This window comes from Phalacrocorax aristotelis, chromosome Z (genome assembly GCF_949628215.1).
Source record: "Phalacrocorax aristotelis chromosome Z, bGulAri2.1, whole genome shotgun sequence".
Classification (NCBI taxonomy): Eukaryota; Metazoa; Chordata; class Aves; order Suliformes; family Phalacrocoracidae; genus Phalacrocorax; species Phalacrocorax aristotelis.
The window spans coordinates 57225955-57514312 of record NC_134311.1 but is presented as its reverse complement, the minus strand read 5'-3'; the positions used below and the strand labels follow the sequence as shown (position 1 = coordinate 57514312).

At 42.7% G+C, this 288358-nt stretch overlaps 6 protein-coding genes across 14 annotated transcripts; all 6 read left to right on the top strand.

The window, feature by feature from the left end:
* Positions 1-172666: 172666 nt before the first annotated feature.
* SLC30A5 (solute carrier family 30 member 5) lies at positions 172667-191100 on the top strand. Its single transcript, XM_075079638.1, has 16 exons — positions 172667-172937; positions 173231-173353; positions 175243-175309; positions 176623-176708; positions 177043-177130; positions 178859-178946; positions 180148-180224; positions 181394-181564; positions 182175-182463; positions 182837-183045; positions 184127-184284; positions 184915-185044; positions 186468-186693; positions 187966-188192; positions 190020-190148; positions 190656-191100. Exons 1-16 carry the CDS (start codon positions 172864-172866, stop codon positions 190824-190826), a joined length of 2313 nt encoding a protein of 770 aa, XP_074935739.1. The 5' UTR covers positions 172667-172863; the 3' UTR covers positions 190827-191100.
* A 2755-nt stretch (positions 191101-193855) lies between these two features.
* On the top strand, positions 193856-197850 carry CCNB1 (cyclin B1). Its single transcript, XM_075078928.1, has 8 exons — positions 193856-193959; positions 194572-194856; positions 195004-195186; positions 195578-195736; positions 196135-196371; positions 196818-196958; positions 197250-197360; positions 197635-197850. The coding sequence occupies exons 1-8, from the start codon at positions 193939-193941 to the stop codon at positions 197743-197745; spliced, it is 1248 nt and encodes a 415-aa protein (XP_074935029.1). The 5' UTR covers positions 193856-193938; the 3' UTR covers positions 197746-197850.
* A 415-nt stretch (positions 197851-198265) lies between these two features.
* On the top strand, positions 198266-205802 carry CENPH (centromere protein H). The gene is made up of 9 exons (XM_075078766.1): positions 198266-198500; positions 198662-198717; positions 199404-199452; positions 199873-199947; positions 200613-200669; positions 201578-201641; positions 201927-201978; positions 203148-203311; positions 204894-205802. The coding sequence occupies exons 1-9, from the start codon at positions 198268-198270 to the stop codon at positions 204984-204986; spliced, it is 843 nt and encodes a 280-aa protein (XP_074934867.1). The 5' UTR covers positions 198266-198267; the 3' UTR covers positions 204987-205802.
* Positions 205803-205923: 121 nt separating this feature from the next.
* KGD4 (alpha-ketoglutarate dehydrogenase subunit 4) lies at positions 205924-211433 on the top strand. The gene is made up of 4 exons (XM_075078726.1): positions 205924-206034; positions 206774-206837; positions 209673-209875; positions 211139-211433. Exons 1-4 carry the CDS (start codon positions 205996-205998, stop codon positions 211154-211156), a joined length of 324 nt encoding a protein of 107 aa, XP_074934827.1. The 5' UTR covers positions 205924-205995; the 3' UTR covers positions 211157-211433.
* Positions 211434-211890: 457 nt separating this feature from the next.
* Positions 211891-234730, top strand: CDK7 (cyclin dependent kinase 7). Of its 9 annotated transcripts, none has more exons than XM_075079992.1 (13): positions 211904-212114; positions 212492-212551; positions 213798-213831; positions 214405-214468; positions 215694-215761; positions 217399-217467; positions 219084-219194; positions 220413-220531; positions 221595-221694; positions 223749-223835; positions 226820-226969; positions 228526-228673; positions 232398-234730. In XM_075079992.1, the coding sequence occupies exons 3-13, from the start codon at positions 213829-213831 to the stop codon at positions 232406-232408; spliced, it is 930 nt and encodes a 309-aa protein (XP_074936093.1). In that variant the 5' UTR covers positions 211904-212114; positions 212492-212551; positions 213798-213828; the 3' UTR covers positions 232409-234730. The 9 variants fall into 9 exon arrangements, with proteins under 9 accessions (XP_074936085.1, XP_074936093.1, XP_074936095.1 ...); XM_075079990.1 differs by having other exon boundaries at positions 211948-212114; positions 232395-234730; XM_075079989.1 differs by having other exon boundaries at positions 211951-212114; positions 231844-234730.
* Positions 234731-242194: 7464 nt separating this feature from the next.
* Positions 242195-280949, top strand: SERINC5 (serine incorporator 5). The gene is made up of 12 exons (XM_075078731.1): positions 242195-242378; positions 255983-256150; positions 264031-264209; positions 264500-264582; positions 267513-267606; positions 269222-269433; positions 270252-270347; positions 273692-273818; positions 275434-275500; positions 279301-279340; positions 280002-280149; positions 280452-280949. Exons 1-12 carry the CDS (start codon positions 242352-242354, stop codon positions 280597-280599), a joined length of 1389 nt encoding a protein of 462 aa, XP_074934832.1. The 5' UTR covers positions 242195-242351; the 3' UTR covers positions 280600-280949.
* Positions 280950-288358: the final 7409 nt, after the last annotated feature.

Below are 288358 nucleotides of genomic sequence, written 5' to 3'. Positions count from 1 at the left end.
CCCACCATACTAATATTACAGCTAGTTCTCTATTTTGCTTTCTTTTTTAGCCATCCTATTGCAATATTCTAGTTGTTCCAACATAATCAAAAGAAACTAGTTTTGCCAAAAGAATTGGTAGGTTCATCCCTTTTCAAAAGCATCTGCTTGGGAACGGGAAGTTGGTCACTAAAACAAGAACCATTTTCTTTGTTTGAGGAGGGTTGCTTGCACTGCTGGGAGCACTTTGGAGGTTCTTTGCTTTTTCTGTCCCTGATTTGTGTACTCTATTGGGAAGTCTTCCGTCATTGTCAGCTGTATTTTCTTGAAAAATGGCTATGCCTGAATAAGACCACAGTCCCCTTCTTCTCCCTCAACTGAGGGACTGAGTGCCAAATTGCTATAGCTTTATAAAGAGAATGAATAATGACTGCACCATCTTCTCTTAGGACAAAATCTAAAGGGAAAATTGCAGGTATTATTCCAAACACTACAATATGCTCCAGTCTGCTCATAACTGGGCAGCTCTATGCAGTCAATAATTTAACAATGCCTCACAAGGAAACAGTTTTGCCTCTTTGCCTACAGTATAGTCCCTGTACCAGCTGTCTGTACAGTCTATATTACAAATGCAGGAAACAACATTACACAACAGGCTTATCTACAGTGTTCTGCTATAAGTGCTATGCATTGTGCTTAAAAATACGCTAAGCATAATAAAAAGCCAGTGTAAAGTGCACCTGTCTGATACAAGGGGAGGAAAAATGTAGAGAACCTTCTGTAAAAAGTGGTTCCCACTTTGTGGGAAATTATTCCAGTTCCAGGGCAAAAATGTGTTTTAGAGAAATTCTTCCTCAAATCTTTATGATAAATCCTATTTTATTAGAGTGATATAGTCACATTCATGTAACACAGGGAATTTCTCCTGCATTTCATCTGGGTAGCAAAATGTTAAGGCTTCCATGCTGCCATGCATATGTGGTGTGACATTCCTAAAGTGCAGGGTATGAATAGCTATTTAACAATGTTTAATAGCTTGTGCTTAGGCCCTGAACTATTGTAAGGTGCTGCTACTCCACTGAAGGCAGCAGGCTCAGGAGTCTGAAGAAATCAGACAAATTATATGGAATCAACAACTCAACAGAGCCTCTCAGAGAAACACTCCAGCTCTTTTGCCTGTATGAAACCCCAAGTACTAGTAATCTCCCATGTGCTCTGCATGTAACTCTATGATAGCACTCATTTTCTTTTGGGCTGAACTCCTCAGCTTCTGACAGCAGCCCTAGCCTTTCAGCTACACTTGACTGTAATCTGGTGTAATCTTGCTGGTTGCTAGTGAGTCAGACCCTTTGGGCAGGCTTCCTACACGCCACCTAAGCCTGGTGATCAGATAAGCACAATTGTGGGAGACTGCGGCATAGAGCCGCCTACTCCAACAGAGAGGTTTTCTGGGTTGGTTAATGTTTGGTTTAAGTTAATGTTATTTTGACTGTTTATGTCATGGCACTGTTGACACAGCTGCTCAGGAAGGAAAGGTGACAGAACAGCTCCCACCAACCTCCATCATACATGTCAGAGCAAGAAGTACATGGTGGAACAAACCTTACCTGGCCTCCAGAGACTGTTCACCTCATGCTGGAGACGCTTGACACTACCCCTCTGCTTAACAGCAGGAAAAAGTATTCTGATATTCAGGGCATGCACTTCTCTGCCTGTAAAACATTCTCTGTAGTCTATAGTCTGGATTATAAATGCCAGGCAAATTATAATAGTATCTCTACTGCTCTCAGATATTGATCCCTCAATCTACCCTGTAAAGAAAATAGCAATTATTGTAAAGAATATCAGAGATTACAGCTAAGCCTCAGGAGCCTTCCAGCTACAGCTGCAGACTGGGAGATGGGCTTGTCTTCTGACTCATAATCCAAACAAGCTCCTGAATGTGCATTGTACATGGGAATAGATGAGAATGCTCTGGAGAAACAGAGCCAGGAAGAACAGTACTGAAGGTAGATAAGGTCAGACCAATTCTGGTAATAAAGGCTAATTAGAAAATCAGCAATGGAGTGTTTCAATAATGTAGGCTGCATTGCATCAGAAAAGGGAAAGACAGAGTGTACCACGTGTCTGAGGAGATGGAAAAACCCTGAAGGGATGAAGTCAGCATGACTGAAGAACTACCTTTACTTAACCATTGAAGGGCTGGGTGTGAGACCCATCTCAGACACTTACAGTTTTATTCACTCAGTGTTTTTTCACTGCTGGACACCAAAAACGATTTTGGGTGGAGTTTACCTGGAAAGGGAGGAGCTGAATGATGAAAAGGATGCAGCTGGTCTTAGACATGGGTTTAGATTGAAAGTTAAAGTCCCAGAAAAAGCTCTAGCCTCACTTTAAAAAGATTTTCAAGACAAAAATGAAAGGTCATTTAAGTGTTTGCAAATATAAGTGTAATATGTTCTGCTGTAATGAAGAGGAGAAATATTAATGTAACTGTCTAAAGAAAGATGTAGCATGAATTTTACAAGTCATACCATAGGTCCATACCAGATTTGGCATCAAACAGAATTCAGAGTAAAAATGTAGTACTATAAGAGTATGTCCACAAAAGTAAAAGTGACAAAGGAATAATTAACAAGTGTATGACATTTATGTTTGCTTTTTTGCACATCAACAGGCCTGACTTTTCACACTGAAAAGGAGGGGGAGTGAGAACAGCAACATTTATTTTGCTTGAAATTGCAGTGGCATTTTTATCAAGTCCCCACATGTGAGCCCACCCTGTGAGGGCTGAGGTGCAGCTGCTCAGAGCTGTCGTGATAAAGTGAGAATGAAAGACAATATTTAGTCTTCAGTTAAGAGGTGTCTCTTCAGCACCTATGAAGTTACAAACACCTCAATGAGGTCTGATTGCGCTGTGATACCATCTACTGTGAACACTTGCAGCACCACAGACATGACAGTACTTCACAGCACCATGTAAAGTTTCAGCACCATGGGGTCCCTAGCCCAGAGACAAAAGCAGCTCTTCTCACCCTTCATGTCATTGCCACTGGCATGGTAGCTACAGGTCCCACTTCTTGATCAGCATCCCAGTCACTGAGCAAGGGTCTGCCCTAATGAATAGCAAAAGCCTGTCCCTTCCCCTAGAATTTTCTACTTCTTTTTCATCAGAAATGCAGGCTAGAAAGTCCTGCAGACTAGGGAGACAAGGATAAGTGAAGAGCTAGCTAATGAAATGGTGGGATTATGTAGGGCAAAAAAAACCCTCAGTATGAACAGGTGGGAATGACAAGATTTCAACTTCCTGATTTTAGCAATCTAAACTCTTCTTTCAAATAAATAGTGTGGGGAAAAGGTGTCCCTCCTGTCTTGCAAGGGGAAAAGCCAAGCTCTTGATGGCAGAGCCTTTCTTTCAGAGCATTCAGGGATGAGGGTAATTGCCTGGACAGCAGTTGACCTAGCCAGCTACAGGCCCCTGACTGATGGGTGCTCCAGCCTGGACCCCAAGGCACGCCAGCTGTATGCACACCCTGTTCCTGGGCCTTTCTGAGGAGGTGCTCAGCAGCAGATGAAAGCCGGTGATGTGGTGACCGGTCTCTCTTCCTCCTTTCCACACATCCTTTGTGTTCAGTAGGCTCAGAGTATGTGTGTGACAACGAGCTGCAAAGTAGACTAAGTAGAGGATATAAATTTTGTGAATTCCAAGAAAATTTAGTCATGAGTTTCTCCCTGGACAGCACTATCATTTGGATATCTACCCACCAGCAAAAAAAAAAAAAAAAAAAAAAAAAAAAGCATAGATTTAGAAGCTTTTATTGTAAAATCAGATTCAGAACAACTCATCCTGTCAAATGACAAGTTGTGAGTAATAACGGTGACTGACAGTTGAGCTCTGATGCTTGCAGAGACATTTAGGCTACATCTATGCTGCCTTTATGATCCATGAAGGGAGCCTTGAGCCTCTGATCAGCTGGTGAGGGATGACTCATGCTCACGCTCTTCATGACCAGTGTTCCTGGAGCAGTCCAACTGCAGCAAAACTCAGAACAAACTTTGTCATGGTCCCTGTACCAAAGCCCTTCATATTGGTTCACCAACATGCCCCTGTAGCTTTCTTCCTCATTATCTGTGCTCCACTCTGCACAGGGCTACAACAGGGCACACCAAAAAAGGCACCACACCTTCACCATTACTCCCTGGCAAAGCTGACCCTCAGCCGGTTCCTGCCCCACTTGCACCCACAGCTTCTTGGCACATGATGACAGAAGCCCTTCACTGGGATGGCCTCAGCCTGAGGGAGCCCAGCTGAGAGAGGGAAGGCTTGGCTGAGGGGTACCACCAGATAAGGTGCAACTCTGGCTCCTAGATCTGCACACCACACTTTTAGCTTTCCCCAACATAGACCCTCTTGCTAAACCATCTCATTTTCAACTGCAACCCATGGCAGTCCTTTCCTTGTGTGGGGAAGGTCTGGGGTTCTGGACACCAGTGTTTGTTACTGTTGGGTCTAACCATATGAGATTGTCAATCCAGGATGCAAAATTTAGGAAAATGGAAGGCCACCTCTAAGTTGCCTGGCTGGAAACTGGGAGCCCCCTTGGAGCCACATCAGCACACTTCAAAGTTGCTCCTATAGAAGAGGTGCCAGACTTAACAAAGCCACTGATTTAAGGACTGAAAAAATCCATTGTGGTCCTACAGGTGGTAGATGTTTGCAATGCCACTCTGCAGAGTCTGTGCATCCACCAGGTCCAAATTGCACAGTCAGGGTTACCCATTTTTGGGGACAGGCTGCTAATAAGCTCCACGTCCACGCTGCAGCCAGTTGGCCATAGCAGTAGAGTGCTAATTGGTTTATACAAGCTCAGTCACAAGGACCATCTGTGGACCTGCCTCTTGGATGGGAGGCAAGTGCCTATTGCCACCTGTGCACATGTAACTGCCCTAGCAACAAATAACCCCTGAGCTTGACTCACCCAGTGTAGGCTCTCACCTGGTCCCAGAGGTTTGGCCTCCCTCTAGAGCATTGTCTCCTCAGGGTCATGAGGGATGAAGATCCAGTGGTCAGGTGACCCTTTCTCTCTTTCCTCTTCCTTAGTGCTGGCACATGGAGATGGCAGCTGGGCTCCTTGGTAGTTGGGCTTGAGACAGAGCCCCAGTCCCAGACCAGAGGGACATTGAACTTAGTACAGGAGAGGCAGGCCAGTGAACACCTCCTCACCAAAGACGCTGCTTCTTGTACATTTACATGAAGTTGCACCAGAACTTTTGGCAGCATATCTGGCCTTGGAGAAGGCTGGATTCAACTGCTGAAATGTAGGCTGGCACAGCTCAGCACGGTGCTTGTATCTTGTTGTACCAAGCTGCCATGCCATCTGGTGGGAACTGCCTGGCCATTGGAGCCTAGAGGGCATATGGGATGTCTTTGACCTCTTCAGCTGCAGCTTTCCCCTCTGTGCCCCTGCAATGTGCTAGTTGTTCTTAGTGTACCAATTCAAGATAAGACAGTTATATTTAGTGAAAGAGCCTTGACAACCCACAAGCATCGTGTTTTTATCACAGAATCACAGGTTGGAAGGGACCTCAGGGATCAGCTGCAGTGTGTCATGCATGCATGGGACGTGCAGGAGCCCAAGACTTACGTAGATAATGTTGAAAGACTGGTGGACTGAGTGGTTAAACCTTGCACAACCAACATCCTCGCTGGCTGTATGGAGCAGATCCTGGAGTCAAGTCCTCATCCACCAGTTCTGGGTTTCCCCTTGGGAGGAATCAGTTGGTCCACAACACAAAGAAGCTCAGGAGCAAGATAGCATATATGCTGGCTGGGCAAACATCATGGCAGAGCTGGAGGGCCCAAGGTCTACAGGAACCCATGAGAAGTTCCTTCTTTAGTACCCTTCACCATCCTTGAAAATATAGGGTCTCCAGTCCCTGACAAGCTAACAATACCTTAATTGGCAAAAAGTTTGGTAATTCCTGCTTTGATCATACTTGTGTGAGGAGTGGGATGGAAACATTCATTTTAACAATGACCCAAGACAATGTACATATATGGTCTCCTTGTCCTGGAGAGTTAGCAGAATCACCGTCCCCCTCCCTGTACCGCATTCAGCTGGGGATTTCCAAGAGGACAGAGAGCTTTCCTTTTGGTCTCTTTTGTGACCCTACCTAGTGAGTTCATGGTTTCCCCCCTGACTCAGCTGCATTCCTGCTACTCACTTGGCTGTGACCAGGGGCACTAATTAACCCCTTCCACACCTGGTGCAGCTGGGGTGGTTTGGCAGAGGTACTCCTTAACTAACGGTTCAGGCTTTCTGGCACTTAACTGATTTCCCAGAAATCCAGGTGGCCAGCAGGGCCTGACCGAACATGCCACTAATCGCAGATCCTCCCTGGGGCCACTTCCCATCCCCTGCTCCTTACTTTCCTATAATTAAATCCCTTATCTAATTTCTTGTCAGTGTTTCATTCACAGCATTGAGAGTTGCTCTAGAGTCAAGTAGCTGTACCTGAAGACTATCCAATGCTTCAGAGTGAGTTCCCTTTCTCCCATGTTACCTAAAACAGCCTCCTACCCTCAGCAAACCATTTTTCTGACACTATATGCCTGGCTGTATTTGTTATATTGGAGGATATTATTCAGAACCACATACTGTATGTGCCAAGCATTACATTTTAAAACAAAGCAAGTACAAGGTATTCAAATGCAAGAACAATAGCTTTTTTTAAAAAGAAAGCCTAGCTGGAAAATTATATTTCCAATTAAAGACCTTTTAGTAGAACTCAGCTGCTGGGTGGGAAGTGCAAGTGGCATTTTCTGAGTCGTTACTGAGCCAATTTACCAGCATGATGTGAAGGGGTCATAGCACTTTATCATATAGAAGAGAGATAAAACTGAGATCTTGATCACATGGTACTCATTAGTTTTGATGTATAAATGATAGTTATTTTTCTTAGGTGAAATCAGTAGGTTTTTTAATGACTTTTCCTTTGTTTCTGGGAGAAACCACATCTTAGCCTAGGTTGTAATTTTGATTTCAAATGTACTAAGGCGAGGCAGTGCATGCAACACTTGTTACCTGCAGCCTGCACCGCTTAACATACAACTTCCACTGTGTGAAGGGCAATAAGGGGGCAATGCTCTTCTCTGGTGCACCAGAGGAGATACAGCATTACTGGAATCACTGTGAAATGGCAAATGTTATTTTAATAACGCCCAGCTTAGTAGTTTCCCAAGGGTGAAATCAATATCTTGATGGATAAACTGAAGCTACTGTTATATTACTGAGAACATACATATGACCTCATTGACAATACTCAGAACATTGAGCTGAGAAAGGGAAATCTCCCTGTTGAAAGGCTATAGACGTCAGATTCATCTGCAATATAGAAAAGACATGTTCATTTAGATAATGTTAGAAAACAGCAACAAAGTAGAGATAGCTAAATGTTCATTATAGGTGAGGCTCCTTCTGCTGCTTTTAAGCACAAGCAGTAAAAAGGTCACACTCTCTCTAATTGAATTGTTTTGTATTGTGCTAATCTACCCAATGTCCTGTTTTCAAATATAGCATCATCTTAAGCACTTCGTGCCATGTGGACTAATATTCAGATTGTGCTCTTTATTGCACTTGTGCATTCTGTAATTAAGTAACTGGTATCAGAAAGCTGTTGGTCCGTTTATAGCTTTATATTCCTATGAATGGACTATTTGTTACTGAATTCTTTCCTAAAGTCTTATATCTATCTTACATCCTCAGAATTTTTACTTGCAAAACCCTGTTCCATTTCAACCTGGAGGAGACCTCTTCCAGCTGATGCTAGGCACTTTACTTCTGAAAATGAGTCCAGTTTTGTTCCTTCAGCTCAAAGCAGGGATTATATTACAAAGTGCTTTCAGAAATGTGCACAAGATGCACTTTGACTGGACTGCTCCTGCTCTGCCCAGAGAATTGAATGTCATGCTGTGGGTTGGGGGGGGGGAATTTTTTCTGATTTATTTACTAATTTTTACAAAAGATAACCTTAGGGAGAGTTTCCCCCTCTCTGGGTTTTCTGTCTGGGTTGCTCCTTCTTGTTCTTTTTGAACTTTGCACTTCACTCTTATGAAACTCGTTGGAACTGAGGATGTGGAGATAGCCAGGACTTCTATAGTGAAGAAAGCACTGGTTAATGTCCATGTGAAAGTCAGGGTCCCACAGAAGCTCTGTCCAGGTAGAATTACGTAGTAGGGTAGGGAAATCCTGCAAGAATGTGCTTTCAACCTTGGTGTGTAATCACCTCTGAAGAATTGAGGACTCATGAACAGAAGGTAAGTTGGTCTTCCCTTCTGTGAGATGCACTCAACTTTGTTCTTAAGTTACCACTGTCACTTCAGCAGTCTCAACATCACTGTTTGCCTGAGCTTTTCCCTAAGGACTCATCAGATTTTCCATGATGCAAGGAAGAAGATGCCTCCAGCTATCAGTAATCTGACATGGCATCTTGTTCCAAACCCATGTACATGAATGACAATGCTTCAACTGTTTGCTACCTTATGGGAAATTAGTCTGGTCAGTTATGTTGTCAAGAAAAGGCAGGAAACCTACAAATGAGACCAGCTAATGAACGTACATTTCTGGAAACTGCTTAGTAAGAACATCTTTACTTATGTTTGTACTACAGTACTTAATGTTAAAAGGTGGAGAATCTCTATACTTCAGCAGAGAAAAAATAAACCTACTCCACACCATCCTTTGATAGGAGTAGACAGACATCAATCAATAATCTTTGTGTAAGTTCTTCCATTCTGGTATTCATTACCTAGGTTAGGCTAGGAGTAAGTCATTAAACGGGCTTTGGGTTTACACTGAGATGATTATGGTCCTGGCCAAGTCTTAAAACTTTTTAAGCTTTATTTCATGGTCATTAACTGCTGGGAAAAATAACTTTGTCAGCAACTATATAGTTATTCTTGGAGGGTGGAATATCTCATTGATCAATTGCCGTGTAATGCTTAGCAAACAACCTCTCACCAAAGGTAACATATTTGTAGGAGTCCTTCAGTTTCCACTAGAATTTCTGCTATTGCCAGGGAGGTGCTTGATTCAGAGATGAGGAGGTAAATTTGAGCTGAGCATGGACAGTATTTTGTTCAAAAAAGGAAGGTGAGAAGGTGGTACAGACAATTGCCAAGTCACTATTCAGACAGGTAAGGTGGTAGTATCATTTTGTAACCTTTTGTGTCTAAAACATGCAACCTGGATTAAAAAACAAACAAACAAACAAACAAATAAACAAAAAAAAAACACAAACACCAAAAAAAAACACCAAAACCAAACAGAAGAAAAAACAAGAAATTAATCCAAAATACTCAGCCATGAAAGTTGCAGCACACAAACCTTGTGGACTTTTAAGAATAAGCAGTTTCATTAGGAAACATGAGAAGGGATAAATTATTTTTTTAGAGAGCTGTTCCATAACTGTATTACTGTACCTTTATTGGCTGAATGGTGACTGATTTGAAATTACAGCAATGCCACTCCAGCCCTAATGTTCAGGACTTGGTAAGTATTGCCCTTGGCTCACTGAAGTTGGTAGCATTTTGCTGCAATCCTCTTTGCAACCAAAATCATGCTGTACAGTGTTAAATTACAAACAACCAGCAACAAAATCCAGGTAAGCATCCAGATTACAGAATCACAGAATCACAGAATGGTAGGGGTTAGAAGGGACCTCTGGAGATCATCTTGTCCAACCCCCCCACTTGAGCAGGCACACCCAGAACAGGGGGCACAGGACCGTGTCCAGGCAGGGTTTGAATGTCTCCAGAGAAGGAGACTCCACAACCTCCCTGGGCAGCCTGTGCCCCTGCTCTGGCACCCTCACAGGAAAGAAGCTTTTTCTCATGTTTTGGTGGAACTTCCTGTGTTCCCACTTGTGCCCATTGCCCCTTGTCCTGTCACTGGGCACTATTGAAGAGCCTAGTCCCATCATCCTGACACCCACCCTTTAGATATTTATAGGTATTTATGAAATCCCCCTTCAGTCTTCTCTTCTCCAGGCTGAACAAACCCAGGACTCTCAGCCTTTCCTCATTAGGGAGATGCTCCAGCCCCCTGATCATCTTGGTAGTTCTCTGCTGGAGTATCTCCAGTGGTACCCTGTTCTTCTTAAACTGGGGGGCCCAAAAACTTCTCTGACTTTTGTTCATATGAATACTTTTAAAAAGAACATCAGTAGTCCTAGGCAATGGCTAAAGTGAGAGTACAGAAGTTGAAAATGGAGTTGATGTATGAAAAATACATGTAACATCATTTGAACTGCAACATCAATTCAACTATTCGTAATAGACACAGAACATAATTTTAAGAAAAAAAAAGTTTTCTTTCACTGGAAGTCACTGCTGCATCATGCTTAAAATGCATGTTTTGTAAACAATTTGCATTGTCATCTAAAAACCACCGTCTTGTTAACAGTCAGGAGTTTGACGTGTGGAAGGCGGTTCAGCCTAACTCAGTGAGAACTCAAAATGCAAGTCACTCCCGCCCAAAGTCAAAAGCACTCAATTTGCAAGTGTGTGTGTACTTTGTTGACTGCTCATAAAATATAAGCAGCTGGTTTAATACAAAATAATAATTATAAAACCGAACTCCCATACCAAATGCAAACACCTCTCTGAGTGACAAGGAAAGAAAATATTTCATTAAACATTATGAGCAGAAACCAACCTGAATTACCCTTTGATCATAGGATGATCACAAAGATTAGGAAAGACCATCTTCACACCATCTAGTGAACTTATCAGGTAACAGTAACAACTGATCAGAGGCTTTTTGTCTAAAAGATTTTTCCTTTCGAAAAAGTCTTTTTTTCCCACAAAATGCTTAAAGTGTATCAAAAGTCAGCAGAGGGAAAACACTTTGAAACATAATTTGATAATCTTCCAAATAATATTTTCAAGACAGAATTTGTTTGGAATGATATTATCTTGTTAACTGAAGATTTTAAAACCTTTTTTATTGCTTTACTTCTCTATTTCTGCACAAGTCAGTAGTGGAATATAATGTTATGCCACAAAGCACATATGCAAATAAATTAAAAGACACACTACTTAGAAAAAATAAACATTGCAACAAAAATATTTAAGTTAGTATTCACATTTCAAAGGAAATTTGAACATATTTGTATATCTGAACAGAACCGGAAATAAATTTTGGATGCAGATGTTTCTAAGAAGATAGAGCTGAATTTCTGTGGCTCTTGGTTGAGCTGTTCCTGCAGTTCGCAGAGGTCAGCACTTTCACTGAGTGCTCTCTTTCTCAACACTGCAAACCCACACAGAGGAAAAGAGCAACATCTGAAAACTTGCTCATGTTTGAAAACTCTTGCATATTCAGTCACCTTTGACTTTCATACTCACTTTCCACAGGCATTTTGAGTATTAGTGTCATGAATACTGCAGGAACCAGATGGTCACACCAACCTTCACTCACCTTTCTGTAAATGCTAGAAATGTCAACTACAACTGAAGTACCTGTAAATAGGGAAAACATGTGAAAAGCTATTTTTCTTAGGACTTAGAAGGATTTTCTCTGGATCTGATAGCTTTATGCAACTGGCAGTATTTTGTGGGCCATCAGGCCCTCCCATGGGGCCTGTGGATTTGTTGGGCAGTGGCAAAATGATGGCTAACGTGAGCTGAGTGGGTGTGGGTGACAGGCAACAAATCTCTGTAGGGAAATTTGGCACATGTGTTCCTGACAGGCCTACTGTAACTAATATTAAAAAAAAAATCACAAAATTACTTAATCTGTAAAGGATATATGGGCAGGAAAAATCTGAAGTCTTTTTCTCTTTCCCCATCAGCTGAAGGCCCAGAACATTATAACTACCACAGGGAGAAGAAATACTTCAATTCAGATACAATACTCAGAACTTGAACAATCTATTCTTGCTGTGTATTTGAAGTTTAGATCCCTTTCTTTGAAACTACTGGATTAAAAATTGGACCACCATGTGTAAACTATTTTTGACGTGTAAGTGTGAACAGATTTGCAACACTAAATAAGCCTACTGAAAACAGCTGAAAGTAATTTTTCTTGTATTTTGTTACTTGCTGTTTGCCCCATTATATATCATTGCATTAAGCATTGTGACTTCTGAGATCTTGATGTGTTAATAATAACATGCAAGGAAAAAACCTACTACCACTGCAGTAGGTTGACCCTGACCAACAGTCAAACTCCCACCCAGACACTCTCTTACCCCCCATTCCCACAAGATGGGGAGAAAACAGAAGGTGAGGAGACTTATGGATCAAGATAATGACTTTTTATCAGGGAAACCAAAAGCTGTGTGCACAAGCAAAGCAAAAAGAGGAAATAATTCACTACATCCCACTGGCTACTTCCCAGAAAGCAGGGCCTCAGCAGGCATAAGGATTGCTGGGGGAGACAAACACCATAACCACAAACATCACCACTTCCTCCTCTCCTTGAGTATTTATTGTTCTGTATTATGTCATATGGTATGGAAGATGTCTTTGGTCAGTTGTGGACAGTACTCCTGGCTATGTCCTCTCCTAACCTCTTGCCCACCCCCAGGCTACTCACTGGGGGGAGAGGGAGAAGAGAGAAAGTCTTGGCACTGTGCAAGCACTGTTCAGCAATAGTCAGCACACTGGTGTATTCTCAGCATGGTTTTAGCTACAAATGCAATATGGGCTGCTATGAAGACAGTTAAACTCGCTCCCACCAGACCCAGTACAACCATACCCAAGCAGCCTGGCTTGCCTGAAGTGTGCAGACTTCTGATTGTAATAGGACAACCTAGATGCAAGAAAGGTACCTGCCACAGAAGCTGTAGCACCCTTATATCACCATTTCTTCCCTACCATTTTTTTCCCACCTGTAACATCTTGTAACAGGTGTAACATTTGCTTCATGTTAAGAAGTCTGGCTTGAAAATAGCATCCCTTACATTACTGCCTGTGTCTTCCAAAGCAGAGTCATTCCTTTTGCATGCCAGAACTTCAATCTTTATCTTAATACCAAGCAGAACTCTTGGGATTTCATGAATCTTTGTCAGCAGCATGTGATTAAGAAAGAAAATTTAGCTGGCGTTCTGGGTGGATGGAATATGTCTTGCAACAGAACAGGGTCTCCAGCAGATATGATGGCCCTGCGGGCAGGACTTATTAAAATCTACTGTGAAACAGTGGGCTGTCCTGGCAAGTGTGACATGGGAGGAAGATATAGCCATCAGACAAACTATCTTTTTACAGAATACATGTCCTTATTGCAAGCAGACATATTGGACAAGTTAAACTTACTGAAGCTGATGTGGAAATCAATGTAACACTAAATCATGCTATGGAAAATGTTCCCACAACACTTACAAATGGCCACAGAACTACCCATTTCTGTGGTTTTATCCCTTGTAACAGTTTCAGGCAGTACAAATACAAAATGCCTGCCTGCTCTGCCTTGCACATACTCCCATCCCCAAAGGCAGAACCAACAGTCAATAACAAGACAACACAGAAATCCCTTGAGTGGTCCTGTTCATCCTTCTGCTTCCCACCTGAGAAAAGGTATTTTAAATATTCAGGAAGGCCCTATATGGCACAATAAGAAGAGGCTAAATGCAATGTACACATCTTTTGAAATGCTCTATCAGGTTCAAGAGCTGACCTGTAAAGCTGAAATTTTAGTGCTCACTGTTTCTTGACACTGTCTGGTAGTCAGTGATTGACACCTGACTGCAAGCCTCATTATTCTAGGGGTTTTTGAAAACATGCTTTCTCTCCAGTTCAGTGTACTCTGTGGTCCATACCTATATTTTGTTCCTTACTGTGCTTAACTTGTGCAAGATAATATGTTGCATCTGTGGAAGAAAGCTGAATTTTTACCTCTAAAATAAGGTATATTCTAATTATCAAGTTTGAAAGGTTATTAGAACTAAGTAATAAATTAATCGGGAATTTTGTTTGCCCTTCTCTCAACACTAATACTACTGAATATGAGAGCATTACAAGGAAGTAAGCCACTGATCAGCCTGCCCAGCTGCCCCCAGTTAGCAATGGGTTGACAACAGGCCTTCAAATCACAAAGCTCATATATAACTAACTTTAGCTGTCAACTTCACTCATCCTTGATGTTTTACTGCCATGTTTGCAACCCCTCAGCTAAAAATCCAAAGTCAGGCCTTATCAGATATTGAGAACAGTGTAGATTACAGACAGAAAGAAGTCATAGGAATGTTCAAATTTTCTTCACCTTGAGCAAAATTTGAGGGTAGGGTTAGAATTTAACTCAGAAGAAAAGCAAGGAAGATCAGGTCTGGTTTGCTTGTCTGTACAGACTAATTCTGTTTCATAGCAACCCAATGAGGAAAGGAGAGAAGACACTGAAAAGAGTCACATCTATTTTTAGAAACTTGTTTGATCTGCCACTGCAGACTTTAAGTGTTAATCCTCATGACAAGTTACATGAAGTTTTAATAGCTGTGGAATCTATTTTCTTTGCTATAACTGGACTTTATACTGTATGTAGAATTGGAGATTAAAACCTCTCAAGAGTTAATTTTGCTCCTCAGTGTATCATGTGGGAAGAAATTACAGTGAAATTACAATCAGAAAGATCATTTGTTTGAAGGACCAGTATCATGTTTGTCGAAGAACTGAAGTAACACAACTTACTAAAGGAATTTCAGCTGCTGGATGAGAACAGGAACTAGGAGGCATGAGCTTTAGCAGAAACTAGGTAGTATGATGAATTCAAGGACCTTAATGAAAAATGATTGACAAATAACTGCTAAATTGGCAAAAAGAATAGTAGCGGGGAAAAAAAGTGGTCAGCACAACCCTCAATCCAAACAATTAATGAAACAAGAAATAAATGAGACTACAAAGAGTCGAGTAAATGCCCCGGTGAAGAAAGTTATTGTAGCCATTATTCATTAACTCTCTTTTAATAAAAAATAACGATAACCTGCTAGTAACCTCTACAAGGGATGGTGATTTTGCAGTTAAGGGACCTCAGCAGATCAGAATGGCTCTTGCTTGTACAACTTCACACACACACACATACAAAAACACAGTTGGTAGAAAATTTATTTTTATTTTCTAGTAATTTTCCACACTACTAGACTTCGACATTTTTGAAGAAGGGACCATACCCTGTTCACCCTGCACAGGGCTTGACACCTCCAATGTGACTGAGGTACCTCAACAGTGTTAGGGGCCAGACAATGCAGCAAATGCAGGAGGGGACAAACCGCAACTGTGTTCTGACGACAATGGTCATGCCTAAATATCATGATCCTCCTGACAGTTCTATCCCTAAGCTAACATCATTCTTTAGGGACAATCCAGAGAGGAACATAATATTAGGACAAAACAAACGTACCTCGTGTCTAATGGACATTCAGAAAGCAAGTGTGTCTGCCTAAGGCATCACTGGACAACCTTTGAGCCACTTACTAATTTCTATTTCTAGATGAGCAGCATAGTCAGGTTACTTTTGAGAGGGCTGCTCTGTTTTCAGGTATAAACCTAGAGGATCTAAACAATGCCTGCATTGGGTGGGTTGGGCCCTCAGCCCAAACGTGAGGATGTGGGTTTCTTTTCTGTGAGTTTCTAAGGTCACACATGATATACATTGCAAAGCCCTTGTTTCAAAGTTGTGTGGAAAGGATAAAGCTGATAATAGTGTTCTGGGGCTGATGCTGTGGCAAAAACAATTTAAAAAAAACCCAAAACCCCAACATAACTAGTTAAGGTTCCTGTCTGTACTATTGTATACAGCAGCACGTCTGAGAGAACAAGATGTCCTCTCTGCAGTTCACAGTTTTTGACTGTCCTCCAGTACAGTCACCAGTTACAAATATTTTTATCAAGTTAAGCAACAGTTATGAGGAACTGGAATCTCTTAAACACAAAAACCCCTTTAAGAGTCGACACTAAAGCTCCTGCTCCATTCTAGTTGTACTGCCTGGGATAGGTGTCCAGCATGGAATAGGCAAAAGGAGTTTCACAAGATCCAGGGTCATCAAGCTTTTCTGACTCTCCCTTTAGCCCTAAAGGAGAGAGGGCCCAGGGGACGAGGCAGGGGAGGCCAGCATTTCAGACCTCAGCAGCCTCCTGGTAGGTGTCTGGGGGTACAGGTTGTCCCCTGTGTGGCATGCACGTATGAGGGAAGGACTTGCCTTTGTTAAATGTGCATCGCTGCAGAGTTGTACTGAGGTCCCTGTTGCACAAGAAGACAACTGTCCCCAGGTGCTGTCTGCTTCCCAGCTGCAGCCAAGAACCACATTTCTGTGGCATCCTCCACATAGGAAGCCCCTCAGTGCCTCCAAAAGCCAAATTCTCTGCTTTGCCTGCTGTACAACGTAGCTCTCCACATGGAGATGCAGTAGGGATAGAATGAGGGTTTTATAACTTAGTCTTTCATTTATGATCTTTTTGACAGATGCTGCTGTCATGGGGTTACCCACTAGGCAGGAGAGGCCTCAGGTATAGCTGGACAAGCTGTTCTGCACCAGCTGAAGTACAGTTTGATCATGTGCACTTCTAACCTCAGATGCATGGGGTCAGATGCTTTCCACTGGTGCTTAAACTACCGTCTTTTACAGTGAGAGAAAGCATAGTTCATTATTGTGGTTCAGCTGACGTACATGAACTTGTTCCTCCCAAGGACTGAGATCTGTGCCTGAATCCTGAGTGGGCAGAGCACAACCTCAAAGTGTCTAAACGGCTGAGATGATGCTTTATTGGTTTCCTCTCATGCAGTAGCTGTAAAACTGGAGGGAAGTGACAGCGCTCAGTGCAATGGGCTGCGTGAGAGCTCTTGGTGAAGGTACTGTTGCCTCCTCGCAACCAACTGTTGTTCTTGTGTTTACTCTGGATACATAATACATGCTAGCTCTGTGGGCCTGCCCCAAATTTTTCTTTAAAACACCTTGCAGGACAGAGCCACATGTTCACTGACTGATGTTGCTCTTGCAAATTCCTCAGCCTTTCTTGTCCTAAACTCAAACTGCCGGGCATCCAACCTCCCCCCAAGAATGCTTGACAGCCAGGGGTTGATTCTCCAGGATTGTCTCCATTAACCCTTCAGATGCAGCACATGCATTGCCCTACACAGGAGACTTCCTCATAAACATTTTCTGGATCTGTGCTTGCCCCTTCTGGAGTTCTGATCAAGAGAATCACTGGAAACCTCCCAGGTGCTCAGGCATTCAGAAGCAGCCAAACTTCAGCTCTTGAGGTTGCCAGTAAGCCAGGTTCCACAAGCACAGGACACAGATATGGCTCATTAGGATAAATATTGCCTATGAAAAATCTCATTTTTACCTGCACTAGTTCAGCCCAAATCATCTGGCTTCAGGAGAAAACTTCCAGTACTTATATCACTTTTTCATGCAGTGCCAGTTTCCTATTTGCAAGATGTCACATGTCCAATATAACCAGATGAGCTCTTTTCCCTGGTGGTACCCTGGCTTCCTTCACAGACCTTCTACACAGGTTCAACCTGCAAGCCCTGCTTTCTCTCAGTCCTGGAGGAAGTCTGATGTCCCAGAATCAGTGGTCTTTCTGGTGTCTAGTTACTAATGTATTCCATTGTACTTCTGTCTCCCCAGTTACAAAATTTCAGTGAAGCCCAACCAACTAGAGACATGACTATTACAGCCACAGTTTTCAAAAGTCCAATGGCTGTGAGGGGTCTCATCCATGAGGCACCTGCATAAAACACCAGATCGCAAGGCAGTCAGAGATGATCCTACCTTAACTAGTACTTCGTAGGCAATAGACTCAATACAGCTGCTTCTTTACAGGTAGGCATTAGTAGGACCCCTGTGGCTCTTGTTCCCAGCTATGCAAGAGACATCATGTGCAAGACCTGTGTGTTGTACATCAGCCTTGGAGGTCATCAATGTCCCAGCTCCACAGCAGCTGCACTACAGAGTGCATCGCTCCTGCTGTGTCACTTGTACCTCCATGGGAGTACTGCCCTGGGGAAGCAGGACCAGTCCTTTGTGGCCCCTGCCTTGACAATAGAAAGTGGACCTCCTGCAATGCTTCTGCATCACTTCTTGCCACTGGCCACAGCACTGTCCTCCAGCAAGACAGAAAAGAAACAACTCTCCAGGAGGACTCTAGCAGCAGCAGGACCTGCTTTGTGATGCCATGGGGCAAGAGACAAATTAGTCATCTCAGGGAACAGTTATTTGCTCTGTGGGATGCCTTCAGACCCTTGGGTCATCCAGTGTGAGGTCCCCATCCCTCAAGCTGTGCTCCAAGAGTTTTCCTGTGCTATGAAAGAAATCCACAATGGGCAAGAAATGAGGGAGGAACAGAGTACAGAAAGTTGTAGGGGTTTTTAAGCTCCTTGAATAGGTAAATGTGTGACTTCCTCTGCATCTTTATAAAGTGGAGCACTTTATATCTTCTGAGTTTGATCCACAGCTATGGACACAAGTATATGCATAGTGGACAGAAATTATATATAATAAATTTAGATAAGGAAATAAGAAGCCAGCTCATATCCATCTGTTTTAATGTACCTTTGATGTAAAACCAGCCTCTTAGAGGCACTTGCCTGTTTTCAACTTGCTGCTGGATTCAGCTCTTTTACTTCAAATATGACATGTACTCGTGCAAAAATAACAAAGTCCTATAATCTTAAAAAAGAATCTCCCGACAACTCTGGCACTGATAATACATGTTCCTAATGAAGAAAAACCCAGCTGATAAGACTGACTAAAATAGCAAAGGATCTACGTTGAAGTGACCTAACACGAGAAGCATTTCTGTCATAAAAGGAAGGTGCTTTTTTTGTGATTTTCTATGTACGTTTACATCTCTGAAGTCTTTTGTTACAAGTTCTATATGGGACTTGTCCTTTTATTTACTGTGAGAAAACCTCAGAGAAAGACTTGAAGGGTAACCCACAAACTGCTATTTTTGAAACCCCGGTATTATATCTATTCCTACTTGACCTTTTCTTGAGGCATTTTTGACCTTAGGTGTATGCATTAGCCCTAGTGCTGATCTAATTCCTAGCTCCCCATCTCTGTTCTTCTGAGGGTCCCCTTGGATTTTTAAAGTGTTTCAAGACCACCCAAAGCTGTAAGTCTCCTGTCTATACTTTTTGGGGAAGAAATGCACATAACTTCTGTCTTGAAATTCAACGGGGGACAGAGTTCAAAATAACATGTGGCTTCCATGATACCTCTGTAAATACATGTATGATATACAAGTATGTATGGTATACATGACTGTACTGACTATAAAACTTCCTGCTGCTAGTTAACACCTTTTGTTGAAAGATAAATCAGTTAGGAAGAGCTTTCTGCTGTTTTATTGTGTGAGTAGACAGGTTTTGGTAAGTCAGGAAAGACCTGTGGTCTCCAAGATAAGGAGTTCACACCTGTGGGGTGAATGTTTCAAGGCCTGCCAGTGTATATCTCATTAATTCCTTCCAACTGTCTTGCATCAATCCTTGCATAGTAGGTTTTCATGGAAAAGCCGCAAGACAGTGTTGTTTGTGTAGACAGTACTTTGCTGGCTCCAGTCACATGAACTGAAGTGTTCATTACAAAGAAAGAATAGCTTGAGACCTGTCTTGTTCTCTGTCATTGGCAATGGCACAAACACACAAGAGATCATTCTGGTCAAACCCTACCTTCATCAGCCATGCCCAAACCTGGAATGGAAACAAAACAGCTTTGTTCCAGCTTGTGACTGTATCATCTCAAACAAATGTTTTGGGTTTCTAGGTCACTGGAAGACACAATGCTTTGAACCACAAATCTCCCAAAAAGATGTGACTATCAATCTAGTCAAGTTCTATGATGACGGGATAGATTAGAGAAGACCAAGGTACCAGTAGTGATGGTACTGTTGCCATCTCGATGAAGGCAGATATCCAAAGCATTACCTAGAAGCTGATGACTTGGTAATGAAGATTAACAGAGTTCATATCCACGTCTCTTAATAAAGAAAGTAGAAAGCATAGTTAGATAACCAAGGGCAGAGGATAGTCTTGCACAGACGAAAGGCAGATAAAAGCTCCGACTGCAGCTGGAATGCTTTTATGTGCATGTGTGTGTCTGTTATACCGAGTTCTTGTGTGTAGGTCCTGTGTAGTTACAATGGGGATTTTTTCTTCTCCTTATTATCCAGGTTTTAATGAGGAACCTCTGGAGAAGGAAAAAGTGACAGATTTTAGCTTTCCAGTTTGCCTGTTTGCTACTCCTTAGTCATTCTTTTGGAAATTATAGAAAAACAGTCCTTTGGAGAGTAGGGAGCTCTTCTTTTCGATGACATATTTCCCACACATAAATATTCAGGGGAGCAATTTGAGATGTAGAAGCAACAAGTGCAAATTATTTCATTAAACTGAAATGCCACTGAGAATCACAGTGATGACTCTATCCCAGTCAGAAGTAGGTCGTTGTAATTACTCATCACAGGACTGAACCTGATGGGGGACCTGAATTACTGCCCTCACAGAGCCGTGGACTTGAACTTCATTCTATGCCCATCAACAATGTGCAGATATAATCATGCAAAAGTCAGAGGCAACATGCACTGTAACCGATGTTATATTTAGCAAAAGATAATTTCCACTTGTTTTCTGTCTTTTTTTTGGTAAAAGGAAAAAAATAGTGTACAAAATGAACCTAGATTTACCAGCCATATTTTGACTGATATGATCTAGAGATGACCCTTCAACTGTACCTGTTGAGAGGCCTGACAACCATTCTTATGGGAAGTGGTTTGATCACACTGAATTTAAAACTTCCCTGGTGGGCCTCATGCCCTTTCATATGACTTAGAGGTGGCCACAATCATGCTGTTGCTTTAGAAGCAGATTCACACAACTATTTATTAAAAAACACATCCTGCAAACATAAAGCCACACCAGCCTATTTCCAGAAGATTAATTATTCCTTCCAGAATAATGTTCTAAGTGTGCAGTTAAACATCCCAATGTGTTCCTCATAATGCCCATACCTGGACCATTTATTGATCTTCATAATTTGGTGATGATTCCATGACAAGATTATATCTGTATTTGGATAATAAAACACTTTGTGATAATGAAGAGATGTATGAGGAACCTCACCTGAATCAGCCCTGTGCATGCTCTTTGATACTTCCTCAGAGACAACTGCATTTTGAGACACATCAGTAAGCTGATTTTTAATCCATCTAGCATAATCCCCATAAATTGTATAACTCAAGTGTTTTAATCAAACTGTCATGCAGGATGCCTTAAAGATGTCAACTATTGTATCAATATAATTACCTATGTCAACCAGACCCATAATCATGTCAAACAAGATTGTTGCCTTTCTTTGACAAGACCTGAATTCCATGAAAATATAAGTAACATAATCTTTTATAATTTGTAATATGTTAATACAAAGCTATGTAATATAAAATGAAATATGAAAATATTCTGTTCCTATAAGGTAAAATTTGAATCCAAGCAATTCATTTTCTTATGTCTATATGCAAGCTTACTGAAATAGACATATTTCAATATCCATATTCAATATTTCATCTAATTGCATCCAATATTTCATATAAATGTATCAGTGTAATTCTTCAGTAGAATAATGTTTACTCTGAACTTTTTTGACCAGCTGTGAAACCAAAGCTTTTAATACTAATAATTGTTGTCAGGTAAGAGGTGGACTAGACAAATAATTTTCTCACAAATCTGTCATCAGTACTGCCCATGCACCTTGCATGGTCTCTCTAAGAGGCTGGTAACACACCATAAATCACAACCTCCACAGGACACATGCATAGTTAAGTCTTTTCATTCTATTGGTACTATTCAGTATGTAGTGTACATAGATCCAACAGGCACAAGCATTAAATGGCCCATACTGGGCAGCAGTAACTAAACAGCAAGCTGACAAAGATGAACCAGAGGCAGGAGTCCTTTTAGCACAGAAGCAGCGCACCTCCTAACCTACGACATTTGCATTTTTACCTAGAATCCCTAGTACCAGTGAGTGCAGGGGACAGAGAATGAAGTTAACTTTTGTAGTGAAGCAGTGTTTCAGGAGAAGAGGGAGAAGTGGCTATTTAAAAGTAAGAAGGAGTATATGGGGCCCTGCGACATCAAAACATGGTCGACAGCCCTTCAAGCTGATACATGCAGTAGCTGGAAGGGACATGGCACAGAGATCTCACTCAGCTTTACCTTCAGAAAGTGAAGCAAACACTCAGCTGCTGCTGTATCCCTGTCCCTGGACTTCATGTTTGGGTGTTCTTGCATAGCAGAACCTGGGCACTAGAAAACTACTCAGTTTCCATCTGGAGCACTGTTATTTACATTTTCCTTTCTTGTAATTTATTTCTAGTCTTGCAATGAAAAGCCTGACATTCAGCCTTGATTAATAAGAATCTTGTTTATTTTGCCCCTGAAGCCTGTCCCGGCATATGGGAGCAAGGTAGAGGAGTGAGGAATTTAGAAAATTACTGAAGTGGGGTAATGAACCCAAATGAAGCAGTGTGGGTGCTCTGCACACATGTACACACCCCTCATATTTTAGGGACTGATGTGGTGGGATCACTCGCTGCCACGCCACAACAGTCTGATTTAGGAGGAGAGTTTCCATTGTACAGGCATGAAGCAGCCTTGCAAAGAGCAAGGGAAAGACGGGACAGTCGCAGGCAAATAAGTGGGACATCGAGCTTGGGTATAAAGCTGTCAGCACAAGACCGAGGCATTAGCATACAAAAGCATTCCTGCTCTTCCCATCAGCTTTCAGTCATAGCTCTCAGTACTCAGCATGGTCCAGATTTCTTCAGTGTACAAAAGAAAAACTCTGTTTCTTTCAGACAGGGAAACTAATACACTGGTGTATTAGGAAGCAAAAGGCTGATTCCTCCTAGATAAAGGGGTTTCACATATATATATATATAAACATACATATATAAACATACATATATGTACATACAAACACAAATAACTGGCTTTCATGCCTTGTGGCCAGATGGGAAATATGCAAACAAATAATTATAAGCGCTGAGGTCTGTAAAGGCATTTGTGGTTGTGTCTGTCTAGGAATAACCAGCGGTCACTAGTCCTGGAGTCTGAGGTGCTAAACCTGTTTTGCTGGCCCCTTACTTCAGATCAATCACCTTCACAGGGCTGTGGAGCTCTGAACTGGTACAGACTTGTTTTACCCAGCCACTTTGTTAAAAAAAAAACAAAAACCAAAAAACCAAACTGTGAAAGAGTAACTTGTCCTTGCAAGCTTGACACCAGCTCAGGACACGTCTGTTCCACAGCCTGCATGAGGCCAGTGCAGGGTGTGAGGGCCACATTACCACCATGCTCTGTGCCTCCAACACTGGGTAGAAACATGCTTTGCATCCTCACCCCTCCCATGTGTGATGTTTGTGTTGCAGGATGAGTTGGTGGAGCACACACCTGGTGTTTGCTACTGTGGGCTCCCCTGGCTTTGCTTCAGGTTAACCCTCTGAGGCACTTTCAGTGTGATCGTGAGCCAGCGTCCTGAGAGCTGCCCGCCCCTGGCTCATGGGCTCAAGCTGCTGCCAGCACTGGCACTGCACCAGTGAGGACTGGTGTCGCTCTACAGTATCTACACTATCCCTGTATAGAGGTGATTAACAAAGAGCTTAGGGTGTGATTCTGCAGCAGATATGACATCTCCCCCAAAGGGAGCATTTCTGCTGGGAGGGGTCTTCTGGCTTCTTACTTTTGTGCTGAAACTGATGAAAATATTCTATTTCCATGTTATTTATACACCTTAGTCTACATTGATTAAAACATTATTTTAGCAGAATATTTTACAGGTCTTATTTACACTTCAGTTTAAGCCAAACAGTCAACAGCAATGGGCTGTTAGTCCACACATGTATTCCCTAACATGAGGGCAGCTGAACCAGGCAGTTCACTGATAGGGCACAATTTGATTATCTACAGCTTTGCACATTAAGACCTGGAGCTAATGGATAGTGCTGACAGTTCAGCATACAGTCAGGGACAGCATATATGCCCTGTCTCCTGTTGCAGCAGCGAGGGAGCCCTGAAAAGATGTCCTGAGGGTGGGCAGAGTTTTGCTGTCTGCTCCAGCTGGATGCAGCTGAGTGGTTCCTGACACACAGGACTGCAGACACAGCCTGCAATGGGTTCCCTGGGAAACCATGCCCCACTGCGCCAGGCCTCTGTGCTATTTCAGGCTTCTACCATTTAGCAAATCCTTAGTAGCCAGTTTTGTAGACAAGCCAGGCTATCAATGCTTATCATAGCCACCATAGCGTGTGCAGGTTTGTATTCTGCTTAGCTTCTGTTAGCTTTGGATTTCATGTCTGTGCTAAATAAACTTTGCTGATTTTGAAACAGCTGAAATTGCAGACTTACATAAGGGCATATTCATTGTCATACATCCCTGCTGATAAATAACTAGCCAGCTGACCTCAAAGGAGATGGACACAGCAGCACGAACATTGTTTCCAGTAACACTGTCTGGAAGTTTTCCAGGTGATTTTTTTTCTTTCAGAAAACACTGATCTGATAAAATAAAAAAGCCAATAGAGAAATTACTCAGCCCCGGGTTATAGTCTTCAGTGGAAAACTAGTGATACCTTTTATATGATAGGCCTGTATAATTTATGTTGTGTTATGTCTTTGTCTAAAAGTTAAACAATAAAGAAGTTAGATCAAGATGTCTTAGCCTAATCAATATAAGTCATAGGGGCCTTTTCCAAATAGAGTAATTCATTTAAAGGCGTTCTTAGTATTTCCAAAATTAAATACATGAAGAACTTCATTTTGTAGTAAGTGCCAGCCTTTTGAGTTTTGATGTTGAGCAAGGAGAAAAGGTAGGACTATGTGTTAAAATTTCTTCTGCTGTAAAAGTTTTGCTTCTGGATTGATTCCAGCCCACATAATACAACAAAGCCATGGAACAAATGATTACCCACAAAGATTTTGCAAAGAAGATGACTAGGGCTTTCCCAGGGCTAGAGGAAGGTGAGGGCAGTGGGTCATGGCTACAAAATGGCTACTTAAAACATCTTGTTTCACTATCTAGGTGACAGATAGAGCAATGGGGAAAAGAATTGCTTTTCCTGTAAAAGGAAATTCTTGAGGAACAGGATCTCCCTCTCAGCACAGAGAGGCTTCTTTCCAGTATTGTCCAACCATCATAGAGGTGGGGACAGGAGTGGTTCACCCTTCATTGTAAAACAGACCAGCAGTCTCATGCTGACCTAGTTTTCTTGTGTCCCCGTAAGTATTAAAACACCCCCTTTTACTCTTTTCTTTTTTTTTTTTCCAAAAAGCACAGCTCAACTGAGATGAGAATCTAGCCTTGTCACAGTGAGGAGTTCCTAAATAATTTCTAGTTGCTTTGGAATATGACTTGAGGCCTTGAAATAAAAATATTCCAAGGGAATTTAGGCATTCTTTCACTTGATGTTTTTCTCTTTTTTGTCTTGAGGACCTGTTGGTTCATTCTTTAGATGTGTGAAGATATCAAACACTCCCACACAAGTATCCAACTGAAATCAACGTCTATCCTTTGGTTTCAATATCTGGTCAAATGTTTAGGATGATAACATTTCATTTGAAACAAACATTGAGGGCATTTAGGCTCCTACTGCTCAGAATCAGACAAAAAAAGTATTCCCTAACTCTTTACTGCAACACACAGGAAATGGAGGCCCACTGTCCTTACTCCTTGAAAGGACACAGAAAAATGTTTTAGTGTGTTTAAAAATCTGGGCCGCATTTAAATGTGTTTGCTTTTGTCAGTATTTTGGTATCAACAAAGATGGGGGCTTTCCTGGATCCTGCCTGGCTCCAGCTTGGTCTACCCAGAACTGGCTTCATCTTCCCAGCGGTATTTGCTCCGGCTCTGCACCAAGGTGAAGGAAGTCCACAGCCTTCAGCACCCAGCCATCCCTCGAAGCAGCATAGTCTTATCACTGCATTTGTGGCACTGTTAATTCTCAAACACTCACACATTAATGAGTTTAATATCTACTTTTGTTACAAAAACAGTTAATTTACCTTTTTCTATTAGTGTTGCTAGCATTGGTGGCATCCAGCTGACAACAGAGAACATGTCCTGGTATTTGAACTGAAGCGGCATCACTGTGGTCAGTTTGGCCATCCTTTCCCCATTCCCTAACAACTCACAGCAGGATGAAGGTGTTGATGATGAAGCAATATGATAAAACAAAGAAAATCCTGAATGGACTCAACAGTCAAAAGTATAAATGAGAAAAATTACCTAGGGCCTATGTGCTGCCTGACTCTACACATCCAAATTTAGATCTTAGTCTAAATTCCTGTACTATTCCTAGGAAAATGCACCAGGGAGTATGTTTAAGCCCAACATGTTCCTTAGCTCTTATTCCAGGTGCCCCACGTCACTGGACATGGGACAGGGTGGGACAGGACCCAAACTCCCCCTGTGGCAAGATGGACCTGATGGCCACTTTCTTTCTCATTGGCAGGAACATGGCAAACTGCTCTTGGGTGTACCAAACCAGACAGAAGCACGCCTAGGGCTGTGCCAACAGATGGTGAGATCCTAACCTCCCCCTCTTTCCCATCCACTCTCCCCCAAAGTTTGCTAATGTCCACAACTACATGCATCTTATGTCCAAGCCAGTGAGCTCAGACTCATGTTCAAAATACAGGATACAATTACTGATGAAAATCTGACTCTGAGTGCCTAAAATTTGAGTATTTGAAATTGCAAAAACTTCTGGAAATGCTGGTTATTTCATCTCAGCTTATACTCATTATGAGACTTAATATATACTTGAGACTTTAAGAAATAAAACAGTAAAACGTTAACAATCTAAACAGAACTGAAAAATAGAAGGTTTTGTGGTGCTGGTCTGTAGATCATTTATTTCACTGTATGCAAGTGGCACAATCAATCCACTTCCATGTAGATACAGAAGAAATAACTAGCTGCTTGTCATTTGCAGGGGTTTTTCTTCTGTAATTTGCAACTACCATGTTATTCCCACAAGACTCCAGACCCATTTGTAATAATCTCTTCAATGGACCAGCTACCTTTGTTAATATTTGTCTCTGCCTACTCATAAGAGAGTAAAAGAACTTGCCTATACTGCGAGACAAAAGCATGTTGACCCTACAGATAATTGCCAGGCTGAAAAATCCAGGAAGTGTTGCAACTGAACTCAGTACCAGAGGGCTGAGTTTATTCATTTTAACAATCCTTGTTGTCTTCAACTTTTCTCAAGATCTGGACATCAAAACCAAGTTTATTTCTACCTTCATCCTCAGTTGTGTGAAATGTGTGGCTTTGCACTTGCTGAACACAGGCTTTTGTTGCCTTTCACATTTGCATTCTTTTACCCAGTCCCCAATTAGAAGTGGTTAATAAATATTTGCACTTAAAATTAATAATTCAGTCTGCTGTTCTGAGGAAAGGAAAAGTTCACTAGCTACATTTCTGTCTTTCAAAGGAAAAGGATTTTGATGTAACCTCAGTGCTGGCAATCTGAAAACTCAAGGCCATACACAAATTTGGCTCCATGGGAGCAATCCCAGTAGCATCAAGGGCAAGAAGGGCCATGCTCCAGTGGACCTCAGTATTTCCAAGCCATGTGGAGGATGGTGCACATCCGGGTGAGGATGATGTCCATGGCACCCATCTTGCCATGCCCCATACTGTGGCAGGGGACCTTGTGGCACTCCTTGCAGAGCTGCATGGGATTTGAACACAGTGGGGTAACTTCAGTATGGCCGTGTCTTCACCTTTTTCTGTCTTTCTTTCACAGGTCCATCCCTGGGGAGAACGGACCAGATCTCCAACTTGTACTGTGGAAAGGAATAAATGGCACAAAGATGATTTGTGCTGTGAAATGTACTCTGATGAAGGCCTGGCCTGTCTGATCTGAAGTGGCTGCTTTGCCACCTTATCTAGACAAAATCACAAGTACCCCAAAGACAGAGGTTCATCCTTAGCTCTCAGCCACCTGGGTTTAAGTAAGCTCCATGCTATTACACTAATCAATTATTTTTCTCTTTTAATTCCAGTGTGTCTGCACAAAGCAGACAATAAAATATGGGCAGAAGGAGCTGCAAGATGAGATAAGATAGAGGCTTGAACATTTTTCAAATTAACCCAATTGCTTTGTGTCATCTGACGCAATAACATGCTTTTTTCCTCTCACAGCTAATGAAACCAAGGCCTTAGAAATCCCCAGATTGGGAGTTCGTGCTTGGCCCCAGCTCCACTCCTTTTGCAATTGCCTGGGACAAGATGAGCACCCCAGCCAGTTGGGAGCCAGGGCAGACATACCCATAGGCAGATATACCCATTTCCACTGCCTGGCTGCAGTTTAATGTACCAATGGTCTTCCCCAACCACATCCCAAGGGGAGAGGTTTCCACCCAAAAAAGTGAGCACTCCTTCAGCCCAGTGAAGCCCAACCAGGCACTGAGCTCAATCAGAGCCATCAGCCATGTGTGGTCCCAAACCTTTCAATCTTACAAATCTTCCAAATATCCACATTTTTTTCGAGGACATATGCTACATCAGAGTTTAAATTATATTCATATTATTTTTTCTCTGATTTGCCACTATATGACCTACAGCATTTAATGGTGCTTCAAGACTTACACATAATCAACAGCAAAATGAGTCAGGATCCATGCCACAAGGATTAAGCTGTCATTCAGTCAACTGAGGAAGGTATATTGGTCATAGTGACATCCTGTGAGGAGCTGCAGAGGCCTAAGGGATTTAACAGGGAATGGTGAACGCCTTCTGGGAGCAGAATGAAAGGAATCACTGAAAATTTAGAGTAAGTTTTATAAATCAAATGGAAAAAGGAAAACAGTTGAAGGATAGAGTTGTTGCTATTCATGGATGTCTCATGGATATCATGATGATATTTTTTAGATGTTTTAAAGTGCTTTTCAACCTCCTGCTGCTGTGTGTTATATATCATGATGTGGCATTAGCCGTTGCTTCAGAAATATGAAGTAGGCTCACTACATAAAGAAAACAGAGTTTAAGACATTGGACATAATTTCACCTGAAGACCTATATTAAACTCGTACCTGGATAAATTTATTTGTTGCTTATGCACAAGGCCCAAGCACCTGCATATGCAGTTATCCAGACAATGTGCATAAGTGCACCTGGACACAGCACAGAATATTTGTGCAAGTTGTTTCTGAAACACTTTTCTGTAAACAGAGCACATAGACCTTAACCTACCAGTGGACAAAGCACACTGCTTAATTCTATGCATATTAATAATTCCCATTGCCTTTGCACAGAGCACCTGGGAAGATCAGCTGGCTGTGCTTCAGAAAACCTTTAATAAATTTTATTTGATTTCAGCAGGACTGTATATGTGCTTCATATTAAATCTCTACCTGAAGAACTTTGTTAGAGTTATTCCCTTCTGAGACGGGCTCTACTTTCTTTTTTCCTTGAACAGGGACTAGTTTATACAAAAATCTTCATAATTTAATTTTTAATTATTCGTGACTGGCAAGCACCAAAGAAAGATGAATGTGCTGAAGCTGCAAAATCTGCTTGAGAAGGACTCAAAGCAAGGGCAACAAAAAGATGGTGCTAGCATGCAATGGACGGTGCCATTACACTTTTGACAGCAAGCCTTCACGCAGCTCTCACCCTAGCCACTTTTGGCGTGAAGTTTCAGATGCTCACATGATGGAGACCACAAACACAGGGTTTGGGGAAGGACAACCTGATGCAGTAGGCTCAGTAACAAGACTTGCAGCTGCAGTTACCAGCAGCAAGGGTCCCTGATGCTTCCCTGCAGGAAGCAGCATATTTAGGTGGTGCATAAGCTAAGCACCTCTTTTCAAAGTGACCAGTGCAGTCCTGATCTGCACAGCCCTGGGCAGCCTTCAGCGTCCCTCCTGGCAGCACAGCCTGCTCGCTGGGGCCCTGGGGTCACCAAGGCACTGAGAGATGCCTTCTTTTATTATACACATGTATATCATCTTGCATTGACTCCAGATCCCAGCTCAATGATTGCACATGAGAGGACAGTTTGCAAGGTCTCTACCGACAAGTGACACTTTCTTTAGGGCACAGATGTTGGCATTTGCTTTTCAACACCTCCCTGTAACTTTACACACATGGTCTGGTTTATTTTGAATCAGCATAGAGTTTATAACCCAGTTCCAGGAAAGGACTCTGACTGTGTCACCCCACACCACCACCACCTCTGCTCCACGTATGCTAAGGTCAATGTGCCTGAACTCAAGCAGGAAGAGTATGTGTTGGAAGAGTCGACCTTCCTTGCCATTCTTTCAGTGCTGCACCACTGCACAAGCCAGGCATGCCACCTGCAAAACTCCCCTAGGGCACGTTTACTTGCCTTCCTCTTAGGTAGAAAAATTATGAAATATTTGCTGGATGAATTATTCTTGGTTCATAGCGTCTGCTGTCCCACGCCATCACCTCCACACTGTTTTTGAAACTAGCTGACCTTTATGGCTTTAATACTCTGCTCTATTTAGCTGAAATGGGTAGGCCTACACCTATCTTTGAAGTAAAAGAAAACACTGAGGGCTTCCAGAAAAGCCTGTCAATTGCCTGCCTGGACAAGGAGGGCACCAAGATGGGGTAATACCCAGGTGTCCTCCTAGCTGTAGGCTTCTGCACAACTAACGGTAGCTATCTACATGCTTCGGACACTGGCCTCTGGCTTCTTGTAAGGTCAATATTTCAGCTTGTGTTCTGGAGGGATAAGGTGTCTGGTCTTGGGACACTTGGTGGTACCCCTCAAAACACAACGTAACAAAGTTGGCATTCCTATGTCTCCCAGTCTGGCCACAGGTCTTTGCAGTACTTTGGTATACTGAGAAAAGCACCATATTCCGTAGTCAGAACTGAAAATACCTGTGTATCTCTACATTTCTTAGAAAAGGAGGGATGGGAGAAGAGAAAAAAGTTCCAAACACACTCTCAGAACAACTGAAATCTAAAAAAATCTCCACATTTTCTAAAAGGTAGATAAAGGACACCAAGTGATTTTTGCTCTGGTAATTTCAAAGCAAGCTGCATGATTTGGGCATCTCTTAGTCATGTTCATGACTGCTTAGGGTTGTCATGCTTAAAGAGGAGGTGTAACTGAAGAAAAGAACCCCCAGAGAATAAAACACACAGAAAAACAAGACCAGCCCCTTGCCTTGTGTATCCTGAAGCAGCCCATTCATCCGTGAAAGATGCTGGGCTAACTCCCCCATCACTTCCTAACCAAAACTACCAACATACCTACCCTCCTGCAAAAGGTGAGGGACTCCACTGAATTTAACTTAGCATCAACTCAGTGGGAAAGTACAGTGCTACCTACAATAAACTGCAAGGATAAAGTCATTAGCATCAAGACAGTACTCTGCAATGATTCAGGACATTTGATCTTCTGTTGGGGCAAACAGTGGTCAATGACACTAGAGAGTGAAGACTCTTAGCACAGTCTGTGCATACATTAGCCTTCAGGTTCTCATGGGCTCCCTGCAATGCTGGCACTCCAGCTGTCGTGTACTCCCAGGCTGGCGTCAAGTAATGGCAGGCTGAGCATCTGGTTCTCTACATTCATGCTGGGTTTCCATAGCTCTTTTCCATAAACAGTCTGATCTCTCTTTCAATAGTGTACATTTATTCTTCTCCGAGACCCCAGTTTCCATCTCTGGCTATCCACTCAACCCTTCCCTGCACTGTATCGCAGTCCTTTTCTCCACCATCTGCTGCAAGAAGCTCATTTGTCAAAGGGACAAGATCTTTAAGGGCGTAAAGGAAGAAGCCCATCAACGCCACTTTCATCCCACTGTGTGTGTTGGAGGGGAGCCAGGTGCTAGCCAGCCATGAAGAACTTTGCAGGGCCGGTTTGTTTAAATGCATTTTGAAATAAATATTTGTCAAGGGCACAGTGCCCTCAGGTCAATGGAAAGGGGCCCACCCTGGAAGGAAACCAGATATTTGAGAACACCACTTCTCTCAGCCAAGGGCAGCCACCTGCCCTGGGTGCTGCTGGTGCGGGGGGACCACACTCAGCCCCTGGCTACCACGGGGACCAGAGACAGTGCCAGATTGCTATTGGTGTATGTGATTTGAGCAGAAAAGTGAGAAAGGCAGTGCTAGGTGGGCCAAGAGCAGCTGACCATGCTGGAGTCAACCCCAGCCATCATGGTGTCTGGGCATGCTACTGCCAGCTCCCTGGCTTCTCTGCCCAGCTCTGCATCTGGACTGGTGATTTTGAGAGACACAGAAAAAAAAATGCAAGAGGATGCTCCTCTTGATGGTGTAACAACTGGGGTGCTTCATGCAGTTAAAAGCAAAACTCCCTGCCCTGCACACTGTCCCCCACATGGGAAGTACCACAGACGAGCACCTGTGAACTCCAATACAACCACCTCCATGGGTGCAGCATGCAGCAGGGAGGCAGAGGATCATTTTCCAGCTGCAAACCACTGGACTGATGTGCTGAGGTAGAGCTGAGCACTCACCTCATCACTGCCTGCTCTGAAGCAGTGAATTATTCTTTTGTTCTTTTCCCCCCAGACTGCCAGTGCCTGGTTCCTTTCCCACAGCAGTGAGGCAAGGCTGAAGGCTTAGAAAAAGGCCTGTTTTAGAGGACCACAGAAGTGGGGTTCATGGACTGCACAGGCAGAGACCACATGGAGGAAAGTGAAGGACTGCAGTGCACAGAGCTCATCGGCATGCTACAGCTGGGTGATTCACTGCTCTGGCCAAATGACAGCCAGAACTACAGTCACACCCTCACAGACCTACAAGGACTGTATTTACACCACACCTTCAGGAAAAGTTATATGTTGGTATGAATATTCTCCATATATCTTTATATTCACCCAAAGCTAAACTGCTTCAGTGTCAAGGCATTCTTAGTAGAGACATGAAGGAGGAGGAGATATTTGGGAAAATATAAGAGCTCTAGAAGTTATATAAACCAGCCTTCCTCTAAACTAGGATAGTGCAAGTGTAGGGCCCACACCCAACCAGTACTTGAAATAAATGCCTTACGTTAATCAAGACAGAAGGCAGAAAGGTTCCCAGCTCTCCAGCGAGAGAAGGTACGAGTTTCCAGCCCTCACAGTCTCTGTAAATGTTTAATGCTCCATTTTTAGAACCGATTATTTCAGAATCAGAGATCAGATTGATGCACTTTTTCAAGTTTTATGGTAAGCAGGAAATACTGTCGCAAATCAAACAGCTCTGAGTCAGTGAGGAATGGGTACAGGGAGAATGGATGAAATTTATTATAGAGGTGGTGGTGGTCATATTCCCCCACTAGAGTTTGAGGGAGCCTGTGTGGGGAGGAGATCCCACTGGTATTTTAGCATCCACAAGGAGCCAACATGTCAGCCACTGTCCCATGCTGTGCTCCACTCCTGTCAGCAGTGACAGCCATGCCACTGCCCTGCATCATTAGGAGAGGGTGCTTCACCCATCTTCTCCAAGCAGTACCAAGTGTGGCATGCAGTGCCTGTTCTTTGCCCTCCCCTGCTCTGGAGGATTGTTCCATCCTTATTGTCAACAGCTGAGTGGAAAGGCTATGCAGTAGGTCTGAGTCACAGAGACATGATGAAAACAAGCTGGAGAATTTAAAATGCCAGCTGCTGCCCGATGCCAAGTCAAAATTAATCAGGCTCCTTGATCACTACTGTGATTGCTAACAGAGAACTGTATGTATATTATCTTGGTTTCCTCTCTATTGTCCAACCTGCCCTGGGTTTTTATAATTTACAGGTAATTAAGTTCAGCAAAAATTATCGAAAAACAGAAAAGGGTGCCAACCTAACTCTCTTTTATTCATCTGCCAGTGAGATTATGGTATAATGTATCATTTAGCTTTGGAAATCTCTCCTATAGATTCATGCTAAAGGGAACTTCAACTATGCCAAAACCTAAAGGGATCCTCCCCATACTTTGGAAGGAATTGTGTCAGACTAAAATCACTTAGTAAAATCACTTCTGCCAGTAAAAGACCTTTTAAGTCTAAGACCTCACCCCTTAAGTCTTTACAGAGGTCTAACTCCCATAGAAACCAAATAGGAGTGTGCCATTTTGGGTCCATGGAAAATTTGTCTAGATAGAGCAATAGATGGAGACAGAAGGAATATTCTTCTTTATGGTACTAATCAGGATACCACCAAGTCTGGAGTAATGTTTAGATCCACACTGATCTGCAAGAACTCTCTCCAAAGATGTTATGATGTGGCATATCTATGGAGTAAGACTACCTGAGCAATTTCACAGCTTTCTGGCCAGAGCCCCCCAAATATTCCAAAGTTAGAAAAGTTGTTTTCTTAACAAAAACACTCATTTAAATCATATTCTTTCACAGGAAAAAAATATTCCAAACTCCTTAAGAAACATACCCATAAATGTGTTCCTGGATTTTGAAGTCAGAGAGCTAAATTAATTGTTTTCATAATTTTAAATATCACTGATATTTTGGTTCTGCAAATTAATTTTAAATATTCAAAATATTCAAAAAACAGGTGTAATAATTTAAAGGTAAATTAGTGAGCTCTGATGCTATTAAAATTCACCACAAGGCATAAAGGAAGACCACCTTTCCATCTGAATCTCCATCATTTCCTCAGGAGAATATAAAGTACACACACTTAAAACAGAGGTCCATCTACTCTAATATCCCATCTGCCACTGGCTATTGGCAGATGCTAAGGAAAAAACATGGTCCTTGTTGGGTCTTTTACCCACAGTCCAGCCATCAGTGGTTTGATGCTTTCCTGAGCCAGAGGTCACACCCAGGCCACCAGCTTCAATAGCTCCTGATGAAACCTTCTCCCACCTTATTAGGTGTTTGGGCTTTTTTTACCTTTTATACATCTGGGATAGTGGCAATGAGTTCTGTTCATGTGCTGTGTGAAAAAGGATTGCCTTGCCATTAATTTCATGGGATTTGGAGGGTTTTTTTCCCAGTGGTTTCATTGATCTTGTCTTCTCAGGAGGTTCAAAAAATATAACTAGAAATGTGTTTTAAGGTTTCTTTTTAGACACATCAAAGACTGGGCGAGGTAAATGAGAATACGTTCACATAACACGGGCTTCTGCTAATTTAAAAATATTTTTCTTCATTACTTTCACAATTCCTTTGTTACATTCGCCTTGTGCACAGAAAGACTGCTGGCTTGCTATCTCTCAAGCTATTCCTCACGGCCCAACGCAGTTGCACAGACCTCCTGTGCTGGGGCAAGTTGCATCTTCTGTGAAGAAGAAGGTCACTTCTAGGGCCATAAGTCCATCTCCAAAAAACACATTTTTCATTCCACTGCAGGCAAATTATTTCAAAGTGATGCCATGAAAGTCTAAGGAGTTAGACCAGAGTGTGTTAAGGTCAGAATCTGACCTAAATTCCCCCAGGGAGCACATCTCATTTTAAAAAAAACACATTGTGTTTACTCTCGTTGCCTGCTGCATCTTGCCAGTGGATGGCACAAAGCCATCATGAGGGTTAGTACCAGGACGGAGTAGCATTTTAAAATGTTCTGAACATAAGTGACTCAGTAGTCAGCTTTCCAGTCCTAAAGGGCTGTCTGTTTCAAATTAAATTGAGTTATAGCAGGGCCCCTAGTCCACATCAGAGAATAAGAGCATGCAAAATTGAATTGCCAAAATGGAGCCAGTTTGTGTTTCTGCTTATGAACATGCAGACAAATCAGCAACTCAGAAATCACCAGCTATCAGTTTATTGGCAATTCATGTAGCTTAAAAATAGCCATGGAAATTTGTCCCCCGACCACTAACCTCCATTAAAATCAGCTAACCATGATTGCAGTAACAACAGAGAGCCCAAGTGGTAAATTCCTAATGCAGCTGTTAAGCTGGGGCCAGAAATGGAGTGAAAGGCAAAGGGTAGAGGGCTCAGAAGGAGGCTTGCATACATTGCTAGCCCCAAACATTTAGACTTCGTGAGTCAGAATCATGAGGTTGACTTGAAAATTCTTATAAATTAAATGTCTTTGTCTTACAGATTTTAAGCCTTTAGTTTGTAGTTTTTGCATACACCACCAACAAATGTTTCGTTAATGAATTTGGGAGCCTCTCTCATTATGCACCCAGGTAGGCTTTGGGGGAAAAAAATAAACACCAAAAGCTGAAAACATGGCCTGATCTAAATGGGGAATAGGTGTCAAATCAAACTAGGAAAGATCCTGCCACTGACTGACATGGAGGAGGGGCAAAATCAGTATAAACCTTTCCTCCACTCCAGTAAGTGTATGCCCGGACGTGCAGTGGCTCTGTGAGAGATGGCATCAGGCCATGGTGTAGCCAAGGGGGCACAGAGATCAGGGTGAGGTTCTGCCAGCTCTCACCCCAGAGTTGCAAGCCATAGTGGGGTAAAGCAGAGGCAACTCAACTGGCTGCATATAGTTCAGGTAAGATCAACAGCACAGACATGCTTATGTGGTGCATCCCTGGTTTTAACAGGACTCTGACCTGTCCGAGCCCCTGTATTGAGATTGAGACCTTGACCTGGCGCACAGGGCACTGCTTTATGCTGTATGGAGGTACTGGAAGGTGGGTGCACATCGGCCTGGAGGGCCTGAATCACAATAGCTAAACATGCACTTGCTTGTGTATTTTGTTTGACTGTGGCTTTGGATCGCCTTTTTCAGTGTTATGTTCAGTGAAAAGAACCAGCAGGTTTCCTCTGCTCCTCTGCTGTAGGTCCTCAGGCAGAGCTGCCAGCCTTGCTGCAGGGAAAGGGAGAGGAGGGAGAAGAAAAAAGTCTCATGTATTAACTATAGTTTAGCCTGCTTAGGGAATTCAGACTGTAATACGACTCCTGTCTAGGGCATCACTGCTTTTACAGATAAAGTATTGGCTTGAACGGGGAGATGGTCATCCACTGAAGAGGAAAAGGCAAGCTGATTTAAGATCCTCTAGATGACCCTGTTCTAGAGATGTTACTATTTTTCTAAATAAATGGCATGGCATTTCCATAGCCTCTGGACAAATACCTACTGAATTGACCCCTTTGAAGGGCTGAGTCTTCTGTATTTCAGAGTATTCCAGTGCACTTTTCCAGATGGACTATAAATACAAAGAGAGCCCAGCCCAAGCCTTCTATCATAGACTTGAGCTTCAACCATTGCAGTGGGGGAAATTGGACAAGGCGTCACACCAAGCAAGAAAAAAAACCCAAACTCTGAATCTTGAGGCCCTTACTGAGTGGTGTACTTAATACTTTCAGTGTACCTATGCATAAAATTTTTTCCAATCTTTGAAGTCCCTTTTGGGGGACTATTGGTCTTCTGGAAGTTACACTGATGATGCGATGAGAGATTTCAGGGCCATTTGTAATTTACCTTGGGGTATATTATTCTCTTGGTGCAAACACATGTAATTCCTATTAATACTATATGAGCAGTGTGTTCACACAAAGAAGCAATATACCCCCTAGTGACTAGATCAGAAAGGGTCTATTCAGCAGACTGAAGTTTGTCCATTCAGTGTGGCAAATCACTTTTTCATGGCTGCAAGGTACTCTTTGCATGTTGCTCAGGGACATTTCTTCCCAGGATGCTGCCGAGTATACTGAGGGTCCAGCCCCAGGTGAAGAATGACCCAGGTAGGTGCAGAAGGAAGTGTTCATGTTCTTTGCACTCTCCCACAGCACACTATGTTACACTACACAGTCTGAATGCAGTGCCTTTACACCAGCTAATCAACAGTGCTTTAGGATTAAGCTAATATTTTCAAGCTGTGGAAGTAAAAATTGATCTTCCCCCATTTCAGACACCATCACTGAAGTTGCTGCCCATCAAGCACCCGCTGCCCTTCACTGTGCTGGCAGCAGTGACACTTAGTGGCACACTATCTTGGCCATACGCACCCAAGAAGAAACTCTGGTCAACCCAAATTAGAGCTACATTACCACCACAGTAAAGCTCAGACCAGCTAGATGGCAATGAGACAGCAGGCCCAATGTCTTCACACACCACAAACCTCTGACTTACTTATGGACAAGTGGGGAGAAAGGAGAAAAATTACATGTGTGTAACATAAGCGTGCACACCCATGTGCACACCCAGCCGCACCACCAGCTAACCATCTCTTCTGACTGTTTCAACTTCCCAGCCCAGCAATGCCTTCTCCCAGCCTCTCTCTATCTCTTATTTACTTTGCAGTTTATCTCCACATACATCTTCAAAATTCTTCTGTGGTCCTTTCTAAATAAAGCCAGTGGAGGAAAATCCCCTGTTCCCTGGAGGCAACGATCTGAATTTATTCCTTGCCAAGCCATTAGTCCCAGGGAGCAGCAAGAACATTCCAGTCCACAGGGCTTCATATGCCAAAATATTCTGGGCTCATCATTGGGTTTGATCTGTAAGAAATGCAAAGGACTGGAATCCTCCTGCTTTAACAGAGCAGGTGGGAGCTTAATCTTTTACAGTAATGTCTTGCATGAAAAGAAGTTCTTGGCTACTGGCTAGAAGCTTTGTTGTTCACAGCTAGTCCAGAGGTATTTTAGCAACCAGAATTTGGTGCCCGGAGGAGGCAGGTAGTTTAGACATTTGTGAATGCAGGTGTCAAACTGCAGCACAGTAATGGCACAGAGGAAATCAAATGTGGGGACACTACCATGGACCGGGCTTTCTGGACACTAGGATTAGCAGCTGCCTCAGACAGCTGAGCCACATGAAGATGGAAAATAATGCAGAGTTTGCCAGCTCTGCCGACTACCCATATGACCGCTGGTCAGGAAGCCATGGCCATCAGGGGCAGAAAGCAGTTCTCCATCACCTTCACAGCCTACTCCAGGCATCTCATGTTCATCACACACAGGACACAGGGCATCAGAAGGGCAGAGAAGAACTCTGCACCTGTGAGGCATAGGTGTAGCATCCCATGGCAGTCCGTCTAGCCTGTCCTCTGCCAGATCCACTGCTTCAGAAGCAGCCAGGTCATTGAGCACAGTGGTAAAACTGCTAAGCATTTGTGGTTCGTTTTCTCTCAAGAGTCTAGGCAGATTGTACTGAGGTAGGTCTCAAAGGTGACAGAAGACCTCCTCAGGAAGGTCTACTGAACAAGATAGTGGCCTCAACTACTTTCAGCTGTGTAACCCTACAGCATCTGAAGAGGCATCTGTGGGCATAGCAAGGCCAGGAGAAGGGTCAGCTGCTGCTCTCCATCTTTTCCCCACTCACTGCAGAGGACGTAAGGAGAGGCGCTCTAGCTGACAGAAATAGTTGCCGCAATATTGTGGTGGGTCCTACTGGGAAAAGACTTTTTCTCCCCTAAGCACAAAGAAATTACAAATGGTTTGTGGCTCAGGATGCCTTTTTTAGTTGCCATCTTTGAAGTGTTATTTTTTTGGAAGCGATGTCCATCTCATCATCGACAGAATATTTTTTTAAACAGGAATGGAAAAAGTAGATCCAGGGCCTCACATCCTCTTTACTCCAAATGCCCTCAAATTGTCACTCTCCACATGTGCTGCCTTGCATTTTGTGGCCCATATATTCCAGGGGGGTTTTCAGAGTCATATGGCAGGCACTATAAAACCCTGAATGAGCTTTCCTGGAAACCTGGTCCCTTACCTGAGCATCTCAAATGGCAGCAAAGCACTCCTGAATATTCAGCCCCAATATAGGGGATGAAAGAGAAAGGAGAAGTAAGGATCAGCTCCCCAAACTCATTACCTGTAACGAGCAGCCTGAAGACGCTAATCCTAACCCAAAATCTGTGTGCTATTTTGGGCTACCAGAATTTGATCTTTTGCATGGTCTGTCTTCTTTGATCTGTCTGCAAGGGATTTAAAATGGCTTGCCATTGGCAGATCCTAATCTTCCAAGTACTGGTGGCAATCACTTACCTCACAGGAGGGGGATTCTCAGTCACATTTGGGATCCCTTGAGGCAGGCACAAAACAATGTCATATGATGCTGACAATCAGATCATCTTGGGTATTGCCAGCCACATCCCCTGCAGTTGCCAAAATCCCATCTGGAGGCTTTCATTTGAAACAATGCCCTGCTTTGCTATAATCTGTCCCGAAGTGGGATTTCCCAGTGTTTTGCCTGTTCAGCAGACTGGCTTATCTCAACCAGTCTGATTATCAGACAGCACAGTTTACAATAATAACGAGACAGCAGTTAACCCAATTTGACATGTCTTTAGGCAGTCACAAGCAAGCTTCTCCAGGACAGGAAAGGCTTTTGAACAAGTTACCCTTGTTTGGTGAGGATGAAATAGGGTTGCAGCTCCTTTGTTGAAGACTGAATGCTCTATCGAGGGGGTGGGATTCATAAAACACACTGAGTCACGAAAGGGGCAAAGATTCCTTTTCAAGTGGAAAAAACAACTCATGATACTAACAGTGACTTTTTCCCCCCTCTTTTTTTTTCTTTTAATTTTTCTTTTTTTTTTTTCCAGCAGAGCTAACTGCACAGTGCGCTGCACAGATGAAACAGTGCAAGATTCCATGGAAGGGATAAACAGGAAGATCTTTAACTCTGGGAATGGGCTGCTCCATTGGAGGTGAAAAGTTAAATGCACTCTGCAGCAACTGTTCAACTTGTAAAGATTAATATTAATGCTTCAGTAAGATACTTTCAGGAGTATTATGGAGAGTGATTAATGCCCACTCTTCTCTAGCCGTCATTACCTCTTCCACCCACCCTCAAAAAACTTGACCATCTGCATTACTTCCTTTTATTTTTATTACTTTAAGATTGCTATTGCTATACTGCTTTGATTCCAGTTCCTGACCAGAAAGAGCACAGCTCTTTCTCACATGCCCACATTCAGACAGACTTGCCAGTTGTGCAGTAATGGATCAGCGTGAGCAGAGCAGAGAGGACTGAAGTCAGGACGTGCTGCGCAATTAAAGTATCTATCTACTAAAGACAAAAGCAAGCTTCACAGGCTTGTGTTTCCTTCATGTACTCGCATTAGAACATGTGGTAGCAATCATGCTCACAAAATGGGGAGCTTTGTGGCTGCTTGTTACTTAAAAACAAGTGGGGGGGGTACTTCTTTCCTTAGGGAAAGTCTTCTGTCTGATTTGGGCAGCAAGAGGTATGCACACCAGCAACAGGTACAGTCTCAGTGGTTCCCATAGACCATTTCACAATGGCTTTGATTCAGAGTGTCTTATTCCTTGGTCTAAAAGGACATTTTGCTTAGGAAACTTCCTAAAGAGTGTCACATGTAGGACCAAACCCAGCAGAGTTTCCTGCTACTCTGAGACTGCTTGGTAGTTTCAGAGGGCTGCAGAAAGGCTTTGGTGGCCCATCCAGGAGAGAGCTGTACCCCGGTTGAAGACTTGGGCACTAGAGTAGCAGACAGGGTTCTGGAAGGAAGGACATAAGCATGTGATGCTACCCCAAAAATGCAGCTTTCCAGTTATTTTGTGGGATGTCAATAGCAGAGAGAGTCCTTTGGGAAAACACCAATTTAAAGCACATTTTCTCCAGTTTTCAGTGGGTAAATTGTATTTGGTTTATAACCAATGTCTTGAACACTTCCCAAAAGAAAGCAGATCTGAATGTCACCACAAAGAATCAACAACCCTTCCTGTGGTGGGAACCGAGCAGACATCTTACTGGCCACCTGCAGGAGACCTAGGCCATGTCCACACATCTTTGTTTGCTCCTCTGAGCCACTGCCTTGCTCTGTGCAGGCTGGAGGAAACCCTCAGCTACGTCTTCATAGAACCCTTCTATGCCAATGAGGTGGTGTTTAGCAGAGGGCAGGTGCCATCTCGTTACCTTTAGCGGGGCTGAAAGCCTGCTGGGCCAGACTATGTTCATGTATATAGGCAGCCCTATCAGGCTTTGAAGTAAAAAAATTAGCACAAACTTTACTCACCTTCCTGAGGCATATGGCATTTTTTATACATATAACATTGGAAAAGAGGCTCTTGTCCCAGTCAGAATTAACTTTACATGTGTATAATAATCATAGAATCATAGAATCGTTAAGTTTGGAAAAGACCCTTAAGATCATCAAGTCCAGCCACTAACCTATCACTGCCAAATCCACCACTGAACCGTATCCTCAAGCACCACATCTACCCTTCTTTTAAATACCTCCAGGGATGGAGACTCCACCACCTCCCTGGGCAGCCTGTTCCAATGTTGACAACCCTTTCGGTGAAGAAGTTTTTCCTAATATCCAACCTAAAAAATGTAGTCCTTTGCTTTCTATATCAATACAAAATTACTGGGCCATGTATTCAATTTACTTAGATCCATTCAATCCCACTGGTATCAATGGCAATGTATGGGTATGAATCAGCTGCACAGTACTGGGTAATAATCTCAGTATATTCAGATTTAAAGTCTTATTTTTCATGCTGTTATTATTTCAGTCTGGAAAGGACTTTGGTAGCTATTACTGGAGGATTTCATGCTTTATCTAGTTATAATGTTTTAGGACATTAAAATAAAAACCCCAACCTTACAACAGTCTGAACAAAATATTCATTATCCTATTGACAAATCTACTAAATACAATGTGTTGTTCTGTCCTCGGTCCAGCCAGGACATCTGTTTTCTTGGCTTTACAGTACTTAGCACAATGAATCATTTGCCTCCAGTCATTCGCAGTGCCGGCATGTTATGCTGCCTAAATCTTAGGAAAATTCCACTCGGTCTCCTCCAGATAATCCAACCATGCTATATTCCTTGCTCCCACAGCAACAGCAGTAGGGTCTGCTTACCTCTCTCTCAACATAAAATCCCCAAAATCTGTAGTTTACAAAGGCTCCTTTCTTGCCTGCACAAATTGCCCTTTCCAAGACACATGGCAGCCTGTTCTGGAATGCCTTCATGGGGCTTTTTTGGTCCTTATAGCTATGCCTGTATTAATAAATAAAAAAATAAATAAACTTAAGAAACAAAATGGGTAGTTCTCTGGTCCTCATAGCACAGCTTACAAATGCCCTTCTCTGCAAAACACACTGGTCTAATTCAAACCCTCTTTTGGGAACAGCTGTAATCAAGGCTACACCTTGGGGCATGCCCTGGGATTGTCCTCACTGGAGAAGGTGCACATTTAAGGGGTATCAGTAGGTGGGGGGCCACTGCCTGAGTCTTTCTGGGTTTTCTAGTCCCTGTAGAGTAATATCTGATGGGACATAGCCGGTGCATGTGCTAGCACACTCTGCTGCCTGTAGGCAGGCTGGCTGGCTGAGGGTGTTGCCATCATGGGAGACAGTCTGCACTGGGAGTAGGTGGGAGAGCCTGGCCAAAATGTGTCTGTATCTGTAGCTTGCTTTCTGCTGATTACTAACTCTTATAAAAGATATCTTTGCTTACATTATCCAAAGCTCTTCTATGGAATGTCAGTGAGCAATGGGATAGTGACCTATGGGTCTGGAAAATGCCTTTTTGCAGGCTTTGTGGAAGCCAGGAATGGGACTGGGGCTCCAGGTGCTGAGAACAGCAATGCCATAGGGCCAGAGCAGGAAATCCTCCTGGCATGGGGAACTGACTTGCCTCCCTATGGGGCTTCCCAGAAGTTTTCAGTTCATGTGTAAATCATGGAGAGGGAGAAAGCAAAGGTAACAGGGATACCTGGGCCTGGGGCAGTCATCTTCTGGTGGGGATGGCACAGGGGCTTGCAATTATTTAGGTACAGTCCCAGCCCAGGCTCTACCCTGAGGAAAGGCTTTCTTTCCCTTTGCACCTTCCCCTGTGGGTCTGGGAAAAGGCCAAGACTGCCCCAGCTGAGGGACACCTACTCCAAGCCCCTGCCCAGGAGTCCCCTGCCATCCATAAGCAAGGGAGGCAAGAGCATGCAGCAAAGGCTAAGTCTGGAGCCCAAAGCCAGCTATGTGCATATCAACCCCAGCAAGATAAATGTCTTACTAGGTGTCCCTGCCCCAAATTTGCATCTCAAGCTACTGCCAGCTACTCCAGCTAGAACACTACTGTAGTTTGTTTTGCAAGTTGTCTTAGAAAAACACCAGACCAGGAGACATGCATTTCAGAGAGAGCACAGCAGGAAAGAGGCAATGCCCTGCCAGGACAGCGGTCGCTGTGGCCCCCAAGCTGGGACTTGTCAGGAGGAGCCCATCCCAAAACAGCTGTAGAACCTCAGTGAGCTCCTCTCCCACAAGCCACAGAGGCAATAACTTAGGCTTTCTGTAGCAGAGATTTCTGGAGATCTTAACTATAAGCTCCTGGGGAGTTCCTGGCTGTATGTTAGGCTGATCACAGGGCAAGATGCTATTTATAATCTATAGTACTAAGCACTAGCATAGAACAAGGGTAAATGTTACAGCACTGCTCAAGCAGCCTTCCTGTATCAGCTAGCCTTGGGCTGGTCTAGTAAAACCAGCCTTTGGGCCTCCAGCATGTATCTGAGGATGAGAAAATAAGGAGGGAATCTCAGGAACAAGAGCTCTTTGACAGGGTTGCTGCCACTTTCTGACTCTAGCTGCATTTTCTTCCTCATACATGCCAGGAACTTAAAATTCTAGCTCATAAGACAGAAAATGTGAAGTACCTGATGACAAAGAAAACAGTAAATCTAACAGTTCTGAGGATTTTCATGAGATGTTTGGGGAGTTTAATTCATTAAGTGATAGAAACAGTTCAGTGTCTAGAATGGTATGAAAGCTTGGAGTACCACCAACCAGAAACTGGAGTAGAAAATGCACTGAACTGTTTCACAGTCCCACTCAAAAATAGTCTGAAATTCAAGCAGAAGTTCTTTTTTTGCTTTAAAAAATCCAGTCCTTCCACCACTAAAAACCAAACTGGGACACTTCAGGTAACTTGTGCTTTAAACAGGTAAGTGGCAATAATTTGTCTACGGTCAGTTACTCAGTGACCATTCCATTTTGATCTATTGATTATAGGATTAAAATCTTTATATTAGAGGAGAGATAAGAAAGAGCAAGCTGCGTCCCAGGGGACAAATTCTGCTCTTCTCAACCTGCATAGCTGAAGGATAGACGAGTCTGACTGAAGGGACATATGACATTTTAAGAACTATCCCAGGTCCCCTGACAGTTGGGAAAGCATCTTTGGCTCCCAAGCAGTTGCATAAGTACTGTGCATTGCGTGAGGGAGGTGCTCCATTATTTATTAAATAGCCAAATAAACAGTCGCATAAATTCACTGTGAACAGTCAGAGAAAAAAAATTGAGATTTTTGCCTTTGGGCAGAGAAGCCCTTCCACACGTACCTCTGGTTTGTCAGGGTTTTTTTTTTGTCTTTTCCAAAATATCCTTGCATATTTAAGCCATGATGGGACTTGCTGAATTCATCTATGGCAAGGCATTCATTCGTCCCTTCTCCCAATTAAAGTTCATAGAAAACACATGTCAGTCTTGCTATTAAACAGGAAAGCTATTCCAAATGCACTAATAATTCCTTGCTTGGTCAGTTCACTTCCTTCAAGTAAACTATGCTCAGTGCTCAGCCACTGCCCTGCCCTGGGCTGTGGACATCAGGGAGATAGTCTGATGTACTGTTTCCCATTTAAACTAAGAATTTTTAGTCACTGCCCAGTTTTCCAAAGGCTATATTTCTAGGGAGTTTTATGTAGGAGTAAAGGCTTGGAAAAACCCTTCTGTCCTGCAGAATATGGTCCCTCTCCACCAAATGCAATGGCACTATACAAGTTCTTTCAGAAACCAAGGGGCAATGAGGACTCTCCCTCTATATTCTTGCTGACAGGGTATTCCAGACTAGCAAAACCTGGAAGCTGGAAATTAAGGGGTAAAAAAGAAGGGAAAAAAAATACTGTAGCATAGCACTGTTACTGCTTAAAGCAACCTAATGTTCCCAGCCATCTTCCCTGGGTCACCATTTTTAGTTCTTCCAGTTCAGTAGGGTATTGCGAAGCAGTTAGCCTAAATGCTTAACCTCAATTCTGGGTGCTGCAGATTGCTTCTATGAGGAGGAGAAACTGATGTTTTAGACAAGACTTTCTCTAGCACAGTCTGATTTTTTTTACAAAGCACTGACAAACGTCCTGCTTTCCCCGGTGCCATGAGGCTGCTCACCCTTCGAACCCTCTTGCTGGCCAAAACTGCTCAAAAATCTTACTGCTTCTGGGCCTTTTCCTTCACCGGGTACCCCCTCAATTCTATGTGTCAGATCAATTGTCATTTAACTTGGGGGAAGTGATTGAGCTCTTCTCTCATTTAATCCTTAGATATGGTATCTACCATCTTCAGAATGAAGACACAGCGAGTATATTCTTGCTCACAAATATAAGACATACTGAAAGATTTGTCCCTTTTTCAGTATACATATGTTAAATCTCATAAACTCCAGCTATCCATACCTCCCTGTGATTCCCTCAGTTGAAATATTTCACCACAAATAGTGCCAGACCCTGGGATCTTCTCTTTTCCTGTTGCTTACCCAGATATTAATTGGCAAAGGACCTTCCCCTTTGTCCTGTGGTCAGTTATTCGCTTCCACATATCCTTCACTGGGAGCCTTATCAAAAGCTTGCTGAGAAGCTAAGCAAATGACGATGCTTTTGAATGTCTTTTCTAGCAAACCCTAACAGTTTTCTGCTTCATAGAAAAAGCGTTGGTTTGGTAGTGTACATTCAGCTGCTCAAAGCATAATCCAAGTGAGATTTTGGTGGTTTCTCTGTAGATACATTATCCTGGCCCTGCAGGACTGGCCATCATACCCCACTGCCACAGATACACCCCACTGCCCTGTCCTCAGAAGAAAGCTGCACACCTGATTCTCATTTATAAGAACATGGCCTGACGGAGTGCTGCAAGAATAAAGGGATTTTAAAATAATTTACACCCATTCTGGAGTCCTGTTACAGAGACAAAGTTGGACCAGTTAATATCAGAATTTGTATTTCTTACTTTCAGTGTATCATCTATTTCATTTATTTTAGGGTTGCTGAATGATTAATGTCTTGCCCCAGCAGAAGCCTCCAGAGGAGATCTGGAGGATCTACCACCCACTGCATTTTTCAAGTAGTTCTCTGATACATCAGCTGGTATCAGTCATCTGATCTCCTGTAAAACAGGCCTGAAAGATGACTTCCCATACCATCTTCCTCAGTTCACCATGATACAGCTCCCTTCTCCTTTTGCTACACTTCTTAAATGGTCTTCTTGGCAGGGATGACACACACTGACTCTTGCTCCTGAGAGACTGAAGTAATTTGTAGCTATTATTTACCCTAATATCTCTGGCTGTCTAACACCCATATCATTTAACCTTTCCATTTCATCTTTATGTCTTATGTGGCAATGTGTGCTCCATTCCAAGTTACTTCTTGTGCTGGGATGGGTGTTTGTTTTTACACATGAAGGAGATTTGGGGAAGAAGAGGGAGGTTCAGTGTTTAATAAAACCTTGGATTGCTGCTTGATCATGCAAATTTTGCATATTTTTTTTTTTTCCCCACTGCACAGATTATACAGGGCAGCTGTGAGAGAAAAGAAAGTGAAGGATGATGCCACTATATCTCTCTGGTTTTCATGAGAAAAGTGGAGATCCAGTTTGAGGAGGAAGATGAAAGAGGCTGAGCTCTGGAGGAAAAGGAGACATAAAACCACATAACTGGTGTGCCCACACACCACATGCTCTCATCCTCCCCATGGGAAAGGAAAGCAAAGCAGAGAAGTACCTAACTGAGGATGTGCTTGTGCTTCTCACATTCCCAACACAGAGCGAGATGCTGCTGGACTGCCAGCCATAGGACAGGGGGACATTGCAGAGACAAAAGCATTGTATAAATTAGGGTAATTCAAAGCCCACAAATCATTGGGAGAAGCAAAGGAATTAACCCTGATTATTAGCAGAGACTAGAGACCAAATGTCAAAGCCAAGGGCATACAGCCCCATTCAGGGCTGGAGATTTTTCAGCTGACTGTAAAAGCAAAGAAAATATAGTGCAATCCTAGGCCTCCAGATGGAGAATGGGGTTAATCCACTAGAAAAAAGGTATATAAGTATCCAAAATCAGGAAAAGGAGAAAGCAGATTTATCCTACCCAATCAGAATAGAGAATAAAAGGTACAGAATTAAAATCTGAAGCCTCATACGGCCTATTTTGGATGTATGGTATATGGAGCAATTTTGTTGCTGGCTTCCACCAGATTTAATACTCTAATCATTCAGTGAAACGAGAGCTGTTTCAAAGGAACTGCAGCTCTCTTGTCCAGTCTACTAGAGTATCCTGTTATAAGGTGGCAGCTGCATCGCTAACTGCTACTGATCCTGTCCACCAGTGCAGAGGCCATATTCTGCTGGAGATTTCTGTTTCTGGCAGCGACCCCATGTTTATGCCTCCTCTTCCTGTGGCCTCCTCGCTGCATGCAGGTTGTAACGCCAGGCAATGTGTCAGCAGCACAAGAAACAGGCTGGTTGGTGTCCACGGAAAGAGTGAAAATGGACACTGCAGTTTTTAGACCACGGGTTGCTGTTATCTTAGCTTGCACAACAGCTTCAGGGAGAAATTGAGAGCAAATCAAAGATGGCTTATTTTTTCCTTAAACTCAAGAAACAGGCAAGTGGGCCAGTTTCTTAATAGCTTGGCTGTGCACACCCTCACATGAGCCCTTCCACAGACAAACACAAACACAGTTTTATGTGTGGTGTAATGGATGCCTCTGCCAGTGAACTGAGAGTGAAAATTAATCTGATTTGATGGCAAAATTAAAAGTATATTAGGAACAAAACTGAATAGAGAGAAGAAATCAGGCCATTGTCATAAAATGTTGGCCTGTGCTATTACTTGTACAGAAGATCACCAAAATGAAAGCAAATTGTTCCAGAAAATAGTTTTGGTGATTTAGTATATAGTATTCTTCCAAGTCAATACTGAAATCCTGCTCCAGCAGATGATTAGGAAAACCTATTCTGTTCGAGGCTCTGTAGAAGAAAGTGCTCTTTAAAAAGTCCCATGGAACCTTACACAAGAGTAGGAGATATTAATCAAGGTGTCCAGACCAAAATCTGTATCTTGGCTATTATATTCAAAAGATGTTTAGAGATCCCTGCAGTTTGTCATCTTTATTTTCTTTCCTGAATTATTGGGTGCTGCTCCATTCAGCACTTTCCTGGATTTTACGCTGCAAGTGGCTACATTCATTAATGAAAGAAAGCAAATTAAAGCATGCCTTCCCAATACTCAGGAGTGACTTATGCAAGTTACTTTTATTCCACAAGACTGTGGACACTTATGTCCACTCAAAAAGCTCCTTTTCCAAGCTTTATCAAGTTTATGCAAAATGCTATTGGAGTTCAGTCTGCATTCATCTTCTTACAAAGTCTTAGCTTCTAACTAGGCAAAGCACTTCACATAGGTTAATGATTGCACTGATTCCAACCCACAAATAAAATTAAGGCTGTATTTCATTAATTGGCTACATCAGCACTTTATTTGTCTGAGCTCCAACTAAGCGTGCCTCAGAGGAGCCACTGGAATTTTTAAATGACTCACGTCAGTCTGAGTAAAGGCTGAAAACCACATTTGTCCCATTTATTCATTGGAGACTTGTGAAAAATCCCAGCCTCAGCATGGTCAGTGCATGATTTGACTGTAGCAATGCCAAAATTTTGCTCCAGCATTCAAGTTCCAGTGTGCCTGGGTGTTCCCTCTTGATTTGTAATATTGTCCGTGTAATCATTTCTTTCAAATGCAGAGGATGAAAGCTGAGCTTTGTTGGGTACACACATATAGGTTCCTGCTTGTTAGATGTTGTTACCCACTGAAATAGTATATTGCCAGTGAAAATACCCTTTAAACAAACCTGTCTTTTTTGATCTGCATCATTATTTCAGGCTTTCTTTAATGTCACTTTCAAGGGTAAGAAGGAACCCTGTGATACTCTGCAAGAGTTAGCACTGGCAGCAGGAAGTTCATACCAACTGAAGGGTTAAAGTAGCTCCTATTGCATCAGCCTGAGAGAGTGGTTTAGGAGGGGACAGTTGTTTATCCTTCCTCTGAGGCTCATCACTACCTATTTGGTTCAGGTGCACTGACCTCTGCAGCGTCAGTGATGCTTGCCTTAATTGTCTGCCTTGCAAGGGTTCAAACAGGCCTTCCCATGCTTTCTCTCCTACTGCACTTAATGTTGACAGGAACACCCCATAAATATACCCAAAGCTCAATTATTATCCTTTAAACCTTCACTAAAGTTTTCCTTTGCAATGCTAAAAAGAAAACTGAGCTCTTCAGCCCCTCTGCAGGCACCACCGCTGCACAGGCTGGCCGTGCCACCTTGTTACTCCCTCCAGTCCCCACTCGTGCCTCTAGATGGGGACTTGATAGGTCCCCAGTCTGTGTATGGTCTAACCGACACTTAATCTGCTCTTGGATGGTGCATGGAGCAATGCAATCCTGTTCAGTGCCTGGAGTTGTGTGCTCACATAGCATCTCGGCCTGTAATGCCCTATACCCAAGAGGACAGGCAAGGCCATCCTGGCACCAAGCTGGCCAACCATTGTGTCTTGAGAGGGTGTATTCCCTCAGCCCACCTGATACTAGGAGGGTCAGGAGGAAGGGCATGCATCTCTCCCACTCTCACATACAGGTCTTGCTTGCAAATTACACCATTTTCTGTGTTTCTGCTGCCACGCCACCCCAGTTTATGGACAAAGTATCACTGACACAGGTCTTCAAAGAGCTGAGCCCAGCCAGTGCTGGGATATTTGCATGGTTTCCAGACACCCCCTGTGAGTGCACTGGCTGGGAGGAATGCTGGGCAAGTCACGCCAGCCAGGAGTGCCATCATGCACCTGTGCTTGTTGGGCGCACTGAAAATTCTGTCACAGCATCTCCTTGTGTCTTTTGCAGCTGGGGACTGAAGGAGCTGCAGGAAGGGTTTCCTCCTGCACTAGGAAAGCAGCATTGCTTCCCACCTGTGCAGCAAATGGGCACTCCCAAGTGTGGAAACCTGCCATGTGCCCTCAACCTCCTTCTTTCCCGTCGAACACGTCTCCCCAGCATGCAGTTTATGGTCAGAGCTGGTCCAAAACCCAGGTGCCATATGCCACCAGGCAAGACACAGTGGTTAGCTGCCCTGTATTGGTATTTGAGGCAAAGGGCAGGGTGTCAGGAAGGGAGAAATAGAAAATTAAGTTTGGCTACTCACCAAATAAAGTGCAGTAACAACAAAATTACCATCCATACGGTGATCATTTCATGGCCCAAAGCTGTAACCACATTGCTGTTGTTAAAAAGAGGGCATAAATGGAAGATCAATTCCAGATTTATCACTGAAGGGAATTAAGTGTGTTCCTTAGCTATAATGGCTTATGAGGTCATCACGGTTTATGCCATATTCTCCATTTTTGTCTTTCCTGAAAAGATGTTTTATTGTAGAAAGATGTGGCTAATATGCAGGATTTTATGTGATTATGACTGTGCATTTTTCCTGTACTAACAGTATTTGAATGACAGAGAAATAAAATGAACTTCTATTCCTTAGTCCTTGCACTATAGGGTTGCTGGTGCCCCTCAGAGTACCATTAAAAAAAATTAGGGGGGGGAAGCTTTTTACTGCTCTAACCACCTCTCACTTGTGCCTGAAATAGCTTAGCCTGGACTACCCAAGCAGTATGCATTCATCAGGGCTGCTTTACATCAGGCCAAGCAGAGGTCAGGCTCCTCAGATAATCAGATAAAAGCATGGTTTGCCTTTACTTCTTGCTGTTAGTTTTCTGAATATTCTAACTTGGACTCCCCTTCCCACTGCAGTTACCACCTTTTAAAATTTGGGGATTGCTAATGCTTTTATTTTCAAAAAGAGAGGAGACTATTGCAAACCTAAACCCCACCTGCAGTGTAGCCTGACTTTTGCATTGTCTAAAAAAAATACAAGGCATGATGTAACCAACAGGTGAAAACCAACTGCAATTGGTATGCCAATTAGCATGGTGATTATATCCACATGGACACCTCTTGCCAGTGAAGTAACTGATTACATGCACAAATCAGGTGAATGATTACCACAGAGATTTTCATTGTCAGTAAAACAAAACAGGGCTGCGGAGGGCCATGGGGTCATGGTGCAGGGCAGGGAGAAGCAGGGGTCTCAGCACCTTGTGTGTTGCCCCAGCTTCACCCCTGTGAGGGTGGGAAGCTGGAAAAGTGAGAGCCTTCAGTCCCTGCCAGGGCACATAAGTTTTGGAAGACTGATTTGCACAGTGTAGTGGGACTACCCTAGCAAAAGTCTCTCCACTGCTTGAAGTAGTCTCTCTGAAAACCTAACTTTCTCCCTACGTTACACAAATACTTGTTAGGGGATTACCAAGGCCAGGGGCACAAACACTCCCTGATTTCTGATTACATATCAGGACCATTTTACAGCCATTTTCGCTGGCTTCTTTTTGTGCAGATATTTTTTTAATTGCTGTGTTGTTAAAGTAAAAATAATGGACCAGGATGCCTAGTGAGAAAGTTTGTCCTGCCGATAGTCTGTCGGGCAGATGTTTTTCTTTCCTGGTTGTATGAAGCATTGTGGCAGCTGGGAGTGAGCAGACCTCTTCAATGCTGAGGGCAGGAGCAGGGAGCAGCTGAGGCAAGTTAGGACCAACACAACAGCAACAAAGTACATTTCCAAACACAAAATCCATCTATTTTCCTTGCAATAATAGTTTCTTGTTAAGCCATCAAGCATGCTAAATGTAATCCACATGAAAATTTACTGGGGAGCTACGGAGAAGGGGGGAAAGCAATAAAAAAGGGCTTCTTGCTGCAGATTTCAGAGGGTGGCACTGCCCACATTTTCCTTTCAGACAGAGATAATGGAAGGATTTCCCATGGGCAAAAAATATCATGCCCCACTGAGAACCTGATAAGCTCAACGTTGGTGCTCATGCCCTGAGAGGGGCTGGAAAGATCCACTTTGTGGAAGGGCTCTTCGGCTTTGGTCAATTATCTGCTCCAACCTGACACACTGAAAGGTGTCCCATTTTGTACCAAGTCAAAGCTCATTTTATCCCAGAACTTGAAGCTCTTCCAAGTCATATTTACTGTCAGAGAGAGGTTAAACAAACAAAATAAACCCCAGGGAGATCCTGGCAATCTGTCCAGAGGCCTGTCTTGCAGAAGAAATCCCATGCCAGGCACACTATTTCATCCCTGCTCATGCTACTAAAAACCATCCCACCTCCCTCCCATGTGTTCACATGTGATGCCCTGGTGTGCAGCTGTTCACACCAGCCACCACAGACCCTCCACTTCTGACAGAAAGTAGTTGCGTATGAATTTTTGTTGATGTCCATGCCTTCAAAGCAAGACGTCCCATGGGAATGTTTCCCTTCCAACTTCCCCATTCCCAAAAGGTTTCTCTGTGAGGTTCAAACCATGGCCCCATCAGCAATCAACATGGAAAATGAAGTTTGTAAGGAAGGGTGAGGGTTTTACTTTAGAAGAAGAATTTAAAAACACTTGTATCTGAACATTTACCCAAGCCCTCTCTGTTTTTCAGTGGAATAGTCCTTGTGTTTCACACCAAAATTCCCTGACTGTCTCACATTCTGGGCTACATTTCCTCCCCCTCCCCCCCCTTTTATATGTGTATGTGGTAGGATACATGATTTGCTTAGATGTGGAATAGCGTAATATCCCTCATGTGATATTGCAGTCCAAACTTCATACAGCAAACTGGCTGTTATGTGACCTTTAGACATAACACCATAAATCCAAGTGCTCCTCTGGCATCAGTGGGGAAAAAAAAACCAAAACAGTCGTGAAATGGTACAGTAGTACAAATGCTAATGACTGGAACTCCAGAGGCCAACCATCTTAGCAATGAAAGAGGAATATGGCTATAAAATCAGATTAAAATATTTTTAATGATATAGTCTTGTTCAAGACTTATGAAAATGCTCATGTTTTGTTCTGAGGAAAGACAGTCCCATGAGGCTTGAACACTTCAAAGGGTTTCCACCAGGAAGCACAGCTCCCTGGTAATGTAATTTGAGTGATCATCTCCGTGAGGGCCACATAGTAAAATAACGATCTAAGTTATGTCCATGTTTGTACATGCCGCTACAGCAACCATAAATCACATCTTCACCCCCAAGGTATCAAGTACAAGTTCAGAGCCTCAATACACTCACACTGCCACCTCGACACAGGCATCCGTCCTTAAACTAAAAATAGAGAGAATGTTGGACCAAAAGGATGTTCTTCTCATGATCATACTTAGCACAGAGGCTTTCCATCCAGACATCTTTCATGAGAGCATTATCATCTCCCCTAAAAAAGATGTAGTAGAATCCAAATCCGTCCAAACTTTGTTAAACCCCAGGATTAGGAGTGTGATTTGTGTGGAAGTGACAAATCTCAGAAGCATGCCAGAATCTAATAGGAACAACTAGAATCACTCAGCTAAACACGTTCTTCTGGGCCCTTGGCAAACTGCTTTCTGCCCTCATGCACAGAGAGAAGTAGATTAGAGAATCAAAAGGGGTGTATTACAGTCTCAGAAGCTGGAGCTAGTTATAAGTCTATTAGCATAACAAAAAGGAATGTACGAGGGCGGGAGAGCTGCCAAGGGGAGCGCTGGTAATTGCAGTTGCAGGAAGAGCAAACAGAGCTCCTGCAGGGGTTGGCGGCAAGCGAGCACAGTGAAAGCCAGCAAGGGCTTCCAAGGGCTTTGGGGGAAATGGAAAACACTTATCCCTTCTGGTTTGATCCTGTGCAGTTGTGCAGAAGGACAAAAGAGTTTGCTCAGCACTGACCAGAGGAAAGAGTCCTATGATTCCAAAGGACTGGCTTTTTGGGCAGGGGATGAGGAGTAACGCAGGTGTCTGAATCTACATCTGGTAGCCACCAGTGGAGCAGCATATCAATGGATCTATCAAAGAGCATTTTCCAAACCCAGTTGGCCCACGACAGAGAAGTAAAGGCCAGCGTACCCCTCCTGGCCAGCAGCTACATGCCCCCACCCACCCACACCTCCACCAGTGAGACCCTCTGAGCCATGGGCCAAGCCAGGTGACTGCAGGATTCTGAGGGAGAGGGCACTCCTCTGTTTGGAAGAGCAGCAGGTTTGTTCAGTTTATTAATTTAATAGGGAGGAAGAGCAAACACAGTGAAAGCAGAAAGGAAGCTGAAGAGCAGGAGAGAAGGGGAAAAGACATCACTCACAGGCAGATGCCCGCCCTTTTGAGATGATCATCTGAGGTGACCGGCAGCTATTTGTGCTCTAGCTGCAATGAATTATATCATTTATTTTAGGACAAAGAAAATGGTTTGTTCAACCAACTAAATTTTTGGTTCAAAATGGGAAAAGCTACTCCTGAAGGCCTGTTTTACCTTTTTTTAGTAAAGAAAAAAAAAAATCACACGTTCAAAAATCCTCTTTCCCTACTTAGGATTAGGTGCTTGGATAGAAGGATTTGCCAAACATGACCTGAATTTATCAAATGTTTTATCCTACCTAAACTGATATTTTTGGAGAGTTTGTGACTGAAGAGCAGAGACAATGGCCCAATTTAACTTCTCATCAGACTTACACAAGATCTGGATACAGCCATCTCCCACAACTGCACAAGTCCAGGGCCCCATCCCTCCTGCCAGACCACGCAGTCATTTCAAGCTCTCAGCAGCTACAGAAGCCAGAAGCACTTTGTAGCACTTCTGTGCAGATTTGTACCCTGTCTGCAGGCCTCATTCCCCATGGGCACCTCCTGGAGGCACAGCACCCACCGGAGGGCACGTGGGGAGTAATGTCTGGGCAGAAGCTAAACTACATAGCCTCAGGCTATGTACTATGCTTGCAGACAGTAGCATACTTTTGTCTGGGTGTCTGTAGCAGGAACAGCTGAAAAGCAAGAGAAAAGGTAGCAAGCAAGCACATGACCTGACTGAAAGACAAGGGAGAAATTTAGAGGACTAGAATTGCTTGAGAAGTTGTGATCACAAAGGATGTCTCCTGCTGTTTGCATCCAGCTGAGCTGAAGGTGGCAGGGTTGTGGTAAACAGCAATGGTTTAACAACACCTGACTCCATTTCCTATTTTCTCCAAGAGCACACCACGCACATGGAGAGCCTTTGGCCACCCATCTGGGTCACACTGGAATAACGGCACGATGGGAATGGATGTCTTGTGATGTTATTTATTGGGCTAAACTTGCCAAGTAGTGCAATGAGGCTTACACACTCAGGTCAGTTGTGTTGTTATTGCAGCTTGTACCACTCAAACAACTCCCTGTGCACCACTTCAAAAGTTCCCTGGCCCTGCCACATGACCTCTGAGCAAGTGAGCCAAGGTTTTTAACAATATCTATTTTCCTCTGTTTCACAGGTCAGTGCTCGTTATAAACTGCCAGTGTTGTCCCAAAAGATTTATTGTGAAAGGCAGCATAGAAAACATTTGTGCAAAAAAGCCAACAAGGACATTGCTTATGTTTCGGAGGGACTCTCCATGTGATGTAGGTGCAAAAAAATTTCCCCACTTCAAAACACACAATTTATCTATGCAGGATCATGGTCCCATAGTTCCTTGCAGCATTTCAATGGCACTTACATAGAAAATGGTCTGTTCACTCACAGAGCGAGCAAGATTGGTAGGCTAACTGCACTGATTCCAGGCAGTACTTTGCCAGTGCAAACTTGTGAACTGTTAGCAGCCAAATACTCTTACGATTTATTCAGGCCAGGGAACTACTACCTACCACTTCAGGTCATATTTCTTCTCCTGTTCCTCTTTAAATTATGAGCTTCCACAGGGCCAAGTTGCTTGCGTGTTTATTTTCTTTAACCAGCAAGCACAGCTGGCAATAACTTTTTGGGTTCTCTGGCTGTGAACTTCACACTTCAGCTCCTTCTGTGTTACCACTGTTGTTTCTAGCTGATGTCAGTCAAAACCCCAAACTATGCTTCTCCCATTGCTTGGAGCAGAACTAGCCTTACGCAGACTCTACCAGTACAAACAATGCAGAAATATAGTTAAAAAAAAAAAAGGAGTACTTCTATAAATGCTTTTATTGCTAGCATAGATGATTTACTGCCCACTTAGTTAATCCCTATAAAACAGCACAGCTGAATGCCTTTAAGTTGCATGCATACAGATGACTAATTAAATACACAGTTAAATGACTTGACCTGGCACAATTCTGACCATTAAAATCATTAAAGAAATAGAGCTTGCTGTTCCCTAAAGGCAAAGTCTTCCAATGAATAATTTTGATGTCGCAATGAATTGGGGCAGTTTGGGATGAACAGGGTATTTACAAGCCAAAGGGACAGACAGCACCTTGGGAACTGGCTACCTGATCCCACCTCTCAGGCCATGACACCAGCTCCTTGCTCTATGCCATGGAGACCAGGGTAGCACGACACAGGGTGTACTGGGACCGGGGCAAAAGTGAAAAGAAATCAGTCAGAAGTATTAATTTGTATTTTGACAAAGCTTCAGCTGAATTCAGGCCTTTCACTATAATGACCAGGTGCAACTGCAGTAGGGGATCAGTAAGCACCACAAATGCACATCCCTCGGCTCCTGTCCCCTGGGCCTCAGTGGTCCCAGCAGGACAATGGTCAGGGGCATGTTGTGAGTGAAGCTGGGGTGTCACACATTGCCATGCAGGAGCCCCCGCCAGCACCTAACATCACCTCTGCAGGCTAAACCATGGGCATTCCTGGACAGAAACTTCAGTCTGTGTTGGACTATTTGAATAACTACGTTCTGGGGACAAGAAGGAGAGTTTCATTAAAACAGGAGCATCCTTGAAAAGTTGTCAATCTGTGCTCTCATTAGAAACCTTTTCTCTGCAGTTTCCATCCTGAAGAGTCTGCCACTCACCCTCATCTTCATGTACACTAGGCTGGAGTAGTCATCTTGTTGTCACTAAGTGCAGTTTAGCCTCAGAAATTACTGTATTTCTACTTACTTAAACAGACCTAATTCTTCAACAGAAGTACTATTTCAACAGAAGCAATTAAAAAGCTCTGCCATTGTGGCAAGGCACCTGCTTCTATCAAAACTTCATTTAGCTTATCGTTCTGCTTGACTTTCTGGAGTAATTTTTGAACAGGCAGGGGTTTTTTGTTCTACTAAGAACATTCCTCTTTGAGAAATAACAGTATTAATTAGAAGTGTTCTTGTGTCATACAGTTTGTAAAACTGAGCTACCATTAAATTTGTGACTTTTTTCAGAGGACAGTGAGGTGAATCTCTCTCATTTTCACCCACTAATTCCCAGGGGAAAAGAAGTATGACAGACATGAAAAAGTTACTGAACTTATGAAAGATATAAGGAACTATGCCATGTCTGCGAGGGTGATAATGGCATTAATAGAGCCCAAGCCAAATATCTCAACAAAGCTGTTGTAGCTGTAGCCTATATAAAGCATGAGCACCCAGGGGGAAACAAAGGCAAATGGAAGTCTGATTTATGTTTACTGAACTCAGCATGAAGCGTTGTTTTGATTTCATATGAAATTAACTCTTTTTGCAAACAGTCGCATTAATAAATGAGGCATTGGCTGGAGGTTTTACTGACAACAGCTTGATGGATTTCATTGTAAAGAGAAGACATAGGGCAATGTGCACATATTCCTATTTATTTACCCGCCTGCAAGGCTCAAGAGGTGAAGCTGTGGGTTGATAAACCAGCCACCGCCACCCATTCCATGTCTCAGCTGCTGATGAAGACACATGGAGTGGACATAACCCTGGTACTCCTCCACTGCAAGTAATGGTAGTGACTGGTTTTCATGGGTATTTGGCAGACACAACCTCCCAACATATCTCTGAAATCAGAACTTCTGTAAACATTTATATCAGTGAAATTACCTGATAAATCACTGTCAGCAAGCATTTTCCTCCACTTTCCCATCTCAGGATAAGCCAACTATTTCTCTTCAGTGGCAGGGTATTGACTTTAGCCATCCCAATGACTGGGCCAAGTTTGACTGTGTGGGCAAGGTGCACAAAGAGCCTCTCTGGAATGGTTAGCAGTGACATGTCAGGTGAGGACAGCCCACAGCAGCAGTGTCTGTGCATGGGCAGAGCAACAGCAGCTGCAGCTGCAGAATGACCTGAGGCAGAAAGCACTGGGTCTATTACAGACTGTGTGCAGCATTTTGAGTTACATCCTGAAGTGAGCTGACATCCAGTATAAAGTATGTGCAGCTTTTATACTTTTATGGGTCTGCCTTTTTACAAGCATCCACTTATACCTTTCAACATAAAATTCTGTCCTTGATATTCTGGGTGCTGCATAGCCAAAACATTTATTCCTCCCAGCTTTACTGCTGCCCTGATAGCTCCAGAGACTTTTTTCCAAATGTACTTTACCTTTTCTCAGAAACATAATAAAAGGTCTTTCAGGGAAAATATTTACCTCTGAAACAGCCTCAGTTAATGTGAGTAACAGAAAAGCTGAGAATGAGGAGGGAAAAAAAGATTTCACCAACCTCACATGAGGCCATGGACTTAGCAGCAGGCAATGGGTTGGAGCTGACATTGATCTTCTCCCAGCTCAATGCCCAGTCCTCAGTTTATGAGCAGGAATTGAGGACCTTCTGAAAGGCTTTACCTGGGCACAAGAAGGCCGTGGAGCAGAGCTGGGGAAGACCCCATTGTCTGAAGGTAGAAACCATCCTCTGCAGCTTTCCAAATAAGATAGCAATATCACTGACTATCCAGGGAACTGGAGCAATATGTCATTAGCTATATGGCTAACCACAGCTATATATCATATCGCAATAGCATTCCCCACTAAAGACCAGAGGCATTTGTGTACAGAAACTTTTGACTCGCTGGTTTGATATCCATCCTTCCTTTCATGAGAATGGTTGAAAATATGTTTAAAAAATTATATTCATGGGGATGTTCAGAAGATGTTGATGAAGAGCAGTCAGTAAATGCTTGCAGGAGCATTTGCACCAGAAGTGGCCTCTGTTTATTGTCTGAACTGTAAATTCATTGAAAGTTTATGAATATTAGTGGATAATTAATGAATGTAAACAGACTATACATGACGCTTATCATCTGATCAGGAAACTGACACAGTGCTGCACCACTGAAATGCGATGAAATTAATACCAAATATTCATGTCTACCTTTCTTTGGAGGCCCTTCCTGGTTGTGTCTGGTTCCATGTATTGTTTATAGAAGGTGAAACATTAAAAAAAACCCACAAAAACCTGACTTTATTGGGGGTAATTTGCAAACAGAAATTAGACTGCATTTTTTAAATAAGTTGTGTCTAGTTCAACTGTGAATAGTTGCCTGACTCTAATAATAACTGGCCAACAGAGATCAAATAGCAAGTATCATATTCAGTCATGAATCCAGTCTAAAAATAATATCCTTAAAACCTTTTGGGACTAAACTCCAACATATTCAAAGGAATGACAATTGCCTCCTGGACAATCTGGGAGCAGAAAATGAGACTAAATGTGCTGAATAAATTATTCACTGTGAATTGTCCCCTTACTCTAACTTTGACAAGATGCTTCATAGGAAGTCCCTTTTTAAATAGATAATGTAGAGCTACATATCAGAAGAAAGCTAGTCTGTTAAGAGTCTTCTTTTAACAATGAAAAGCCCTGAATTTTCTGCAGAGCCAAAGTTTGTTTAATTGCTATTTCAAGGAATGAGCGGGAGAAAGCAGTACTGAAAAAAGATGGTGCTTTGTTTCACTGCATCTTTTCTTCACCTTTTAATCTCTCCCTTTTTCCTTCTCACTCACCAACAGTGAGACCCCCCATGCTATTAATTCCAGATTTGGGACAGATTAAATTCACAATTTCTGTTTGACTTTTTTGTTTTTCCCTGTTCATGTAATTTTGCTGATTGCCCTCTCTGGCAGGTACTTTGGGCTTTTTACAGAGTATTTATATCTCCCAACTTTCCTCCTACCAGTTCAATTTTAATTTAATCTCACAAGCAAAATTATCAAGAACAAGAAATGCCACAATTTATTGCAGTGTATTTTAAAATCATTGCTATAAAGTTTTAATTTTGTTTCAAGATTCAGAATTTAAACATGTATCAGATTGGAAAGTATAACACAGTAAAGAGCAGACATGGACTTGTGCCTCATTAACAGGTCTTCTTATAGCCATGTATGCTTTTATGCTGCTCACAAGGCTCTGGGGCTCCATGCGAGGGAGGCTGCAGCACAGGGGGAACCACTACCACAAGTGGGGAGCAAGGAGTATGGCATGTGGCGTGCTTGCCGCCAGAGCGAAAGGCATCTCGCGCACCTGCTTTACGGCCATGGCATGCCGCAAGCTAGCGTTGACATGGTCCAGCTTGCGGCATACCGCAGGGTGAGGGAAGGCATGCGAGACACCGTGTACCCGGCCACGTGCATGCTGCCAGCTGGGGCCCCAAGCCTCCTCACTTTCCCAGCCCTGCCAGCTGCTGACAAGCAGCAGAGAGAGATGGAATGTTCAAGGGAGAGGTTTTGTGATCTTTCACCTACTTGTCAGCTATAACTTTAGGAAAAGGAAGGTGGAAGACTGTTAATCTAGACCATAAAATAATATTCCATGTTATTAATATAGGATGGGCTACTGAGGATGCCATTTCAGCTTAGTATTTCATGGTGGTAATGCAGCTACTTCAGCCTTCATTGGGTGAACAGTGTGGTTGGTGGACAACCCCACAGAAGTTACATTAACTATACAGGAATTGCTACTGTTAGCCACGAGATGAAGCAGCCCAGTATACGCAGACACCAGGCCCACACGTATTCAGAGAAGATGTGGAAAAGTCTGCCACAGGAGAAAGTAATGTGAAAAGACAGCTTGTTCATTAAGATGTGGCCAACTGCAAAAGGAAGGTAGCAGCAGAAGCACTTTTCAAATTGAACTTCTGGTGCCACTCCCACAGGAGCAACTGCATCTCCTGAAGGATAGGAAGCAGCTCGTTTTCTGCAATGATTATCTCATCCCTGAGTCTTCAGCAAGGAAAAGGCTGGTCCTGCCAGGGTCCAGCCCTCATGACTGGCAGCCAGGAGCTGCATCCTCTGCTAGAAATGCACCCAAACCAGGTGTCAAAATTGTCATGACACTCATCTCGGCTTTTGCCCGTCTAACTTTCATTTCTTGGGGTGTGTCAGAGCTCAGTAGACCCTGAAGTGGAGGAGAAAAAAAAAACAAGCTTTTTTTGCCTAGAAAAGCCACTCTACATGAAGAATGAAAAGGGTTGTGTGAGTGATGAGCAAGTGGGTACTGTGGGTTGCACACACCTCACCTGAGGGAAGGAAGGGCTCACTCTATATATTACTGACCAAGAGAGTGGGGTCTGCCATTTCTGAACAGGAGACCTCAGTACATGGCAGGTCTTTAATATCTCTGGTTCCTTCTTCGCTGCAGTACCGAGCTCACTGGAGCAACTGTTGGTAAATCGAGCTGGCCCAGGCTTCCCTGCACTGCACTGCATTGAATGCCCAACGTTTTTTCAGTTAATTCTTGTATTCAGTTAATTCTTGTATCCACCTGTGCACCCAGCCAGACACACCATCTAGTAGTTAACCAGAAAAGATCAGGCTGGGTTTGGTTCCCTGCTTGTGACTGTGCCATGAGAAGTCAGGGGAGGCAAAGGCAAACTTCAGCTCCTCTTACAACAACTGGGATAATTTCATTCCCTATCCCAGAGCCACGGCTTTTCCCACATGCTGGTGACAGTAGTATCTTGCAGCAGGTTTTCAATGCCGTTTGGTTGCTAGAGTTGCTATTCTGGTGTCTCAGCTAAATCCTCACCCAAGACAAGCCTGCAGATCCTCTCTCTGAATAATGCAGCTAAAAGGAGACCTGTTTTTAATGCAGGAAGAGTGATGACGGCTGTGATGTGGGAGGAAGCATTTATATATGTTGATTCTCCTATAACAGACCAAAGGGACAAGCTGTTCAAGCCAATGCTGCTCTGATCTATAAAGAGAGCAATTACTCCCAAAGCTCCTTTGGCACTGACAGATCGGAAGCATTTACAACCCTGCATCTTCTCACTCTGAGTTACCTGAGGAGGTACCAGATAAGTGCCCATGGCCATTGCTCTGTTTCACCCCAGCAGCACTGCTGGGTGCCTCCAGTGCACATTCTGTCTGCCAATGTGAACATGGTGGTATACACTGGAAATCCAAGTCCTGACCCCTGCTGCATACAACCAGTCTCCAAATAAAAATCAAAGGACCCAGGAGGTCAAGAAGATCAGCAGGATGCTGCCCAGTGGACACTGCTGCTGCTCAGTGTGTGAGAAGTTGGCTGCATGGCACCACTCCAGCTTAATTTTGTGCTTCTGCTGTCTTTTCCACCTCACTCTGGCTGGAGCAGGTGGCTCTGGTCACAGCTACCATAACTCACATCCCCCTGCAACCCCTATGGCTCCCCCCAGCTCTGGCCATGCCAGCAGCAGGACCAGCCGTCACTTGTCAGTTAATGCCACCTGCACTCCCAGGACCTTCTTGAAGCAAGAATAAGACTCCTGTGTTTCTCTTCCTTGCCTTCCACAATAGCATATATTTTCATGAGATCTAATAATAATTGTTATTATTTTTAAATTACCTCGATGTTACTACTTCAAATATAGCAGAACATGGTACATCAGCTGATTGATTGCAGTGTATGATGAACAAGAGAGGAAAGAAGGCAGAGAGATTTCACTTGGAAAGCCAAGGAAAAACTGCTAAAAACTCGGTCTCTTATATGCAACTCATCTCCCTGGAGCAGTATCACTTGTCATGCTGTCACTAACATCCCAGATCTGTATAACCTGTCTCTGGCAGTCACAGTGGGTCCCTACAGAGAGGACCCCTGGACATCCCACAGCCACCCTGTGGGACTGATGGCTTCCCTGTAACACCCCCATCCCCATGCTCTGGCTAGAAACAAAGGTCTTTAAAATAAAGAAGCCCCAAGGCCAGGGTTGCAGCTGCTGGGTGGCTTCCTGGAGTCCCAGGCAGTGTGTTTACACGATCAGTCGGAAGGGGAAGATGATGGTGTGTCTTTTTCCCAACTGGTGTGGGATCTTCTGGGATGAGAAAGCAACATTGCATGTGGCAATCAGTGTCCTCTCACTCTCCTCATTCCTCCAAAGGCCAAATGTCCAGGGCCAAATGTCCAAATGTCATGTTGTGTCCCAGGAAAAAGCTGAGACAAGGAGTCTCATGGGTATTAAAAAATAAATAAAATAAAGACAAGATTCACATGACAAAATAACATCCTTAGACTCTTCATCTCCTTCCTCCCTTCCCCTCCCACATATTACTCCTCTATTAAGTTTTCCAATAAAATCAGATATTTTTTGTCCCCTGAAGCCCAGATCTCCAGACAAAACACTCAGTGTTTGTGATGATCTCATAGCAGTCTCCAGAGAAAATTACACTTGCTACAGAATTCACCAATTTTTGCTAGAATCATTCCCTTATCATTTAGTATCTGGAGAATCACATCATGGCTCTGAAGCAGCACAAGGACCACAGAGGTGCTACCCCTTCCACTTTGTCTTCCAGAGACTCAGCTCCATTGACAAAGGGAGAGGGCCCACTTTCTCTCTCCATTCCCCTTTATAGCCCCCCACCCGTCACAGTCCTGCCTAGCCACAAGCAGAGACTACAAATCTCTTTTTAATATTTTAATGATACAGAACCAGGAGGTATGAATCCTGGCTAAACATGCCTGTCCCTCCTGACTGTCCACGAGAAAACTGGACCTTCAGAAAAAGTAGAGAACTTATAACAAAGCTCTGCTCAACATATCTCGACTTCCAAAGACTTTATTTTCTGAGACAAGAGAACGATATGTTGATATGCTTTAAACTGCATCAATTTAGTTACCATTTTCACTAATTAGTAAAATAAATTTTATGTGCCCCAAGACAGCATTATTCAATCAATGTCAAACAAAGCTGTCAGAGAAACTATTCCAGCTCATTGACACATTAATTATACCTTTTCAGTCTGCAACAATTTGAAGTTTTTTTCAAAATTGAAAGTTTTTTCAAAATTGAAATTTCTGTCAGGCTTGTTTGTCTGATATTCACTAGAATAGTAAAAATCTTGGGTCAGATCTATAGTGTTTCCTTCTTGTCTTTCTTCAGCCACAGGTAAAAAAGGACTGAATAAAGGAAGCAATACGGATCACAGGGAAATGATTGGGAAGCTACACTGAGGAATAGCCAACTCTCTACGTACATTAGAGTTTAAACAGGAGTACTGGATGAACCATTTTTTTGGTTCATTGGCCAAGACAAGAAATTACATCTGGCTTGACCCAAAGTATATCTATATTCTTTTCCACTGAATTTAATATTTAAAAGAATTATTAGTCTTGGACAAAGCAATGACTTTGATGCTGAGCATGTTGACATTTTTGTGGTTTACTTGGACTTTTACAAGTCAACAGGAAATGGAAATCAGTGCTTCTGTCCCATAGGAGGAGGTTGGCATTATACCGCCAGCTCTGCCCTGCTGTGGCACACGAGCCACACCACACTTCCCCATAGAAGGCACATGCACTTCTTCCCACAATTTCACTGCATAAACACAGCTAATTTTCATTTGCTTTGCCAGGTGAACTTGGTGTTTTCATCAGCTCAAGCATACTGGTTTTTAAGGGTGGGAAAGGTTTTTACACTAAGTGTGTGCTAATGACATGAGAGGGAGTTGAGCTGGGGCAGGGGCTTTAGCCAGGAGGGGTAACTTTATATTCAAGAACATAAAGCAGAAAAAAATGGAGACTGAACACTGGAAAAAAAAAATCAGTTGATACTATGGCAAGCCCAGTCCCTTGGGTCAAATAAGCATCAGTTACAACACACTCTACATAGCACAGGGAATAGTTAGGCGTTAGCAGAAGGATGGGATACAGTATGTAGATGTTTGACATTTCACATCTCTGTGATGCTATGAAACCCTTCTCTGGAACAGTTTAATAAGCTAGAATTAATATTGTACTTTCCCATGAAAATACAAGAGCATTTTCCTTGCTAAAGTTGTCTGGAAGACAAATGTTCCCTCTGAATAAATCACAGGAGACAGCAAAAGTGGAAACTTCAGCCACAACATTGTCAAAGTATAAAAGTTAAATAACTTTTTTAGTTTTTTTGCCATGTGTCAAAGATGTATGAACTTGTTCCTCAAAATAGCTTGCCTGTACACTTTGTAACACATGCTGGAATTTCCCTTTTCCTCCTCCACACCCATTTCACCTCTAAATTCAAACACTGATGAGCACAAACTGTACAAGGCTGTGATGTTATAGTAATACTTTGGATAATTCTACTGTGTATTTAAATATACGTATGTTCAAAAAGATATTTAAGTGAATGTGGCAGATTTGCAAATCACCTTGTGATGTATGTTGCCCTCTTCATGTTATAGCATTTATAGGTTTTTTTAGAAAAATATTTTTCCCAATGGGTACAACAGGGTAAAGTGCTGCTGTTGACAGCATCACTCATTCATTTAATTGCTTCAAGAAACCTGTTAAAAATCCTAAATCCCGTTACTCAGATATTGGTTTCTTCAGTCCCCTTGGGAACTGAAGCCAAAGCGCTGCAAACGACATGCATGCCAGAAAAAGAGAACATCTCTTTGACTCTAAGCACCTAGCAGCCCCTCTGGCTTACAGCTTTTCACTTTAACGTTATTGGTCTTTATAACCATTTGTATTCTATTAGGGAATCCTAAATTTCTCAGAAACTAGAAACGGTAATACAGTGTTAGCAGGATGTTGTACAGTTGCAAACACTATCTGCTAACTGCAGTAATTGCCCTCCACTGCCATTGCCTGAGGTCTTACCCTATCCATTCTCACAGTCAAGGCTTTTGGGGTTTCCTTTGTGCAGACACTTTTTTACCTGACTGTTAATAAACTGTTCCAGGTCATCTGCCATTAGCAGTCCCTGTCTCAAAAAAATACCTTTTGCCTCTAGCTGGTGCCTTTCATAACTGTTGCTGTACCTTTAATGACAGAAGTATTATTAAAGCAGTCTTGAGGTATAGTTGGTTTGACAGGCCTGTCTATATCTATAAATGACTATCAGGTTTTGAAAGACACAGTTTATATGTATCTTCCCTTAAACATCACTGCCATCTGCACTTTGGCCATCCAGGTACATGTAATTTTTAAAAAATTTTCTTTCTTATAAACGTCACTGCCTCTTTTCATGAAGTCGTTCTTGCTCACCGCCAATGTGGCAGCAGAGCTGGGCACGCCACTCTGCTTCCAGCCTCAGTCCTGCCCTGCTGCAGGGAAGGCCATTGAGGCCCCAGCAGCAGTGTTAGACCAGCCAGAAGGGGCAAGCTCTGAGATGCAGCTACTGATATCAACCACCAAACTCAGTTTGCCGTCATGGCCCATCCTTCAAGCCGTGCTGTGTATTTAAGAGATAAGGGCTAAGTAGTCAATGTACTCCCTGAGTCTTAGTCTCTCTGCTTGGAGGATTTGCAGTAAAACTGCCACTTATTGCCAATATTGATTGACTGTTTTGATACTGATACCCACTTAAGATCAGCTGCTGCATTCACATAAGCTATCACAAGGCACCAGGAAGAAATGTCAGTCTCCATCAACCTGGGTTGGCTAGTAACCAGTAAACTAAATGTAGAAAATTGCATGTCCTGACTACTCAGCCCACGTGCTGTCCAGGACCTCAAAATAGCATCTAAATGTGCTGGATGTTTAAAAATATACCATTTCATTCGTGTGTTTGACTGGGCAAGGGTACTTGTGCCAATTAATTTAGCCACTTCTTAAAAAAGATCCCATGCAACTTTTGAATAGAAATTGAGAAGGAGAAAGGGGAAAAGCCGGTCGGAGTCAGAACCCCGGGACTTACAGCCCTGCTGCATGCTTTGCTGCTTTGAGGCCAGCAGTCATATCTGAAGTCTTTTCTACATTTTGCATTGATATGAACACCAAAGCTACAATTTGCTGTACCATTTTTCCACACTCTTTCTTTCTTGAAAGTAGCTGCTAAAATACAGGGCATTACCTGAATGTTATGCTTGTTATGAAAAAATTCATTCTTTTGCATGAATCCAGAGGAGAAAAATCCCCAGTTTAGCAAGACATGTGGCGGCTTTATTCAATTGCTTTACCTAGGTCTACATGCCTGATACAAAGTCGGAACTTCAGCTTCCTTTCAAAGCTAGTGGCGATATTCAGGAGAGTATTGGGTAATCAAGGAAGGCCAGATAACAAGCTGAATGCCCTGAGGATACAAGTGAAAGAAGACAAACACCAGCCTTTAATTCCTTCTTTTAAAAGAAGATTTAATTGGTACAGACAGATCAGAGGTGAATTTCCAGTGTCCTTGCAGGCTAACAGCCTGGCATAGGTGGCCTCATGGATTCACTATCATTGTTCACTTTCTGAAATAAAAAATTATTAGCTAGTGGTAGCTATGTTGTTGGACTGAGGTTTCCAAAAGTGTTCAGTCATTGAGTCAACATCCCATTGGCTTTGAATTCATTGCAGTGAGGGAAATAAGGCCAAGAGGTTTTGGTTTGGTTTTTTTGTTGTCTTTTTTTTTTTTAATTCCCAAACCCAACAAACCCTATTGACCAATATATAAACCTTTATCGTTAAAAAGGCAGTACTGGAAAACTACTCATAACTTCTAATGAGATTTCTTCTATCTCCCTGCAGAATTTGGAGGGAGATGGATTTTAAGCTACCTTTGGTGAGGTTGCATTTTTAAGAGAGTATCTTCCTTAATATGAGGGGTCATATTCACAAAGAGATGGGTACTAGACTTCTGGATGTTTCCTTTTAGACAAAATAGGGGCAAGTGAAGAGATCAGGCAGACAAAGCATTCCAGCTAAAGCTCTTCTAAGACACTTTGCAGTGTATCTGGATCACACTATTTCATACGTTAGTCAGAATATTTCCGTCCACTCTGAATAAGTGTAATCTTAGTAGGAAAATAAACATTAATATTCTCTTGTAGGTCTGTGGCTGTATACAAGTGTAACTAGGATGTGCATTGGATCAAGTTACCTGAGTTTTGAAACATTCTGCTCTCAATCTCAGCCAGATACTTTGCTGAATGTGTGTCGTATTTTCCCTACTGATTCATTCACCCTCAGTTCTTACGCCTTTAGACTATCATTTGCAGGGTTTTGGAAGACATCCCTAATAACACATCCAGTATTCTTGAAGGTACTTTATCCTGGTACCTTCAGTGTTAGCAGCCACCTAAACATCAAAGGTTTGCATTTGGCACAAGCAACTGTGCAACGAAACGAGTTGCTTAGAAATTCACAATAATAATAATAATAATAATAATAGCAGGCAACAGTATTAAAACTGCTGTTGCATACAGAGTTTGTGAAAAGTTTAGGAGCAAAAATTACTATACAAAAGAACATTGTCATAACACTTAGCTGGGAATGCAAACACAGCTTACATGAAATCTTTGAAAGTAGCTGATGTGGTCGCATATTTACATAGCTGTGGTCTATTAAAACCTTCTTCCAGCAAAAAGTAAACTAAAATTGTTAGCCCTGTTGTCTTAAAAGAGCATATTATTATTATTATTATTATTATTATTATTATTATCATCATAGTTCAGAATAAATGTGAGTCTTAAATCCCCTGGTACAATACAGAGTGATCGCACTTCAGAGATCTTCCCTGGCAATGCCAATTACCTGAGCTCAGAAATTTTACAGCACACCCGTGACCATGAGTTTGGACCTCTGCTGCCTTTGTAAAAATGAATGTTTCCTAGACTTTATTATATGCTCCATAGAAAAAACCTGTGCATTCCATACTAGCATCAACAGGAAATCTGTGCATCCTGCTGTATATAGAGACCTTCAGGAATGTAGAATTCTACCTGCTGTTCTCTCTGAGCTGCATTAAATTCAGACTTAGTTGTGTCTCCTTCAAGGCACTGTACATCTCTTTTACTCCTCCCTTCTCTGCCACACAATTTCTTTCTGATTCTCCCGCCGCACATTTTAACCTGTGTGGCCTTTGGCTGCAGCATTAGAGAACCTTTCTGACCTGAAGTTTTATCTCATCAGCCTTTTACTGAACCAAAAGGAAGTTGGAGCAGTGAAGATGCTCCTTTCTCTCAAGCCTGTTTAGATCAAATAGACACATGAGTTTGTTTGCACTTGCCTGTTCAGATTCTCTGCTTCTATTTTTCCTGACTGCACTAAGCACCACAAGGCAGGAGGCTCTGTCTAGTTTCAGGAAGATGCCTTACGTTGCCATCGCTAGACAAAAGAACCTAAAGTTTTGGAAAAATCCACCTGAGCACCTTTTCTATCTCCTCCTGACCCTGCCATACAGCATTAGACAAAGATCTGCAAAAGGAGAAGTAACTCCTTTCAATGACACTGAAAGAATGCTGCTCTTCACTGTCACGTGTGTGGGAAAAATAACCAAAACCTCCAGCCATATTTCTAATGACGTGTGCCACTGAGGGGAAAAACTCCCAGTACTGATACCAGATACACTGAACTGCACATACCTATAACAAACACAGCATCTCTGTAACACTCTACAGAAAGCAACATGACCTTTTCCATTCTCCTGCCTCCTCTGCAGGAGAGAAGGCAGGTTTGCAGGCTCTCCAGAGGTCTGAAGTCTGGGACACCAGTGAAGGAGTGAGGCCAAGGTAAGTGATGGGGTGCAGAAAGGTGCTTACCAGCACTCCTTCGCTTTTCACTTGAGCTTCTGTCTTCAATTGTCCAAATTATGTATGGTCCCACCCATCCTACACACCCCCTGCCCTTTCTGCACTGCTGGAGGAGCTGGAGCATGCTGGGGAAGGAGTCACAGAGCTACTGAGATAGGCAGCCAGACCTGTGACTCTAAAGTGATCCTGTGCCCACCAATACAGACATAAGAACACTCATGTAGGCACACTGCCTTAAACAACCTGGCCCCCAGATCACTCAAATGTTTGTGCATGATCACTGGCCAGCTAGTGAGTTTGCACTTCTCCATGAGTTTCACTGTATAATGAGGCAGTGACGTACTGAGAAACAGCCTCTGTGTCAGTGTGATTTACCCTCTGAAGGGACTTTAAACTCCCAAGAAATCAGAGCTTTAATAGGTAATAGGGACTGTTATGAAAGGGAGATCAAATGTGCAAAATGAAATTGAAGGAAGAAAGACATGCAATGTTTTTAGCATTGTATAATTTGAAAAAGTCGGAAAAACGTAAAGGTTCCTGGTCAGATTTGCAAAATCCATAAAGCAACAACAGGTGTTTAACCCAGTGCATGGACAACATAGAGCAGGGATGTTACAATGCGTTAATGTCTGTGCCATGTGTCTGTGTTGATAGTAACACTTTGGACTACCTTTTTGGCTCCTCAGCTGCTGTTACCACTGCACCTTCTGAACTACAGGGCTGTAGACATTTAAATTTAATGCAGAGGAGGGCTGTCACAGTTGTGCAATGTTTCTGAGTTTGACAGCCTGCACAAATCACTTCAGGATTTTCTTTTTCTGTACAGTAGTTGCTAACAGGAACATAACAACGTCCTACTCGTTTTGTGCATGTTTAGTCTCCGAACATCAGGAAGACATTGATGAATAGAAGCTCCTTTTCTATTGCTCTGAAAGTCTGTTAGTGTACTTGTACTTTGAATTATGGGATAGCATCTTCTCTGGCCGATATCCTGTGTTAGTGAACCTGCATATGGGATGTAATGTAAATGGGAGAAGCTGGACAGGAGCTGGACATAAGAATTTCCAATGCTATGGGTTCATTAGCAATGTCAAAAGCGTGACATCAAATTATTGCAGCTTGATTTTTTTCTCCCCACCTAAAACTGTCAGTCACTAAAAACCAGGGGAGGGGCGTGTTTAATCTACCTAGGAAGCAGTAGGTAGTACAGAATCTGTGCAATTTTGGTGCTTAAGCAGGAATCATGAGGCCAATTGCTGCAAGCCGGTCCAGGACCTATTGGCAAAGCAGCTTTTTAGATAAGACAAAAGATTTATCTCACTAGGAACAGGGCATCCAATAACATTCAAACGATTGTGTATAGACTCTTCTGGAAAGAAAAAATGCACAAAGTTGTACAAGGTAAATTCAATTAGTTGCAATAGCCTGGTTTTAGATTAAATATCTGGCCATTTCATTTGGGGTTTGGAGTTGTGGTTCGTTTTTTGTTGGTTTGTTTTTTGTGGTTTTTTTTTTTTTGCTACCCAAACCAATTTAGTTCTGATCTTAAAATTCCACAAATTCACTAAATGCCACATGTTCTGAATTAAGCAAACACAAGTAAAGTAGAATTTTCATTTCTTTTCCTTTTTTACCACTAAAGAACATAACATAAACTACAGCTGTTTTGTTTTCAACTTTTACAAAATTCTGAGAACAATTTGCCAATAACAATTATAAGCTCACGAAAAACAGTGGCTGAATCTCACCTGTAGAGTCCAAAAGTCTCTTTAGGAACACTCATAATCTTTTTCTTTGTGCATCAACCCTCAAAAATTTGCCAAAGTTTTATCAAGTAAGTTGGCAATATGTTGGGGCTGGGATCTTTGAGCTTCTTTGGTGACTGTAACAAGTGCTGATAGCAGAATAATACCTCTGAAGGCTGCTCTGAAGTTCCTTAAATTCCCTAGGAATATAGTGTCTATGCTATAGGCCTTGGCAGTGGTGTTAGCTGTTCGCAGTGATGCAGGACAAGGATGCAGAGATAGAGGAGCTGGGCTGGGGGAGACCCTTACACAAAGCCTCTTGTTTGTACGGCTGAGGGTAAGAGGATTTGTTTACATGTTCAGGCCATAACTAAGCAAGGAAATGCGGTAGTGTTTTGTGATGGGGGTATTTTTCAGCTTCCACTACAAGAAAATTGTACCAAAAGACTTTGTTTTACTAGTGAATCTTTATTGATTTCCAGCAATTGGGTAAAAGAAGAAGGGAAAATGATGCAAACAGAGGCTCCATGTTTTTGTGTTCCAGTGGTGGCTGGAAATTTGGGTTTTAAGCATTGGTGACGACCTCACCTGAAGGGAGATCGTCAAAAGTCCCCATTCTGGAAAAGAAATATAAATCAAATCTTTGCATCTAATAGTTTTTCCTCATCAGTCTTGTCTGTGACTGAGATGACATTTTGCATATGACATAAATACATTCTGCTCTTGTTATAAGACTCTGCTATAATAATATATATAATATAATATATAATATAATAAGACTCTGCTATAATAGACTTTGATATAAATCTGTGCTATCGTGCTTCCCTGTACCATTAAAGCTCATGACACCCTTGTTACAACAACATTGTTTACAATATTCCAAATTAAATGGCAGATATTGCTGTAAAGAGATGTTTACTATTAGTTTCATGTTTTCCCAGATTGCAGCCATAAAGTGATTCTGGTCTCCAGATATTTAACTAAAACTAGCAGGTTTCCATTTTATTTTAAATGATTGAACATTACTTAATTTTTCAAGACAGATTCTTTCATACAATTCCAAAAGCCTAAAATATTATTTATAAAATCATTGAGAGTGAATGGCAGGAACGTCCTTATCCATGTCAAAATGTATAAAGCTCAGTCATTTGGATCTGGATTCTACCACCTTTACCTGTGTCCCACATGTAAGTAATCTACTCTGCAGCACAGCCTCCACTCCCAGAATCATGAAGAACTGTCAGGGTTCCACCTCCATTCCCTTTACAATCCCTTTTGAAAATCAAGCTCTTGGCAGTATCTCCCACCTACACACTTCTCATTCAGCTACAAATCCTAAAGTCTTATTAGCCCCCTTTTATACCCTCCTTTGTACTTAGTCCAAGTGAGTTCAAGATGCAAATAAGAAAACTGAAAAAGATCCAAGAGAAAGAAGGGACAATGAATACATTTTTGTCTATTCTGAAATCCTTTCCCCCAAATTTTTTTTGGACTGACAAATCTTTTTTTCAATGTGACCTTTAAAGAATTTCAGGGTTTATTATGGGAGGGAAAGAAAATGCGTGCTGCAAACCCACTGTGCCTGAGTGGGTTTTAAAACAAGAGTTTTAAAAGGCTGGGGGAAAGCTGCTGTCATTAGTGCTGCCTTATTTCTTGGTGAGAAAGCAGGGAAGTATTTCTGCTGCTTCTCCGTTTCCTCTCCCCTTTCAGTAACTGGCCATCAGAAAACGATGAGGAGCAGAGAGTGAAATTTCACAGATAAACAAAGTCTACTTCTTTAAGATGGACATCTTTTTGCAAAATGTTCTCCATGTGCCACAGCGTTCAGTGTTGGCTGGCTGCAGCACAGGCGCATGAAGCAAGTTAGGGAAGAAGCACAGTCACCATGCAGCACTTCTCAGCCCTCTATGAGCCCGATGGTATCTTTATGAAATAAACCACTGGCCACCTGGTGAGACATTGCCAGGTGATTTCCTTTACAACTAAATGCAAATTAATTTCACATTTTGAATGCAGTCATGTTCCACTTTGATTGTGTGTGTGTGTCCCCCCCCATTTTCATGAGAGGTAATCATCCATGCATTGATTTAGCACTTCTGGGTTTTTGGTTTTTTTTTTTTTGCAATGGTAGCATGAGCAGGACTTTCAAACACAGATGTGACAGATAAGACATGGCCACCCTCCAGAAGTACATCTGCCATCTGTATCCCAGCACACCTCAGCAAGTGGCTTGGAGGCACCTGAAGCCTCACTCCATGGTGAGGGACAGCACCCTCCTTTTCACTTCTTGGGGTACCAAGCCAGCTCCTCAGAGAGACAGACCAGCCCTGTTTGTCTCCTGTTCCATCTTTCTCATCTGGCTATGAGTTTCAATTAAGGGATCGATGTAATGGTACAGGACTTCACCCCAGGGCCAAGCAAGCTCCATAAACTCCCTGTTATGTGATAGGTCTGAAGAGGAGTAAAAGTAGTCTTAGACAAAACACAGAGAGGGTGGTGCACAAATGGAAATGCAGAGCTGGTAAGAGCACTGAAGGGTGGGACCTGTTCATGTTGGTACCACCAAATTGCATGCATGCTGTGACCTGTACGAAGCACCAACCTCAGTCAGAGCTACGTGGCTCTGCTGTAGCAAGCAATACAATACGAAGGTGGGTAGCACCTTCTACTTGACCTGACACTTTGCTCAGGATGAGGTGCTCTTTATAGCTGCCATGGCTGAGCTTAGCATCTCCCAGCCACTTTCCTAGCTAATCCAAATCCAGTTTCACTGGCTCATCATGTAACAGTGCTGTGAACCTCCTTGATTTGTGGGGGGAATTAACAGACAGCAAAACTGGAAAGTCCTGTTGCATTTCTTCAGTGTTTAGTTGCAGAAGAGAGGCTCTTGGGCAAAAGGGTGTCTCCAGCTGGATGCAGCCTGCAGGCACCATGGCTGGCCAGCACCACCCAAACTTTCCTTCATTGTAGTCAAAGCCCCCATGAAAACACAAGGTAGGGGGCGAGCACTAGAGAAGAATTGGCACCACTAAGCTAGTTTAAAATATGCTGCAAATATTTCATGAAGTGTCCAAAGTGAGATTTATGGTCATCATCCATTCCAAAGTATGTATAACAATTCATCCAATGTCATACACCAGAAACCAGCATTTTTTTCAATGGAAATTGGCCTGCTTTCACTCAAAATCTGTGCACTGCTTTTGATCACGTAGTATCTCATAAACAACTCATTCCAAAGCACGTCCTGTATGTTGGAAATGATGTATTAAACCTAATTCACAGTACTCTGTGATACCGAAGACAGAGAAGCTGTGTGAGGTTTTTTCTTGATGATTTTTCAGATGTTAACAGGGCTGAGTCTGCAAAGATACGTATGCATATAAGGTAAGTATGTATATATAACCATATGAGGCCCTAAAGAGGTTTTACAATGTTTAGGAATGACCCAAAAGCATCATGGTTCACTTTCAAATCTGCATAATTTTCTTTTTATTTAGAGGTCATGTTCTAGTTCAATCCCAATCACAATCAATCAGCATAAGCCCCAGATAAGGGCTGTCTGACAGCTAGATATTAGAAGAAAGTTCTTCTTCATGCATGTTTGAAAAACTTCACCATTAATCTTGCCATGAAATCTCAGTTAAATGATTGTGGAATATTACATCAAAGTTATCTGGTGATCAGCAATGTGACTTATTTTCTGACAAGTACAACTTTGTCATTTTTATCTGATGGTCATCACATCTTCACACAAAAAATAGCTCTCTTTTTTTCTTCTCTCCCTTCTTTCCCCCCAGCTTGACTACAGTGCAGATTTGTATTCCTGGCATTCTCATCCTGTTTGATTAGTTTTAGGAAAGTCCAATTGTCATTTTGTCCCCAGAAGCAAAGCAAACACTGCCCTAAACTGATAACACCACAATTTAGCTGCCCTATAAACAGTCATTTTAACTCCATGATATGTGGCTGCTGCTTTAACATTCAGGCAATGGAAATGACATCATTATCAGGCAACTCTAGATGATGAAAAATAGCCTATATTAGGGAACACTCTGAACCCAAGAAATCTTCAGCTATCAGTCATCACCATTATAATGTACTTGCCTTTATCTACAAATTTAGACCTATGATGAGGCTGAACTTGCAAGAGAGAGAAATACACTTTCCAGAGGATGTTTGTATAATTAAGCAGAAACACCACTGTATTTCTGAGGAGGATCTTTGTGCAGAGGCCTACAAAAGCCTGAAGGCTAAGAGATTTCAGCCACACAAGAAATGTAATGATCCCCAAGGAATATATAAGGTCTTAGAGATGCACTGTGGCTGTTAGAATTTTGGGATGATTCTTTCTCAGAATGAAATTTACTATTTTATGTCCAAATTTTCCTGCAGGTTCTTTGTCTATTGTAAGTAACAGTGTGCAGAGGTGTTGTGCAGCAGAAGCGTATTCCCTGCAGTAGCTGGTGTTCCAAAGGTAACACCAAAGCCTTGCAGAGTATAAGACCTCCCAAAACCAGGGCTGTAAAGGAGAGTGCTCCCAAAGGCAGGAGCTGCAGAGGTGCTTGCACGAGTTCTGCTGAGATCACATGACAAGACAAGATGCAGCAGGGAGGAGCGTAAAGCAAGGAAGTGGATTTCAAACTGGACCCCAGAACTGGCTGACTCAGGAGATGTTGCAACAATTTTGGGGACAGAGGGGTGACTTCTGAGTAGTGAGAGCTAAGTGATGACAGAAAGCAAAACCCTGAGATTCACAAACCTGTCTAAAACTACCACGGTGCTACCTATGTTGTGAGATTGTAGCTTGCCAGCTGTTCCTAGGTGGGACAGAGGATGAGAAACGCTAAGGAGCAAAGGGAAGGTTGTTCTCAGAGCATCTCCTTGTGCAATATAGGGAGCCCTGGAAAGATAGCCTGTTCTTGGGATTTTTATATTGGTGTCCCCGTGTTGGTAAGGGAGAACTGGGACTTTGGAAAACTCTGAATTACTAAAGCTTCCATATATATTTCAGAAATATCTTAGCTATTGAGTGTTTCAGAAGAAGGCAGAGCAAAGTCTCCTGGTATCTGCTGGAGCTGTTTCCTTTGCCCTGTCCCTCACTGAAGGACTTGATTTTACTGCCATCTGCCCACTGTCAGCTCTCCTTGCTCTATTAATTGCATGGAAGCCGGATTAAGTCTCCAAAGTGTACCTTTTAATGACATTTAGCTCCCTACACAGATCAGGGATATTTGGACACTTCTATCCTGTAAGCAATAGGAGGCTGTGTTACCTATTTCCTCCTTTTGCCCACATTTTACATCATGGGAAACAAATCAAAATTTGCAGCTCTGCAGTGTCTAGATGTTCTACCTCAGCTAAAAAGAAAGACTTCCTTCCCTAGTTGCTCTAAAGTTGGCTGTGATGGGGTACGGTGAAAATTGGGTAATGAAATCTCAGGTCTCCTGGAAGGCCGTGATTAAAGCACCTCTGGACACCATTCTCAAGGTAGAAAAGTTCCTGAGTCAAGAGATCACTTTCTTTCAAAATGAAAAAGGGAGAGAGACACATTCTCCTCTTTATAAATATTAAGTGAAATATTTTGTGAACATTTTCTGCTGTATAAATATAAAGACATTACTGGCAGTTTTAGCAACTTGTTTAGGTGCCAGAGCAAAAGGTTTTAACTAACTAAAATGGTCTATGACCACTTCAAGAAAGGTGCCAATAATATCTTATTAAAAAATTGAAGTGATGTAGATTTCAAAACACGTTTGTTTCAACTGTTTGCTTATAGAAACAACTTAGAAATTTCAAAGTGTTTCTTCCTTCTACTTTCCTAATGGCTTGAATGGGACTGCTGTATACTTATAAAGCCCAGGCAAAGCTTCATTTCTCTGCCATCCCCAGCTTCCAGAATCTTATCACATCTCCCTATGTTTTATGTTCTTAAAGTCTCTCTGTCCAAGGCAGGAAATTACAAGAGAATTGCAGTTGTCATTTGGGTTCTGATTTGTTTTGTCTTTTTAAGAACATTTCAATAATGTTTTTTATCCCCATGTTTATTATGAAAAGCTTGAAAATGTGACTCATAGTAGCTCAGAGCTGGCAATTGAATAAAAGGAAATACAGATTTACAACTTTGTATTCCAAAGCTAGTGCTATGCATGGTGGGATGGGACAGGAGAAGGCTGACACATGGCTTTTGCATGAGGGGGCTCTAGCTGGAGCTCCACTTTGCAGCCCAGGGCAGGGGTCAAGCATGTGCTGCCATCCTGTCCTAGGGCGAGCCCCAGGTCTTGGGCTTTCAAAGCTGAGAGAGGCCACAAACCTGGGGGCCACAGCAGAGCCAAGCACTTCCAAACAAACTCCTGTATTTCTTTCTCCGTGCTGCATTTTTCTGTACCATAAACATTAGCAGAAGGTCTGTCCTGTGCTCAGAAAAGCAAAGATCTGCTCCTGCAGTCTTTACACACTGAGCTTTAAAACAGACTTTCACCTACTTCTCATTACCACTGCGCTTAACAATCCTGTGATCTCACCATTGCAGAGTGACAATACCTCAGAGAGCCTGAGAAGTAGATAGGGGTTCAGCTGCATGCCTGGCAAGGGGTAACTGAGGGCTGCTGGGTATTGCTTGCTTCTACCCTTTGGCTGTAGAGGGAATCTCTAGGAAAGACACAGTCATGACAAGTGCTTGCTTCTCTGCCTAATTCTCTGAGCTCCTAGTTGTGACACTGCTTGGGAGAAAGATTAAAGTGGTGGCTTATTTTGAGCACAGGGAAGCCTTTTCCAGGGACTTGGATCAGGTTCAGCACCAGGGCAGAATTACCACCTGTCTAGGTGGGGAGGTGAGAAATCTTCTGATCATTACGATTTTCAGCAAAGAAGAGTAAGTGAGAGAATCCTGGACTGTAACATATACTAGCATTCAGGAACAAGGAGATAACAGACCCGTGAATGCAAACAGGAACTGTCTGTTTAGCAAAAATACTGAGACAATAGCAAATGGTCAGAAAAAGATTCATAGGGATTGGTAGAGAGGGAAGGGAAATCTCTTCAGCTGCATGGATTTAAATGATTGCTGCAAATGTTTTCTGGATCCATGACATGGTTTCACATTGCTATTGGAAATTTAACACTAGGAAATCTTTTAAAAGAGAAAGATCTTAAAAGATATTACTTCCTGGAGGAAGGACTCTTTCTGAGGGTGCCTTTGGTGAGTCTGACATGTGCTTCTCCCAGAGCAGGATGACCCTGTCCCTGCCCAACCAGAGATGGGTTCAGGTGGTGGGGTACAGCCAGAACAACAACCCCTAGGCTGCAGCACACTGCTTATTTCTTGATCTTATGTTGAATAGAATTTGAAATTTTGCCAAGATACATCTTGCTGATTCACCAGCTGCATTTAATGTCATCATGATGGGGGAGCTACTGGCAGTGAAGAAGTGCCTTTGATAACACCTAACCCCCCACAGTAGGAATTACTGCTCCAGGATACTCACTGCCGTTCACCTCTCCCGCAGAGCCCCAGGCAGCTCACATGCCCCATGCTGCTGGGACCAAGGACAAACGCATGCGTTAGAGCTGCCTGGCTATTGGCAAGGGAGAAGGCTCCCCATCAAGTCCAGTGCAGCTCACCAGAAGTCTTTCATCTCTCTCCACTTTTCATTTTTCCTCCATGCTGCTGAAGTTCCCGGGTAGGTATCAGAAGAAAGGACCCACAGGCTCTAAATGCTTTGCAGATAACCCAAATGCTCTGCTTTTAAGGGGACTGCAAAATGTCAGGGTGGATCCACAGAGATCCATAGAGGTTTGGGCCCAAACACTTAACAACCTGATAGTTCCCTGTCCTCTAAGAAATCATAACAGTGAGGTGTTGGCAGTCAAACTTTCCTGCATCTCATTCATCCGAAGAAGATTTTTGACTTGTTTCTTGAAGCTATAATCTATGCATCACTAACAAGAATGAAAGATGGAATACATTTAGATATGCATAAACAGGCAGTGGCCTTTAATAGTTTTCAGCAAGGAGACATTATTGAAGAAGAGAGGATATTAATATGTACTGGTATATAAGCACTCATGAAGCTGATGGAAATAGGGAATTCTGTGAACAGAAATATGAAAACCACTGACCGGACCATGGACCACAATGGGGATATGACAGTATCGACTAAGTAAAGAAAACCCACAACTCGGTTAAAAAGACCACAATTTCCTTCTCCGATTTATTCTCAGACCTCCTATTCCTAATAGCAACAATAATTCCTGTCCACAAGAATAACACCAGCTAATAGGTTTTGTGGTTCATCTGTTCTGAAAGATAATAGGAGTGACAACATCTTGAATTTGCCACATCCTATCAATAGTCAGAGGGAGCAACTATTAATATTTAATAGTTAATATTTAACTATTAAAGCTATGTCAAGTGCAAGTGAGGGAAATAAAAACACAGTGTATATTTTTTCAGTGACAGGCAGAGAGTAAAGATTCAAAGCTTAAAATTCTTTGCACAATCTGTAAATGAGTCACAAAAATCCAAAATAACCAAGAAATCATATGAAAGCTTTTTTAAGGTAACAAAAAAAAAAAAAAAAAAAAAAGACAACATTCCTCTGTAGGAAACAATCTCAGGGAAATTATTCCAGGAAAGAATCTGTTCACTATACATACAGCATTGTGTGTCACATGGTCTAATTATAGGAATGAAAGCAACATAGGAATTAGATGGTCTTTTCAAGCCTGTAAGAAGAGTGAACAAAGAATATAATTACACAGTGAGCCCATTGATTAACCAATTACTAGTTAAAGCAGATTTAGACTTTAAATTAATTTGGTTCTGAATTCTGGGGATTTCTGGTCTAAGATAAACAGTGTTTGAAGATTAATTATCCTTGTCTAAGATGAAGGAACTCACTTCAATTTTGTTACCATGTCGAAAGACTCTGGCTCTTGCATGGGAGAGGGTAGACTGCAAATCTCAGCAGTATTGAACTGACTGATTAAAGTGAATTCTGAGACTCCTAATCACTCTAATCCTCACAGAGAGTGGCGATATTACACACTACATTGTGCCAGCCCAAATTAATATTTATATGAAAAACAGACCAATATTTACCTAGAGGAGAAAGTGCACTGTCTCCAAAGGACCAAAGGAAGTCCAGCCAAAGAATTACAAATACAATAGTGAGGAAACACTGGAACACAGCTCTCCATGCAACTTTAACCAAAGAATAATAACAGGGAAAGTAAAGGTGCTATTGTGGCACCTGCCATTCTTCTGTACAGTACCAGTAGCACACCATAGAATCCTGATTGGACTGTGTGGGAGTAGTAATGTGACATTTTACTTCTCTGTCAGCAGTCCAGCTATAATCCCAGTCAAGCATTTGGTAAAGGAAAGCTTTCACATTTCAATAGCTGTCCTAGAGGGTAGATAGATTTCGTTGTCAGCGTGCCTAGCAAGGTACTCAGCTGCCTAAAGTCCCCTGGCATACAGGGGAGCATGATGTACACCGTAATGTTGGTTAAGTGCCCCAGGCCAGCAGAGCCTGCTGCCTGCACCAGAGCCTCCCTGTCCCCTGCTGGGCTTCTCCATTAAATCTCCCCAGTTTGCCTCCATCAGAGAGAAGGATTTCCACAGCAAGAAGTAGCCCAAGCCCTAGTCTAAATGCAAGTGTTATGTATAGGTTGGTAAATACAATCAGCAAAGCATACCTTTTGGGAAGCCCCTGGAGATCACAGTTGTATCACTGCCTGCTGAGTACCCACTCCTCATCAAAGCAAACATTAGTTTCACTAAACTTTGGTGCAATACAGTAAGACCATTCCTTATGTCTACATTCCTTAGGCAGCATATTTCATCTGGAGTCAGTATAAGGCATTACAGTTTACAAAAACAATCAGAAGGGATAAATTATATTTTTGAAACGCAAAAGCTTAAGAGGTCTGGACCTCCTTGTGCTAGGTGCTGTAACAGCACAGAGGGGGACAGCCTGTATGTCAGAGAACATGGCAAAGTAGATGCAAGATGGCAGAACATGGTGAAAGAGATGAAAGACTGCAGATTGCCTGCAGAATGAGGCAGGTCTGATGTGGTTTGCAGAGTCCAGAGAAGCAAAGCAGATCTTGCAAAAGCTAGGTCTGCAGGGATGAGGGCTAAAGAAGCATGGGCCAGTGCCAGAATGATGTCATGTCCCTTCATGTCCCTCTGCTTCCAGCTCAGGTTGAGCCAACCTGCATGTTTCCTTCCCTAGGCCAGCAAGTGGCTATGGGGAACCCAGAGCTGTGCTGAGGGGGGATCTGCAAGACCCAGCCAGCAGCACTGAAGGTGAAATAGCTGCCCTCAAGTGGAGTGCACTACCTCTCTTGTCCTGTTTACTGGATGAATTGAGTTGTGGGAGGACTGACAACTACTTCTGCTCCTAAAGCGTTTACTGTGGATCCAGACCTTTATCATAATTAAACAGTAAGATACATGTTATGTCCAGTTTCTTCCTCTCAAAACCCTTTCCTTGAAACATCTGCTGCTTCCATGGCCACTGCAACCAAACCCCAGCAAACATGGGATCCTGCAGTGTGAACTCCTGTTGGGTGTAGGCAAACCTGGAGCCCTGGCTTTATTCCCATTACAGTTGACTTAGCCTTTCAGCCACTAGAAGATTAATGGTGTTTTAAGCTTGTGAGCGTGTGTGGGTGTGATCTCTCTTGTGAAAGAGATACTACAAAGGCACAAGAAATATCTGGTGTACAAACTTGTGGAATCTTACATCATCTTCATATGATGGGTGACTTAAATGTACCCTTGACTAGAGTTATTGATTTTTATAATATTACTATTTTTATTACTTATATTTCAGCCTGAGTAGGAGTTCAGTCTTGGAATAAACCTCATTTTGCTAGGTGCTGGACAAATCACAGCTATAAGGTTCCTGGCTTATTGCACTGATGGCCCTAATTCCCAGCTGGGGGGCAATGCATTCTGGGGTTCCAGACCCCAGAGGTAGCTGCTTTTCAGTCATGCAGATGTGGCACACATATGAGGTATCTTATAGGCTTCACACGACACCCTAAACTGAGCTGCAGAATAGCAAAGCTCTGTATCTTTGTGTATGAGAACATCTTCAAAAATAGGATTCTGGGCAACTGTTGTTGCATGCACTCCACCAGTGTGATATTTGACAGTTTCGTAGCACAGATACTCTAGAGACAGCACAGGTATCTCACATGCAGGCATCACTTACATCCAGTGAATTCATCCTCTTTAAAGAAACCCTGTCCCTGTCAACCCAAAACCTTAGACAGTTAATATTGAGCTAAGCAAGTATCCTTACGCAAATAATTTTCAGAAGTAGAGAGGCCAGCTTTTTTCCCCTCTTTCCTCTCCTCTCTGAGTCACACTCTCACATTCCTTCTAGTGCTCACTTGCTCCCACACTGCTCAGCCAAACAGGGAAAATTCACCTCCTGTGTTTCAAGAAGCCCCTCTACAAGCTGCAGGACCCACAAACCCTGGTCTCCCATGAGCAGACATCTTGCAGCAAAGCCTCAGCTGCCCCTTTTCCCTCTGATTTTCCCTTTCAAAGTCTCCTCCAATGCTTTCACTCCCTACCAGCACCATGACTCCACCGGGCTGGTAGAGTCCCACTGTGTGGCTGAATCTGAGGTAGGGACATGTGGCCAGTAGCTGTGCACCAGCCACTTACAGCAAGGACAAGGAAAGGGATAACCAGGGCAGAAGGAGCATCAGCTGGATCAGAGGTATGGCAGGATTGGGTGGGCTGTGCCACATTGTCCACTTTTCCTGCCCAGCCATGGGCTGGCAGGCTCACTGCAGCTGGAGGTGCAGGGAAGCAGGTCTGTACACAGCTCTAGCAGATCCTCTCTGAGCCAGGGTGAACAGGGCTTGTAGCTTGGGCAGGTCTGCACAGTAGAAGTGAAGTTCCCTGTGCTGATTGTCCGCACTCCCATTCCAGAGTGCACACCACAAAAGTATTGTCAGATTTCACATATACTTGTATATATACCCAGCTGTATATGAATAAAAGAAAAAAGTATTTTCCACTGCCCTCACTTTCAGAAACAATTACTTTGTTTTTGGATTAAAGTTAAATAAAACAGCAGCTTGATACATTTGGCAAAAAAGCAGAGGCAGATACGTTTGGCAAAAAGAAAAGCAACTAGAAATAGACTCTTACAATGGAAAATATTGTGAGGCTTCTTAAATGGAGGTACCATCAGCTGTGCCTGGATCCATGAATTACTCATTTCAGCCCTTGCATCTCACAGGAGTTTCAGAGGACTGCCAGTACAACACCTGATGGTGTGGGTGCCCTGACGGGGTGTCAGGGCTTTTGGTCACCAGGTGGTGGTTTTGGATGGGGAGGGCTGAAGACCTCTGCCCTGGTGACACCCAAGGTCTGGCTGCTGAAGCCGCCCACCCCTCACAGCCAGCTATCTCCCCTGCCCACAGCAGCACTGGGCAGCATAACTTTCCCCTAGCTGAAGCCACCCAGAGCATCTGTTTGATCATTGACAGGCTGCTGAGAGCCACCATGCCCTCAGATGTCCCAGTATGTACCAGGGACTCAGAAACTTCCCAGTGTTGTACAACAGGGATGACACTTCTTGTGCTTCACCCACAGCTGCTTGCCTTGCAGCATCCTGCAGCTTGGGTACCTTCAGCTACTCCAAGCACCCACCAGAAATGTGAAATGAAAACATAGCTTGTTAGAGCATTGCTGCAGGACCAGGAGCAGATTCTGCTTTGTGGAATTAAAGGGGTGCCCAAAGGCATCCTGAGCTGCTTCTGCCACCGAGCCCTGCCTGCCTAGGACATGGGGTCCCAGGAGGCTGTGCTCGGCTCAGTGCTGGTGCTGCTGCCCTCAGCATCACTGTCTGTAGCTGCAGCTGTCATTTATTTTTTCCATAGAACTGGGGATGAGTGAGTCACCCTGCAAAACAGAAGAGGAGTGAAAGGCCAGGCCTGTGCTCAGCTATGCCCAGGTATACCCAGGAGGTCTCCACTGCTTTCAGGGAGCTCACCTCACAGCCAGAAGCCACCATTTCAGTGGCCTGCAATAGGGAACAGGCAACCATCCCACAGGCAGCTTTCAGGGACTGCTGGGTGCACAGAGTGTTCAGGTGTGAACCACTCCTGCCTCAGCAGCAGGAAACTGGAACCCACTGGGAGAGTGATAGCAGAGAGAGACACTGCAGTATGCCAGACTTCCAGAGGCTCTGCATGCAATGGCACAGAGCTCCCAAACCTCTCTGTGATGGCCTCTGAGGGACTTTGCACTATGGAAGAGGAAGGTGGCTGGGTTGCTGTACTGCTGTTGCAGTGAGTTACACTAAGGCACTGCACAGGAGTGAGGTGGGCTCTCCACAGCTCAAGAGGAAGGCTTTCCTGACCACCCATGATCCCAAGGTCTCCATCACTCTCTCACCACCCTCCACATCACAGGGTATGTGGAGAGGCAAGAAACAGCCCACTCCTGCAGCCCAGAAATCCTCCACCTTTCTAAGAGAATACTTATGCTGACATGTTTCTCAACAGCTGGCTTGCTTTTAACACCCTCCAGAGACCCAGGAGATCTGAAGGGAGGAAACCCAGGCATAGGGCGGGGAGTGGCCCAAATTTTAACTTCAGCACTAAAGGCAGTGAAGGCACGGTAGGTTCCAGCCACATGGCACAGCAAAATCAGCTTCATGCTTGGTCACAACTAAGAAAAGATAGAGGAGATTTCACCTGCAGTATCATTACACTGGAAGCACCTGGAAGTCGCTTTCAAGGTGCCTTCAAAGTTATAGTAGAGGATGTTCTGAGTTCCCACAGATCAAAAATGACAGGAATCACTTCCCTTCCTGTCTCATTTCTGTAGAGTACATGCATTACATAGCTGCTACTTTAGCCAATAGGATCAGAACGACCAAGACATTTAGGTACTAACTTCCTACTACGTTCAATGCCAAGATGGATGTGCAAACAAGAAAGAGCTTGACTTCCAAATTCCCTTTTGGATCTGACTTTTAGCTTTGGACATTGTCATTCCAATGTCATTCCATTTGCTCTGGCCTCATGTCTCTGGAGATATTATAAATACAGATTAAAAGGAAGAAAAAAGACTTGGATACAGTCAGCCAGTTGTGCAGTTCTCCCACACAGATACACAAGTACCCCAGAGGTAATCAGCTGCAAAACTGCAGGGTGAAATCCAGCCATGGATTATCTTAGCGCTACATGTGGTAGCCAGTGATGATTAAATTAGCCAACGTTTTTTAAAAATCCATCCATACATGCTTGACATTCAGTGTCTACATTAGTGAAGACCACAGGCTGTCTGTTCAGTGTGCAAAGCAATATCCTTTGTAATTCCTTCTAAGTTTATTGCTTTTACTGTTGTAGAGACCTATTGTTCTCATACTGTGGGATAGGGTCAGAAGGGAGGAGCTGATGAGTTCTCACTGTGCCCTTCAGAACTGGGAGTATCTCACTCAAATGCTTTTTAACTCTGCTCCTTGCTCAGCTAGGGAATGGCTTCCCTGGCCATGGATTTTGCAATTTCTCATCCTATGGGACATTTCTAAGCAGACCAGTTCTGCTTCCTTAGCAAATGTCACTGTACCTTTAAAGCAGGATTAAGTAGCTTTCACATCTTATTACCCCTCAAAGCAGAGATGAAGACACTCCGTGGCCAGCCTTTGAGATGCAGAAATAAGAAGTGCTAGAGGCACAGTAAATGTTCAGGTAGAAAAGCAGGATGACAGGACTGAGCACCTAGCTCTGCTCCAAGCAGTGCTGCCACAAGAGCAAGGCCACCGGCACAGGGAGGCCCTGGGTAGCTCAGAGAACCAGAGGTGCCAGGGATGCCACTCTGCTGCTCTTCCTGGACTAACTTATCCAGGGGAATGCAGTTCACCACACTAGCAATGTACTGTACTGGGGATATATTATTTTCCATCAACTGCTAGTCCAACCGACATTACCCTCCACCAAATAACATGTCGCAATACGAGGCAGGCTTCCCCCATTATACTATACCAATGCCATTGAAAGTCCCAGGGGACATTCATAAACCCAAGGCACTGCCACACCAGGTGAGGTGCTTCACTCAGTACTGTGTAACAGAGCCGCTGAGATTAATTAAGTGCACAAAGCAACAGACTTGCTACCACCAGCAGGTTATCAAGGTACAACCACTACGCTGGCTGCACAGAAGTACACCTCTAGGACAGAATACGGCTAGCCAGGTCTATGTGGTACCACTCTTTTGGCTGGAATGGTAGCAGTAGCTGCAAAGATATAGGATGTGGGTGAACAGGCCAGCAATGTCACCAGATACTCAAGGCCCCTGGGCATCCTGGGCTGGTTCATACTGTACAAACACAATTTTGTAACTCCCTGGCTCCCTCTGCACTGATTAGACATACAGTCCATTGCACTTAGTTTGTAGTTGTACACATATTGTAAACCTGGTCCTGCACTTCTCTTTCTCCAACTTTTATCAAAATTAGTCCTATGTCGCTGACACTAGCAGATATGTTGTTTTCTCCATGGTTTCAGGACAACTGATGTGGGGCAATTTCACAGTGTGGCTAGGTACTGACTGCCATGGTCTTAAATCACGCAATGCTTCTCATGCCAATCTAATCCTGGTTGCTCAGTTCAAGTCAGCTGGGACAAGGTGAGTAGGTATCTAAGTATGCATAAAGGCAAATGGAAAAAGCCAAAATAGGTTACAAATTCTCCAGTCCTTATAAAGAATTAGTCTTCAGGGCACTTTGATTACTTAGCTCTGGAAGCATGAGAGCTCCCATGTTAGAAAGGAGGTTAAATGACTTGCCCCAACAGTCACATATGGCAGAGGCGAGGTCAGGACTAGAGAGCCAGATCCCTGTGTTTCTGGCCCACCAGCAGGCCGGTGGGCCATATTGACGCTATAATTATACATTCCCCTTTTGTCCCTAGAGCTTTTTGCTAAAGCAAGATAATTAGGCTTTCCCTCTGGCTATCCTCTTTTAATGAAACAGTGCACCTAACTCAGCTTGGTATTTATTAACGATAATGAGTTTTTAAAACAATTTGAGGCAGCAACTCACCTTTCACTTGTGTGGTTGTGGTGCATGTCCAGCATCAGTCCCAATTTAATGACGCCATGTGGCTTGGGTCAGTCTTCTTCAGAAGGCAGTCTGTAACATAAAATACAGCAGCCTCCATTTGCAGTCACTCTGGTCATTCTGAATGAAAAGCAGGTCCAGGCTTGAACTAACAGAGGCAGATGCCAGCTTTGCCCTCTCTTTCAGGTGCTGATCGTGGTTTATTAATTTTTAGAACAAGGTCACAATTTTATTTGCCTGCTGAATCTCAGTTAGTGACCTTGCATCTCTTAGGCAAGTAAACACAAGCCTTCAACACCTGACACTCCCAATGTTTCTTAACACAGAGAGGCAAAAATGTAAACCTCAAATTTACAAAAGCCTGCTGAGGTTACATATTAATACCTAAGTTGCTTGAGCTGAGATGGTTTGATTAGCACAGATCATCTCTGTCACAGAGACCATGGCGGTCAAAATCATGCTGGCAGCTGCCTGCCATGGTTGAGGCTGCAGTGCATGAGCTACCTCACTGGTCATTTTTTAAAGATTCTGGTTTCTAGTGCAAACCCTCTTGAAGTAACTCTGCTGCTCAGGATACATCCTTGGGAATGTCCCTGTGGGCTGATGTGAGAGGATGCAATATAGTTCTTTCCTGGGAGAACAGGTTCTGGCCCAGAACCCCCTGCCCTGTCAGGATGGGACCTCTGAAAAGTCCCTGGTCCCTGGTCCCAGCCCAGGGACTGAATGCACAGCCCTGGTTAGGGCTGGTTCTGGAGAACTGGAGGTATTTTCTAAACATGTGAGGTCTGACTCCAACGGTATGACATTTGTGAGATGAAGACATGGTGAAGGGGTATATATTGCCACATTAGAGCTGTAAGGTGATGTAGCCGCACAGGAAGCCAAGGCCAGATCCTGCCCTGCTTGGGCTGCTGCTATCCCCTCCAAAGCCAGGAACTTTCCCACATCTGCAGACCCAGACCCCTGGCTTTGTCCTGCCTCCAAAGGGCAGAGCCAGACAAAGGCAGCAGCTTCTGCCCTCACCCCAAAAGGGTGGATGAAAGGTCCACACTTCTAAAGGCAGCTGCATGCCTGGGAATCACAATAGTCTCCTTGCTGCAAAGGGTGAGCAGGCCAAGAGAAGAATGAGACCCTCCAGGACATCCCACCACTTCGCCAGGGGCTGGGATCAGGGTGGGTGCAGGACCCTGGCAGGCTTGCTCAGAGATTCACTACTTGGAAATAAATTATGCAGCAGCTCCCAGTGCACAAGTCCCACTGGCTCATGCACCACAGGAGCACTGAGCAGCAGGCAAGTCCTGCTGCTCTGACAGCACAGTTATTAATAAAAGACAGGAAAACTAACCAGGATGGTTTACAAACTTCATGGGCCCAAATCTGTCTCACCTTACTCAGGGGACCAACTACACCAAGGACTGAGGAGTTGCACTGGCTGAAGCCCAAGCTGAGCTTAGCACAGATACTGCTTAACTTTTCCATGAGACATTAGTGAATCTAACAAATCCCTGTATAACACTGTCATTAAGTGGGATTTACTGCAATGTGCTATATACGCTTTATGCCTCACCTGCATAAACAGCCATGTTAACACTATAAATTACAGCCTTTGTATTAACGTATTGCAGGCACCTCAACCAAGGTGAAACGCTTAATGGCTTTCAGTAAGCACCCGAATTGCAAGAAAGTGTGGAACAAGGGAGAAGCTTCTCTAGTAACCAAGACAGACTGCACAAGTGCTGTAAGTCTTACAAAATTGTACATTAAAAAAAAAAATGTTTAAGCCCTCGAAGTTTTGCATATTGCAGTATTAGTACTAGACTTCAAGGCTTTCTAATGGAAATTGGCTCTCATTTTTGAGATATGCATTACATCATAGTCTTCTTTTAGAGCATTATGTCATTCCTGCTGAGTCGCATTATCTCGGCTTGGCCCAGCATTAGCGATTTTTGCGGGCCTACTGCAGTGTTACCAAAGCACTGCTGGGAACCACAGACTGAAATCTGAAACATTTATCTTTACAAAGCTGAAAAATAGTAAAGATGTTAACATCAGGCATCACTGACTTCCTTAACCCTCTCCTGACTCTGCTTCTTACTGGGGCTTGGTTTTGATATCTTTGAACATGCTGCACAAATGAGGTAACCCTTAAAAACTCACATGAGAGGGGGCATAATAGAGTGTTTCTTCCCCATCTCTGAGAATTGCCCTTGCAGTTGTCTGAATAGCACCTCCCCGGTCTTTACGAAATGTCAACACGAATCAGATTGTACCTAGGTACACTGACAAGTTATATTCTGCAGACACAGCTAGAACATATATTAAGAATAATAGGGGAAGGCAGTAAAAAGATTTATGTGACTCAACTCTTATTAAAATTTTTATACAGTATCGAGCAACCCAGATATTCTGTTTTTCAGCACATGCAGAGATCATGCACACCCGGATGGATCCTCATATCCTGATCCTTTTGAGGACACAAAAGCAGAATTCCAGGAGGCTTATGCTAGATAACAACTTTTATGCAGGCAACTGAGCAGATATTATCTCTTCTGACTTCAACCATGAAATTAGACGCCCATTTCTTCTCACTGTACCCAGGGCAGGATTAAAGGCTGTGTCATGGATGGAACAGGCAGGTGCTTTCAGGATAAAGCAAGGATATTCCCAAAACCCCAGAGAATCCCAACACCTCTCTCTCCACAAAAGCACAATTATAAAAAGGAGCCGTGAACACTAAGAGGAAATGGGAAACATTCAACCATGACTAAGTTACAATTCCCTCTCTTGTTATAAACTAATGCTATTCATTGGAGGGCTTTAATTTCTCTGCTGCATTTTTTACTTAAATTGTGTGTTTCAGTGAGTTGTCACATTTTGGTGCTTTAAGACTCTCTTCTACAGCTGTAGTGTATTTTCTAGGAAGATTGCAACGGCAACTGTTTTCATCACAAAGGAATGATTAGCGGCATAACCAGAACTCAGGAGGCAGGACATCATTTAATCCTGCCAGAGACCTCTTTTCCACTTGGACTGAAAGCTTTTCCTTTCCTTCATTTCCTTTTGGATTGCAGGGCCTGAATAACAAAGCACTAGGAAGGAGAACAAGTCCTCGCCTATACTTGACACCTGTTGTCCCCATCTCCATGTTTGCAAGGTGACTTTTCTGGCCTTAACCACCTCCTTTCACAAGCAGAAGTCTTATGGTTTGGGGCCAAGTGCTTTTAATACTTAATGTTCCCAAAGGGATGTGGCAAGTCCCCATCCTGTAACACTTTGCTGTTGTGACAAGTTTTCACAGGTAACAGCTCATTAGATGTAAAACTGTTACCCACAGGAGAGAAAATCCAGCTTATTTTTTTAAAGAACCAATCATGAGAGGTGGAAAAAATGGGTTTCCAGGTATTTTCACCAAAAATATATTCATGGGCTTTTTGGGAATGGTTCCTTTACCAAGAAAAGGTGATCATGTGCTGTAATACCTAGCCTAAGGAAAATATGCATGTCACCACAAGACAGTGAGTTACCCACCACCTGAAGTGGCAACAAGACAGCCCACAGAGAGATGGGTTTACTGGATGCTAAGCCCTTTGAAAGGCCAAGGGGGACTAATGTTATATATAACACGGTGGTAGCTGCTAGATTCACTGAGGTGAAATCCTATTACAGGCTGGTACTTTATGAGTCCTGCATGGCTCAGGACATTAGGCCACAATTCACTGGCAGAGGAGAATATATTGATCTGAGAGATCCAGACTTCTGAAAGATGCTTTACTTAAAGTATCACAGCAAAATGCACTTAAAATTCAGAGCAAGTAAATAAAAATACTTCTGCCCTGCACCCCAAGGACTAGTAAAACGGCAGTCACGGCGTTACAAAGTGACAGGATCAAACTCTGCTCCTAATCAGTGTAGCATAAATCTGCATTATACTTCGGCCTCTAGTGGAGCTATTTCAGTTTTATGCAGGTTTAAATGAGAGCACAATTTGGCTAATGGGACCAAGAGATGGATTAATACCAAACTGAGCTTGTTGGGGGGGCCTCATGCAGGTTTCATGCATCCTCCAGGCTGGACAAAAAAGCCCCCCTCAACAGAAGGTGCTGGATAATGTCTAGTGCCAGATGGCATCACTCAGACAGGAAAACAGCACCTGTGTGCTGGGGGGATGCAGGGAGGGATGATCTAACCCACAGCTTCCCTGCAGATAGGGGTCCCCCCAAACCCCTGCTCCTCTCCCCAGTGGTTCCCTCTGCCCCAGCATGCCCTTCCAGCTGAGGGGTCCCTCCCTGTGGGGCGTGCAGGGCTGGTCGCACACCCCGTCGATCCCCCATGCCTTTCCCTTCCCAGCTGCCTATGCCCACTAGAGTGGCAGTCCACAGCGCGTGCATTTCCCTGTGCCTCTGCATGCCTGGAGTGCCTGAGAGGCCAGCCAGGTGCTTTGCCAGCACCCTGTCAAACAGCATGTGGAGCAGGGAGCAGTCAGGAGTCCTCTCAATCACCCAGCCTGAGGCAATGCACAAACTCAGCAGCCACTTCTTGCTGTCAGGGGATGGAGGACTCCAGACCCTGCATGCATCTGTGAAGCAGACCCTGCCTAGGGACCCCCCCCTTAGCTGCAATAAAGGCAGTGAGACCAAAGGCAAGCCACATTAGCTCCTACCAGGGCTAGTTAAATTCCCCACCTTAAATATTCATTTGCATTCTGCCATTTTCACTCCAACATCCTCATACATAATTTACAGAGGGATTCTTTTTACTTTAATTAACTTCAGACTCCTTATTTTTTCCCCCAACAGTGTGAAATTAGGAGCCTACGCCTGATTCCCTGCTGCATGGTTCTGGTTTTACAGATGCATAGCTCAACTGATTTTATACTTCACTGAGTTAAGAGGTTCACTGGTGAATTTATGTCAGCTTACACCAGCCTGCTACAGTCCCAGTGAGAAAGCCTTAACTCACAGGGCTGCAACTCACAGCTTTAACTCTCGATTAGATGGGGAAGGAGTCTTTTTGCCAATTAGCAAATCTCTTAAATAGCTATTTTTGAAAGAACTGGATCAAACTTTGTAACTTTCATGGGGGAAAAATGGCAAAAGTACATCAAAGCTAAAGATTTTTGTGATTTTGACATTCATGAATTTGTTTTAGAAATGCTACACCATTTTCATTTGACATTGAAGAACAAAACTTTTCTACTCTTTATTTTGAAACACTGTTCTCCACTTCAAAACAGTCCCAAGTCCCCCCTAAAATGGGAAAAACGTTTTGGAGAGCATTAAGCAATCCTGAAATAAACTGAAATATCTTTAACAGGTCAGCCAGCATTTGGGCATTAATTCAATGACATTCTTCAAGCTTTTTTATTTTTTATTTGTTGTTTTCCCCACAATTTTTGTTTTTGATTATCCACACAGTTACAAAGCCTGTTGTTCACTCAGCTGTACTGCAGAAGTCACAGGCAAACAGGCATTGGTTCAGCAGTCCTGCTCTGGGCTGAAAATGGTGGCACATGACAAAAGCCCAAGCCCTCACAGTGGGCACCTGAACTTCCCAGTCACCCTAGAGCACCATAAAGTATCAGACCATGGGCACAGAAATCTCCTTTTCGGGTACCCAGGGGTTTTGGTTTCCCATGCAGCCTCATGAACATGCCATATCCCAGCCACGCCCCGGATTCCGATGAACCCACACGTTCATTCATCCCCCATCTAGTCTTGTAGGTAATTAGGCGGAATTGTCTCTGACTGCTGAGCTGTTCTCATCTAGTGAACACATGTGTATTTAGCCAGTTTTTTAAATATTTTGCTATACCCCCCCTGCCCCACCCCACTGCGGTCTAGTTCCTACATCCACTGCCTCATGGGTTCTCCTTTTTACTCACTAATATATTTTCAAAGAATGCTACTTATAAAAGTAATTCAGCCTGTGTGTAGTTATTCCTGATAGTGTAGGGGAGCTACGTCAAGTCACTAGTGGTCATTTTTGGAGAACACCTGCCTTGTGTTTTATTCACATGAGAATCAATATGGGTCAGACTCAAAGCCCACTGCATAACCCAGCTTTGCATTCAGCCTGTCTTGAAGAGCAGGCTCTCATCTGCTCTGCTGAAGCATGGCTGGAGACAGGATTTTTGGGGGAGGGCTCTTTTTTGGTGAGGCTTCTTTACTCTCAGCAAGGGTGATTTTAAACTGGCTGTATGTAGGCAAAATAGAAAAATTTTTAAGCATATCTGTAATGGACTACATCTGTCACTCATTTTATAGCCGTGTAACTTAAAGACTTTCAGACTGTTGGAGAAATTTCACTCCAGCTGGGTGCTAATGCAGTCCAGTCATCTAGACTGAGCTTTCAAACCCTGGTATAATGCTCTGAGTGGCAATGCTCTCTACTCAGCATGGCATGGGTGACTGGGTAAGATGTGCTGGTATTTCTGTGGCCACCCAGGAGACAGAAGTTGCTGCAATATTATATTTCACTGTAATAGTTACCGTTAAGTAGACATGTGATCCTTGTTGCATCAGCTTGCCATTGGCACGGTGTGGGCAGCCAGGGCTGCAGAAGGTGAATTTGGGTGATACCTGGAGGGAGAGCACCTGGGAGCTAGTGATACAAGGCCGATTCATTGGGAGGCTTGCTCTTTGTTAGAAACTCAACAGCACACAACCAGAAATAGCTGTCTGTGGTCAGCAGCAAAACATGGAAAACACTCTCCAGTCTTTCTTATCTATCTGGATTACAGGGAATTGCAAGGGGATGTTGGGTGATACCACCGATGATAGGTGCAAACAGGGACAGGCTCACACCTGAGAGGGAGAAGGGTTCAGGGCAGCCTCGTGATGTGCAGAAATAGCTACCAAAGTGCAGTGATACTTAGACTCTGTTGCTGCCAGCAAAGCTATGAGCTCAGCGGGCAGCCAGTGTTTCATACGCACAGTCTTCTTGGGGCTGCAACAGCAGGGCAGAGGGAGAAAAAGCAGTATGTCCCGTGTACCCAGCTGCACTCTGCCCCAAAAAGGGTGCCAGATTTGAAGCGGGTGCTGAAGCTTTGGGATGATAAATCAGCTTTTGAAGCACTGCCAGGGACCGCCTTGCCCTGGTGCCCAGGTCCTACACTGCTGCTCCAGGGCTGCTGAAATGCCAGGAGGTCAGGCACTCGCTGCATTGCCCTGAGGCTCCAAGGGGTCAGGGATTACTCGCTTTCCCTCCCCAGGGACATAGAGAGATGAATTTCAAAGATGATGAAGGGGCCAAAATATCATGTTATGGCTCTTGTCCTCACTTGCTGGCTGAATTTTCTCCCTCCAACTCATGTTGCAAAGGCTGAAAGGTGCCCCTCTGCTTTCTCCTCTGTACAGCCAACAACCTGCCCATCCTTACCCTGGCACCTCCCAAAAAGGAGAGGATCCAGGAGTATATCTGGACCACAGAGCTGGAGGAGAGTCATCTGGGAGCAGTAGCATGGGAACATGGCTTGTGGGAAGGAACAACATCTCTCAGTCATTAAGCAAGTGATGATCAAGGTCTGTCTCTAAAAGTCAATGCAAGCTAGAGACACATGTAACAGTTGCTGGAGATTTGCAGCTCCTCCTTGAGCATGGATGGCAGCTGTCAAAGGAAGATCAAGCAAAGGGGTTTTCCCTCAATTTCGCCTCTGTCTGTGTGCTCAGTGGCCCTAGGTCATCTCCCCAGCAGAGCTGCAGGCTGGCTGTATGGGAGCAGTAAACTCGGCTGACACAGTTTTAAAAATTAACTCAGTGAGGTAAAAAGATCATTTTTCCCTGCTGACATTTTCAACTACTTAGTTGCTTAATTATCTGTTACCAGAATATCTCCCTACAAGCACCAGCGGTTTCACCCATTAGCAATTAGTGAGAACGGTTATTCTGCTGAACTTTGTATAGTTGAATAATAGATTAACACCCATTCCTCTGTGTATGACTACATGGGGCAGATTCCCAGATGGAGCAGGCTGACTTAGCATTATGCACATTAACATTTTACTTTTGTATTTAAAAACCAATTTGAAAAGGATGTATCTTTTTTCCAAGAAGAATGACTTTATCTCCTCCTGTTCAAGTATTCTAGCAACCGTGGGCATTTTTGTCATGCAAGTAATTTCAGTAGTGATCCAATGAACACATAAATTTCTGCCTTGCCCATATTCTGGCTATTGATGCACACATTTTTAGAAACAGCAGCCAGTAGAAATCCCCTGAACCATGCAGGGTTAGAGTGAGCTTTAATGAAACCACCTTCACATTACATCTTCCAGCTCCAAAATATCACAAAAATTTTAAAGAAGAGAACTTCTAATGGAGTTACATCATAAGCAATAGCTACGTTGGACCATTAAAACTTGCCAACGGAAAATTCACACCACAAATGTGCTATTGTAATTAGATTAATTTTATCATCTACAGATAAAATACTCATCTCCCTCCAGAAACTAAAGAATGAGGTCCTATCTTTCAAAGAATTTGCAATAGATCAAATTCAGTCTTTTTAAATTAGGAGTTCCTGTATAAAGAAGAGTAAAAGACTAAAAAGGAGGGCTGATATATACTTTAAAAGAAAAGAAGGAGTCTTTAGAAATGTCTATGGAGAAAAAGGAATTAGACAAGTCCCTTTCTCTGGGTTTTCCCTTGCAGTTTTGATGAGACATTGGTAATCATGTCCCCAAGAACTGATATGTTATTTTAAAACTGTTCCAACTTTGTGCAAGCCTGCATGGATTCTGTCACTAATTCACAAGGTTTCCTTTCCTAAGAACTGCTCCCTTGTTACAGGAACATTGCCCTTTTTCCCTTATATAAAAAAAAATATGAAAGGATCCTTAGGACATGCAGCAGAGAGCTGCATGTGATTTTGATTAAAGTCAGGAGCTAGAGAGGTCAGCAGCATCTGTGTTTATGTCTGTGATTACAGAGCAGGTCTGCTCTGCTGTCACCCATCGGGCAGCATGGGTGAGACAGAAACTCATGGAGGTGTGTGTAGTTCCAGGAGAGAAACATGAGATAACTGATCAGATATCTCACAGCCCAAGGTGCAAGCCAGCCTGAGACACTTCTGCCATTAGCCGACCCTGCTCATCATCCCCGGGCATCTGAGGGCAGCTGCTGCGTGCCTGACACCTGTAAGACACTCAATCCCCATGCTGCCGGGGGCAAGGGGGGGCACATGCTGCCCCCACCACACATACATGCCCAGCTGCCCTGGCATGGACCCCATGTGGGCTCTCGGGGGTCTGGGCACCCATCTCCACCCTGAGCCATCTTGCTAGGTTGTCTGGGCTATGCCATCTCTGTGGCCAGTGGAGGCACTGAAGGCAAATGGAGATTTTAGGCAGCTACAGGAGCTGACCTGATATGCTCCACCACCCCCTCCACGAGGTGCTTAACAAGAGATACAAGACCACCCTGCTGCCTTTGGGGCAACAGGTGGAGGAGCTCAGCCTCCACCGAGGGGTGGCTTCTCCTTCAAATATGGAGGAAAAAAAGTCAGGGGAGGCCACGGGCACACAGAAAGGATAAATTAAAAATCTGGTAAGGGAGGTTGTAAGTGAGGGTCTACAAGCTGCTTTCCTCAAGAAGCCACCAGAGAAAGGCTCAGTGGGATAGGTGGTAGCCTGTCAGGAGCATGCCTGACTGGCCCCTGGCCCCAGAGATCCTGGCATGTACCAAGGGACCCATGTTATGCTGGGTCTATCTCTCCAAGTGTGGTTCAGCTGCCTCTCAACAGGACGTTCACACTATTAATAGCTATTCACTGGAGGGTATTTATTTACAAGCAGCCCATAACCTTAGCACTGGGAGCCTCTCTCCATGTCCCCAGCCTCTCCTCAGTGATAGCACCAAGGAAGGTGTAATGCAGGTATAACACAAAAGCAAACAACACTCTTCCATGGATTAAAAATTTTAGCTCCTCCATGGACGAAAACTTTTAACAGAAAATCCCAGTGTCTTCACTCATCGGCAAAGTGTGGTGCATGCACATGGCAGCCTTTTTTATTTCTAAGCAAAGTCAATGTTTCCAGAGGGATGTGCAAGGTTATGCACAGAAACTGTGAAAAGCAGCTCCTGGGAGCAGCCCTTGACTGCAGAAACAGGCCTGCTGCAGCCAGGAGGGAAGGAGGGAGAAGAGCTTCCACTCTCCCTGAAGCCAGGGATGGATTGCAGAGGCAAGATGTGGTTATTTGGGAATTTGGCTTTCTGGGGACCACGGAGCTGGGGGGTAGTAAACTGTTTGCTCCTGACACCGACTCCCATAGGACATACTCAAAAAGCAAAAGCAATCCCCACCTTCCCCCTGAGGCAGGTGCATGTCCCACTAAGAAGCAAGCCTTGCCTCCACAAAAATGACATACTGCAGAAAAGGTCATTGCAACAGCAAAGCAAGGGGATACCTGCATGGCAGCTGTGGGTCTTTTCACACCATCCCTGTAGCGAGCCCCATCATTTCTCCTCATCCCATAACTCACCATGGCAGTGCAGATACACTGGATTGTGGCCTAATGGCTTTAAGCTCCTTTCCTCTGTCAGCTTGTTCAAAACATGCTAAGAAGTGCTAGTTTCCTGAGCTAGTTCTTTAAATAGCTTTTCTCAGTTGCACCTACCCTTTCTACTGTCATTAATGTTTTTGGCTGATCTGGGAGAAGATCTGTAACACAAGAAGTCTCTCAGGGCTGTGGCATACTGCCTCTGCAGTGCTGGCCCTGGCTCCTCTGCTCCTCTGGCCACAGAGACGGCCAACAGGCTACATCTTTCCTACAGCTATTTCTGCACGCACCCTTTTGGCTAACTGTTCCATTGGTCCTTTTTCCTGTGCAACCTGAAATGCCTCCCCACAGCGCTGATGAGACATTTCTAGAAGCATCATGTTGCAGGAGCTCTAAACTTACCAAGTGAGTAAGGCATAAGCTATATGTTCAGAACAGATTTAGGTAGATTTGGGGAAAACCTGTCCCTTCCCTTATTGCAACTGCTGCAGTGTGCCCAAAGTTGGTTTGAACCCTTCCAGGTCTTGGAGCTGAGTATGTCCTCCTGGACACCAGCAAAGGCCGCTGTGTTTCATCAGGCAGGCAAGAGCCGTGTGTAGCTTTAGCCTTGCTGATTAAAAAGTGGCTATTCTGCAGATGTGAAAAAACAGTTTGGACCTACCTCCTTGACATCTTCTCAGGCTCACTGCAAAGCCCTGGGAAAATTCACCCAGTAATGCCTCTGATACATTGAAAATCATCAGGTTTTGCACCAGAAAGGAAGGCAGATAATTTTGTAAAGGTCAAACACTCATATCTGAATGCCACAGGCAGCCTCATCTGCTCATCTTACTTATTATAAGAAATTAATAAAACCATTACCTTATCAAGCCTACCCCGGACAGATGGTTATCTTGCTAAATATATGGCTTAATGTAGTAGATCGCCTTCATGCTGAGGCAGGAGTCCAGAACACTTTTGATCTGTCATCTAGAAGCTGCTGCAACCACTTGCCCTCCCCTCTAGGAACAGCAGGGCTTTTCTGTTCAGGCAGGTAATGATGGAAAAGATTCTCCAAAGGAAGCAGGGACTGGTTCATGAAAAACATGGACGTTTAGCTACTTCTGCAGCACAAATTAGAAGATACCACACCAAATCTGTGATTTAGGACCACCAAGAGGAGCTATTCTTTCTTTGTTTTTATAGTACTTTAATGATCACAAGCAAATACAGTTGCAACTATTTTCTGATGCTGCTCCTTGGAACTATTATTTATAGCCTATATAATTTCTCTCCAAACCCTGATTTTTTGGCAATGCAAAGCAGAAGCTAGGCCAGGAGTTAATGATTATGAGATAAGCATTTATCTCACTTGGTGCCATGTCGGCCTGTTCTACTTTCAAATATTATTTGCTCTTATGCATGCTGTTCTTCTGCCAAAGCTGAAGAAAAATTACTGTTCTTTTTCCAAGAAATAAAGCACTGTGACTCGATTCCAATTAACAGTGTGGGGTTTATGTATAATCTTTGTATTGTTCCTTTTTTTTTTTAATCCTATTTATCACTATTGCGTGCTTGTCATCTGTTATTCTGTACCCTTCCAACTCCTTTGTCATGTCTGAAGATATACTTTGCTAGAGACATCTTGAGCAAAAAGTGAATTTCCAGGCTCTTGTCTGAAAAGACAGGGGACCCAGAGGTTATATTGTTTTTTTAGAGTGCTTATGCACATTCAAGAACTGTCCTACTTACAAGTGTTTACTAAGTAGCTTGCTCCTGCACTGTACCCTGCATTCCCTCCATGTCTTTATCTTTCATTTTCTGTTCTGCATGATGGAGCCTCAAGTTACTGTTAGGTGGCCAGAGCTGTTTATTTCTTCACAAGTGTTGCTGTTTGCTGTGCAATTGAAGACGGCAACAGTGTGAAGGACCAAAAAATAGAACAACAGCCTCTCTTCATTTTATTATTTCTTTAGGGATTGTTTATTTGTGTCTTCTCAATGTAAGTGGATTGATCCAAGGATCAAAATGGAAGGTATTTTTCCCTATGGAACAAATTCCATTTTAAGAGAGTATTTCTCTCTAAAGTTAGAAGGTAGCCAAAGAGCCACTGTCATGTGTAACTCATTAGACAGAGAAGCAATGAATAGGCAGTATAACCTATAACCTACCTGTCTTTATTATTTGATATTTGACCTAAAACTGGAATTTTGGTACAACTCAAAAGTTGAGACATTTAAATTACTCAGTCCTTTAATATACTGAATATGTAGTGAGAAATGCAGAATACAGGGAGGTACTGCCCCCCGTGAAGATACTAATCTGCAAATCCAGTAAAAAAATTAAGCTAGTCTGAGCGTCCTCATGCTCTGGCTTTCCTAATCGCTGCCTTCCAGAAACAAGGTCTGCCTCTGCTTGGTTTTCACAAATAGAGGGATGTCAACCCATAGCTTATATTCTTGTCTTGTTTCATTGATCTATTGTTTCTATAAGATTAATTCTGCATTCTGGTATACTTTTTGTTTTGTCATACTTTTCTAGGGACCCACTAAAGAGAATTTTAAAATTAAAAAAATAAATTTTGTTTTAACTAAATTTTGGTTCATACGTCTCTATTTCAACATATTTTAGATACATTAACTAACTAGTCTAACTGGTACTCCTGTGAGATGTGTCTCTTTTTTTATTTTTCCCTTGGTATTTAGCACTTTCTGTAGTCTAAACTGAAGGGTATTTTATGGTTTGAGGTTTTATCCAGACTCACTGACTCCACCAACCTCAAACAAATACTGGCTAAAACTTCTTTGTAAGGCTTTTACTCTTAGGTCATCAGGTGACATGAAACAGAAGGAAAAGTCTGCTTGTGAATTAATTAATTATGTATTCATCAAACTGCAGTACCTACAAATACATCAGAAATGGCAGAGTTAAACTAACTGTTGCCCTTTTAGGGCATTCCTCAAAAAATTAAGTAAAGGTTTCTCTTCATGCATGAATTTGTGAATCCACAAATCCAAGCTTATGTCTTTTCAAAACTGGACAATAAATAGGATATGCTTTGACTTTTGTAGCAAAAGGGATTCAGAATTAAAAATAAATGGTAACATTTCTAGCAATGAATGCCAAACATTCAAAAACCACAGCAGAGAAGTCCATTTTACTAAGAGAGGCTATTTGCTAAATTATAGGCCCTAAAAATAATTTTTTTCCTTTTTAATTTCCTCTGAAAGAATAGCAATAAGACCAAGGAAATAATCTAAACTTCATTGCTCATTTGATAAAAAAGTCTGCTTTAGCCAGTTTTCTGCCTTAAGGTGTATAATCAAGACTAAAAAACACATCATAAAATCTCAGCAAGAATATCAGAAATAAGCATATCTCACTGCTATTTATATCTGCTTTTTCAGACCTTCTTGTTCACATTGGTGTGGTGATGTCTAAAATAAGAAAATCAGTTTGCTAGAAATGTTACAGCTTATTCCTACTCTTTAGGAATAAATAAAATCTTCCAAGCAGGTCACATCCTGCCAGCTATACCTGGAGCCACAAAAGGGTACACTGCCTTCATTTTATTAAATGCACTTTGGGATGAGTCAATACATTGAAGGCTTACATCCCAGCAAAGACATAGCTTTGGGAGCAGTGAAAGGAATATTGCCTGTAATGGCAAAGCACATTTCACCCAAATCTACAGTAATGCTTTCAGCAATGAGCGTTTTTCTATCTGTGCACCAAGGCAGTCCTCTGTTTGCAGCAGTGGATGAGCACCTGTGGACACATGCTTGCAGCCATGTTTATTAACTGCTAGTCTGCAAAAAATTGTTTGAATTAAGAAAGCAGCATCCAAATCACCTAACCTACTGGCCCATCAAATGTAAGCTGCCTAACAAAGCAGAGTCTGGACGTAACTACCCATGGTCTGTAGAGCAAACAAACAAGTCTTCTGAAAGCCTCCAAGACTCCCTGCCTGCCAAGGATAGACTCCTGCCTCTGCCCACACTGTAGGCAGGGAGCACAGACATTTCAGCAAGACTGCTTCACTAGGGGCCTAAAATGTAAGTGCAAGTTAGGTGCCAAAGTCAGGCACCCAAGTTAGGCCGGCCAGGCCTAAGCCTAAGAAGTCTGTGGTCTGTTACACCTATCCTTCCTGAGACCGTAGGGCCACTGGGCACACAGCACTCCCCCACATCCTCTGCACAGGCAGCTGCAGGCAGCATGTCCCTCTCACAACCCTTGAGCTCAGGACAGCTTTTCCAAACACTGCTGAGTGCAGAACAGCACAGCCCCTTCACTCAAGGGTATGTTTCTTTAAAGGCATTGGGGAGATTTGGGGGGTTCAGAGCCCATTCAGATTGTCTCCCAAGGATGGAGGAGCACACAGTCACCTCACATATGTGCATTCCAGCCATCTGAGCCTTAAGTGAAGGTGTATTAGGGTATCAGTTATGGTATACCAAAGGCATGCACAGTGTCAAATTCTGCTTCAAACTGGCTCTAATGCTTCTGTGATACATATATGTGCTAAGGAGCTTTCTAGGTAGATGCTCTTACCAGACTCTTATTAAAAAAAGCTCCTTGTAATGTCATATGATCCTTGCAGTTCCCCTAGGGGCAGCTGACTCTGCTGCAGGAGGGAGCCTCTGCTACATCTGTCAGTGGCTGAAAAGCTGGCATGGACATGGCAGACAGTGACATCACCTGTGTGCTCAGACCTAGCACAATGCCAGCTGGTGGAGTTCTGCATTTTCTCCCCAAAAGTTCTTCTCCTTCTGCACAGCACTTCTCTGAGGTAGCCCCAGCCTGAGGCAGATGACGACAATTGCACTGACAGCACAGTACAAAGCATGTGGCCATTGCTGTTGCATTTCAGCCAGCTTGGAATCACTACAGGATTCAGTTCTGAGCACAGCATCCGTTCCTCATGCCTGAAGCTGCACAGGGCATGCAGGAGGACACGGGAGTGTGGCCAATACTGTTAGTGCAGCCATCTGTTAATAGACCTCCTACTTTCATGAAAGGTGCAGGAACTTCCCCCTTGACCTCCAGCAAAATTGATTGAAATTGATAAAACTAGTTCAGAAGTCACCAGAGTGACTGACAGAGGCTGAGGCTGCATAAGCTCTGTCTCCACAGGAAAGCAGGTCGAACAATGGAGGAATGAGACAAAAAGAGTGAGAAGAAAGGTTTTGCTAGGACATTATAGATCATATATATGGTACAGTCTAGTCACCATTTAGCTAAGCAACATGGGTGAACATTAGTCATCTGGCAGTAAATGGATTCTGACTTCTATGATGCAGAAAAAAGGTGCTCAAGAAATCCTGAAAATCCAAAGCATGTCTGAAAAAAATCACATTTGACATCAACTCTGAGACAACAAAATGGAGAAAACAATATTGTGGTAGAAAGGAAAAAACCTATTTCTGCTTGTAAAATAAATGTGGTCTGCTTCTGAAGACTCTTTCCATTTCACAGACCCAGAAATGAACAGAAGGAAAAATATGCAAACTCTAGTGAATATTTATTTTTAAAAATGTCTGGCTATTTGCTGGAACATGAATAGCTAAATACTGTGTGTCGACCAAAAAAGGAAATGTCCAATGAAGCAAAGTTATTTTTTGTGGCAACTATATGTATAAACAACAATAAAACCAAAGAGCTATAATATCTAAAATAGAGTTTATTGTGTTTTACCTTCTGATCACAATCAGGAAAGTGGTTTTGTTTCCTAACTGTTTAGTTAGCCCCACCTGCTGCATAAGTAGGTGACAGATCAAGCTGCAACCATTACATCATCATGTGGGAAGGATTATTGCCACTGTACTGTGCAGAAAAACAGTGGTAAAAGAAATACTGAGAAGTGGTGATGAGGCTTTAAAAAATAAGCATAATTATTTTGTATGCTGTTTCTCATCAATCAGATATTTTCCTTTGAAGCTGAACAGCTTCCTTAAGCACAGTACAAACCAAACCCCATAACCCACTTGCCCACTGGCTCCCCTCTGCACTTTCTCCCCTCCACTTTTTCCAGGATGTGGCTGAGGTTGCCAAGAATGGCTCAGAGTAAGGACAGAACATTATTAACTTGTTTTTCCATGTACCATGAATTGAAGACATTTCCATCTGGCCAGCTCATGACTCCATTCCACAATTCTGGGTCTGAAACTCTCTGTGACAGTCACAGAAGAAATACTGCACTCCTTTCTTGCTCCAGCACTGTGTCTGAGCCTGCACTTTCTGGTGCCAATGGCCTCTGTCTAACACATCTTCCCACCTTCTTCTGTTCCTCTTCCAGACAATATGAAAATCTGCAAGGAAGATGGCATGAATTCCCAAGAGCACAGTGGTTCACGTTGGTATACACATCCTATTCTGTGTGCAGGCAACACACTGCGTAAACTGTTTCAGTATGTCCTCCAGGCAGATGTTTCATCATTAATTTTCTTTTTATTTTCTTCCTTTTAAAAAAAACCATAAATTATCTGTTGTAGAGGTACCATCACCTGATGTTTTTTCAGCCTTCTTTTTATGGCTGGTGTGGATCATCACTCAACGTAAAGAAGTTAAAAACTCTTCAGTTTCTGAGCCAATAGCTCATCTGACCTCATCTTCCAGGGATTAGGCCAAATGGTAAGCACAGCAGTACTGTGGTGGGAAAACCAAGAAGCTGCAAGGTAGGAAAATCATTAGTGACTAATCAAAAGAGATGCAACGGAGGTGGTCCTACTTAGTGATGGGACTAGTAGTGTGAAATGAAGCTAGGTCAGATGTGGAGACCCAGGCAGCTATTTATACAAGCACCTGTTAAAGCAGATGGATGGAAGCAACTAATACGGCAGCCACATACAGGCTGCCACCAAGACATGGGGATTTGTACAGCCTGTTATCAGTCCTAGCCATGTGTCTTGTGCAACCCAAGTCTCCTGTGCCTGAACGAGTGGGTCTAAGTCAGTTTTCAAGCTAAATATGCAAAGAGCATCTTATACAGCTCTTGGGGATTTCCAGGGCTTTCTCTGAGTGGCTGAAGCTCATGCAAGTTAAAGCCCTAGGTAGCCATAAAGCCCAAGTTGAACATATAGAAGTAAAAGCTTCATATTTTTGCTCTGCAGGTCCTATACTCTACTACTTCTGTCCATGTAGCAAGCAGCTCCTCATTCCCCCAGCCCAGGTTGAAAAACTGAGAGTCACTGACACACGTTAGACCAGAGGGAAGTGGTTCAGTTATGGCAGACTTGGAGTTAGAGCAGGGAGAGAGAGGATGCACACAGCAGGCTGTAGGAGGAGTACTTAAAGTGGAAAAGCTGGAGAAATGAGAGAGAAAAACTGTACAACTATCTGGGCTTACAGATTACTCAGGCCAGAGAGAAAAAAAAAAAAAGCTGAGTATGAGAAACAATACCCTTCTTTTCTTCCCTGCCTGCTGATGTAGGGCTTTTGAGGTGTGGGGATCCTCACCAACAGGTGAGGATTTCTGGGTTCATGCCTAGCCAAGACAAGGCATTAGATGGAAGAAGTTCCTGCCAAAACAAGCAGTTGCTGGAAAGGTCCCCAGAGAGGAAGCTGCAACAGGCAGGAACACCAGTGGTTTTTAATGGGGAGTTCAGGGACTAGCTGTAATTCAGTAACTGGTCTGGACAGAATGACACAACTCCCTCACCACTGTCCTGTAGCACCCTAAACAAGACTCTTCTGACCTCAGTTCAGTATTGCAAGTGTTTTCACATTATATAAGATCTTTAAAAATATGTGAAGGAACGAAAAAGAGTTAAGCCAACTTCCCACCCACCAGACATCAATTTTCCAGCAATATTTTTCTGTTTCCAGAATTGTTCTCCAGTGTGTTTAGAAACACCCTTAGTGCCCAGAGCTGGTTACTAGTGTGTAAACAATCACTCATATTCATTTGATACACTGGTGTTTAATTAAGTGAGTGTATTTCCATGTATTGTATTTAACACTGTATTTCTGCTACCAATGTCCAGCTTTCTCAGCACCAATCATTTGGAAAATATGAAAAAAGAATCCCTTATATTTAATGCTTTAAGTTGATAACAGGTTCAGGGTGAACAAATTTTAACACATTGGGATTACCATGCTGGTCATCATAGCCTTTGGGGTTTTTACACACTGCTGCAAAATTATCTTTTTTCCTTTTCCTTATTATTTGGTATTAATCTAGAACTTGGTCATCTAATATTTTTGTTGCTAGAGAAGGACCAAGAGGTACTGCCTCATTACTTTATCTCTTTTATTGTCTCCTCAAAATCAACTTATTCTGCCATTTCCCACCGGAAAAAAAACATATTGCAATGGTTTCCATCACAGTTTAAAGAGGAACTTTAAACTGTGTGGTGTTCACGTAAGTACTCCAGGCAAAACAGGAAGGACTATGCTTCAGGTATGTCTTTATATAAACGTAGCTCCTATCCCATGTCACCTTATATGCATGTAATTTGAGAGAGTCATGCCACTATTCAGTTGCCCACAACTATCCTGTGTAAAGGATAAGCAGGAGGCCAGATTCTTAGCTGAGATAAATCATCATCATTCTGTTGCCTTCCATGTTTTCTCACCATCCGCATCCCATGCACCTTAAGTCCAGAGGAAGAAATCTAGGAAGGGTCTACCATTCTAGAAGTCCCATATTTCCTTTCTCATTGATGCCCCTTCCATAGAATTTCCTATCCCTTCCTACCCAAAACATCTATTTTGACCACAGACAGAAGGCTTTGTTTCAGGACGAGGTGAAATTAAAGGAAAAGAGATATCTGCTTGCAAGCATGTAATTAATTAAAAAACCCACAAGAAGGTCTGGTGGTTTGCTGTGCTCCACAGCATACAATTAGCAGTAACAACAAAGGCAAAATTAAGTGAAGGGCAACTTATTCTGAGTAACTGAGTATCTGATGGAATGTGAACTTAAATATCTTTAGTCTAAGATGAATGTTTTTAGCAGCAGCTCGATTGCTTATGGAACAATTTGTCAAAGACTGCTGTAGATTCTTTATCACCTGAGGTCTTTAAAACAAGACTAAAGAGTCTTCTCAAAGTCATGCTGTAGCCAAGCATAAACTGCTTCACGCTAAAAGCACTTTGTAGCAACCTATATTGGATATCTGTAAGAGGTCTGACATGAAAGTCAGTCACGGTCTCATCTAGTTTTGTGTCTATGAATCCATCAGGTGGAATATCCCAAACTGGACTCAGTGCCATTAAAGATTTACACCAATAGACACTCTGACCCTAAGAGTGAGTGCAATATATCCAAGTCCAAGATGCAGTTAAGATGTGTGAAAAGGTTCTTTTTGATACCTGTGAGTTTTGGAGGGTGGGTGCAGTGCAGACAGTGTGCAGTGACCAGGCGTATCACTTCTAGCAAGTATTAGGTGACACTGCCCTCAGACGGTCAAGGTGGAGTAGGTAAAAACTTCCTAATTCTCAAAATAATCTTTAAGGCACAGCTTAACAACTGGCTAAATACATTTCAAGTAACGCACTGTAAATAAATTTCTCCAACATACTGGGCTGTTGAGGAAAATGGTTACTTCTTTATCTACAGCCACCAGTAATCCAGAGTGCAAATATTCCAGTTTAGAAAAAATGCAGACTTGCAACAAGGGTCAAGGTGGGAGGCAGGCGGCCCTATTGCTCTTTCAGCTTCTTGCAATTTTTGCTGAATTTAACCTAGGAAGGAGAACAATGTGCACTACAGAATCAGACCTTTAGCTGAAAAGGAAGAACAGGAAGGAAATTAAAAGGAAAAATTCTGCACCACATAAAATCTTTGTACCATGGCTAAATTTGTCTAGAAAGTTAACATTAGAGAAATTAAATGAGCACTACAAAGTCCTCCATTAGTTGAAAGAATATGATATTAATATCAGATATAGGATATAATTACATTTTTATAGCATCTTTTATGCTCAAGGTATGGGAGTGCTCTGCACAGTTTGATACTGGGGATGCAGTAATAGGTTATACCACAGCTCAGCGAGAATGAGAGGCACTGGGGAAGCCATCAACATAGACAGGGCTACAGGAGCAGATTTAGGCTTCTTCTGCAGATTTGGTATTTATGGGTTTTCTGCAGAATCTGCGCTGTCGTGTCATACCAGAAACGGCAATGGAATCCCTCAGATGCACAGCAGCACAGGTGTCTCCTCCCAGGCTGTCCTGGCAGCCACAGGCTCTGGGACAGGCTCCAAAAACCACCCCACAGAGGGCAGGCGGCACTGCCTGTGGGCAGGGAAGGGTTGCCACCACCACAGCTCAGCCACCAGCTGTACTGACAGGACAGCAGTTCCTGACCACAGGATGAGCCATGCCACTAATACTGTTCCAGCTCCCAACAGGCAATATGTGTTGGTGATCTTGCCAACCTCTGTGTTCCCAACTCCTTGTCTCCACTAGAGGGGATGGCCGGATCCCCTTCCTCACCCCTGGTGGGCTGAAACAGGGTCCTGGCTGCGGGCAGTGTCGGGGGAGGCCCTGGAGCCAGGTCTCCAGGGACATCAGGGCTGTGAGCACCCTCAGAGGACTGATACAGTGTGACACCAACATTTGGACCAAACACCTGAAGCATCCAGTGTAGTCTAAGCAGAGACTCAGGCTGCAATTCTTCTGAGCCAATCTATGCTTGTGCTTCAAGATGAATTATGCTCCCAGAAGGCTTGCTCACCTCCCCTGGTCATGTGTGAGCTCTGGGTGAGCAATGCAGACAGAGGCATCTGCACTGGGATGTCAAAGTCTGGGAAACTGTAGACAGCTAAGAAGTTGCCAACTCCCTCAGTTCTATTTATGACAACCTGAGTTAAAAAGATAATCCATATTACCTAAGATGGGGGCCAGAAATTCCTTCAGACAGGTAGAAATTCAAAGGGAGTCTCCTGAAGACCTGGGTGCTCAATCTGGAGTGGGAGAGGTCAGAAACTAGCTCAGAGGGCACATTGCACTGTAGTAAGAAACAACAATTTTCTCTTCCTCATTGGTAAATTGTCTCTTACTACCTTCTTGCTTGTCCATTCTAAACCAGAAAGATGTTTCAGTCCAATCCTCTAAATTTCCATGGAAAGTTTTAATACAAACCCAGGGAGAACCAAGTCCTAAAATCCTTTTCATATATCTTCTGAGAAAATAAGTAAATAAAATATCATCTTCTGGTTAAGTAGATTCATGGTGGAAAACATGGCTGATGGAAGGAAAAATGTGTATCTTTCAAACACTATAAGGTCATTCTCATAATCAAAAGAAAACGAACCCTCTTCCATAACAGGTTTAACTAGCCACTGATTTTACTACCTCAGACAAAGGTTCTCTGAATTCACAGATGAAAAGTGCCAGAGATTTCAAAAAGTTTGAAAAGCATTGAGCAGAAAGCACGTGGGGAGAAAAAAAACCCCAACCTTTTTTGTATCTTTTTTAGAAGTAGCTCCTGGGGGAAGAAGGACATTTTTCCATCTAGGCTTCCATTACCAACTTTTGTACACTGGTCTTTTTTCTGGACATTGAGCCAGCCTTTGCCAGCGGCCACGTGACAAGTGTTACAAAGGGGCAACTGTGCAAAAGGTGTCGTGTGGGATATAAACTGGCCATTTTCACAAGACCGCATTTCTGCTGCAGTGGTGCCTGCCTTGGCTGTAGTGTGTTGAAGAAATTCTGGTTTAGGCAGCAAAAATATCCAAACTTTTCCAAAGCTAGGCAGATGACTTCAAGCTTTCCTGCAGGGGCTTTTCCCGTAGTTTAATTGACCAAGAAATAATAAAGACAAACAGACTTCTCATTAAAAAGACAAAATTGTTGATTAAACTAAAGAAGCAATTCCAAGTAATTCCAGATGACTTCCTTTGCAGCCTCTGTCACCCCCCTGAATTAAAAAGTTCAAGACTGAAGCATTCAGATGCAGATATAAGGCAGAAATTTATTTTCCAATGTTTGAAAACCATAATCTTGGTAAGCCCATTCTCCAGCATCTCTGTGAAATAGGGATAATAGTCTCTCTCCCATAGACGGATTATGGCAATGAAACAGTAACAGTGTTCTAATCCACTTGAAACCCTGGACAATTAAGAAAATAATTGACCCTTGCAGAAATTCAGCCCCTCTCCTTATGCTTGCTCAGGCAGCTCTCCCTCACTCCGCCCGCCCCCATACATAGCCATATTTATGCTATCACCTCCACCACTGCCATTTGGCTACCGGTGGGTTTCCTAAACCTAGCCCACATTGGCCAGGCTGCCATGGTACTGGGCTGGTGCTTACTGGAGGGAGATAAGCAGTTTAACAGGAACAGCAGCACAGGAGCCTAGATCTGAGGTGCCAAGCATGGGTTAATATAGCAGAGAGCACTGTCATGATAGATCTTATAAACACTCCTGAGGGCAGCTCATTTAGCCAAGCCAGCTCAGGTATTATTGCAAGCAGTGTAACAACAATGCCGAAATGCATTTTTTGCGTTTTTGTGAAGCTTTCTGTACTGACCGTGTGTTGCTTTTTGTTAGGTCCCCAGCTACAATTTTAATGTGACTATGAAATGTAAAGCCAGATTGTAGTGGAGTCTTGCCCCATGACTCTGATTCAGTGACACTCGTGCAAACTCAGAGACACCACTAACGCTAATGACATTTTACCAGATCCATGGTCATGAAGATCAAAGCAGAATCTGGCCTGTATAAATGCTTCTTTAAAAATATATTACTCCCAAAGCTGAGAATAATGTGCTACACCGACTCCAGTGAATTTATTTCAGATATTACAAAGACCAGGATCAGTGCCTAGGACTCCTCACCTGCAAACTCAACCAACTCTATTCAGAAAGCTATTATCCCATGTGTTAATATTTTTTTCTTATCTTTTCTTACACTGATGAGAAGTTAGAATGCTTTCTCACTCTTCTATCTTTTATAAGTTAACAGCCTGCAATATGATTTTGTATAGATAGAACACACAATATATCGGCAGTAAATTATTCTGAAGCAAAAGTTGAAATGTGGAAGGCAAGAGAAATATATCATGGTTTAGCTTGTAAATTAGTGGAAGCACTTTAATGTAACTGTGACAAAATTTGCACTTTGTTTAATTGTGATCAAAGTGTGGTTCTACAGCCTGCAGGCTGATCAACATGAAGAAGGAACCTGACTCCAACATCTTGAAATGCAAACAGCATCAGTGGGGTAGGAATTGTGTTTTCCAGTATACCCATGCATTTCTATTAATTTATCTTTCTACCCTATGCTAGTTAGGCTTTTTCTTTTCTTTGTCTTTTCTCTTTTCACTCAACTACAATGTAACAATGACATTGGAAGAAAGATTTCTTGCATTTTGAAAAGGGATCAGCTGGCAATAATATAAACAGGTCCTGTTACAGGCTTATTGAACAAGCCCTTTAAAACAAACGTGCACCAGTGCAATCTTGCCAGCTGTCAGGGAGGCTGGTATTGAATTTATGATCAATGATAGGTAGGTGAACAGACGAACATGTGAGGAAAAGATGAGAGAAGAAAATATCAGTGTTCCTCTGCTTGGCTAACACCAAACTGCTGACTAGCAAAAGTGGTTGAATCACAGGTTGTGCTTCTCCACTCAAGCTTTAAAGAACCAGATATCTTCACGGTAGCTCCCATAAAAATTCACCTTAATATCTCACAGTCTGCTGGGAGTGGTATCTAGATTCCGAAACCCAGGATGCTAACTAGGTCTACTATAGGTAGTATGAGCTTCTGAGTTCATCAGCTCCCTCGGTGACTCCAAACTTGCTTTTAGATGGCTGTTCTCTGCTGCTATGGATGCCATTTTAAAGCCATTTCCTAAATGTTTCTGCTGGGTACCACAGCCAACAGCGGCAGCTGTAGAGAGCAGTAGCTGGGTAGTCACTAACCACCACAGGCTATCTCTGTACCAGATCATGTACCCCATGTATCTCTCTGTTTGAGAAGCCTTGTGTTGAAGTAAACCCTATGCTGTAAGTTTTAATCATCACCTTTTCATTATATTCACAATGAAGGCTGTTGTCAGAATAGCTGCTCTTCCTAAGGCTGTGTTGGGACATCTGATTCATCTGTCTTCACTTGACCCAAGAACTAGGATTGATGTAGAAAGATAGCCATAAACCAAGATCTTTGAGCTGCTTCACTCTAGTACAGCTGGTAGCTGGTCTTTGATCAAGATTTTTGCCCTCGCCAAATGCAGCACCTTGGCAAAGGCAGGGCAAGATGTCTTGGCTGCTCATGTGAGGAGGCTGCCCAACAAGGGCTAAGTTTTTGCATTCTTCCCTAATTAGGGGAGGTGAGCAGTGAAATCACAAAAATGGCATGCTTGTCCCTCTCAGCTTCCTGCATTGCCCAGAAAGGTCTTTTCCACATGAAAGTATAGCCAAGAGCCTGCCCTCAAACTATTGTGGCACCCAAGGGCTCCCTACACCTCAAAGCCCAAGAAGACTTAGCTGTCAGGCTATGCTCAGTTCGGCTTTAAGCTAGCACCTACTGTTCTTGTAGTTACCTTCTTTTAGTGCTCTTGCTTCTATGGTTTTTATTCAGGTTTGTCAGAAATTTGCCCCAAGTGTCCAGACAACTGTTACATGGTATGGCCTTGGAGCCATATTCTTGATTTCATTGCAGTGATATGTGCCTTCTATAACCTAAGGACCTTGCAGGTTTGTTGTTTTTAAAGGGAGGAATGGGGACTTTTCCTGAATAGACATTCCACAGAGCGCTAGAGCTCTTGGTTCCTAGGTGTAAGAAATCAGGCAAGCAAGGGAAGAGACCAGCATGGCTGAGTTGAGACCTGCTGGTCAAACGAAAGAGCAAGAGGGAACTGCACAGCAGTGGAAGCAGGGACAGGTGTCCTGGGAAAAGTATAGGGATGCTGCTCGGTTGTGTAGAGATGGGGTCAGGAGGGCCAAGGCACAGCTGGAGCTGAATTTGGCAAGGTATGTGAAGAATAACAAGAAAGGCTTCTACAGGTACATGAACCAGAAAAGGAAGGTTAAAGAAAGCATAACCCCCCTTGATGAACAAGAATGGTGACCTAGTATCAATAGACAAGGAGAAGGCAGAGGAACTCAACAACTTTTTTGCCTCAGTCTTCACTGGTAACCTCTCTCCTCACCCTTTCTGTGTTGGACCACAGGATGGAGACCAGGAGGATAAAGCCCCTCCCCCTGTAAGGGAAGATCAGGTTCATGACCACTTGATGAATGTGAACATAAACAAGTCTATGGGACCTGATGAGATGCATCCCAGAGTCGTGAGGTAAATGGCTGATGTAGTTGCCAAGCTGCTCTCCACGGTATTTAAAAAGTCATGGCAGTCAGGCGAAGTCCCTGGGTAATGGAAGAAGGGAAACATTGTGCCCATCTTTAAAACAGGTAGAAAGGAGGACCTGGGGAACTACTGACCTGTCAGCGTCACCTCTGCCTGGGAAGATTCTGGAACAGATCGTCCTTGAAGCTCTGCTAAGGCACATGGAGGACAGGGAGGGACTTAGGGTTGCCGGAGGAGGAAAAACTGGACATGAACCAGCAATGTGCACTCGCAGCCCACAAGGCCAGGCATATCCTGGGCTGCATCAAAAGAATTGTGGCCAGCAGGTCGAGGGATGTGATTCTGCCACTCTACTTTACTCTGGTGAGACCCCATCGAGTCTCTGCATCCAGAGTGGAGTACTGCATCCAGCTCTGGAACCCTCAACACAAGAAGGACATGGACCTGTTGGAGCGGGTCCAGAGGAGGGCCACAAAAACGATCCGAGGGCTGGAGCACCTCTGCTGCAAGGACAGGCTGAGAGTTGGGGTTGTTCAGCCTGGGAAGAGAAGGCTGCAGGAAGACCTTATTGAGGCCTTTCAGTACCTAAAGGGAGGCTATAGGAAGGATGGGGGCAATGTCTTTAGCAAGGCCTGCTGTGACAGGACAAGGGGTGATGGTTTTAATTAAAGGACGGTAGATTAATACTGGATATAAGGAAAACATTTTTTCAATGAGGGTGGTGAAGTACTGGAACAGGTTGCCCAGAGAGGTAGTGGAGGCTCCATCCCTAGAAATATTCAAGGTCAGGTTGGACGGGGCTCTAAGCAACCTGGTCTAGTTAAAGATATCCCTGCTTACTGCAGGGAGGTTGGACTAGATGACCTCTAAAGGTCCCTTCCAACCCAAACCATTCTATGATTCTACGATTCTATTATTTTTAATTTCTTAGTTGTGTGACTGGTTTTCCTTCAGATTTGCAGGCACCACTGGAGCCCTAGTACATGAGTGGACTATATATTCTACTCTGCTATTACTCCTACTACCTCAGCCTCACCAGACATTTACCTAAAATGGGAATATTTGTTTTTGCAGTTTCCAAAGGGAACTTCCCTATTTCAAAGCCACAAGCTCCAAGTGCAGAGCAAATGCTTGTAGTCTGATTTCTACTTCCAAGCACTGTGCCACTAGCTCTCACTGATTTGCAACCCATGGCAGCACAGTGATGCACAATACAATATATATCGAAATGAAGCGGCAAAATATATACAAGGCTTCAGTGGTGGTGCAGAGGACTGAAAAATGCCTTGTATAGTGCATCATTTCACTGGAATTTCTGATTTTCAGGACATTGGTCCTAATATTACTGCAGTCATAGTGTTTAATGTCCCCATAGTGGAATTCCAACATTAAAGAAAGAAAATCTATGCCTGCTAGCCAGGAAAGTGTACCTCACTGCTTTTGACTGGACTATTTTAGGAGCTACACCTACCTGTGCCAGGGACAGAACCTCCAGGTTCTGACATCACAAGTACCCAGTAAGAAAACCTGTCATAAGCAAGAGTCCTCTCCATACAAATTCACACTTAGAAATGTTGTTACAGATAACAAAAATACTCTTGAGGGACAGCATTTATTATTTCAAAATTTTGCCTCTATCCCTTCCTCTTTTTGTATTTAGCAACTGTGAAGTTGTGTTGTCTGCCAGAAGGGGACTTTTTTTTAATGAGAGGCAAAATCCTTGGTAGCTCCTCAGACTAGCCTGTTGATTGAAACTCCTTCTTTTTATTTAGGGCCATCTCTGCCTGTGCTGTCTCTTTATGCAGTTCCTTATCTGGCCAGTATTAATTGATGCTGCTCTGTTGTGCTGAGGCTGGTGCTGTATGTCTTTCAAATAAAATTAAAATTCAATAGGGGGATGTTTAGAAGGGATTCAAATGACACACTCATCATGATTATACCATCTCCATCACTGTAAATGGCCTCTCTTTGGAAAACCAGGAACCATTATCCACTCTAGGAAGTATGCCATTCCTACAGCCACTTCTTAGGCAGTACAGACTATTACAATGGCTTTGTGAGCCTGTTGGAATGAGGCAGTGCAAAACTGAAAGACAGAAATAACTGTTTCTGAGGATTCACACAGACATGTCTCCCCTCTCCTCATAAATGCATCAGGAGGCAGGTAGAAAATGCATGGATGGGTGTTTCAGCTCCACCAGTAAACTGTGGGATTTGCAAAATACAGAGTTTTGCTTCAAGTCCCAGTGCTCTCATGTGCTTACCTCAGACCTGCTGCTGTGCATCTACCTTGTGCTGCCAGACAACAGATGCTGAGGAGATGAAGCAATAAGCCAGGATATGGCAGAGGTGTCTCCAGCCTACTTCTGTTTGTTCCCCTGTGCTAGGGAAGCCATGTGGTAAACTTACCAGAGGAGCAAAGACAACCATAGTCCCACTGCCAGCGCTACCTAATGCAGCAGGCAGTCTGGGCCCTGAAACATTGTCCAACTTGTGTGCAGACCCACCCCAAAAACTCCTGCAGAGGAGACAACTGCATCCTTCACAGACTGTATCAGCCTTCAGGTTCTCATGCTAAGGAAACCTTGCTTAAATTAGTTTTTAAGCCATCTTCCTGAGCTGAATTTGAAAGCTCACATGGGACATGAGCAGTTTTTATTTTTGTCATTGTCTGTAAAACCCTTATGTATAACTTGAGCCTGATCAGGGACACTTTCTCCTAAGCAAAAACAGGGATCCCCAGAGGCTCACTCTGCTTATACCAAAACCAGTTGAAAAAGCTCTTCCTTCCACATCTACTTTTTTGAGTTCTAAAATACAGAGAGCAGCTTTACCTGTCTAAAAAGCTAATGAAAAATCTACACCACTTGGAGCAAAATTCTCCTTTATCCTGGATGTGAACTGAAGAACAATGTCACAAGATACAATAAATACTCAGATACCAAAATATCCAAGGGAATGGCTTGTGCCATTTTTTTACAATATGTTTTAAACCATTTAACAGATCAAAGACTTTGGCACAAAATATCTCTATGTTTTGGCAGTGTCGCTATTTATCATACTCAGATTGGATTCACCTTCACCTAAAACAGAGAAGCTCAGGCAGCTGCAGAAGGGAAAGCACTGAGGACCAGAGGCATTTCACATTAAGTGGTCAGCAAGTATTTAAGCATCTAAGTCTGAGCCTCAAAAAGTTAATACTAACTTTTGGAAGAAAAAAATCCCAACCATCCTGCTGAAGCAGGTAAAGGGAGGGCTCAAAGACTTATGCTGGCATTAATAAGAGACATTTCTGCCCCTGTACAAAGCTCAGCAGTGTCCACAGGGGAGAGGAGACCCCATTCAGCCCCAGAGCTGCAACAGGCTCAGGAGGAAACGCCTGCAAACCGCTCACTCTTTCTCATGCACGGCAGCCCACCTGGGGCTTTCTTATCCCAAGGTCACTATTCTGCCCATTATCACCAAATAATAGGATCTGTGGGTCTGTGCAGGAAAGGAGATATGCGGACTTCTAGCCAATTAATTTCAGAATTGATTCTCTCTGCCGCCAGCATCCTCTACAGCCAGCAGGGCTCTTTGCTGCAATCCAATGCAATGCACACACCTTTGAAAAATGATGCTTTCAAGCATGCCCTGTGGTGCAGTAAATTTGAAAGTGCTCTTAATAATAATAAGGATCAACATTGACTTTAATGGTCTTCAAACTCTTTATGTAATTTCATTAGCTACCCAAAACAGATGCAAGCAGGGGTGATGTCATACTTTTTCCCTTGCTCTGAAACCTGAGTCAGGTGCCAGAGATAGAAACCAGCTTTATTGCCCATAATCGGATTAAAGTTTCTGGCAGCTGGTGATCAATAGGTGATTGCCAGAGTAATCTAGAAATACAGACGGTTCTTGTGAAGATACAGCACAGCTCAGACTGGGGCAAGGGTCTTGCAGACTGCATGCAGAGTCGTGGATGCCATCAGATGCCTGTAAGCACTCTGAATCAGCATGGGCAATTTGGCATTTAGTAGCATTCCTGTCAATGCAAGCACCAGACAGTGCAACTTCACAGCCTGGAACAACTTGTGTTTTCACACTGGTGGTGACTCTCAGAACTCCCCTTTTTATTGCAAAGCCCATGGGCATAAATGCCTCATGCAGGTACTATACCAACTTCACATGGTCAACCTAACACTTTTCTGTGCGTGCAAGTCCTCTCCTGAGCCAAACTCATGTTGTTTTCCTCTCCCTGACATGGTGAACACCACTGAAAGTCTGAACTTGTCAGCACTTACCGCAGGCTGCTATCTTTGCCAAGAATGGGAAACAATAGTGTTAACATTGTGATATCTCTAGACACAGAGAAATGCCATGACCTCCAACCCACCCTGCAGAACTCAGACCCAATGGATCGAAAAACAAAAAAGAAAAACCAGAACAGCAACCAAAGAGAAATGAGGAAGCTGGATAAGTCCATGACCATTGACTGTTTTAACAAGACTTCTTCAATAAGCTGATAAGATGCAATTACCTCATCATCTGAATATTGCAGCAGTAAAATCAATGCTACTTAAGGAGTCTGACAGTTAGGCACTCTCTCGATATTTGTGAAAGTCAAGGCAATTCTGTGTAAAACATTGATTCATGCAGAGATACTATTAAAGCACCACAATACTAGTCCCCTAATGGGTACTGAGAAAATTAATTTATTCCAGCTATGGAATTCTGATAAAATCAGACCTCTGAATCTTCCTCTTTAGCTGGATAAAGGTTTTTTCTATGTGAGAGCTCTTCAGTGATGTCATTGGTGTCAGGTAAAAGGCATTCACACAAGACCCAGCACTTACCTGCCTAACAACAATCTAGGCTATAGACCAACCCTCTGGATGGGCATGTTGTATATTAACATAACATCATCATTATCCAGTGGGCAATGCTAGGCAATGTGATTTTGGCTTTACCTAAATTTTTCTGATTAGTAAATAGACCTGGAAACATGTGAAAAATAAAAATCAGGGTCACAAATATCCAAATCATCAAAATTATCTATGTCCCTAACATCTTTTGACTCATAGAAAAGGCAGGCATCTAGCCGCCTTTCAGAATCCCTGAATGTCCTGTGATTTATGTATGCTACAGATGTCAAGCAGGGGAATACATTGCCGTGAAAGGTTGTGGGATCTCCATCATTCAAGATTTCTTCAGGGCAGATTAGACAAACATCTGCCAGGAATAACCTGGGCATCAATGCTCCTATGTTCCAGCCAAGAAATAGGCCGTACAACCTCAAGGGTCTCCAGTTCTACAACCCTGAAAAAGCCCCTGATATGCATTTCATGGTTTTCTGATTGTATAGAAAGTCTGTCTGGGCTTTTATGTGATATGTCAATAGTAAATTGATATTAATTTAGTCATAACAATCATACCTAGAATAACATGGATAAATTTTGTTCCTGGCACAATGTGACTTCCCTAGAATTATATAAGGGATTCATTTAGTTCAGCGTTTGGATAATTAATAATCTATCAACATCTTACATGAACGTGAATATTGAGTTATTCTACCATCATTTAAAACAGTGGCATCACCAATGACCATTAAGTATAGAGATCAACAAGTCACATTGGACTCATGTTTTCATTATTTCTATGTAGGGTTAGTTTTCAGCTCAGCCAGTTAATAAATGCCAGGGTGATGGTGGCACAGAGAATATGTATCTCTTAGTTTCGTTAAGATGTCATGGAGGATGTTAGTAAACAGACAGATGTGACTGTTTTGTATCACAGGACCCTGCTAGACAGAGGAAAGCTTAAAGGTATATTCTCATTTTGAACATGATACACAGCTGCTTTTGGCATATTATTTCTGAAATTATTTGAGTTGTACCAAATTCAGAAGCTAATTAGGATCTAGGTCTGGAAAACATATCAGCTCCAGCTGAACTTCAAAGACACAAGTAGCTGTACTGAAAACAATGGCTGAATTTAAGCTCACACCTGAGCATTTGCAGGACAGATGACCATGACTCCTCAAGCGTGATTACAAACACAAATCTTATCCCAGCTCCCTGACAAATTAACAGAGCTTTACAACCTTTTCAAGTTGAATTGGGTTGTAAGTGAGTCTGAGGTCAAACAGAGGAGTCTCCACTAGAAGCTACATTTCAGACTAGTTGAACACGAGATTGAACTGTTAAAATGTTCTTTACCTTTGGGTTTTTAAAACTCTAAGACCAACAATGTGAGCTAGAATGCAGAAAAAAATTATTGCAAGAGCCTTGGTAAAGTGGAACTTTCAGGGCAAGCTTTAGAAATTACATCATTTTGGGGTGTTTTGCTCTTTTGTCCCTAGCAAAAATGAAGTAGACTTTGAAAGATGAAAATGACACCTCAGTGTCTCATATTATGTGCCAGACTAGAACTGTATAGTCAGATTGTAACTAACTGGGCACCAGGCCCATTCTTCATTGACACTCATAAAGAATAAATATTAAGAGATCAAGAACACAGCAGCAGTCAGGATAAAGAACAACCTGAACCCTGCCTTGCAGGGTGGTTCTTTAAATATTCAGAATATATCCCAACTGTGATGTCAGCCAGGCAAAATGAAGAACTCTCGTCCACCAAAGAAAGAAAAAATAACCACAGCTGCAAAAATATCCCAAAATATCAGGGGCAGCAGTAGTTACAGTTTTATGGTCATTGGCAGCCATGCATAAATTCAGACTCCATCTAGTGGTCTGCACTAGTTGTAGACACATTTTAGGCCTGGGCTTGTCTCTGGCTTGTGCCAACTCCATCCACACAGTCCTTAGTCCTCTGCCTTCCAACTCCTTTGCTCTCCACTAAAAAGACCATCTACCCAGCATACCTTCTCCCATGTTTCCCTGCCCCATACAACCTTGTGTGTTCTCCAGTAGGATCAGAAATGCTAGGGAAGAGGTTGAACTGATCTATGTCTGTTCTACACAGCAGCAAATCCAACATCAGTCAGTGTGTATTAGTGTGGAAAAAGAGATGACAGAAGTAGGGTGCTCTCCAGGAATTTTTCTTTCCATTCCTGTTTTTCCATTCTCATCCACTTTTCATGACTCTCATCCCCTTTTCATGACTCTCATCCCCTTTTCATGACTCTCATCCCCTTTTCATGACCTCTACTGTTAATGAATCAACATGAGCTTTCACTGAGTGACACCAGGCACATAGGTAGAGACTCTGGAAAGAAGCACATTTCCTGTATTTCCTTGCCCTGACACAACTTCTCAGAGCAAAGCATGAGTTGCTTGTTTCCCCCAAACCCCATTCCCAGAGACATTTCCCAGTGATAGGAAACAGCAGCAGGAAAGTCCCACTAATGAGCAAGCAGATTCCCTGTTATTCCTTCTGTATGCTGCACTGTAAGTCTGCATGGAGCTTCAGGGACCAGTAAAACAAGAGGTAAACTGACTCTTCCTAACATCTTTCATGTGCCTTCAGAGATGGAGTAGAAGCTGTGCCCAGGGGAGGTGACACAGCTCCCCATGCACTCCGACAACCCTGCTCCCAGCAGTAGAGTAAGAAGATCTGGGGGCGGGACTCCCCTTTTTGGTGCTCCTGAGATAGGAAGAAACCTTATATAACCTAGATCAGAAGTGGGTGAGTTGTGCCCTCACCCCATGATTCCCCTTCACCAGTAGCACTGTAGGAACAAGACTTCAACATGTGATGCATGTATCCGTCATTGCACTTGGTTAAGTACTCTCAGTAAGGCATTGCGAACAGCCCTTTTGCAGGCTAGGAGAGAGTTACATGTTCATGCTCTAAGGATTTCCCACTCTCACCGGTCTCCACCACTACTGTGTTATAGCTTCCTCAGCAACTGGGAACTAAGAATCTTGCTGAGAACCCTCTACAGGCTAAGCTCTTATATTTAGCGTTATGTGCTGAAATAAATCAGGCTGTACATGAAACCCACTATTTTCAAATGTCACTGAAATTATAATTCTGTAGGTCCTGACTTTGCATGGCTTTAAATTTCATTTTTAACAGCGTAACAACACAAAAGCAGGGAAAGGAGGTGGGGGAACAGACAAGTTTATATGCAACAGATAGTTCTTGTCTTTTGCTATTGAGAGACTTTGCTGCTGAAAAATATATTTCAGGCTTTCATGGGATACTGATTATTAATTTTTAGGCCTAATTTAATGGTGCAGATAGCAACCGAGTGTTACCAGTTACACTGTTGACACAGAAAAGCAAAACAGTCCAAGTGCCAGTATCTTGTATGCAATTAATTGGCTCATTAACCTCAAGCAAGGTCAAATACAAGAACCTAGGGGCTTAGCCTTTCCTTCTTTGTTCCTCCAGCAAAGTCATTCCTGTTGATATTGAGGGTGATTTAAGATAAAAAGAAAAGATACATGATGAGAGAAAAATATCCGTAATTAAATCCAAGTGAGAAAACACAAGGAAGCAATGACAGTGTTAGGGATGGCATATTGATTCTCCAGCTGTGCTGGTGGGGATGATGAGGGTGCACCAAAAGAGCCAGGCTCTTGTTATTCCAAAGCAGGTTCAGCTAAGTCTTAGAAAGCCCTTCCAGCGAAGGTACTCAGGCTGCTGAAATCACATAGATTTGTCATCTCTCATGGTGCCTGGATCTCACCTTCAAATCTCAGGATACATATTAGAACGTGTAAAAGCTCAAGATCCCTTTTCTTGGGAAGACAATAGATAGCCAAGCGGAAAAGCTATAGCAGAAGTATGAAGTCACCCTGCATTCTTAGTGATTTCAAGAATTAGGTAGTAGATCCAGCCAGACATATCTTTTATACCAGGATCTTCTCCCTATATATCACAAAAATTGTTATGGATTCTGTCAGCATGTGGGTGATCCCACTGTCCGTGGAGTTATTCTTTGGTTCATCTCCCAGTCTTATCAACAGGGCAGAAGAAATTAGCTCTTACAGTTACTGTTACTGTAAGCAATTTCAACTGTGGAAAAAGGAAGGATTTAAAAATTAAGACTTCAAATAAGGAATCACTGTAATAAGGTGATTTTGTACGCTGACGATGCTCAGACTTTGTCCTGGTGCTTGTACATGCATACAAGATGGCCTGTCTGTGCTTTCAGCTTTGTAACAGTGCTGACTTCTCCTGGGTGCAGATCATGTTGTTACATCTCATACCATATGGAGGAAAATGTAAGACAAGAGGAGAAGCCTGATCACAATTCCTGGGCAAATTGGACTTCAAAATGCTGATAGCTCACCCTCAGTAGTAAGAGTGAAGTCGAACAGGAAGTGATAATTAGACTATAAATAGCCATTTTGGACATGATTAGCAGTCCTGTGTTCAGGTACTGGGTAAGAGGAAAATCACAGGCTTGCATGGGCTGCCGGTTGAGCAGCAGTACTAAGCAGAACTATGGTTAGCATCATTACAGCCCAGACAGATTCACAGTCGGTCATTCTCATCCATCCAAGGAAAACACAGGCTCTGTGCCAAAGGGGCTTTCCATCTCTGACATTTCACGGCATGTGCCATCAGAAGGCTCAGGGCAGAGAGTGGGAAGTTTATTAGCAGTGGCTAGAAGAGTTTAGACAGCTGTTGCTTTCCACTGCTTTTCTCAAGGGCTTGGAGCACCAAACTTGTGGAGAATGTTATCTCCAAAACACTGATCAAGAATGTGTCTGTGGGGATTTCAATTTCAAATATATAACAGGTTACAGCAAAGGGGAAACAAACTGGCTGTCCCCGTGCCCATGGTGGAACAGACCAGACAGAGTGGGCGTACTGCAGCAAGCTAACTGGATTCAAGCTAGACATCGTAAGAAGCTCTCCAGGAGTCAGGACAGCGAAGCCCTGGAACAACTCACCTGCAAAGGCTGCCTGCAAAGCCTCATGCAGAGGGATGGTAACAAAAGTAACCCATCTTGTCATAGCACAAGGATATGAACTCGGTGAGATCCTGAGGGTCTTTCCAGACTTGCAAGTTTTCATGTTTCACTGGCAGTAAAACCATACAGATATTAGAGTCATACCATATTAATAGTTACACACATCATCTTTAAGTCAGATCAGAAAGAGAAAGTTCATTTCAGAGAAGTTTCCCGGAATGTGCATGCATGACTTCAGCATATCTCAAATGGCTGCATACTTGGAAGGCTTGTGCTGTACCTCTACCCCCTAGCAACATGCTGAAATACTCCTGGACTCTGTACTGCCCTACAGCTGAACAGAGACACCTCTTTTAACATCTCTTTTTGATGAGAAGCTTTGATCTTTTGATGGAGAATATTGGTGGCCATCATCAAAGCAGATCAAATGGCAGGTTTTCGAAAGTACATGGCAAAAATCATTTTGTGGCAGAACGTACCTGAGATTTGACTTTATAAGCAGCAAAGCAAAGAGTCTGGAGGGAATACTGTGTCCTACCACATGACTTAAACATGGGAGAAAACAAGAAGTTTAAAGCAAGGAGGACTTCCAGGGAAAGACCAGAGACAGTGCTAATAGCAGTCCCTGAAGGGTCAGGACCACCACAGGGCACAGCAGCCTTGCTGAGTTTATCACATGCATTTCAGTTTCCTTGAAAGGTTGGAATGATCTGTGACCAGATATTTTTTTAGAGGAAGTCTTTTTAATTGAGGCAGTTTTTTTCCGGTGCTAATGAAAACCCCTTCATGATTAATTCAATATCCTGGTATTTGAAGAGTACTGATATTGTGGTACTATATAGCTATCACAGAAAATTACCACTTCAGGACAGATGATGCAGTGGTGCTGATGAGTAACAATTAAGCCCGATCATTAAGGGCTCTTCTGCTCATTGAAGACATTCACTGAAGACACATATATGAAAAGTAGATATGACCTTTTTTCTGCTAGCAATACCCTCATAGACTTTCTAGAGGACCCTTCTTTGTCTCTAGATTAATTAATTAAAGGGGCTGTATTTGAATTCTGACTCTTGATTCTCTTTCCTAAGTGTTAAATGGTTTTAGAAAAAGTTTCATGTCTTAACCTAGAGTTACAAAGTACTTGTAATCATTGAAGACTGATCTATTATATCTCACTGTTAAGTTTCTAGTTTTGAACAACAAGATGAACCAATTCTTTAAAACTCAATATCCAATGAACTCCACAGGTCACAAGGAAGACTGCCTCAACTCTACCCCCAAAAGGTACAAATGTGTTATTTCAGTACATTATCATTTGGGTAATCTGTAAAGTAAGGTGACTAGCATGGATTGTTTAATGAACAAGAGTATTTTGTAGTTTCTCAGTAGAAGAAGAGAAGGATGATTGATATGTCATGTTAAATTGATAACAGTGATTTGATATAGATTGAAACACAGTGTTGTGGTTTAGCCAGCAACTCAGCCACACACACAGCTGCTTGCTTACTCCCCCACCAGCAGGATAGGGGAAAGAATCAGAAGGGTAAAGCTCGTGGGTTGATTCTCTGATTTAGCTCCAGTGCCTGTCGTGGGGGTTTGAGTAGCGACAGTGCTTGTCCTGGAGGTTGGAGTGACCACAGTGCCTGTCACTTTGTCTTTCAATCCAGAGCCCTTCTCTTCCCCTTGGGAGCACTGAATACTGTTGAGCAGGGCTCGGTATGCATGGGCCAGGCCCCAGCACATTACAGTTATCTGTGTCTCTCTGGAGTTCCCAGCGTAACAACACACTTTCTCCAAATATTCTACTAGTTTTTCAGGATTGTGCACTTGTTCAGGGGTGAAGCTCCAAAACACTGGGGGTGCTCACTGCCCTAGGTGTTTGCCCATACTATCCCACATGCCCTGCCACTCATAACTATCAAGCCTTGGGGCAGATCTCTGGATGATATTCTTAAGGTGCTTTCTAACCTTAGTCAAAACTAAAACATGCCCAAAAACTAACAATAAGTATATCTTAACTACCCAAGGATGTTCAAGATACAAAAAGGTTGCTGTAATAAAGGTGGAGACATCATAGAAGAAAGTAGCAAAGGTACCATTCTGTATTTCCTCCACATAAAATCTCTCAGAGGAGGAGGTATAATTGCTAATTGCCTCAGTAAGGTGGTATTGAAAGTACAGTAACGGTTCCAGCAAAAACCCCAGATAAAGCTGAAAACCAGTGTTTGCATAACAAATCTTTTAGGCAAAACATCACTCACTAATCATGGCAGAACACAGCAGACTAAACAGACCAACACCAGTCTTTAACACAAACTGCAAAAATGAGAACATGGTGCTGTGACAAGCAGTTGTTATTATCTCAAACCCTCTGAGCCCCATATTGGGCACCAAAAGCACCATCAGACTAAGAGCAGATAGGTGACAGGCGTCTCCTTACCAAGAGGAAGATAGGTACTGCTAGGTCTGACTTCAGCCTAGTCAAAATGCTTGCCTACACCATGCAAGTCTTCATTTACCTTCTCTAACACACCTTTCAGGTTCTGCCCTCAAGCCACATGTGCAGGACCAACAGCCCATCCCATCTTCCATCTGCAGTAGGATTCCCTCCATGTGTTGGATGCCCTGCCCATCTGGAGTTCTCTGAAAGAACAGCCTCATGGGAGCACAGAGGAAGGCAAGTGCACAGTCAGGGTTTTGCATCCCTCACTGTGCAACAAACATGAATGACATTGGGAGTGATGGTGGAACTGATCTAAACTCTAGGAGGGTCACTACAGTCCATCCCCTTCACCAGGATCTGCAACAAGCCAGGCAGCTGCAGTGAGGGGGCAGCCAAGGCAGTGGTCTCAGCATTTATATCCAGATAATACACATGGACAGAGAAATTACTGAATTTGGTTGTGGTGGTAGGCTTGAAATCCAGCACGTGGGCTGAGCACGGAGGCCTTTAGAGACACAGTCTCCAAACTTTAGAGACACAGCCAGGAGTCGCCCAGCAAGCCAGCACTGCATTGTTGAAGACTGTAGTGGCAGCATCTTAAACAGATGTGCTTAAACAATTCTGCATTGGAAGACAAGACCTGCTCACACTCTGGGTCAAATGAGGAAAAGCAGAGCACTGTTTGAGGTGCTTGCACAGGGCTTGGAGGGAAGAGCCAGAGCCTTGAGGTCTTGAGTGGAGATGCTGCTGGGAAGATCAGGTTCAACCACAGGCTCTCTGCAACTAGGTCCTTTAATGAAAGAGAAAAGTTTAAAGTCAGGGGTTCCTCTGTGCTGTGTGTGCTGGTAATAACACAAAATACTGCTGGAGGAAGCCATGTGAATACAAGGCTGGGTGAAATATCTGCTCAGATATATACAGAGATAGAGCAGAATCACAGTTGTTTCGTAGGTGATCGTGACTATTCATCCTCAGTTTTCTGATGATGCCTATAGACTACAACAAGGTCATGCTAACCCATTGCCCTCTTTTTCCCAGACAAAAGAACATAGGATACCAAGGGGACAGAAAGAACACGTTAAATAGCTGACTTGTGCCTTGCTATTATCCTCCTCCTTCCTACACAATAACCTCCTCTTCTCTATTTATATTCACATCTATATTTAATGTTCACTGAAGACTACAGACTTGTGTTTGATGTTCAGCTGAAGACATGATTCATCACAATCCTCATTTTTAGTAATGGAAAAAGCCTGTGGTAGAAAAAAACCAGATGAGACTGCTTTTCATCTTGGTAGCCATGTAACCTTTATGTGAACTTGAAAAGACATATAAAGAATGGCAGCCTTAGCCTATCGTGGGTGATTCAAAGTTTTCTGAATGCTGCATGATCTCCCCCAGCAGTATCTGATCTCTCCTTCTTTTAAGAACGCTCGTTAAAAATAGACAGCAAATCACCTGCCCCTTAATCTATTTCTGTTGAGATGTGAAAAAAAACGCATTCTATTTATTATAAAAAGTTTAAAAAAAACCACGTTATCATTTCTATGTCTGGAGTCCTAAGAATGAAAAACAAGGAGTATAGGTCAATTATTATCTTGTTTTTCATGCTCTACCCTGCAGCCAGAGTCACAAGTGTTGACTCCCAACCAGGTGGCCAGAGAGGAGTATGGCACTCCCTTTCCAACGACCAACAGCAACTGTCCAAAAATAACCTACTGCAGGGTCACTGAATGCAAACAACTAAAGAGCTTCTGATATTGACTTACAATAAAAAATAGTCTAGTGCTCCTGCTTACAAGAATTACTGCAACACCAGACGATTTTGTGTTATGGAATATATGCGTTCAGACTCTCCTATACATCCTTGCATGGAGAATGCCAATGTTCTTGGGGTTAAAAATATTCCTACACACAGAAGCTAGTTGCTAGCTGTTATTTAGCCACAACTTTATAAACCTTATTGCACAGAAAAGATATTTACATCCCTCTTTCCCAAACTAGCTAATTTGCCTTAAAATAACTAACATCAGCCTGTTAGAGAACAGACATAGCTGGATTAGATGGCACTATAATTTAAAAATGTAATTTAACATTAATTGTAATACCAATGTCAAAGATTGAAATTCCTCTGGAATATGTGAATTCATTAAACTGAACTTATTTTCATTCTTCAGAATGCATTCTTTACAGAAGTAAGAAATGGTATTAATTACCTCCAAGTTCACAGTTGCTATTAGGGATAATCCAGTTTTGTCTGAATTAAAAACTCCTTTAATTTCTGGAAAAGGAAAAGCATGCATCCTTCATTTCTCTCATTCCTGCCTTCCCCAAAGGAGCTTCAGTAAAGGGGAGTTACAGTGAGCAAGGAACCCAAAGACCTGGCTGAAACTGCAGCTGCATGGTGGTTTGGAGGCCTTGCAGTACTGCTCCTGAAAGAGACAGGTGACTGAGACAGGCTCATCTGATAACCTCACATCACATCCCAGCACCATTTGTTTGCTCAAAATAGCTCCTCAGGTCAAAAATGTCCTGGAGCTGCTCCCATGCCAAAGAACCAATATCCAGCTCTCAAACTCAGCTCCTCCTGGCAGAGAAACGGAGCAGAGCCTCAGCCCTGGATGCCTGCCGTGGTGACAGAGCAGGGCAGAGGGCACACACAAGTGCTCACTCAGGCGTACCACCCCCCCCATTGGGAAGCAGCTATGCCCAGGAGCATGGAGACTTGAGCACCCAGCCTCCCACCACCGTCGCCTGGGACCGTTCTGGCGAGTCTACCCACACAGTTCAGCCCTCAGACCTTACCATGCGTGCCCCTCCTCAAACTGATTCCCAGTTTTGCATGGATGTTCAAGTCCCCAGAGAGCCTGCTTGTGACCTCCCTCTGGTCCAGGCATCACTCCATCTGTCCATCATTCATTGTGGGCAGTAAAAGTCATTTCCACCTAACTCGTAGGCTGCAGCTCCCAGTGCCAGTCATGGCCACTCCTGTCTCCTTCCTCCCTCTTATTCCTCCCACTGGGGTTCCCAGCCCTCACACAGCCTCTCAGCTGCACCAGGTCAGCTGGTTGGGGTGGGCACAACCAGGACCAACCTGAGTTAAGCTGGTTTGTTCTGCTGGGCTGTGTTTTGGGGGGCTGTTTTCGTGACCCCTGCTGGCCAAGGGAGCCAGAACAAGGACAGCAGGAGGTCAGTGGTGCTGAGCTGGTTCTGCTGCCAAAAGAAAGCCTTGTCCAAATCTAGCCTCAGTGATACCATTAATTGGGATGTCTGGGACTGGACACTTCATGCAAGGTTTTAATCTGCACTGCTGCTTTACACAGATGCTTACAGCAACACCCCAGGGGGCAGTTCTTTTTGCATGTGTATGCTGTACCTCTGGAGTTTTTTCAAAATTTCCCACTCCCTCCCATCCTTCTTTCCAGCATCCTTACCTCTTCCCTTCCTCTTGCCATTGTTGCCTCCATGCCTGACTGCACCCTGACAGGGCAGGGGACCCAGTGCCCAAGCAAATGCTGTAGAGTGGGGGCCTGTGCAATGCGTGATGGCACTTGAATGGCTGTACTAGAAATCGAGGTCACATTTTGTATGTGAAGGCAATTGTCTGTCCCAGTCCCACTCTCCCTTCTATCAGCAAGGGCACAGCAGCACCGCATAAGGTAAAAATCTGGCCTGTGCACCCCAGAAAATCTTCCCCCAGGTGCATGAAGAGGCTAAAACCAGAAGGGCAGATCAGATGCAGCTCTGTTTTCCTGCTATCCCCATCCCTCCCCACACCCCTATTAAAAAGCAATGATTGAAACTCATTTCCCTCCTTGTTATTCCCGGATTATAATTGTAAATGCCATTTTTTCTTTAATTACCCCTTCTTATATATACATGAGAATAATAGGGTAAAGAACAATCCAGCATTGCAATTGAATTACAAAAGCATTGCACACAGCTGTCCTATTAACTTCATAGCATTGATGTGTTATAAAATGCAAAGTGCAGAAAAGGGGGTAGTAATTTGTTTATAAATATGTTAGTTAGGTGGAGCAAATGCCATATTGACTGAGAAAAGAAAATCACTGATTGCAAAGTGTGCCTTCAAGTATGGATTTCACAGGGAAAAATGTAGTTAATAGAACTACCTTTATGCTTTTTATTACAGCTTTTTAGCATAAATAGCTAATAACCAATTTACATTAATGTAAATTAGGGTCTCTTTGTTTGTATTGCTGAAGTGCAATTCCATTGCCAGATGATTGTATTTGGCCATTTCATTAACTAGAGAGATCTAAGAAACAGATACAGTTCCAAGGCCTGCCCGAATAATATGAATATGGAAAAGAAATTGCACCACACACCTGGTTACAAGCTGGGACTTTACAAAGAGCGTGTGTGCTTTTCACACCCAAGCCTGTTCCTCCATGACACACGTTGGCGTAGCGAGACCACATCTCAAGCAGGTTTGGAAACAAGGCTTTCCAGTTTCACCTGGCATTCCAAGACTTCAGCTGTTTTCCTGTTCTGAGTCACAAGCACCAAGGTTTTGGGAAGCTGATTGCCACCCACCATAACAAAGAAATGGCTGGAAAGGCACAACAGCACTCTTGGGTCATTCACTTATGACAGGAGGGAGATCTTGCCTCCACAGGCATGACAGCTCTACTGGGGACAAGGCCAGCCAACATTTCGGAACCAGGGCTGTCCCCTTACAATGGGGCTGCACTCTCCAGGTCCAGGTCTCCTCTGCCAGCAAATGGTCCCCCTCTCCTGACTGATTTAGAGCACCTTCCTCCTCATCATAGTGAAAGCATTCTCCCGCAGCTGAGAGACATGCCTTGTATTTTCTCCAGTGTAGCAAGTGATGTGGAACCTTGCATGGGATTTACACCACCACTTCTCCCCATTCCACGGGTGATAGCTTTCCTGCTCAACACCTAGAAAAAGGGATGGTTGCAACATAATGATTTTTATTGGTTTAGATGGCAGGTGGATAAAGGGGCCTTTATATCCTACTAAATCAATGCTTCTGATAGCCAAAGATCAAATGTAAATGTTGGCAAGTTACTGTAAGGCACATGAAAGCCACACAACCACGTCTGCTACAGCAATAGAGGTTTTCTATTTCAGGCCTCACTCATTTGAGATCCTTCATATTCACAGGATCTTTCTTTAGTCATGCTATGTAAGCAGCTACTGTATATACTGAAAGCTAATTTTCCCATACACTTAAATGTGCTGCTGGAGGAACAATAAATCATGAATCTATTTCCAATTTCATTACCCTTTATGTGATATTGATACAAAAGCATCCTTCCCCCTCATATTCTTGTTTCTTAGATGAAGACTAGAAGAAAGGCTTCTTCTCTTCATACAAATTGGCAGTTAGCTGTTTTCTTTTCATCAGTAGAGAAGGCAACATATGTTTTCTACAGCAAGAGGATTTTGGAAAAGGGATGCATGTATTGGTTGTGTGTTGTTTTGTTTCCAAGCATGCAATACACTGGGCTAAATTTTACTGCCATTGACACCAGTGTAACAACTCCAGAAAATCCGTGATAAGCACAGAATAATATTTTTTCCTTTTGAACATGAACAGCCATTTTAAAGAACCATTATGTAAATATACATATATATATGTCAACCACAGCTCCCACTCATCCTTACTATGAACAATGTCATTCTAGCAGATCTACAGAATTACAGTTAGATCACAGCCTTGTACTTATGCTGCACTGCTATAAATTAAGAATAATTTCAATCAAGTTCATCAAATTCTGTTAATGTAACTCCAATGTAAATGAGGTCAGAAATAGGCCTCCTGACCTCTGAGACCTCTTGCCCACTACATGCACAGAACATAATGAACTAAGCAAGCATAGTAGGCAAGATAATGCTATTCCTGTAGCATACAAAATATTAAAAGCAATTAACAACATCAACATTACAAGATGAGCATTATGAATGACCAAGATTTACAAGAAGTAAGAGGAGAATCACTTCTCTGAACACCTGGCACCAAGAGGCAAAGCCCATCATGTGAGGTCAGCACCCCAAGCTTGTTCTGGTTTGGTAGTTACTTAAAGTAGTTACCATCTGATTGCAATTAGGTGGACTAAGTGAAAGACTTCATGACTTCACTTCCATTCCTAAGCAACAAGACCAAAGCTCTAGCTGGCGTATATGGCCTTCTTGCATATTATGAGCCACACAAATACCAAATTGAGCTATTTATGAGTCATGTTAAACTTATACCATCCAATCCAAATCCCATTATCTGAATACAAAGATTCCCAAGGGGTTCTATGGGTTTTGGATGTGATCCACAATGATAAATGCCAAGTTTGTAGGGGCCAAAATGAGCTGACTACACGAGCATAATTTCAGCATAACTCTATTAATGTCAGTGGGCCTACTCTGATTTATGAGAGTCTGAGAGAAGAATTTAACCATTAGTGGTTTGCACTAGAATACAGTGTGCTTCTCATTTTATAGCAGCCCTAAAGATTTTGAGGGGGGGTTTCTTTTTTAAAAAACGCTAATTATTTTTTCTTTTAACTGTAGCTGTTACATGTTCTCCTGATGGTTTTCCAGATACCCCATTTAATCAGCTCATTATTTCTTCCAGTAAAAATATTGGTTACAGTCTATAACAGGGCAGGAAAGCTTTTAGTACAGTGTAGCCTTTGAGCCAAATTTGGCTCTTACTCACACCAGTGATATTCTCTTCTCACTTGACATCAATAATGTTGCCTAAAAGGAAATGAGGGAGGGGTTTGCTCAGTTATACATGTATGATTTTTACAGAACCAGCTTGAAAGTGACAGAAATAATCATTAAGACTAATGGAAAGATTCTGGGGTACAGAAAGAACTACTTACTACTTCACTTTAAAGGCAAAAATGGGAGGACAAAAAATGAACGACCACAAGAGCTACAACCCAGTATGGGGCAGTATGTTTAGGAGTATATTGCTATGAAAAAACTCATATGCCAATATTTCTGTATTAATATCTCAAAGCTTTATGCAGGTGCTGCAGCCTTGGCTCACATCTAGTGAGAAGGCGTCACCGGCAGTTCTGGAGCACTGAACAGGTTAAAAACCTGGGTAAAACTATGTTTGCTTCTCCTGAGGCTGGCTGGTTGAGGCAGCTCTGATAACTGGGGAGTTGCCCTGTGCTTTCCTGCTGTTGGTGTCAACATTCCCATCAGCCACCAGTGCAGAGGAACCACAGGGCACCAGCAGCCACCTGCATGCCTCCACAACACGCAGGAGTCACAGTATTTTAGAGGTAAATAAAGCTGCCTGCAAGGACAGTTGTTATTTGTTTTCAAAAGTTATATCCTGCAAGGAAAAAGCCCATTTCTTTACTGCTGGGAACAGTACTATTTACAAGAAAGGGACACCAAATCAGGCCAGTTGTCCTAGAGAAGCCCTACAGACAGACAAAGCTCAGGAGAGTTTGGCTGCTGATTTAATGTTTCTTACAAACCCTGTGCAGCTTTGAACACCTTGGTATCATTTCTAGGGGACAAAACTGCATATTCCATAAACCTACCTTAATCTGGCAAGTTTTACAAGTGCTAAATTACCTTTTTAAAAGGTGCTAAAAAAAGTACCAAGGCACAGATCTAATAGCTTGGATTTAGTCGGTCAAAATCAAGGGCAGGTTTGGAATAGCTGTTAAAAAAGATCAAACGGCATGCACATCACATCCAGTGGGTGCAGTGATATATGGTGCAGTTCAGACTGCCCCATTTGCCCAGAGTCACTGGCAGCTCCATAAAAGTGCTTTGGAATAGGGAAGTGCAAGAGGAGACATATAAAACCAAACTCTCGTCAGTTCTATTTGAAAGTTAAAGGTACCAGTAAAAAGAGAATAAATATCCCTCCTCACTTTATGCAAATGGGAATATCCATCATGAAACGATAGGTAAGTCTTATTCAAAGGCAGCTTTCAGGGTGCTGCTCTGTGCTGCCTTGCTGAAAGGCATGGTGCCATATCCACAGGCCACGGCTGCAAAGGTGCTAGGAAGCTTCCTGCCAGCCTCTCTGTGCCCCAGGCAGGGGCAGCCACCTCTGGGGCAGCCCGCAGAGGCAGCAAGCCTGCTGCAAGGTTTCAGCTGGGAGCCAGGACACAAGCCCTCACATGTGCCCCATGGGTGGACCTCCACCACACTGTACCACTTGCCACACCTTGACCATTTCATTTCAGAGGAGGAAATAAGGATGCTCCAGGCTACCCATGGCATCAGAAAGGATGTACCAATAACCGCTCTGCCTCTGAGCATGTCACTCCTTGAACACCTTCTCGAGGAGAGAAAAAACTCTTGCCTGTGATCTTTACAAACCCAGAGGGTGTGCAGGAACAAATAAATTGTCTATAGCAATTTCAGATGCCTGGAGACCTCTTCAGTGCCCACTTGCAATACCTGCTGGGAGGAGTGAGGGAAATACTCAGTGGACAGCAATCAGTTACTGACAAAGCCAAATGCACTTCAGGAAGAGGTCAGGACAGGATTTGCACAGAAAGGTGAACAAGAGGGTGCAAATGCCACACCAACACAAACTTAAATACCAACTCGTGGTCCAGAACAACTGCCTGTACTAGACATCGTTAAAACTTCTGGGAAAGGGATAGATGAATGAAACTTCTTACTAAGTTAAAATTAAGTCAAGGAGAAAGATGCTTCAGCAGCACAGCGACCTCCTCCCAGCACTCAGCTCACAACTGTCACTGCCTGCTGACAAGGCAGCAGGACAGGGTGCCTTGGCAGGGAGGAAATTCCTATCAGTGCTCCCCACAGCCGTTACAGCTGTGAGCCCTGTGCCCTGTGAACCAGCAGCACCTCCTGCCCGCTCTCCTGGACAGCTCTGCTTTTACTGGCTGGCACTCCAGTCTGCAGTCAAAACATGAAAATGCAGGCATCTCACTGTCCTCCTGAGGACTGGTGCGTCACCAGCCTGAGACATGGCCACAGGTGACCAACAGCACTGGGTGTAACTGCAAAAAGTAAATTACTTAGATAAATATCAGACTGAAATTGTGTTGAATTATGTATCTGTCTTATCTTTAGCTCCTGGCAAATGCAGTGATGTTTCCCTTGCGCTAGCCTCAGCAGCCAGTGTTGCCACATACCTGCAGCCCTTCTCCTCACAGCGGGCAGTGAGCTTGTCAGACCTGCACACCAAGCCATATCACACCTGCACACACAGAGCACAGACATCAGCTGTGCTCACCCCTGACCAGAGGCTCCATTCATGTTTCCAGCTCTTCCTTTCAGGAAGAAGCTTCTGGAAGGTCTCTCTGATCGCCAGCTGACGTGCTGGCCCCTGCTGCATGCTTATTAATCTCCTCAAATTGCTAGGTGGTGGAACTTTTAAAACAGCTTCTTTTGTGACTAATTTGTTGCCTGCAGTGTAAATTTTGTTTGCATTGTCCATATGGGGATGTTTATTTCTGAAATTTATTGTTTTCTACCCATCAGTGTAAAATAAATCTCTCATTTGATGTTACTTATGGATATGTTTATTAGAAATAAAAACAAAGAAAGTGACCTCATATATGCCAGTCTCAAAATGGGCTTCATTAATTCACAAACATAACAAGTTTAATTGATAAAGACACCAAATTATTTATAGACAAGGCTCCCTTCAAAGTTGGAAGCAGTGTAGCAGCTCCAGCAGACGAGCACGGGGAGCTGCCACCTGAAGGGACAGGGTGGCAGGTCTCTGCAGGGTGCCGGGCAAGGTGACAGCACAGCTGCCTGTGGCTGCCACATCTGGCAGAGGGGACATTTGAGCAGCTGGTGAGGTGCAAATGGAGCCATCATCCTTTAGAGGATGTTTCTGAGTAGGGCCAGGGGCAACTCAGTTTATAGAAAAATGTTGTCCTAATTTAACATAGACCACCTTCTCTATAGCGGATGCTGGGCAGGATTCATTTCATTACCCGATGAGTCCCTGAGATCTTCAAGGTAGGCAGATCCCACACCTTGCTTTGCTGCCCCACAGAGCACAATTGCATCTGGTCAAAAAACAGCTGGTTTTGGTCTGACCAAGACATTTTGGTCTGTCTGGGCATCCAGTCTTGGTATGAAAACATCAGGAAAGAGAAACTCCATCTCCTGCCTCCATGGTTTACTCCAGAAATACCATCTGCCCTGTACTACAGCTGCAGTCAGTTACACCTTTCTCTGCTACATTAAATACTCTTTTAATAGGTACTACTCTCTCCCCACAGAATTGCTACTCACTCACCACAAGTAAATCACCTCTCTGGTAGATAACAAAGACAGCAAAAGCTTTGATCCCAGATTCTGCGTGCACTAAAATGAGGTGAGCCTGGTAGGTGCAGCTTCTCCATGACCTTCTTTTGAGAGGATGAAGCCCCTCAGGTAGGAGTCACCTCTTTAACTTTGATCAGGTCAAAGCTGGTGTCCAAGGTGTCCCATCTCGTACGAAAGGACAGCAGCCCTCTTCCTTTGGTGTATGACTTAGTTTTAATACACTGAAACTTACTTGGTTTAAATAGGTGCACTTCTTCTGTGTATGCTGTTCTCAGCAGTAATTATTAATTCTTGTAGTGGCCTCCACTAATTCTTGTGGTGGCATAAAATCTTAAACAGAAGCTGGTTTACCTTTGGATAAAGTGTTGTGGATAACAATATTCAATAACATGAGGTTTAGGACAGATTCAGCGTTAGTCACCCCAATTCCATAAACCTTCCCTATGGTCAACCAGTCTTCTAGCCATGTCAGTCCATCCTCAGTCTATGGGCTTTCCAAATATTAAAAGAAAAAAAAAAAAAAGGCAGAAGAGTTAGAAGAATTTCATAAAGTATGAAGCCAACTACCTACATGTGCTACATCTTCACAGCCAGGCCTTGCAGGAAAATTTGTCCTCTCATCCAAGCAGCACCTCAGAAAATCTTGGTTAGAGCTATGTTTTCTGAAGCCAGGTCTGGAAATCAGATGGTTGTGACCATTCAAATCAGTGACCACTTCTGCTGCTTTCCAATGATAGAGGGGTGAACAAGCGTACCTTTGTTTGCTGTTCCAGTGTCATCAGGAGATAATAAAAATGCAGCCAGCAACTATGATGCAATGCACAGAAAATGCCTTTGTCTCATGCCTATGCCTACAAACAGCCTAGCTGACAGCAAAGCTGTTGTTGCCTCCAACCACATTTCCTCAGGAGCAGAGACATGGAGAAAATATAGGTTTCCTTCCACCAAATGGCTCTGTTCAAGAGCGATTCCAAAGACAAAAGCACTCAAACACTTCCAGCTGGAAGCACTGCCCAAGGGCTCTGCCAAGTCACACCAGGCCCACAAGGCAAACATATCCACATGTTAGCAGCCTGTTGGTAAGGCTGTCCCTAACCACTAGAAAGTGTCTCTCTACACGGTCATGGAGGAAGGAAGGTATAATTGTTATCATACGAGTTTCATATTTAGGATTTCCTGGCCTGCAATAACTCTGCGATCTTTAGCAAGTCACTTATATTACGGGCAGTTCTTCACTCTAAAAAACATAAGGATAAAAATGCTTCCCTATTCACAGCAGGTTGTAAGGACAAATACACAACTCAGCTGCTGAAGTGCTGAGATACTGTGATAACATAGGTACCATAAAAAGGAAACATCTCATGAATACATTGAAGAAGACATAAAACAGGTTAGACATCAAGGAACAACATATGTCAGTCTAGCAATGTACAGTCAGGCATTTCTACAGCTTTCTCCTTTTCCACCGTAAAGGACTAAAACCATAGCCCACTAGCATCATCTGCTTGCCATTGACGCAACAGTGCTCAGTCAACAGCATCAAAAGCTTCAGACAAGTTCTTAATTGCACATTGAAAATTAATAGTAAAACCTGCCTGCTGTCTGTAGCCTGTTACACAGAAGCAACAGTGCACAGGGAACTATTAGCAACAGAACTAACTTTATATCATAACCTCTGATGAAATCTCCAAGTCAGGAAGGTGCCTTTGTTGTGGAAGAGAAGATTACCCAGACTTACCACAAAGGTAAGTCTTTCTGGCAAGTTGTATCTGCTTACTATAATGACTGCGTCCAAATTTGCTCTAGCTCTGGGGAAAGGCTTAGGGCTTGCTTTGAAAGACAAGAGATGCTGGAAGGCCACAGTGTTCTAGGCCTTCTGAATGATCCCCAAGTAAAATTGGTAATGCTGGTCAAAAGCAACCTAAGGTATGCCTTGGACCTCTGTCCAAAAGTTACCTCTGGGTTTAGTTCATTACTCATTTACTCAGACAGGGTATTCTGGGCTGCTACGGTGCTGTACATAGTCCATCCAGTGCAGTACATGTAGGCTTGACCTTTTACAGTGGAGCATCTCTACAACTTCTCAGATTGCCCTTTTTGCTATGAACTTCACTGGACTGTAGTATCAATAGCAGAATTGTTGTCATGGTTGGCGATAAGAGTCATGTTCTCAAACAAAACAGTCTGTGACAGCTTATAGTACCAAAAGATAAATACAAAGTCTGTAATTAGGGAAAAGAAAAATTCTATGAACCTGTGGCAGAACTTGGTGCAAAGTGGCTTGTAAAACCTTCAATGGACCTACAGAAAAGAAGTTCTTGGAAGTTCCTCAGATATGCCCAGGAAAATAGACAAAAAAAGTTTTGGGATAAGCATGATGGATGGATTGAATATAAAACCAATGTTAAAAGAATGGTAAGAACCAGGAAGGAAAATGTAAAAAGCAAATCCAGAACTAGGACTCCACCGGTACAAGAATTTCCTTCAAGGAACAATATTAACTGTCAGAATTTCATCTTAGTGGAGCAAATCTGTATGTCCATTGTCATGAAAAATGAGGAAGATAAACAATGACAAACAGCACATCCAGCCTGTTCCTGCAGCTTGATCAGGGCTCAGACTGGGTTCCTCTGGATACACTAACCTCATGTTATACATTGGTGTACAGTAATACTTTCACCTTTCTTCTCTTTTTATCAGAAAAATACAAGAAATTATCAGCAAAAAAAAAACCACTTATGGAAAAAGTTTTTCTTCTGATTCTTTACTCTGCATACAAAAAGGCAAAGTCATACTCTTTTTGGGAAGCAGATGTATTTGTACCACATTTGCTCTTTTTCTTTCTCTTAAAAAAGGAGAGGCATTTAAAATGGTATAGCATCGTTTTAAAGTAGATTTATCATCCTGTTTTCCAGTTTCCCTTAGGCTTTTATAACTGTGAAACTATGCGCACGGGAGGGACACCTGTAAAGAAGGCACCTCACTGAGGACCCAGGCATGGACACGTTTCCTGCCAATACCTCAAGCCCACAGCTTCTCCCTACCAGAACCTTTGTCCCTTAATTTTCAGAACAAAAGCTGACAAACAAACAAATGACCCCTGGTCCTCATTCACACAACAGACTGTTTACACTTTCCTGGAATTTTAAAGGATCTTTCAAGGGGCTTCATGTTTAATGTTTGCTGCATTTCCAGCACACACTGCTATCTGGAGCCTTGACTTGACAAGACCCATTATTTCTCCATAAAGATGTCTTCCTAGATGAGCTTTCTGATCTTCTTGTTTGTGATTGTGATGAATGTGTAACGTCCCCAAACTGCCAGTGTAAATCATTAGAGTTTAATTATCAAAACTGCTTTCTCCTCCAAGTAATCTTTGGCTAAACAAGTCAATGTGACAAGAAGATAGGAATTTTTACAGACAGCTGGTACATACCCAAGTAATGTGGACAGCAAGTGTACATGTAAGGGTTTTATTTCAGGAAGCTCTGCAGGATCAGATCCCGTCCTTCATATTGGAACAGGCAAAAGATGGTGCACAAGCCCAAGCACCACTCCTTTGCCTTCAGATGGTTGTTCCTGTACAGGACTAACAGGATTTCACTCAAACTCATCTGCATGAGAAAACTCCCCTGTGGCTCCTCTGGGCATCCTCAGGGGTCAGCTGGAGGCAGACCCCTGTCCACATTGGAACTGATGACGACAAATTTAACCATGTATATGTGTTATTCAAAAGGCAATGTGGCCCTGCAAGAAAGTCAGCAGTTTCAAAACGTGACCTTGACAGCCTGAAGTGCTGAGTCTCTCCATTCAGGCAGTCCAAGGGCAAAAACATGTATATTTGCTAGAACTGTAAGACTATTTCCAGTTATTAGGCTGCATTAATGTCTAAAAGTTACAGTCTTTACACTTTCTCTGCCTTCCCTCTGAATACTCAGCTCCATTTATGCATGTACAGACAAGAGAGATTTTGAATTAATAAATGTTGTATTATGGCATGATCCTTCAGCAACTGAGATGAAAGGCTGATTTTTGTTTCAGTCCTAAGCACACTGACATCAGGGGTAAATTTGGAGCTCGATGCAAGGGATTCAGCTGTGCAACTGACATTAAAGCTAGTAGAAGACACAAGAAAAAACAAAATTACATTCTCTTCCTTGGACAAGAAATTAAGTACAGATTGCAACTTATTAAAAGAGTTCAAAGTCGATTATTTTTTCTAGTGAAATCAATGAGAAGGACTTTCCATTTCTGTTGATCAGACTTGCTGCCCACTGAGATGAGTGACTTTATCTGGGAACTTTATCACCATTTGCTTCTCTGGGTTGTTGGGTTTTCTTCTTTCTTTTTTTCCCTGATTGATGATCAGTCTCATAAACACAGCATTCATTTCTTTCCAAAGGCAATTCCACTGATTTCAATAACAGGCTAGAATTTTGAAAAATCACTGGATTTTTCTTTTAAGACACTGTAAATGTTGCAATGAAGACCAATATTAGGTGGATCAAACACCAAAAGCACACATCCCATTCCCCAACAGGCCTGTTAAAGTGAGGCTGCAGATCTATGGAGGTGCACTGGCCAGGATCAACATTCATCCAGTGACCTCTCTAAAAATGGTGTGCATACTTTGACTTGGTCTTCATTTGTAACTCTTTGGTTAAGGCAGGAATCACTTGAATAGACTTGATCTTTCTCCATCAGCGGTAGCAGTACACAAAACAGCAGAGTGTCACTTATAAAACTGTTACAGAACATGGAGTAGATGTGCCTGAGGGAGACTAGGCTGATGTCTATGCTTCATTCATTCAAAGATGTCAACTCTATCTGCTTGTATGAATTGACCCCAAATTTTGTTCTAGGGCATTGGGTTTTGGCATTGCCATCTCCAAGATCTGGAATGGTTGCCAGCCTGAGAACTGTCATTCTTTCTTAAAACCACAAGTCCACACAAACATGACATCTCTTCCCTTTATTTAGTTACAAGACTTGTAACTGATCTGGGTCTAGTATAAAATTAGTGCACTCTCCCAGCTTATATACAGGTACACCAGCCCAGGCAATACGAGGATCCAGCAGCCAAATCACCAGGGCCCAGTTTCTAACATTATTTAATAATCATGATAACATTTAACTGCTAAGTAGCCAAAGTAATTAATCACATTGTTCTCAAGTTCCCATGCCCCATAGTTATCTCACCCTCTGTGGTCATTGTTCCATGGCCTGCCTAGTGTGCCCACAGCAGCTGGTGAGTGATGCACCAAACTGTGCAAGGGCTCTGCCTAGCTGATTTCACTCCCTGGTCATTTGCACCCTGAGCTTGTGCTTGTAAAGATAGACTTGCAAGACACAGTGGGGACACATATGCCCATGGGGCAGGCATGGGAACAGGAGCTGGGAGTGCAGCTAACACTGCCAGAGCTGTGCTGGGAGGGTGTAGCTTGCTGTGTACTCCCTGAGGAGAAGAGACATGGGGAAAAGGGGGTTTGTCTGAATAGCACTTGCCCTCCCCACCTTGATACTACTATATATAAGTACTAAATAAATATAGTATATGCAGGGTTTTCTATTAGTTAGCTAAAGGAAAATATTATTTTAAGGACTGTTCTTCTCATGATAGATTTCTTTTACTCTTGAATAACAATTTGCAGTTTAAGGGAAAAAAATCAGAACTATAATTTCATTAAAAATCTTGGTTTAGTCTAGGTGAAAGAGAAAGAAGGAGACACCCGGATCTTTTGGAAAAAGAACAAAGAGCATGAAGTATCCCAAGCAGACAGGCAATACATTTATCACCATGACGAAAGCTCTGTACAGTACACCTGTGTCGCCACCCAAACAAAACTGCACAAAATGGTTTCTGATAGCCGATATTGTGATAAGAGGCAGAGTCTGTCATTTAGCAAATACCCTTGTGGGACACTGGCTGAGCACTGGTATCAGGTCCCCACCAGTACTGGAAAGAGGAGCTTATCTTTCTGGGTTGAACTGTGAGCCACATCCAGGCCTGACTGAGCTCCCTGCTCTCGGCAGGCATCTGCCAGCTCAGCCATGCGTACCGGCTGGCAACGCTTACACTCCGCTGCAGCATTTTTTCAAGGCATCAAAGGCAGCAAATTTCACACCAGGTGAGATGTGATCTTCCTGATGAAGAGGACACCGCCACACTGTAGTGAAGGTGGTGAGTGTTTGTTTGTCACACCATGGCTCCCCTTTTCTTATGGTAGGGAAGTGACTTTGCGTCAAAGGAATTAGATCCTTTGTGTGTGGCATGCACCCAAAACACCAGGATGCAATAAGAAGCCACAAAGGGACTTTATTTTGATCCATGGAAATACACGAAGGAACTTTATTTTGGTCCATGGAAATACAGTGTTTCCATGCAACAGCAGTGATTATATAGCTTGTAGGCGTCTAATAATAGTTATTTTGGCACCACATAGATATTCAGGACAGCCTAGTGGCCTGAAGATTATTTTGGAGCATTAGAGACATGAGTTCAGCTAAGCCACAAACTTCCTGGAGATAAACTGCTCAGCCTTTTCTGTGACTCATCCTCCATCTATGCAAACAGAGTTGCCGTCTCACAGGGACGTCCAGAGAACAAAATAACCCAAAGATTACCCTGCTCTCACTAGGCCAGGAAAGCCTCCGGAGCTCCCACCCTCACTATTCAGCCAGCCACTGGTCCAGGACTGACCACCACCTCCAAAAGTTTAGAGCAGTTAGGCCTAGTTATATCCTGACAGAGCTTAGACATGCACTTAGACATCTGAGGTTATAAAACAGGCTCTGAGATCACTGAGACGAGGTATAATGCCATAAAAAAAAAAGCCAGTTAATTTGATTGCTTTTCATATTTCATAAATAAAAACAATAAAGCAATATTTTTCCCTGAAATATCCATTTAATTGATAGATTAAATTCCTGATGTTTGGCTCCACTCAGGATATAGTTCTGCATGTTCCAAAAGGATAAAGAGGACAGAAGTTCACTATGAAGGTGAAAAGGAGAAACATTGTGATCCGTGCAAACCCTCCAAAAACCCCACTTTTGCTCTTGATTTTATTTCTGCCCTGAATTTTTAAGAACTCGGCTAAAATAATAAGTATCCACCTTCTACCACTGGAAGAATCACTGCATTTCATACAACATAAAGCAGATGTTCATATAGAGTTCATACAGCTTATTTTAAAACAGATTCATACATATTCACACAGATTATTAACCCCAGAATCATATGGAATCACATTAATGAACATGTGCCTGTACATAAGCATTTCTTTCACTATATACATTATTAGCAAATACAAATGTTTAAGTTACAAAAGGACAACAGCTGGATCACAACAGGATCCCAGTGGCCACTACCTCATGGGATTTTTAAAGAGTACCATTACACCAAAAACACTTCCATAAACAGCACATCTCAATAGCACAACCAGCATGAAGAGATGTCAGAAGCAGGGAAGGCAAGGGAAACAGCCTTCCCACCATACCAGCAAGGGGCAAAAATACAACTGCTCCAGTAATAAAAACTTGTCACAACATAACGTTCCTCCATGACAGTATGCAGTATTCGTTGTGTGTTCGCATGAGTATTTACTCTGACAGTGAAGGTGTTGCACCCAAGTATTTAGCAAAGAGCCGGAGGCACTGAGAGTTGGCTTTCCATCAAGAGGCTCAGGGTGGGGAAGAAAGAGGAGACTGCATGCCAGCCTCAGTGCCCTGCCTGCTGTGAAGGGGGTAGCCCCAGGAGCGCTGGGGCCAGAGTGTCCTACCAGGGGAACACAGGGGACTTTCCCCAAGGTGCCCCTTGCTGCTCAGTGGTCACTTCACTCTGGTGGATGAGCTGCTGGCAGCAGCCACCCCTCTCTGTCACCCTCCCTTGACCATCCATGGTACTTGTGCTTTGCAGTCCCCTCCCCAGGATGCTGGCTGGAGCCTAGGTCATGTTTGGGAAGATTCCATTTTCCAAAATCCTGCCCTCTATCCCAGCAGCAATCTCACAAGCTGCCTTGTCCCTAGTATGCAAAGTGCCAGGAGAGCACAGGTCCCATGGTCAAGCACTGCTCCACACCTCCCCAAGCTGCCCTACATGGAGAAATGAGACTGCCACACACTCAGAGAGACAGAGTCCGCATTGAGCCTACCCCTACATGGCTGGCTTCATACCTTCTCTACCGTTTTTTTAAACCTCGTGATAACCTTGGCAAAGGTAAGGAAAAAACCATAATCATGAAAGAGCCCTCTGCTGGTAAATTAATTTCTAGCTGGAGAAGAAATGACAAAATTTGGCTTGTGTTGGGTTTCTTCTCTACCCTGTCAGCAGATCTGTAAGGTTATACAAAACAGTGTCCTTTCATAACTACATTAAAGGAACAAGGACATCTGAAAATCTATGTGCTGGGAAAACAGTGGTGAACGAGGTCCCAAGGTTAGGCAAATCAAGTTAGGACAGTTTGCTGATAATTTCCTTGAGCAGATTTAACCATTGAGTTAAAACCCACCAACATTAGAGGTGACATTACAATGTAAGTCAAAGGAAGATGCTGTGGGATTTCAGGCTGGAGACCAGAGAAGAGGACGCGCTCCCCATCCCCCATTCACACAGTGATTATCCGGGTGCATTGTGTATGTGATGAATATGATTATCCAGGTGTATTGTGTATGTGATGAATATCAAGTTCTCATACAAGACACAAATGTGGCCTGCTGGTTGTGTCATATAGGCTGTCATCCAAGTGTTGGCTATGAACGCTGCTGTCCCCAGTCTCTGCATTTCAGTCCTACTACAGCAGATGTACTGATGTACCAATTCTGTTAGGTAAATACCATCATCTTTGAAAATGCACTTAGGGTTCAAATAAACCCAGGGGAGATCATATAGCCAATGAGGTGTAGGTGGGTAGTGATGTGTGGCTGGAAGGCAATCAGTGTGGTGTCCCTCTGTAAGCAAGGAGGATCAAACCCCAGGGCAGAAAGGCAATCCTCCCTTCCCTACGCAGCTTTATCATAACCCTCCCTGGGATTTTGCTGTCAGTTCTTACCACTCAGTTACCCATCATACATCCCATCTGATGTACAATGGAGAAAGTGAAAAGCATGAAAAAGCACAAGTAAAGCATAATACACTTCAGGTATTTCTATTATCTTTCTCCATCAAGGCCATTCAAGTTAAAAAACACCCCTAGCAGTCTTTTCCCTCCCATTGCCAATGGCCATGAGCACCATGCTGTGGTGGGTGTCCCCTTGTTTTTGGTCACTAGCCACACACAGGAGACAGCAGCACATCTGTACAGGACTGCCCCTGAGGAGGGAGGGATTCCTCAAAACCACGACCCTGTGAGATCCTTCAATATTTATTAGTTGCATTAACCCCAAGCACCAAGTGTTAGTGTATTGACCTAAAAGCTGCTTGAAACACACGGAGAAGTACTACATTGATGATATATGGCAAGGGGAAATACATCTGGGAGATAATGACAACTTGTTGCATTTTGAAATGGTGACAAAAATGTGATTACGTGAGGTAAAAATATATTACTAGCGATTTGGCAAGAGGTCAAGCGTACTTCAGCTTCATGGTTCCCCTGCAAAGCCCAACAATAAAAAGCAAAGGTAATGAACTGTGAGAAAGCTTTTTTCTCACTAAGATCAGCTTTTTATGTTCATCATTGAATTTTAAAACAGTCAGTTTTAAAACAGTAAGTAAAATTGCTCACGTGGGCAGTCAATGGCAAGCACTGACAGGATGTTTTAATAAGAATTATTAATAATTACTTAATAAGTTTTACTTATTAAGACAACACTTAATAAGAATTAACATCTTGGAGAGGATGTTTCAGCCATCAGTGGGGCTGGGATTAGTGCACTGTCAGTGGAAACCACTTCTGTCGGACCACACACTTCTGCCACGCCACAAACTTCTCGTGTTTTGGAAAAATGTAGTGCACTGGCTACAAATTTAGCAGCCATTAACTTCTTTTTGCAGGGAGTGTACAGGATACCCAGTCCTTACTTCAGAGAGAGGAGCTAAGCCCTGCTGTAGAGAGGGCAGGGCAAAAGGGAAAAAAGGATCAGCGGACCCCAAACTACCCATGTCATGAACATCTATTGCCAACAGGACCCAGGCTGGGTACCTTTTCTAATCATTCTCCACTGAGCATACCTTCCCCTTCAGTGGATTTGTGAAGGGGTCAGCAAACCGTCAGAAATGATCCACTGACTGCCGGAAGTCCTGCCCATGGGCCAGCACACAGGTTTCTTTGATCCTTCAAGTGGGCATGAGACTATTTCATATCTCCCAGGAATGCCTGCCACACCTGGCAGGATCTGCCCTGCAGGAAAAATACCAAGAGCTTCTTTTACATATCTGTGCTGGGAGTCTAGAAGTTCACCTAAGTTCCATTTGCAGGTAATGGACTTCCTTTTTATTTTAAGTAATCTTGTTCCAAGAACTGCAGTACAGACCTCAAAAAGGATTTTCTATTTTATTTATTTATTTATTAAAATGTAATGTTTACACTTAAAACAGAGAATGCTCTCCAGCTCTCAGCTATCTTACGTGAATTCATTATCCTTAATCCTGGTATTAGTTTTTTAGATATTAAGGTATTGTCCAATAGCTGGTTGTGCCATTTCAGAGCAGGGGGTAGGATGGAAATTAATGCTTTTGAAGTGGGCCAGACTCATTGTACAGGAATTGCAATTGCAAGTACCCCCTCACTGCTCCACTGCTGACTTACTCCTCTTCTGCAAGGTGGCTTGTTGGACCCAGTAATGCAGCCCAACATCCTGCTTTGCACCCATTTGTCTGCCAGTATTGTGAAGGGGATGTGGCTCACAAAATGATTAGCTGGTCTCTGCTGTGGAAAGTGGAAAGAGGTACCATATGACATCAGGCTGAAATCAGGTACTTCCACAACCTTTTAACAGCACCCTGAGGCATCCAGTTATGAGCAAGATGGGATTTTCCTCATCTAAGTGACAGTCAGATCTCAGTAACATGTGAGAAGTCAGCTGGGCTGTGGTTCAACTATGTCCCAAGAGGCGAGAAACTGGGAGGGTGTCATGCAAACTCCCCTGGCACCAAAGGCACTGTGGTCCTGTTCACACGGAGGGTCACTGAACCAACGTACCTCTCCATCCCATAGCCTGGGGAAGTCAGTTCTTTGCGCAAACTGATGTCATCTGAGCTTTATTTTTCCCCTCACACCTTCACTATAATGTTCTTGGACTTATTTTCTGTATAGCTTGCTTTAGTCAGCTTGTTCTAAACCACCCACTGCTCCAGGTAACCAAGAATTATCACTGAAATAACCATGCAAGAACAAGGGAGGAGTTATTCAAAAGCACAGATGAGCATGAAAGTCTCGTTTGTGTCTTTGAAAATTCCCCTTGTTAGTATTATAAGCATATCCTGAGAAGGATGCGTGATAGCGGCAGCCCATATGGCAAAAAGGACAGTGTTCAAATAACAGGAGACATATTTGCCAAAAGTCAGCGCAGAAGCGTCACCGGACTACATCCCAGGTGTTAAGTGCATTCCCCCAAGTACTCTGTGCTCATACACTTTTCCTGTATGTCAGACCCTTACACAGCACCTTCTTCAAAGAGAAGAAATAAAACCTTTCAGAGAGTCTGGTGAGACACCCAGAATCAGTGTTGTAATGCAGCACCCACTTTGCGGTACCTCCAAAACCACCCATCAAATACAATATTCCTCTTGCTCCCTCATTCCAGTTTCTACTTGTTCCCTGAAACTAAAATCTGGTCTCTACACAGGCTTTGCTCTATAATTCACTCTCCGGTCTCTGTTTAAAACACACCAGATTCCAGCTATAAACTGCTTAAATATCCTGAGAACTTCTGCAAAGCACAATGCAAATTTGAAAAGTTCAAGCCTGGTGCTAATGCAATAAAAGAAGGCGAATATGATTCCAGATATACAGTTGGTGTAATGCCTTTAGGAACTGCTCCATCAGTTTTATTTAGAAAATTATTGTATTATGTTAAAACAACTAAATTGGATAAGAGGGAGAGGGATTTGTTGACGTAAATCTTGTCTCTGGGTTCCAAGCCCCTCCAAGTAAATGCAAATAAGAAAATACATACAGAGAGAACTGCCAATTTCCCCTAAGGGGATCTTCTTTCAAGGAAGTAAAAGTCCATATTGGAAATCAATCCAGTTGTTTATAAAGCAAGAAACCTCTATCGGAGGTCAGCAGGAAAGAACATTGGAAGCAAACCATCAAATAACAGAGAACAAAGGGAAAAAATTCCCAGACTGTATATCCCAAACTTATTGTTTTCAAATAGCGATTCTGACCTTATCTGCAGTAAGTTGGGAATAATTTGGCAAGTGTCAGCTGAACATCACCACCTCAATGCAAACAAAACATAACAGAAGAGCTATCAGGAACAGGCCAATAGCTTTTGTAAGGGTCACCGTGAATAACCAACACAAGGAAGAAACAAGGCAGGAATGACCTTAGGCAGCAGAAATTCTTTTAATATTTTGTACAGACCTGACATGGTGTCCTGGTGGCAATCTTCAGCCTACCAACTGACAATGACAGCTATCCACTTTAGTATTTCTCCTGCCAGAGAGTCCTGCAAAACAATATCAGCCTAGTGGGAACAGGGAGACTGGGCAGTGGTCAGGGTAGGAAATGAAGGATTTGCCTCTCTTCCGCTTTCCTCTGTCCCTATAGCTCCCCAAAATCAGCAGGAAGACAGGCAGGGAGCAAAGCCTGCTGGAGGCACCATTCCACAGACAACTGTGATTTCACCAACTGATTCTTCTTCCACCACAGCCTTGTTTGTCCCCAACCTCCTGCTTAAATAGGTAATTGAATATTGCTTGGCTGAATTAAATAGAAGATCTGGGAAATAAGTGCAGCTTCATGCTGTAGAAATGATGGGAAAAAATATCAATATGTAAGTCTGTGTAATGCTAAACAGCTGTCAAGAAGTAAAAAGAAACAAATCTGAAATGACACTGTTATGCACCCCCATACAAAATTCTTCCCCTGTAACCAATACTGCTACTTCATCTGTTATGCCAGCGGGAAACATTTGCTAGGTGGTGAATAAACCCATTAAGATTATTCAAAACTTTGATTGTTGAGCTCTGGCCAAAGGCTACTGTCCCTCTGCCCACAGGCTGGTGCAGCCATGCCGGTCACTCACAGCCCTTTGTCCAGGCAGACAGTGGTGTCAGTGATGGTGACAGCTGCCCGTGCCCAGTGTAGGTGCTGGTGCAGGTGAGGGAGACCTCAGGCCATGCACTGGGCACTGGCTTCAGGGAGAGGGGTCCATTTTAAGGGTTGCCAGCCTGGAGGTGCCTGGATCCTAGACTTAACTTTAATTTAAGCCAAGTCATTATGTAAGGAAACGTGAGTAAGATAGTCATAAATCCCAACAGCCATCATGGTTGCAAAGCTTATTACAGACAGAAGCTGATAGAAATGGAAAACCCATGCTTTATTTCCTCCTGTTCAGAGTGAAATCACAAGGGTATTGCTGCCCTTGTCACAAAGCCACAGAGGGCTTGGTGACTGTGAGGGACAGGGACCTGTCCCTGGGACAACCGCAGAAGCGAGCCAGCTCTGGTGCCTCTGCCCACCCAGGCACCACTGCTCCTTGGCCCGTTTCAGGCCTGTGCCCTGGATAGTGACCACTCTCACTTCTACAGAAATGCTATCACCTTTTTGACAGACTGGGCATTCTCATTGTCACAGTGGTACATGTTAGCACCTGCCCGAGCGCTTGACTAAACCTTGAGCAGCATGTTACTGATTTGTTAAAGAGTAAAATGCTCTTTCCTGCTTGGCACTGTAATGGACTGCCTGACAGCCTTGCCATACACTGAATCAGATGTGGTCTGTGACCATGTAGACTAGTGCCCACATATTGTTCAGGTATTTAAGTTAGATCAGTGATGCCAATCAGCACCGCCTCTTTCGCCAAGGTGAAGTAAAAGTGGGTACTGCATTCCATTTGGAAGAGGCTGAACCCACTCTGGTTTTTGAGGAAGGTAGGGGCAATTATTCTGAGAAAGTGGAAAACAGCAATAGCTCCTCACCGGCTCATGCCCTTGCCATGGGCAAAATAAAGAACAGCAAGAGACAGGGTCTTTTCATTATCTTTTACTGAAATAAAGCTCAGTCTTTGACAAGGAGGCATGCCCTAATAAAAGGGCTCTGATCCCATGGGGATAAGGATGAGACTAAAGGCCAGCATTCCTGGCTACTGAACCACTGGAGGAATGGTTTTATGCATGGAAGAGAAAGTAAGCTGCATGCCTTTCCTTGTACTTGGCTGGTTAAAACCAGGAGGTCACAAACTGCTCTGTAACTACAGCTTCTCAGCCCAGGAGAGAGTTTCCTCACAGACAGAGCTGCAGCAAGTGAAGCAATCAGAGTTCAAAAAAAAATCTCACCTGCCATTCAATCAATATTTAATCAAATAAGAACTCTTCTCCTTGAGAGCCAGTTCCCACTGACACCCATAGATAATCTTTGCACTGTCAGCTCATATTTTTGTGATCTTTCCCAGGGGACTGAAAGAACCTTATTAGCATTAGATAATTTAGTCTTCTATTACCCTGTTTAAATTGTGGCTGTGACATAACATGAGGGGTACAGGTACAAACCATAAATGCAAAGGAACAGCTAAGCTCATTGGAGGTCTCGCTTGGTGTCTTGCAGAAATCCCTGTGCAGAGACATCATCTACTGCTACATCACTGCAAAGGCCCATCACTCAAGCCATGGCAATTCGTTTTTCATCACATGAGAGGGAGTTGGTTGAGATGGCATCATCACAACTCCATTTTCACCATGAGATGACCTTAGCCTCTACCAGTGCTTATCCTCAAACCTCACCACACTCCTGACCAGTACCACCCTGACGGGACAGTCTGCTTCTGCTCCTGCAATGTCCATGATTAAAAATGTCATGGACATGCCTCTGAGATGTAAATTTGTTTCTCCTTCCCCTTGGAAATCCCTGGGTCAGCTGTACATTGCCATGACATTCTCATATGAAAGGGGAAAATATGTTTATCCAAAAGCTTCAAGTGCTGGGAAGAGGGGTTTTCATCCTAAAACATCTCATTGCTGCCTCTGCTGCTAGTAAGAGTCACTATGGCCCTGCACATGGCCAGCTTTCAGCTCTGATAGTGATTTCTTTTCCCAAGGTCACCTGCAGGAAAATCAGAAATAGGAATAAGACATCCTAACTCCAAATTTTACACCTCAATCCTATGGCCATTGCTTCCCTCTTTTGCCTTTGCCAATTTTATACTGTCCTGCTTGCAACAACATTCATGCTCTACAGCACCTCTCTCCTCCAAACAAAAATCAATAGAAGTCACTGCTGGATTAAAAAACAAAGCAAAACCAAACATTTAAGTAACTCTAACAATTGGTGAGAAAGGATGAAAGCACCGCATGGGATTTCTACAGCAATAACTGTTGCATCTGGACTGGTCTGCTTCCCTTTCCTGTTTCCACCATGAAACCCCAACCTCATATATCGCACTTTACTCGAGAGTGTATGAAGATCTACCATTCTGTACCAATCTAGGGAAAACATGAAGGGGGAGTATAATAGCTAAACAACTAGCTCTACGGATGTATCAGCCAGACCTATACTGCTGTATAAATGTACCATATGAAAATCCCTGGGAGAAGAGTGATTATGGTAAGAGTGGCTTATCTGCATGATATTTTATTAACTGAAAAGGAGCTAAACAAACAGTGATTTCTCTTTAGAAACCTGTCCTATTTCCTCCTTGAATGGTAGAGTGTTGGATAAAGAAACCATAAAGCCTATTTTTAGATACAGTGAGTTCTTGCCAATGCCCCATTCCTGCATCCTGGGCAGCTGCCACCCGCCGAGGGTTTGGGAAAGGAGAGCGTCACCACTGCTGGTAGGGCTGGCAGCCTGTGACCCTGCAGCACCACGCACAGCACCGCGGCCACCACACCAGGACCTCCCAGGGGACTTCAGAGGCAAGAGTTGCAAGGCAAAAGCCAAGTCCCCTCAAAATTAATAGCAAAACTTCTGTTGAATTCAGCCAGGTCAGGATGCCATCCAGTGACTTTTGTAGCAGACACTTCCATTTCTGACTTCATTTAATGCAACTGCTAATTAAACACACTTCAACAAACATTCACACCAGCAGCACATCATGTGAACCTGGGCACAGCAATTCACCCCAGAGGAAGACTCTGCTGGCAGCGTGGAGTGGAAGAGTCCACACTGAAGGAGCACCCACATGTCTCTGTGAGGCAGGACCAGGAGCCCACAATGGCAGAAAGGTATTTCAATTCTCCTTTGGGGGGAAAAAAATCCCTGCAGAAAACACTCAAGTACATATAATTCACACTTGGTTTTTTGCTAGAAGTCTGGCCCCAGGGTATGTGTAATGATGCAAATTAGAAAAACTCTTATTTGGGAAAATTAACTGTGCAATCTCAAAAAATCCCCTTCATATTAAAGATGTGTTTCTGTTATAAAACTAAAAAAATCCTGCTTGCATGTTAACTATTCTGTAGTCATCTCAGACATTATGTTATTTGCATCAGGATAGAGATGGCAGAACTTCTTGGGGGATCCTGACACGGATATTTCAAGGGTTTCTATTTTTCTCTTTTTTCTAGTTTTCTACGTACAAAACCTAATGGCTTGTTTTCCTCTTTTCTCAGAAAGAAAAAATGATCCTGATTCAAAGCAGCACTGAAATGCAAGGCTGTGCCAGATGTTACATAAACAATGATGTAATGCTGAAGTATTTCATTACACATGCAGCTCTGTTCTTCAGCCCAGCAGTGATTTATTACATTTTGTCAATCCCATTTTATGTACCCATATCATTTTTACATCATTTTTCTTCATGACATTGTTACATTCTCACAGAAGCACATAGAGATAACATCATAACAGTGCAGGCAATGAAGTTAGCATTCTACAAATAATGTTACTAATAAATAAGTATACCAGTGAGGGGGAAATGGTCTGTCTGAGAGAGTGAAAAGCAAATTTACCTTTGAATAATCTGGTGGGGGGAAGAGGCCATAGGTCCACTAAGAAAACTCAGTTTGCATCCCTTCAGAGCATCTTCTGCCTTCATGCAGAATGGTGAGGAAATGCTGTTCTTGCCTTTTTTCAGTTTAATCTCACATTCTCGTTGTTTTCCTAATGTGTTCCGTGTGCTGCCGGCTAGATCTCATACACCAGCTGCTGGGTCAAACAGATTAACAGCAAGTGCAAGAAGATCAACGCTTAAAATCTGTTCTGACCCTGTAATTATCAAGCCATCAGATATATTAGTGCTTTTTTACTGATCTTCCATTAAGGTTTGTTAGATAAAGCACACCCAGTAACATTGGTTCTTATTGGGAGAAAAAGAATTCCAGAAACTATAAGCTGAAAAGGTATGAAGGTCATGTCAAAATAATGCAGCAAGATACTTAAAAGATGCATTGCTACAGCAATATGGTTAAAGAAAATAATCCTTCTAATGAGCAGGATGCCAAAAATCCTGTTAGATGACTGAAACAGAAAAGTCCTCTCTTCTAGCAGACAGCCATTAACCTGCATCATGCAAAATGTTGCAGTGAGAAGCTGCAGTTAATAATCATTTAAAATTTCCTTCTTCCAAGGAGAAATGGGCCAAATTCTGCTTTTGTTATGTCACTAGAAAATCAAAGAAATCTGCTATTTTAAATGGTGAGTCCCCATTGGGCATATAAAAGGCATATCCCTGTTTCATGCAGAGTCTCTGCAGGTCAGTATTTGTTACTCAGTAGTTAAGGTACAGGTCAGCAGGAGACTCAAGTATATGCTTAATCCTCATTAATTTCAATGGTTAAACACATGTGTAGAGATTTGGCTAAACGAAAGCTTCTTTCTCCTGCTTGGGTCCTATTCCAAAGCCCATTAACATTTGTCTGAGGCCACCCACCAACTGCACTGCATCTGGGATTTCATGTGGAGCACTCAGCATACCCTAAAATGTCAGTGTTCCACAGAGACATGCTTCTACACTTAGAAATAGCTGAGTGCTTCCTCAATCTGGATGTCAAAAACAAACAGAAAGGAAACTGCTTTCTGCTCTAGGACATCTCTGAGTAGCTGTCTAGTCTGCAGACTACTCTTATGTCTAAAGCAAGTGAAGAGATAAACTGGGTTTATTTTGACTCCCTGCTTGGTTTTCAGACCATTCGTCATTATACTCTAGTTGCATTGGCATGTTGGGACTTGCCATCTACTATTGTTCGTGTTCCCCAGCTGGTGAGGCTCTCCTTTCCACCAAAGGTAGGCAGAGAGTAGAAGTGGAGAAACCTCAACATACCACAGATTTCTGTCTCTAGTTAACACAAGATCCTGCCAAGCAGAATCTTTTTTTAAAAATTGTGCCATTCTGCCTTTATTGTTTATTTATGGATGTCCTGTATTATTTATGTAGGCCCAACCAGCCATGGCACTGCAGTAAGTCATCTCTACTGCCATTACACTGTTCAGAAGAGGGGTGTGTGGGCAGGGGAAGGCACAGGCTTGCCCAAGGCTGCACAGAAGATGAATGGCAGAACCAAAAACAAGGCCAGGCCTCCTGAGCCCCTGTCCTTTTACTGGACCTCACTATTACAGTGAAATGGTGACCAAGAGGCGTTTTGTCTCTTTTGGGTAACATCAAGCAAAACATTCATGAGTAGCTTTGGAGGTTCATCCTCTTGACTGGTGCACTTGGGGCTTGTGCCTCTGGGGTGCCTCAGCAGCAGGTGAGATGCTGAGCAGTCAGTGGGACGGCATGTTTCTGGCAGGGCAGCACATGCTGCCCTGGGTCCAGGTATCACTCACAGAGTCCATCAGGTTCTGAGGGCATTTCCATGGTTTGGCTTAGAAGCCAACATTGCTTTTTTTTTTTTTTGGAGGGGAAGGAGGAAGGACTGGGTGTTCAGCCATCTCACAAAGGCTGAAATAACTGCCGGCACCCCAGCAATGCAATGCAGTCATCCTCTCACCCTTGTTCTGTGTAAGGTTACCTGGAAATGGAGAAAGAGTTTTTAATGTATCATGACACACATGATGATATAACCCCTTGGTGGGTGCAGGCTGCTTTTATCTTCTCATCATAGTAAAAAACAAAAAAAATTATTATCTAACTAGCCATGAGATTTAAACTGGGGCAAATAGGAGTTTGATTTCTTTTCAGATAAAAGACATGTTACAAATGAGAATTATATCTTGCATGGAGGCGTGACAAAGTATGAGACAGAATCCTTCTTGATTACAATCTTCCATCATTTTGATTTTATAATTACTGAACGGAATCAATCAGCTTTCAATTGTTACCTTGGCGAAAGATTAAAACATCATTACTTGTCATACATATTTCACACTTTAGCAAATTTTAATAAACAGAATGCATGAGAAATGGTTGTATTATCTTTCACAGCACTGGGATGCTAATGACATTTCTATTGATTTTGATTCACATTTGTTGGTCAAAATAACCCAGATTCAGGCAAGGCATGGACTTCCATAATCAACACTAACAAATGAAGACTGCTGAGCACTGAAATGGCTAAAATGGAATCATTAGTCACAAATATCATAAAATAATTGCCAATGAGGTAGGGAGGTCTTATCTTCCTAATGATCATCCTTTATGGTCTATCGATTCCTTTATAAGGGTACATGTTGGTGATCTCTCTGTGAGAGCACTAGGGAGGAGGTAAAGGAGAGCACCACAAAGTAGGTGACGCGACACAAGCAGGCAAAGCCATCTTGGACACAGCTGCCCATCTGCCATAACTGACATTTTGACTTCCCCAGTCTTTCTGTGGGAAGCTGGGATGCCTCCTCTGGGATCTGGCCTTGGCTTGCTGTGGTGGACACCTTTTCTTCATGATGCCCATTGCCCTGGCCAGCCTGGACAAGCCCTTTGCCAATCTCATGACACCATGTGTATGTACGCCAGGTCTTATTCCTGCTGTGCCAACCCAGTCCACACAAGGTAGTGATGCCTCTTTCATGAATAAAGTGATGGGGAGCAGGTTTGGGATGTTTTTGGTGGATTCTGAATACCTTTTAAATACAAATTATAGGTCAACCTGCTTCTCTTACCACATATACTATGAGTAAACCAATACTCCAAGTTATCCAACTAACCTAAACAAACCCATCTATTAAAACAAGCAGAGATACTTACTACTCATAGTTCCTGAAAGATTTAGAAGTCTAGTCCAACCAGCACTTTTTTGCTGAATCGTATTTTGTTGTTTGAAATCATATCGGTGCTTTCTCTTCTACTTCTAAGCACAACTTAACAGCAAGATGATGTAATTAGATCTTGAGTTACTCAGACTTCATTACTATTATCAATACATTACAGAACATCTACTGATATACTCTGAAATGTTATAAATAATTAAAACTTAAATACATTTGTTGAATTAATACAGCACATTTTGTGATACCTTTTTTCCTTCTTCTCCTATGGTCCCACACTGCAATGCTATTAGCCTACCGACCTGCAAGCTTTTAAAAATCAACTCACCCTTGAAGAGTGACATTAACACCAATAGAGCTAGACACAGCTTTAAAATTGAGCACATGTAGAAGTATTTGCAAGACCAAGGTTTAGCTTTCCTGCCTACTACTGATGTCCTTGAGCTCATGTCAGTCAGTGGAGTAAGTAGGGTTACCACCCCATAGGGCAACCCAATAATACTGCATCAAGCCTTTATTGTTTTAATCCATGCACTTACAGACATATGCAGTTCACTGATTTACAGCAGAATTTCACCAGTCACAGAGCACGTTAGCAAAACCGTAACTTATCTGAATTACCAGCTGATCTCTACAATTACCACCAGAAACCTTAATTCTACCTCTCCTCATAGTCACCAAACATAAACATGGATGTGTAGGAGTACAATATGTCATGGTTTTCATGTGCATAATGCACATCTATTAGTGCCCTTAAATAGGGTGTGTTTGTTTAGTGGTACTGCGTTTTTTGTTTCAGAGGTCTCCTGCACAGAAGTATGGAGGTAATGTTGTATCTCTTTGGTAAACATTATGATTTGAGACCCAGCTTTACCAGGTGTAGAGAATGTATACCTACTGTGGTAACCCTTAGAAATCATGCCCCATCCTGTTACACAGTGTATGAGCACATATAACCATTCAACAGTCCCTGCCCAAAAAATTGCTAACTCATTTGCAGTGTGTCACACAGTAGCAGATAAAGTGGTTTATATATATCATTCATTGCAAATCAATTAACTACATAAAGAAAGTAAGATATAGGTACTTAGAAAACAAAACGTGGTGTGTTCCTTGGTGTATTCCTGCTGGAAACAAAGGACAAATTCCCTGCATCCCTGCATGTTGTAGAGATTACCAGTTACCTCATTAATCTGGTTTGTCAAAAAATTGCACTGTGAGCACAGGCAAGCCAGGGTTTGAGGGCCACTTCTACACTGTACAGTACTGAATGAAATCCAAAGATATCAGGAAGGATGGAGGGGACCTCTTTAGAGTTGGGCATGGATGATGAGATGTTTACATACAACGTGAACTGGAAACATAAAAAAGAGCTGCACAAAGTTGCATTGGCTGAGAGTTTGGCTTTCAAGTGTTTTAAAAATGTATCAGGGGTGAGTGCATGCCACTGGGTCATGTTACAGGCTTCAGTACCACATTTCAAGCCTGTTCAAGTCAAGTTTTCCTGATACTCTCCCTCTTCTACCAGATATACCTGCTAGGTAAACTAAGGCATTCTTGTAAGCAGGGAAACTTTGCAAAAGCCAATACTTCTAAGACCTAACTCAGCTAAAGGTAAAATACAAATACATAGGCCAGGAAAATTTAACTGAGCTTGGAGCCGTAATGAAGGGAATCACAGCATCAGCCAGTGCTGTGGACCAGCAACACCAAAAAACAATGGACTGTAAATATTAATCTTCTCCCCCTCCAAGATGATAAACATGCTTCTCCTGTCCCCCTGCATCTCTTCAGAATAGGAGACACAATAGCCATCAAATGCTTTAGAAGAAACACATACTACACTGGGGTTTTATGCTTCTTTGTGCTTAAAAATCACTCCTCCAAGTAAAGCCATTTGCGTACTTGCCTTTAGTTCAAGGCCCCAGGCAAGCTCTCCCAAACAACTTGTTCACATCCATAAAATCAAGAAATTACAGCCTTTTAATTTCCTTGACAATGGGTGAGCAACCAGCAAAACATCCACTGGTATCAGCTCACAGGACTTCACGTCCTCACCAGGAAAACGTGGCACCAGGAAAACAAAACTGCACTAACTCACCAGGAAACCAGCAGCACTTTTCTTCTGATTATACCAGCCCAGGAACAATCAGGCGCTGTCCTTCACATCCAAAGGCACAAGAAGAGACACTAAGTTTTATCTTGTTGATGATTTGTTGATTAATGGCTTCCTAACAGTTGAGGTCATTTACTGCATATCTAACATGACTGATGCAACATGCTGTGGTAATAATCTCAGATCAGAGGGGCATCAAAAATGAGCCCTGAGGACAGAATTCTCCCTTTCCTATTCCCACATAATAGCCATTTATAAAGCTACAACAAGCCTCAAAGTGCACCTTGAAACACGAAATTTAAACATAGGAGCCTGACTTGCAAAGTAAAATGAATGTAGAAGAGTTTACTCACTACATGTTTTATGGTATCACTGTTTGAAAAAAAAAATTGATAAAATTATGGCAGTGACACAAAACCAATAAAGTAGATAAATTTTGAGTCAAGGAATCACTCTTACAATGCAACAGTCTCTAAGAGAATAAAATGTGTTGTTAAACTAAAGCTTCATCAAGATGTCATGTACTCTTCCTGTTTTCCTTTCCATGGTCACTGGTTACCAGGGTTTCTCCCTTCTAATCAGTTCCTTTTTAATATCTGGCTCATACTGGGTGAAATATTGGCTCTACAGCCAGTGTGAGATTTTCCATTTACTTCAGTGGAGCCAGGACCTCACACTCAGATTTTATTGTGCCTGTGGCTTGGCATAGCCCTGTGGCATCCCTTCTTCCCTGCACCTCTGCCCACTGTCTGCCCTTCCCAACCCTCTGCCCACCAGATATCCCCACAGCTCCATCAGTAGCAAGAAATTCCTACCTCTTACTGAACACATGGATCATATACATATATGTGTATGGATATGGATACAGTATGTATATCTCTGATTCTGAGGAGAGAAAGATAAAGTATATACACCTAAACTAGAGATTTCTAGTACGTACTGGTCCCACTGCCATATTAGCTCACACAGTTATCCTGCCCAGGGATCCAGCTCCACAGCCCAGGCCACCTAGGAGCACCAGGACACTGGGGAGGTGTCATCTCCCGGTCCCAAGTTTTGCCTCCCCTCCACTCTAAATTAGGTGGAACCTGGACTGTGGATCCCGCAGCTCTGATATGTGATCAGGGCCATGGGGACATTCCTGTCCTCCCTTCATTGAGGGTCAAGGCTCTTCTGAGGCTCTCATTTTGGGTAGTTCTCTGCTTGCCTGGTCGTGGGTTGACATGGGTGAGTCACCACCACTCATCCATGTGAGGGGAAGAGAGACATGTGTTTCAGGGCTGGGGAGGGGCCGCAGGTGAATGGGACTCTCTCTCATAACTTGTCGATTTTGCCTTTCTTTGTTATAACCATAATATGCTTTTAACATCTTTACAGATGTATATGAAAGTGTCAATTCTGTTGTTGTTAGATATTGTTAAAAAAAAACTATAAATGCCTTATGACTCAAGGATCTCCAGCCAGAAAAGAAGAGTTAAAAATGGAACAAAATTGCCATCCATAATTTAAACGGGCAGCTCTCCCATTGAAAAATGCTTTTCAATTTAAACTCTATTAACAGGAAATTAGGAGATCTCCCATCACAGTGTTATTGTTTATTTTAAAATGAAAGCTAAGAACATAAAAATACTATCAGCACAAATATTTGATAGACCCAGAAATAAATTAAACCATTTTATTACATTTTTTTACCCCCAATGTTTATCTTATAGTCTCTGGCAATTCAAATTTAATAGACAAAACTATTAAAAGGTAGTGTAAATTGAAGTTTTGGGCCACCTCCTCATTGCTCTGGAATCAGTGACAGAACCACCATTGCCTTCCATACAATCAGTACTTAGACTAGGGTATTCATATTAACAGCATAGATACCATGAAAAGGGCTGACCCTTCACTCTTCTCCTGACTAATCTTCCACTGGTGTCGAGAGGAAAACACCACAATCATCACATGTAAAATAAAAGTTTGATACTTGCTGTGTGGATTCACTTGTAAAAAATATATCTAGATATAGATGTAATGTGTGTGCATTTTAGGGATAAATGCATACATACATTTGTGTGTAGCTGCAAGTGCAGCTGTGTGTATACACACATACACCATATAAGTCAGCCTAAGTATCTCACTGCACTGCCAAGGTGGCAAAGAGACTGTAATGTAAATGGGAAGTTGGCTCTGGGAATTCAGTCCCTGTTAAATAGTTACATGTACAATGTAGGGTCCAGAAAAACAGATAACTCAATATGCCAGCCTAGAGTCCTGTGTTTTTACTTGCAAAGCAACTAGTAGCCTGAGGCAAGTTTTCAAGTGTCCAGAGCTACCTGATTTAGAAAAATGACCACATCACATGCCTGTTCTTCCAGGAAAGATTCTGAAAATTCCTCATTTCAGTCTGGCCAGAAATACAGTAATGCCTATCTTTCTCATAACACATGGGTTCTTCTGTAGTAATGTCTGAAACAACAACTGTAAAGAGATGCAAAAAGGAGAACAAAAAGGCTAGCTAGAATTTTGCAAACCTCAAGAAAAACAGAAACTGTAATTGCATTCATAATCAAAATGTTCCAAATCATTGCAAGACAACCAAGAAAGCTCCTGGCTTTCTTTAGTTTGAGTATTATTTTTTATTTTCATATGAACTGTATTGGTTTAGTCATTCCTTGATCTAGTTTTCATCAAAGTTTGCTGTTCTCTTATTGTGTTTTTAGCAAAGAATTTCCACATGTTTACAGTAAAGAAATGTGACTTCTTGCAGTACAAGGCTGCCTGTTTTTCTAGCTCATATCCTTTGTCATATGCCCTGTGGGCCTGGTCTCTGTGAACCAATGAAACCCCAAAGAGCACCAATAAAACCTGATAATAACTAACAGTGTCAAAACATTTAGGTAAATGGGACAATGCCCTTCAGTGAGCAACAATTTATAGCAGCACTCCTAAAGAAGGAAACGAGTCTGTAGGATGGGGTTGGCCCTTCTGTGACTTCAGCAGCAAAACCTGCTCCATACCCTAAGTTCATTCTCAGTCCTCCTCTCCCTCTGGGCCAGTGCCTCCGAGCCCAGCTCATGGCACAGCTCTGACACAGCAGCATGCTGCAAATGAGGTGAGCTTCTCCATGTAGTTCATTCAGCTCCTGCAGTGCCAGGATGCCCATGTACCACCAGCCAAACCTGCTCTCAGGTCTGCACATCCATTAAAGAGAGCAAGGGAGGGAGAAGTAGCACGGGGAGCTGCTGGGCTACTTGTTTCCTGCTACTTTGCCTCTCAGACTTAGGCTTTCTAATTGAGCAAAAACTCCAGGTGAAGTTTTTTTTTATGAGGAACGTCTACAATATCCCTTTCCCATGTAGATTTTCTATGGGGTTCAATAAATGGTGAACACAGGTACTGGCTTCTCAAAGGAGCCCTCCATGGCATCTCTCCTCTCTATCCAGGCTGTCGTTTTCATGAAAATTATTTGAAATCAACACTTCTACATCTCTAGCTGAAATTAGCCCATAGGTCCAGGTGACAGATGCAAGCATATGGACATAGATACACTCTGCATGGCTACAACACCCATCTATTTATGGGGAAAAGGGGCAAAAAGGATGGGTCTTGGCCATTATTGGTGCTGATGCAAAATTTCAGGAACACATAAAGGTGAAGGCATGTTGCTCTCTTGGTGCTGCAGAGGAAATCAAGGTGTAAGATGTGTTAGTTGTTGCAGTTAAATCCCCAGGGTTTCCCTCAGATCCTCTCATGCAATGTGGCTGCCTCCAGAGCTGAAATCTCTCTCTCTCCTGGCAGCTCAGACATCTGTGCTGCTCTGAGCTCTGCCACTCTGCTCACTCCATCCCCTCTGCAGCTTCAGGTTTCTCAAGTGGCTGCATCTCAAGAGGCTATAGGGTCAACATATCTCCTCCATGAGGGTGCATCACCCCTCTGACATCCCCGCCCACATGGGGAGATCTGCAGCAGCTGCCAGGCTGAAACCAGTTTTGTTCCAGCATCATCTCAGACACATTAGACGTGTTTATGGGGTAGATCAAAGGGAGGAATAGGTCTGCTTTACCTCCCTGGCAGGACATGAGCCATGCCATCTTGAGAACTGTGTGGCCACATTAGCCTGATGCTGAGATGAGTAATAATCTTTCTACATGCATGTAACATGTACTTACTCTGGCTCAGCCTTTCACCACAGCATGCTCAGGCTGAACTGCCTGGTGTCAGACCAGCTCTGAGCAGAGGCAGAGCTAGGACCATCCCTCCAGCCTACCCCATGGCTGTGTTTTAATGGCCGTAAGATTCAAGCTCTCCATGTCATGGCACATTCAAGTGCTTCAAGCTGCTCCGGACATAAGAAAAATGAGCTTTGGCTGCACTAGGACTGAGACATGACATCTCCTTCAGCTCATAATCCCAACAATTGTTTATCAGGAGACAGACAGCAGCTTGATCATCTCCAGTATGGACTAACTACTTAGCTCAGTGCTTTTTCCTGAATTCTGGTAATCTCCTTCTTCCACATCCCATCTGCCTTTATACTTACTACCAAATCCAGACCAGGCACAATAGGCCACTCTGCTGGTTTCAGAGGAACCACACTTGTGGATGCCAGTGTCAGATCTTGCCCTTCATCATCCATGATCCTACAGGGCTACCCATCGGCTGCTGCTCTCTGAGTGCACACAAAGCAACCGTTCATGCAGGAGCACTGCGCCAAGTGAGCTCAGTGATCTTAGGCTGTTCCAATAACCTTGACTAAATCCTTTCTCCTTTTCTTTGCTAAATCCACCTACTGAAAGACAGGCCACTTCAAAGGGAGACTCTTGCCCTACCTGACATCATGGCATGTTGAGAAAATTCAGAGCAGTTATGATAGATATTCTGACTACTGGCATCAAGAAACAAACAACGGACTCACAGCAACATAAGATTAAACATATTTCCACAATTATCCGGGGAATTGTCTTGCTGACCATGTCCTTTCTCGCTATTTTTACTGCCTGAAACAGAGAACCTTAGGGATTGTGTGAAATACAGCTGCAGCGCTTTAGACCACTACCCCACACCCCCACAGGCAAGGAAGCTCTGTAAGAGGGTTTTCACTTCGCAGGTAAGAAAGGACACATTTGTAGCTTCTGCACCACAGGCTCCTCCCAGTCCATTTGAGAGGGAAGCAGTGCTGCTTACAAGGTCTAATCCTTGCTCCTGGGAGGGTAATGCTGCATCGTTAGCTTGGAGGAGAGACACCACACTCAATCAAGAAAGAACAAGCCTGGCTGGCAAAAGCCAAAAGGATTTGCAGTGAGAGGAAGCAAGGCCTGCCTAGCCAGAATGCAATGCAGGCCTTGATCCTGGCCACCAGCTGTGCCAAAGAGCCTGGTTCTCTGCAGCCCAGCCATGAAAACAGTCAGCCTTGCCAAAGAGCAAGTGGGAGCAGATGGAGCAAGCTGTGGAGTACAAAAACGTGCACTCAGAGCTGTAGGCAGGACCAGATTATGAAAGAAAAAGAAGGATGAAGTAGTTCATCAGAGCACCTCCATCTTAATTCAGACGCTCCTTTCCTTGCCATTCCCCATGCCGCATTTCTTCCTTTGGTTTCCATTTCCATTGCTTCTCCAACACGGACTTATCACATAGGTTCCCTTCCACAACACCAGGACAAGCTACCTCATTTGGCCCCCAGCAACCCCACACACCTCCCTTCTCAAGGCCCTAGCCACCCTCCCTTGCACTCTGCCTCCAACCCATGAGATCTCACAGGGTAAATCAGCTGTGGGTAGTCATGCTGACAAGTTTCCTTGAAGCGAGAGCCAAACCCATGCCCCCAGGCAGCCCGAGAGAAGCCACTGTCCACAGCCACATGTATCAGAAGTCAGTCAAACCATTTCACAACTTCAGTTTCATGCCCAGGCATGTTCACCACTTAATTTCCTAGTTAGGTTCACTGCTGCTGGATATGTGCTTTTCTACCAGCCTGCTTGCCTAAGCATTGCATTCATCCCCTCCTAAGAGATCTTTACTTGTTGGCCAGCATTAGCTACTGGTGGAGCAGAGAGGTCCTACAGACATTCAGTTCCCAGACTTCTGTAAAAATATGCAGCCAGGTAGAAGACAGAGACCTAGCCTTCAGTACAAGTTTGATCCAACTACCAGACAATAGGGAATCCACACAGATTAAGACCATCCTCAAGGCGTCAACAGCAGGAAATGTTTCATTCATCCTTAATTAATGACTGAGTGGTTAGAAAGTCATTCTAGACAACCTACATATCATTAGTAGCTATGGTTCTTGTAATAAAAATGTTCCTTTCTTCATAGTGCCTTTTTTTATTTCTCTTCCCCCTTCTCCTCACCTTAACTGCTTCCATAACAATGTTTTTTAAATCCAAATAAGTCTTTTATTCCACCCTGTGTTCCAATATGGGCAAAAATGTATCCTCAGTGTAAGTCCTGGTTCTCCAGGCACGAGGCCCTATCATACATCTTGTCAAAAGAGACTTGAGGAATACCAGAATGATGTTAACAAGTAACGGTATGAGAAAAAAGCATGATATATCCCAGGACAACATAAAAGAAAACACCTGCCTGTTCAAGCAGTACATATACATACACAAAAGAGCTCAACAATGGTCAGAAACTCTCTATTCTGCATCCTGATAAAGTAGACCGCCTGTCCCCCAGGGGCCTGCAGAAAAGGAGATGAATGTGTCATGTGAATTCTGCCTTCAATTTATAGCTTAATTTTAAAATAACTGGAAATAAAATATGAAGAGGAATATCACCCACAGAGAGCAGTCTGAACTCTGCTTTCTATCACTTTCCTACAGCTTCCATTTATCTCTGTCAGCACGGACTTCTTTCTGAATATGCCTGTACTATGAGTTACGCATTGGGCCAGGCTTAATCCCAAGGCTGGGCTTGCCCACTATCCACATCGTTTCAACCCATACATCTGCAGCCCTCCACAGCCAGGAGCCTGAGGTCCAAGCACTTACTCATGGGCTGTTCACAGCTTACACCGGCACAAAGCCAGATACAGTGAGGCACAGTCTACCAGAACATAGCCCAGATATAGGGGATTTAAAGGTCATTTTATTATTTTTTTAAACATATGCTCATGGCCTTATTTTTAAAACCACTGAACAGTATCTGGGGGGAGGCAGGAGGGTGGTGAACCAGGTCATAGGTCTTAAGACCATCTATTGCCTTGAATTCACCATGCCTCCATCATCTCCCCTGCCTGCTTTACCAGCTGTCTTCAATTTTCTACTAGTGCTAGAAAATGGTGTAGACTGACCATTAATGTTTTTATCTCCATATCACCCAGGAGGTTGAAGAGGACAATGTTTTTATTGCTAATATTCACATCATTGCAACTTCATAATTGCTGCCTTCAGTCATGCTGGGGAAGGAGTAAATTTGAGGCAAAATGCTGTTGAAAGAGGTTTTTGTGCTTCAGTTTCTCAGCAGCATGTGTTCCTTGTAACTCAGGACTGTCACAGGGGTGGAAAGACAATACAAAATAAGATCTGTCTGAAGCTGCTGGTTTTGGACAGAAAGTTAGCATCACGCATTTGCTTCTACTCACACCAGCCATGCTTCATGAGTTTCCTAAAGCAGAATTCATTCTGTCAGCAAAACAGAACATGTGTTTATTTACATCCTTAGGAAGGAAAGCAGTAAATAATTTCTAATGGTTCAGGTGCTCTACTCATAGCACCAAATTAATTCCGACTGGAAAGTGGCAAAAAATTCTCTGAGACAATTTCAAGCATTTATTTCACCTTTATTAAGTCATAATGAATGAGGAATTCACCTTGTGGTTAAACCACCGGCCTAGGACTGCGGTTCAATCCCCAACTCAGCTCCCTATGAAACGACATCACTTCGTTAGCCCTTGTTGTGTGTTCCCCCCAATAAACTTTTTAGCAAACCACACACATGTCCCTGGGAGATGCTCAGTTCTCTGCATGCATCACTGCCATCAAAGGGCCAAACTATGAAGGTGTCAGCATGGAAGGGAAGAATGATCTCTGGGTTTCTTGCTTTACTCAGGGAAAACCTAGGTCAGCTGCAAACTAGCTCTCAGCAGGGTCAAGTGCCTGACCACAGAGCTAGGTGGAGGAGGCTGACTGCTCTCCAGACCAGAAGTGCCAGAGCCAGCCAGATCCCCACCGCCGACCCCATCTGTGCTGAGCACAGCAGAGCCGGAACCACGCCAGGAAGACGGTGTCAGAGCCATAGTGAGCCTGGCTTCTCAGTGCCAACAGCCCGCAGTGGGGAGAGGAGGGAAAACCATTGCCAGACTTGTGTTAATGAGCCTGAGTAACAAAAGCTGCTTATATCTAGACAAAAGCTTTCTGACAATGCAAAATTAAACTGACAGGAAGCAACACACATGTTAGAATACAGTCTAACAGACACTTTAGCATTTAAATGGGCAACCTCCTCTGTGACCAGTTTGATAAGGAACACAACTCCCATTCCAGTGTAGCAACTCTGTGCGTGTTTTCTTGACTTTTATTTTCTGCCACATTGACCTCAGCTACAAATTTCCCAGCAAAAACACAATAGATGGTTTATGTCACATCACAGCAAATCATGAAAGCCTCTAAAGTGACCCTGATTTTTAGGCACTTTTCTGATTTTCTATCAGCCCTTTTTTCCCTTATCGTGCCTGCTACATGGTTAAGATTGGAGCTTTATAAGAGGAAAATGTAATTTTTAAGTTGCAATTAGGGTTTCTCGCTATGTCATATATTTTCTCTTAATTACTACAACAGAGGCTTTCTTTTTTTTTTTTTTTTTTTTTTTTGCTTTCTCTTCTGTCACTGTAAGCAGCACAAGAAGAGATGGAGGGAAATTCACAGCAATCCAAGTCACAACATTATTTCAGAGACAGCTGCCCTCCTTTCCTTACTTTCTCAGATGCCAATCCTGAAATTTTCTGCAAATGGCTGTGGGTCAGTTTAGTATTATGACTGAACTGAAATCCATGGACCACTGATGTCTGTGTACTTCCTAGTAATGCCGCTCTCTGCCCAGCTGTTCTTTGCTAGCTGAAAAATGAAACAGTAGAGCTTGCATTAGAATAAGAAGAAAGAAATGCAGAAGCCAAATCTTAGCAAAGTCACTGTCCTCTCATGCAGAATCAGAAAGAAAAGACATTTGTTGCCATTCCAATTATTTAGTTAATCCCAGTGAGCTTTTCCTGGAATATATATCTGTCTCCTTTACTCAATAAATACAAAGCTATTAAGATATTTTCTAAACAAAACTCTTAATGAAAGCACAACTTGGAATAAATGCCCATCGGCAGGACAGCTCTGCCAGAGCTCCCTGACCAGCATATTTGCCACTGCCCTAGGTGTCCTTCCCTCCAACTCCAGATACCCATACCCATTCAGCAGCACCCACACATTGTTTCCTTCCTCCCAGAAGGAAAATGCTTCTTGACAGACAAAAAGCCCAAACTTGAAATGACTCTGCAGCTCTCCATTAAGCACAAATTTAAGTATTTTTGCTTTCAGGGGGAGGGATACTTTTTTCTACCACAGTCATGTGTAATCTTGAAACAGCAAAAAGAAGTGTATCAGTTAGGAAGTGGCACAGGTCCTTTCTTGCTTCAATTGTACCAAGGTCTCATTTAGTAGAATACAAGAAAAAAAATATCCTCCCAGATTTCTCTAACCTTTCTTTACTGAGTTTCCCTTGGTCTCACTAGGTTGCAGCAACAATCAGGTTTATTGTTTCACAGGGACATTTTGTAGACATATGTTCTCCTTCTTACCGCATCATGTTTTTATTGAGGAGTAACACAGATACCCTAGGACCACTGCTGACACTCCAACTGTACTTTTTCCCCAGAACTCTAACTTTTTAGATGCTCTGATTTCACAACTCAAGTCTTCAGGAGCATGCAATATTTAAGCAATCAGAAACACTGTCTTCACAAGGTTCCTCAAAAACGAAACAAATCAAAACAACAAACCAAACCACAAAACAACCCTAGCTTAATACACATTTAAAACTAAAAGAAACAATACATGTTTATACAGTATTTTATGTCTTATTTTTCTCACCATTGCTACACATTTTGCAGGGTTTAAATAGCAGCCCTTTAAACCTTATTCAAGAACCCCATATCCTCCTGCCTATGGCTTCTCTTTTCATGAAGTCTCTGGGTTTGGGTCTATTCTATCCTGGACTTTAGCTTCTCTCTCCTTCAGCTGTCCCTGCACACTCCAACTTTGCTCTAGTTAATAGCAATTTATTTTCACCATTCCCTTCAACAATCCTAACCAGTTTCACCAGGTGTTTCTTCTCTGCAACTTTGTTTTTTAGTTACCTGTCCCCTCTTTACAGTAGGGCAGCAGCCACCTGTGTGTGCAGTGGTGCTCCACTTGAATATATGAACGCCCACTTTTAACAGCCCTCACACTGACCCCAGCAGGTTCTAGAAATGTGTATTTTCACAACTAGTGGAGACATGATATGTTTTCACACATAATAGAGTTCACATGCTGACACCAGGACACCTCTTGGCCAAACCAAATACTACTGCATTAGGCTGACAAGCCAGGGGTGGATTTCCAGTGTGTCAAGACCACAGGCAGACCCCCACACACATAGCTTCATGTCCCAAGTACGCCTGTGAAGGTACAGGTATGCTGGGACCACTGATGTGGCACGATATGTGTCCTCCTGGAGGGTTCCTTTGGGCCAGGGATCCTGCCTGGCTGCACAGCCTGGGCAGGAGTGCCCTGCCACCACTCCAGCCCAGGACACCCCACACCACCAGCAGCCAAGAGTATGCCACCAGGCACGGATGCTTGAGACAGGTGTTGAGGAGGCACTTGGCAGCAGTCAGTTGAGTCAGTTGGAGGCTGGCATCTGGGACAACACAGGGCTTGGGCACAGGTGAGCCACTGACGGGTGGCAGCCTGTCCCAGCATGACACATATACCACCCTTAAAAAGTGTTGAGGATCATGCCTGTCCCCTGGTCTTTTCAATACACACCTCTGTTTTTTGTGTTTCTCCCAATTTTGGTCACAGAAAGTTCTCCCCTGTGCATCTCCAGCCTTTTTCTCTTTTGCCCTCTGCATGGCTCTGACACAGCGGGTTGATTCTCATTCTCTGCCCTCTCTCTCAGCGCTTGGTCTCGTGACTCAGCTCCCCGGCCATCCACCCACCCCTGCCTCTGGTTTGCACTCCTCTCCCTTGTGCTGTTTGCCAACGTCTCCATCTCTCGGCCACAGTACATGCAGCACATAACTAAACATCTTTTTTTCCTGCCTAGAAACATTATTGGCATCTTCTGATTGATACATGGGCTTCAGGGAACTTCAGGCTGTGAACTGAGGGCTTTTGGACAGGAGGCAGGAGCTGTGGATTAAACTTTCAAGGAAGGGGTCTTCGCATGGTGGCTGAAATCATGGAGCCGAAATTTTTCTTAATAGGCTTATACTTGCCATGCAGAGGTTCCCACCTGCACTGGGAACAATTTGTGAATCTGCAAATAAAAAAAAAAATCGTTTATTTCTGACCAGTGAAATTCTGAAATTTTCATTTGCCAGCTCCCATCCCTCTGCCCCTTCCCACTTAAAGTCTACCGAAGCTTATTACTTCAAAGAAATCCAACATGCAGCTGGTCGCTGCTGAGACTCATTCCACGCATGATGCTAGAAGAAGCAGACTTGAAATAGGCACAGCCAGTAGTTACAGTCCCCCTTCTTCTCACATCTCATGCCTTTTCTCTCTGAGACACTTGATCTGTATCCCTTTCCGTGCGCCGTTCCTCCTCCACTCTACCTCCCTCCACATCAGTTGACTTCTGATTTCTTTGCCCTACTTCAGTGCTGAACTAAGGACCAAAATCATGTGTTGGGATGTCCCAGAACCAGGGAGTTTGATATATGGCTGGAAAAAAGCTGCTAGCTCACAATATGGACATTTCCAACCTTCTGCCTTAATTTTCCCATTAATTTCAACTACATATTTTAGTCCCCTGTGCTTTTTGGTAGCATCTCCATAAACTGTTACACACTTTGTGTGTCATCCAGGATGATGCTCCGCTTTACCTGAGAGTGAAGCGATCCCTGTGCAGAGACACTACTGGTACACTGGAGATGGGGTGAAACCAGCTGGGCGTCAGGCACTTCACTGAGGATAAACACCAAAACTCACCAACATGGAGGACTTCCCAGCTTCGTGACTGTTACGGAAAATCATCAGAGACCTCGTGTGCGTGTGAAGAAACAGCCGTGTAATGGCTTTGCAAGGAAGATCAACTTGGGTAGAAGCATGGTGGTGTTGATGCCTCATCCAAAAGTTGGGGGCATCAAGGGAGGAGGCTGACTGTAAACAGTGCCACAGGCAGGAGCACCTGAATAACCACAAGAACCAGTTATTCAAAGCAATGAAAGCGCTCAGGCAACTCAAAGGGCACATGTGCCAAAGTTTCTGGCTCATCCACCAAATCACCAGGCTGCTGGGGATGGACTCCATTTCGGTTGATAGGTCTTAAACAAAAAATCTGATCCCAACAATCTCTGTAATTAGAAATTCATCTAGGAACCTAGGACCACACCAGACTGCTGAAGTGCAAGGAAAAAGAGAAGTGATACCTCCCTGAAGGATGTGTGGCCACGGTCCTGAAAAAAATTGAACAACTGAATATATTTTTTGGTGGAAGAGCTTGCTGGCTTGGAGCATCAGCAGGGAAATCCTCTCCTGCTGCTTGATCCTGTCAGTGGTCAGGACAATAAGGCTTTGCACGTAACAATAGAAAGGGATACAAAATAGACAGGCTTGCATTACAAACTGTGCCATTCCACAATTCACCTCTCCTTCTCATAAAAAGGAGTTGCAACGCTCTCTGCACTGACCAGCTTCTTCAGATGGAAAGGGGTGACTTAATAGAGTGCAGCCAACTCCTGCTGCCTATTCCGTCCGATTCCGGCTAGCACAGTGTCCTTCGAAAATTGGCGTTACTCTGCACCACAGCATGCGGGGCTACCCTAAGGCTGCACCGGCGCCACGGCCGAGTTTAAGGAGAAACACACCTCCTTTAAAACACAGTAGAACACCCGAGTATGGGTTGGGAAAGCAAGTCACAAAAAATGTGCCGCACACCCCTCTGCGGTATACACGCGGTGTATTTTATCACTCTTAAAGCTCAGTTTCACCCTCGGCCTGTCCGCCCGCGCCCAGGCAGCCCCCGGCTTCCCTCCCCAGGGCAAACGCCGGGCACGCAGCACCGCGCGCGAACAACGGCAGCCGGCACAACACAGGGCAAATCCACAGCGCTGCGCCTCGCACCGGACACCCCAGGTGGGCACGAGGCGCGACCCAAGGCGGTGCGGGGGGGGGGGGGGGGGGAAGGGTGTATCAGACAGGCGCCACCGACACCGAACAACCCACCGGACAGCCCCGACCCCCACCGCCCTCAAATGGCGGAGGCCCACCAGTGCGCGGTGGGGCCCCGCCCCTGAGAGGTGGGGCCCCGCCCCTGAGAGGTGGGGCCCCGCCCCGTGCATGTGCCGACCCCGCCCGCTGACCCCTCTGCTGGGGCGCCTGCGCACTGCGCCCGGCGCATGCGCAGGGTCCGGCGTGCGGCCTAGCCCGGCCCTGACCGGCCCGTCCCGTCCTGCTGGGGGAGCGGCGGCAGGCCGGCCGCGGAGCATGAGGTGTCCCCGTCGCGGGGCAGGCGCGCGGCGCCGTGCCTGAGTGCTCACAGCCCGTCCCTCGCAGGCAGTCCCTCGCAGGCGTGCGGGCCCGCGCCCGGCATGGAGGAGAAGTACAGCGGGCAGGCCTTGGCCGGCGGCGGCCTGCTGGGGCCGGTGGATGTGCCCAGCGCCCGGTAACGGTGGCGCGGGGGGAAGCGGCTGCTCCGCTGGTTAAGGGGGGCCTCGGGCGAGCCCCGCCAACGGTGGGGGCCGTCCCTCGGTGTCCCTCCCTCTGGGGAGCAGCGGGCATCGCCCTTCGACCCGCGGGGGCGGGGGGAGCCCCGGCCTCTTCCGCTTGAAGCGGGGGGCCGACGGGGAGGAGGAGGGACCGGTGGCGAGGCCTAGGCTTGAGCCCGGGCCCCGCTCTGGGTCTGGGCGGCGGCATGTGCGTGGCCGCAACTGTACACTGCCCTGTCTTCTTCTGCAGGCTGACTAGATACATCGTGCTACTGTGCTTCACCAAGTTTTTGAAAGCCGTGGGGCTGTTTGAATCCTACGATCTCCTGAAAGCAGTCCACCTCGTGCAGTTTATCTTTACGGTGCAGCTGGGGTGAGTGTGCAGGGGGTGAAGCCTTGTCTGCCACCATTGCAGCAGGCTTTGTCTGCAGTGTGCTGTGTCAGCTTCAAGCCTGCTGACAGACCCTGCATTATGTTATAATAGATTAATCGAAGAGAAGGCATAGCAGCAGATCCAGGAAACACTCTGTTCATAGCAGCATTTTTCCTTCATATCTCTGCTCCCTATAATTTCAGAATCATAGACTATCTCAATTTGGAAGGGACCCATAAGAATCATTGAGTCCAACTCCATGCTTCTCAGAGAGCTACCTAAAACTAAACCAAATGACTAAGGGCGTTGACCACATGCTCCTTGAACTCTGACAGGCTGGGTGCCATGACCACATCCCTGGAGAGCCTGTTCCAGTGACCAACCACCCTCTCAGCGAAGAACCTTTTCCTAATGCCCAATCTGAACTTCCCTTGATGCAGCTGCATTCCATCTCCTTGTGTCCTATTGCTGGTCAGCAGAGAGAGGAGATCAGCACGTCCCCTTCCACTACCCCCCGTGAGGAAGTTGTAGGGTGCGATGAGGTCACCTCTCAGCCTTCTGTTCTCCAAGCTGAGCAAACCAAGTGACCTCAGCCACTGCTCCAAGACCTCTCACCTCTTGAGGGTCCTGCCTTCAAGAACTTTCACCATTTTGGCCGCCCTCCTCTGGACACACTCTTAACAGTTTGATGTCCTTCTTACACTGAGGCACCCAAGCCCACAAACAGTACTGGAGGTGGGGCCTCACCCATGTGGTGTAGAGCTGGGACAATAACCTCCCTCAAGCAGCTGGGTATGGTGTCCCTGATGCACCCCTGGACACAGTTGGCGCTTTTGGCTGCCTGGTCACACTGTGGACTCATGTTCAACTTGCCATCAACCCAAATCCCTGGATCTCTCTGTGTGGCTGGTCTCCTCCAACTTTGTACACATAACCAGGTTTACCGGGCCCTAAGTGCAGAGTCTGGCACTACTCTTGTTAAATTTTGTACAGTTGGTGATTACACAGCTCTCTAGTCTATCAAGGTATCTCTGTAAGACCTCCCTACCCTCAAGAAGCTTCAGTGGTTTTGCTACTTCAGAATTCTTCATACTGTGACAGTACTGATCATAGGAAACTCAGGCATGTACAAGTTTTCTTAAGAAGGGTGTAGAAGACAAGCTTTCTTCTGTATAATTTGTATTCCTGTCATTCTTACGAGCTTCAACTGCAGTTTTTCCCTGATTGAGAGCTGAAGTGTAGAAATTGATAGCTAATATATAGAAACAACCTTTGCAGACACAATCCTGTTTCATGTTTACCTGATATGATGTGGAAGAGTTTTTCTGTAATAAACTTGGCAGACTTAGAACATTTGGAACCTCATTTTTTCCTTTTATTTCAAATTTTTTTACATTTCTGGGTTTCTCACTTTCATGTTCCCAAGCACAATAGTTTGTTTCCCCATCACTTACTCCTGATCCCAGTTGAGGAAGGTGTGTACTGTTTCTTACCATTTCTAACACTACTGTGTGTTTGGCATTCCATATGTGAATAAGCCTTTGGGTGTATGTATCTTGCTAATAAAATTTAACATAGTATTAGTTCTCCTCAAAACATCTGAGGTCTTTTTTTTCTTAATTTTTTTAAATCACAGGTAGACTTATCATTAGCTATTCTCTGAAGAACTTGCATTTAAAGTTCACCACAACTGAAGTTCATTTGTCATCACCTTTGTGGTGGTATCTGACATGTGTAATGCAGTGTGGTGACTGGCCTTTTAATGAGACATGTAGAGGAAGCCATTTTGTAAACTGAGACTGATATCAGAGACCTAGTTACTTAGAGCTGGTTTGAATGAAAAGTGGGCTGCTGATACATTAATAGAGAAAACGTCATCTTTTTAACAGGTCTGCATTTTTTATGGTTTTGTTTCAAAAACCATTTTCTTCTGGAAAAGTGATAACCAAGCGTCAGGTGAGTTGATATATGTAATAGTGATTCATGTTTTTGTAGATATTCTTGACAGTGTGGCTGTTGCCAAAAATTAGAGTGGAACAAAGGTTACTCAGCTTGGAAGATGGGGTGGCAATTTCCAGAAGTGTGTAGCTAACTTTGTGTCTAGTGCACTGTAAAAAACAGCATTTTTATCTTTTGTCATTCCCTTTGAGAGTATTGTGAAAAGATTGGTCCTTTGTTCCATACAAGCATGTATTTTGAGAATTGGATTTTCAGAAAGAGCTTATCCACTTAGCTGGCTTTGACAGTTCAGAAGGGCAGTTCCTGGACTGCCAGAATGTCAAAGTACTTCAGTCTTGTCCCCTATGCCAAAAGACTTGCTTTCTGCATGGTGTGTTGTGATGAAGGGTCATCTAACTGTGTTGCAGGCCTGTGGTGAGTTCCCAGTGTCCTGAGAAGTTATAGGGCCAGGTTGGAACCTGCTGTTTTGTAGGAAATAAATTTCCTTCACTGGCTCCACATTCATCTTGGTTTTATGTAATTGTGTGTGCAAAATCTTGACCCATGCACGGTTATCAGTATCTGTCCTAAGTAGGGAGAATCAGAAGGATAGCCTCAGAAGTGTTCCAACCAGTGTCAACTTTCATGATTAGACATGTATGACAGAATTTTAAAGTGAACAGGAAAAAATAGCATCTTTGATTTGTGTTCGGAAAAATCTGCCCATTTGTGGTTTCACTGTTGCTAAAAAATTTAAAATTCTGGATTTTGAAGATGTGATATCTGTCATAGGCACATTGTCTTGTTTAACGTATTTCCAAAATTACTTTCCTTCAGAAACTTGCATTTAAAGGTATTAATGAATTGAATAGCTGAATTATAATCTGCTTCATGAAGAGATAATTTAACACATGCATAAATATTTGTAGACCTATGGTCTTAGTCTCTTTATCTTGGAAGTTTTATCTAGTTCTTTATATGCCCATCAGATATATACAAGAGATTACAAAATAAACAGCATCTTTGACAGGTACACGGACTTGATTTTTTTCAGCTTTTTTTCCAGGCTTTTTGTGAAAGAGATCGGAGACTGTACTGTAGAATCTAATGGTGTGGTAGAAAAGAAATAACTAGTTCATAATATGTCAAAACAAGCCTTAGTTTCCTGGCAAAGTAGGTAAGAAGATAATCATACTCTAAATTTTGCAGAACTTGCAGAGCATATGTTTCCCCCTCTATTTCTACAGTTACTGTGCTAAAAGAATGTTAATAATGGGGTGTTTATTTTGAAACTGTGGAAAAAATTATAATGAAATACCTTTCTTTTCTAGTGGATCAAAATTTTTAAGCATGCTGTTGTGGGATGTATCATTTCACTCTTGTGGTTTTTTGGCCTTACTCTTTGTGGACCACTGAGGTAAATATGTATTTACTATAAGGAAAGTTTTATCTTTTTAAGCTATTTTTTGTGATCTTTCCCTGTCTTGCTCCCTTGTTCTTTATTCTCTGTCCATCAGCCCATGATGCCAGCCTCTTGCTTTATTTTTTGAAATTTGAAATGAATCTTTATGCTTTTTCCTATGAACTCTGTTGTGCTTGGGAAAAACTACATATAATTTTCTGTAGAACTTGTAATTTTCTTCATTCATTCTTTGACTGCTGTGTCATTAAATTTCAGCTGAAATAATATATATCAAGGTTTTGAGGTAAACTTGTAAGTGGACACAAGTGTTTATTTCACTTTTTTATAGGACATTGTTGCTGTTTGAACACAGTGATGTGGTTGTGCTGTCACTCCTTAGTGTCTTGTTCACAAGCTCAGGTGGAGGACCAGCAAAGGTATTTAAAAATTCATTTTACCACATTTAAAAAATACTGAGTGCTATAAATTCAAGTGCTTGTTTACCCAGAACAAACAGTGTTTTGAACCTATGTTGATAGAAACTGTGCTTTTTTTAGTTAGTGGTGAAATGATAAGCTGTACCAGTTGGAATAATAGAGGAGACGTTAAGAGAAAAACAGTGGGTAGAGCTTTTGGATATCCATAGCAGCTATCTGAGAATTTTTTCTGTGTATAGGCAGAAAGGAACCTTGAGAATTATTTTTGCACTTCAGCATTGTTTGTAATGAATTTTGTGTTTAAACTAACAGCATGTAGTGGTCCTGGCCTTTAGGTACAGAAGTCCAGCAATACGGTCCCCAGATCCTTGCCTAGCCTCTTCAATGTCTGTAGCTTTTTACATACTTCATTTTTTTCTGCCAAAAAGTTCTCTACTTCAGTGTCTGCATGAGCCTATATGTGTTGAGTACTTGGGCCCAGTCTTTCACTTAGTCAGAGATCTGTACTTGAAACATCCTTTGTCTGAGTCTCATTACATGCAGTTTTGCAAGGCTTTCTGTAACTGTGCTGTATTGGCCCTAAATGAAATGAGCTCATACCAGCACCTAGCAGTCTTGGCCGCTCTCCCTGAAAAACAGTGGTAGGTGGAGGAAGATACCTTGTGATGTCATACACCTGAGGCTAGAGTACTTGCTGTGTAAGAGAAAGTCTGGCTTTGGTCCTGCCTCAGGCTGGGAATTTTGAAATCTCTGTCTCATAACTGTTGCTGGAGTGCCCTAGTTGCTTTTAGGCTGACCTTAGAGTGAGTAGCAGTCATCTGCTCTGACGCTCTACCCCCACCCACCTCGAATTGAGATGCTTAGGGCATCCAGCCTGAAGCTTTTCTCCTAGCCATCCACCCAAAAGGTAAATGTATAGCTTCAGAGGGGTTCTTCGCCAGTCTGTATCTTAGTGGACCACACTTGGCAGGTAAGCTGCGTGTCTAAGGTAGAAAAAACAGAGCAATAACCCTGTCCTCTGAGTGGTTCAGCTTTATGAAGTGAATTGTGGCAAAGATAAGTCAGCTGACTTTCCAAACCAAGTATGTGATAGCTTCAGAAGATGAATTGTAATGGTAGTTTTTAGCTGTAGAGCTCAGTGTTCCAAGTCAGGGTGGTGAAAGCTCTGGGAGCTGGAATTTCATAGTTGCTTCTGTCCCTTCCTCATGAAAGCACTGCGGAGCTCTGCTTTCTCAGAGCCTTTGCACGGTGCTCTATCCTTTACCTTCCGTAAGACAAAATACTACAATTTGTCCACTAGATCTTGTTTATAGCTTCTTGATGCTACAGAATATTAAATCATCAGGCTTAAGTGACTTTGCATTCTGGCAGGCAGAAACACATCATGAAGGAAGCAATCACACTTGAAGTTCGTAAGATACAGGCTTCTGGCTTGTTACAGTGGTGATTTGCCCTGAGTTATCTGGTAAATCTGAAAAATTGGATAAATCTAAAATTATATTGGCAAGGCCACTTTTTTTAAAAAAATGGTTCTTTTCCTCATGTTTTTCTTAACAAACTAAAATATGCTTATATTTATCAGGAAGGGGGGAGGGAAGGGGCTGATTTCCTGGATTTTTTTATATTAATCTATTACAGAATAGTTTTGTTACAGAATTGGTTTGGTTTGGTGGGGGTTTTTTTGGTTCATTGTTTTTTTATTTTGGTCTTGTTTGGTTTTTTTTACAGACAAGAGGTGCTGCATTTTTCATCATAGCTGTCATCTGCTTACTACTTTTTGATAATGATGACCTCATGGCTAAAATAGCAGAACATCGTATCCTTTCTTGCTATGTCCAAGAGCAAGTGCCTGTCATTACTGGAGCAGAGTGAGTGTGAAGTTGAATGCACTAAATTAAATATGCTTGCATTTTTAATAGGAATCTTACCTTTCAAGAATATAGCATAAGATTATACTTTTACATCTAAGTACTGATATATACAGCCTAATGAATGGCATTGCTTACTTTGTTGATAACTTAGAACAGAGCTATAGATTTTAAGTTTAGTTAAATGCTCCCTGCCTATTTGCACATATCAGACCACTTAGGATTCCTAGAAGCTGTAGCTTAAGTGTGTGCAGTAAGTGGCTGACAGTGTGGCTGGCAGTCTTTTTGGTATACCCGGAGAGATGCTTTTGTGCTTTTGCAGATGTGGTAATATCAGTTCATCTGCAAAGCTGGAAAGTGGTGTGAAATAGCCTGCAGTATCTCCAACAAGAGACTTCAAACTGTAAATGCAAGCTAGCTAACATGCTTTCAAAGCCAGTGTGTTAATTAGAAGTGATTCTGAAGTAAGTTTTCATCAGGTCTTTTCACCATAGTGAAGCGTACTGACAAAAAGTGGTACATCTAAAGATGGGCAGTAAAAACAAACCAAGGTGAAAGTAAACTTTCTCAAAGAAGGATGAAAACATGGAATTATAGATGCAAATGGTATATTCAGGAATAGTATCAATTAATCCACTGAGTTTTCAGTGGGTAAATTTATTATTTAAGTGCCCTCTAGTAGTTTTCCCAGAAGCTATCATTATTTTAATCTTTACTGGGTTGTGCTTGTCAATTACTCTTTGTTTTCTAGCATTTCAGTATTTAGAAACTGGACAGATACAGATCATATTTTAGACATCCCACTGTTTTAGTGCATTTAGTGAAAATCAATCTAATTTTGAACGCTGTTGAGTATATTTTTTGAAGTCTCATTGCCAAAATTAACATAAATCCTGTATCATGACTTCTGTGCACTATTTAACAGTGACTATGTTATCAGGTTTCAAAATACTATTTTTTTTTCAAATATTTTAAACTATTTATTTTCTGTGGAAATATTTTCATTTTTCCTAAATTGTAAGGATGGGGTAAACATTAAAGCTCAGTTTGGTTACTTCTGCTTCCCATGGTCTTCTGCTATATCTGCCTTTTCTTTGGTTTAAAAAAAAATACCAGATGAAACTCTTCCTTAATTTTTTTTTTATTTAGCTGAGGGGCATCATGACAGTGCTCTTACCCATGTTCTGTATACGATCATTGCTTTCCTGGGTGTTGCAGATCACAAGGTAAAGGATTTGTATTTTAGTAGGTTAATATTTATCTAAGTTTTGCAGGTAAGAATTTCACCATCTCAGAGCTAATCCAAGCCTAAATCAAAACCAAAAAGTTCAAGATCCCCACCCTATATTGGAACTGAACTAGCAGTGTGATTTTTTTCATCTTGATTGAGTAGGAGCAGCTTCAATACAGCAGGCCAAACCACACAATATTCAACTTGCATAGCTGATAAGGACTTTGCTGTAATGCATAGCCTAAAAAGTCTCATTAAAATTACCCTAAAGTAGTCCATGTCATCAGTGTTCTGGATGTTCATAATGCTTTGCATACAATACATTTCTGGCTCACTTTTGGGGTCTGTATTTTATTGCTGCTTTCCCCAGTCTTTCCTTTACATTAGAGGCTTGTATTTGAAGACACAGATTCTGATACGTCTCAGCAGTATAGTCCCATTATAATCAGTGTCGTGAATAACTGAGTATCAAAATCTTACTGTATGGGATTGACCTGGCTGATTGAGTTGTTTTGTTAGCTTAGTCTTGTTGCAAAAGTGGCTGCTCTGAGGAGTAAAACAGGAAAAAATATATGGAGCAGCTGAGAAAGTGTTAACATAAAATAAATCAGATGTTAGAGACTGGTTAACTGTGCACAAAGCAAGTGTGATCTAAGCAAAGGCAGGTGCTGTATGTGTATCTTGTGAGTCATTTATAGAACAATTCTGGAACAAAATACTGTGAAGAAATATGGTATGGTGCAATTAAAGGTGAGTGAACACAGAGGTTATGAAAGGGTTAGAGGCCAAGGTGACGTGACACTTTTAGGGTTTACCTGCAACACTTGTAATAATGGAAGATAGGAAACCCAGCTTTGTGCAATTTTTCTTTCTCTTTCTGTACTGTTTGCTACCAGTTCGCTGCCGTTGTATGCAAGTTAACACTATCAAGAGTTCTAAACTTCAAGTCATATTAGGCTGTTGTGAATAGTGCTGAGGTATAACCATGTGTGCTATATTACTGTTTTTAGCTAGAGTAACAATTAGAGGAAATATCCTATCTTTGGCTTTTGTTGATAAGTTAGGGAAAGCATATTAATCTTTTTTTTCATTTAAGTGTCCCTTTGTTTGGAGTGAGGTATTTGGCTCTCAAGAAATGTTAACAGGATTCCTCTATGTTTCCAGGGAGGAGTGCTGCTTCTGGTACTTGCATTGTGCTGTAAGGTTGGTTTTCACATGGCTTCCCGAAAACTATCTGTAGATTTAGGTGGAGCCAAGCGTCTTCAAGCTTTGTCTCATCTTGTGTCCGTCCTTCTCTTGTGCCCGTGGGTTATTGTTCTCTCTCTGACAACAGAGGTAAGATAGCAAGTATAACAGTATAAAAATAAATAATTTTTGTAATGCTTCTGCTTGTGAAATGCAATTTAAATATTTTCTTTAAAATATCTTTAAAATTACCAAAGTTGTCATCTTTATTTTTCTAGTAGGTGCTGTTTGAAATTTTTCCTCTGTGCTTGGATTTATATCTGCATGATACCTTAATTTCCTCTTTTGTGTGATAACTTTATTTCATCTTTCTAGCTCATATATTGTATCCTGGATTCCTATACTAACATTGCACAAGTATTAATGACTGTATAAATACAGGGCTGTTTTATTTTATTTTAAATACAGGGCTCTTATTTTATCTGAGGAGTAGATTATTATAATTTAAAGATGTGTTCATTATGCCTGAATGCTTAGGGAGAGTAGACCATTGCAAACATGGCATTGCATATGGCATAGCTGTATGTGTCTGTCTATAGCTAGAAATTTGGGTTTATGTGATAAATTGAAAGTATAAAAGTGCTTATGTTTTGGTGGATTGCTGAAAACATTTGTAATGAAAGTGAACTAGATTCAATGCTACATCAACAGTCACATCTAATGGTGAACAATCCTATTTGAAATGTATTTTTTGTTGCAGAGTAAAGTCGAATCTTGGTCTTCTCTCATCATGCCTTTCATAACAGTCATCTTTTTTGTTGTGATCCTGGATTTCTACGTGGAGTCCATATGCTCTGTCAAGATGGAAGCTTCCACATGTGCTCGATATGGATCCTTTCTTATTTTTATTAGTGCACTGCTTTTTGGCAACTTTTGGACACATCCAATAACGGACCAGCTTCGAGCTATGAACAAGCCACCACACCATGAAAGCACAGAGCACGTTCTTTCTGGAGGGGTGGTAGTGAGTGCTGTCTTCTTCATTTTATGTACGTATTCTTATTTATCTTGTTATGAATCTATTGTCTGTGTGGCTGGGAAGCCAATTGGAAAACAGATGTGGGCAGAATTATTTTGGATCAGCTTTTATGGATTCTTTTGAATAAAAAGGACCTGTGACTTTGTGCTCTTTCACTGTCTGTCTGCAAAAAAAAGGAATGTAATAGATCTGTTCTGTTATGGAAGTGATGATCTAATCTCACATGGCAATGAAATCTAATGATAAACCTCAAGATGAAGTTGACAATCAGTTTGCTGCCTGCAAATTTCATGTAAGCTTTGATTGCTGATAAAAGACGTTATAAAACAGCTGTGAAGCTTAGAAACAGCAACGCAACAAAAACTTCAATACTTTCCTTGCAGCTGCCAATATCCTGTCCTCCCCCTCCAGGAAAGGGCAGAAGGGTACCCTTATTGGCTATTCCCCTGAAGGCACTCCTCTGTATAACTTCATGGGTGACGCATTACAGCAGAGCTCTCAGTCGTTACCCCGGTTTATTAAGGAGTCACTGAAACAAATCCTTGAGGAGTATGATTCTAGGCAGATCTTCTATTTCTTGTGCCTAAATCTGGTAAGTGCACGTTTTTTTCGAACCCAATCACAGTAGTACCTACATAGTACAGAAAGAAGAGTTATTCTTTTAAAGGTTTCCATGATAGTTTGTTTGTGAAGTGACCCTTGATAGAGTAGTTTCATTAGATGGAATATTAAAATAGAAGATTCTTATGCTAATCTTACAGTAAGTGGCAGGTCACTGTGATTTGTTGTCATGGTGTCGCACTAGTTGTATATGTAACTATTGTACCATTAAGTAAATACTTGTCTGTTGGTATGTTTAAAATTGAGGTATCTCAATGTTACCAGAAAATAAGCTTAAACTAATAAGGCCTTTGAGGGTGGGAACAACAAAATAGGAAGGGTGGGATTGAGCAGTGTCATTTTGGAGTAGGCTGGGTTTATTTCTAGTTTCTCTCTCAAATAGGAAAAGATTAAGCAGTAAGCAAGATTGGTAGAACCTCATTTGCAAAGATCTCTCTTTGTTCTTTGACAATTATCCAAGAAAATAGGGGAAGAAACTTGAAGTATCCCTGATAACTTTAAGGAATTCTATTATGGAACATGAAAAATCGGAAAGAAAATTTATAGGCAGACCAGTGAATAACAGTAAATTGTACAGGGAGAATATATGTATTAAAAATGTTTCTTTGGGTACCCTTCTCAAAACTAATTCACAAGATTTAAATGGTCAACTAATTGGTGAAGAAAATTTTTACGGAACAGATGTATAGACAGCATAGCATAGCATAGATCACATCAGAGCTGTTACATTGTTTAATGACAAATGCTTAAAACTTTGTCTGCAAACTTCAGTTTAAAATTCTAAGTGAAAACCTAAATCTGCTCCTGTAGTGGGTTGTTTTCTTGGGTCTCAGGCTTTTGGGAGGGTGGGTTCAAAAATACCTCTTCATAGGCTTGGAATGGGTCATTTGTTTTTATTTCATTGGAGGAGAGAGAAAATGGTCTAGAAATACTTTGAACAATACCTGTGAAAACTGTCAAGAGTCCTAAGATGAAGAGAGTTTCCTGCTAGCTACTAAGACATTAATTTACAAGATAATGTTCAAGGAAAAATTCAAACTCTTTCGTTTTAGGCGTTCACTTTTGTGGAGCTTTTTTATGGAGTATGGACCAATAGCCTCGGTCTTATTTCTGATGGATTTCACATGCTTTTTGATTGTTCTGCATTAGTGATGGGGCTTTTTGCAGCTTTGATGACAAGATGGAAAGCAACTCGCATATTTTCCTATGGGTATGTATATGAGGTTCTTTAAGGATTATCTGAAAATTATTCTACTTGCTCATTTTCAAAATGCACTGCTGTAAAGGTGTTCGGGATGTTTTAATGGTGTCTGCTTCTGTGCACTTTTTGCTATGTCTCTTTTCTGTTCCATTTGTGTTCATGCTATTCTTCCTTCTTACTCCAGCAAAAAAAGTGTCTGAAATGTAATTTTCATTTATCTCTACAAATAAAACTTTATCACTATGAATATTATGTAGAAATTGCCACACTCAATATGTATATACGACAAACAAAATATATGTTGGAAGTCAGTGTTTTTATGAGGATTTCAATTGTGCTGACATAATCAAAATTTGTATGGTTACATTGCGCAGCGGTTTAGCAGTTTGAAGCCTGGAATGTGCAGCATATATAAAAAATAATTCCACTATTATAGCTATACTGTTGGTGTTCAGACAGTTGCAAACTAGGTCAGAAATAAATAACCCAGAAATTAAGGCATGATTTTGTGGCATTTAGTTCAAAATCAAACCAATCTTAATCCTGTGTTAAATGTGTTAAAACTTTATTTATTGTAACTTTGAAATTTGTTCAGAGTACCCGTTCTTCACTCTCAAAAGTATGTATGCTTGCTTTCAGGTATGGACGTGTAGAAATTCTCTCTGGATTTATTAACGGCCTCTTTCTGATGGTAATTGCTTTCTTTGTCTTCATGGAATCAGTGGCCAGACTGGTCGATCCTCCAGACATAGATACAAATATGCTAACTGTAAGTTTTGTCATTCTGTTTGAATGTTGTTTGGCAGTTAATGGTTCATTCATGTTCATCTTAAAAAAGTTAAGGAGAGTAAAGTTGCATACTCAAGAGATCTAAACTGTGCCTTGACTTTTTAAAATATTCTAATTTTAAAATCCAAATTCTAGTTTTAATGAATATTATTTAATTATAACAGTTAAATTGAATTTTTTTCGTAGACGTTACAGCTCTGATCTCTTTAGATGGTGGTCTTCCTACAGTAAAAGATACTAAGGACATAATCTGTATGAGCCTAAATGTGGTTCTGCTATTATGTATACCAGTGAAAATTATTACAGAAAAGATATTATGTTAGTCTCTGAGTAACCTCAAAAATCAGCCAGAATTCATAACATTATGCTGAGTGTGTTACTATGGTATAACCAATCATGAAGCTGTGCATAGCTGATCTTAATTACACCTGTGTCTCTCTAACAGCCACAGCCTCTTCAGGGGCTCTCCACTCAAATTTTCAAGCTTCCATCCCTTTCTTTCAAATGCAATTATTCATTTTCTTCAAACTAATTTTTTTTAATTACAGAATTCGGCAAATCCAAACCTTCATTTATCACATTTCCAGCTTCACTTATTTTCTCTCTCACACACACATGAATTCATGCTCTCATGCTGTCTTCAGTAACAAAGAGGATTTTTATGTTAGGCACAATCAGAAATGTGCATTGCTTGAATCAAGGCCTGATTTTTTTTATTTGTAATCTTCAATATTTGCTCCATTTTCACTACTGACTTTGTTTCATGGGGGTGGGAGTGGTTATCCCCTCTACATGAGCACAGTCTGCATAGCCAAGGAAAGGTCTGAATAACCCAAGGACTAGCTTAACTCCTTTATGATCTGGAATTACTTACACTTGGCTAGTTTTTCGAGAGAGGAGTAGAAAAGTAGGCAGACAGATAAAAAGCAGAACTCAACCGATAAAGGGGTATAGTTGCTGTCTTCACTTAAGTACGATTTTAGAGGACTGTCGATGTCCTAGATACAGCATACTTTTTTTTGCCAGTGAAGAAAAGCTCTTATTCAAACCACGTTTTGTCTTTTTAAAAGTAAATCAAATCAATCACCCCTTCTTAACACTAAATTTGCTATCTTATCCTGATCTGTGGATGCTAGGTTTTGCATTTTGGTAGTGGTTATTGCGTGGCGCTTTTGGGAAGAATTTGATTTTTTTGAGAGGGGAAGAAAATTCCGTTGAAAACAGCTTCTATACTGAAAGGAATATGATGAGGAATCTACATTGGAATAATCCTTCTGTAGATGTTAATGCTTCCACAGTTTTCCTTTATTAGTTCACAATGTTTCTGATTGCCATGTTCTAGAAAATAAACTTGAACACCTGGGAAGATGCAGTGACGTTAAAGACTTCTCTCCCTCTCACAGCCAGTCTCTGTTGGAGGCCTGATCGTAAACCTTGTTGGTATCTGTGCCTTCAGCCACGCGCACTCCCATGGGGCTTCTCGGGGAGGTTGTCACTCACACGATCACAGCCATTCTCACCACGGCCACAGCCACGGGCACGGGCATGGCCACTCCCACAGTGACCATGGGCACAGCCATGGACATTCCCATGGGGCTTCTGGAGGGAGCATGAACACCAACATGAGAGGCAAGTACAGACTGCTGAATCATAAACAATGTATGTGATTTCCAGCAGACTTTGAAGATTTTCAGAATCATACCCCATACAATGCATCATTCTTAAAATCTCCAGAGGTGATCTGACAGCCATTTAATATAGTATATGTGAATTTCTCTGTTTCTTCATTAGTGAGTTTAACTTGAAAAAACATATTTGAAATGTTTCTTTGCATGGCTTTCTTAGATATGGGTAATACCTAAGGACCAATACAAAGCATTAATCCACAGGCTTCATTAACATTAATAAACAGTCATTGTAAACCTTATTGAATGTTCATAGTTCTAGGATCCATCTCTATCTATAAAGGTATTACCATGTTTCTAGGTATACTGTGACAGCTGTTTGTAAAAACACAAGGGGAGGGGATAAGAAGCAGAAGAACAAATGCAGACCAGCAGTCTAGAATATGTTTCTATTTGTGATTCAGAAGATAAGGTGGTAAAGATGAAACTTTATTTTCAAATCTAAAATCAGAAGCTAACCGAGAAGGGTAGGACATACACAATTTCAGCATAGCTTGTCAGAGTATAAGCTCTTTAGCTAATAGTCTCATATTTCATTGGTTATTTTAGGTCCTAGTTCAGTTGACTATTCTGTTGTCTGGCATTTTTGTGAAGACCGCCCATACTCTTAACTATTTCAGTATTCTTTCAAATCATGACACTTAACTAGCAGTAATCTTACAAACGATTGGAGACAATTTTTCTGTGCCTTTTGAGTGTGTGCTGAGAATGCTACCCACCATTAAATCAGTATAAAGGATTACTCCTAGCAGTAGCAGATAGACAATCTTCTTATAAAATAGGAACAGAGTTGGCATACAAAAACCAAATGGTACAGTAAAATCTGTCTGCATTAGCAGGCCAAGGCATTTATATTGATATTTTATCCTCTGTTAAGGATCAGCGAGTCTCCTCTATGCAGAGTTAAATGGTTATGCTATATAGTACAAATCCCACTAACAATTTAAAGACTACTGCATGTTTGGTTTAATCTGCAAATGCCTGCCTAGATCATTGCACTGTAAAGATTTTTTTTTTAACATTAATTTCTAATTAAACATTAGAAAAGCTAAATGTTTCATTTAATTTTGCACCCAGTTAGGCAGATAGTTGCCTCTATTTAGCTTGGGTGGTGTTTGTTATATTTAGTAAACCCTCTGTGATTCTGCTATTGAACATAGATGTACGTTTTAAACAGAACTGTTCAACTTAATCACTCAGTTTATTTTATTTTCAGGTGTGTTTCTGCATGTGTTAGCAGACACTCTTGGCAGTGTTGGTGTTATCGTATCCACAATATTTATTCAGCAATTCGGATGGCTCATAGCTGATCCGCTCTGCTCTCTCTTTATTGCTACATTGATTTTTCTTAGTGTTATCCCACTATTGAAAGATGCCTGTCAAGTGCTTTTATTGAGGATACCCCCAGAACAGGAGAAGGACCTGCATGCTGCTTTAGAAAAGGTCAGAACTACAATTCTAAATGTTTTCATATACAAACATACACAGCTATAACTGTTTTTGATAACTGTTAAACACAAGTAGTTCAGTCTGACAGCTTCTGTTGTCTTAGACAACTTCATTCTGAAGTTGTTTTAAATCTGTTTTGCAGACGTGACAGGATTAGGAGTCCTACTGATTAAAGTTGTTTTGCAACTAAAAAACTTGCAATTTTTTACTTTTATGGGTAGCTCATGATTTCAGACAAGTATAGTAACACTCTGGGAAAGGTACTTGGAACTAAGAAGGTAACGTTGCCATTGCCAAAAGCTTGCGGTCTTTTTAAACTTGGTGTGTACAGTTCAGGCTGCAAGATTGTATCTTGACCCGGTAATTGCAGGTTTTCTTATGTGTCCATATCATGAAGGGCTGCAGTACAGTATTTACTTCAAGGCTGTACTTACTCTACAGTATTGGCTCATTTGAAGTTCCTGCCCAGAATTGTAGTGCAGACCTCAGTGTGGTGAACTGCCCTCTGTCAAAGAACTAGCTACATGTTCTTTGAGTATACCATCGAACAGAGGCAGCAAAGAAGACTATCCTGATGGTGTACTGTCAGTTATTAGAGGGGGAGATTTGTTCTTGTCTGCATGAGAAAGAAAAGAATAAATGGAAATTGGCTGGGAGAGACTTATGTAATGAAAGGAAAGTGAGGTGCAGAGTGGGGTTTCACTTTTTGATGAGGGAAGACAGAAAGCAATTCTGGGAGACTGAGGAAGAACAACGTCCTTTCTGAAAACAGTTAAAAGAGCAATTAATCAAAAGATAATAGGAAAAGCATTTTTAAAAGTACATTATAGTAAAACAGTATGCTAGGAAGCAAAGGTGACCCCAGCCAGCTGGCAGCCACTTTTTCATTCCCCCTTTACCACCACCACTGCTGGTGGGACAGAGGAGAGAACAGGACAAGCAAAAGCAGGCTCTGGGAGCAGCGTAAAGGCAGTTTAACAAGCAAAGGAGGGAGAGGGGAAAAAACAAGCAGCGTACCACTTTCCACAAGCAGACCGATACCCAGACAGTGTCTAAGCAACAGCTGCCTTGGAAGCCAGAAGACCCCCTTCTTCCTCTACCTAGTTTTTTCATTGCTGTCTATGACGTTATATGGCATGCAACATCCCTCTGGCCAACTTGAGCTGTGTTCCCTCCCAGCTTCTTGCCCACCCCCAGCCTCCTTGCTGGGACTGGGGCGGTGTGGGAAAGAGAGAAAACCTTGACAGTGTCCAAGCACGGTTCAGCAACAACCAAAACAATGCTGTGTTATCAAAAGTGTTTTAGGCACAAATGCAAAACAGGGCACCGTATTGGCTGTTGTGAAAAAACTTCAATCCGCCCCAGCCAGGTGCAGTCCAAGGACGGATAACAAAACATGATAAACTATGGGAAAATATTCTGTGTCTGAATTCAGCCCAGCTATGGTAACTAAATAGGCGCTTACTCTGGCTGGTGAAGTAGCAGATGCCCTGGAAATGGTTACCTGCCTAGCCAGCTTTCTTGTTTGGTCTGTCCATCAGTGTTTTTGTGATCTGTACACTAAATAATTTTTTTTCTTGTTCTATTTAGCATTGTACTCTGCTGGGTTTTCCATTTAGTTTGGCTTCTAGCTTCTGGTCTTTGACAGTATTAGCAAGGTGATCTTTCAATACTATGTATTTCTGTATACAGCTTAGCTGGAAAGCTGCTTTACTCTACAGCTTCTTTTTCCTGTGAAATTTTTGCCACCAATATCAATGTACATACATAAGTTTAAAATGTGTTCTTAAATTAATTGTTGCTAATGTAATTTCTTTACAGATTCAGAAAATAGAAGGAGTCATATCCTACAGAGATCCTCATTTTTGGTGTCACTCTGCAAGTGTTGTGGCCGGTACAATACACGTGCAAGCAGTATCGGATGTGATGGAACAGAGAATTGTACAGCAGGTAAGATGCAAGGTTTTTAGATCCTAATGTCTTCATTTCCTACTCTATAGCACCTTTTCAGTCATAAGTTGCTTTGCTAAAACATCTGCCAAAACAACAGCAACAAAAAAGTCTGGTTTTTTTTCTCACAGTTGATAGTGGCACTACATCTGCTCTGACAAAAGGAGGAGGTGGATTTCATGCTGCAAAACAGGCAGTAAGCAGCAGAGATATCTGGATGCTCATTTTGGGTTTATAATTGGCTTACCAGTGTCTATCTGCCACAGGTTTTTCTTTTTTCTTAAAAAGATACTAATTTCCTTATCTAAGACACTGAGAATTACCCATTATGCAGAAGTTGCAAAGCTGTACCCTCTGAAGCTAGTCTTCGCTTTCCAGAAAATTGATTTCTGGAAATCAGTTATGCTGTTTTTTTAATCGAGAGTATTTTAGAGCCAGAATATTGCAGGCTACTGTGAGATGCATATAAGGTGTAACACTAAATGTTAACCATACTGTTCTATTCAGGTTACAGCAATTCTGAAAGATGCTGGTGTAAACAACCTAACTGTCCAAGTGGAGAAGGAAGCTTATTTTCAACACATGTCCGGACTCAGTACAGGATTTCAGGATGTCCTCGCAATGACCCAGCAACTGGAATCCATGAAATACTACAAAGATGGTACTTACATCATGTGATACAAAGTTGTGTTTGCCAAAGGAGGTGAAAATGGTGAAGCTGTAGGATTCCATATTCATATTGTCTTTTGTCAGGAGATATTGCACATACATGTACAGAAACAAATGTACTATATATTTGAATTTTTTTTAAGCATACTATCTTTATTAAAATTGAATCAAGATGCTTTTATAAAGGAAATAAGATGGATGTGAACATTTGCTGTATATGTGAAAATAATGGAAATCTTAAATACTGTACTTGGTGTTTATTAAACAGAAGTCTTGAAACTTGTGGATGAGCACGGATATATTCCATAATTTCTCTTAAGTATGGAACATTATGATTACAATTTCATGTTAGCAGTGGGAAATGGAAATAGTTTATATTGAAATGCAAACATGATCAACTGAAAAATATTTTTCTTTCTTTCAATCATAGCTTGAAGACTCTTTGATTGAAAAAAAATTACACGTTTATTATGGGGAGAAAAAAAAACATGAAGTCATGGTTTTTGTACACTTTGATAGATCATAGAAGTTCAAAGTTTTTATATTATGGCTTGGCATACAAATCTGGTTTCTAAACTTAATGCATCAGAGCAAATAGATGTCACCATTTTAAATTTATATCAAATTATTTTTTTAGGGAGAGAAATCTACAGGTTAACAGTAAGAAATTGGGAGGGGAAGAAATTGCAGACAGTTTTCTGTTTCCTGGGAAGACTCAGAATCAAAAAAACACTCTCTAAAGTAATTTTTTTGTACTTTTTGTATGAATAACTGCAAATGCCATAGTTTGAAGCTTAAAGTAATTAATCAGTGAGCATCCTAGCACTCAGCTTAACTTCACCTCTTCAAGATATTTTATTCTGTCATTTATTTGATGTTGCTCATAACACCATGACACAGCTGCAGGTGTACCGTAGCCAGCTGTACCTCTGTGTATTGCCCAAGGAAGCAGTCCAGGCTTAGAATGCCAAACTGTGCCAGTAGTCTGGGACTTGGCAAGTCGCTGTAACATACTGTAAATTGAGACTTTTTGACTGGAAAGGGAGAGAGTGTTTTTAAGAAAGAATTATGGGTGTTGGGGTCTTAATACTGTGAAGAAAACAAATCTCTGTCTTCACTGAAAACCTGTGAACAGGGTAATAACATACTTCTTCAGAGTTTGTTATCCTTACATCTGCTTACAGTCTTCCTGTGCCCCCTTTTCTTGTCTGAAGCCCTTAAATGTTTTCCTTGGAATCCAGCAAATCGATTCAGTGGTTAGCAAGAATGAGTCTTTCATCATCCCATGTATCATGGCAGTCTTACCTTGTCATACTGTTTCCTTGTTCTGGCATTTAGGATCAGTACCCAGGTGTCATTACAAAGAACAGACTTGATGTTAGTGGAATTTGAGGATAGAGTGGGTAGGAATTGTATGATCAGACCAGATTCACCAGCAATACAGTCTGAAATGTCCTTGAGCAGTTCTGCTTCTCTTGTGGTGAGACTGTTTATAGAAAACGGCATAGTTTCTTTTGTAACTGTTAAAGAAGTTTGCATTCCATTCTCTTCCTCCAGTGCTTTGATAAAATGCTATCTGCAGCTGTGATAAAACACCCTGTTTGCAGTATAGGACTGACTTGAAAAACTGTGGTCAGAAAGTCTCTAAAAGTTGCACTGCTTTCACATAGAGCAATGAAGATTGACTACACAAATGTCGGTCCCTCATTTCTTGGGATAGCACTGCAGAACTAGCCAAGTTCTCAAAGCTCGATCCTGTTTTCTTCCAATTTATGCCTTTGGCAGTGTTTTTTCTCACCTTGCCTCCTCCAGAAGCCTCAGGTCCATTGACTAACAGTGCTACAAGTACACTCAGCTTATAAAGAGGGTGATCTTTTGGTTTTGTAAACGATTTTCAGACAAAAAGCTTCGGTTAATATTTACATGTGCCGCTCATCTTTGAGGTGATTCTACTGGAGCTGTCAGTGTTTCACCAAAGCGAGCATTAGTCCCATCGTGATAGATGGATGAAAAGAGGGGTGATGCTTTCTTTTTAAATCGTTAGCTTAAGATAAGTGAAGAGCCTTTGTGCTTGCTGTAACTTTGAGTGAATGCTAATTTCCTACTTCAGCGGCTAGCAACAGGACCTGAAACAAATTAAGGTGGCTGGGACCACATTAGATGATGGTGGTAGCGAGGATCAGCTCGTTCCTGGATACTTCACTGACGGGGAAAAACCTCCGTCTTAACAGGCATTTGGCAGCTTTTTGTGTGTTACCCAACACACGTGCACAGTGTTTTTCCTTGCTACCGTGACAGGAAGACGATGGCAATAAACATTTAACAAGAGCTTGTATCTGGCAATAATCCTCCAAAGAAGGGTTCAGCCTTACACACGCCCCGACAGGATCTGTTAGGACTGTTTTTCAAATTTTTTTCAGTGTTTTTCAAATCACAGGTACAGTGATTTATATGTTGATTTATATGTTCATGAACACCACGGTGGGGGAGTTTTTAGTCTAGCCATCTGATTTGTATGCAGGCAGTTGCAACAAAACACTTTCAAAGGTGAAACAAAGTTTTAAAACAAACTGGCGCTATGTATTTTGCATCCAACAGCAAGCAATATGCGTGTATATGATAACGGAAAAATAAATGTGTTTTCAGTAACTTTTTCGTAGTGCGTCTTGACTTTTCTGGTTAAAAAGCGAATTTGGTCGGAAGCGGGGAAGCGTATTAAGAAGCGGCGGGTCTGCGGGGAGCGCCCTGGGAGCGGTGTGGGGCGGGCAGCGTGGGTACGGGGTCCCGGGCTGTCTTCCGGGGGTTCCGCCTGTAGCGGCAGATCGCCACCGCCGCGCCCGTCGGACCCCCGCGCCCCCCGGGGGCGGCGCGGCGGCGGGCCTGGGGGCTGCCGCTGACCCGGGCCCCCCGGCGGGGGGGGAGGGGGAGGGGCCCAACCGGCAGCGGAGCGCACACGCATGGGTCCCGCCCCACCACGGTCGCCACGGGAACGCACCGGGACCGCCGACAGCCAATAGGGAGGCAGCTGGGCAGCCAATGAGCGGCGGCGGCTCAGAGGTTTAAATTGGCGGCGGCCGGGCTGAAGTCCCTCACTTGGCTCAGCCTCTCCAGCTGTCCTGACATGGCATCCAGGGTCACTCGGGTACGTACGGGGAGCGAAGCCTGCCCAGGCGCGGACGGGGTAGGGTAGGGGTGTCACGCCGCAGGTCGGGGGCTATTTCCTCACCCCAGCCTGGGCGGCCTGTGGGCGGCCGTGCGACCCTGCCGCGTCCTGCTCCCTCCTTCCCTGCCCAGGAGCCCTCCGGCTCGGCGGGCAGAGTGCGGTGCAGCAGGGCAGCCCTCCCGAGTTCTCCCACTCACCCCAGTTTGTTCTTGGTGGGAAGGGTGGCAGTGTACGTGTGAGCGCTTCTCCTTTTCCTGGGGCACTTCTTCGGTTCTGCCCACCTTCCCACAAATTCTCCGGGCTTTGGTAGGGGTGGGCAGCCGTGCAACCCCCCGGGTCCGCATCTAAAACCCTCCAGCTCCGGCGGTGTGTAGCCGTGCAAACCTACCACGGGCTTCTCTTCTCCAGCCCACTGGTTTCGGGCCGGGGAGGCAGGGGTGCCTGCAGCCCTCCCCCGGTTCCCTTTCTCCCAGCGCCCCGGTTTGTACGGCTTCACCTCCGAATTTCCCCCGCCCACGCTCCCACTCGCGGGGTGCGGCGCCCGGGCCCAGTGCCGCCCCGCCCGGGCGCCGCTGACCGTGCTCCCCGCAGTACACCCGCAAGACGGACGATGCCGCGGCGAGGGGCAGCGCGCTACCCGCCGCTAAGCGCGAGGCGCAGGCGGCCAGCTGCAAGACGCTGTCCCGCACCGCCCTGGGGGACATCGGCAACTGCGTGGCTGAGCCGAAGACTCGGGCCACCACCAAGGCGGCGATGCAGGTGAGCCGCGGGCCGGAGACGAGCACCCGGCCCGCTGCCACCCAGAAGACGGATGCCGGGAGGAAGCTGAAGGGTGCTGCCAGACCCGGGTCGAAGGCAGACCCGATGCGAGGCCAGGTACCGCCCGAGCCCTGCTTGGGGCCGTGTACTCCCGCCCCCCTCCCACCCTCCGCCGAGCCCAGCCCTGCCCTGCGGGGTTGCTGCGTGCAGCTTGCCCCACGGGAGCCTTTACTGAGCCCGCGCTGATCCCAAATTTCCTTGTAGTTGGAGCCTCAATCTCCAGTCTCCGTGGAGATACGTGGATATGCCCCATTAGAGACCGTGTTGTGTAAAGCTTTTTCGGATGTCTTGCTTGAAGTGGAAAACACAGATGAGAGAGACGATGAGGATCCAAAACTCTGCAATGACTATGTGAAGGACATCTACCAGTACCTGCAAGAGCTTGAGGTTGGTAGGAGTAGGTCAGAACCGCAAGGGGTGGCTTGCTGACACTTAGAGCTGAACCTGCCATTATAGCTGTGGCTTGGAGCTGGTATTCACTTTCACTTACGGGTTTTCCTGAGGCACTAAAAAGTGATCCCTCAACTTAAAATACAAGAGTAAGCTGACTGATAACAGAGGGGTCTAGCAACCAGCACCTATCAACCAGTAGTACTAGTACCATACTCCTTCTAGCCCATGTCTAGTAAACAAGGAAACCTTGTGCCCTGTGGCCTTACACATACATATGTGCTATGCTTGCACTGAACTCGATAAGCCTTAAGATGCAACAGAGGCTAGGCATTGCAAATGCTTCAGCTAAGCAACTAGATATATTAACCCTATTTCTTCCATGCAGAAAAGTCAACCTGTCAGAGCTGAATACCTGGCCGGCCAGGAAATCACTGGGAACATGCGCGCTATACTAATAGACTGGCTTGTGCAAGTACAGATTAAATTCAAACTCCATGCAGAGACCTTGTTCATGTCAGTTGGTATCATTGATCGCTTCCTACAGGTGAGTGCATCTCATCCAGTGTCAGTCAGTGCTTTTCCCCTAAGATAAAGCACAAAGAGCACTGATCAGTAACACCATACATGGTTATACATGTTACCCTGAACAAAATATGGTTGACCAACAAAGGGCATTTGGTGTTGAATTGAATGTACCACATAACCCTCTCAACTATGAACAGTGACTCGATATATCGAAACTGCTTGCTCCTCTCCCTGATTTGATCTCAAAGCTTTCTAATACCCCAGCAGGTGCCAACAGAGGTAACAGATGATACACAGTTATTCTGTATGTGCCAGTATGACCATCCTGCTTTAAAACAAGCCTTACCTGGGCTACCTTGAAAAGCTGTGTTCTTAGCCAAGTAATTTAGATAAAATCTCTACTGCTTTTGAATACAGGACAACATTATTTCCAAGAGGATGCTGCAGCTCGTTGGTGTCACAGCTATGTTCATTGCCAGCAAATATGAAGAGATATATCCCCCACATATTGGAGACTTTGCCTATGTGACTGATAATACTTACACAACGCTCCAGATCTGCCAGATGGAGGTGAAGATCCTGCAAGCACTGAACTTTGCTCTGGGTCGCCCTCTCCCTCTGCACTTCCTAAGGAGAACTTCAAGGGTTGCTAAGGTAATGCTGAGAATGGGTGTTACTGTAATGGGTGTTACTGCATCCTGACAATGCAATACGTGACTGTGGCAGCTTGTTAAAATGGTTCAGAACTTTAGAGTACTGCAACAGTTTAGCAACTGAGCCTGGTTGAGACCTATCTCCCATGTAGAAATGGGTCTTGTTTGTCTGCTTTCAGTCGTGTGAGCCTAACCCACCCAAAACCCAGAGTTAAAATGTCTGCCTGGTACTGCAGGTGGCGCTAGACTGCCACTAAAACGAGTGATCCTGGGCTATGAGCTGCCTAATACACCTCAGAACTGCTCTTGTGATTAAGCCACTTGAATTTCAAGCCTATAGCTCTGAAAATGTTCGCTAAGGAAGTATTTCTTCCTGCTTGACTAAACAAAGGCTTGACAGGATGCTCTTGCCTTGGATATAGCCAATACTCAACTCTGATACTGCAGGTGGACTTTGAACACCACGTTTTGGCCAAGTATCTGATGGAGTTGTCCATTATTGACTATGAAATGGTTCACTTCCCTCCATCAAAGATTGCTGCGGCTGCTTTCTGTTTGGCTATGAAACTCCTCGATGGATGTGCATGGGTAAGTCATGCTTGTCAGACCACCCCTTAGGTTGGGACTCAGTGTTCCTGTACACTGGCTTAAAAGGCCACTCCGGACCAAGTGTACACCTTCAGCTTCCCTTGTGTGCTACCTTAGTATTTTCTTGTCTCCCCATGGCCCATTACACTAGGACAGAAGTAGGGCTGTAACTGTTATCTGACTCCTGTGAGACAGGACACTGCAATTGCCCAAGACCAACAGGAGACAAAGAACCCAGCCTACTGGAAATTGTGCTAGTAGGCTTCTCTAATTACTTCCCTTCCCTTTCAGGAACTAACTGTGCAGCACTCCATCTCTTACACGGAGAGTGACCTTCTCCCAGTTATGCAGCACCTGGCGAAGAACATAATTTTTGTGAATGAGGGCATTACAAAGCATTTGGTAAGAATCACACAGTGCAGGTGATGAGTATGTGTGGTTAGTATCAATATGTGGTTCTCTGAACCTGGCTGAAGTGGCGCAGCCACTGCTGTCAGACTTGGATTAGAGCTGTTCATTTCAGCTAAAGATCTTTATCTTGCCAAAGTGGCAGGAGCCAGCCATGAACTGGTCTTGTGTGCTTGGGTGGGCATGGCTTGACCACCAAGCCTTGGGTGAGCTGGAATAGTGTAACTTCATCAACAGAGCAAACCTAATCGAATTTATCTCTCTGCAGACAATCAAGAACAAATACCACATCAGAAAAAATTCCAACATAAGCTCCATTGAACAGCTCAACTCTTGTATTGTATGGGATCTGGCCAAACCTCTGCTTAGAAAGATGTAGTTTCTCTGTGAACTCAAAGCCAACAATGTTACTATTATCTGTCACGGTGTGTATTCTGTACCTTACTTGTGTGTTTCAGTCTTTTAATAAATGGTTATGCATTTTATTGGTGTTCTGTGTGGTGATAGTCCCGCAGCTAGTGCTCTGGCAGAGGTGGTATCTGCCAGATTAGTCAAATTACAGGTGCACTCTATTAGTCTTTTTTTTTGTTAATAACTGCCTCTAGAACACTGGTCGGAGAGCTGTATCTACCTTCACTTAGAAGTGATCATTCGTCTTTGCCTACCACTCTACCCATTTTTTTTCTTTGTTACAATAACTTACAACAATTTCTACAAATACTCCCCCGCCTCAGGCAGCAACTCAAATACCGCTCCTCTCGGAGCCGGCCCCGGCCTCTCGCTGGTGGCCGAGCGCCGAAAGGCCGATACGGGAGGAGCGGCCCAGGATTGGCCGGAAGCAGCGTGGGCTGCCAGCGAGCCCTGCTCCACCAGGCAGAAGCAATCGCTGGCTGCGCTGCCGATGGGCGGGCGCGGGCCGTTTGAAAACGCGGCCATGGAGATACTGCAGCCGGAGTCACCGGTGGCGGCCCAGGCCAAGGCCTGGGCGGAAGCCGGGGCCCGGGAGCAAGCAGTGGCCGACGCAAGGCCGGAGGCCGGGGCTGGGGGTAAAGCAGGGCTGGAGGCTGGGGCAGAGCCCAGGGCCGGTTCCGGTGCCCATGTGGTAGCCGAGGTGGACATCCCTACGCTGCTCTGGTCAGTGCTGGGTTTCTGGGGCAGAGGGGCGCGGAGCCGCGGCGGCAGCTCCGAGCAGTCGGGGTGGGCGCGGGAGCCGGTGTGTGCGGCGGGGCCTGCCTCGCCCGGCTCCCCGGGGCCGCGGCGCGGGGCCTGACTTGGTCGCTTTGCTTCTGCTCCAGCCTGAGGAACCAGCTGAAGCAGCAGCTCATGGAGTTCATCACCGCAGTTCATGCCGGTAAGCTTAACTCTACCCTAACCACCCCCCCCAACCTCCTCTGCTTCCTCTTGACGTGATGCGACAGCAATTAAGAAAGTGACATGGCTAACGTATATTTTTTTAAACTATTTATTAAAAGTGCTCATTATAATACTGAAGTTCTTTCTTTGTTCGTTAAAAAACACAAATTTTTCTTGGCTGAGCATCTTACTGCATTTTCTAGACAGCTCTTGGAGTCGTGTTTGAATGCTTACAAAACTGCCGTGTGATTATTGCCCGCTGCCTTTTCCCCTCTTGGGTTTTCACTTTAGACACCTCTAATGCTCAGACACGTGATGGCAGTTTTCAGAAATCAGATCACTGGATCTGAAGTCTTGCCAAAAGTCTGCCAAAGTGTTCGGCAGCAATACTGATTTAAGGTGTTTCTTCTTGTTCCCAATGAACCAGCCAGTTGCATATGTAGAGCAATGCTGTGAGTCAGCTCTGGTGTGTCTAAAAAGTGCTAAATGGGAATATTTTAAAGCCTGTTTCTCTGATACAGCTGATTGATAGTGTAGTCTTACTAACAGTGGAAGAGATAAGGTGTGGAGGTAAGAGTAAGAAATACCTTGTTAGTAAAGCCATCAAACTGTTTATCATCTATGTCCTATAGGTTGTGTTGAAAGGTCTGTTGTGTTTTCTTTGGTGACATTCTTTCTTTGCAGGTCAAGAAAGTCGCCTAGATCACATCGATGAAGAAAGGTTTATCAGGAAGTAGGTCACTCACTAACTTCAAACTTTTGATGTATTTTAAAATAAAGAGGAGACAGGTTGAGAACTGAATTTTGATGTTCTCTTCAAGTTCCTCCTTCTTACAAAATCACTGTATTAATGACAAGTACCTTGCAGGAGACTGGTGAAAAAAAATAAAAAGAGAAGATATGGGCAAGAAATATTTTACTCAGTGCCCTAATGTAGTTCTGTATCTGATAAGGCTTCTAAATTTGCAGTCCTTTTTGTTATGACTAGAATTCACCAACAGAGTTCCACATGCGAAAATATTCCTGGCCTTAATAATTTGTGGTTTACAGGGAAAAGTCTTACTTTAGACACATAGAAAATGAGTTTAAAATGTAAATTGTTTGTCATCTTCATGCTGTTTGGGTTTTATTTTGTTTTGGTTTTTTCCTTCAGGGCCATAAAAGATTTGGAAAACAAAATAGAGGAATCAAAAACCTCTTTCCAGAACAAGACCTTAGCCTTGCAAAGGTAGAATTTTCTTCCTGTTTATTTGTAGATTTTCTGTTTGTTTGTGAGCATGCATACATACACATATACATAATTCTGCTTAACACAGGATTTCAAAGTGATATGGTATGTGTTACAAACATGAGAGATTTTAGTACCATTGAACCTGTAGAAATGCAGATGGAGATACCGTAGAGAACAAAAGAAGAAAAATTACAAGTTGAAATGTGTAAACCCAAAGGTTCCTGCAAAACTGTGAAAGTCTGATTGTATGAAACAGTAAACATTTCTTGGCAGTATTTTACAAATGCCTATGAAAAGGCAGATATTTATAGGTGTGTTGTGTCTCCCATGTTACATGGCTGTCCATTTGAATTCCCACCTTTGCCCAGCTTCCCTTCTACAGATTCTGGGATTAATGGTGTCCGAGTATGTTTGGCAAGAGAGAAAGGAGTTGTCACTCTCACAGATAATCATTTACACACCTTTCTTCTCCTGAGAGTTAAACCCCATTTTTTAAGAAAAGTGATATTTAAAAGGTACTGAATATTTTATATATATAATTCCAGTGTGAAAGTGGACATAAGAGGTATTTCCAAGGTTCTATTTCTGTTATTTATCTAGATCTGCTTCTCCATTTCTTATCAGCTCTCATCAGTTACATGTTTCTTCCCTACACTATGCAGGCTCCAAGTTGCGGCTGCCCTGATGAACAAAGTGAAGCAAAATGATAATGACTCACGGTAAGGTGTTCTTGGGGAAAGGATGGCTAGAAAGGAATGGACTTTACACGGTTCAATGTGACACATTTCTACATTACTTCATTGCACCTTTTTTAAAAGCAAGCTTCCTTCTTCTAGTTTTGACTGAATGATAAACAGTTTACCTTCTGGCTAGGATCAGCATGATCACACCTTTTATACCTATTGTGGATTTACATTTGGGCTCTGAATTAACCAGCCTTTGATTACAGAGATCAAAATTTTTGATTCACTGGTGAGAGCTGTTTGTAGTTAACAGTTTTTTCTTTAATGCATGAGTCACCTGCACATACAACAGCTGAGCACATATTGCAGGTTTGTAACAAAGCCTTGCCTCTGCTTGGCTGCCTTCATTAATTAATCATGTAACAGCTTAATGTCTTTGAAAGAGAACTAGAAGTTTCAAAAATGTTTCAAAATTAAAAAGTTGAAATTAGCTTTCAATTTCCTGCCCAATGTGAATGGGTGCACACATATGAAGTGTAATATGAGAAACCTAATTTCTGTGAGAAATACAGCTGAAAACATTGCATCTCCATGATGTCCCTGCCACACGCCATATTCAGGAGCTCCAATTGCTAGCCATTCTCAGGTGGCTAGGCTTCTTTGATGCCTTTCAAGCTATATTATTTGAAATGTCAGACGGACTTAACAGAAATAGTAGGGAAACTCAGATTGAGAGAGAGGAGACTATTTGGCCCCTACAATAATAACTTAGTGTAATAACTGTAAAAAAAAATAAAAGGGTACAGTTGGTAAAAAATATGCTTTATTTTGGTGTTAGGGGAAATGTGAATTTTTAGGTTAATGCAAATAACCTTTATTAAAACTGTTATGCTGTTGGCTTATATTAGTGGTCTTAAAGTGTGTGACTGTGTTTCCTTCCTTAGACTGATCATGGAAACTTTGAAACACATAGTAATGGTCAGCAAGGAAATAGTTGAATGTCAGCAGGTAAGTGGCTCTTGTAGCTTCTGCTGCAGTTGTGCGGGCCTACCAACCTCAACATGGGCAGAAGTGCAATTGGAAAGTAACAGGATTGCACAAGTCATTTGAAGCAAGTATGTGGCCTAAAGGGCACAGTTTTTACTGGTGTTAAAATTACTGAAGTGATTACTTAAAGTGAGTATGTAAGAAAGTCTGCTTCTAGAGCTGTCCATAACAGCTTTTGGGAATTAAACTGGCATCTTTCAATATTTTTTGGAGCCAAGAGTGTAAGAAATAACTTTTTTTTTTCAGCAAGCACGTGAGAAGGAACAGGAATTGATGGACATTAGAAAGAAAAGATTCTGTAAGTGTGTTGGCTCTGTTGACTTGTGTTTTATATTTGAATGTACAGTTCACATTTTAAAGTTCTTCTGGTAGCAATATTAATTTACATCTGAAGTAATGGCAAAACTCTCATAGTTATAAAAATTCTGAAAAGAGTAGGAGGTACTGCAAAAATGAGCTGGTGTGTTGTCTTCTTGAGCATGAGACCAACACATTAGAATGAGAGATACAAGAAGATACTCAAAAAAGAATGTGGTTTTAGTATTTACTGTAAGCTGCCCAGAAAATTACATAGCATTTAGTAATTTAAATCAGTCCTACAGCACTTAAAAGACTTTTTTGTCAGTCTGCACCTGTATGAAATGGTTGCAGAATAGGGAAGGCAATTTACTTACAAAGAATTCTTGTAATAGTATATATGGTGGTATTCAGTAGGCTTGTTAGTGGGTCAAATTTAAATGTGAAGTCAATCTTCAGAACTTAAGGTAAATACATTTTTTGAATGCTCCTATCATCATATGACCATGTTTACCAACAGTTCTAACAACTATTGTTTGTTTCATGCATAGGAGGTGGTGTATATGTTGACAGCAATGAACAAACATAATAAAATATCTGTCTTCATAGGAAAAATTAACATCCCTAATACTTTTGGAAATAGGGGAAGGAATGTTGTGTCAGCTTTCTTTCTATGTATGAACTGTCCCTAAATGGTTCTGTTCAGTCTAATTTTTAGCCTGTTTTCCTACAAAAAACTAGTAATATTCACTTGTGTTTTCCATCTGTTCCTCGTATGACTTTGACATTTGATTTCAATCAAATCTGGAAAATGGGAAAGGATCTTAACCACCTCTGACTATAGAAGTTGTGGCAACCGAAGACAGATGTAGGACAGATATTCAAGAAACGGTCAATGTCTGATGGAAGTGCAGACAGCATACAAAGTACTTTCTGTTTTACTAGCAGCCAGGAAGCTAACTGATGTACTTTGATACCAGGTAGCCACAGCACAGGTTGCCTCTTGGTAAAAGGAATATCTTGAGGTATATTGGAGGGAAGGGATGGAGTGTGAAGTTAGGGTTATTGCAGTGGGAGTGCCTTAGATGTCTGTGAGGAAAAAAGCATATCTTTAGCTCTACTGCTCACCTAACTGCTTCTTAACACTTCATTTTCCTAATAATGGAACAGCACTGAAAAAAGCTGGAGAACGGAAACTGCTGCAAATTCATACCATGATGAAAAAAGAAAAGGAGGAACAAGCACGTATGGAAGCAGGGGAAGTGCTGGCAGAGTTACGTAAAAACTTCGAAAAAGAAAGAAATTTGACTACAGTAATTCAAAATGTATTCCAGGTAATATGTTGTAGCTTTTAGAAGCAAGTTAGCAGTTTTGCATTACAGTCAAGATAACATAGTGTATGCTAAATGTAACTTCAGACAAAACTGTGTTTTCTAAAAACTTTAAGTAACAATGGTAATGGAAAAACTGCCATATGAAAGGAAAACTTTATTGCTTTAAAGGCTAAAAGCATGAAATTGTCACAGACTTCTTTGGAATAATTATTTACAGAGTTTAGAGAAGCCATTGATCTGCCTTTATTCCATTGTTGCCTTAAAGGTACAAAAATAATGCATTTTCTCAGAAAATGTCTGTCACAGCAGCTCTATTTCCTTATACTGAGAGTCACCCCTACACTCCCCCAGATCAGTTCACCCAGCTCATGGTTAGGAATAATAAGTAGGTCTTAATCCCATTATACCAGTGTGCCAGACTGCTGCTCCTCAGTCTGACCCTTCTGACCACATGTGCCTCTCTGTCGCCCGCTGCAGCCTTGTGAAAGCCTCGGCCGGCAGCCATGGCCAGTCTCCAAATGCTTTCAGCAGTGTAGCCTCCAACCTTTCAGTTACTCAGTATCAGGTGCTGCTGACTAGTCTGTGTCCATGCAGCTGGCTGGTAGGTCATCCGGAGCATGGAGTCATGCAAAGTGAGGAAGAAAACCTTATGATTTGGCATAGGGTGGAAGGGCCTCCTTGCAGCATCCTGTGCTCCGAGGGGCTTGACTAAAGGTCATCTATGCTGTGCTGCAGTCTGGTACTCCACCTCTCGCTGTGTGACTTGACCTGGCTTCCTTCTCCTGGCCCCACAGATCAGTGACTTAGGATGGGAGGCACAGGGAATGGTAAATTGCAATTGCAGTGCTTTTGAGCTGATCTGCAAGTGGGCTATGGAACCCTAGTTAAGCGCGCACAAAGTTTATTTTAAAAATTTTGACTGGGGGGAAAAGAGATACTGAAGGGCTTCAGGTATAAGACAGTATATAACCATGCTGTGAATTTGGATGATCAGAAGAATTTCAAGGACAGAAAGAAAGCCCCACGTTTTTTGTATTGTATGCTATGTCAACTCCTAGTTTCCATTGGTAACAAAGTTATATCTCAAAATAAGAATGAGAAATTAAACATTTAGCGGGTTTTATATTGGATGCCTAGAATTATTTTCTGGTTTTGTATTCCTGAAATCTTCTGAGCCATAAGAAGAGCAAATCTTTGGTTAAATCTAATAATTCCCATTTTCAGTCCAGAATGGCAGGGTGAGAATGTTAACTCTGTTATCTTGTGTTTAAGGCAAACCTTATTTCATATGTTTTGTTTTTTTTAAAAAAATCCTCTAAATTCCAATGTTTAAAATAGGGATGGTGTGCAAGTATCTCTAAGAAATTAAAGTACTGCTTTTATTTTTTATGTATTGACAATAGGTTCTAAAATGATACTTCCCTTTCTCCTCTTTCCCCCCATTCCACCTACTTGAAATACTGCTATGAATTTCAAGGGCTTCCAAACTATAAAAATTAAAAACCAGACAGCTTTTGAGAGATTTTATTTGGAAAAATCCTTTTTAAAAGCTTTTTTAACCAATAATCTTTTTTTCTTTTAGAATATCATAATTGGAAGCAGAGTTAATTGGGCAGAAGATCCATCTTTAAAGGCAATTGTCCTACAGCTTGAAAAAAATGTCTATTCTCTGTGAGTCAGGAGAAATGGTGTTTCATTTTTTAAAAATATATTTAATCAATCTACTAAGAGTGGTGGATTAATAGGCATCATGAGAGCACAATTTAAAGAATTTGAATTTTTAACCTTTCTGGGAATTGTTGATCTTTCTGGAGACTCAGAACATGGCCACCCAACTCTGAAGTTAAATTTAATTCCTGGTACACAGTAAATACTTGAGCACATAGCATAGCCAATGAAATTATCTGAAGAGCCACTTTATAGCTGTTTTGTCCCAAGTACTTGCCTCCCTCTGAAAGGCAGCAATGACCTAAAAGAGATGAATAATTATATATGTCAAGCTTTTCTTTAAAGGTGAGCTTTCACAGAGGCTATGTGATTTCTGTCCTTTTCCCCTGGGCACCAGCAGGCTAGAGATCCCAGACAGAATGCACGGCCCTATTTGCCCCTGTGGAAAGCCCAAACTGGAAAATTAGAGAAGTCAATCATTGTCTTATTTTTTTTAATTCAAGCATTATGTACAATTTTAAACACTGAAAATGTTATACTTCTAATTGTATGTAACAGACTGCTATATGGTGATTTTAAGCAGAGCCTCCAGCAGTAGATGCAACCTGGATATGTCTCATGTAACAAAATATGATAACCCTATGGAAAATGCAGGTAAAATGGAAGAGGTAGCTTCATGCTATCCAGTGAGCAGCAACGCAGTACTTAAAATATTTTAACAGTTGCATTTTTGCTTTGTATTTGAAGAAAATTGACAAAGCCATACCGCAGTGCTTCAAAATACTCGCTTTTTATTTAATAAACGAATATATTTTAAAAGATGGATGGAGCGTGTCTTGATCGGGTGTAACAAAACGTTTTGTTGGGTGGGTTTTGTGTATTTTTAACGCGTTGCTCCTGTGCGTTTTGGGACTGCCCTACGGCCGGGCCGCGCCCGTGGGGGCGGTGCCTAGCCGTGGGGGCGTGGCCTTGCGCTTCTCCGGCTCGATTGCGGGCCGCGGCGGCGGGAGGTCACCATGGGCAGTAAGATGGCGGCCGCCACTAGGGTCGTTCAGGTAATGGCGCTCGGCGGTGCGGTCGGCGGCGGCTGGGACCAGAAGCGCGGTTCGTGCGGCTGGCCTCGCCTGGCCTGAGGCGCCGCCGGGGAGGCCGGTGTCCTTGGGGCGGGGGAAGAGGCGTGCGGTGGGGCGCGCCCGGTGTCGCCGGTCACTTGATGCCGGTGCCAGGTCCTCTGCCGCCAAAGGATGCTGCGGGCCGGCCCGCAGCTTTTCGTGCGCTGTTCGAGGGGCGTGCGCCGGCCGGCAGCTCCTCTCTAAGCCATACCCTTCTAAAGTGAAGGTGAGACGCGGAGTCTTCCGCAGAAGACATGTTTCAAAAATGAGCTGTGTGGCTTCGACTACCAAGCTTTATATTTTCAAGGTTTTTTTCTTAATGGAACTTGTCAATCCGGTCCGGCCACCTGACCTAATATCTACAGACACCGCACAGCTAGCAGTTCCACGTGCTGAAACTTTATAATTGCATTTATGCGACTGTGGGAGCTGTTTCTGCACACACACACACACGCTGATTGCTTCTCAGGACATTAGGGCGGAGGAATGCCTTTAAAGGTGAAGTTCCTCCATGGGTGAACAGAACATTAATAAGTAGTAAATTTATCAGAGTGGTGGTACAGAAAGTAGTGATATAGAAGTGGTTGTTTAATATGTTGTATGTTCCATAATTGTGAAGGTAATGTGTGTCTAGAAATGTATTTTACTCTTCCTGTTTCTCTGCTACCTTGTCTTGTTCTAGGTAGTCAAGCCGCATACTCCATTAATTAAGTTCCCGGACAGAAAAAGTAGTCCCAGACCTAAAAGTAAGTTATTTAATCTCTACATACAACTTGTGCCACCTTTCTTTGCATTACTTTTTTTATAAGAACCAGCACACAGTTTTTCTGCTTCAACTACGTGACTTGACTGACCTTGAGCAGCATTTCTGAAACATAATTGCACTAGTTTGAAGGCAACACCTTGACTCTTCTTTTTCAGACTCTATTCAACTGTGGGGAGTACACATAATACATGCATGTCTTTATTTTTTGGTCAAGGTAGATTCACTGAGATTTCCAGTGTTGCTTTTCTACTTATGTATAAAGTCCTGTTTTTCCAAATACTAATACTTGCCTGAAATTATTGTGCCCAAGTCAGTTTGAAGCAGCTTTAGGTATTCAGTGATATTTGTAGAAATTATACTCCATTTTCCTCATCTCTCCTTTTCTTAGGTGGAGTGTGCAATGTCAGTGGTATTTAAAACCCTGACTATAGCTGGAAGAGCCATCCCATTGTACATTTTAAGTGTTTCCTTGTGCTAATAATTAATCCTGAGAAAAAATTAATTTTATTGCAATCTTTGACTTTAACTATTATATCTATAGCTGCGTTGATATAGGATTCCCAATATTGTTACATCTAGACATCAAAGTTATAAGAGTGATATGTTGTTTTAATATTTCTTATCAGTTAACAAAGCATTTGAAACTGGAGTAGGAGACACTGTAAGAAGCTCCATTACTTTATTCTCACTTGTTCAGAAATCATACTGCACCACAGTATTTGCCACAGCATTATCACATTTGTGATTTAGCTTTAAGCTTAGTTAATCCATTAACATTACAAAGTATCTACAGTGTACATCAGTGCCACATCTGACTTACTGTGAACTCTTCAGGAACTATTTTCTGCGATAACTTTCTGGAAGAATTCTGTATGCTGTGCACAATTCAGACAAATGCACCACCTCTCACGCCAGCAAACTGCTTGAAAACGTGTTACCTCTTACTTATCTCTGCAGCAGAAGATTTTTGTGGCTATATTTAAGTATGTGAGACTTTCCTACCTTGATCAGGTTCTGTCATCTCACTAGTAAATTGCAATCTACCTCATCTTGCTTGAATACTGTAGCAATAACTGTTTCACTGTACCAGACTGTTGCTTCTACATAGCCAACAGAGCTCTTCAGATCAACACTACAACTTTTAGGGACATGGGTGCTTGATAGGCCAGCCAAATTCTTTTACCATATTCCTACTGCAACATAATAGTCTCAAAAAGGGAAGGGAAAAATGTAGTGTATCTGAGCTAAAGCAACAGCAGTACTTAAGTCTGGTACTTTAGAGTCTTGACTTATGATGTTTTAAATTGGCTGATGCCTCTACTCTAGCTACACTCCAGACTTTGAAACATACTGTAGAGGAAAATCCTTGGCAATCTGTAGACATTTCTGAGGTGTATGAAAAAAACTTGGAGAAATTGTTTCTTTTTTTTTCATATATAGGGTCTGTTTTTTCTTGAAACAGAAACAGTTTGCCCCCTGTGCAGACTATGTTCCTCCTGAAGAGCTCTCTTCCACCTCATGCTGTTTGGGACCTTCCATTGTTCTGGAACCACCTGATCAACTTGGGACTTTCAGATAACAGTCTGCTGACTAAGAACTTCTGAATATGCCTCTCAGTTGTGGCTTTTTTTTTTTTAATACCAGTAGTGGTTTGGTCACATCCCTGCAGGTGTTTGATGTCCCAATCCTGCCATTGACTCAGACTCACTATGGCTAAAACTGGCTCCTCACCTCCTTGATCTTGTTGGAGGTAGGGGGGAGAGAGGCAGGTAACACTGTGGTATTTTAACTTCTCGCATTCTTTGACTTATCCAATCTTGATGCTGCTTATTTTATAATTATTTAGTCCCTCTGTCCTAGCTGTTTAGATATTGCATTTGTCTTGCTAATTTTTCAGGATCACTGAGACGGACTTCCTGTGGAAGCTGGTTTATGAGGTGTTTTAACTTCACATACAGAGATCTGAGTGTGTAAGCAGTAAAAAATACTGATGTAAGGCCCCGTTCTGCCTGGTGGGGTAATTGTATACTTCTATTGTAAAATCAGCCATGGTGCGACAGGCCTAAGGTTCAGAACACTGATTTGGACAACGCTGCCTTTTGTCATCTGTTCTCCTGTCCTCAGACTCAAGGCACCTTCTCTAATGTGAATTCCTTAAGCGTAGCTCCTAGCCCTCACCTGTAAAGTACTTCATGCTCTCCTTGGCCTCTGCATTTCATTAACACTGATTGCTGATGCCTGTTATTTGGTGGTCTTTCTGCACATCATTAACAAAATTTGATATGCCATTTTGTAATATTAAAAATTGATACAGCACTGCATTACATGTTGTGGTATGTCATAGCTGTGAGCTTTATCTTTCCGTAACCCTCTACGTCTTTTTCATTTGTCTGTCTTTACAGTCACGGAAAAAAAAAAAGCATCATCTCAGTGGATCTTAGTTATTTATCTTAGTTATCTTTCTACAAAATTGCCACCACACACACATTTATGATACTTTATGCTTTTTCTCTTAAGTACAGCTTCCCAGGAAAAAAGCCTTTCTTAGAGTATATGCTGATTTGTCTTTTGTTTCCCCATCAGTATTTCTGCCACTCAAGCACAGTTTCTTCGACTGTCAGAATTTTTTCACTATGCTCTTGATAACACTTAACAGTGAAGCCAGGCTTAAGAAGTAGAATGTCTTAATTCTTTAAAGTATTTGTTTAATTAAGAAAATTGTCGATAACTGGTGACTTTTATTGGCTGCTCATTAATTAATTAATTTTACAGTCTCGTTACATTTCTGTAAATGATTTTGCAATCTGTGTTTCAGTACGGGAATCTCTACAAGCAAGTGTGCCATCTCCCCATGCTTCAAAAGCACAGGATTCTATAGGAGGCCAATCACTGGCATTTCAAAATATTTCACCTGTTAGTAGAGTACACGGTACACCAGACACTTCTGAATTAGCAAGAAGCTTACCTCAGAAATACAGGAGGAAACTTATTTCAGATGAAGAGATTGAGTATATTCAAGTAAGTTTCATTTATTGGTGTGTCTTGTCTGTGTGTACCTAGCACTTAGCGTATTTCTACACCCCCCTCAAAGTTTCAGATATGTCATTGCATTGTAATTCTTTATAAGGGTGCGCTCCCCGCTTTCATACCTTTGATGTGCAATACCCAAACTACACATTCTTAATACACAGGGTACCCAACTGTCACTAACTAGTAGCTCATGGTATCGCTAGGTAGAGAGATATGACTTCAAAGAGACATGCAGATAGCTAGACGTAGTCATAGCCTTCATTTATCACTGTCACTACTTGTTTCGTAACATCTGTTTAATGTGTATTTTGTGCTGGACAGGAGCACAGGCGTCTGCTCTTAGACCAGCAAAGGCTATCACCATGTGATTGAAGTCCAAAATATTTCTCAAACTAGTTTTTATAACTTACCAATAAATAACTATTGTATTTCTAGTAGTGGAAATATTTTATTAAACTTGTATAAATATTTTCTGCAGTATTTGCAAATATGGTATTGTACATGAAAGGTGAGAAGAACCTGCTTTTGTAACAATTCTCAGTTGTAAACACTGATGCTTAAAAAGGGAGAATGCACAACATTTGAAGAACCTGTGAGGTGGGTGTCAGTTTGAAATGAAAAGGAGCTTGCATAGCTTCGTTAAAGTGTAAGGTTACCTACAGTATAATCACGTTAGTGGAAGAAATCAATTTTCCTGCATGTATATGGGTACGGAATTATAATTAGAAATGAAATGAGAAATTAAACACTTCTTCACTTCTAGCATGTGTTTTTTGACGGTGAGGTAAGTTGTAAAATAATTTTGTTGGCAAAATAATAAATACGCTTCTGATTTCTCATAAAGATTGTAATGGCTTATCTTGGCTTTGGTTTATAGTTTGCACTTTGGAATTTGGACAGTGAAAATAATTCTAGAACTTGTGTTCATTGCTGCTGTGTTTGTCAGACCTTTCTGAAGTGAGCAAAAGTCAGGATTCTTTGGAGTGGAAGAGGTGGAAGCAGCTGTAGTTGTAGGTTGCAGGTATTGATCTTTTTGTATTCTCCCCTGAAAAAAAGGGAGCTGTAACTGGTAGCTGCTGATACTTCACACTCTGGGCATATTCTTCCATAGATTCTTTTTCATCTAAGTATGAATCAGAAGTTAAAACTAGAACTCTGTCTGTTAAGTCTCTAGCAGTGCAAAAGAAGATTTGATCTCTGTTTGCTGTTCTTTTAGTGGAATATATTTAACCATCTGCTTTTCTTTTACAGCGTGGAGGTCCAGAATAAGCGTGGACAATAGTTCATTGGCCACTGTTGAATGAAGTTATTGTGAACACAATAAAGGCATTTCCTTAATATAATAAATGAATGTATACTAATAGCTTTAATAAAACCCCATTTGAAGGGTGAGAAGGTTGACATGACACACTATAAACTGATTTGTGGCCGGGAAGAATTTTCTCTTAATGGCTGACTAGCATTTGAATATACTTGATGTCCACACCATTATAATATTTTTCTTATTAGCCGTTTGCAAACTTGACAATAAAACTAAGTAATTTTATTTCTCTACTTTAAAAGGTGGGGGATATCTCATTAGGAATGGTTTTGCAGGCAGGGAAGGGTTGGTGAAATATTCTTAGAGATTATGGGGACTTTGTGGTTGTTCGGAGCAGCTACCCAGCTTCGGTCACGCCCTTGCCTGGCACCCGTTTTCCCTGCGCCCCGAGTAAGGGTGCGGAAGCTGGGACACAACAGCTGGGCGGTAATTTAAAGCATTAGCCGTTTCCGCAGGCGGCCCTTGGGGGCCGGTACAGCCAGGAGTCGGCAGTACACCTCATCTGAAGGCTTCGTCTTTAATAAAATGGCAGCGTAGCGGCGTCAGCTGTAGCCTCCGCCATGTCAGTGGGAGGGGAGGCGCCGGTCGCGGCCGCCGGTGCTGAAGCGAGAGGGAGGCTCCCACCGCCTCGTGGGGGCGGGGCCCTGCGGCGGCTCTCGCGTGGTCTCAGCGCCGGGGGGGCGGGACGAGGGGGCGCGGCGACGCCGGCCGTTGCCAGGGGCGGGCCGGCTCACGGGCCGGAAGAGGCGGGGGGCGCGGCGCTGGCGGCATTAAAGCTCCGCGGCCGGCGTCGGTCGTTCCCCACCAGGCCCGTGTCCCCGTGTTTCCCACCCCCTGCCGGCGGTGATGGATGCGCGGGCGCGTGCCAAGCGCTACGAGAAGCTCGACTTTCTAGGGGAGGGGCAGGTGAGTGGCCGTTGCGGGGCGCGGAAGGAGCCCCGGCCGGCCAAGTGGGAGGGTCCTCACTGGGGGGGATGTGGCCGTGGCTGTCCGCTCTGCGAGGGCAGGCCCGGCGGCCCCGGTGAGAGCCCTCTTGCGAGCGGCGGAGGGGAGCCCGGGGCTGCCCGCGGCCGGGCCTGGCCTGGCCCCGTCCTGTCCCGCCCTGGGGGGCCCCGCTGCTGGGAGGCGGGGGTTTCCGCGGGAGGGGAGGTGGGTCGACCCCACCAGGCTGCGGCGGCAGGCCTTCGTGGCCCCCTCCGGAGGGGAGGCCCCGAGGCGGCGGCTTGGCCCGCGGGCCCTGCGGCGGCTCTGCCCCTCCAGTCACGCCGTCGCTTTCTCCGTAGTTCGCTACTGTGTACAAAGCACGGGATAAGAACACCAACCGGATCGTGGCGATTAAAAAGGTGGGTGTCAGAGTGCTTTACCAGTGTGTGATCAAGTGTCTGGTTGCTCTTGACCGGCATAATAATGTCTTTTTTTTTTTTTTAGCGTATTTGATGGGTAACGGGAGAATTTATTTTTTTTTTCTAGAGTGTTTTGTTACTATCTAGTTAACCTGTCTTTAATGCCTGTCGCTACACAAAAAAATTTAGCTTCAGTCTTACTACATTTCTGAGTTTCTGAAGGTTTATGTGGTCTGTAACTCGAAATTTCAGTTATTTGTTAGGTTTGTTTTTAAAAACCCATACACACATTTCCAAACTTTAGACTTCATTAGTCCTTTATAGTGGCTTTTTTTCCCTTAATCCTTCCTCCTGCTGTGCCTGATTTCCTTCAGTCCAGGAATGTTACTCCCAATTAAATTCTTTAAAATTTATGGTAGTTTTCTGACAAAACTCGGCAAAAGTGATCTTAGATCTGCAACTTATCTGTTTGAATATGAATGTTGAAAATGTCTGTGTTGTCATAAAGAGTTTCATTTTATACTACCTGAAGAGATGACAGGAATCTTTTGTGTTAGAGATAGGTGATTAGCTGTGCTTTGTGAGGGGTGAAAAATGCATGTTACTGTGCTTTGGCTACTTGAAGAGCCTGCTTTACAACGCAAGTTGAACCATATCAGTAATAAGTAGTTTGATACAGTAATCCTTTTTAGCATTTTAATACTTTTCTGTATGGTTGCTACTAGTAGCAGCTTTTGTGAAAAGCATTCTTGTTTTTTTTTCAGAATATTTTCTTAACTGTTATCATCTGCAAATATCAGTGGTGGAGTCTGGACTTGAAAATTTCAGGGCAGTAGGTGATTGAGATAGAAGGACTTTAAGCCAGCCCAAGTTTACTGAGTACGCTAATTTTACTAGAATTGTTCTAAGACAACTGTCAGTTACTTTGTCTTCATTTCTCCCTTTGGAGAAGCTCTTTAGTGGTATAATAAAGCTTTGTGGTTACAAAGCATTTTATGCTGGTAGTTTGCATTACATCTGTTCTCAGCACCATCATGACTATTTTTAAGCTTTTATAAAAACTAATGCTTTAGAGACAATTACTTTTTTAAGGAAAGAAAAATTTAAAAAAAAACCAACCCTAGCTGGTAGAGCGCTTTGTGGTACTAAAACTCATTCTGTCTTAGAAGAGTAATACTAAAGAACGTATCTCCTACTGTTAGGGCAGATGGCTTAACCTCTTATAATATGAAACATTTCTTTTCAGATTAAACTGGGACATAGATCAGAAGCTAAAGATGGTGAGTTTTAAAACACATTCATGCTGCAGAAGCTGTGCTTTGTTTGCTTTGTTTTTGTAAATGGGTACATTAATTTCCCACACTATAACTTGGCTGAGAAAAGTGAGCTCGACTCTCAGTGTAAGGCTTGGAGGATTGATTCCCAAACTGCAGGGACAGAAAAAAGCAGCAGAGATATTTGCATGCATAGTATATGTCTAAATAAGAGTATATAACTGCTTAGCTTCTCAATTTAAGTGGAATGCAAACATGAATATAGCATATTATAATAATAATCTTTACAGCATTGAATTTACAATACCCCATTGTACTGATGCACCTCTGTGCCTTAAATATTTGAGACAGGTGATCTCTGTTTTCAGATGTTGCCTTTTTTCTATTTTTGTGATTTATGCTGAGACAAAAGTTGATAAAGACAAGTTATTAAAACTCTTGTCTCTGCGTGCGTTTGTTTTATGTTGAGAAATAAGGCCTATAGAGCAGTGTCTTCCGATCATGTGCTTTGACCAGCCATGTGCCTTTAGGCATGGATATTGCAAGTAAAAACTCAATAATCCTGGTCTTCTCTTACAGCCTATGTGGTGCAGTAGGATTTTGTATGTGTGTAGGCTGCCATCCTTCAGGGATCCTGTATCAGGTTAGCAGCTTTCCAGTGAAGAATCTTCACTCTCAACTTTATAGTTCTGTTCTAAAGGAAGATTTTTTTAAAGAGAAATTGAGCACTCATCCCAGAGTCTCACAGTTGCGCTGACCTCCTGAGAGTCATGATCCACCTGGCCCCTGGTGGACTAACATCCTCTAAGGACAGACATTACTTTTGATCTATACACTGTCTAGCTGTAGTTTAAAGATGCTATTAAAAATAATTATCATGTCTGTTTTCCCTATGTTATATGATAACCTGGCATACTTTTGTTTTTAATCTAATGCTTTGCCCACCCAAAAGCAGCCATTGTCAACTTTTGTCAACTTTGACAATTCTAAAATAGGTAATTAAAATAGGCAAAGCGAGAGTGTAAAGTAATGCACATAGCTTTGCCCAAAACTTTGCTAGATTCTTACGTGTTGAATCATATCACAGGTTTTAAGAAACACTTTTTCAGCTCATGCATAACTGAAACTTCCTGTACAACATACCACAGGAGCATTTGCTTGCCAGTCAGTTTTCATACGAGCCACACATACCAGCATTTTTGAAGGATATATTGTAACCCTACAGGAATGGTGGTTTGATGCAGTGCAGTCTGTAACTGCTGAAGTGCACCGTTCCCCACCTCTTTCCCCACTCCCCATTTTTCCCTCTAAAATCTGGCTAGTAAAGGATTCAAGCAAGGGTGAGCATGTTTTGGCTACTGTACCTTTTGTGCCACAGCATGAATATAGAAAAACATATGTGCCTTGCCTTTTTAAACAATGCTGTGTCAAAAAGAAAAGAGATATTCATGAGGTTTGTCAGTGTGCCTCCCCCTGGAAGTGAGACACATTGAAGAACTAATATTGGCAGGGTGTAACTTTTCTTTGAAATAAATCCAAAGCTTACAAAACAGTGGAAAAGGTGCCTTTTTTCTAGGCTTTTGCTAGAACTTTCCCTTTTTGCCACAAGGGGACATGTTGCTTCATAATCTAAATCTCACTATTGTCGTGTAGAATTTATTTGCTGTGGAAGGAAGTGATGTCCACTTTTATCCTGCAGCCATCTAATCTATGGCAATGTACTTGTCATTGAACAAGTTGTTGAGTGGTGAGAAAATAGTTTGTAGTAGTAAATCATCAGTGTGTAATAGAATGAGAGGTTTCTTTGGAGCTTAGCCCAAAGTTTTTAGTTTTGTGTTCTCTCATCCTTTTTTTTTTTTTTAATGTAGGAATCAACAGAACAGCCCTCAGAGAGATAAAATTGTTACAGGAGCTAAGCCATCGAAATATTATTGGCGTAAGTCAAATGAATGCTACTTCTAGAATCAGTCCTCAAATACTTTTGGTACAGGTTCAAACTGTAATTTAAAATTAGTTGGTTCAGGGAGATGCTACTTAATTTTATTTGAGCTTTTTTTCCCAGCCCAAAACGTGCAGTAAAGCAATTTTTATGGCAAAACACCTATTTCAATAACAAGGACAAGATAGTTTCCTTTGAAATCCTCTTACTTTTTAGCCTGGGGCTATGTGGGTATTAATGGTGGGGAGAATTGTGGAAATTTAGGTCACCTGATGTTGCATGTCTCTGATAGACTTGCAGATGAGCGCTGTGCTGTTCAAGTTTTTCAGAGTGGAAATACGGTTCTCTTCTGGATTGTGAACTTACTTTCAAAGTGGTTGCTTTAGCTTTCAAAGTTAGAGAATGTGCAGAGAAAGACAACTAGAATGGCAGAGGGATGGAACATCATCTTTATGAAAAGGTCTGGGATTCCTCAATCTGGAGAGGAAAAGGCTGGGAATGGGGAGGTCTGCAAAACTGAGGTGGTAGGTAAAGTGCATGCTGAACTGATGTTTGCAAAACCCCACGGTATCAGAAATAAGAGATGTGTTTAAAACATACTTGTGTTGGGAGGCGTGGGGGTTAGAAATTTTACTACTTGACACAGTATGTAGTGAATTTCTCAGATAGCATCAGCAGTTCAAAAAGGAATTAGACAAATTCATGGTCAGCAGGTCCATAAGTAGGTCCTAAAGTCAATAGACAAGTTTGTACCCCTCTTAGCAGTCCTGCTAAAACTGTTGTAGTTGTTGGAAGTGTAAGGAGCATGAATTACAAAAAGTGGCCAAGCCTGTAGGCTCACCTGCATAGTATATCCTGTTACCATGGTTTCTGCAGAGGAGGAGCGTGAGCACACTCACTGCTGTTATGAACTATGCAAACAGCTGTTGCAATTGGCTAATTCACATGGTGGTCATACTGAGACTCTAAGGGCTTAGCCACACCATGGAGAGCCTACCTTTCTGATCTTGAGGGCAGAATACCAGGCTGGATGATCTTACTCAGCATCGCGTTTGTGTTATATTAAAAACAGATTCTGTCATTATACACCTTCATTCTAAGAAAGGGCTGTTTGGATGGTCTCCAAAGAGTTATTTATCCTAGAAAGCATGTTATGAAGATGAATACACGCCTAAGAATATCTTTGAAAGGTAGTTAATTAGCCTAACTCTTAGAATTTCTGAATATTGCATGCTTACAGGAAGCAGATACAAAGTTGAATCCACGGGAAAATCTAGTCTGATCTCAAGAAAAGGTAGGAGTTTGGTAGAACAGCAAAGTCTGGGGAGAGAGCAAGGCGGGCATTAGATTATCTGTTGTAGCTAACATGGTAATGTTAATTTTTTCTCTTTTTTCATTCCTAACTCCAGGAAGGAGGTGTGATTGTGTAAAATGTTATTACCATACTTAATGGGAATATTTTTTTTGAGACTGAGTTAAGAAGCTCAACTGAGTAAGAATTTTTGTATTGCAAGTCAAAAAAACTTTAACCGGTTCAGCAAGCTAAAAATCTGCATGCAGACTACAATGGTGCAGAATTTTAGAAAACAAGAAGTATGAGAGTATGCTTAATCATAATGTATTTTGTTTTACAGCTAATAGATGCATTTGGACACAAGTCTAATATTAGTTTGGTGTTTGACTTTATGGAAACGGATCTAGAGGTAAGATGATTTTTTTCAGATCTTTTATTTTAGTATCTTCAAATGGTTTTTGAAAATACTACTTTAACATGCTTACATTTGCCCGTGTTTGAAAGGTGACTTTCATTATCTCAGTTGATTGAGATCATGCCTTAAAAGCGGTTTGAATAATTTGACAGTTCTTGTGAGTTCTCAGCTGATAATGCCTTTACTTTTCAACACTTGTCACCATGATCTCCAAGAAACAGATTATCTATACTATGTTAGTTTTTTGGGACTCCAGTCAGAGCATAGAAGCCCAGTCATAGGTCAACATATCAGAGTGTAATTGCTAAGCATAATACCATCACACATGTTCAAGTAAGTGTGATATTAAAGTATATCAAGTGATGAGCTGGTACTAAAAATCACATGACCTGAACCATTCTTTTAAATGTAACAATGGTAGGTACTGGGAAATCAGCATCTTAGAGATATTTTATTCTCCAAGACCTTAAGTCGGTTTGTCTTTGTGGAAGTCTTTGTATGAGATATTTTGCTGTAAGAGTCTTCATTTTAGAAGACTGTCCTAGACAGCGATTTGTGTCCAGTCTGTATATGCACACGTTATACCTACTCTGGACTGAAATTAATGTGATTAAGCTACCTCATTACACATATGCTGTTAAGAACTTGGGCTAGCATTTAAAATATTAAAAGAAAACATGGACAGGCTTGCTGAAAACTAGATGAATGCCAGACTGAAAAGGTTAGATCAGATTTTTGCTAATAGAAGTTGGAGTAATGAGTAGACTTTCTGGACGAATTCATTCTGTTTACTTAGTAACTAAGCAACATTTAGAGCTGTAGAAGATACAGCATACACAGAGGAACAAAATACTCTTGTATGACATAATGCTGTGGTATGCAGAGCATTTAACTGTATTGTGGTATCACTCAGGCCACCACTTGGCATCTGTTGTGATTGGGCATGTGCTGCTTACATGAAATTTTGTGTACTCTTAGACAGCTATTTTGTAAGTCTCAAACACCTTAAAGCTTAGGAAAGGCTAAAACTGAACTGGACAGTAATATTAACAAACAAGTTTTGGGAGTAGTGCAGAAAATACTTTCAAACAGGATGTTTACATAGAATTTTAATGTTAAAAATCAAAGAATGTAGAAACCATAAGTATATTTGTTAGAATATAGTAAAGTGGCCATACTTCCTGGTCTCGCTGAAAATAGAAGAGGAAACCGTTGCATTTACAAAGATTAGATGCTTAGGTTGCACAGAGAAAGAAGGAATAAGTGGGAACATAATTTCACGTTTACTGACACGTTTACCATTTTTCTGTGTGTGTCTTTGTCTTTTAAGTTTGGGTATCAACCTAGAACTGAGATAAAATAATAAATTTGTGTGTTCTACCCATTTTCTAATTTGCTGGTTATGCAAGGTTTGTGTAGGCTATCTGGACTCCCCATTTCAATTTCTAATCTCCAGAATAGACCTTTTTTTTGGGAAGAAGGGTGAGAATGGTAGAGAATATGTGACTGCCAGTTCAAACTTTGTCTTAAAGGATGAAATAACTTTTTAGCTGAAAGACTGTAAGTTAATCTTGCTTGGTAAGCTTTACTATCAATGCAATGCTTTACAGGTTATTATAAAGGATACTAGTATTGTGTTGACACAGTCTCACATCAAGGCATATATGCTGATGACACTTCAAGGATTAGAATACTTACATCAGCACTGGATTCTGCACAGGGTAAGCACGTAATAAGCTGACAGCCTTTATGATGTAACAAAAGTCACATTTGATAGAATTTGAGTCTAAAGTCTAATGAAGATAGTTTTGAAATTCAGACCTTCTTAGTCCATAAGCATTCATGCTAGCTGTTTTGGAGAGAATAGCAGTACCAGACATGACAAGAATTACTGATGTGGTTATCATTTAGATGTTTTGTATAGAAGTGTCTCAAGTTACATGTGACTTTGATTAGTATGTTGAGCTGGGTCTGGCTGGGGCAGATTGAAGTTTTTTCACAACAGCCAATACGGTGCCCTGTTTTGCATTTGTGCCTAAAAGACTTTTGGTAACACAGCGGTGTTTTGGTTGTTGCTGAACTGTGCTTGGGCACTGTCACAGTTTTCTCTTTCCTACTCTGCCCCAGTCCCAGCAAGGAGGCTGGGGGTGGGCAAGAAGCTGGGAGGGAACACAGCTCACCCAAGTTGGCCAGAGGGATGTTGCATGCTATATAACATCATAGACAGCAATGAAAAAACTAGGTAGAGGAAGAAGGGGGTCTTCTGGCTTCCAAGGCAGCTGTTGCTTAGACACTGTCTGGGTATCGGTCTGCTTGTGGAGTGGAAAATGGTGAACGATTTCCACTGCATTCCTTGTTTGTCTGGGGTTCTTCCTCTATCTCTCTTTCACCTGATAAACTACCTTTACACTGCTCCCAGAGCTTGCTTACTTTTGCTCTTGTTCTCTCCCCTGTCCTGCTGGGGGAGGTGGGTGGGAGGAGAACGGAGCGAGCAAATGGCTGCATGGGTGCTATGCTGCTGGCCAGAGATCAACCCTCAACACACTGTTACTGTATTAAACTATGTCACTTCCATGATTTCTGCAGTTACTTGAAACATTTTAACAGTTGTCTTATTATTCATTTGGCAACTGTGCAGTTAAGACAAAACTGCTGTTACTACATCAAAGCTAAAACCTATCAAGAGGCTTCTTTTTTCAAAAAACTCTGCAGCTTAAATATAATATTAAAATGGGTGTGTTTCATTATGACTTCCATGTATGATTAAATATTTAATTTCCTGCAGGTTTTTTTTGTTTGTTTCTTCACAATGTAGTCTAAAAATAGAATCAAAAGCCTGCACTTTAGAATACTGTTACGGCACAGCTGCCAGGAGGTTCATTACATGTCTGTTTTTATCAACACTGACAAAATTAATTCTTTGCTTTCTGTACTGACAGGATCTTAAACCAAATAATTTGTTGTTAGATGAAAATGGCGTTTTAAAATTGGCTGATTTTGGCCTGGCAAAATCTTTCGGAAGCCCAAACAGAGTTTACACACACCAGGTAGTAACAAGGTAAGGCATTCTATTTTGTTTCTTACATAGTGATTGTGTAGCTGTTTCACAGTGTCTCTTGAAATATGTCATGTCAAATCAACATGTTCAAAGTTTGACATCTAGATCATGTGATATGGCTGTAATGGCAGGAGTCTCATGAAGAAAACACAAGAAAGCATTGTTTAGAAAGTCTCTGTAAGAGCTGCGAGAATATGCATCCTCGGGCGTTGTTCTGGGGTACGATACTCTTTTGAAACGCATGGAAATTTTATGTACCTGCCTATAAACCTGACTTTCAGAGCAAGACAGCTGTTAATTTCTGTTAACCATAAGACCTAGAATCTTTTTTTGTAGCTAGTCACATTACCTATTATGAGACAAAAACTTGCACCAATTAAAATATTTATTAATGTTATTTATGGCATGCTTATTTAAGGTATGCTTTAAAAAGCAGGACTGCAAAATACACAAAATATTTCCTTTTGTCTTACGTAGTGCTAAAACTATTTAGGCAAAGCTGGTTTGTTTTAACATATTTATTCAAAACGCAGAAATGCTACAGTAGTTGCAAATGCAGCATGTATCAGGTCATTGCTTAAACTTGATTGTTTTTAGGCAGTGGAAGTAGCTGTTTTAAACAACTGCTGTCAAGGTTCATTTTGCATAAAACTAGTCACTATACTTAGGTCTATCGGTATAGAGACTTTTGGAAGCTGGAAGGAATTCTGCCTTTGTCATTTCTTCAACATGAAGCTAAAAGAAAATTTTGGTTTGTAACATGCAAACCTGCCTGTTAAACACCTTTTTTCCTTCCTACATCTGCAGTTCTGTTGCTTGTTAATCAACTCAGTTGAAACTGTAGTTAACTTGTGGTTATATGTGACTCCATGGTGAGGAATGCACGATTTTCTTCAGCCTTCCTTAAACAAAATACTTCACAGGGTAGACTACAGCTCTTCAGTGTCTGAAAAATATATAGGCAGGAGCAGTATCCTTGTTGCAGTTCTTGAATTGCAACAACAGAAAGCATTTGATATGAGCAAAGTGAGGTGATTTTTCCCAAAATGTGTTTTCTTTTCAGATGGTACCGAGCCCCAGAGCTATTATTTGGTGCTAGAATGTATGGTGTTGGTGTTGATATGTGGGCTGTTGGTTGTATTTTAGCTGAATTGCTCCTTAGGGTAAGTCTTCAAATGTAAGTGTTTTGTAATGCACTGAAGAGCAAATACAACTTTCTATGTGGGCTTTCTTGCTCATGCTAACAGCACCAGGCAAAGGCAGTTGGGCTATTTAGGAAAGGAAGGGGGGCGGGGAAGCTTCCAGAAGTTTGCCAACTTTAAGGAAAATGAAGTTTTGGAATAGACTGAGGTGCCATAAGCATTGCAATCATTAGAAGTCTTTAAAAACAGCTGAGTAAAAAAGCTGCAACGAACTCTCAGTCTTGGGGAAGGTCCTGCAGTCCTCTGAATTATCCTTTCACATAGCCTTTTATGAGTTTTCATTTGCTATCCTTCTAGAAATGTGACATCATAGATATATGCATACTCTGTCCCTTATAGGTTGTTTCTCCATAACTGTGAATAACTATCACCAGTACCTTAACTGTGGGTTTATTTGTAATGAGCAGAAGACTGATGTTTTTCTAAGCTGTGGTTAGTTGACAATACTGGCACAAAGCTGAAGGTTAACATTAGGCTAATCCTATGCCATTCCTGAGTATGGTACACAGGTGTAATGGTCTTTAAGTATATTTTACTGAAGTAGACCATTTATTACACAGCTCTTTGGAGAAAATGTGAAAGTGTGGTGTGGGGAGTGGAGGGCAGGGGCACAGACACAGCTGAAAGCATAAAGCAGCCTGCAGTATATAATTCATCTTCCATGAGTAAGTGGCATCTGCCTGGTTTTTGCACCATACTTTAAACATTCATGTGGCCATGCCACAAACCAGACTGCAGAACTGGTCAGTCTGAAGAGGCCTTGAAAGAAATCTTTTGCCTTGTATTATCACACAAACAGGCGTGCTGGTACAACTTGGTTGGCAGTTTAGAAATGGAAATGTACAGTGACTGTTTAAGTAGTGCTAGTGATGTGTACATAAATATGCATTAGATCTGCTAAAGTTGGATAAACTTAAGGAAAGTCAGAAAGCAAATACAAAATTGTTGAATTCTATTAATTCTTTGGTTTCTTGTAAAGCAGAAAATGTGTTATGGTTCAGGTCTATCACTGTGACGGTTTTAAATTTACCTGTCCTTTTTCTTCCTATGTGTACTGAGTTGAGGGACAATGCAACTTCTGGGAGCATTACAAAAGTAGTTTATGTTCAAGGGGCTTTTGTGACACCAAAATCTAGTACACTGCCTAGTAGGGATGTTCATTATGGTCTTTCTGTCCTACCTAGTTAAATACTGCCTCAAATTTTTCATAACTTTGCTTTGGTCACAAAGTCCCTTTTTTATTGCATTGTGTGCCTGATGCACAAGTTATAAGTTGAAATGGACAAATATCCCCTTTTCTGTCTTCTGCTCAGTTTAAATGGGAAGTGACACTGTTCAGGCAGTTTCTATGCTAGTGGATCACTGCTCTCCCTCCTGCTATGATCTTGTTCCATCAGTCTAACTACTGCTTGTGTAATCCAGTTACTATTCACTTTAAATGTTTTGAATATATGTAAAACGTAACTTCAGGGAGCAGATGATGGGTGGTGAGCAGATGAGGGTGGCGAGGCACTGGAACAGGTTGCGCAGAGAAGGTGTGGATGTCCCCTCTGTGGAAGTGTTCAAGGCCAGGTTGGGTGGGGCTCTGAGCAACTGGGTCTGGTGGAAGGTGTCCCTACCTGTGGCAGGGGGGTTTGAACTAGACGATCTTTAAGGTCCCTTCCAACACAAATCATTCTGTGATGGAAAGATCACTGTGACCAGCTGACTTCAAACTGTCAACTGAGATGTAATAACTTTCCTTGCCTGTGTTTAGTTATTTTTACATTAATGTGGTGTTCGTTTAATCTTATGTTTAGCTCTCTATCAAGTTGGTGATATCAAGCCTGGGTTGCAAGAAACCTTGAGGCTCTATTTGGGTATCATGAGAAAGATTCGAATATTCAGTGTACCTCTTTGTGGGCAGCTGGTATACAAGGATGTTTTACCTTGCAATTATGAGGGATAGCTCAAAGCTCCTCTCTAGAATTGAAGTTTAGAAGTTAATTCAATCAACTGCTGTTGCCTTCTTCCAGGTTCCTTTTTTGCCTGGAGACTCTGATCTTGACCAGCTGACAAGGATATTTGAAACACTGGGCACTCCAACAGAAGAACAGTGGCCTGTGAGTCCTTTTGTTTAACAAACTTTCAGTTCTACTTGATACTCTCTTATTTTAGCTTTTGTAGTTAAATTAAAGGGTATACCAGAATACTTGAGTAAATTTTCAGGAAACTGAAAGAGATATCAGAAGGCTTTTGTGCTGATCTCACAAAGCAGAGGATAAGCAGCTGAGATTTGCTTACTGTTTCTCTTGGCAAATACCTGGTCAGTATTGCAGTGTTGTTAGCATTAAGGAACAGTAATGAAACTTCTTGGTTTCCTTTCTGTGTGTATCCACCATTTCCCATGGCTATTGGTGTGAAATTATTGTTGCTTAATGGTTTTGAGACGCTTGATTAATTAGTCTGCTTTAACCTGAAAGGCTTTAATCACTTTCAGAAGTAGGAACATTTTGTAGGGACTTAAGTTGTCCTGGGTAAGTTCTGGGATACAGTAAGAAACACCAGACCAACAGCTTTAGGGATAAACAGTTTATCTCAGAGTAATGGTATTGTAACAAATACAAATTATTAGTGCAGTCATCTTTCACATGACAGTAAATTCAGTAATTCAGTAATACCAGGCCGTACTTAGTGTCAGGGCACACAATCCCCTACCTAACCATGTCATTCTGCCATGAGGCAGACTGACAGGAAGCGGGGCATAACTTCTGATGAGCAACTTGGGCCAGCTGACAGACAAGGGGAGCCCTGAATTTCCTGACTGTCCTCTTTTGTAGTTGAGTTGTGGAAGCACTCTCTGGACTTGCTAACAGTTATCACATCCCACCTTTGCTCTCCTTCTGTGCCAGTTTTCCTTTGTGTGAGTGGTGCTCAGATGCTACCTTAAGTAGTACACAATCACCAAATGGAGCTATAGCTGTATAAGATGTGTGGTCACTGTATAAAAGAGAAACTGTATAAGGCAATACTAGCCCCATGTTTTCACCCCTTGCTTATTTGACTGTGTGGGGGAAAGGGTGGTAGCCTTGCCATGGCAGCATATGGCCAAGAGCAATGTTGACACTATGCACCTCACTGGGAGTGTCAGGTGTGGAGAGGAGTCTGGTCATTGAGTGATGAAGGGTTAAATTGAGACTAGACAGTTGGTAAGGTTGTGGTGTGCCAGGAAACTATCAGAACAGTGTGGGCCAAGAGCCAATACAAATCTTTAATATGACAACTAAAACAAGTTAGAAGCCACTCAAAATAAGGATAACAACTAGGTAAAGAAGTAGGATGTTCCATATCCCCCTAATGGTGGGAGGACATCCTAAAAGGGATTCCTGCCAACTGCTTTCCAGGATTTGTTTGGTCTCTGGTACCATGGTGCTCGGTATTTCTGAGACAGTGAGCAGAGGAATAGGCAGAGTAACTTCCCCTTCATTTTATTGTCTTTGATTTTTTTCTAATTAAAGTAGCTAGGGAAAAGGGAACAGGTGCTTCCCTTTATCAGAGAATCTGGTGTCTATGGGTGGGGCAAAAGAACCAATTAGGGCACCCACTACAAGGCTGGGGCAGGTAACAATGCTGTGTACCATATCCCATGTCTTAAAACAGGTGGTCCAGCCAAGTTACACGTTCAGGATATGGTAACAGACGCCATACCAATAGCTTTAGGGATAAACAGTTTATCTGAGAATAATGGTGCAGTAACAAGTATGAATCAGTGGCATTATTATCTGGGTCAAGATGACCATAAATAACATAATTCACTAATACTGGCTAAACTTAATGTCAGGGCACACAATGACCTACATAACCATTGTTATCAGACAGGCTGACAGGAAGCGGGGCATGGCTTCTTTGGGCAGGCAACTTGGACCAGCTGATAGGCACAGGGGGTCTAAATTTCCCTGATCAGATCATCCTCTTTCGTGGCTGACTTCTGGAAGCACTGTCTGGACTTGTTAACCAGTCATCGCATCCCACCTCTTCTCCCTCTCCATGATGCTTTTCCTTTGTGTGAATGGAGCTTGAATGCTATGGTACACCATCACCAGGTGGAGCTGTAGCCACATGGAGAAATATCATATAAGGCATTACTAGCCCCACACAATTCAGGCATTGCTCCAGGATTCTAAATGAAACGCACAAAGACTTTTGCACTGATATTTTTGCTTTTTTTTGGAGAAGAAGGGTTAACATATAGGTGGGGAAAGGGGCAGCTAACTGATTCGCTAGCATGACAGTGATGATGCATTTCCCAAATTAAGTTGCGAACCCATGTGTTTCAAGAATTGAAATCTTTACTTTCAAGATAACTGACTGAGCACATTTTTCACTTCAGTGTTAATATCTTTCTTTGTTTGGATAAACTTACTGAAGTGTGATGACTAGAGACTTAAAATACTATTAAAATACTACATTTGGATAATTGTCTGTTGCAAGATCATATTTCTGATAGAATTTGAATACAATGGGATTGATTTCATACCTACAAGAGAAGAAAGTACACAATTCATCTGCTGTTTAACTGCTTGGCTTGTTTTCCTTCCCTCCACCCACTCCCAGGTAAAAAATTTCAGTTGTGCATTTCAAAAATATCTCAAAATGCACATAGTGGTCAGCTAACTTTGAGGAGGAGGACAGTGTATTATTAATCTGGAGAAAATGCAGGCTGGCTCTTCTGTGAATTTTCTCTCTTCCACCATGTCAGTTTGTAAAAGGAAAACATCCTACTTCATGTGTCTGCACGTACTCTAAAATTCTCTCATACTTCCTTTCTTTGTTAGCAGTTTCTCCTTTTTGGACTGGTCACTACTACAGCAAGGGAAGGACAGATCACTTGGAAAGGGAAAGTGTGACAACTGTAACACTTACTAAAAAAAAGTCTTTATGACCTACTATTTCTACATTTGTTTTATTTTAATGACCCAAGTATTAGCAAGGTGTTTTGAAAGATAATTTGCTTCTGCTGAAAGATAGCCATATGAAGTTCCCTTCCTGTGAAAAGCTGAACAACTTCTAACTTGAAAAACATATATTCCGTTTTTGTGTTTTATAGGGGATGACGACTCTTCCAGATTACGTCACATTTAAGTCTTTCCCTGGAATGCCACTTCAACATATCTTCAGTGCAGCTGGTGATGATTTGCTCAATCTTCTGCAAGGCTTATTCACATTTAATCCTTGCGCTAGGATTACGGCTACTCAGGTATAGTACACTTGCATTATGTCCTAATGTTAGTTAACCTACTGTTAATATCAGATAAATATGCTTTGAGGCCAGTAAGCCAGGTTTGGAATTAAATGTCATACAGCTCGGTGTATGAAATACTAGAAACATATTTCCAGTGTTTTATAGAGGAAGCTCTGAAAGGCATGAATAATGCTAACTGATCATCTTCATTCCCAATGTAGAGCAAAGGTAGACAACTGAAAGATGCCTTCAGATAGTCATCATATCTGACATTCAAAATTCAGTCACCATAAAGCTTGAAATTTAAGTCATAACATAGCATATTGTATTCCCTGGGTTTGAAAGGTTTTCATCTTTACTTCATCCAGTCTCCTTTTCAATTTATTTTAAACTTTTTTTGATTTGAAAACCTTGCAGAATGTTCTAGTTAAGAATACTGATTTCTGCTGTGAAGAAGATACAGCAGTTGGCAGTTTTCAAAACTGTATTTCTGTCACCTTACACTGTGGGGGAAGCATGCAAAAGAAATGAGAGTTGTGCCATTAAGACCGGGACTCCCTCATTGCTTGTTAGACAAATCCAGGGGACTAGTGCATGTTATGTATATTTTTACTAGAAGGCTTTTTCAGAGCACATTCAGGTTTTTTGGTCACCGTCTTTAAGAACTTTCAGTAAGTTCCCAAATAATTAGTTCTGCTATGCTTGGGACACCTCTCTACTAGTTTGTATGTATTAAGTTGTTTTACAGGTCATATTGTATGATGGTGACTTGAATATTGAATATATATGATTTTTCTAGTCTAGCATTTTTATTGACAATGTCACAGATTAAGGCAGGAAAGAATTTGAGCTTACTGTATTGGCTTGATTTATAGCTGATATTGAATACGGTGTAATTGACAATAGCAAGACTAATGATTACCTGAGAGACAGCTTGCTTAGCCTCTTTTCCTCAACCACAGTTCACGGAAGCTGTGGAATTCCTAAAATTGAAAATAGTGTATGTAATTCCACTACATGAAATTAACCTCATTCATTTGTGTTTGTCTTCTGCTCTAATTCAAACTGTTTTTCTCATACTTTACAGTGTAGAAACAGTACAGTTAAAGAAATCATGGGGAAAGACCTGTCTTAAAAGCTAGGAAAAAAGCTGTGTTCTAGGTCCTGGATCTGATCAAGACTTTGGATATATTCTTTAAGTCTTTCTTTGTTCCTATGTTGTTCTTTATCCCCTTTTCTCATCTGTCTGTTCAGAATGTAATCTCTTCAGAGCTAGAAACTGGATGTTTGCACAAGATCTCCTTCAATGTAGTCTACAGTTTTGTTAGGATGTCCGAGTACTAGTTAAAAATAACAGTACACAATTCTCTCTTGGCTTACAAATCACAGCGCTGTGGGTAGTCATTGAGAACACAAAATCTTAATTTGCCCAAAGGTCACCTTCTAATATATTGTCTGAGTCATTTTGGAGTCCCAGTTGCAAATGCTTTATTTCATTATAACCTCTTTATAGATGGTATTCTGACACTTTATGCTAATTACTTGGGTATTTTTCTTCCATTATCATTCAGGCATTGAAACAGAAATATTTCAGTAACCGACCAGGACCCACTCCAGGAAATCAGCTACCAAGACCCAACTGCCCTGCAGAAGCTGTAAAAGAGCAACGCAATGCACTCTTAAATTTAAAAAGGAGAAGAACAGAAGGAATAGATCAAGGTAACCTTTTAATGTTTCAGCTGTTTTAAAATAGGAGCTACATGCTAAGAAAGAATGTGATACTTCTGGTGTTTCAGAACAAAAACTCTGAACGGACTAAATCCCTGGGCACCAGCTGAAGCCCTTTAATGATTTATGTTTTAGGATAAATGCCTTAGGGTGAGAATGACTTAGTTCTAACAGAGTTGGTACAAAAAAAAGGCTGTTTTCTGATGCCTAGAAATCTATTTGTTAGAAGAAATACCCGATTCCAATAATTTTTGTAATGGAGCGTGGTACTACCCAGTAAATTATAGGCTGTTGTGATGCCCTTTTTTGGAGACATCTTACTGAGGTGGAAATAACTGTACATTACTTCAAAAAAACTGGGGTGTGAGAGAGAATAAAACAGCATGTTATTCTTTCAAATGACAGACCTGAGAATGTGAATTGCATTCAGAACAGAGATTTTTGCTCTCTCTGCCTTAGACTAAGCAAATTAACTGTTAAGAGTGCTCTAGGTAAGGAACATAAAGTGCATTTCTGTGACCCTTTTAAAAGGCAAGCCTATTCCCTAACGTTTGCTCCTATATGGGGCCTCAGTCTTCCCCAAACAGTAGCAAGCATGCACTTTGTATCTTGATGGCAAGAAAAGCTCTAAGGACTCAAGACCTGTATCTAACACTTAAATTACTCAGACCTTGTAGTAGAGAGGCAAATATTGTTTCTTAAACTTGGAGTTGATATTTCTAAGAGCTAGAATATGCTAGATAGAAGCTGTCACCTTAGCATCAGCTTTTTGTTATTGCCAGTATGAGACTCTGTTTTGATACAAGAGTGATATCTTTTTGGAATGAAGATGCTTCCGTGAAAGTGCATTTCCTCTTGAATTCAGAGTGATAGCTACGTTATTAGAGTTTAACTTACCTTTTAGACACTTCGACTTGTTGTTTCTTAGTCTGTATCAAATTAAAAGCAAAATGCATTAGCTCACTAGTTTAAGATTCTAATCTCAAAGAAAAATTTAATCAATTGACTATTTGCATGCTCTTTGCTGACCCCAGTACCCTGCGTCAACTAACATGTGGGAACTTGTCAAGTTACCATACTGTAGGTAACTGAAGCTTTTAACTCCTTTTGCAAGGACCATTTGAGGGTCTGTGATTAGTGTTTTGGAGTACATGCCCTAACAAATGCCTGTTAACTGAAGGACAGGAAAGAGGAAGAAATGCTTTCTTGAGTTCTATGACTTAACTATTTGAAACCTTTGTATTTGACAATGAGCAGTTTCCAGAACTGTATGAAGTGAGAACACTAATTGTTTTAACATCTTTCCAAAAGTGTCATCTTCAGCAAGAGGAAATCAGACTTGTGTGTTAAATGCCAGGAGGTTTGAGATTGGCTGGAAAAGGCATTTAGGAAGTCAGCATTACTTTTTGAGACTTTTGAGTATCAGTATAAAAAGCAGTGTCACTTCCACTAAGTAGGAATGGAAACATAATGCATTTTCAGATGTGGGTTTTCCCTTATGTTCTGTTACTGCCTTAGCTGGGCTGACTGAACCAGAGGGTCTCAAAAACAGATCCTCTAGTGCCAACAAACATTACAGGAGAGAGCCAATGTTAGAGCTAGCCAATCTGGTACCCTGATTTCATTTGACATCCTTACATGGCATTATCATCTAAAATTAAAATCTGAATATTGGTTTGGAAGAACAATCCTACAGTCTTTGTTTAAATAAAATTTTAAGCATGGCATGTGTTTATGGCTCTTGAGAGCGGAAATGTGCAAAAGAAATTTCAAAGAAAAACAAGTTGCATCCCCTGAAATTCTTAGGCTGGCCTGTGCTTGCATCCTGCACAGTACATTCTCTTTCCCTTAGCCCTTTTGAGGTAGCACTCTGGAATTTAGCAGAATGTACAGAGTGTTAATGATGGGTACCCTGTCATAAAACATTGACACCAGGGGCTGACTGCCAGGAGGATTTATGCCAATCCCGTAAGGGCTGCTTCTCCACAAGAACAAAACCCTGTAGCCTGTGGGGCGAGTTCGGCAAACTTAAATGTGCAGCAGCTGTACTTCTCAAAAAACAGCCTCTTTATTGTCGGGTTAAAATATCACCAGATGGAGGACTGCCTGTGAAAAGTATTAAGCATATCTTATTTCTAGCTATTGCTACCACTAATTTCTGATCAGTGAGCTATGTGGAGACACTGATGCTGCAATGACATCATTATCAGTCTTCTTCACTCTGGCAAACACTTACTCAAAAACAGCATTCCTTCCCCAGGACACTAATTTCTAGCCCTATTAATCTGCATTTCTACAGAGCCACAGATTTGCACAATAGAGTATAAAAGATACAGTGTTAAACATTTTCCTGAGTTAACACAGTATAAGGAATCTATCTAATTTCAGGACTATTCTACATTGGCTTGGAAAAAAAAAGTGAATATCTAAGATTAAGAATTTTTATTGTTTGGGCATTCATCTAAAGTTCATGGGTGTGATTCAATGTCAGTGTATTTTAGAGGAGACCTCTGCCTATAGGACAGGCAAAAACAGTGGGATCCTTTCATATTAAGCTTCATATCCATCCCAGAAGGCAGCTGTGGTTGATTCTACCTACATTGTAAATAAGTAGCACATGAAGAAATGACAAGATCTGGAATAGAATCTGAAAAGTACTGCTGCCCTCATCATCTCTACAGCTGATACTAAACAAAGACACGATCAAAGAATGAGGCAGAGACTGAAAGGGCTATTACTTCCTGCAGATGGCGTATTGATGGGTAGTGACAGCACATAAGAAAAATCATTAAGAGAGTGTGTGTGGTGGGGCAGGATTAAGCCTTAGAATAGCTTGCCTTTCTTAGGTTTAAAAGTAGATGAACTGCCTAGCTTTTTAGACCAACAAAGAGAAATACTTGCATGTATCTCAAATGCAACTAACACGTAATTACAGAATTTGGGACTCATTTGGAATACTCGTAAAGATTCAAGTGAGCTTTGATTCTAGCACTCTTTCATAGATTCATTGGAAAAAGTCATGATGTACTGCTGCTGCAGCAAACAGTGTTGAACATATCAGAGTAGATGTATCTCAAGAATGGTATTAAACGAATACTAAAAGCCTTGAGGAGGGGGCTGGACCCCTTTACGCTGGTAACAATGTGATTTACACTTTTCAGGATTACCAAAAAAGTTGGTTTTTTGATTGCTGTGGATGGTGGATGAAAATGAGTGAAAATGGCCCGAGTCCCAACCATTGAAAAAACGCTGTATAGTCACTGGATGGTTATTTTGTAATATCTTCAGATGTAAAATGTGAATTTAATATTTCCTTACTGAAACAGAGGTTTGATTAACTTTCCTTTTCTTGAATAAAGGCATTTCTAAGCAGAACAAGCAAATTCCTTTCTCTGGTTTGCTGTCTCGTTACTTTGACTCATGCTTTGAGGTAGTAACTGTCAAATTGCTTGCTGGCTACAGGTTTACACAGACTAATTTTGTGGGTCCTTTATGCTTAATCATGTGCTATCCTGTATAGATGCATGCCCTAAGGAGGAAGACTACAAATAACATCCTTCTCACCGGGAGCTTACATGTACATGTGATTGTCTGCCAGCTTTGTCATAGATGTTGGAGAAAATGTATCATTATAAGGGAAGGGCAGGATGCTTTTTTTGTTCCAGTTAATATGCTAATGTATTAACAAATGAGTTTGCATGTGCTCTCTCAGCAGTCATGCATTAAGACTTTCCAAGGACACATCCACTATATTGAAAACAACATGATGCACAGATTGCATGTGAAGTGTTGGAGTCTGCAAAAAGCCCCCAGTCTTCCAGGAGAAGTTACCTGAGAGCATATAAATACTGTTTCCTTCACAGCCTCAAGATTGCAGTAACGGAGGGAGATCCAGCTGGGAAAACTATAGCAGCCCTCCTGTCAACCTGTGGCTGTTGAACAATTCATAGTGCAGATACAGGCTCAGCTCTGTTGCCTGATTTCCAGCATGGCTGTATTGCAGAGTGGCTGCTGGGTAACCAAACTTCTGCAGTGGAGAGAAACAAGCGAGTAGGTGCTGTTGATGTAGTTTAACTGCATGTCCCCCCTATTGTGCAGTGGATCTCAGGCATACCTGGTGAGCCATTGTCATTTTCCCACCTGTGAACTGCTTTTCAGCATTCTGTTTTCTAAAGTATGTGGCAAATGTATTTGCAGAAGACTTTGAGGTTTGTGGAGGAACAGCAACTGTCTTCTTGCTCCTGTGTTACTTCATTTTACTCCTACCTTGAGCCAATGTGAAGTATGCTGGCCTTGTAAGGGAGAACAGTCTCCCTGTACCCTGCTATGTTCTGTATTGGTTGTTGGCAGTTGAAAATTAAATTTAAATTTCCTGCTAAAATCTAATTGAGAGTGTAGCAAAAATGTGTATTAAAGAACATTAGTTACAGGAGTTTTTATTGTCTGTGTAATCAATGTCATCCTGAACGTAGGCTGGGGGATTAAGAGAACTGCAGTCCTATTTCTCACAGGCACATGTACAAAAATGTTAATATGCATAGGGAAGAGAGAATTAGGAGTACTGTAAACTGTTCTGATTGAACTTGTCTATGGCAGCATTCTTACTGGACTTCAAAGCCTAGAAACCTTCAGCCCCTAGAACAGATATTTCATTTTTCAGTGACTATTCTAACTATTGGGTATAATAAATAAAGTTTGCATGGCAGTGACAATTCTAAGTATTTTGTCAGCTCTGCTTTGAGAGTAACGCCATTCCTTTCTTGTCAAATGCTGCATGTGCCTAGGTGATACCCTTCCCTGAAGGAAACATTGTCCAGTAGAACAACTGAAAGAGGGTAGATTTAGGTTTGATAGAAGGAAGAAGTTCTTCATTATGAGGGCAGTGAGGCACTAGAACAGGTTGCCCAGACAAGTTGTGGGTGCCTGCTCCCAGACTGGATGGGGCTTTGAGCAACCTGGTCTAGTGGAAGATGTCCCTGCCTATGGCAGTGGGGTTGGAACTAGATGATTTTGAAGGTACCTTCCAGCCCAAACCATTCTATGATTCTAAGTAGCAATCCTCTAAGCTCCTACTGGCAAAAGTTGTAGAGTAGGTATTGAGTTAGATGAGCAGTCAGTGTTTGAATGTATAGAGAATGGTTACTGTGCTCTGTAAGAGTGGGGTTGAAGAGATAGCGTGTTTTGTGACCAAGGCAACTGTCTTGTATGCTTCGAGTCGTGTTTACTGCAGCAGATGCTCAAAAATTACTATTTGATATAAGTTCAGGAGCTGTTCCCTTCCAGCTCCCACCCCGTGACTCATTCAGCATACTGGGTACTGCATGTATGGTCAGGGCCTGTTCTATACTGTTAGGGTGTACAGTAAGTCTTGTTTTCAGCTGAGTTCATGAATGAAGCTCCCTGTCTGAGGGACTAAAATTACCTTGCTCTTAACGGTGGTGATGTGCATAGCTAAAGTGTATGTGCATCACAGAGTAAGATAATATTAGAAAAAGGATTGGCACTATTTTTTTTCTAATCTCAGGCTTTTGGATAGTTTGATTTAACTTCTGTGACTTAGGTTAGAATTCTGGAAGGAAAATATTGGACTCCTAGTGAATATAATTTAATATGCAATCATATACAGTTAGTTATCTAAATACTGTTTGTGACTTGGTTACCTTGTAGGCTTTATATCATAGTTCAGCTTTGACAGTCTGTCCTTTATCACACCAACTCATTGAATATACAGCTGCTGAAATCTACTTGGCTTCTGTTCAGAACCGTAACAATCAAGGATGGTTTGTTTTGAGCCTGCAGTGTGCGTACTTGTGCAAAGGTCTAAGTTACACACATGTGCAAGCTGGAGTATAACCTAAATGCCTTCTCTCTTGGGTCTTCTGCCCTTACCACCATTTTATCATGAGTTACTGCTGTTTCTACCTGAAAGGTTAGTACTCTTCTGTGCAAACTTGATGGCTTTTACTTACAGACTTAATGGAATTTGAGTAACTTCTATGCATTGTACTGATATTGTTTATATAATTGAATTAAAACTTTTTTTTCTTCTACTTGGTTGCCATGATAAATGTAGCAAAACTCATTGTATGAGCACACAGTACAGAAGGGAAGGTGCTCTCACTTTTAAACAAAACTGATTTAACTTTCTCACAGATACCAGGATTACTTGTGGTGGCATGGAGAACAAGGACTGCTAGCTATCACATCCTCATCTTGACTTCCTGGTTCTTGATTGGTGTCAATGCTGCATGATCCCTGCAGCCTTTTTGTTTTGACAAAGAAGGCTCAGAGTCAGATTGATTTGTAACATACAGTTGTTGCTCTGCGTATGTGGCATGCCCTTGTTCATGGTGTGGCCTTCATGCTGTCAGCACTCCAGGCAGCACTGCCAGTTCTTTGCTTTTACCTGTGTTCTTGGCTTTTGTGACTGTTCTTGTTCTCTTAACTTAATGCATGCACACTGCTCACTTAACTCCTACTCAGCCATTTCTTCTGGTGTACAAATGTTTATCCTCCATGTGCTCTGATGTAATGATTCCTTTACAGAGTAGGTTTCACCCATGTCCTTCTAATACTCATTTGCTTCTCCAAGAGAAGGAAGCGATTGTTACAAAAAAGGCTATAGTTAGGCCTGCTTGTCTTTGAATCCCTCTGTTCCCCCTTTGTATTTCATACTCGGCTACATCAAATTTGAGGTAAGGTAGTCTCTCCATACGGCTGTGGTAAAAATCACGGGATAACATAAGGATAGGTCTGGGTGTGGCTTGTCAGGCTGAGATAGAGAAACCTCTTGAAGAGCTAAACTGAGTGCTTTGAACACTTTTTGGCAGGCCGTGTTTTGACATACATGTTGCTGATACGCAGCAGTATGAGAGGCTGGGGAAAAGGCATGCATGGCTGCAGTCTCTTTTTGGCTCCAAAATACAGCGCCACCTAGGAAAACCTTCTGATGATGCTCATTTGCCTGAAGATCTGCTAGGAATTAGATTTGTTCCTCCTGTAGCCCACCACCACTACCAGGAAGGCTCCAGAAGCAGCTCTGTTCTTGCTAGCTTGAGAACTATGCTTGGCCAAACTTTGTTTATCGTATAATACTAATTTCTCATTTTTCAAGCTTCTCCAAGTAAAGCTGGAATAAAATCTCAGTTTTGATGCTATTGAACTAGCCTTGTATCTCCTCTGTGGTCAATTCTAGTATTTTTTTTCTTCTCTTTGTGAGCAACTTTTTCTGAAAATTTCTACTAATTTCCTTTTAGAAACTCTTATCTTTCAAGTAAAAGGACAGGGCATTGGGCTCTTTCTTCCAAAGAATCAAATCCCCAGGCAGCAGGTTCTACAGGAGGATTATCCAAGAGGCTTGTGGTGCGGTCAGCACAGAGGCTATCAGCGTTGTGATCATTTCCTCTAGTGCTGTAGGCTCAAATTGTGCCCAGAAACCTTCACACTAACAACGTTCGCTACTGTGATAGTAACTGAATGGTATGTAGAGAAGGGAAGAGGAGAGGGGACATTTCACTCTTAATTAGAAAGCATAAGTAGAATGTGGTTTATTGGCTACTACAAGATATTTGTGCCACTTCATTAGGGACTCTGACATTTACACTAAGCTGACTTTGACAACAAGTTGTGAACTGTGTGCTTTGATTCTGGGAAACCTCCAGTTTGGGCCAGGCTGGTAGGCAGGTACCCTCAAAGAATACTTACGCCAACCAAGAAAATATCTTTCCTCCCCCTGCCCAATAATTAACAAAGACTGAAGAAGTCTGCTACTGGGTTGACAAATGTAAAACTTTTTCTTGCTACTTGAAACTTACCCATATGTTCAGGAACTTCCTCTGCTTTTCTCACATTAGCATCCTAAGGAAATCAACAGCGCAGAAAGACAGCACCACCATAGTTTTTGTATATGATAGTAGAAACCGATTTTAATCTGTCAGACTGGATTGCAGGAGTTGAAATGCTGATTGACAACCGCATCAGTTTTACCTGCCACTAGAGACAGGCAAATAAAGCAGATGATCAGATGTGGTAACAACTGTCTGATGTTAGTCGAATGCTCGTCTCTCTGAGAATCTTCACTCAGCCAGCTTGAACTCCCAGCTCAGCATGCTGCTTGAGCCTACTTCTTATTCTTGTAGAACTTCTTTTACAAGAACCCTTTATATTGATCTTGTCTAGTAATTTGGGGGGCATGCAGGCTTCCTTTCTTCCGTTTGTCACTCATTAACTCCAGTAGGGCTTAGTGCCTCAAGGCAGGACCAGACCCCTGGTGCTGGCTGGTTACCTGAGTGTCAGAAATTGTAAATGTCCTGGGAAGCATTTTCCCCTGGCACAGTGTTTCCTTAGCGTCACCCAAGTTAAGTGTTTATGTCAGTTATTTGTAAGGTAAAGGTATTAGGTGTGATTAAGAAAACCGAGACATCGTATAATAAAATCCTGATTTAAGAATGAAAAGCTATACTGCATACAGTTGCTGAGAGGTCAAAGAATGACATTAATAATTGGCATTACATGGTATTGTGCTAAAAAGGGTCAAAGAGCGTGCAAATGCAACACTTGGAGAGTTCAGTGCAAAGCTGTGTAATATTACTCTTCTGTACTTGGATTACAAAAATTAACCTACTCAGACAGGTTTAGTTAGTGCTCTTCCTTAATAGATAATGCAGATTTTAATCCATTTTGAATTAGGGCTGGAGTGAAAAACAACTAAGCAATGAGTTTATTAAACCATCATTCTCAAAAGTTCTTTTTAAGCAAGTTTGCCTGGAAATGCCAGCCTTGTGGGTTTTTTAGTACTCAAATCTTCAAATGCTATAAAATGCTTTCTGTCAAGTCCAACAAGTGATTTAAAACATTTCATTTGTTCAGAATCTAACCAAATTTGACTACTTAAGTGAATGGGGTTTTTTTTTTACCCTTTGGTGGTTGTTTTTTTTTTTTTAATAACTACTACCAGCTAGAAAAGATTAGTGTGAATTATGGAACACTAATAAACATATAGTGGAAGATACCACCATTTAGCATTATGACCAATGGGATATTCTGGAAGGGCCACACGTGTGCACATCTGGCCCCACAGGCACTGCCAGTCTCTGTTATTTCTGTCATGAGCCCCATCTCGGAGATGGTAGGATGCTCTTGCCTTGCACTGGCAGATCACTCAGTGCTTCTCTTTGCAATTATAGTTGCTCTATTTGCCTCCCTGCACCTCCACACAGGGTCTGCAAGGTGATCACCCCATTATAGCAGTGACAAATACTGTAGTATGCAAGTCTTATTGGATCCCAAGCCAATTGATGCTTTCCTGAAAACTGCTGCTGGGAGATGTGGTCTCCTGCCCATAGAGAGGCTGTTAACAGCTTGAAAGCTGAGATCCTAAAAGCTCAAACATCAAAAGACAACAGAAAAGTTACATTTTTTCCTACCATTGGACTCTGCAACCATTATTGTAATGTGTTTGTGCATTTTTAAGCAGAATAGCAACTGGAGAGTCAAGTAAGGTGCAGCAGCCAAGAACTCTGAGCTAAAAAAGAAATGTGACTTGGTGCTCTTGGCAAATAGTGGCATGGGCCATACCCTGCCCTTGGGCTTCCGGCACCCCTTCCGGCACACCTCTGCGATGCTTCAGCTGCTCATGGTGCACCTTTGTGTCTAAGTAGGCTGTTCCCACTTGCTTTTTGTCAGGTCTACAGCTGGGCTATAATCTGCTGTGGCAGCTGGTCCTGGCACAATTCCTGGATACACTGGCTTTTGGAAGATACCCAAAGGTTCTGGAAGCCCTTGGCTACCTAAGAGGCTCTGGGGAGAAGTGGTCCATAACCCAGGTGCAGGTGTATACTTGGAAAAAAACCTGAGGAAGTCATGAGTTTATCATGACCTGCAGCCACCTAGACTGTGAGATGAGGATGGTCTTGCAGTCACACACACGTAAAACTCCTAGGTGGTATATAAATTACATGTACTGTCTGATCACACCTTTGCATGGTACTCCCCTTTACTGGAATACCTTTTCCACAGGAAACTATTCCAGCAAACATCACAGTATTTGGGTGATTAGCTGTGTCAGAGATTCAGTTTGGACCTGAGTGGTGGTTTCCAGAACACTTGCATGCACGTGCAGACACTTCCCCTCCTTCCCATAAACACATTTTTGACTGGCATCTAATTGCTAGGTTCAAGCAAAATATATATTCACCTAAAAAGAAATTTCACATCTTTTTTTTATTTTAACAGGCATATAAAGTCTAAATTTACACTATAAAAATGAACAAATTTTATGTAAGTGGCCACCATGATATGTAACAATCTGGTTTTGTTTTCCTTCTGATTGCATTTACATTTGGAAAGAATTTTCTGTATTTCATTTCACCTGAAAAACAGCCAAATGGTAGATTTCTCCTTCTCATTGGATGCAGACTTTTTGTGCTCTTCTCTTTGCCAGTTGGCACAAACCAAAAATCCTTTAATTACCAAAATATCTTGAAACTACAAAACATTGAAAGCATCGTTCTAAGTTGCAGCTCCATTTCAGAAGGTGTGAACAAAAGGCACAATTCCTAAAATTCTTACCCTAATACACACTGAGCTGGTTCATACTATCCGAGTGCTGAGGAAGAACAGAGTCCTTGAGGATTCCTGGTAAGTTATGACTTCCATGTACTATGCCAAAAAGCTTTCTGCTTCACCACTAACATATTTTGAGTTCTCTGTAAAGGTAGTAATGCTGCATTCTTCCCACAGTGAAGGGGGACACTGAGAATCTCTGCTTCTGTTGCAATAATCCATGTAGAAATGAGTTGAGAATGAGTGAAGTGGATGCATGTGAAACTGCAGTTGAGATCTGAGGGGAATGCTTTTCCTGGTGGCTTGAGCAAAGCTGATAATGTCACAGAAGGTCACCGGTGTGTATGAAGCATGGCTGGATATTTTGCAGGCAGAGTTTTGCAGGCTGCCTGAAGGTAAGTGGATCAAAGCAACATGCCTCTGGGGCTTCAGGTTCTGCTACTCAGCTCTGCCTGTGTATACACTGAGTGAGGAAAGTGGCTTGCTCCCAGGGCACCGCTGGCTTCTTACCAGGATTTTTTCTGGGAAGTGCCACATGGTTACAACTTACGACCTAATGCTTTCCTGCATTCCTCGCTCTCTGGCACCTGAACTGTGACCAGAGTTTTAACTCCATTCCTGGATACCCCTTTGCTGTCTTACCACTGGGCCGCTTCTTGCCCCCATTCTGCCTGACTCATTAAACCTCTGTAAATCTGTGTTTGTAAGATTCCTAATGCAAAGCAAGGCCGAAGCATCTTGCCTTTCTCTACTGATGCTATGGATTCCTATCACTTGAAAGCCCTGAGTCAGAATCAGCATCTCTTCAAAGAGGCTGTCTTTACCCTGTCAAAAGGAACAGTCTGAGGCAGGAATTACTGGTTGAAGATTTCTGGCCAGTAAATCAGATTAGGAGAACAAAACAGCCTTTTCTGATTTCAGAATATGTATTTGATGGGTAAACCTTATTCTAGATGCATGGATGGTTTCAGAGAGGCAGTTCTTTTCATGCAGTAACATTTGCTCATTGCTTTGCTATTAGGCTGCTCCATGCTTGCCAGCAACACAGCAGGGAAGTTACAAGCCTTTCTGGTGATGGCTTTTTCACTTAAAAAGCCAAGGCGTACATCCCAGGGCCCTGGGGTGATCGAACTGATTGGAAAGGCCACTAAAGAGCTCTACTCTTTTCGTCAGTGCAGAGGCTGGGTTTGTGTTGGTGATAACAGTGCTGGCAGTAACAGAGCTGCATGGAGCAGTGAATTCATGGTGTACCCCACCCAGTGAATGCTTGTTGCTGTCACAGACATGCTGATGTGGGTGTACTGTTCCACCGTACCCGTATGTCACCTTCACCAGCCTCTCTTTCCAAGACAGTCTCATTTTTAAATTAAACCTCAGATTCTCCTTCATGTTTTGAGTTAGTTTTGCAGATGTGGAAATCAAGGAAAGCCAGACCAGTCAGCTTCTTGTGATTGTATAAGAGGTCTGGAACAGAAACAGAAGATGAATGCAGTTTTGCTGAGTTGTTACTATGCTCTGATGCTCATGTTCCTGTGTCTCAACCGCATGCTTCAAGAACCTGACTATGTTTCAAAGTTAAAAACACCAGTGGTTTTCCATTGCCTGTTCACTGGCCACGCTGGTTTCCTGTCTGTTGTTCATTTCTTGTTTCTTTCTCTTCAGCCCTGCCTCTGGGAGAGGAGCTGTAAATCAGAGAAGGTGTGCTGAGACTCCTACCCGGAGTCCTGACTTGAGTCCTCACCTGAGGTTGGGGCTTTTGCTGCTCCTACAGAGCAGGAGCGTCAGCTGTGTTGGTGCCTGAACTGTGGTGGGGTCCTCTGGGATGCCTGCAAGCTGGTGTCCTTTGCAGCTAAATAACCATCTGGTTGACAGAATGAATCTTACAACAGTGGTAAATACCCCGTCTCTAATTGAGTATATGCAGATGTTAGAGCACCATTAAAAATAAAGCACGCCTGTTTTTTATAATCTGTATGCCTATGGTAACACCGGTCTCTTTGGCCCCCAGTGTAACACCAAATTATGCAACACTGATTCATCACATGATCCGCCTCCTAAAGCACTGACTTTTGTTTGTTTACCCACACGAGGACAGAGGAAGGAGTTTTATGCAATACATCCTATATTCCATACCAATTTCCTTTTTGGTATGTGTTGCTATGTTATCTACGTATATGCACCTGTACGCAGTTTAATAGCTTTTAGTCGCACTGAATTCCTAAAGCTAGGGCAATCTGAGACTAGAAATAAAGTTTAAAATACCTATCTTAAATATTACAGCATGCATACCCAGAGGCAAGAAAGGAGACGAGGTGAGGGAGTCTTTGCTGAGAAACCCTCACTGCTACTTTGGTGGCTTTGTCTGCAATAGCAAGACATCCTATCATCACCTAGGAAGCTGAGGAACGCTCAGCTACTCTCTGGTACTGCACTTGATTCCTAGAAACTGACGCTGGAGAAAATATTTCGGTAACGGCGGGAAAGCTCTCAGCTCCTCTAGGAATGCGCCCTCTGAACAAACACGACTTTCCCGTGACGGCACAGGCAGCGTGCAAGGGCTGCGGGATGCAGCAAAGTGTAAACCCCAGGCTGGTGCATTGCAGCGTTAAACCTACGTTTGATGCCCGGTCTTTCAGGATCCCTATTTTTATTTGTCTCATTCCGTGAGTTCGTTAAATTGCTAGCTACTGGTTCAGGGGGTATTTGAGGAGGTAAGTGGTCTCAGCACCGCCCATGAGAGCCGGACAGCCTGCGGAGGCGGTCCTGTGCGGCTCGGCCTCAGCGGCAGAGCCTTGCATGGCGCCGCCGCTCCCGGTGGCTCAGGCGAGCGAGGGGCAGGGCTCGGAGGCGCCGCACCGAGCGCTGCGCGGGGCGGTGGGGCCAGCGCCTCCCGCCGAGGGACGGCCCTCCCCGTCTCTGACGACAGCGGAAGCCGGGCAGCGGGGCCGGCCCGGGGCGTCGCGGCCGGCACCGGGCAGCGGCGGTGTCGCTCCGCCCGCGGCGGCGTCGTCCCGTGCGCTGCCCAGCCCGGCCCAGCCCAGCCCAGCCCAGCCCACTCCCGCATGAGGCAGGCAGCCGGGGAGCCAGGCCGCGCCGCGCCGCCGGCATGTCCGCGCCATGCTGCGCCGGCCAGGTAGGAGGGCTTGGGAGGGACGCGGGGAGGGCGGCAGGTGTGCGCGGCGGGGGGGCGGTGGCACTGCAAGGCCCCTGCACCGGGCGGGGCTGGTCCGGGGTCGGTGGCGCTGGGGGCCCGCCCGGGGGCTCCGCGGTCCGGGGCGCGGGGGTGGCGGCGGCTCGCCACGGGGTATGGAGAGCCCGGACCGGGGCTGGATCCGCCTCCGTCCGCTGCCCCGGGGCCGCAGCTCGCCGCCTTCAGCCTCCGGGGAGCCATCCTCCCCGCCGCAACGAACGCGTTACAACGGCAGCAGTTGGTGGGGGGGGGGGGGGAGAGTGCAGCGGGGGCGCTGCCTGTGAAGCTTGGCTCTTTACGTGTTTATAGTGGTGATTTTGTGGACTTTCCCGGGCGAATTCCCCTCCCGCTCCAGGAGGACAGGCTGCCCAAGGTGTGTGCGGGAAGCTCGGGGGCTGCGGCGGTCAGCGGGGCGCGGGTGCAGGCGCGGACATGAAGAGGAGCTTTCCAAAAGGCCTGCGCTGCAAGGAGGAATTCCCAGAGCGGGGACAGGTCGCTTAGGGCTGCGAGAGGCCGGTTAGGCAATTGCCAGTGGTGCCTGGTGGTGGGGACGTGAGACCCCCATGGTGTAAGGAGTGGGATGGTCTTAACTTCCCTCTTAGCTGCCGGCTGCCCGGTGCTCCTCAGGCTCGATAGACTCCTGTAAATTTGGCTTGTGGGAAGATTTCAGTAAGTACAGGTGCCGGCGGAGGAAGTGAGAGATGAGCCTGAGTGGTGACAGAGGGCAGTGCACTACCTGTGCCCATCGGCATCCATGGGGTGGTGAATCGGTGCTCTGCGTCTTAGGCGGTGCACTTGATTTCTTGATTGAATCAGTTCTGATGGATGAAGGACCACGGACTTGGAGGAGAAGGGAGGTAATGAGGCCCTGTCCAGATGTCCTCCTTTGAGGCACTCAAGGGAAGGACTTCTGTTCTTACCAGTTGTCTCTCTAGCCTGGTGTTAGACTGCATCTCCCCCACGCACTTTATTTTGCACTTCATTTTCACAAAACTCCACTTCTGCAATGGAAACCCATGACTAGTTGTCCCTCTGCAACAGACTAGCCAGTGAGCTTATTCCTGATTCCTGTTGTTTTACATATATAAACACCTTAGAGTCCTAATTCTATTGATATTTCTTCATTGGTCACTCTGCCCACCCTCAACATCTGATTATTCCCTTGCTTTTTTATGAACCACATGGAAAAAAATACCAGATCTTTCCTGAAGGTTGAAATCCCAGGCTAGATTTGGTCTTCTGGCTGTGGTTCTTTCAATCTTCAGCGGGCCAGAAGATTACTGAGTGTGCCTCCATGCACCCATCCTCCACGAGCACAAGAGCCCTGGGCAGTGGTGGGGGGCAACAGTAACTGCATTTGCTAATATTCCTCTTAAAGCAGGGGCCTCCCTGACTGCTGCTTCACACACATTTTGGCAGCGTGTAAGATGAGTTTTGGAGCAGCTCAACAAAGTGCTGTTAGTAGGTGCTGTTACTGCCGTGGTTCATGGCTGTTTGCATGTTCATTGCTTTTTTTGGTGTAGCTCCTGGAGAAGTAACTTAATACCAAGAGGATGAAACCCTTGTGAGACTCGTGCAATGAACAGCGTAGCTTTAGTGTGACCAAAATTTGAGGCATTCTTAAAGCCACGGTTCCTTCCCTGTGTAGTAATATCTGATAGTAACGTGTTTTATTGACACGGATGTGTCACTTTGGAGTGTGTAAATGAACTGAAGTCCTTAGTGATGTTGGAGGTGGAGAAAAGCCCTAAAGTGGATGCAGTCATAGTGCCAAAATTACACAATACCCTGCGGAGATGTATTTTGCTGGCTCAAGCACTATTTTTGATCTAAGATTTATCTGTGCTAAATATGGCATATTGCTGGAGTTACACCAGCAAACTTAGTGTGGATAACCTTTTTATAGGCTAAGATGATAAATGGCATAAACCATGTTTTAATAGCATGCAGTGTAACTTTTTAAAAAGGGAAAACCGTCTTGGCTTTTGTGACTTTATTTATTCCAGCCTTGATGAGGGGATGTTTGTTTAACATGATTAACACACAAGCAAAACAAAAGGGATAGAAGTTCTTCATTTTCTCTCAACCCAACTTCCTTAGGCATTTTATGGGTACAGTTAATCAAGCTGGAAAATCTGGAAGGAATTTGGCCTCTCCTTAAATGTTCCCTGAAAAATGAAGTTAACCCTGTCTCCAGAAACAGAGATGATGTGCTTGAGGAAAGACGGAACTCTATTCGAGTCCTGAAAAACAACATGCAGTTGGCTCCGGCCTTTTTATGCTGAAATACACTAGTTTAATAGGTTTGATATCCCATGTTGTGGTTTTTTCCGTATGAAGTATTTTTGCCCTGTATATATCTTTTATCTGCCTCTCTCCTTCTGTGGATCTGCTTTCCTAGAACTGACTGAGAACTTCGGTATTGCCCTTCTGAGCTGTGAAAGTGCAGTTATCGTGCGTGTATGTTCTGTTGTGAGTTAACATCACTTGACTAGCCATTTTTTCTCTGTTTGTAACTCCAGCAAATTTTCCTGGTGTGAAGTAGACAATGGGTGATTCTACTTTTGGTTTAGGGTCAAACCGTGCTAGTTGGTGGTGCCTGTCAGAATGAATGCATTCAGGTTATGCAGCCCAGATTCCTGTTGTTAAAAGATACAGTGGCAAGCTGCCAAATTCTAGTGTACTTTGGTTATGCTGATTTTGCACTCAAAAATTATTTAAAATAATCTTAATCAACGTTACTATGTTACTTGTGTCCTTGCCAAGTAGACCCTGGGAACTTGCTTTCAAGAAACAGCCATTTGTAAACCTTAATTTCTGCAGTTGGTTTTTATCAGGTAACGTACAACCTTGTTTTGAAGAGAATTGCAATTTTTACGTTTCTGAGCTGTGCTTGCTGAAACTTGCTAAATGTTTCTTTGCTAGTGTTTCATTGGTAGACCTATTTTGAGAATGCAGTGAGAATACAGTTTGGCTTGGGCCTCCACAGTGCTTTTGATTGCGTAAAAACATCTGCTTAAATTGACAGGAAACAGGATTTTACATTTGGCTTTTCTTCAGTAGTAATTCTCAAGAGAATAAAGTTGAGATCATGCTTAAGAAAAGCAGCTGTTGCGGAAAATCTTTATTGCAATGAATATGTTTTTTCCAGAGTTAAATAAATGTAATTTAGATAGTGAACATTAATGAGGGGGGTGGTATGTTGTAGCTGTGTTATTCAGGGAGATGGATTTTTTCAGTTAGAACTGATAGTTATTAAGGCTTATAAAGCTATTTTTGAAGGTCTGTTAAATCTAGAGTGCGTTCTTTAATACTCTTCTGCACTTGGAAATCATATCATGCAGTAAATGCAGTAAGATGTGCCACAAGGTAAGAATATCAGATTGTCATTTTATACCCAGACCTCTAATTCTGAGTGGTTTAAAAGAAAAAAAGGCTTTATTTATAAGAGTAGGCTCAGCCAGTCTTATGATTTCTGGGGTTCATGGCTTTTGGGGCAAGGGAAGGAAGGCCCCTATCCTGTTTGGGGCTGCCTGCCTCTCTGGCACTGCCTGTTTGCATCTGCAGGTTGGGAAGGGGGCTTCCAGTCCTGTCCATACGGTATCCTTTTTCTTTACAGGGTGAAAAGGGTGGCTCTGTTGTCCTTGTCCAGGTTTGTGTCCTATGAGGATGCCATGGCATTGCTGGGGCCTGTGCATGGTGTGATGTGCTGTAGCGCTATGGGATGGTGCTGGCAGCATTTGTGGCTCTGCACCCTGTGGTGCTCCAAAAAAAAAGTCTTTCCTCTGCAAATGGTCTTCCTGGGTGAGAGGGATTTGGTTTGTTGTGTTTAACCTGAGATGGTCAGTTGAAAAAAGAGAAATTTAGCTGTGGGTCTTACCCCCTCTCAGACCTGCCTTTCCACACCCCCACCATCACTATTAATCAGGATTGAAAATGAACCTAGTTGTCTGGGGTCTCATGTGGAATATTGTAGTGGACTGCACTTAAATACGGTTAGGAAAAACAGGCTGGGGAAGGACCTTTTTTATCTGTGTTTGCAGAAACACAGATTTTTATTTTAATTGCCTGAACAATTGAGTTGGCAAAGCCTGGTTTTCTCCAGCTTTGTCCATTGAGGTTGGCATCTTATGTTGATTCCCTTTCTAATAAATAGTGAACTTCTCTTGGAGCCTTTTCCTTGCTCAGGGTTGAGAGATCCTTTTTCTCTGCTGAACCTTTTGCCTATTTTCAAGGAAATTGTAAGAATGTAACATCTCTAAGGCCCCTATCTGCCTGCCATAGCTGGATAAAATTTGCTGCTGGATTCAAAAGTGATTAGAAAGGGAGGGAAAACCAACCAAAAGACAGCGAGATCCTGTAAGTGTTGTATCATTTGACGCTTGCATTGCTAGTTTGGAATCCTTTCCCTGGCACTGCCTAAGAGGCAGAAGATACTCTTTTCACGTTCCAGGCAGAAGATACTCTTTCTCATTCCTGCTTAATTTCCCATTGCTCCCTAATTTTATTTTTAGCCTTTTCGTCTCACATCCCACAGCTTGGTTGCACTGTGGGTTTAAAGAAACAGCTTAAATACCCGTGGCTCTACAACTGCGGAATGAAGGCAGTGTAGGAGCAGGGCCTTCGCTTTTAAGGGCAAGGGGATACTTTTCCGTGGAAGGATATAAATCCTGCAGCTGCTTTTATTTTAGTTTTTGCAAGTGTAGGTATTCCAGGGTGGTTTTTCCACTGCTGAGACTTTCGTTACAATCGATATGCTCAGGGTGTGGGTGCAAGGCATACTTGTTTCAGGGGAGAAATCGAATGGAAGCCTGAGCTATGACTACAGTGTAAGCTGAAGGTCTCATTTGGAGCTGGTGACTGCTATCATCCCAAACACATGCTGAGGCTGGATAGTGTTCTCAGTTTAGCCATGTGAAGCTGCTTGGACCTCACATTGCTTCCAGGGCCCTTCTCATACCCAAGTTAATGGCACTTCCATTTTTTTTCCCAACCATGTGGTCTCTTATGTTTTGACATGTTAAATGCCTGGCTTCCCAGATTTTTAGGCTGTGATCAACTGTTCTGCTGACTGAATTTGACCTACTGTATTGTTCAGGTCAACCAAAAGACAGGCTTCAACATCAGCACGTGGTACAGCGTGACGCAGTGAGGGACTGAGCCAGCCAGGGCTGCGGGGACCGTAGCGTTTACTCATGACAGCATGCAGGGGAAAGGTGGCTCCATGTTTGTTTTGAGGAAGTGGTGACACACCTAGCGATCTCGTACCCATTTTAAATACTGATAACTATGCTAGGACTGATGTTGGCACTTTAGTGGTTGGAACTTCCAGCTATTAGAGATGGCATATGCTTAAGTGTTTAAACATAGATGTTCACAATCTGAAAGTGGAAAGGTTTTGCACTTCTTTCTGTCCAGTAGGTCTGATCCAAAATGTGTCAACCTGTCATCTCTCACAATGAGTTTTAACAGGAACTGTTCTTCATGTTTTCTGAGCAGGCCTATCTCATATGGGGTTTTTTTTGGTACAGTCACTGGCAAAACAGTGGTTCGGGAATACTATACAATATGCTGCTTGAGTAGCCATTGTATTTAAAAACGGTCATCAGGAAGTAAGCAGCAGAAAGACATGAGTAGGCTCCATTTTGACCCTGCATATCTGGAAATATGTGTGAAGTTAGCTGTTGTGACACTGATCTGAACTGGAACATCTTTAACAATGCTTTGAGCAGGTAGATTTTTTGGGTTTTTTTAATATGATGTGTAAGAAATAGTTAATGTTTTATACCAATTTATCGGCTTTTGTCACTTCGTACAAAGTGGTAATGTCTCTTTTATTCTTCCCCCACCTTAAAGCCCTCTTGGTACTGAAAACAACTTTTAAAGAAACAACAACTTTGTGGAACAGAACAGAGCTGTCAGTGCATTCAAAATTGAAGCAGCTGTGCCAGCCACATGCTCTTAGGTCAATGCATACAGAAATTGAATTTTAATTGCTTCTTCACTCCAGTGGTACATGGACTTAAGCAGTTATTGGCCTGCATTTGGTTCTCTGTCCCTGGCAATGCACTGCGCTGCATCTGTGCGTTCCATTCTACATCTAGAGTCCTCGTCTTGAACATTGAAGATAAGCTGGAGAAAATCTGCTTGCTATATGAAGTGATGGCCTCAAACTGTCAGACTTTGCCATTGCCAACTTGTCTTTAATCTTCCAGTTGCTCTGTTACTAGTTCGTCTGCTGGGAAAGGCAGAGAAGTGGCTGCAGCGTGAGGTGGAACGTACTGCAGGTGAGAAAACCGTGAAATATGAAATGGTAGGAGAGGACAGTTGAACCTGTCATGCAGTGGTGGTTGCTGTCAGTGAAGATTGTCGAGGGATCAATGCAAAGAAGCTTCAGGATCACGTTTTCATCTGTGGCCTGAGAGTACATTTAAAATTACTCCCAAAAGCACACAGGTGTCCAGGGAGAGACGGTGGAGTGGAGACTGCTATTGAAGGTGATGTAACCCAGATGGCATAACCCCAGTGCAAATAAAATACACCTTTTTAAGTACAGCCAGCTAGCTGGTTGCCTGCGCCAGGTGTGGATGGAGGGCAGGCTGTTCTTGCAGTGAGGGGTGCTGTAGGGCAGAGTCTCGCCCATGTTTGGGTGCACGGGGCAGGAGGAGCAAGGTGACTTGCTGGGCTGTTTGCAGCTGGGCTGATGGTGCTGCCATGATTGTGTAGGAGGGACTGCGGAAATTTGAGGGGATACAGGAAAAAAAAAAAACAAACAACTTGGTGGTGTTTGTGTTAAAAACAGCTGTTTGTGTTTAAAAAAGTGTTAAAGCCTCCAAATGAGACTGAGGGTAAATGCTTCGGGTTCCTTTTTTGATAGGCAGGGCAAAAAGACCAGGTGATCAAAAGGCTCTCTAAGCTAGTGAAGAAAGCCTCACCAAGAACCAGTGCCTTGGAACTGTAGCAGAAAAATTAGAAGGTGAGGTCGTTTTTTTTCTGTTTTTAATGATATGTTTAAGTAACCAGAGGGACAGACATTCCACCTCATACTCCTGTCAAATCCAGATGGTCTATGCTAATGGAAAATAGCTATACTACTGAGGAGCTGGGTGATGTGATACACTCTGAGGATCAGGTCAGACTAAACAATTGTCTTGATTTTTCCAAAATCATCAGGAGAAGAGTAGTTGGACAGTCTTTAATTTAGACATGTTGCGGTGGCATTATTTTCTAATGCTGAGCTGAGTCACCACTTAGTAACATTTGAGCATAGAGACAGAAGCTAATCATCCTCAGTTCAGCTTAACTTCAGCTCTGATGGCACCTGGCAGTGGCTCGCCTACATTTTAGCTCTTGGCATAGCTGTCCTAGATGGTGCTTTCCCTCCTAGGTTTTGAGCTGCTTGGCACTGTATGATAGTTCTGCCCCATGGTGCAGGGCACAAGCCTTTTGCTTTGGAAACTCAGCTCAGGGCAGGAAAGCCTCACTGGAAAGCAGTGTTCAGGCAGCGTCTAGGTTGGTGTGACTTTTCTCTGAAGTTGGATTTATTTTGCACAGTTGGCAGCATCAGGTGTGCTCCCAAAAATAGGTCGTCAGTTGATTAACTGGTATGCTGGTCACAGAACCTCATGGCTTAAGCATGTGGTGAGGCTGAATATTAAAGAAAAAGCAGTGAAAAGCCAGTTGAGTTGGGCAAAGGACAAAATAAAGCCTTTTCAGTGAATTTATTTACTTCACAGGGACAAACCACTGTGTAATCATGCAACCTGTTGAATAAACCTTCGCAAAATGCGTGTGCATAACAGCGCAGGTTTTCAACAGTAGTCTGAGCCTGGCTCCTAACACTTGCAACACCTGGCATGCTAGACACTATTTCCTGAAACTAAAAGTCCAAGGGCAGATGTGTAGCTGCTTCAGGATGTTATTCTTGCAGAGCTGGCTGCTTTGCTCTTCCAGCCTGCTTGGATGCTACATGTAGCTGTGAGGGTAGATGTCTGGCTGTTTTTGACAGAGGTTGCTGTTAACAGCTCAGCGACTGCAATATCTGCAAATCTTACAGTGCATGAAAATCTAAGCTGCTGTAGGCCCCCTGTGAAAAGAAGCTTCAGCAAGGCACATTCCTGTGCTCAGTGGACAGGCCAGAAGGCATGCAGTCTCTGTCACTCTGGCCAGGCAGTCAGTTAGGAGGGAAGAGGTGAAATGCTGCTAAGTCTTCATTTCATTTAAGTATGCACTTTTTTTTTTTTCAGTGTGCTCTTCTTCCCTTTGATTTTTACCATTTCTGCTGAAGTCTCCCAAAAGGAAAAGTGCTTTGTTGTGATAAGCTTGATGCTTCCCTATGATTTGTATAATTTAAAAATACCATAAGCTATTTTGGGCAGTGAGCCTGAAACTCCTCACTTTGTTTTAATGGTTATGCAAAATATTTTCTAAGACCTTTGAGACTTTTTTGGAAGCATTTGTGGAAAATTCCTTCTAAAAATGTCACCATCTCTACAAAAGCAGTAGGCGGGACATTTCACTTTACTTCAGTCTTGTATGTAAATAGTTAACGTGTTTGCTTAACTTTATCATCATACCTCATTCCACTGATTTATCAGATTGGTCACGGCTTGCAAAAATAAAGACTTGCGGGTGTGGCAGATGTTAAGTGTATGCTGGTGGAGTATTCATTGTAGGGAGCTGATAGCTTGCGTGTAGGTTGGTAAGCCTGCTTTTACCCTGTTTTGTTAACCATAGGTGTTCCCCAGGCTGGCATGAGATGGGAGTCTACAAATATGTCCAGACCTGCCTATACTTGGAAAAGTGGTTTGCATGGACTAGGGCTGTTATATAGTCTGCTTGCTTCTGCTCCTCACTGTGTGGATGTGAAAATTATTGTTCCTCTGCATTGGCAGGTACCTACTGCACTAAAATCGAATGAGCTGGTAGGAAAACACCACGGAAACATCTCAGAGAAGGGTGAAAGCACACAAGACCGGTGTGAGGCATTCACCTCTTGTCTCCCCTCCCACCTGGACACTATGCCTTCACTTGAAATGGTAAAACCATTTCTGCCACTGCATAATAAATCACCAGCTGAGAAGGATTGATACGTCATTTTTCTCACCCCACCCACTCACCTACCTTTTTTTTGTTTTTAGTCAGTAGGTTGCTTTGTTTGGTCACCCCCAGCTGGAGAAACAACTGTCAGGGCTGCTGAGGTGCTGGTGCCAGGGTAGGATTGAGTGAGTGGCTGGCAGAGAAGAAAGACTGTGGGGAGCCAGTGGCTGTTAAGCCAGAAGAAGTGTCTGTGAAATTGCACTCTGAATATTTTTTAACTGAAGGATTTCCCACGCAGCTTTCCACAGCTGCTCTTGTGAAACCAGTCAAGTCAGCCATCATCCAGGCAGTTCAAATCATGGTGCAGTCTGTTTTCAAGTACACAAGGTTTTCAAGTACACAAGGTTTTCAAGTACACAAGGTTTTCAAGTACACAAGGTTTTCAAGTACACAAGGTTTTCAAGTACACAAGGTTTTCAAGTACACAAGGTTTTCAAGTACACAAGGTTTTCAAGTACACAAGGTTTTCAAGTTTCGGGATTGTGAGCAAGCTGGTACTGTACCCTCCTTGAGCTCCGGAAGAGTAGCACTGAGCAAAGCAGACAGCCGTTCTGCACTGTAGAGGCCTGTCATCGTGGTGAGTTAGCATGAGGGAGCTGGCTGATTGTATTTGTGGAAAGCATATATATTTGCATAGTGCTTGCAATTGTTGTCAGACTGTGGTGTTCACCTAGTGAGATGTAAAGCTAGAGAGGGAGCTGGCTTGGCTGTACTTGCTGCCTAACTTCTGGGAGCCTTTGGATGAGAAAGACTTGAAGCCAGAACCTGCTGCAGTGTGACAAACTGCCAGAGCACCTTGGCTTTTAGATGCCATTGCACTGGGCTCCTGGGGACCCTGGACTTGGAAGGATCACAGTTCTTTGAAGGAGCTCTGTAGGTACAGACCAGGATTTTCAAGGCCTGCCTGCTGGCAGTGATTTCAGACCTGGTTTTGTCTCTGTCCCGAAAACTGCACAGCACCTTCCTTCTGCAGAACCCATCCTTTGGAGAAGCTTTTGTTTAATGATAAGCTGAATTTGTAAAAAATTTGTGACACTACTTGCATTTTTCCACAGCCCTGTTTTTTAGCATTGGAGGAATTTGTCACCAGCTTGCACTTAGGCACCAGTGGGTCCTGAACCCCTAGGCAGAGCCTTGCTGCGATCGAAAGGCAAAGGCCCACGGTAAAGCATATGGCAGCAGAGGGACTGCATAGTTTAGCTGCACATTGACCGCAACCTTTTAACAGAGAACTTCTTGTATATATGGGCTTTGAAGCCTGTCACCCAAAAATAACATCTTTGAAACCTCTTGGGTCAGTAGGTTGTGGCCAGCATCTTACCCTCTGGGACAGAGACTGTTTTCATTTCTTTTTGGATAACACCTATTTCATCGTGGTCCACTCTGGAATGTAGTTAGTCATAACCAGAGTTTAAAAAGGAAAAAAAAAAAAAACCCAAACCAACAAATCTGGGACTGTGGCTGAATAACCTAACCAACTTTCTATGGTTTCCATGGCTATTCAGAGTGCTTAAAGGAGTGCATCTGAAAAAAAAAAAAGAGACATTTGTACTTTTCACAAATATTGCCAATTTATAGGGTATGTGGCTCAGTATTAGAAACTATCATTAAAGTCTCTCTAAGTAATGTGGAACCATAAATGAGCTATATATTCTATTTAAGTATTTGTTGCTTTAAATAGCAGCTCCAGGGACCCAGGACTGGAATAGCAGACACGTTGCTGGACGTAGATGAGGTTTCCCTGGCAGAGCTCTCTAGCACCTGGCTTAGGAAAATGTAGTTCCCCTTACAAATGCCAAAGCTGCTTACCTTTTTACTTTTGTCCTATAGTTTTTAATGTTATGGTGAGTATGGCCAGCAATTGAAGTTCTTTGTGGATGCTTTGGATCTGTCTGATACAGATTGAAAGGACTTTTAGTCTTAAACTCCTCTCCCTCTCCCCCCCCCCATAATTTTGAAGGGGATGGATTATACTTTTCTGGTACGTTTTTGTTTTGAAACATTATTATTCCTTGTTTGCTTTTGTTTAACAAGTTACTGATTCTTGCCGTAATTAATTTTTTATTGGACTTGTATTGACGCTGTGAAAGTTAACTTAATTTCACTACATATGAAAAATAAAATTGCCACTCAGCCACCATTGCGTTCTGTTTTGAAAGTATACTTGCATGATGTGTTTATGCACATAGTATTTTTAATTTCCAGCTTTGGTGCCAACATGAGCCTGTTGTGTTTATTCCCCACAGTTGGAGATTTTTGGGGAGGATTTCTGTTCTGCAGCAGCAGCAGTTTTAGCAGCTGTGTGCACTGAGGCCCCCGTCTCCTCTGGTGTGAGATCCAGCGGTGAACTTAGAGAAGGGCAGCGTGGGAGCTGGGTTGGACTGTCCCCATTTTATGTCCTCTGCAAACTGAAGAGCAGTGGTTGGGTGAGGCAAGGGTCCGTCTGCTACCCCTTTTCAGCAGAGCTGAAGGCAGGAAGCCTGAGCTTGAGTGTTGCAGCAGATAGTCATTGCAAGGGAATGATAAGCTGAGAGTCTTTTCAAGACACTTCTTCAAAACAGTTTGGGGCTCTTTGATCAAGCAGTCTGGTTGTGAGACTCTGGAGTTATATCAGATACACATGTCTGCAAACACACATGTGAAACCCCCTTCCCTGGGTTGGACAGTCATTGATGCTGGCAGTGACCTGGGAGGAAAATAACACATGGTGTTTTAGTTGCCTGAGGCACATACGAGCCAGTGAAGTTTGTGTGGAGGACTCAAATGCAGCACTTGTGCATTGTGAATCCCTTGGCAATGGCTAAGAAAAGCCATCCATGTTGTAAAACTGCTTGCTAGAAAGCAGGGGGGGTGTCCTCTGGACATCCCCACAGCCCCTTCAAGGGCTGAGCTAACACCGGGGGAAGAGCGTCCTTGGTGTACTTGAGCCCCTGGCACTGGCATCACACCACCGCTGTGCCACACACTAGTCACAGGGAGCCCCTAGGAGACGGGAGTGTGGAGGAGGAAGGTTGCTCTCAGTCGGCAACAGTGAGACCTGGAAGAGGTTTCCTGCTCCTGGCTGCTTGCTGATGCCCAAAAATCCCTCCTGTGGTGGCACCTGCTGGGTTAAGCACGGGAGGTGTGTGAAGCTGCTGCCTATTGCAAGGAAGGGCCTGGCCAAGGACAGTGCTGCCTTATATATATATATATATAAAAGGCTTATATTTATATTTTCATATATGACTTTTCTAAAAGTAGGAGGCAGGGAAGGTGAATCCTGCTTCTTTGAAAGTAGATGATGCTGTTGACAGCAAGGAAATAATAAGCATCAAGCTAGATTCCTTTTAGTATTTATTCAGTATCTTTTCCCCCGTTGAATAAGTCAATTACCTGCTTTTTTGCTGTGCTGCTTGCATTTTATCTTGGTAGACCCTCAGTTGCAGGTACGAAAGAACTAAAATACACAAGGATTTTTATCTCTAATAATGTTTAAACATTGGAGACAGTATCAGCTGGGGTGTGATTCGGTATTATTTTCCTTGCAGATGTGGATTTTTTTCCATGGTATCTTGCATGTGGAATCACCACTTTCACTTTTGCAAAATGGGTCTAAATTGCATTTCTTCTTTGGCTTTCTTCAGTACAAGATGGTGCCATTGTATTTTGGGTCCTTCAAGCTCAGTTATCTTTTGCTTAGTCTGCAGTAGGCCAAGCATCTCCAGATTCTTTCTCTACCACCCAAAATATTTAGAACTGTTAATGTAGTTTTTTGTTGATTTGAATTTGTTTGGGGTTTTTTGTATCTGTTGTCTGTTTATAAAGCCTTCAGCACAACTATCCCAAAGTGTGGCTTAAACAGTATTCCCTCGCCCCTTTAATTTGCTCAGAGTCTTTAGTAGTGTAAAAAGTTCGGGGGGGGGGAAACGGGGTTTTGTCAGTGTGTGTACCAGAGAGGGCACACTAAAAGGACAGTATGGTTCTGGCAAATTGAAATGGGTCTGTACAGCTTGTCGTAGAAAAAAGTTTTGTCTGTATGTTAAAAGCAAACAGTTCTGGAGTCTGTGCCCTTCTGTGCAGATTTGTTTTTCACTATGGAGAGGAGAGAGTGTAATGCAGGAAATGGAGCTTTACCATTGCAATGCCTGTTCTACTGGGTGAAACATGTCAGGACCACGAGCTGCACAGAGATAGCAAAGAGCAGGGTTAAGATATTCTGGAGCAGTTCCTCCTCATCCTCTTCACTTTCATCCTTTGCATGTGGAAAAGCTAGAAACTAGTGGGCTTAAACCTAGTGGGTTTTGATAAACGAGAAAGTCTGCTTCCACTTAAATGCTGCTCAGCTGGGAGGAGAGGACTTAAGAAATTCTGGAGTTTGCAGGAAGTCTCCCAGTTTCCCTGTCAGACTTTTGCAATAGAAACCTGAAGACAGTGATGGAATGACTCTTGTTTTTTGTCTTACTTTCCAGTTGGCCTGCTGCTGCGGTACTGCCGCTTGTGCCTTGTGCTGCAAATGCTGCCCCAAGATAAAACAGTCAACCAGCACCCGCTTCATGTATGCACTTTACTTCATCCTGGTGACTATCGTCTGTTGTGTCATGATGTCAACAACAGTAGCCAATGAAATGAAAACGCACGTAAGTAAGAGAGATGAACTCACAGCTGCCCCTGGAAGGAAATGGAGCTCCTTCCACAGCTCTTCATGTATAGGGTCGCTTCCTCAGAAGAGACGGTTGATCCCCTCCACCCATCCACTTCCAAACACAGATGGGTTGATTTTCTGTGCTCAGCCTCTTCCTGTGAATTGAGTGTTTCACAACAGGAAGAGTCACAGATCACAGGGTTAGCAGCCTTCCTCCTCTTTCGTTGTGTGGAAACCGGCTGCAATGAACCCATCCCAGGTTTGCTGCACGGGTACTGTCACTAGAGGCTGCTAGGGAACATGTTATAGTAGAACAAATTGGTTCAATTTAATGTTGAGTTTGTCTCTGGCAACTTGCTTAGTAGCAGAAACAGCAAATTCACAAAATAACTATTCAAATTCACAAAATAACTATTCACAAAATAACTATTATAATTTTAATTCTGTGTTCTTGGTGCTCTAGTGACAGACCACTGCAATGCACAATGCTGCAGATCCTTTACAAGATGTTTTTTTCAGTGTGTATTGAGTCATCGTGTTCACATGGCCTCTAACCACAGAAGATATTGTTCATCTCTAATTGTCTTTTTAATTAAAAAGCTTCAAAAGCATGAAAGTAGCTGTGGCTAAAACTAGATTTTAGAACCCAAGTTTCTTTCAGAGTGTTAATATAACTTTCCTAAGGTAAATGCTCGCCAGCCTGCTTGCAGTCACACACTAGACCTGTTGTACCACATCTTTGGTTTGGTTTTTTAAGCCACCCAAGTTGCTCTCTGTAGCACAAATCTTCTCTCTCACCCTCTACAAACTATGAGAAGAGAAGTCTATTTTTTAAATAGACGGAATAATATCTGTATTGCTTAATTCTTAAAAATTAAGTCCCTGCACCAAACTCAGCGTCAGGCCTGCTTGGAGGTTGTGAATGTGCTTGCCCTGGAGGTTCAGAAGGCTTTCCTCACTATGGGCATCTAGTTGTTTTGTCTTACCCTCCCAAGACGGAGTGCTGGTGGGCACACAGTTAAGACTGTTTCCTAGTTTAACTAGTTGCTGGTCAAGTTGATGCCCTGCTTACCTTCTGTGCTTGACCTTCAGTTGTCTGTGAAACACTTCCCTCTGTAGCAGCCCAGATCCAGAAGCTGGTGGTGTCATGCTGTGCCAGCAACACAGATGAACTAGTGGGCTTATGACAGCTGCTTTGAGGGCTTCTGTGCTCTGCTGCCAGTGACCTTTCTTTCTTCCCATTGCACCCTTTTTGTATGTTCTGTCCGTTGTTTTTTTTTTATTTAAAAGCACTTGGCTTGAGTTATCCTCGTGCCACCTTCTTACCCTTGGCCACCAGAAGTTGCTGACAGCCCTGTAAAAGCACCCAGTACAGACATGATGCCTGCCTGTGAGCTGTGACTTAAAAACTGTTCAACATGTGTGTGCTGAAATTGCTTGCCAGTAATTACTTTGACTTACTAGATGCTTAGCTTGGCAATAAAGTGAGTAACCCAAGGAACTCAAGTGTGTGGGAGACATATTACGTGCTTATATCCAACTAGTCATTTACCATCAGTAGTGTGGTTTTAATGCAGCTTATATCCCTAACAAAAAATACTGACTCTTTATCCAGCAGAAAAGTGGTTCAAGAAGCCTTCAACAACATGCTTTTCAGTATTGCCAAATTTCTTTTCTAGTTCATAGTCTTGAAAGCTCAGTGAAGGAAGAAATGGCACAAAGAGTATCTGTTAGTGTGAGGTGGAAAGATAGTCACCCTCTTAATTTACAGCATTTGATGTCTTTGAATGGGGAATGGACCATCTGAAAATAGGCTTTTTTATCTGCTCTCTAATTTAATAGTTATGGTTGGGGCTATTAAAAGTTCAAAGACTCCTGAAGCTAATTCAGTCCAGTTGTAATAGAGTGTATCTTGAAAATATTTATTTATATTAACCAGTCTCAGCTTCCCAATGATGAACTCTGTTTTGGAAGTGCGGGGCACTTACTGATACCTTCACTTTTGGCTGGATCATGTTGCTTTCCTAGCTCCTGAAGCCAGACTTTAAGCAAACACGTTGCATGATGCTTCTAGGAGCTCACCCTCTCTTTCTTGAGGGGAGACAGAATTTTAATTAATTGTAATTAGAATTTTTAAATTTTTGTATTAAAATAAAAAATTTAAAATTTTAGTGCAGCCCTTCATGGAGCCATAATCTTGGCAAGGAACTGTGTGTCTGCTTTACTAGTTTAGAGTTCAAATGCTCATGCTGATGGTATGTGAAACGAATATTGTCCCTTGTCAGTGAAAGGGTATTTTTTTAGTTGATTGGCTATAAATTCCCAAGTATAAAGTAGTTTTCTAAAAGTATTTGCTGTAGCACTTGGTCCTTCGGCTTTTTTTTTTTTTTTTGAGAGGAAGCAACAGCAAATGCACATCACTTATGGACACCTTAAACAGAGACTTTTAAAAATGTTTGGTTTTGTTTTTCAGTATTTATCTATCCCCATGGTCATGCATTCTGTCTATTAAAACACCTTTAGGATGCTTTTTCAGTTTGCAAGGTGCCAGACTATTCAGGTGCCAGCCCAGAGCTGGGGACCCGTTCTATGCCCTGCAACATGCCTGGAAAAAATGAGGCGCTGTCCCAGAGAGCTCAACTTCCACATTCTCACCAAAGTTGGCAGGTAGACGGAACCATATCTCAGTCGGAGGACAGAGTACCTGTGGAGTATTTGGTTATGGTTTCAAAACTTTAGTTGCTAATCTCCCAGCAGCATTTTGAGGACATCGTATTTTGTGGTGAGCCCGAAGAATTGAAGAGTGTCTTTTAGGGGGGAAGTTTTTTCTCTGTTGTTTTCACTCTTCTTCCCATCTCTTGAGCTGTTCCTGCACCCAGGGAGAGAGGCCCAAAGAGTTAAATTCTGAAAAATGTGGAAAGAAAACAAGGGCCTTTTTCAAGAAATCAAGAAAGTCAAGAAGTCAAGGTCTGATCTCTAAGGGGGAAGCAGGAGTCAGTGGGGAGGGGTAGGGAAAGAGTGGATAGATTTGACCAGGAAAATATTTTTAGTAGTAGCGTGTAGAATAGATTTCAGAGGAGCAAGGTTGTGTGTCAAGGCAAAAGACGGGGTAGAGGATCAATCAAGACATGAGAGCCTCACTGGTGGGGACAGAAAGACAGAAAAGACCAATATGCAATTACACAAAATGGTTTAGACAGTCTACTCTGTTACAAAATACAGCAAAGCAGGACCCAACTTGAAGAACTGCTTCTATGCCTTGATCCATAGGTTATTTCTTTTTTCCAGTTATTCTGGTTTTTTGGAAAACAGGTGCAGCTTTACTCATAAATGTTCTGTTGAAGCAGAACTTTGCATTTCATAGGCTTTGAAGGGATAATTGAGAGAAGGAAAAATTGTTTTGGTTGTTTGAAATAGTGTTTTGATTTATTTTCTTTAATTAAATTTTTAATGTTAAAGCTGTTTCAAAACTAGCTGTTTCACTCTAAAAATATCCATGTCCTACTTAAATAATGAAAGGAAAAATAAGAAAGATGTTTTCAGGAAAACAAACACCAGTAAAACCAACTTCGGTATTGTCAAAGCATTTCAGTTCTAGATGCTTACATATTCTGGCAGAGCATGCTTACAGGCTTGTTTTCCCAGCCAGGTTTATATCTTGGCCCTTAACTGCCTTATAGTGTATAAAACCCCAAATTCGCTGCTAAAAATTAGTTTAAGTGTGTCGCAATCCACTGTTGGGTTGAACAGTTTGGCAGAGGGTAAACCCCCTTGCTTTCCAACCGAGCTCAGATAATTCTGGGAGGTTGGGGGCTGCTGGACTTAACTTCTGATTAACTCCCATATGTTATCGTGACTAGGCTCCTTTTACGTTTTCAGAGGCAGAATGAAGGCTCAAAATGGAGTCAAGTGCCAAGTCGCTTTATTTGGCCAGAAATAGATACAGGAGAGAACAGCAAAGAAAGGGGGGGAAAAAAAAAGGTGAAAAAGGGAACGAGAGGGAGGGAGAGAGTGGGACTGTTACAACAGCTATCACCACAGATCTGCGGCAGTCTGTCCGGTCCAGGCGGGGAGTCCAACTGTCCGATGCATCTTTGAAGCTGGTGGAGGGCAAGATGTCCCAGAGCACATCCCCCCATCATCTCTGCTGGTTTCCCCTTTTATAAAGTTGCTCTCTGGCAGAGTCAGTAACTGTTCTGCGTACCCCTGCCTCCCACTCGGCGGTGGGGTGCACGCCCAGTACTGTCACTAGAGGGTGCTTGAAAGTTCTAGAGGGTCTGAGCCCCCCCCTATGTTGCCAGTCGGCCTTGGGCCCGGGCGTACGCGCGGGGGACGAGTACTCTGAGATAACAGGGCGCACATTCCTGCTGGGTCGACCTTGGTGATTAAACTGTTCTCTTCAGCTGCCGTAATGATCAGGCTTTAGTAGTGAAACTTGCCTGCCAACAATGTTGAGACAAGTTTCTAGTCCCTGACAAAGTGCAGATGCCCATTGACTATTTCTGGTAAGAATTTAGCCATAGATGCAAGACATCATGTATTTTGGTCCAATTGCTTTTTGGTTTTCTATTCCATTTCTCAACAGTTCAAGACAGGCATTTTTACCTGTTTTATTGCCTTTGTCTCCCCACCTACACAGATTTTCTTTCATGCTTCCTCTGCTTCCATAACAAAGTTCATCTGCTGCATTCTACCTGTCTTGAATGAGGACATCCAGACAAAACTCTCCTTTTCTACACACTTATCCCTTCCTATTCCCGCTCCTTTTCCCATGCTCCTGCATTCACATGACTGGGTACAGACAGACCTAAGCTTAGAGGTGGCCAGGCCCCAGCTGGCTGCAGCCTGGATGCAGTGTGGCCGTCTTCGCTTGCTTCTTGCACTGCATTTATTTTGGGCGCCAGCAGCTTGCAGTGAGGGGGAAGCAAGTTCAGGGCAGTCTGTCCTTGTTTCTGTAGTTGTTGCTATGGTCTCAAAGGGTTTCACTGCATTTGAAAAATTGCCGACTTCGCTGTGATAACATCATCGCTTAGGCAGCAACCAAGGTGTTTATGATATCTGAGTGGATAATGAGTTTCTGGAGCAAGAATGCTTGTCACCTGCTCAGAGGTCGAAGAATTTAGCTTATGTTTTTAAAGGTATAAAAGTAGGTATTTCACTGTATCAAACTTGGCAAATAACTCATCTGTGACTTTAACAGCTGGCAAAACTACCCAGCAAATGGAAAGCCTGGTAAATCACATAGGCTGGGCAGGCTGCTTAGCAGCTGAACATGTTTCAGAAGATACAAAATAAAATAAAATAAAAAATTAGTCTTTTTAAACTTTCCCTGAAGAAATCACATAAGCCTTGATAAATTTCCCAGCAGTAGATCATCCTGTCACGAAAACATGCCCTTTTCATTACATCAGCCCTTTTGTTCCTAGCATTGTGCTCATGTATATTATCTGCTGGGGTCCCCAGGACTTTGGTTTTACTCTTATTTTGTTCCTTCAGGGTCACAGGTATCCAAAAAGGGCATTCAATCCCACAGGACCATTCCTGTGGCCATCACTTACTACTACATAGTGTTGTGCATACTACATGACAGCTGAGCTCTTTGTTGCTTGTGTAGGCACAAACCAAGCTATTGTTCTTGTGAATCCATGCATTTTCTCTCAGCCAGCTCTTTAAGGGAATTACTACTAAATGGAGAAAAGAACATACAGGGTCAAAAACCCCATCAAGATCTCTGTAGAAACCTATGCAATTGAAGAAGATGCCTATGTACAATTACCCAGTGATCTGTTTTTAATTAGCTAGTCAATTAATCAAGTTCCATGGTCTTTTTTGTTTTGTTCTGTAAGTCTCATAAGCAAAATACTGTTTGGTACCAAGTAAAGGTCTTACAGAAATCTGTTTTCGTTGGTCAGTACTATCATCTCTATCAAACAAATACATAATTTTCTCAGAAATTTTGTTAATTCAGTATTATGCATATTTTTAATATCTGCTGACTGATGGGTATTGTAAGCAAAGAACTGGAAAGCAGTAATTGATACCCTAGTTGCTTTCCCTGGCATTGCTGTGGCCCATTGGCTTGCCGTGCATTGCTGTGGCATTGATAGGTCTCTTAATTACTCCAGTCAATCCATTTGCTTGTTTTGAATGCTGGCACATTTGTCCAGTCTGATGTTTCATTGCCTTTCAAGACCTGGGAGAGGCATTGCTGATGCTCCAGACAATTTCTCAGTTCTCCAGAAACTCTTGGATGTGAGTTAGCCACAGTTACATCTTACACAGTGGCTACTCATCTCTTGAGTTTCTTCTGAAAGAACATCTGAGGGTGGCTCAGCTTGAATCTGTTCTTGTAACACCACACAGCTGCCATGAGACCTGCTTTTCATCTCCTCAGCTGGTTCTAGCCCACCTACAATTGGCTCAGTACCAGTTAGGTTTGCTACCCTTAGCACAGCAGCTCAGTGTTACTGTGAGCCGCTAAAATATTTGCTCTTTTTGGGAAACTGCTAGGAGGGTTGTTAAGCTCCTGACTGGGTTGGGTTGCTGGCAAATAATGGGAAGTTGCACACCCTGCTGAGGGAAGCAGGCTTGCACAGCCTGGTGGCTGGAAGCTGGCAGTTTGTGTTTCTTACATCTCAGATGGCTTTCTACCCAGCTGGGAGTGCTGCCTGATAGCTTGCTCTCAGGTCCTGTTTGTTCTTTTCCTGTCCCGGTTTTGTGCACTAACCTGCCTGCTGAAGGAAGGAAAGACTCCTATCTTGGCAAATTTCTTGGAAATGTTCAAGGATAGCGTTGCCCACAATCTTTGTGTATTTTTCCAAAGCAAAATCTGGCCTGGTTGAATGCCTTCTGAAGTCAGATTCCCATTTCCTTTGCCCGAGTTATTTATTTGTGCATGTTGTCTTCTGTCTCATCTAGTTACCTGTGCAGGTAGCAGTGATCAGCTCCAGCAGGTTTGATGTGTTGCTTGACTGGTCTCAGCAGCCTTGGCTGAGGGCTGTGAGTGAACAGAGGCTCTTCTTTCTTTGAAACGAATGGTAATGGTGATTTGCTAATTAAATGCCTGTATTTCTGTGCAGCTGAAAGGCTCACTGGCTGCGAGGGGGGGTGTCTGCACGGGGGCACCCCACAGGAGTGGGTCCTGGCCGCATAGATGTGCTTTTTTGAGCACCCAGCATCATGTCCACCTGGTGAAACTGAAGCCAAAATGTGCAGCTGTTTGCTTTCCCCTTGCGGCAAGAGCAAGGTTTCAAAGGCAAATATTTAATGAGTCAAGAGAAGGGTGGAATTTTCCTGCCTTTCTGTTAATTTAAAACAATCAGGGCAACTGGCACAACTCCTTTTCGGAGGCTGTGATGGAGGGGAGGGGACTTGCTGCCCCTGTGCTGCTTGGGTGTGCTTCCATCTACATTTCCACCAAGGGCAGAGTGAGCCAGAGCTGCCTGCCCTGCCGCCCCACTCATGCCTCTCTGTCTGGTAAAACTGCTGGTATGGCTCATGTAAGCTGGATTACTGAAGCAATGAAAGTCTTTTGCTGTAAAGCACAGGAAGAAGGGAAAGGGTCCCTGGGGTGAGAGGATAATCAGTAAGCAGCAGGGATGGCTTAAGCCAATAGAGCTGAAGGAAATGTAGGTGTACTTGGTACCCCAAAGCATCTGGAAGGACTTCTAGAGTGGAGGCTCTGGAAAACTTCAGTTCCTTGTGTTTTATATTTGTTTATGTCCCTTGAACACTTAAAGCCAGGCTGAATGGTATTAAGAGTGAAAGGTGTTAAATGAAGCCAGTGAAAACTCAGTGATGCATAGACATAGACACGCTTAGTTATGAGGAGCCCTGTGTCCCACATAACAGCTTGTAACATGTTGTGCTTTTCAGATTCCCTTCTACAAGCAGATGTGCAAGAGTATTCAGGCAGGTGAGATGTGCGAGAAGTTGGTGGGCTACTCTGCAGTGTACAAAGTCTGTTTTGGAATGGCCTGTTTCTTCTTTTTGTTCTTCTTGTTCACCATCAGAATTAACAGCAGCAAAAGTTGCCGAGCATACATTCATAATGGGTGAGTATTTGTTTGATTGCTTAATTTCCACTTCTCTTTACAGGTTTATGCTGCCTACTTTTCAGCTGAGTGTAGTAGTAGGCGAAAAAAAAACCAAAACAAAGCAAAAGTTGACTTTACTGCTTTTGTCAGAAACAATGCAGTCAAGTGAAAAGTAAAGTGGCAATCAGTCATCAAAGGCTGTTTTTTCTCTCTTTGGGCTTTAGATGGAGGTTTCTCCTGGTACTTGGGTTGAAGAACTCTAATTCCTATTATAACCAGATTTCTATTTTTTTTCTCCTCTCATCCAGATTCTGGCTTGTTAAGCTTATACTTCTGGCAGCAATGTGCTCAGGAGCCTTCTTCATTCCTGATCAGGACAATTTCCTCAATGGTATGTCCTTCCTGTTTTATTATGCTGCTTTGTTCTGTACTACCTTGTGAGTAGTTATGAATCCTAAAGGTCCGATCAACATGAATATTGCTATATTTCTTCAAGTAAAGCCAGTATAGTCAAGGTGCAAAAGGAGTGTTTGGAACTATTTGGGGAGAACTGTGTGTGCTCAGAGTACATAGCCTTCCTGTGAATGTGTGGTAAGGAGCATATTTTTTTCTGACCAGGAGGAGGCCAAATGTGTAGATGAAAATACCACTGTGGTGCTGGCTTGCGAATTCTTAAGGAAGCAGGGACCTGTAATGGTACACAAAAAATTGTCCACTCAGGAATGCAGAGCCACACATTAGTTTGGCTTATGCAGGTAGGTCTGCTGTAGCGCAGCAGCAGGGGTCCGTGCTGCACGGTGGAGAGGTTCCAGTGCTCAAGGGGGCATGGTGACCTGCTGGGCGCTGGTGTTTGCTGCCTGGAAACCTGCAATGCTGCAAGAAAATTTGGGATGTTATTAGCTTTCAGGCAGGTGGTGTTAATGTAATAAGGTAAAATTAGACTTCTTGGGGTGTGTGGTGAGTGCTCTGCTGAGGATGCCATGCCTGAAGCATTCCCAGTTTTGTAAGACACCCTGGCACCACACAGGTGTCATGGTACTGGCCCAGTTCTTCAATGCCGGCTCTAGGGGGATGCTTCTCCCAGGCATTTAGTAGGTTAGGAGCTAAAATCCCTGTGCTACTGGAGTGAATTTGTGCTCTTCAGTTCGCCAGGCACTTGTAAGCCCTTCAGTTGTTCAGTCTGGGAGGGTGAAAAGCAGTAGGATCAGTAATGCAAAGGAGCGGTAGTGTCTGTGTCTGCTTCCACTACAGCTTCCTTGGGTACCTGTGTTTTCAACACCGATCTCCTCTAGCTGGGGTGTTTAAAAGGGGAAGAGGAAGGAGTAACACAGGGGAAGAGAATAGTGGGCAGACATACTATGAGCTCAGTGCTCTGGGAAACTAAGGAAAAAAACATTTCAAGTAAACCACTGAGAGGTGTAATTCAGCTTCTTGCTCATACTAGCTGTTTGTTTGGTCCTGGTTCAGTTTGGTGCCCCAGAAATTAAAGGCTCCTTATCCCTATTCTCCTCTGCGAAGTCACAGGATGGCTGTACATACTTATCCTTAGTATCTGATCACTGTTTGGATTAGAAAGATGTATTGGTGCAATGTGTTATATTAATGAGCAAGCGAGACTGCCTGTCATCTTTGCAAGCAATCCTTTTCACAGTAAAAGGCCGTGAAGAGCTGAAGTGTTTGGGGGAAAAGGGGAAATAGAACTTTTTGTGCTGATTAGAGTGCTGTTTCTCAACAGCAGTCTACCCTAGTGTGGGGTTACAGCATAACAAGCTTTCTTCCCCGAATTAGCTCTTGACTTCTCTGTCTAAAGCTGTATTCTCCACATCCTGTTAAGCTGTCCTCCAGTCAGCCCTTGAATGTGAGTTTTACAGATAGTTTGGGTATTGTGTGGTTTTGTTTTCCCTTTTTTTTTCCCTCCCATCAAGAAAGTTACACTGTCTTTTTTAAAGCATTTTCCCAGTTTGCTTATTTTTTCTTAAAAACAAACAAACAAAAAGACAAAAAACCCAAACCTCTTGCCATGCTTCCCATGCTTTGCAGTTTGTTAATCATGGAGGCGGAGTATTACATGCAAACACTACATTTGTGTGGGCTGTAGTGTTAAATCCACACTGACCATGCTAACCTTATCTATGATGGATCCATAAAACATCCCACAGTGTCCTGCCTATGGCAGTGGGAGATGCTGAGAGTCTGGCAGTTTAATCACTCTCTCCATTGGTGATCTGCTTTTTCCTACTCTAGCTCTCCCAAACATACATGCACAGCTTGTTCCCTGCCTGTTTTTTATGTACTTTTTAACATGCTAGCTTCTTCCAATGTTTGTTTTCTCTGTTTGAAGAACAGCATGCTTATCAAGTGCATACAATAAGTTCTAGATAAACCAGACAAATTACATTTTTACTTGCTTTCAAATAATGAGCTTTTGGTACAGTTAAAAAACAAACGAACTCTCTACATCATCTGCTACGGGTAATGCGCCCTGACTATTCTATTCTTCCACTTTACTTATACAAGCTTTTTTCAAAAGGAAGACAAAACGGTAGGATGTGGCTGAACTCTACTAATGCACTTCCATGGTCTTCTGCGCTGAAATCAGCTGCACACATGCAGGCATTTGTAGGCTATGTACTGCATAGTAGCACAAGCCGTATATTTCAATAAGTATATATATTTCCTCAGAGACTTCTGATGTTGCATGTAAGAGATCTGTGTCCCAAGTACCCAAACAGCTACCCAAATACAGTATATACAGGTCTATGATTAAGTAGTCAAATAACCTGTCTTAAAACTAGTCAGTAAATACCAAGTGTTCCCATCTCTTTGGAAGTTTCTTCAAGGAGTGGCTTGGGACAGCACTTGTAAATAGATAAGCCTCACCTTTGTTTTTCTGTGGTACTGGAATCTGAAAGGGAACAAACTGCCCTTTTTAGTACTGGGTTCCAGTACCTTGCAGTTTCAGGGTTTAGATTCCTGTAAAATGCCTTCACGCCACCTCCCTCCGGCCAGTCACAAATAAAGGTTTCAGTATTTTCTGTCTGAATATAGTAACTCATAGTCTCCACAAAAATCCTCCAGGTTGGGGAAGCTTAGTAAATATCCTAACAGGCTTATTCTGAAGGTGTCGCAGATTGCAGGCTGAATTCATCAGGCACCTAATCTTGAGTTAGCTGAGCTGTCCTTTCATCTGAAATCTCATCTTCTGCTATGTCTGTGGGCTTGAGATATTAAAATCACATTACAGCTTCACTGCATAGACAATAATTCCATTTTGGCTCAAGGGAAGAGCAACTGCAGTTTGACCTATTTTCTGCCTTGCAGCCTGGCGCTACGTAGGAGCAACAGGAGGTTTCCTTTTCATTGCCATTCAGCTTATCCTGCTCGTTGAGTTCGCACACAAATGGAATAAAAATTGGTATGTGTTGGGCAAGTAGTTTTTTGCATGAAGTTCTGGTGGACTCCTGAACGACACATTTCTCATAACAAAGAATTTAAAAGTAGCATGGATGTAATTTCTGAAAGAAGACATTTTAATGTCAATATTTAGAGCTGTTTGTCTTTGCTTAATCCACTTTCTCCTGCTCCAGCAGAGTTGTTTCCCCCTTATTCACTTCTACTCTGCTGATTTATTCTTAACTGAATTGCTTGGCTTCCAATAAGTAATAGCATGTTGGGATGCAAAAACCTCTTACTTGAGATATTTTACATTTCATATGAAAACATACCTGCTAAGAAACAGAACGGAGCAAGAGAATTGACACTAGATTTGCAAAATATAACAGTGAAATTGAGTGCAGTGATGTAAACTGGTTAATCCTCCTTTTTTGTCAGCTTAATGCACATCAATTTATTTTTTTATCTCAACATGAGAGCTGCTACTTTCTCTTCAACTTCTTTGCTTTCATGGAAATATGCAATATTCCATTATCAACTTACATATTTCCCCATTTTGGCATTGACTTCATTTCTGGTTTAAGCATATTTGCTGTTACCTTCCTAGCCCTTAGCCTCTCATCAGTTTAAAATATTTAAGTTGTCCTCCCATATATAAGCAGGAACTCTTGCTTCCATCTCCACCCTTTCTGTCTGTCATTTCTTCCTCTGTGAACTTTTGCAGTTCTCTCTTGTTCTAGTTAGTGTACTGACTGCAAAGGAAGAGTTTTAGCAAACCTTTGGGCTTTGTTAGATCTGTTTTCGGGGAGAAAGAGGTGAGATTTCCTTATACCGCAAATATTTTTACTGCTAATTACTATAGCTGCATTTCTGTGGATGAAAGATTTCCAACAGTAGTATTTAACTTTAGCACTCTTTACATTAGATATTCTTTTAAAATAACTCATGTTTCCACAAAACAAAAAAAAACAAAACCAAACAAAAACAACAACAACAAAAGAAACCTTCTATGCACCAAAAAGCCCTTTGTACCAAAATCACTTTTTTAGTTGCTACTCCTAAAAACCCCAGTGACTTTTGCAAGAGATGTTTGGACTGTGAAGAGAGGAGGAGAACAAGATGGACTACGCTTTAGCTCAGGGAGACTGGTGGGATAGACCCAAATGGAGAGGAAGCTTTTTGAGTGAACTACGCAGTAAAACTGTCAAGGTAGCGCAAGGGGCAGAAAAAAGTCCACGCCAAGGAATCTGCCTTTGCTGTCCCTGTGTGAAGAGCACCACTTGCTAGCTGAGCCTGGGGCACTCCAAATTCCCACTGAAGAAATCCCTGAATTACTGAATTGAGATGCCCTGATGGGCTGATCCTAGAGGTTGGGAGTTCTTGGAGTCATTCTGGGCTATAATTACAGAAACAGCTGGCCATGATTATAGAGAAGATAAACACTAATGCTAAGGAATGTTTCTCTTTGTTTCATGGGAGGAACCTTGAAAGGGCCTGTGTTGGTGTAGTGAAGTACACATGCTTCAGGAAAGTAAGCACTGTCTTTTGTGTTTGAGGCTGTGAACTATTCAGCTGTTGGAATTTTATTGTTTGGGGAATGGAAGACAAAAGTAAATTGCTTGTCTCTCTTTCCCCAGGACTGCAGGTGCAAACCACAAGCAGATGTGGAATGGTTTGCTTGCCCTGGTCACTCTCACCTTGTACTCCATTGCTGTGGCAGCCCTGGTCCTCATGGTTCTTTTCTACACACGCTCAGAGGGCTGCATGTTCAACAAGGTCCTGATCGGTGTTAATGGTGGCCTGTGCCTCTTTATGTCACTGGTGGCCATATCACCCTGTGTCCAGAATCGTGAGTCTGCTGACTTCTCCTCCTGGGTTTCTGGTGCTGCCTCGGTTATGTGCCTGGAGGCATGAGCCATGTTGGGGCAGAAAGTCTCATCACAGTTCAGAGCTGGTGCTACTCTTACCCCTGTCCCTTTATCTACACTGTGAAGTGCTGTTGCTGGTCATCAGCTCAGCTGCTAGAACTACAGTGGTGTAGTTCTGAGTGTGCCATCAGGCAGTCATACTGTAGAGGTGGCTCGTGCTGATGGCTGGTAACGTGTTGCAGAGCTCACACAGTTCTTGCAGTAATAGCAGTTGAGGTAGTAGCTGTCAAAGTCATTCACCACTGTTTAATCATTTACTTTGACTGCTTGTGACATACCATCTGTAAAGTTTGGGCCTGGAGAAGTTGACATCAGTATTTAATGCTTTGGTATATTTTGTGTGTACTATTAGTATCTTGCATACATTGGACCTGGAAATAGTAATTTGAGTGACTCCAACACAGATTTTACAGGCAAATCAAACTATCACAGCAGCTTGGAAAGCTGCTGCTTTCCAAAAAGCTCGCTGAGAGCAGAGGAATGATTCTTTACTTATGTGGGAATCTTTAATGCTTTCTAGAACAACTAGCAGAACTAAAGGGCAGGCCCTTTTGTCTTTACATGCCAGTGGAAATGTATCTAAACTGCCTCAAAGACTTATGAACTGCCTGAAGTAACACATAAAGATACTCTTATCTTCTGAAGGATACTAGTGTGCTGTTCTTTAAAAGATGTGAATTTCTTTTTCAGTTTGTTAAAATGTCTGCAAAAATCACTTGTTTTCCTTTTTCTTGTAAAGGCCAGCCCCGTTCTGGTTTGCTGCAGTCAGGAGTCATCAGCTGCTATGTTATGTACCTCACTTTCTCAGCACTATTCAGCAAGCCACCAGAAACGAGTAAGTTATCTAATACTTTATGTAAATTTCTTTAGACATGCCATGTATTAAAAACAATTTAGCAAACTTGAATTAACAAATTCAGGGACATAGAAATGCTGGGTTTGGACTGTTCTGTCCTATGCAGAAAAAATTGCAAATACTAAAATGTGTGCAGCAGAGAGACCATGTAATTGTCACTCTCTACATACCTTAAATGCTTTGGGCTAAGGGAGCTTAACTTACCTTGTGTGAGTTGCATTTGTTGCACCAAAGCAATTCCAGCCTGTTTCCTATAGACAGATTTCCCAGAGTCTTGTAGCGTATCCTCACGTGGCAAATGCGTGTTCTCATACGACAGGACATGACTAAACACATAACGTGTTTGGTTACATGATGGGAAAGGAGTTGGAATGAATGGCTTTTGGATGCCTCTGGAAGAAGCCGGGTAATCAGCTCCATTCAAAAGTTTACTAAGGTCTACCACCAGTTAGTTGGTGCTGGCCATCAGTGTGGATACTAAAATCACTCCTTTTCTTCCAGAATTGGTGTGCTGGATAACCTTAGCTCTGTACTGTTAACAGAGCATAAACTTGAGTACTACCTTTCTTCTGTTTTGAGAGAAAACGTTCTGAGAAAGGACTTGGAGTTATGTTGCAGTTGCTTGAGATGATGCTGTTCTTCAGCAGAAATCCTGTACTCCACTTGACTTCTAATGACTGGCATTGCAAGTCAGGAGTAGGGAACTCCCTAGAGGTTTAAGTTCTTTTTGCTACAAAAACACAGCAAGACTTTACAAGCACAACTCAAACTGTTTCCTTTTCCCAGGTAACCATCAGATTCACCTATTTGGACACGGATTCTTTTCAATTGGAGAAGGCTTTTCTGTTTCAAACTAATAATGCTAAAAACCCCTTCTCTAGAGCAAAATAAGTCAGTTGGCGGGAAGAAGTTTTTACACAGACAACTCCCAACAAGAAAGGGGAGAGATAGGGGGAAGAATCTCTCTGTTGCATTTGTGTAGGCACAGGCACACAGACACAAAAGTATTCTAGAGCTAAGAAGGAAAAACAGGCAGTATTTAGGTGGAAGATTTACTTACAGAGCTTAAGCAGTGCTTTTGAATTAATATAGAAGTTAGTTCAGAAGGCACCTGAATTATTCCTAAGACTTGACACAGTTAAAAAGAAGAAAAAAAGGGGAAGGAAGTGATGTAAAAAAGAGGAAGGAAGTGATGTATATGGTATTAAATAATTGGTTTCTTGTAATTTAATGCTTGTGACAGTCAAAGCCTTCAGCAGTTAAGTGAATGCTCTGATTCTTCTTATATGCATTGCAGGTGTGGTTATTGCATTTGTCAGGCACACTTTCTCAGACCTTCTGTATCAGACGTTCCTCCTTGTTTTTCCAGGCCAGAGAACTCTCTTGGTTGTCTTCTGCTCTCAGAGATGCTCCTTTCTCCCCTGTGTGTGTGATAAGGGCTCTTGTAATGGCCTGTACAGCTTTTACAGTGGCTGTGCTGGAGAATGTACAGGGTGCTGGCACTTACTAAGGTGTCCCATACCCTGTCACTCAGATTTGCCATGTACTTACCTAATGTTGACTCATTCCTCAAGGAGGGACTTTTAAACTGGCCGTCTTGCAAATCGGCCACCTTGCAAATCAGGCTTGAAGAAGATACAAGCTACAATTATTTGCAACACTCAAAAAGCAGAGTTGCAAATGTCTTTAGAAAGAATGGGCAAACAAAAGGGAATGTCTCTTGAACCTGTGCTTATCACAGTGTGCCTTGGCTTTTTGGCGCCAGACTTGGCGAAAAGGCCTGCCAAACAGTGGACCTGCCTTGCTGCAGATGCACCCCTGATGGACGCAGGTGGGGGATTCTGCACGTCCCTGGCCAAGGTGTTTGCATGTCTGGAGAATAGCAGTGCAGCTGGTGAAAGGTCTGGTGCACAAGTGTTATGAGGAGCGGCTGAGGGAACTGGGGTTGTTTAGCCTGGAGAAAAAGGAGGCTGAGGGGAGACCTTATTGCTCCCTAGAACTACCTGAAAGGAGGTTGTAGTGAGGTGGGTGTTGGTCTCTTCTCCCAAGTAGCAAGGGATAGGATGAGAGGAAATGGCCTCAAGTTCTGCCAGGGGAAGTTCAGATTAGATATTGGGAAAAATTTCTTCACTGCAAGGGTTGTCAAGCACTGAAACAAGCTGCCCTAGGAAGGTGTTCAGTCACCATACCTGGAGGTATTTAAAAGACATGTAGATGCGGCACTTAGGACCATGGTTTAGTGGTGGACTTGGCAGTGTTGGTTTTATGTTTAGACCTGACGATCTTAAGTGTCTTTTCCAACCGAAGTGATTCTGTGATTCTATAAAGGCTTGTTCTCCCTTCTTTTGCTCCCACCTTTGCGCTGTCCCTGGTGTGTGCTGATAAAGCTATTTGTGCATCCCTGCAGGGCCACACAAAGTCCTCCCCCAGCAGGTCAGGGAACTGACGTTATTTTTAACCTGGGTGTAGCCGTCACTGCATTTTGCCCTCTGCCCCTACAAACAGTTGTGGTGTCCCAGTGTAGCTGGTGGAAAGAAAGAGGAGGTGGGACCACAGTTTGCCTTAAATAGCATTGGCTCAAAAAGCTCTTAATTTGAGATAAGGTGCAGCTGTAATCTGTTGCTTTGGAGTGATGCTGCAGGCTACTGCTCTGGTTTGCTTTGACCCCAAGCAGACACTAAAAAGCCCTATGCATCTTGGAACATCGAGGACTGAATTGGTTTCATTTCAGGGACCTACAAGTAGTATTTGCATGGATGTCAAGATAAGATCTTGCCTGGGATCTAGAAGTAGCATTTGCTTAGCTGACAAGATAAAATCTTGTCTTTAGCTGGTGGATCTCCTTTTCTTTGGTCTTCTGTATATCTGAGAATGGGGCAGCTACACACCACCTTTTTCACTGAGTATGAATTTCATAGTTGTCCTCAAGGAACCCCTGCTGTCAAAGAAATTTATGATCTCGGGTCTGTACTATTTTGGTGTTATATGGCTCTGTAGTCTTTGGTGAAGCATTGGTAAGCTTCCAAGTTCCTTGTTCACCAGTCTTTTTCCTTGTTTGTCTCCTCTGGTCAAATGTGAAGTTTTAGGACCCTACTAAGTTACATTTTTGTTTTGCCCGAAAGAAAGATTCTGCCAGGTCAGATTTACAGATTTTTTTTCTGTATGGTCTTTTAAAAAGATAGATAGAAACCACTGAAATGTACCTACCCATTGTCTGAAGTAATAAAAACGGTTAGCTGAAAACCTTCAGTTTGAAGACTACTTCGAAGTGCAATGAAATGAGCTTTGCTTACTGTTCTCTTTGTTTCTTTTGTTTTGTGAAGCCCTGGATGAAAACAATCAGAACATCACAATCTGTGTGCCTGAATTTAGCCAAGACCTGCACAGAGATGAAAACCTGGTTACTGGCCTGGGTACTACCATTTTGTTTGGCTGCATTTTATATTCTTGGTAAGTCTCGGGGTTTGCAGTTACCTCACTGTAAATGCAATGTTGTGGTCCAACTAGCAAAAGCTTATAGCAGTCTTCATGCAGACAAAGTGATGGGGAGAAGTAGAATACAACTCAGCTGGAAGGTTCATATTCTCCTTAGTTTCAGAATAGTTAGATGTTTTAGCCAAAAATGTTCAACAAGGTAACACAACTTTCGAAACAAATGTATTTCATTAAATCCCAATAGAGCAATTTACATCTAGAGGTGGAGGGAAAAAAATTTCCAGCTGTCCATGATCCCAGCCTAAGGGTGCTTTGATTCTGTGTTTACTCTTTCTATAAGAAAAACTCTGTGTAGCTATGTCCATCTAAAAGAGCTATCTGACATTTCTGTAGCCTCCTGGCAGAGGCTGTGGCTGCTCCTTGAGGGTCTTTAAAACAGACAAAACTGGGAGGGTTTAAGGCTTCCTTTGAACAAGTAATGAGCACAGTACTGCCATCAGGATTTGCCAGTGATCTCCTGCTCTAAAATAATTTGTTTGTGCCTATAGAGTTGTGATGCTCACCTTGTATTATTGCAGCTCACATCAATAAAGTTATGCTCTAGGACAAAGCGGGGTGCGGGGAGTTGCTGGTGATTGAAAGGTGATGTATCTATCGCTTGTTTTATCTGTGTGGATTGCCAGGAGACAGCACTGCCTGTCTGCTGCAGGTTTTTGAGGGACTTCTGCTTCTGGATTGGTCTGCTTCAAAATTCACATACTGAAACTCCTTCATAATTTTGACGTGAAAACAAGAGACATTCTGAAGACCTCTTCTGCTATCAAATATGGATATGTGTTCCATTTAATTCTTATATCAAATATATGAATATCATGGATCTAGTTCACATTAGAGCAGTATTTCCAGTACCTCAGGAAGGTGTTTCGGGACTGCAGACAACCTTCACATGGCCTGCAGGGGAAGTGTACCAGGTATCTGGGGAGGTAGGAAAGCCTTCAAGGGGAATGTTTTGAAGTACTGCTCCCTAGGGCTCATTGTGTACAGCCAAGCATTAACATGTCTCCCTGTGGGTAATGGGAAGTTTGCATTACACATCCTGAAAGCAGAGGACCGGGCAAGAAGTGTTTCTAATCAGAAGAAACAAGAAAGAATTGCCACCAGACAACTACAATCATGCAAGAAAGTGATTTCCAGCAACTGGTACACTGACAATAGTGGTTGGTAATTTACTTTTGAAAACTGACTCCTGTCAGTGACTTGTTACTTCAATGGCAAAGCCTTTACAGAAATGCTGAGCCAAAGTGATGGCTGTGAAGTTAGTATAAAAGCATTGGTTATGCACAGCAGGAGAGATCTCTTCTGAATTGCAAGCTGGAGCGCTTAGCTGTTTAATGGTCATGAAATCACCACGTTTCAGGAGTGATTAATCCTGAGTTGGCCAGTGGCTGTCTGTCAGGGTGGTTTATACTTGTGCCAAACAAACTTTTCACATGCTTAGTTCTTGATGCTGTATGCAGGCAAATGCTTAGCTTAGACATGGGAGTAGGCTATTTACTTTTGCTGTGGTATTGAAAAATCACCCTATTGGCCTTATGCTGAGGGTTTTGATACTATCTTTTTATGCTCCTAGTTTGACCTCAACAACACGTGCAAGCTCAGAGGCACTGAAGGGAATATATGCGGCACCTGAAACTGAAGTAAGTTCTTGCTTCCTCCCACAGGATTTCTGTGCAGACTTCCTCGTGTGCTTTTCTTGCTGTTGTTTTCATGGCTAAGTAATCTGTAATGAGGTGAAAACAAATGCATGTTGTTATCATGCATGCTACCTGCATGATACATGCTACATGCATACCTCTGGGTATAGACTTGTCAGAACACTAGTCCCCATTGCCTGTTCTGCAACTCCTGCTGGTCCCATGGAGGTGCCTTTATTTATGTACTGAAATAATTTGCTGCACTTGCAGTTTATTTAACATCCTGCAGACTTCCTGTAAATCTTGCTGTGCTCCACACAGGCTCATGTCCTCTCATTTAAAGGAAAAGTCTGCTGGGATGCTGTAAGAAAAAGAAATTAAGGTGTTCCTGAACGTTTTCAGTCCTGGTTGCCTTTGTTCTCATAGCAACTGACTACAATCCCCAGTTTCTATCTGTTATTATTACTTCCACGCGTAACTATGTCCTTTCTTGCTGCCTATAATTTCATCTTGGATTATATTTCTTGTACCTGTTTCAGCAGTACAGGTTTCTTCATTCCACCTGCCTATTTCTTTGGCCTTCTTACGCTGGGAGCACCTGGAAACACTGGGAAATGAGTGGTTTTTTGCTAAGTAACAGTTACCCCTTACTTAGGCTTGCTAGTGTCACTCTTCAGATATATATGTGTGTGTGTATGTGGTGGATGAATCTCCATTCCTAGCTCTCTCTGCATTGGTGCTACTTGCATCTGCAGTTTTAACATCTATTTTTCAAGTATTTAATCAGAGTGTTTGTGAGAATCCAAAAATGGAGAAGTATCTGCAGAGGCACTTGGTGTTTGCAGTAGCTGGGCGTGAGGAAGCAAAACACGTTTCACTGTGGGAGCATGTCAGTACTGGAGGAGCTTCCCCCTGGCAGGACAGTGCAACTGGACAGGGAGCTGGTGCCAGTGCTGAGGAGCAAAGTGCCCAGTGGGTCCTCGCACTGGCCCCAGCCCTCGCAGCCTGCCAGCAGGCTCAGCATCAAGCACCAAGACATTGCCCAGCCTGCTTGGGCAGATCCTGGCAGGACCTGCGCCTTCCCACTCTGTGCTGAGGAGGGGCAGGCCAGGGTCAGGGGAACCAGAGAGAAAACAGCTGTCCTTCTCGCCCACCCATCTTCCCCTGCCAGCATTACACTGTAAGAGGTCTGGCCCAAAGGGCTTGGGGCTGCGGTGCACCCTGCAGCAGGAGCAGTGGGCAGGCTGGGGGTGGCTGGCGCAGTGGGGATGGTGGATGTGGCCCCTCACTGGGAAGGTCTGGTGTACAACTAATTGCACTCTGATTGCCTTCCCTGTGGCAAAGGGCCTTTGTCTTCTGGCTGGGAGCTTGAATGTAGCTCTGCAGCTGCTTGTGGTGTACAGAGGGTCTGTTGGCATCTGTGCTGAAGACAACTGAGTGTTACAAGGGGCTCATGGTATGTGTGCCAGCATTGTTATTTTCATGACTCTGTAGCTACTCTTATTTCTGACTTACACTTGAGATTTCCAACCCATGTAGCAGGGTTTTAAAAGTGCCTTATACTTTCATTTCAGGAGAGAAATTTTTTATGTAAAAAGCACTTAGATGCAAGTCTGAAGAGGCTGAGTCCCCTCTGAACTACTAATGTGCAACTGCTTTACTGTAGCTTTTCCACCATTTTGTCATAATTATTTGCACCAGTGTTTGACCTTGAGTTATGTAAAATGGGTAGAGTAATTTTTAAAGAATTACGAAGAAGGTGGAGACTCCGTTTTTACAAGGAGTCCCATGGAGAGGACAAGGGGGAATGGACACAAATTGCTCTTGGGGAGATTCCAGTTGGACACAAGAGGAAAATTTTTCACAGTGAGGACAGTCAACCATTGGAATAATCTCCCCAGGGAAGTGGTTGACTCAGCCACGTTGGACACCTTCAAGAGTTGTCTGGACAGGGTGCTGGGCCATCTTGCTTAGACTTTGCTCTTCCTAGAAAGGTTGGACTAGATGATTCCTGAGGTCCCTTCCTACCTGGAATTCTGTGATTCTGTATATGTGCGAGGACTTTGCAACTGATTAAAAAGTTTGAGGGAACCCAGCACTTGCTTCAGAATGTGAATGCAGCCCAAAGGAACCTCATGCCGCTGCTGTAGGTGAGGCTTGGCACAGCAGTAGAAAGATATATGGACTAAGGGTTTTATTTAAACACTACACCAATCTCTTAAAAAAGAATGAGCTTTTGGGCTTTTCATGAGTTTATGAACCCAGTGAGTACATGTAATCATGGATATGCAGGGTAAAAACTGCCATTTGATGTTTCTGTTGGACACTTTACAGTAAAGGCTCACAATCTGATATCTGGGGGTGTTAGGAAAACTTGCAACTGGCCTGTGCCAACCAAGGAGAAAGGCTAGAATGCAAAGTATGGAATTACAAGGGTAAATATTTATTCATGCACAGGAGGTGTTCCAGCCAAACTGCGGCACGCCGAATCTAGTTTTACACAGGGTCCTTATACCCTTCAAGCATTCAGGGGTAGCATGATTTCACTAATCACTAACACTCACCCCACTGATTACTAGTCGTAATAAAACTATGCAAAGCAACTCTATTTCTGCAGCATCCTTGCTGCTTGTCTATTGATCCAGACATCTCTGGTGTCAGTCTTACTATAGTTACTTATCTATGATACCGGGAGGGTTTCAAAGATGTGTTAGAGAGGGTAGGATACTGGCTTTATCTGGTTGTCCAGGGGTATCTTTTATCCCTCATGGACAGCTCTAAACTTCCAAGAAGCAAAGTCGTAATTTCCAGGGCCAGGCTATCCTTTAGTTTGTTTTACTTAAGCATGAAAAATACCGAAATCTCCAGTAAAACTCCACTACCTCATTACATTGCGGTGTGTACTGTGAACTAATGTGTGTTAACAAAGTTAATACACTTTCATACTATAAACACTGATTAATCTAATAGTTGGGGAAGGGACTTTTCCTAACAGGGTTCATTGTCTTCATGAGACCACAACAAAAATAAACCCCAGAGTAGGATTTTATTAAAGCAAATAATGTTGGTGATGCACTACAGAAAGTGCTGACTTGTACTGTGGTCTGGTGCAGAAAATGCACGTATGTATTTATTGGATGGCCAGCACCCCTTTCGCATTTACATTACCAGTCAACACAAGAAGTGTCAATTTCAGCTTTCCTTTTTCCATCAGTTAAGAAAAATAAAATCTTCATTTAAAGAAAGCAGTAAAATCGGCTTTCTGCTTTTACTCATTCTGGCTCCATTTCAGCAAAATCTTGCAAAGTTAAGTATTATTTCTGACTTAACACTTGTCAGTTGAGATTTCCAACCCATGTAGCAGGGTTTTAAAAGTGCCTTATACTTTCATTTCAGGAGAGAAATTTTTTTATGTAAAAAGCACTTAGATGCAAGTCTGAAGAGGTCAAGTCCCCTCTGAACTACTAATGTGCAACTAACTGCTTTACTGTAGCTTTTCCACCATTTTGTCATAATTATTTGCACCAGTGTTTGACCTTGAGTAACATAAAATGGGTAGAGTAAAATTTTAAAGAATGGTTAATTTGCTCCAAATCTTACTGAGTAGATCTTTCCAAAGCGTAGAAACTGCTGTTATGAACTACTTGGCAAATCCTAATTTGAGTTTCATGCTGGTTGGAAATACAAACCAGACTTTTCTAAATTAGCAACTGTAACATAGACATAACAGACCTTCCTTCACCAACTGTTACGCTGCTTTGCCATAATACGGACTCTTACCCTTCCTGTTGTCTGTTCCACAGGTGGCTCGGTGCTGCTTTTGCTGTGTGCCTGATGGAGATGGTAATTACATTTTCACTGCACAATTTCCCTCTCTTGTGGCTTTCAGACCAAAGCCAAAAGAGTAAGGACACAGTTGCACGTCGAGGGCTACTTGTATCCCTGTTCTACGCACATCAAACTGAAGCAGCTGAAGTGCTCAGACTTAGGCTAGGGGAAGGAAGCAAGAGATGTAACAATACCGTTTTAAAACAACGAGCTAGTTAATAATTCCTTAATAGACATTTTATTACTGCAACACATAAAGAATAATCTCTGCTCTTTGCTTGCTTGTGAGTGACTGACTGCTAGATTTTTGGCTCAGCAGCTCTGATGGGACTGCAGTTCAGGAGTGAGTTAGGAAGGGAGTGTCCTGTTTGCAGACCTGGTATAATCAAGGCTATCAGCTTGGACTTGCCAGAAGAATGTAGTACAGGTAGAGCAATTTAAATGGCCCAAATACTGAAAAACTAGGCAGTCGGCCAGGAAGCTGATACAAGGCAGGCTTTCAGTGGCAGTCCAGTTTCTCTTACTGAAGGCTTAGGCCCATGCCCTGAGGGCAAGGAAATGGTCACGCTTTCCTGAATCACACCATAGATGTTTTGCTCTGTTCTTTGTGAAGCCAGCTGCTGTATTCAGTTCTCATTAAATTTGCAAAAGCTTTCTTGTTTCCTGTATCTTACAGCTGATGAAGAAGAGCCTCCTGAAAAAAGGGGAGGCCAGACTGTGATTTACGATGAGAAGAAAGGCACGGTGTACAGTTATGCCTACTTCCACTTCGTTTTCTTCTTGGCTTCGCTCTATGTGATGATGACAGTAACTCATTGGTTCCAGTAAGTGTATTTCTTTATAGCTGTGAAATTAATGTGTCTCTGCATTGAGAGGGGAGATGTGAACAGGAACTTCTGCCATTAGTGTGTCTCCTCCTTAAGAAAGAAGCTGCAAGAGATGTTGCAGATCTTTCCCGGGTGATTCCTGAGCAAGATGTTGCTCTATAAAGGGCTGCTCTCCCCTGTTCTGTGTCAGGGTTAACCTAGGTGAAGTCTGTGACCCACTTGGAAAAAGAGAGGAAACTGCAATCTGCGATATGAACAGTGAGTTTATTGCTTTCTTTTTTTTTTTTCCCCCTTAACAGTTATGAAAGTGCTCAGATTGAAAAATTCTTCACCAGAACCTGGTCCATCTTCTGGATTAAGATGGTCTCCTGTTGGGTTTGTGTGTGTCTGTACTTATGGACTCTGTTTGCTCCACTCTGTTGCCCAACCAGAGAGTTCTCAGTGTGAACACTCAGAAGGTCCTTCTGTGTTTTTCTCTTCTCTTTTTTTCCCTCTGTTACAAAAAAAAAAATTAGAACAGTTATTTTGTAATTGCAAAATACCTATTGCGTACTTACTGCAATATATCAGTTAGTAATTTTTTAGTCAGACTAAACAAATGATTGAAGGCTTTTTTACCTTTTTTAATTGTCATGAACAAGCATTGCCCAAGGGAACAAATCTGTTCCAAAACTTTATATTGGTGATGTGTGCAGTGTAGGTAACACAGTTGTTGCATAAACTGGAATAAGTGAAATGATTTTCAAATAACTGACAATCTTTCTCTGGCTTCATTCGCAAGAAAAGAAAAAATCATGGTGCAGATGTATCTTTTTCCTTCCTGTGAATGTCGGATATCTTCTAGCAAATATGCATTCCTTTTTATACTCTTTTATTAACTGTGTCTTTTACAGTTTGCAGTGATGATTTGGACTGCTGTTTTGTACAGGCAATTTCTTCTGAAAACGTAACTAAATACTTCTGTAGAAATAGAGAATACGTAAGAATTTGACTGCCAAAGCATCTACTAAAATTGTTTATCTAAATATTGAATATATTAAGTTATTGTATACCTAGATTGAGAAAGGAATGTACCAATGATAATAGAGTATTTATTATAACTTTAAAAGGCACCTGAATATTTTATGCAATTCAGATCTGGTCCCATTGTTAACAGAAGGGGAGCTCTACAACAAATTCCTAAACTCTGAATTTCGTCCCACTTTGCTTTGCCAGCTCACTTAGACTGCAAGTTGTGTGTACTGCACAGGGATTTAAGATACCGTCATAAAGGTACATTCTTTATTCACAATGTTTGCTATTGAGAAAATGCTAAATACAGGAGCACTGCCAGTTGCTGTTAAATTTAAAAGTGGAGTGCTCATTTACTTTTCTGCCTTGTTGTTTCAGCTTGTGTCTAAAGATCTCCCAGGATCTTCAGTTCTGTTTCCATTACTGATTTTATAATATTTTAAATGCATTGATGATCAGAAAAGGACTATTGTGCATCATCTTCCTTTTCTGCCTTTGTGTTGGTTGGAAAGCATTCTTTTTAACTGTTATATTTTTATACTCCTCTGTTGATGTTAGTTTTGCTGTTGGGATGGAACTTAGCCAACCGATCCATTAATGGAGACTAAACTTCTTTTGGAGAGCTCCTATTCCAAGCCGTGGGGTAAGCAGTCAGAAAAACAAAACCAGAAGACACAAATATAACAGCAGCTGCCTTAGTACAAATGACTGACTTGACAATATTAAACCCAGCCATGTCACTTTTATTTGCTTTAAGCAGATGATTTGGTGGTGGAACAACAGCTCAGATGCCCTAAATGCTGAATAAGGTTGAACCCACTATAATTATCTACATTCTGGTGGGATGAATTTATGACTTAAGCTAGTCCCAGAGGTTTTGTCTTATATCTCTATATAGATATACACACATACAATGTGAAATATGCAGGCTATAAACAAAATCAACTTATTTAGCATTTCTTTTTTTGAAAAATGATAGAGCCTTGAATCTTCCCCAATGCTTTCTGCAAAACAAAGTGCAACATAGAGGCCAATGAGATGGCCAAAATATTTGCATGCCTTATTTGTTCTTTTGAAACAATTGATGGCTAATGCACACCTGGTGAGTAATCCTAATGTAACAGATCTCAGTTCTGCTCTTATTTTCATTACCGTTTTTAGCTGACTTGTTGCTATGGTGTCCAAGGGCTTCTGTCCTGCTTGAAGCTTGCTAGGGCTACAATCTTCCCAAGGCCGTGCACTCTTACCTCAAATGAAATCTACAGGTCTGCAGTCCTGTATACTTATAACACCTACCCCAGTGATTAGGAGCCTCAAAATACATCCATCATGAGATCTGAGGGAAGGAGCAGTGTGTCCAGAGGTGACTCTTGCTGCTCTTCTCCTTGTTTTTGCCTAGGGGAAAAAAAGCAGTTGAAGCTTAGCTTTGACACTGAGTTAGAAAAGCAACAAATAGCTCTGGAGAGGGAGAAAGATTTTTTTTTTCCTTTCCTTTTGCTTGTGCTGGGAGGTTCCGATCTTGCCAAGAGCTCTGCTAGCATGGGGGCCTGTCAGTATATGTCTGCCTGCATTTGGAGTCCAGCCACGCAGATCCTTCTGAAGCAGAAAAAGGCGTTTGTTAATGCTTTTGCAATCTATAAGCCTTTTTCTGTCCCATCTTAGGATAAGAGCTTACGGACTGTGCAATGATGACTAGCAGTTTTCCCGCCTAACTCATAGCAGCTATTCTGACAGTCTTGATCCAGTGCTAGAGCTGTGAGCTGCAACTGAGATAACCCAGGCTCTTGCCTCCCTTGGCAAATGCAGTTTCCTAAAGTGTAGAGGCTTGCAGGAGCTGCCTTCTAGTGCCATATGTGTTGTACTATGAGAAACCAAACATGTTTTGTTTAAATTAGCGATATTTTTTTTTCAGAACAATCTGGGCAAGGAGCTCTACAGAAGGCGGCGTGCACTATATTAAGTTATAAGGCAGGGAACGGTAACTGTTCTCTGGTTCTGACAGCAGGCATCCCAGTCACAAATGTGGGTGATCTTAAAACATATCTTGGCCAATGGATCTTCTTACTTATTTATGAAAACATTTACTTTATGCAAGAGTATCTGCCTGCATACGGACTCCCTGCACCTCCTTTTGCACATTTTTTTATACTTTGTATTTAAGGAAGTAGGTTTTGCACAGAGGAAACAGGGGTGTAAGAGGAAAGTCCACAGTGAGGCCTGAGTCCATTCTTACACAGCACCCACCTCACTGAGTTGCTCCTTTGTCCTTCCCTTCCACCAGCTATTGACCGCATCTAGATCTGCAGGTGTACATAAGTGGGAATGGGGTAGTGCCTAACTACACTGCTTTGTCTGCTTCTGAGCAAACAGACCCCAAAATAACTATGAGGACCTATGTGTCCATGCTGTGGCCCCAGATCCCAGCTCTGGATCTCTAGGCCTTTCTAAGGAATCAGTAACTGGTGGTACCTGGCTGTGCAAAGCCTCTAGTTCCTCAATGAGGCACAGCTTCCTGCTGGCCAGGCAAGTGTTACAGCCTTAGCATTCGCTGTAAAATCTGTACTGTGAACTTCCATGTGCAACTACTTAATAAAATCCTCCGCTAGGGTTGAGGATTCAAATGCCCAGTTCATAGATTCTAAACAGTTCATGCAGATGGACTTTTAAAACCTTTTTAAGAAGTGCCTTCACACCTACTGCTGTGACAGCTAATAATTCAGGTGGCACTGGAACTGGAGAACCTGAACTGAGCCTATGACTGGGTGATGCTGCCTTGTATGTTACACTGGTGCGTACGAGACAGTCAGACCCGTGGAGCATGTGGAAGACCTCTGGGGATAAGACTGATTCAAATATTACTGTGCAGTGGAAGATGAACTGGGAAAACTCACAACCAGCCTGATGCTTTTGTAAATAAATGAGTAGTTGTTGCTTACATTTACATTTAAACTGTAAACAGTTAACTTTCTCTCCTCATACCTGAAAGTGCAGGATAGGTACCTATCCTGCCTTGTGCCACAATTGTTAACTAAATTTGTTCCTGGATGTAAGTGAGTGGTGCAGCATTTCTGGCTCCTAATATTTTTGGGCTGTGTGAAGTGAGGAAGCTGTTGTTACAAAGACAGGAAGACCAGAGAACATGTCCTGTACTAAGTTTCCTCTAGTTAAACTTGAACTAATGCTGCTGTTCAATGGACTCTTGGAGGAACAGAGGGTGTTGGCAGAAGTTAGTTCTGCTGGGAAGATGAAACAATTCTACTGGAGTTTTCCTACTTTTTCAAAATAGCTATCGTAAGAAAGGTTATTTGGAACCTCTCTGCTGCGCTGCCATCTGAGACTGGAACAATTTTAGTTCTCATGAAGGCAACCGAGAGCTGCAATTGTGACTAGTTCTTGTTTGGGGTAAAATCAGTGGGATGGATTTGGAGAGCAAGCCTCTGAATCCAAATAGCTGGACTGACCTTGTGAAGAACATGTAGAAAGCAGATGAATATGCTTGTTTGCTGTTTACCACCTAGTTCCTCAAAACATGCAGGCAACCCTTGCAGCTGGATGCCAAGTAAGGAACTCCACTGTGATCACACATCAGAGTCATTATATGTTTGTGATTCTCTTAACTTTGTACTTCACGCATTTCCATAACATTCAAAAAGCTTGTACTTGCCCAGCTAATTCGGTAAATCCTGGCTGGGTTGGGCCACTTTCGCTGAAACGGGTAATTCAGTGTTGCTAATGTATGTGTCGTCCAGAGAGAGGGCATATCCCCTCACAGAATCATAAACGCTGCATGTCTATTTATTTATTTATTTTGTGTTTTAGCACCTTTTTACAAATCTAGAAGCGCTTTGGGATTATAAACTATGCACATGTAACTGCTTCATCTGCTACTGGTGCAGCCATTTCTGGGCTAGAACTTTGCTATTAATGAAGCAACTGTTGCACTTGCAAAAAAAGCTGATTTTTAACAGTTTTCTGGTTTTGACCAATGCATTAGGATATTTGGGAAGTCAGGATAGTGCTACTTGAGCTTTGGGTAGCAGCCCACAGTATCATGGCATCTCTGAACAGATAGGTAACAATATAATTGACTGACTGCGTTTAAAACATGCTATAAAGGTTTTATGGTATAAACTGTTAGGCTTTTCTCCTAAATAAGTTCATGAAGCAAAATACCATGAGACTGTGCCTGTGTGGCTAGATGAACAAGATGATCTGCAGCCAAAATTTTGCTCTCATGTTCCCTTCTGGGCTTTACAAGCAATGTCTTTTGCTTGCAGGTTGTATTTCCTTGCTTTATTTGCCTTTTTCTCCTTGGATTTGTTTTCTAAAGGCATTTCAAACCTGCTTCATTCCCATTCTGCTTCCTGTCAAGTGGGATGCCTATGGTGCTAGAAACTAGCAAAGACTGCTTTATCAGGTCTTGTTGATCCTTTCCTTTTTATAGCAGGATAACCTGCAGTGTTGAAGCAAAATCAAGGATCATAGTTTATTATATGGATCAGTTTTCCTCTGTGAAAATCGCTTCTTTGTTTTCTGAAGAGGCCTAGAAGTTCTTGTGGGAGGAAGACACATAATCGGTGCCATGACATTTTACTGTGTTTTCAATTTTGTAAACAGTAGTTTGAACTGAGTGTTCCACATGACCGTACAAGGGAATGCCAGGGGTCAAGTGCTTAGAAAGGTTTGGCGTTTTGTACTTAGAACAGGATACATAGCTTGGGAACTGGTATGTCTCTGCATTTTCAACTTCCTGATGGCAGAATGCCCAAGTGCCCCACGATGGGGATGTAGACACACTGCGTGGGGTTTGAAGTAGAAACTTTGGGAGACTGGCATGACAGCTACTTTCTAATGCCCGAAGTAACTCTGTAGGTTTCAAGTACACCTTAAATACAATTTGTTTTGGGGTTTTTTTTTCCTCAAACCTGGTTTTGACTCATTCCCCACCTGTCCAATAATGTTATTTTTTGAAAGTTGAAATTTATTTCAGAGGTAAGCCATGTCGGCTTTCCTCCATTTGCCAGTCTCTGATAGCTCCCAGTGCCGAAGCATACAGGTGTTTGCACAAACTTCTTCAGAGCCACAGCTGACAGCTTTGAAACTGCTCCAGCAGCTTAAAGCTTCCAGGGCTTTTGCTCACCAGAGTTGTGGGGTGCAGCACTGCAGCTGTGCTTTTGCCAAAGAAGCCTCGGTGCGAAGCCAAGAAGAATTTTGGAAAGCTATGGGGAAATAACATCTCGTTACTTGTACCATAGCTTTATTTTAACTCCTACTGTTATGTGTCCAGTTGCTTAGGTGTCGTTGGACATCCATGCAAACTTAAAGTGAGGAGAATTAACTTTCAGAGGAAATTGTTCAAATTATCATGTACAAGCTGAGAAAATATTTAGTAGGAATATATAGGTTCACTGTCCGCTTTTTGTTTACCTCCAGCCAGTGGTGTTCAGTCTCATATATGCCATGTTCAAAAACTGGATGCAAAGTAGTCAAAATGTAAACACTTTTTCTTAATGGTGAGGGGTTTTTAATTAATCTTTTTCGAGGTTCTTAATATCTCAAGGGAACTTTTTGGTGTGTATGTGTGGTTTTATTTTATTAATCTGTAGCCCAGTGTAGTGGAGGTTTGCTAGTTTATTTAACATTTTTTGCAAGTGTTGTGAACTGTAGTAACTGTAACACTTTGACTTTTAAGGATCAGTAAAGATTTCAGATTTTTAAGATCTTAATCGTAAAATAAACAGCTTTGCGTTTTTAAAGCATGTTAATGGTTTTAATGGACACTTCCTTTTGTATACTGAGTGAATGTATTGTTATAGATTTAATGTTTAATGGACCAATAAAGTTTTTCTTCACATTGGAAATGATTGTTGTGATATATAAAAATTGAAAAGTCAACTCATTCTAGGAGAAACTTTAAAAATATATAAATGTATGAGCTAAGCAGTTACTGAGCCAGTAAAAGTAAATTGCTTGATGTTTTATTTTTTAAAAGAAAACAAAGCTTTTGTTTAACAGAAAAAGATCTTGGCCTGTGGAACAGTACATGGATTTGCTGTCCGTGTTATTTTTGTACTCCAGAGCATGATCTCAGAAGATGGCAGGTTGCACAGATTTGTCCGTGGCATCTGCTCTATACAGTCTAGCTCTCTGAAATGTGTCAGATACCTCTTGACAGTACAAACAAAATATTTCCCAGGCCAAGTATAGCACTGAAGCCTCTCGTGGCTTCACTGAAGTGCAGTTGTTCAAAACAAGCATCTCTGAAGTTTTTTTTTTTTTCTCATTTGCCCAGATGGTGGGTGGGCAGCTGCTGAGTTTGACACCTAGATCCATACCAGGGACAGTGCTGCATCTCCATGGGTCCTGGTCCCGTGCTTCTCACCATACATGCTTGGGGTGTTCCTGGTGTCCTGTTTCAGCATGTGCCAGCTGCAGCCTGCCTGCCTGCTGGTGCTGCTTGCACCCACGCCATAGAGCCAAGCAGACCCACATGACAACATGGGTTCCTTGTAGTTATGAGAAACTCCTGACCAAGTTGCAAAGAGTTGAATAGTGACTGCTGTTCTCCATACAGCTCTGGTGCATGAGAGCGCTCTGGTGCACATAGCTGGGAGGTTATGCATTTTGACTGAGATGCAAGGCAGAGAGCGGTTCCTGGGTGCTGTCAAGGCTCTGTGAAAGCCGATCGCCTTTGCTCAGCAGCCTCCCACTGGCCTGCCCACCCCTGCCTTTCCCACACCCTGCGGCATCCTGGCAGGTTATTCTCTTCAGAGGTGGTCTTTAGGGAACAGGAGCATTTCAAGTGTGTTTGTAGCACACAGGAAAGGTTTAACCTTTGGTGAGACCTTAGACCCCGGTGCAGGAGCCCCAGGACTCTGAACTCCAAAGTAGTTGCAGTTGCTGCTCCAGCTGAGGGCAGCCTGGCTGTGCAGGCAGTGGGGGCAAGAGGGATGGTTTTAAAGATGTGGGATGTAGAGTCTTCACGTGCTAGAGGCCCCATGTGGAGCTATGTCTGCATTGCATAGTAGTCCAGAAACAGGTGGTGGTGCAAGAGGAGCTTGTTCAAATGCTTATACACAGGGACTGCACAGTCTCTGATGGGAATGTGAGGGGCAGGTTTCCCAAGCCTGGGCTATCACCTTGGGGTGTCTGCAGCAGCTGGACTTTTTGTTCCTGAACTTGCAGGCTGCTCAGT

What these genes read in the sequence shown, in the direction of transcription:
- SLC30A5 (XM_075079638.1), top strand. Translation starts at nt 172,864, where the DNA reads ATGGAGGAGAAGTACAGCGGGCAGGCCTTGGCCGGCGGCGGCCTGCTG. An exon ending in ATCTTTACGGTGCAGCTGGG is followed by an intron (nt 173,354 to 175,242) that starts GTGAGTGTGCAG and finishes TCTTTTTAACAG; the next exon opens with GTCTGCATTTTTTATGGTTT. An exon ending in TGCTGTCTTCTTCATTTTAT is followed by an intron (nt 182,464 to 182,836) that starts GTACGTATTCTT and finishes CTTTCCTTGCAG; the next exon opens with CTGCCAATATCCTGTCCTCC.
- SERINC5 (XM_075078731.1), top strand. Translation starts at nt 242,352, where the DNA reads ATGTCCGCGCCATGCTGCGCCGGCCAG. An exon ending in CCAATGAAATGAAAACGCAC is followed by an intron (nt 256,151 to 264,030) that starts GTAAGTAAGAGA and finishes TGTGCTTTTCAG; the next exon opens with ATTCCCTTCTACAAGCAGAT. An exon ending in GGCTGCATTTTATATTCTTG is followed by an intron (nt 273,819 to 275,433) that starts GTAAGTCTCGGG and finishes TTATGCTCCTAG; the next exon opens with TTTGACCTCAACAACACGTG.
- CENPH (XM_075078766.1), top strand. Translation starts at nt 198,268, where the DNA reads ATGGGCGGGCGCGGGCCGTTTGAAAACGCGGCCATGGAGATACTGCAG. An exon ending in GACATCCCTACGCTGCTCTG is followed by an intron (nt 198,501 to 198,661) that starts GTCAGTGCTGGG and finishes CTTCTGCTCCAG; the next exon opens with CCTGAGGAACCAGCTGAAGC. An exon ending in GAAGAAAGGTTTATCAGGAA is followed by an intron (nt 199,453 to 199,872) that starts GTAGGTCACTCA and finishes TTTTTCCTTCAG; the next exon opens with GGCCATAAAAGATTTGGAAA.
- CCNB1 (XM_075078928.1), top strand. Translation starts at nt 193,939, where the DNA reads ATGGCATCCAGGGTCACTCGG. An exon ending in TCATTGATCGCTTCCTACAG is followed by an intron (nt 195,737 to 196,134) that starts GTGAGTGCATCT and finishes TTTTGAATACAG; the next exon opens with GACAACATTATTTCCAAGAG. An exon ending in AGGGCATTACAAAGCATTTG is followed by an intron (nt 197,361 to 197,634) that starts GTAAGAATCACA and finishes ATCTCTCTGCAG; the next exon opens with ACAATCAAGAACAAATACCA.
- CDK7 (XM_075079984.1), top strand. Translation starts at nt 212,055, where the DNA reads ATGGATGCGCGGGCGCGTGCCAAGCGCTACGAGAAGCTCGACTTTCTA. An exon ending in ACTTTCTAGGGGAGGGGCAG is followed by an intron (nt 212,115 to 212,491) that starts GTGAGTGGCCGT and finishes CTTTCTCCGTAG; the next exon opens with TTCGCTACTGTGTACAAAGC. An exon ending in CAACAGAAGAACAGTGGCCT is followed by an intron (nt 223,836 to 226,819) that starts GTGAGTCCTTTT and finishes TGTGTTTTATAG; the next exon opens with GGGATGACGACTCTTCCAGA.
- KGD4 (XM_075078726.1), top strand. Translation starts at nt 205,996, where the DNA reads ATGGGCAGTAAGATGGCGGCCGCCACTAGGGTCGTTCAG. An exon ending in CCGCCACTAGGGTCGTTCAG is followed by an intron (nt 206,035 to 206,773) that starts GTAATGGCGCTC and finishes GTCTTGTTCTAG; the next exon opens with GTAGTCAAGCCGCATACTCC. An exon ending in AAGTAGTCCCAGACCTAAAA is followed by an intron (nt 206,838 to 209,672) that starts GTAAGTTATTTA and finishes TCTGTGTTTCAG; the next exon opens with TACGGGAATCTCTACAAGCA.